Source organism: Apiospora phragmitis, assembly GCF_038363925.1.
Source record: "Apiospora phragmitis strain CBS 135458 chromosome Unknown utg000008l:1.0-3514335.0:1.0-3519231.0, whole genome shotgun sequence".
Taxonomy (NCBI): Eukaryota; Fungi; Ascomycota; class Sordariomycetes; order Amphisphaeriales; family Apiosporaceae; genus Apiospora; species Apiospora phragmitis.
Genome location: NW_027117407.1, coordinates 2139762 through 2413312, shown reverse-complemented (window position 1 = coordinate 2413312; position 273551 = coordinate 2139762). Strand labels below are relative to the sequence as shown.

Here is a 273551-nt window from a genome sequence, read left to right as displayed (position 1 = left end):
AGGAGGAGAGAACTTGTTGCCGCCATCATAGCCAGGGATTGGCGGACCCATCGGGCCCCCGATTTCGGGATGAATCAAGGAAGGGTCTGTCATGGAAACGTACGGGTTAGTCCTTACATTCCTAGTTCAGTGTTTGATAAAGAGGAAACCAACAAGAAGTACAGAGAGGCGCAACAAGATGACCACTATCTTGAAGAAGAAAAGGCGCGTTGGAATTGTCGCGTCGCGTCACAGGATTGCTCTGCCCCCTGAACCCAGGACTACCAGACTGGCTCCCAGCACTGATGAGAGGGGAGGGATGTGACACAGTGGGGGTAGTTGGAGAAAAGACAGCTGAAGTGGTTCTGCTCGAGACCACAGCCGAGGCGTTTAGGGTATCTTGCGGGACGTCGGTATCAAGTACTAGACTCGAATTTGGAGGAGCAGGAATAATAGAAATCAAGCCGTGGTGCGCCGTGTTATGGGAAACATCATCTCTAGGGATCCGTGCCAACTCACCAACAAAACCGGGCTTGGCCTCGTATGTTATGCTGCTGAAATCTTCCATCACAGGCGCAGTGAAAGAGTATTCGGTACTGGTGTAGTAGTCGGGTTGGCCGACTATGCTGGGGTTGACCCCAAGGGCATTCTGGTGGTACTCCGGGATGAAAGCTAATTGTCCGGGATTGGAAAGTGGTGAGCCCACTGTGGATGATGGTGCCGATGGTGCAGACGCGGTAGACAGACTCGAGGAGGGGACTCTTAGATCGCCACCTTCTGGCGAGGCTCTGCCGTGATAAGAGAAATGGGGGGCTTCTGTGTACATGGCACCAGCCTCGAAACCAGCGCTGTGGGGGAAGTTGTAAGCCTCTGGACTGTATTGCATCTCCGTTGGTGGTGAGGTATAACCAGTCTGCATTTGCGTCTCTGGGTATAGCATGAAGTCTGCGTCGTTGTTTGGTCGTGATGGGAACATATGGTACTGTTGGGCCATGGAAGCCATCATGAGAAAGCGTGGCCAGGCTCGTCCCGGCGAGGTAGGTCGCGTTCTCTTGTAGATGATAACCGGTCACAAAAGATAAAGTGGTGAGCGTGGGAGATGACTTTCAGGTTATCTCATGCCAAGTCTGTAGTGTTGTTGTTGTCTGTAGCTGGTGATGTCTTGGTGTTGTTGTCTAAGGCGAAGCGCAAGGCGGCAGTCGGTAGTATTTATGTCAGATCGCGGCGCAGTACGGAAGGGTTCCAGAAGCCAGGTCGGATGATCCTATCTTTGCAAGAGGGCAATTTCGAGTGCTTTGAAATTTGGTTTCTTTTTCAGCCTTAGTCGACTTATACGATGCGGCGCAATCTTATGCTTCAGGGCTCAGAAACGAGCGGACAACGAGGGTGCTGGGGGTTGCTTCTTTCGATCCTTGATGGCAAGAACAGAAGAAGCAAGGTTGTAGGCTTGCGTGTGTATATACGTATATATAGTAATGAGGGACAACCGGTATAGACCTGATGGAGCGACTTAGAGACGGAGGACTAGAAGACGTGGTGTTTGGGGGCGGGCCTAAGGATTGATATATCCCAATGCCGTGTACCGGATGTGCAAAAAACGTGGTTGAATCTTGCCGTCCATGTATCTATAAGGTAAGCCAGAGGGGGGCAGTACACCTATGTAGGTAGAGAGCCTGCCTTACAAGGGGCCCGGGTGTCGCACAGAATGATCGACTACCTAGACGATCGCAGGTGTCTCTTTTCCTCTCTCTTGGGACTCTCCAGTACTGTCCAAGGTAGCTGTGGGCCTGGGTTAGGCTTGTCAACTTGACTTGGATGCCCTGGCGAACGAGGAATGGGGAGGTCGAGTGAGTGGCTCTGGGTGGCCTGGCATCGCGCAAAGCCGTGAAGGGGTGCATGCCAGACCCGCCATCGACTGTATCCATCGATTGATTGATTGATCAAAAGGTGCGTATTGCATGTACCCGAGTACACGAGTAGCCAGGTACATGCAATGTCAGACTGAATCTTGGGTGCCTCTGGACTAGTGAGCGACTGAGCCATCGCCATCCATGCTTGCAGGGTCCAACTGGGTGGGGAGAGGCTTCTGTTGTATCGGGTGCTGATGATGCTCGACCGCAGTGTTGGAGAAGCCCATTTGATCAGAGTCAAGAGGGTACGTACTGCGCGGCCTATTGGGGCACGACAAAAGTACCCTGGCGCGAGTGGCAAGAGCGACCTTCACTCCATCTTTGGCTGGTTACGGGCCCAGATGGGCGGGAGCAGGCCAGAAGGAGGCCTGTGAGGCTTGTCTCTGGCCGGGGGTGTGCAATTGCTTCCACTCGATGAGCCAGGGTAGCGTTATACTAAATAGGCTAGGCGTGAGCAGCAGCGGGCTCCGCTTTGGTGATTTGGTTGGCCGCGAAAAGTTTCCGACCTGACGGAGCTATGCTGTGTATCGGTACCTGTCTCCCAGCCGGCCCCAAGTACATGGAAAGTTAGCCCAAGCCTTGACTCTCTCTCTTCCTCCCTCCAATCCTATCTCTCTCTTCAACGAGGTAGGGGGGGCCGCGGGGGGGACTTGACCGTATGGTCAATATTTCGTGCTCTGCAACACCCTTCCCCTTTCCTGCCTACTGTATCTGATAATCGTTTCAAATCTAGGTCCAATGCAACCAATGCAACCATTGCTACAGTACCCGGTCCGCTGCTCGTATAGTTGCTTTTGCGTTTCTTCTTCCACTCTGGAGAGTCCTCTCAATTTGGGTTTCGACCTCACTTGCGCGATGTGGCGCCGCCCAATGCCTCGTAGGAGACGGGAGGATGAGACTAGCAGTAGTGTCGAGGACCGGTGCAGTGGTTCGTCTTTTGCTGGCGTACCGGCCACATAGTCTAATGTACTTACACTACAACCGTCCTGCCCCTTTCCTCCCACCACACAGGCTACGGCAGGCCGTGGGCGAAGCCATGGGGCACGCACTAGTAACAGAAGATTTGGAAGCGTGTGGCAGGCAGATGGGAAGATGGAGTACTGTCTTGGGGGCCAAAAGGAAACCATAACGACCTTCTAGACCAGTCGGTTTTCTGTTTGTCTTGTCGGGGAAAGGCCATGACTATAGCATAGACTCCTCCTCAGGGCTAACCCAGCGCCATCGTCGAGCTAGACCACACGGCATGGGGTTTGGCTCAATGTGGTAATACAAGACGAGAAACGCCCAACGGCTGGTCTCGAACATGAAGGGGCACGTTTGCCCAGCTTCACGAAGAAACAAAAAGTCATGCCACCAGAGAACACCGGGAGAGCAAGACAGACAGCCAAGACTTGAGACTGTCAAAGAGCAGAGACAGTCGCGAAATGCCGCTTCACAACACCGAAGCCTGAATGAAGCCGTATCGGGATGTGGGTTGGTAGAGGCCTCGAGTCGATGGCATGCGGTCTCCGGATCCATCCATCCCTCAATGCCGGGTGTGCCAATGCTACTACTGCTCAGTGCTCTCTCAACTGTGTCGGTCGTTGTGAGCCTTGTTACACAGCATCTTCAATTGGCATCTCCTGTCCAGCCAGATGACGAAAGGATCGGCGGGCACACCACACATCTATTAGCAGCAGTATTATTTTTATTCACCAGCATGGTCCGCAGCAAGCTTGCTTTTGTGCAGCACACTGCCACTTTCTTAGTCTCTAGTCCATGGCGCCAATGAGAGTCGGATTCGAGTGGTGGTGGGGAACTGCAGCAAGTATGTAATTTGCCTATCATGTATTGCTCTCTCTCACTATTGCCAGCACCGCCCATCTGGGCTTCTGCACGCGAGTGATGATGCTATCCTCCCACGAAGCTATGCAGACCGCGTTTTTTGCATGGGAACTGGTCTCGAGACGTGATTGGCTCGCCAACATATATGCTCATTTTAACCAGGCAGCTCTAATAAACTCCCAAGTTCGCATGCCGCATAAGCATCTTAATTGTGCAGACAGACCTTGCCTGATACAGCCGATATTCCAGGTTGTCCAGCTGCCTTCTGGTCATTCAATATTGAAGGAATGTGTCGCTCTTGTCCGCAGAAAAGCTGTCAGACAGCCATCGCATGCTGTTTTGGATGGGTAGAATGCAAAGCATATCCCGCCAGTTCTCATGCCATGTACATCGTAAGGAGCGCGGTTATTGGAAGACAAGACTCTGAACCACTTTATATCACACAAAGCATTTCAGATGTGTAATGAAGAGTTTGCATGGGCCGTACCTCATCCAATAGCCTTCAAGGTGTCGAGCTTGACTATCTGTTGCTGTCTCACCCAATGCTGGTACGGATGTAGCCTGCAACGGGGCATCTCATCGCCGGGAACATGCACTGACGTTGACAACTCGGTTGGTCATACTCGACGTATTGCAGCAGGCAACTCTAGATTGGCAGGACGTGCCCGCTTCTTCCTCCTTCAGAACAGTGATTCTTGGGACTGATAGATACGATACTCCGACATCCCTCACCTCAGCATGGGTTCTGGTGGGGAGATATTGATGAAATAAAGACTGACACCAATCAGCAAGGGTTGAAACGAACTTAAGCTCGGATGATCGTCATGTCAATTGGTACAGTAAATGGGTCGTGTCGATATTGCAAGGGTCAGTATGTTTGTACATACCATCATCTTTGGGGGGCTGTCACTCAACTCACAGTACGTACTGGTTTCCTACTGTAGAAACGCCGCTGGGATCAGTAAGATTGGCTTCTGCTGCATGCTGGTACTTTTGGACGAACGTGCGCCGCCGGCATCCTACGACAAGCAACAACCCGAACTCCGGAACATTAACATTTCTCTTGGGCTCTCTCCATTGATCCGACTTGGGTGCGAATCAGTATGTATGAGATATATGACTGAAATAGACATTTGGCAGCCCAGATCTAGCGCAACGAGCCGGCCGGAACGGGGTGGAGCCGCCCGTAACCTTCTGTGCACCTACTGTGCTCTTCCCATACTCGGGTGAAAGGGAGATGGTGGCAGTAGATAGTACACAGCATTAGGTTGCCTTTTACTACTCTACTACGTATGTCGTATGCTACTAGCTGGGAAGACTACCCTTATGTAAGGTTATACGACGTAGTATAGCGACCGACCCTATCAGACTGAATTCATTCTATCGAGTCCACTAGTCAGTCAGCTCAGTTATACTTCGTGTATTCAGAGTCTCTAATAATGATATCTACCTGTTCTAGCACCCACTTCAATCTGCCGTGCCGCGAAAGTTCAAGCTCGGCACCGATAATCGGTGAAACCGTCCCATACATGCTCTGTTCGTCCGCTGTGCGCAAGTGCTTCAGTGCTGTACCGTAGTACCCATTCGATGCTGGGGCTCTTGATTCCCACCCCTGCTGTCGTTTGTGCCGATACCAGGAAGAGTCTAGTGAGTTGGAGACATTTGAGACGATCCCAGGTTTTCGATTGGACGGTTTACGAGGAACCAGCTGCGCTACCTTCCCACTGGGAATAGCTTAAATCCAAAGATAGATCAAACTCCAGGGGCGGTGCAACTCTCGCGTCACCAGCCTAAGTCCTTTCATCTCCATCCCCAGTATCTCGAGTGACCCAGATTTCCCAGAAGTCCGAGTCCGAGTCCACCTCGCCCGAGGAAAATGGCTGCCGAGCCGTGCTGTCGCATCGGAAATGGAGACGGCTCATTTGTTTATTGATCATTTGACGATGTGGTTGCCGAGTGCGGAATTATTGGAGGCTGGTGTTTTCCTGCTTTTCCCCGCCGGCGAGTGAGTCTGCCGTCGCGGTATAGTGCAGCCCGTTCAATGACCGTGCCTCCATTGCCCGTCAAGACACGCTAGTACAATGTGGTGATTGAACATGATCAATGTGTCATCTCGATCCGTCCTGCCATCAGGAGGCGCAACGTCATTTGATTGCACTGGCCTTGGATTCGCTGTAGCACCAGTCAAAAAGTCCAAACCGTCAGCAGTAGGTTCCTAGTGGCTTGTCGGTGGCCCCAATGATTTCTAGACAATGCTGTGGTTGAGTTTCGTGATGTGGAAGTCTCCAGAGCCTCAAGGGGTTAAAAATAGTCGTCAAGTGGCATAGTGTCTTACCTTGACCAAGTGAAGTCATGAGCAGATAGCGGACTCGAGGTCTCATGCATTTGCCTCCGACACCACAGTAAGCGAGAGAAAGGCTTGAGCGGCACCTGGGCGCGAGACCCTTTCTCAATCGTAAGGCCAGCCAACGAATTGACCTTCCTGGAACGCCGATGAATTGGGAGCCTGTCTAGCTTCCCGTTGCAGAATGCATAGACTTGTCAAGGGTAGCCAGATACATTCCTCCGCAATCTCACCCTCTGCATGGGGGCACCTCTTCGGTGCCCAATCGATAGTGGCAGCACTGGCTTCCTCCACACAATCCAGGTCGGGGCTAGGTTCAAAAGCAAGTGTCAGTAGGGAGACCATGCATAACGGAGGTGCGGTTCATAGTAAATCAGCCCTACAGGTGGTGAACCATACAACATCTGCCCCATGGTTTTGGATCGTGGCATAGCCACCACTAAGTACAATACTTGATCATGTTTGGAAATGGGCGCAATAGCAGCACCAACCGCGAAACGATCGTTGTTCACCTCAATGCCGTAACAGATTGAGGGCCGCGGCAAAAGCGGCTGCGGCATCCTCCAGAGCCAGCGAGGTCTTACTGGCCTTGCTAGTGGCCGTTACGCCAGTTGTCCGTCCTTCAATCTCTCGTGTGTTGCTGGATTAGGCAGGGTGATTGGCCGTGTCGTCTTCCGCCCCTGATGCACTCAAAAGGGGGTTGGCTTCTCTACAGTACATCCAAGTTATCTGAGACCTATCTGCATGAGAATGGGGGTCAAGGGTGCTGATGCAGGTTTGCCAGGCCAGGCTGCTTATTAGTCGCCCCGTGAGATGGGCTGTACTGTAGAAAGCAGGACCCTGTTTTCGAATCCGGATGATATGATGCGTTCTGTATGCGGCCTTGGGAAGGGAGCAGGGAGGATAAGACATTCCATGTGGTTTCGAACATTTCGCTGCTTACCGACAGGGTTGAGATCGAATGATTCATGCAATGCTCCGTACAATCCTGGAGAAACACACGCAGAGCGATATACCCGCACCCACACCCGCACACATAGGTATCATGGGCAATTGGTGCTGCCCAGCATGGGTTCTTTCGTAATGCCAACTAATTGCTGACTTGCAGGGAAAGAAGGCGATTGGGGTGTCATCTTCATCCACTAACCCAACCCCCCTCTTAACAAGCCCAACAATAATCAAAAATAGAATTTGCTTACCTTCCTTGGTTTTGCTTTGAGTATTCCGTGGTATTGCCATGGTAATTGGGAACATTGGCATTGCTGTATAGCACGCATGGGCACATAATGAATGGCTTGCTGTGCTATGCTCTCCTGGCAGCAAATCAAATGGTACATATAGGGCTGAATAAGGCGCTTGTACTCCTATCCCCTGAGGTACGGACCGCAGCAAGTACCCCCCCTCCCTGGCGCGCTTGTGTACCAGGTTATTCACCCAGTCCAGATGTCCAGTAGTGCCCAACGCACACCTATGGTTGTGTATACTATCGACTGCACACCTAAAAGTATCAATGATACTTCGATGGTATAAGTTTTTTTGATATACAAAATCGCACGGGATGGTTGTAGTAAATCTCGCTCGTCCTCATTGCAGTGAAGCACGTCTATGTACATGTACCTGGAAGGAAGACAGGCGCCATGAAAGCAGTGTTGGAGCTATAATCCCCAAGGTACATACATTGATGAAAGTGACAGGGGATCTATCGAGCTTGGTAGTCGATCCTGCTCACCTCCTGCAAGCGATAGGAAAAGCATACCAGGTACTCCGTAGGTTGAACTGAATCGGTAAAATGAGACATGAATTGCCAGTCTCCTTTTCCTTCCCCTTGCTTTCGGGTGTAAATGGTCCCAGTCCGATGGAACGCTAGTTGCTCGTCCCGCGCGTCCAGGATTTTAGATTTTAGGTGTGGTGGCCGGGTAGGGCAACTCAGACTGGCCTCTCTCCTCAATCCCAGTCCCGGCTTTCTGGCTCTTGCCCCGACGTCTTCCATTTCAGGCATTTGTTGCAGGGCAATTCCTTTTTCCATTGGTTCAACCCTCTGCCAAGACGGACAGCCCGACTCATGCGGGTAAGTCAGGGGGGAAAAGCATTTTGGTAATAACGAATCGTAATTTCTGTCCGTCACGTTTTTCCTTTTGGCATGAACGCGTTTCGTATATTCATTGATGGTCGAGTGCCAAAAACGTTGGCAACTGTGTGCAAAGTGCTAAAAGGCTAGAGTCCCCAAGTTAGCTACCTCGACTGGAAGCCAAGCAGCCACTAGGTTAGGTGTAAGCCAGCGCACTGCCCTTCAAGTGTTCTGTACTTCGTGATTTAGGCAATACGCTAACGTTTGACAACGGTTGCCTCACGCTGAATGTAGCAAGACCAGAGTTGGATGCTGTTATCCCCACGAAGTCTCGGCGCAATAGCAATAGTGGCTGGATTTATGCATACCGATTTTATGCTAGCACTTATAGTTTCAGTATAGTATTTCATCGATGACCAGGTAATTTAAACTAACGGAAGCGAAGTCACTACTCCATAGAACGAGACTGATGCCATGGAAAAGCATGTGGTGAGGAAGCATTCCGCCCCGCCCCGCCTCGCTTAACCGAAGCACTGCTGAGTTCATGCCTACTTCCATGTCAAGAGGGCAAGAGGGGTAGGAGGATGTGGAGGAGCAGCAAAACATGCATACAGTGCTTCTCTATTACCAGATCTACGATTCACTGGTAACCCCTCCTCCAACCATACAGGCAGGCGGCAGCAGAAAAATAAATAAAGAACGAGACATAGAACAGCTAGCGAAATTGCAACCACAGCAGGCATGGTGCTCGGATGATCTTAGACATGGGTGGACTGGAGCTGCCTTAACCCAATGCGGATAGAATAGACGAGAATATGCAGGTGCTAGCACTATTCTGGAGTAGCAAAAGAAACCAAGAAACCACCTCATCCAGTTACTGATCCATTCACCTTCACCCCCCCACCCCCCCTTCTCTTGTCTGTGATTGGATCTCGGCCGGGTGAGCGAGGCAGACTCCAGTAACTACCAGACCTCATGTACTGTACCGATCAGACATGGAATTCAACCTCGGCAGACACCTCATGGCTAATGGAAGCTCCCTTCGCGCAGGTGCTCGTCCCGTAGGCTGTTTGTTCGCTTGTGCGCTGCCAGGCCCGCGTATATAACCTCTACATACTGTGCAAGTATACTTTGGCGACCCAAGCTATTCCTCAAACAGTCACGTCGGAACATAGCCCTTAGCTTATACGGCATCGAGGCACGGGTCTGCATTCGTTGTGACATGGCGCTCCCAGGCAGTTGCACTCGCTGGTCAAAGGATCTGGCGCCGGTTAACAAGTCTAAGCAATATATATATATAAGCCTCATAAGATCATCACCTTCTTGGCCGGACTAGGGACATGATTTAGGGTTATGTATCATCATGCAAGCAATTTTTCACCCTGACGATCCATCTCTCATCTCGATTCGTTCAACATACTGGAGCACTAACTGGCCTCGGGGGATATCGATCCTTTGCCGCTGGTATATTTCTTACTACCTCCTGATATCATACTCTCGGCAACCCAGCTAATGAGCGTTAGTCGTCGTACCTGTCCAATGACATAAGGGGTGAAATGCGAGCTTGGAGCAATCTCATATGTAATGCGGCATATGTGCGGTACAGCAGGAGAAGCCTGACGACCAAGCCGATACGACTGCTAAATTTGGATCGCTATTGTAAGCACTAGAGACGTTTTGCATATCCAGCCAGAAACCACAGTTTGAGTTGTACGCAAGCTTTTCTCGTTGGCCGCCATAGCTGCCTAAAAAGCGAGAAGCCATCCACTGTTATGTGGTATCATGAAGAGTTGAAGCAAGTCAAGCCGACCACTATAACACTCACTACCAAGCCGGTCTTTTCCAACTGCCGTGGGCCAGCTCCTCGCTACATACTGTACGTATGTGTGTTCGTGTGTGTAATAAGTGTCGGAAGTAAGCGCTGGCAGCGGGGGACGGATCCAGATTCGGGCAGCAAGTCGCGTCAGTGTGAGTGGTTACGGTTGAATAGAGGCTAATGCGAGAAGACCCTCGTAAGCCTCCCGGGACGCCTGCTTTCCGTGCCCATTCGCCTCTAGCCAATCAGTTTGCGGTCTAGTACGGAATATCACCCTCGTTATTCTTCAGGACTCCACTTGAGTACTTTCGGCGTGTCGGCTACATAACAGAGTGCCCTGAGACGTCCGTCATGGCCTATGCTTGCTCATAACACGTCTAAGGGCGCGTCTTCTCCTCATCGTGTCGTCTAATGCCCAGTAGTGCGTAGATCATAAAAGAAACCCCCCAGAGAGGCCGAGTCAAAAGCTAATTGGGTAGTCTACCGGTTGAATACCGACGACGCCAGCAGGCATCTGGGATGTAAAATAGAGGGCGCAGATGTATTTAGATAGCAAGAAGAGCCGACTACAATGATAGCAAACATTGACGGCATGATGAGTCTAATGTAGGTACTTACGATGTTCTTGCATACTCTTGCGACTGTGTGACATGGTCGTAGTAGAGCGCTTCCCGAGTGAGGCTCTGTCGATACATACTACATACCCTTTCTGCGCGTCTATCACCCAGTCTGGCCACACGCCAAAGGCCGAACCTAATCTCTTTTTCCACTGGATGCCATTGGAACAAATCTGACAACGTTCGCACGGATGGGACGAGAACGGATTAACGTTGGTCCCAACTGACGAGCCGACAGTTCCTAAGGGCCGGTCTAGACCATTGTGGGGCCCGTGCAGGGTACCAGACAAGACAGGGATCGCATATCTTCTCCTCGGGACCGAACACATCAGGCCAAGCCCACTACCCCCCCTGACCCTGACGGTCTCTGGGCCCGGGTCTGCGCAACACAAAAGCTTGGAACAACATCAAACTGGGTTCTGATTGATCCAACCCCGACAGGAGTGGATCTCCCCTCCCCTCCCAGCATCACAAGTGAGCGGAGCGAGACCTTTCCCTCCCTCGACGAGCAAGAATTGCCTGCTTAGTACAAGCTTTCTTAAGAAAGAAGGAAACATACGGCACGCTGGCAGAAGATTGCGAATACCATTGGTAGTGCCTACAAAGCATAATGTACCTGTTTCCGACATGTAAATGAAGTGGTGAAGGAGAGCCAACCTCATCCCCCACTGCCGCAAAGAATACAAAGCACCTACACTAATGCGACTTCTGAGCTATTTTCTGCACGTTTCTCCTCTCCTTTCTCAGTGTGGTGTACTACTACTTGGATCCGTTAGACTTGCCGGCCGACTTACAACTAGAACCCCAATCTGCATCCGCAGGAAGCCGGGCATCTGTTGTGGAAGATACGATGCTGCAAGCTAAAGTCGCGCACGTCTTTAATCGACGCAGTCTTAAATTATTCTCCGTGTCTTGATATTGAGCATGTTTCTGTAGATGCAGAAGTAATCGTGGCCAATTTCAGATATCTAACCTAGCCGATACCAATACCGTGAGGTTGGTACTGCCCGTTACTCTAATTCTGCGACAACTCTCCCGCAAAGCTACGTATCATGTTACGCAGGGGGTTGTGATAGGGGTGGTCAGAACAAAAACAAACATGCCGTGCCAGACGCCCGGGTCCATCAACCAAATGACTATCAATGCACAACCTATCCGTCTTGGCAATGTCTTTGTCTGGGAGGATAGGAATAATAGAAAAGACACTCTATCTCAGAAACTCACACGCTCACACACACACACACAAGCCAAGGCAAGCATGAATGAACGCCCTCCATGGCTACGGTACCCGTACGATGTCACACGGCATCTGTGGGGTCGACACTATTGCATGGAAAGCCGCAGCATAGTGAGTGAAGCATATGCACAAAGGTAACTACATAGATGACTACTATTCTGGATGGCCGAGAGTCCATTGTTTTGCTTCTGTCTTCTTTAGCGGACTGTAACGAGGCGGACAATATCTCATCAGGTCGCTTTCGGTAGTAGCTGACCGGAATGCTGAGCTATTACCCAAAGCTCTGGCGCGTTTGTCTCGATAGGAACTGCGGCAGTTCATTCACCGCCAGAAAGCTTTGGTCTTAAATTCTAGTGGTTCATCCAATTTTTATATTGCAATTCAGGGATGGCCTCACAAATCTCTTGAATATACGGATACTGTTGTTGTTTTCGGATCCAGGGATATCCCAAACCCATGGGAAGATTATCACGGGTGCTAAAACTTTGGGTTGCGTCTGTGTGCTGGACCTGGCCCAGTGGACTGGGTCAAGCCATGATGACGGTCTTGGAGCACAGGCACCCTGTAGCATCATTATTACATACATCGTCTCGGATGACAGATCGATCGGGCTGTTTCTTCCTCTGGTTCTATTCGACTTGGCCAATGCCGAACGAATGCCAATGATGTAAAAAAAAGGGTCGAGAGCTTACAGTACTTCTCTTTTGGTGATGCAGCAGGGGCGGCGGTACGAGATGGACTGCATTCGCCCACCACCCTAATAAGATCCCAGGTCTGATCCCAGGTCTGATACGAAATGGTGACGATTCCACCTGGTACTTGGCGAGTACATGCGAGTATCACTATGTACTACTCTGTTTTTTCTAACATATCTGGCGAATCTGCCGTTGACCCAGCAATTTTACCCCTGATGGCTAGATAGCTCTTACAGGGAACCCGAGCTGCAGATTCGGATGCGAAAAACACAAAGGCCGAAAATGTCCGGACATGCGGTTGGCAAATTGAACTGTGACCTGTGTACGTGCATACACGTAGGTACTTAAGCTGGTTCTACCTCATGTATCGTCATAAAAGGCTTGCAAAATTCATGCGCCGACGTAAGCCTTGGGAGCACAAGCTAGTAGTAATAAGGGCTAGCGGTGGTAGGGTAAATCGTCAAGAAGAGCCTGGGGGAGTGCCAATCTTTGCCGGATTGATTAAAGATATGATGCTACATTTGAGGCATCGTGCGCTACTGAAAGCAGATGGGAGACCCGACCGAGTGGTTACGCCCACGCGCCATGGGCTGTACCCGCCTCCAATGGAATGGAGCCCTAATGGAACGCTAACAACATGGATGGTCCCTTAAAAGCGTTGCAGCATGCTTTCTCGCCAATTCCTTCGCAAGCCACTATGCACGGGATACTAGACGATAGAGACAGAGAGAGAGAAAAGGGAAACGGAGAGGGGGGAAAGAGATCGAACCCCCAAAGCTGTGTGGAGTTGGGCCTCTCTTGCGCTGTATCATTGATCGATGCAGATATCAATATCCCTAGGGGCCAAACGCCCAGGAGACCTCGTAAGGATTCGGTTCAGCGGATGGTCACGATTGGTGTATGTACATGCCTTGGCAGGTAGATGTGTTAATCACATTATGATTCAATGTTTTCCTTCTCCTTCCTTGGGCTGAACTGCAGACATGATGAGACAAGGGATGAAATAGGGTGGGATGGGATGGAAGCGGATAAGCAAAGAAGGGTTGCACGCTTACCTACCGATCGACCGGCTCTCATCCAACAACCCTCCACAGGACGCTAGGCATGTTCCGTTGCGGCTTCGACTTCCTTCGAGCCTACCTACCTACATAATGTAATCTGGACAGGTGCAAATAGGATTTCCACCCAGCAGCCCAGACCACACACATGATTGACCGTGGCCTCGGCATGTACCTGGTTCTTGGGGCTTGTAGGTTACACTGCATGTAGTCGGCGAACTGACATGGTCGCCGATGCACGAATCCGGATGAAGATTACCCGTCCTTTGGAACAATTGAACAAAAAGCAGGTTTCCATGGCAATGCGACTCTGCTATTTACATGATCGTCTTCAGTATCGAGCTGGAAGTAACAACGGTGAAAAGCTTCATTATAGGAAATGAATTAATATTGTTAGTGGTATAATTATTGTATGTAGTCTTCGGTTCTGGGGATGGGCCCAGAGCAATCGAAACTGGATGGCTCGGCTACCTCCGCGAAGCCAGACTTCTCACTCAATATGTACCTGACGCTGGATCCGGATGCCCAGCTTTGTGGCTTGGCTTGCAGGCGCCCAGGGTACTTGTTCTCCTTTCCCCGCGGGCACATGCTTCTGAGCACAGCTCCAGCGAATCGTCGTCCATGCGCGCGCGAGCTGAGCGGGTGGGGTGTGCGATGGCGTTCTAGAACGACGGAAACCTGCCAACGACCCTTTGCGCCGCCCATCCAGACTGTCGGGTTCGTGATGGCTGCAATAAGCTCAGAAGAAGCAATGCCCACCGTAAGCCTGGGTTACCATTGCGCGTGCCCGCACATCCCGACTGTGTCAGATCTTTGAGCCTCATGGCATGGTATGCCAGCGCCTGGATTCCTCAACAGCTCACGCGTGCATCAGGCCGCGGGCAAAGGAGTGGTCAAGACAGAATGTTCAACACGACAGCACATAATGGTAGCAATGTTCTGACAGGATAAGCCGGAAACAGAGTTCCAGCTCCGCGCGGGCGAGGCAGTATGAGTCCTCTCTCTGCCAGGCTGCCTTGACTAGTGCATTCGATGAGACCCTTGATGACAGCTCGACTCGATCCAGGCGTGTTGTGTTGGCAAATTCCTGCATATGTTTCTGGCTCCAGGGGGGTCCTGTAAGCGCCGGGCGCAAATCCGTGTGTGCCAGAGGACTTCCAATCCTACTCGGCGGCGGATTTACACGTTGGCGACCTCATCTCGCCATCCCCACCCTCCAACTACTTCCTCAGCTAGCCTTTCCATTCCGAAAGCTTCGCAGATCGCCACTGCGATAGCCCGGACTGCCCTCACCTCCTCGACAGTGGCGCCGTTATTGAGGGCCCCACGAAGATGCCCTTGAGCTGGGGGTTCACCTTTTCGCATCGCTGTGTCAGCCATTCTTCATGTGAACCCTACGGGCTGTTCAAAGCCTAGGCAGCCAGCTAAGTCTACGCAGCAGGCAGCGAACTTGAGGCTGTCAAGTAGCATGGTGGGAGAGAACTTACATCCTGCGGAATTAGGCCCGCTATCAGGACAAAGGACGTCTCGTTTGCTGACAGCACCCTCGTGTTGCTCAGGAGGTACCCGTACACCAATCGCGCCGTGAGGCCAAGGTCTTGGGTACCGGACTTGTCCAGTTGGCCCATGATCCGCCTTGAAATACTTCCATGAATTTTATAGAAGAAGGTCTGCCCACGTCCTAGAATCTCGGCTGGAGGGTTTCAAAAATGTCGCGTTGCCGCTCAGTAAGCGAGGGGTTTCCAGGCTCATCAAGCAGCTCAGGAGGCGTGACCTCTTTCAGTGATAGCAAAGCATTGATGGTCTACTATAGTTTCATTATGAGATATCGGATTTCTAATTGTCCAACTCCTAAAGAAAACAAACGCACCTTGGGCACGCCGCCAACAGCAGAGGCTTTGATCAGGGCCTCCCTCATCCGCCGCAGAACAAAGAGGCTCTCACCGTTGCCACATTGATCTACTTCGTACTTGTAGATATCTCTTACACCATGGGGCTGATTTAGCACTGCGAGCGTGGTAGCTGCAACCAGATACCAACAGTGATTAGGCAAATTGGGGTGGTTCCTTATACTTGCGAGTACCTTGGATGTGATGACGGATGGACCGAGTTTGGATGATATGTTTGTTGGCATTGCAGAGATAAACCGAGTTCCATGCAAAAGGCTGCACTGTTCTTTATTTACACTGCTTTGGTCAATCATTGATTCATGGTGATGAAAGCCGGAGTCATCGGTAAATCATTGTTGGCATATGATCCGCTCCGTAGGTTAGCCCGTCACGGCGTTTCGGGCCAGGTCACGTGTCCACTTCTTTCAAGTGGCTTTCCGGTGCCTGCGTCATTCGCATCCCGCGCTGCCGGAACCAAACGTGGCCTTAGAGCGAACGAAACTGGGCGCTGCATCAAACGATAATCAATCGTTTGCTCTCAACCCAGACAACCCCATTTATCCATAGCAGAAGATGGGCACCTAACTGCTGCCTATATCTCTTTCCATCCCAGTAGGACTTTGACAGCCCTTACTTTTCCCACGACGAGAGGCTTTGGCAACCATGAGGATACTGTGGTATGCTGGGGTAAGCTAGCCACATCCCTATAGCTGGTAGCTTCATTCATGGAGCTTTCAACTGACTTTCCTTTCGCAGGCTTCGACGGCGCTCGCCGTCGGCGTGACGGCCTATGCCTTCCAGCAGAGGGCCAATTTCTATTCGGCCATGGTCTACCTGTCGCAAAACAACCTGAGCTTGATGGTGAGTTCGCCGGGGCACGGTCGCGATCTGCGCGCTATGCGGCTGTGATGGGTGATGCAATGCTGACCCAGATGGCCCACGGCAGATTCTCATCAATGTCATCCTCCTGATGTACGGCACCTTGGTCTACAGTCTACAGAGACTATGCTATGGCCAACTGCGACCCACCGAAGTCGAGCAGCTTTACGAGAAGGCATGGTTCGCAGTCACCGAGACTTGCTTGGCCATGACAATCTTCCGAGAAGAGGTCGGCGCATGGTTTCTTGTCATGTTCACCGCATTGGTGACTGGAAAGGTATGGCAATGGATTGGCGAAGGACGTGTCGAGGTCCTCGAGCAACAACCACCTGCCAACCCTCGGCTGTTCCACACACGACTCAGCATATCGCTTGTATTCAGCATCATCTACGACACATGGCTGTTCGCATATGCTGTTAATACCGTCATTCAACAAGCCCGCCCGAATATGATGGTCATGTTCTTGTTCGAATTCGCAATCCTGACGACCGACTCGTTCCGCACCGCACTCCGATACATTCTGTCGCTGGTAGAGACGAGCATCACCAAGAAGCAGACGCAGCAGCGATTGGAAGAAAGACGCAAGCAGGTTCGAGATCAGCGGATGGAGATCCTCAGACTTCGTGAGTCGGGCGATGCCGCCGAAGCGGAGGCAGCGAATCAGCAGGACCTGCCAGATGAAGAAGACATTGACGAAATGGACATCGAGGTCCCCGGATGGGAGACCAAGGGGCAGTGGATTCTCACTCTAGAACTTCTCGCAGGTGAGCGAACTCATCCGTACAACGGAGTTTTGGATTGCCGTTACTGATATTGGGATGCAGACTTTGTCAAGCTTGGAGTTTACGCAGCGTTCTTTGCCGTCCTTATGATGTTCTATGGCTTGCCTATCCATATAATGAGGGATTTGTTCATGACGACGAGATCGTTCCTGAAGAGATTGAGTGCCCTCATACGCTATCGAAAGGCCTTGCAGGATATGGACAAGTACCCCGACGCCACCGAGGAGGAGCTGGGACGCGAAAATACGTGCATCATCTGCAGAGAGGACATGAGACCCTGGGACCCCACTGTCTCTGGGGCGATCGAGCGGTCACGCCCAAAGAAGCTCCCTTGTGGCCATATTCTACATTTTGGTTGCCTCAAGAGCTGGCTGGAGAGACAGCAAGTTTGTCCCACCTGTAGACGCTCCGTTGTCATGGATGGTGCGGTACCGAACGGCCACGCTGCTGCACCAAATGCAGGTGGTCAACAACCGGCTCCTGGCCAACCTGGCGCCAACAACGGTGGCGCGAACGGCAATCAAGGTGGCCAAGGGCGGCCGGGCGGCATGCGCATGTTCCAGCTTGGTCCACTGAGATTGGGATTCGCTCAGGGCAACCCTCAGAACCTCCAAGAGATCGCGCAGCGATTTGGCATGCCTCTGGATGGTGTTAATGCGCCAGTTCCACATATGCCTCCCCGCAGGCGCCGCCATTCCCGTACCCGTTGCAGCACCTGCTGCACCACAACCGCCACACGAAGCTACGGCGAACCCAGACAGGACTAACGACATGGCCGCACAACTTCAGGACATTGCACAACGATTGCACCAGGAGATGCAGTCTTTACAGGCAACGCAAGCGGAGCTACAGATGCTTTATGCTATGAGGGCGGAGCTTAATCGGCTACGACAGCTACAGCATCATACGTCGAGCATGCACATACCCGCACAGAGCGATGCTACTCACGGAGTTCCAGGCCTGCAGGTTCCCTTTCCTGCACAGATACAGGCCCATCAACATGTAGCCCCTTTCCCCATTATGCCGCAAATGGCGCAATTCCAGTATCCTCCTCGAATAGGCACGCCTTCGGTCACTAGACATGCCGCTGGCTCATGGTCTACCACTATCCCTGCTGGCAGTCCTGATCTGCCAGAAGGCGTTGTCATTCCGCAAGGTTGGACGCTGATGCCCCTACAACGGCTCGATCCTCAGCCTCAAGCTTCAATGGCCCAGATGACGGTGCCCCAGACAGAAACAGTAGAGCTGTCACAACAAGGGGCTAACTTGGGCGCGGCCGGAGCTGCGTCGGCCCCCGGCGAGGTCCCGCGATCCAGGTCAGCTGGACCTTCGACGTCACAAAACCAGCACGAGACCAGTTCTACTACATTGGCCGAGCAAAATCGTGGACGTGCAGAACCTCCTGTGGTGGCTGCTCCACAACCTGTAGCACCGAACTGGGGTGGCGCTGCGCAACTATTCTCGAATAATACACCCTCTACGTCGAGTCTTTTCCCCGGGAGCACTACTGATCACAGCTCGAGACCCAATTCTACGGATGGCGGCTATTCTGATAACGAGCAGCAGCAGCAGCAAGGGTCGTCATCAGAAAGCGTTGACAAGGGCAAGGCCAAAGCTGTGACTGTCGAAGATGCGGAAGATGCCGAGGATGAGTGAGACGAACCAAGTTCAGGGCAGCACTGCGTATCAAAATGTGCACATAACAATACCTACAGCCCCGACACAGATGACCATTGCACCTCTCCGGGGAAATGCGTACTCGATCCCTTGATTTTTTATATGGCAGGGCGTTCATGGAGTTCGACCTCTCTCAGACTCGGGAGGTCAATATCAATAGTACGCATACCTAAAATGACTGTACGCATTTGCCTACCTGTAGGATAGATAGGGTCCGTTGATTCATCAATATTTACTCCGTAAAAGATGATTACTCAGGCTGACAATATGAGCCAAATAGAAAGGGGACAGTGGTGAACTCTACCGCCTAGTAAACATCTACAATGGTAGGACACGATGCTCTCATCTATACGTGCGAATGTTACTGCAATTCGCTTGCATCTTGTACTCCTTTTGCCGTACTTGACCGCAACGTGGCTGTGAGCTTTTCCTCATGTCTACTGCGCACCGACGACTGTCGATGCGGCGCTGTCGGTTCCGTCCCCACGGCAGGAATGGGTTGTTCGGCAATCGCGACGTGTCAGCTTGAGAACAAGTGTCAGGCAGAAAGCTCTTGGCTAAGATACTACTACTACATGGTTTAGGATGGAAAGCGCGATGACTACAGCAACGCTCGTATGTACATGTTGTTGTCAGATTATTTGACTGGCCTGCTCATTCCTGTGCGGGCGACTTTACGAAATGATAGGGGTAAAGGTGCTTGTGTGTGCGTGCATGTTGCCTTTCCTTATTCCCGTTCAATGCCTTATCAAGTGAGGTCCTTCTTCTACTTGCCAAGTGCTGGTGGAGGACGAAGTTCATTCTCGTGGACTCAAAGTTTGGTGCTCTGAAGGGGGTTCATTGGCCTGCCACGTTTGCATTTACTTGGGTGTCAGAGCTAGGGGCCACTTGTTGTCTGGATCCTTTTCCCGCAGATTCTATTCGGTATTTTCTCCTCGGATGAATACGGGAGGCTAACGTAGTGGGAATATATGTATGTGTGTGTATGTATATATATATATATATATATATATGAATATCACTAGCAACTACGCCGCCTCGTTGGCGGAGCCGACATCATATGATGGCATTGACGTCGGTGATATGCTTACCACCACGGTGCATTGATGAGACTAGCCATCGTCGAGAAGAGAAGAGTCTAGAGCATTTTCTTACCCACCGTCGGAGGAATGAGAGTCAACGTTGCACACAATATGCATCTAGCATCAGAATCGAGGGTGCAAAGCACACACGCCTTGGCGGTGAACCGTTTGGGAAATTTCGGTCATCGTACATCTCGCGTCAGCATCCCCCCAAGTTTTTCCGAGACTGCTGTATCACTGGCCCAGATCCGGTGCTACCTGTCAAGCTTACTTCTAATCCCTAAGGGGAATAAACGAAGACCCTGGAAAGCAAAGGCGGTCAATGGAAGAACAGACATCCGGCACATGACAGGGGAACATTAGGGCATCTCGCTTACACATACGCATGTCCACCAATTTATAAGGAAGTACACGCTCATCCCCAAATAATTGTTAGCTCGCGATTTCGGTCGGTTAACTCAAAGGAAAGACAACCTCATGAGGGACCCATGGAAGGGCACTTACGGAAGATTCTGATATGCAACAATATAATAAAGGGATGAGGATGGACGTATCAATCCATGTGCAACCTTACGAAGAAGCCGGTGCATACGTACATGCAGGCAAATGCAGCCCTATGAGCCCGGCTAGCCGGATAAGGTGGTGGTGCGAGGGCCTGTATTCCACGTACTCGTCCTGCGTAAGCAAGCACACGCTTGCTTACCCATGTACATGTATCCCTGTGCTTACTCGGAGGGTCCTCCGAACTGGCCTCTGGATACCAGGCCTGTATGTCTGTAGAAACGGGGCCTGTTGACCAAAACTAGCCGCCTTCCATGGTTGGGGAAAACAAGACCAGATGACTTCCTTGCCATTTACTTTATTCCCTGAAGAAGAGAAAAGACTACCGCAGACCTTGCTTTGTCAGACCCGGATACCATGTGTGCGTAAGAACAACCTAGGGATCCTGTGCCCCATCTTGAACCCTGGACCCTTGGCCTATCCATCACCGGGTTACCCATTCCATGCTTGCGTGTGGTTCGCCACCCACGTGGGATGCTGACAGGTTGGGTTGGCTAGGAGGAGGGCGGCGGCAGTGCAGGAGGAGGCCGAGCCCTCGGGGCACACACAAACCCCGAAGCGGTGTAATCGTGCATTGAGGCTCTTTTCCTGTCCCACCGCTGCCTGCTGTTCACCGAGGTGAAGGGTTTTCTACTCAGCTCAGTGTCCACCTGCGCCATTTTACTCCCTGTCTGGTGACTAATATGAAGGTAAACCTTTCGGTATGAAAAAAGGGAAGGAGTGATAGGACGTAGTCATTCTGATTTTGGCATCCCATGGGGTTCTTTTCCATGCAGTTCAGTGGGAAAGAGTTACAAATCACAAGGCGCGTACAATTCTTTGTCAGGGTTTGCTGTATAATGATGCTCAAATTTTCGTGTGCTATTATGAGAACAGTGATGAGAACAGTGATGATAACAGTGATGATGGTGATGGTGCTGATAACAATGAAGAGGGGAAAGATGGGTATAAGGGGTATCCGCTACAATTCAAACTCATATGCCACCGCTAGCTCTTCAGAGAATGATAATCCCCGGGAAGATATCCCATCCACAGAAAACCTGCCAGACCTGTCCGTCCGTCCATGCAATAAACCAGCCCCTCCGCCCAAATGCAATGACAATAGAAAAGTGTGCGAAAATGCAAAGTGTCCGTTAAATCATCCGGAACTCCAAATACATGCATGCCATATTAACCCCAATGGCCAGACGCTCTGCGTGTACCAACCCAACGTACTCCTTATCCATGAATGAAACCTGTTACTCCTTAACAGGCAGGATGAACCGAACCTTCTTGACGGGCTTTGCAGCCGGGATGTTTATGGGTTGTGTTTTGTTAGATTCCTCCAAGTCCTCGACGCCGAGTCCCAGCTCGCTCATCGTCTCCTTCTCGGGCTCCTCCTCGATAGCCCAGACATCGGGGCTCGGCTCACGCCACGAGTGCCGCCGCGGCAGCTCGAAGCTGCGGGTGCGGCCTGGGAATGCGCGACGTGGTGGCGGGAGAAACGCTTGGCCGGCCTGCCCCTGGGAGAGCCGACGTGGAAATCTGCCGACAAGAGCGTCTCTTCAGCTGTGTTTGCTTGCGACCTCGAAGCGGTAGGCTTGAGCCGGTCGAAGCCGAAGACGGGATGACTGAATGAAGCGCTCTTTGACGATCGAAAGCGGATGTAGTCCTCCTCATCGTCACTGTCGACGTTGTCCTCGAGTATGGCGCACTCGTCCTTGTTCCTAGGTTTGTATCGCTTGAGGCCATCGAGAGTCGATGGGCTTATACTACGAACGATTTCCTGGGGCCGAGATGCGTCTTCGATCCCTGCGTCGAAGTCGAAATCAAACTCGAAGTCCTCTTCCCGGGGCGTTGCAGGTGTCAGGAAGTATGTCAAGGGGTTCCTCTGTAGTAGGGGCATGTCGAACTCATCGTCGTCTGTCGAGGCATCTTCGTCCAGCAACGGCGGGGAACGACTGGTGAAGGATGGAGGAGATGAGCCACCCAACCGGGATACGGCAATAGGGCCGCTTGGTCGCACAGGCATGGCTGTGTAGTGAAGTCTGTTGGATGACAGATATGTTGAGGGAGAGAGAGAGAGAGATGGGGAGAGATCAGGATGAGAAGTGTGTTGTGATGCTAGTTGGCATCCCGTCTGCTCTTATCTGTCTTTGGGATGAACAGAATGCGACTTATACCCAAGCTTTTTGATAAAGCGGGCTTCAACGGCGGCCAGGGAGTGGGTTGGCGCCGGTTCGATTTAGGGGGGCCAGAGGGACCGAAGGGACCGAAGGGAGAGGGAAGGAAGCCGGTGAAATCCTTCAGAACACAAAGTGATAGGTCGTGAGAGACAAGCGTCGTATCAAAGCGAGAGAAAGAGCAGCGGCGACACCGCCTCTTGATATATAATGTCGCAACAAACACACTGGTGTTCGAGGGGAAGCTAGTCGCCCCTAGTAAGCTGCCTAGTCATGGCCCAATCCAAGAGGCTGCCTTGTGAGGTGACAGGCTGAGAAGGGAGGGTGGTCATGAACCGCCGTTCAGCTCCATTAATCCTTGGAAGACACAGGAAAAGATTTACATTGTTCCAATTGTGGGGACGCCTCAGCGCCCGCGTAACCTGTCTCGAAACAGGGAAGTCGAGTGAATACCTAAGCTGGGGGCTCAGCAGGCAGTTGACATTCCAAACTATCGACTGCCCGGAGCCGAATCACGCGTCGGCCAAGGGTGGGCTCAGAGCGAGATGGTGTTGTGTGTGGGAAGGGAACAGAAAGCAGCAAGAATCAGATACGAAGCCACCATGGCAAAGTTCCCCAGAGCACGCACGCACTGTGGGTGTCTGGGTATGTGATGTTTGCATTCCCACATCCGAAGTTACCAACCTAAGACAGTTCGGGGAGGCTGCACACCCTCTTGGGCACGGCCGACGGGGCACAGCTGACCACAAAGTGCGACTACGCTTTGATCTTGCCGAGCCTGCCGTGGCACAAGGCGACCAGAGACTCCATTGCAACTCCACGAGGCTGGTGAACAGTCATACTGGGAAGGACTGTTTGAGGTGACTTGCCTCGACGATCGACCAAATAGTCAGCATCGTACCTTGCATTGTGCGGCCATGAGGTGCTGAGTCTCCTATAGGTTGCCCAACTGACCCCACGGGTGAAGATGGGGGAGTGATTCGCTCCTCCATTCCCATCGCTTGGCATTCACTGCCTTGGAAGAGAGGAGACGGAGGGAAACGGGGTAGATTACGCAGTCGTAGTCGTGCCGCTTGCCGTTCCTTGGGATCAATCAATCAATCATTCACTGATATGTAGTATATTTTGATTTTATTGATTCGGTGAATCAAGGAATTCATTAGTCCAGGCGGTCACGAAGGCGCGGGGCTTCTAATCAGCTGCCTAGCCGAATATGTGATGGCTGTGGTAAGCTGGGCGCGTTGTGTTGCTCATAATCTGAGGATTCGTATGCGTGTGTGTGTGTGTGTGTGTGTTTGTGTTTTGTCATCAACCATGGACGTAATCCAGTCACCTACGGAGTATCGTATTGAATGAAGTTGATTTGAGATGACTGACTGACAAGAGCCAAACAAACTGACCCCCGCTGTCTCGTCCGAGTCGCCGAGTCGCTGTTTTCGTCGACCTGCAGCTGCCGGAGGAGGGGCTGCATGGGGACTAACCTAAGTTCGGCCATGTCCCAGAAACTGCCAGACTCCCAGTGAACCCTTAAGATGATCGACAGCAACAGCCGATTAGCTTTAAGCACATGCGTATCACATCAAGCAAAAAATAGCGGGATTGGCACTAGCATCTTATCGCGAGGGTGTGCCAGATGACAAGAAACTTCCATCCCTCCCCCATCCGTCTGCTACCGCAATGTAACCCAACCTATCATCACACAGACAAGACCTCCGGCCCAATAGGGCATGCCGTATCGGGCACTGGGGACAATATCTACATCAATGCACAGCAGTTTTCTATCAACGGCACTACCTCACCGTTTCTTTCTTCGAGATTTTCGAGACGGAGGACGCGAGAGAGAGAAAGAAAAAGAAAAAAAAAAGCTGGAAACGACGGTGAGCGCTCCCTTCGCTTCATCTGAATCTGCCTTGAGACTCAGGATGGAGTCAATTTGGATGGCAGGGTTAGCGGTCTTGGGCGGTCGCTAGCCCGTCTTAAACTTGGTTCAGGATCGCCGTAGTCGTAGAGCTGGGAACAAGCGCCACCCAGTTGCGGATATCCACCGCACTGGTACCCGCTGCCTTTTTTTGATAGCTTCGTATGTATTTAGCAGAGCGGAGCTCGGGCAGCTATCTTTAATACCTGATCCTTAAGAATTGGTGTGTTACCTCCCCTCCCTTTTCTCTTGACGGGCGGCTCTGAGCTGCTCGCTTCACTTCGAGGCTGCTTGGGTTGAGCGGTGGATTATGATCGTCAACGAGACGGTCAACGTTGCAGTCATCGCAGCATGCCCAACTCCGTCAAAGTGGAACATGGGGCCACTCATCAAACTTCTGAGATCTGAAGATGATCGATCAAAAGTGAACCATGGGTTTCAGTGAGCGCTGTCAGGTCCGTGTCAAAGAAATGGGTTGTAGCCATATATACTGACTATTGTCCGTCTAGCCTCGATCCACTCATCGATATGGGTCGCAGTAATATGGCGACGACGATGATCACCGCATACCGCGGTGAAGACTACAAAAACCTTTAGTGTCCGCAGCCGTCGAGGTAACTCCAATAAAGTCCCGGGCTAGTGGCTCTATGTTGATTTTACTAATATCCTCTGCAACCCTATATCGGCATTGAATTTTCGGCCGGCAGGCTTGAAAAATATGCGACAACGCTGGAAGTATGAAAGAACCATATAAGGCATCCTGATCTAGCCTTTACACTCGGCACTGGGCATGCTATTGGTTTTGAAAGCGTACGACCTCGTATGCCGTGTTGGTTGATGGGTTGATGGGTTGATCAGAGGCAGACCTCAGCAATCTGCTTTGGGTCGTCAAATCTATCTCCCAGGACCTCGAGATCACGCTGGAGACAAAGTGCCCAAACGCAACGGAAGTCAATGCGATGAGAAGAATCGAACCCATCCTTGCACTTATGGGCTGGGCTTTCAGCTAATTGTCCGAGAAGGGAACCACAGACACTGGCTAGCGATATAAGCCTGAATATTGTCGTGCCACCCTGATCTGAATCCTGGAAGCCCAGAAACAGCCAGCTCTCAATCCATGGTAGCCACAAAGCCACAGAGCCACGCGGGAGTGTTAGTCGCGTTCTATCGAGGACAGACTCGAACGGCTCAGAGCTTCGCTCAGCCCATACGTCATATAGGCAAGGGACGAGGGACGGGAGGCTAGGGGTTGAGTATTCCATACGTTGACATAAGCGCGGATGCTGTTTCACAGAAGGCTGAACTGCCTCCCACGTGGCATTCTAACTAATCGCTGGCACGAGCCTTGATGGAATGGGGCTGGTCGAAAATCATTATCATTCATCCCCAATATCGGGTCGATCTCGTCTGCTGACTCCTTTAACCCCTTTTCTCTTTCGCGATACCGGACTGACTATATCTACTATGACGTCTGCTGTACGGTCATGCTTCTTCCATTGCTACTCTTCGTACCCTAGCTTGGGGGCCCGGGCCGGTAAAGGTAGGGGTTGAGCAATAACTCATCTGACTCACCCTACATATGGGCTTGTCGAGATGTGGCCAGGATGTCGCAGCAGGTCGACGTTGTCTTTCCGCGGCATTTTGCCATTCAGACATAGACGTGTTTTCTGAGGTAGGCTACCCGACTGGCACTTTTAAAACCCGACTGCTAAACTTGCACTCAGGCTCAAGAAAGACATGCCTTGGGAGTTGAACATACCACTGGGACATAAGCCGACGTGCCGACACTGACGACGAATGGTATGTCGGTATATATGTCTTGTCAGGGACCAGCACACTCCTGGATCGAACAGGATGTTGCCATGTCACAAAAGGTCACAGCGACCTGCGACATGTGTCTCTAGCTACGGACGCAGTGTGGTCCTCCCTCCCCCGTATAAGCCCATTGGTCGGTTGCGCTGTCAACATGCCGAAGTTTATCGACTTGATGGAGCGGTGTCAAGAATGCGATGCCTGGACCAGAAGCATGTCTGACACCACTCCGTACTGCATCTGACTCCCTACTCAACCTTATATGGTTTCACAAGGTTGAATCTTATCATGATTTACCCCGTCAAGAAAGTCCATCAGAAACCGGTTGAAACCGCTTCGATGAGAGCCGATGCTGGTGAGATGGATCACTGTCCATCTGCCCAATGGGCAGTTTATGCAAGACCAATACCCGTCGGAAAATGTCAAGGCTCCGCCCCGGCAGCGCTGAGCCTATCTGGTTGGCGGTATCATCTGCGACCTTGGAGCATGGAAGCAGCGGTGGGCAGACGGGAACCCCTCCGGACGATGTCTCGTCATCGCCGCGAATGATGTGATGCATTCAACATGCACATCTATCTTGGGAGGCATGGGTGAAGAGAGGAAATTGTCCACCCAGCTGCCTTGATCACGACAATCTAGTACCATTCAGGTATGAGAGTTTGCCAATAGAAGAGCTGCACTGCATCACACGTTCTTCTGTCAAGAGCCCTCAGATTGTGGTTCGCAGATGAGGTATGGCAACAGCTTTCCTGATGCACGCTGACCTCATGTGACCACCCCCTATTTGCTTCCCCCCTGGTCAGCAACAGGTACGGCTACCGAGATCCATGCAAGGACATCTTCAATATCGAACTAAACACCCAGTCCCGCTTTCATCGTAGCGTCCGCGTACTGGTCGTTAGCATTGGATTATGATGAGAAGATGGCTGCAGCTTTGGTTGAGTCCTAAAGTGGTTTCGATTGGGGACGGCACGTCTCCCTATGGTTCGAAAATGGCTTGAGGACGTATGATTAGCTTCGTGGGCTTACGTTCACGATGAGCTTGAGGATCTTACCAGAATTCTTACCTAGGAATTCAACAAGCGCATGAGTACAATATCGACTCCCCGTTATAAGTGGGACACGGAGCTGGCGGTATTATGTAGCATAGTGGTTGTAGTCGGCAGGATACATATTGCTTCCTTCAACCCATTGCAGCCTCACACCGCTCTTTCTCCCCAAGTTATCCCAGCGTGCTACCAGCTCTGCGTTCTGCGGGAGAAGACGGTGCAGGAACAATATGCTCATCCTGTCATTGTTACTCGATGTTCTAGCCCGACCAACCCCGTCGGAGGAGTTGAATGGGTCCCGTTATCGAGATTTCTACTGGCCCAGCAGCCAAGACACTCTATATATAGCAAACGAAACATTCCGTTCGCCGCATAACGCAAGAGCTGTATACGAACTCGTTCATATGATGGCTTCTGTACGGAGTACATTCTCAATTGTCGTCGCGAACAAGCCTCTTGGCATCCATCCGCATGCTGGTGCTGCTACACTCGCAGTGTGCAGGTGGACAGATGGACAGGCGGGGAAAAGACAATGATCGTCCTTTTCGACTTTTGTCAAACCCTTGCGTCTGCGTCAATGCTCTGCATCTTCAGAGCCACTTCTCCATGTACCAAATGTGGCTGACCTTCTTCGCTAGTGGAGTCTACATAGTATCGTGACTTAGTATGGTACCCAAAACGGGGCAAAAAAGGCCAAGCAGCCAAGGGCTTCAAACTCCGTCCTCGACTATAGCGACCCGCGAACTGCCTACTCCAGGTATACTTGGCTGTTATATAGGCAGACACCACTTCTAGGCCCTACTACGCGTCCTGAGCACCAACTGATTATCTCAGGGCGCTTGATCACTGGAGCCAGCCCGGTATCTTGGATGGATGGCGTGCATAAAACGCAGCTCGCAGATTATGGGCTTCTCGGTGCCAATTCAGAATCTCAGCCAGGGCACTTCAATGGCAATTCACCCAAACGGCTGCTACGCTGTAAGGTTAGATTAGTATGCGGCCGTTGGCAACCTCAATAACGCCTCACCGCAGCGGAGTCTTGGCCCGGTTGCTTTTATTAATCATAGGATCGCGTCGACGCTTAATCACAAACAGTACGGGGGACGTTGGGTCAATTCACGGGTTTTGCATCGATCGTTTTACTCTTATCCTAGATCCATTGATCGAAGATCTCAAATAACATGGTCCGGTCCCGACGGTCATTGTCTCCCGCCGTAAGTGAAAGTGGAACTGCCTATGCGCAATACACAAAAATTGATGCATCACATCTGTATGTGCTATACTGCCTACGATGCAAGTTTGTCTGTACATAACTTGCAGTCGTCTGGTATGTTGTATCGGGGGAGGTTGGTGTTTCGACTATACTGCTGCAATGACAGCATTTCAGTCCCCACAGTGATCAGCTATACAATGACAGAATCGGTCGCGATGACGAATGCTTACTTTGGGCGACGATGGCACTCTGCTTAGTATACATGCTCCAAGCACTCGCACCAGCATGTTCTTGCGGAATGCGGCCCAATGATGGAAGCCCGTGGCTTCGGTTTAATGCAAGTCTTCTGCAGGCATGGGAACAAAAGACCCAATAATACTTAACCATCTGGGGTAAGGGTGTGCTGGCATTGGCTGTCCCTGTCTGCTGTTCGCTCGTCGAGCATTGATAGCGGTCGCCTTGTCTGCACACTCTGCGATCCGGCATCGTCATCGCAATTTTCCCGGGGCCCTCAAGTTGCACCAAACCGCCTGCTTGGTTGCTTATCTCGGTCTGAAAAGAGGTTATCCGCAGCGCAACAGAGAAAATTTCTTTGGTGCTCCCTCGAAAGTCTCGGTGGTGCCAGTCGAGCCCGTCCATCGTAAGACCGAATGATTGGTGTTGACTGCTAGACACACAAATGCCGGATTGGTACCCAAGCGACACATACAGTAGTCGGGCACGAAACCGTAGTGCCTACCAGAAGCCAGAAGATCACTTTGCCACACACGCCTATTGCCGGCGGCGTCTTTTGGTAGGTAGTAGGCAGTCAAATGCGTGGACTCTCTCCTCGTCTTCCGAATCTGCTCTCCTCGCCCACTATATCGCATCTCCATATCCGTCCACTTATCCCACACTAGCCAGGAGCACTTACAGCGTGCCTGACGGGAAGCACGAACAGCCACAAGTTACAACACAGCACAATACAGTAGTAGGTCTGCCCGATGGGATGTTTCGGTACGTACCGGGGCCCTTGACCTTGACCTTCTTACCGTTGTGCCTGGGGCGGTTGGAATCCCAATCCCAATCCCAATACCGACCCGTTCCCCGGAGAACCCAGCCAAAAAGGAAGGGAGTAGGTAGGCACTGGAACGACAGCTGTTCGCATATCTCTGAGATTAGGCGCTACGGGGTGGCTCGTCACTGGCCCGGGTTGGGCTTGCAGTGTTCAGTCAAGACCTCGTCTCCCCTGCCTACGTCGACGTGCAACAAAAGTGCCTCATAGCCAGGAGGGATTCTTCCAGCTGCTGGGCTAAGCGACACCACACACGCAGTCACAGACACACAAGACACATACGGCACGACTGAGGAAAAAACTCTTCTTGTTGGTCCAAGGAAAGAAAAGAAGAGACAATACCTAAGCAGCTGGGAACTCCACTCTTGGGTATCGTTCCGCCAAGGCTAGTCGAGCGCCAAATAAGCTCCTGCCTTTCTCCCCCCTCTCTCTCGCCGTCCCCTCTTATTAAGAGTACAAGCCGCCCGTTGTACTCCATCGTCCTTCTAGCCCAGTTCCAGTCCAGTTCTCGGCCAGGAGGTACGAGCAGCAGCAGCAGCGGCGGCAGCAGCCATTGATTGGAAGCCAAGCCTAGCCTAAGCCCAGCGACTCTAGAATACACACTGACACACACCCACACCCGTGGATACGCCCCCGACAAGGCCGATCAGAAACAGCATTGCCCTTCATTTCTGGGATGCCCTGTCCTGAATTTATCGATAATCCGTGGCCATCTGTCCACGGCTTTCTGCTTTTCTCGACCGACTGAACCCTATGGGTACAAGTCTCCTATAACCAGTAAGGCGACAATTGTGGCCTTTTGTTCGTACTGTCTTGTACCTGGTGAACCACCTTAACCTAGGCCCCTCCGCCCGCCCGCCCGCTACTGGCACATTGATCGCATGCATTGATGGTCTTCGAACTCGAGAGATACCAACGCTCACACTGACTGCTATTTACAACAATAACTCAAACTTATCTCAACATACTTACTTCCCATCTCTTTTCTCTCCTTTCCCGGCCTTACTTCCCACTCACTGCGCTGGTTCTTTCGCCAACCGAAGCCAGCTCTTCTCGTCCGTCGGTCGAAAGAGGAAAGAGAGGAATGATACGTCGGGGTGGCAGGCAGCATACACAACACACCTCCGCTCACACCCATCGATCGTCCTATCATACCATCCCATCCATCCATCAACCAATTTGGTCCAAAGCCCCCCCCCAGGCGCCCCCGACAGAATAGCCCTGCCGCTGCCCGCCCAAAAGCAGCAGTAGCTACCTGGGCAACCCACCCGCTCTTGCATCTCGTTTCTTTCCCACCCCCAGAATATAATAAATTCTCACAAGCCCGCTGCCGACACTTTTTTTATCCCTACACCACCAACATTTCAACACTCGCACATATTTCCTCCCACCCCAACTTTTGGATCACCAAATCTTACGTTGACCTTTTTCGCGAAGAAAGCGACACCGTGCATGATTGTTTATCAACGTTATTGTCTGGGCAAGTCGCACTGCCACGACCTTGAGCACAGATTCGGCAGCTTGTCGATACCGGACCCCTCGAGGGCTTATCAGCACGCTCCACAACTCCCTTGCTCCCACCGACCCAACATTCAAACGAATTTGGATGCTTCGCAAACGCTCTTAGCCTACTTTCTTGAACATGTCGTCGAGGAACCCGAGGCCTACCGTGGCCATGGTCGAGGATGCAGACGAGGACGATAGGGTTATTGCGGGATCCGGCCACTACGCCAGATCTAATGCCTTGTCACCCCCTGGCAGCCCCCTGAGACAACAGATGAATACTTCAAAGAAGAAGTCCTCGCGGCGGAGAGATCCCTCTATGTCTCCTCCTGGCTACGACGACGGCTCAGATCTGCCTTCGCCGCCCTCGAAGCCGTCCAGAAGAGACTCCAAGACGGAGAAGAAGCGCTCTTCAATGGGCGGTAGTAAGGGGAAGACTGTAGTACTGAAGGAAGACCCTCGCCCCAGGCGCCCCTCGACGCGCACTGCAAAGACGGCTCCCGCACCACCCTCAAGAGGGCTGGCTGATGAAGCCTCGTACTATGGTATTCCTTCGCAGACTATCATACCCTCACACAGCCGGCCGCGCGCCGCGACGGCCAGGCCAGCAAGCTACTACGGTACTACTCGCCCGCCACTATCTCATTCCGCATATTATGGCGGTTCAACCCCAATGGGCACTTCGTTCCCGCCACCGCCTTGGAATGGCGGTCCAGGCATGCCGCCTATGGGTCCTCCCCAGATGATGGCGCAGTCTCCCCTGAGCGGGCCGCCAGTTGATTATTTCAGCAACAATGCAAGGCCAGCGGACACGCTTGCTGCGAGATTCTCGCGACAAGGAGAGCCCCGGCCGCGGTCGTCTCTGGACTTCCATGGTCCTCCATCAGCATACGAGGATTACGAGCAGGTAATAGAAGCGCCCCCGCCCCAGCGGCAAGCTTCGCTAGCGAGACGGCCTAAGAAAGATCAAGACGACCGGGCCCGGATGCCTCCACCCTCGCGGCCTCAGACTACCAAGCCTGAGCGACTGGTTTTTCGTCCACCACCCCCGAGGAAGTCAGCTCACTTCGAGGATGAAGAATTGGACGATGAGGGTGAGGGCGAGGATGACTTATACCAGCCAGCACCAGGTCGTCAGCCTTCTTTCGAGTATGGCACTGCTGTGGTTCCTTCTAGGCCACGAAGAACCAGCTTCGATTCGGATTACGATGATGGTGTCTTCGCATTGGAGCCAGCGGGGCATAACCGGCGGCATTCATCCTACAACTTTGAAGACAAGATGAAGCAAGCCACCTCTTACCAAAATGACGTCGCCGGTGGACCAACAGCACCTTTGACCGCTGAGACTCTTCGCCGCGTCAAGAACGGTGGTACCAGCCGGTCAAGTCGAAGCACCCAAAGTCGTGACGAAAGCAGCTACAAGCAGTCGGCCACCACCAGGACTACAAGATCAAGCAGCGGGGATGACGATATTACCATCAAGGTCCCAGACGGCGCGATTGTAGAGGTCGGCAATGCGAAGATTAGCTGCAGAATGGGGGGTGAAATTAACATCGGGCGCAACAATGGTGGAAGCGATCGAGGCACAGTCTACGATGATGATCGCAAAAGCCGGGCCATTGAGGATCGTAAGAGCCGGGCCATTGAGGACCGCAAGAGCCGGGCCATTGAGGATCGCAAGAGTCGGGCCATTGAGGATCGTAAAAGCAGGACCTACGACGACGATCGCAAGAGTAGGACTGACAAGCCTGCCACGCGAAACCGCGCGAGCTCACAGTCAGGATCATTCTCGCACGCCCCTTACCATGGCGGCTATGGTGGATATGCCCCGCCCTTTGGTTCGCATTATGGTTCTCCTGGGCACTACGCTCCGCAATATCAGTACCCCCCTTCTCAGTACCCTTCTTCTGAGTACGAGTACTAGGAGACTTGGTCATTCGGGGACGCCGGCCCTGAGTCCTGTGTTTTCACTGGTGGAAAATGATGGTTTTATGCGGACGACTGAGCACTTTGTTTATGATTGGTACGATATCCGGCGACTTTTACGGCACAGCTTGTCAACATTGCACTATATCCTAATTCGTCTGCGACATCATGGGCCCTCTGCTTTCTTTTCAGGAAGACCGCGAGCCTGAGTACATGGACTGGAGCACAAAAGACCGGAAAAGCGCAGCGCTCTATTCACCATTTCGCGCATTTTTATTCCCATTTTCGCTATTTACGATTGCATTTCGAATATTTTCTGCAAGCATGTATATGAGGAACGAGTGATGAGAAGAATGACCTGGGATGGGTGGCTTAGGTCTCTACGACGCTGAGTGGAGTTGGGCTGATGTTAATGTTTTTCCTTGCAAGATACCGACCGTTTTCCATTGCGGCGGAGTCCGTTCTGTTTTGGATTCTATTTTTTTCCTTCTTCTTTTTGATTCCTACTTTTCTTCCTTTCTATTCTACAGGGGTATGGCTGTGCCAACGCTGTTGCGATTCACCGTGCTTTGAAGGCGAGCGTTTCGCTTCTTCTGCATGGCGTAAGAGTTGGATTCATAGATCTGTATGGAAGTTCACACTTCTTGTGGCAGGGTTGTTCTATTGCGAATGGGCTTGCCATGCTCAAGCCAGTTCCCTACGTGGGGTTTCTCCTTGAGTTTTTCTTTGGCCGATAGACTCGACTTGGGAATTTGCTACTTCGGGAAGGATGGTGGTCTGATGCCACCTCGCAAGGACACCAAGGGGCGAGATGTGCTGTTGAGACGGGGCGATCTCTTGACAAACAATATGTTTTTTTGCCTTGCGCATAGAGTTGCTCACGGCGGTATGGGCCCTGGATGGATCGCCATGGCTGTTACAATCTGACACGATATGGCGGCATACCCCCTCGGGGCCGCATAGATATCCCAAGAAGCTATAATGGAAATCAAAGTAACGTAGGTGCCGATCCCAAGGTGGCCCTGTATGATTGTTATGCGGGCTTCCCCGTAGCAAGCTGTACCACTTACTGTAGTCGGCGGAATGTTGTGTTAGTACTTCCTGACAGCTGCTGCTTTGCTCCACGCGTCCTCCTTTCTCTGCGTGTTAACCGTTAGGCTGGAGACTTGTAGCAGTTGCTTGCTGCACATTGCCACACCGCACATTGATTGCCGAGGTGACACGAGTGCAAGTTGGACCAAAGAGAGACGCGTTCACTGCACAAGCGAGATGGTCTCCATGCTTTACTGAGATAGGGAACTAAACACGATGGGATGACGCGGTCGACGCGGAGACGGATTGGAACAGCTGATATTTATTGGGCACTTGTATAACTGGCTTGTACATATATGCCTACCTATGCAGTATGCAGTGGCTGACAAGAACCACCGTTGAGAGATGACTGACTGGACGGACCCTTATTACATAGAGATATCACCCACCAACCCCCTCTCCCCTAAAAGTCGGGGAATCCCAAATGGATCGGATCTTCCGGTTCCAGGTGCCACAGTTGCGTCTTCCACCTGGACTTCTCGAAGCGGGTAGCAGCGACTCAGTATGTGCCAGCCAAGACGTACTGTATTGTCTCCCCTCTTCAATTCTAGACCGTCCTTCATCTCATCCCTCGTCGATGCAAGCGGAGCCCCCCCCCCCTTGGCAGCGTGGAGGTGAGACTTCTGGAAACCGCGATCCATCATCCGAATTCCCCGAAACCACATGAATCGCAGTGGAGAGGATTGGCCAGCTGGCAACCGTTTATACGTATAATATTATAGTTTGAGACCACGCACTGTCTAGTGAGAACTTGGCTGCTTGGGCTGGTTCCCGGGAGAGCATAGACTATCATGCACCCTATGTATATATGTACCTGCCGATCCGTACCTATGAAATGAAAAGACACGGCTTGGCGGTTGTCTATGCAAGCTCGATTGTTGGAGATGAGACGACTTGACTTGAAACGAGGTGCACTCATCTCATCTCCGTAGTGATGTGCTGTTGGCTGGTTGAAGAAGGATTCAGGAAGGATGGGCCGGGGATGGATGGGATGTCGCTCTGATACCCAAACCGGTTGCTTTCATCATCATACATGCATGCATACCCCCTTTCCACATTGGGTAAATATCTGCGTACAGGATCAAGGCATTGTTTATGTATGTAGTTGCTCCATCGACTATATACGTGATACCTACATACATACCTAGAAAGGGGATGCAAGTAATCATTAGCTTCGCTTGGTCGCATTAATCCATCGGAGACAAATAATCACCTCCGAAAAAGAGACAGGGCGCTAGCTAGCGAATCGCCCGATCCACTGGCGGTTGTTGGTTTGGGACGATGCGTTGTCATGAAACCTTGGGGGACCACGGCCACTAATACGACGATGCCATGTACTGTATCTACCTACATTGGGCGGACCGAGCCTCTAGATACGGTATGGCACAGCTGTATTTTGAAGAACATTGAAATGTCTTTTCTGTAGCTGAATAAAAAAGCGAGCACCATGAACACCAATACCCTCTGCCCTGGGCAGAAAATATACGCTTGACGTGTGGAATGATCGCCGTTCATGCCACCGTACTCCGTACAAGGAGATCTGTCGTGCACGCAACGCCCAAGGAGAGACGAGCATTGGAAATGCTGGCGCTAACGGTAACCACGTCCCGAGTGGGCCATTTCCATCTGGTGTCCCCTGCGCCACTCTGTTCTAGCCTGCCGGCGGCTATGATCTGATGTGGCTGAGGCGTTGTCCAGTCGACCGGCTCGTGGGCAGAATCAACAGATGACGTCCCCTCCCAACCTCTTCTGTTCTTCGGGGTGTGTGCGTGGACAAACCAGCCTCCCGATTTCAGAATTTGGCTGCCAACTTCCATTGTCTAGGAAACCGCCAGACAACCAAGTCTCACCTATTCTCTCTCTCTCTCTCTCTCTCTCTCTCTCTCATGCATGCTTACTGTCGGCAATCGCGATCATTCAACCACACAAGATAACCAAAACACCAATTTGCGGCATTCTCTTGCAGTCTCGTCACCGCCGAACAAATTCAGTTCAACGAGATCACTGAACACATTCACTTGACTTGGCTGGGTACGACCCACAGGGTACCAGCCGGGTCGTGATTCAAAACTCTCACTTGAACAGAAATTGATTCAATTCTCAGCACACCACAACCTCCATCCCAACAGGCAGCGCTCCATTTCCCTCGCCTATCATGGCGCCTTTGCTGCCAACGCTGGCAGCAAATGCCCGCAGCATTTTTGCACGCGCCGACAGCAAGAATGACGAGACTGGCAAAGATCTTGGACCTCCCAGCGGCGTCATCGACCCCCACCACATCAACAACAAAGGCATGTTCGCCCTGTTCGCTCTGATTGGCGTTGCTTTCGTCCTCGTTGGCATATGGTTCTTCTTCTGGGCCAAGAACGGCGGCTTCTACTTCAGGGAGGACGATTGGGACGACTACAAGAGTACCGTTCTACGACGCAAGGGACCCAACGGCACCATTCTATCCAATGCTACCAAGTCGACGAAGCTGGGTGGCGGAAGCATCTACAAAGACCTTGACGACACGAGCACCGAGTACACTGGCGCCCAGACGCACACCTTCATCAGCGGCCGTACCGACGATACCGGGAGCACCCTATCCGGCGTAACCGCAGGAGCATCTGACTTGGCAGCGCGCGAGAAGAGGGCCGCGAAGCGCGAGAGGCGCGAGCGCGAACGGGAGAAGAAGAGGGACCGCAAGCACCGCCACGGCCGCAAGGTTGGCGAGGACGGCGCCCTCGTGGACGAGGAGGCCGAGGCCGAGGCCAAGGATGCCATGCGGGCGTACCGCCACGAGAAGGCGGCGCGCGTCGGCGGCATCAATAAGGAGAGCGAGGGCAGCCAGTGGGACGGCTCGACGAACCCGAGCAACTCGGCAGCCGGGTCCACCCTGCTCAGCGACCGCCAGCCCACGCCCACAACGACGCCCGAGCGCAAGAAGACGACCAAGGACAAGGACAGGGCACGCGGCGCCGGCGGCATCCGCAAGGTCTACAGCACGGCCGACCGCCGCGAGGCCCGCGAGAACGACCGCATCAAGGCCGAGGCCCGCCGCCTGCAGGACAAGGGCCGCGCCGCCGGCCGCCGCGATTTCAGCTACCAGCGGGCCGACAGCTACCAGCGCCCGCCCCCCTGCTCGAGAGCAGCGAGGTTGGCACCGACATGAGCAGCGACCTGGGCACCAAGTCGTACTCGCACCACATCCCTGGCCTGTCGTCGTCGTCGGGGGCCGGTAGCGCACTCGCCACCACGGACATCGTGGATTACGCCGAGGACAGGAGGAAGAAGCGAGGCAACGGATACCGGCGAGCGCGGGATGAGGCATGAGAGGAGGCAAGGTTAAATTGGGTTGGGTGAGTGAGTGATTAAGGGTTCATGCTCCCAGTCTGACGGGGCTAGCTCCACGGCAAACAGCAATGCTTATTAGGGCACAACACATGTTTGTTCGGGACCTAGGCCCTCCCGCATGAGAAAACGAAGACTACTACTATTGTAAGCGACGTTACGTTTCGCTTGAGGTAACACAAGCACGCACGCACACCACAAAGGAGGAGGAATATGGGTTTATAATTTCCGAGGCATGGCGTTTTGACTTTTTTTGACCTGGTGTTCGCCAGTGGTTCACGCATTAAATATATGAAGTCCTGTATGTAGAAGTACGATACGAAGCGATGTGATACGTTCGATCAAGAGAATCGACACAAACATGAGAAATAGAACAAAGACACCAGAACAAACCTAAAGTGTACTACTTACTGCTCCGTGAATAATGTTGGAGGTTCTCTTGATTTTTTAATATAGATAGGTACGACGTGCTTGTAAGTAAATCGGTGGGCCTCTGGGATTGTACCTAATATCGTCGTTCGGGCACTGGAAGGGGGCACTACGACGTTCACATTACAAATGTATTGCAAAACCGTTACTATGCATGAACGAACCATTCGGTTTTTATCTAGAGCTATATGACTTGAAGTAATTCGCAGCAGATATCTTCTTGGCCCTCAATATGCAAGCCAGTCGCTGGAATCAGGAGTAGGTACCGCTCTGCCAGTCATGGGGGGGGGGAACCGCCACGCTTTCCCTCTTAGCAACAACAGCCCGTCCTTCTATCTCTATCCCATGTCTGTGTGTGCTTGTGTCTGACCTATTATGTCCTCGTCCCCGCCACCCTTGGGCATCTAATGCACGTCTCGGTATCGTTTACTGCTATTACATATTCGAGATCCGCTTCTCGAGAATCCGTGGAGGGTGCCGTTCTCAATTTCGCAAACGGAAGTGTCACAAAGTAAGGCCATTCAGCTCGTAGAGTAAGAATACTTAGTAAGAATTGTGTGAGATCGAAAAGAAGATGGCTCGAATAATATCAATCTGTGAGCGGCTTCGAGCATCGCCGCCAAACTTCATTTATGAGGACACCCATAAACCGACGACCCTCGTTCAGCCAGTGAACTCCTACCCCTCGAGATTTGATAGGTCCGTCTACCAGTCCCCTTAACCATTCCAACCAAGCGTCCTAAAGGAAAACATCGCCTCCATAACGTAACATTGTCTCATAGTCATAACGTCATTAGATAAGAAGAAAAGTTGCTTCATGTGTTCCCAGGATATGGCCATAATCATGTGTACTGTGACCCTAATCCTGTATAACGTCGTATTGAAAGAGCTGCATGTAAGAAAAATAGCGAAAAGGTGAGATAAAAAAGGCATGTATTCCCCAGATAGTTCCAACTTGGGTACCCGTCGGATCAGGGAGAAAGGTGCGAGTTGACTGGAACGTAATTCGCGTAGCAACTCTGTGCCGGCCGTAAGGCCATTGAATGCTTGGGGTCCACGTTGAGGAATCCCGAGCAAAAACGTTGTAGATTTGGTGATGTAGCAACACCCATTTAGGAAGTAGTCATTGCGGACGACTAGCTAGGCCTCTAGCCAAGGTTTTTGTTGTTGCTTCAGTGTGTTCTCTTCGAATGCTTCTTGTCAGAAGAAGTCTTGGATGAGCTGGATCTGTGTTTGGTTTCGGACTCGGTCTTGGAGGGCTTGGAGGATTTTGATTTGGAGTGTTTGGAAGGCTTGGACTTGGACTTTGAATCCCTAGTCGAATGTCGGTTCTTCTTGTTCCAGCAATCGTCGACAGCTTGCGTCACAATGGCAAAGTCACCTTCTGTAATGGAGCCAATGAACTGTACCTCGACGTTGTGCTCGATCGTGACCAGTTTCGAGTAGTTGACCCGGGACTGCTTCACAAGTTTCTCGTGAGGATTCATTGTACAAGATACAGGTGCAAAACCCAGACCCTTCTCGCCGTTCACCAGCTCGGGCTGACGACCCTGGCTGTATATTATACCGTGTACACCTGGTTGGACGCCCGGTTTTGTGCAAGCACGATATTCATATGTTAAGATTGGCCTGTAGCTCTATGGGTTAGACCACCAACGCACATACACAAGACAGATAAAGACAGAGAGAGTACGTCCACTTACACACAGGTACTATGATGTGCGGCATCAGTTGCGATGATGATAAACCTGCGGACCCCAAAGTAGAAGTTGTCTACATGACTCCATGTCTTTTCGGTAGGCATTCCATGCTTGCCCCGGGGTTCAGACCACAGCATTTTGAAGACCTGGATTTGCGGTAAGCCTAGTTGCGTGCCAAAGTAGGGGTTTTGTAGCCCGTACTCTACCTGGCAGGTAATAGTATGAAGGTACAACATTGAAACTTCTCATATCGAGACCCGTAGCTGAGTATCTGGTGTCAGCACGTCATGTGATAGTGGTCCATTCGTATACTCACAGTCATCCTCTTCCTCTGGCTCTAGAGGATCGAGGTTTTTTCATTGTACTCGGGAGCGTAACTGAAGGATCCAGAGCTCGTGGAGTCTGTGAAGGGTCATCGTACGTAGCTGGGAATTGTCAGTCCCAAGTTCTGGGTCGACTAGTGAGTACAACTCGCCTGAGGCATAGGCTGGAGCTCCTCTAGATGGCCCAGCTGCCTGATCATGGCCATAATAAGCACTATGCCGGCTATCTTCCACGGCACGCGCCATGGCGGCATCATGATACGCTCCTTCGTCGTCCTCGTCGTTTTCCTCCCCCGTCGTATTCTTCGCCATCACTTTCTTCATCTTCCTGTCCGCCCATGGCATCGAAACCTGCAACACGTCCAATTAGCTTTGTTTGCCATATACACTTAGATGGATCAAACCATACCATTGGGGTGGTAATTATAGTGGTCACTTGCTGAAGCACCGCCACTTCCGCTTGCCGTTCCCATGCCTGACGAGGTATTTGCCGTATACGCAGCTAGGCTGTATGAGACAATATGTAAAACCCGCCGCCGTGGAAGATACTACTCACATTGGCCATAGTATGTGCCAGTACCATGGCTGGTTGCTCCTCCGTCGTAAGAAACATCTTTCCCCGTGCTACGATGACCATGGTGCTGTGGTGTCTCCATTGGCCCGTACGAGGAATTGTCTGGCCATGACCCATCCGTATTCGAATAAACATTCCCGCCTGAGCTATGTGAATAAGGTTGTGCCGTGGTCATCCCATCAGGCATGTCTCCTGTTGGGCTGCCATAAGGAAAGCTGGCAGTAGTGTACGATGTCTGCGGGGACGATTGACAATCAGGGGCTAACCCTCGCAAACTTAGCCACGATATCTATCGAATTTGACAGTCAAGCTCACCTTGGTTTGGGTCATTACTAGTTGCGTAGTAAGTCGAACCAGTCACGGTACCTGCCCCTCCAATGCTATAGTTTGCCATGCCAGAATTGATATCATCCAGAGGACTCGAGCGAGGGGTGGACTCAGGTGGATAAACAGACTGTGTGTCTGAGTTCCACTGTGAAGATGCGGCATTTCCATCATGCCACCCATGCGCAGGCTCTTCTGGAGGAGATGGTTGATATTAGCATTCTGTATACCTTGGGACTTGCGGATGGGTGATAACCTACGATGCTCTTTTCCTCCATGCTTGCTTTTTTCTTGCTTTCCGCGCATTATAACATGGTCGCGCGGTCCCGGACTTCAAGATGCGGTTTCCAGCTGGTTTGGCTAGGTCAAATCAGCCTCAGGTCTTCCCAAGCTGCGGGGAAGGTTGTGAGTTGATTCAGCATACCTGTATACTATGGATCATCAACGAGTGCGTGGACAAGCTAGTACACATGGTGCGATGTAGAAGTGATTGCAGGATTATACCAGTCCCAATTGGCCGAATATCGCATTCGTCCTCGTTTTCCCGTGACCCTAACAGGGGTAGCCTATTGGTTGGGGCAGCTCCTCTCCAGTGCAGATCAGGATGGTCAGAAAGCGACAGGGCAAAGAGGGTAAAAGCAAGGATTCGAGGTCACTTTCGACAACCAAAGACAGAACAAGCCTCGGCCTGGTAGCTTGCCCGAGAGACAGCTGGGTCTTGGGGTACTTCAAAGGTGCGTAAGCTAGACAGGCGAGGCAGCACCAAGGTGTATGGAACGAGAATGGCAGCCATTCATTGAAGCGACAAATTAGTCCGGCGGAATGGGGTTAACTTATATTGTTTTACCCTTATATACCAGGTGTAAAGGGAGTTTCAGAAGAAGAGGCAACCGGTCAATCAAATTGCGGGAAGCAATGCGTCTGATGCGGAGGGGGTTGAATGCATCGACTGAAATCCAATCCATCAAATCGAATTTGATGTCTGCATGTGTCAAGCCATGGGTGTTATTAGTGTTGGTGTAGTCGTTACTGCACATGAGGTTTGAAGAATGCAAAGCAACGATCAATGCACGGCACGCAGCAGCAGCAGCGTAGGTAACCAACCTAACCTCAAGCACTACTGCATGGCATGGGTTGATTCTCCCTGCCGCCCGCCCTTATCAATCAATCAGACCACCCCCCATTTTCCGGGTGCAAATGAGTTGAGGCTCTGCAAGGGTACAGCGAGTTCACAAGCTACAACGCGGGTACTTCATGTTCGGATTGGAAGGTAGTACAACCTAAGGGATCAATCAAATTGGAGAGAATCAGGTTGGAGACACACGCGCCCCGCGCACTCTTGGAAAACAACAACTCATCTTCCATCTTTACCTTGGGAGACTTGCCCCCACGTAAGACTCGGATCAGCAAGCTAGCCTGATTCTCTTGCCTCGCTCTTTTTATCCACAGCAGTGTTTATTGTGATAGATCATTCTATATTTGCCTACCATCAAACTTGCAAGTACATGTAGTCTGGACATGCGTTTGGCAGCCCCCATTTTGCGCCAGTTGGTTCCTCCATATCTTTCCATAAGTTAGACGCGTCCACTGGGCTGCTCACGTGCCTTTAGCCCTATCCTTGATGACTGGTACGACATCGGCGCAAGAAGCATTCGATGGCATCGTGAAGGCTCTACAGTCGGATCGAGCGCCCAACTTAGAACATCATGAGCCGGCAATCAACGCCAACACCATGTCGTCTAGACACAGCGACTGTCTCTCCGACATCGTGACTTCATCGTCCGCGTGGGATGACCAGGAGGTAGCCAGCATAACCCGTCGTAATCACCACCATTCTCAAGGAAGCTCCGGCGTTAAGTCGCCATGCTCCTCTGACGAGGCGTTTCATCGAGTGGCCTCCACTCCGTTTCTTCCGTCGGCATCTAGCGCCAACTTCGGGTATCTGGTCAAAAGATTGGCTACTATCAAGCATCGGGTCCAGCCTGCACATTCAAAGAGGCCCAGCCAGCGGGGAAATGAACCAATTCGTAGCCAACAGCCAAGACGCCCTCGAACTGTCGCATCGGATACCTCCGATTCATTAGGGCCGCGGGTGTCGTCGTCCGGGGTTGATCTTTTTGACGACCCGCTTGCTAACGGATCTACCCGAGAATTCTTCGAGCCTGAGAGACCCATAAGAGACCCCAGTGAAGCTGCACCTAACAATAACCCACCCCCAGCTCATCAACCCCTAAGGCCACAGACTCCACCAACTACATCATACAAGCCCGGCTCTAGAATAGCACCCTCGTATCCTGACGCTACAACAGAAGAGTATGAGAGTTCATCCTCCGGAAGGTTGGCCGACGAGTACGATTCCAGCTTGAGCGACAGCGACGACGACAGTGACAGCGACGGCGACGACGACGCAAAGTTCCGGCGCATCGCAGAACAATGGTCCGACTTACGAGAAAGGCAGCGGGCTTTGCACTCCACCTATAGCAATATCGGAAGAGAAAGGGAAGCACTGGGGGACGTCCGACAAAAGAAGAACCAGGCCTACAACCAAGTCCGGTTTGCCATCAACAAGATCCTACGCGACCATCCTGATCTCGATGATCTATTTCGTGAAGCGGAGCGCGCAGATCTTAGGTGTCAACAGGTAGAAACCAACCTGGATACCTTGCTTGATGGCCTGGAAGAAGAGCAGATTCAGCTCGAGAATGAGCAGCGCAGGTTCTTCACGGCCATTGCCCAAAGCGAACCCTCAACTAAGTCCTCCAGTTCGCACCCTGAATCCCGAACGTCCCTCAGGGGCATCCAAGCTGAGAGGGCCGAGGTTCTACATCCCACTCTCCAGGCATACGACGAGGCACTCCAGGAACTGCAACTTGCTCAGGAATTTCGGACGAACCTTCTGGTGCAGAGGAAATTACTAGATATGGAGGGCGAGTATATCGACGAAGGCAACAAGGAGTTCTTGCAGGAGTATAACGGCCTTCAGCAACACGCCCACCAGGAGATCGACCGCTGGTCTCGGGCTGTAAGCGAACGAAAAAAGGTCTGCCAGGAAGCAGCCTTGCTTGGGCCAACCGCATCTGACACCACAACTGACATCCAACTAGCTGGGGCCTCAACTCCGATGCTTGCACATCCTCGGTTCCCACTTTTATTATCGAACCCGACACATTTGCTAGAGGAAGCGCTTCCGCAGACGGCAATGGTATCCTTGCGCACAGCCACTTCCCTTCCACCAAAACTGCCGGGCAGGAAACAGAGGATAGAGGCCGCCAGCAGAGAGTTCGGTATTGAAACGCTCTTCATTCCTGACAAGGACGAGGGGCGACAGGGATATGTCAACCGATGGCTACTGCATAAACTCCGCTTATCTGCAATGGAAGCAGAGCTTCTTTCATCGACCTTCCAGACCACACTCAAGATACTTGACTGGGGCCAATGGCAACGAGATGTCCTTTTCCATTGGACGAGAGATGAAGCTGCAACTCAACCTATGCCTGGGTCCGAAGCACTCAGCGATTATTATGGTGTCCTCGGGATGGAGATAGAGGATTTACTACGAACTTCCACACTTTCACGACTTTCACGGCTTTCCAATCTCGGTGACCGGACTCCCCAGATACAGGAACACTCTACTGTACTAATAGCACCTTCAGCGGGCTGAGGGTGACCACCAAACCCCGGATTTTTCGCTTCCATTATGGTTCTCAGTTATGCACATGCAGGTTTCCTTTTATGTGGCACTAGTTTTCAAAGGTGCATTATCTCAGGGGTTATGTGTAGAGGTGGACTGTCATTAGAACGATACCCTTTGGATTGAGCATTTGAACGGAATAAGATTTGATTATTACGTATCCATCTATTTCGTTAACTTTATCAAGAACAGTTGTCTGGCATAAAGAATACGACACGCCAAAAAGCTACGGGACTTTACTCATAAGGCAGGCCCCGAGATGTTTGGGGCCGCCAATGATCGACGAAACACTTGTCTAGCCGTCAACGATACGTAAGTGTTGTCGCGGGCCGAGCCTCCCCCACTCATGGTTGCCCACGTCGGTATGTGTTTCCTGCTGACGGATAAGCGATGAGCTGCCTACCGACTGCCACCCTGGTGGAGGTCTCGTGGTTGCACGAGGGCGGAAGCGATCGGCCATATGAGGAGACAATACACAAGCTACATTGCCCTCGGCGGTTTGTACCCTCGAGGTCACCCCAGATCCGCGTGTACGTAACACTCGTTCAAGATGCGGAGAGCGACTGTTGTATCACCATTGCTATGCATGCTGATTGTGGGTTGAATGCGTGTGGGTGGGCCATTGGCCTTTCTGCCGAGCTGGTCCTTGATTCTGGTGGTCGATCGCACCCCGCGATGCCGATTCACGGCATTACGGCAAATAGGAACGAGGAAAGAATGGGACTTACCACCGCCTTTTGGTTCTATTTTCTCATTTTGCATTATCTCGACCACGAAACCTACATGTCCGAATGCACAGCTGACAAGAGATCACTACTATACTTTGCTTTTTTTGACATCTGCCAAGCCTAGCCTTGTGGTCCCCATGCCCCAATCTCCCGTTATGAAATGTGTCATGCTGTGTGAGACTGTTATTTGCCCGTGTGTAACAGGACAGTCGGAACAGAAGCAGAAAACGAACAAGCGCCGGTGTCCACGAGATGCCTGCCACATGTTCCCCAGCTAACACATTGGCGCTAGGCCCTATATCATGTCTGATTTATTTTCGCCCTCCAATCCCAAAGCGTGATGCCCCTCAGCGAGGCTGGCCCTGTTCGATGTTTAGATAGGCTCCTTAGGAGAAAACCGGTGAGACGCGAAGACTGGCTATGCTTGTCTTGTGTCGCCAGAGAGCCAACGCCAAAGCCAACTCGTAAAGGAGGGCGACGAGGCAGGCGTATGAGCAACGCCCTCGGGCCTGCGGTGTGAGGGACCCGGGTGTATGCCCACCCCCACCCCAATAATTCACCTTTGATTTGCTTCTTTTTTTCTTTCTTTCTTTTCTTCTCTCGCTTAAACACTCTAGCCTAGCATCCCACAAAGTGTTGCTGACAGCAGAAATGCAAGCTGGCCTAACGAATCGGGGAACCGGGTTGCTGCTTCCTGCATTAATACTGTCTTCCGGCAAGGGAGATTCTGAGTCACATTAGATGAATGGGCCGAGAGAAAGAGAGGAGAGAGGGGAAATGAGAGGGACAGAAGAAGGGGGAGGAGGAGCACGACGGTAGCAGTAGCAGAGCCTCACCATTGTAGCCGAGCTGTGCTGTGGTACGGTGCCGTTGGGGGAGGAAGCTGGTCCCCGGTTCCTGTGGATTTTCCGAAAACACCAAGATTTCGTTCGTGGATCTCCATGGTCATCGTAGGGCTGGTCTGATGGGAGAACTGATACCTCATTATTTTATTATCTTGCATTTGTTTGTCCTCCTTACTGCAAGGTACGCGCATGCACTACGGGGGCACCCGCTCGTTCAGATTCCGTTTTGTCATTTTCTTTCTTTTTAGGGTTTTGATCGTGTATGGAATGATAGGGTTCCAGAAGACTTCCCCCAATACGCGAGTGTGCAGGGTTCGTCGCCCGGCTCCTATGTGACTGACGATCGTGGCAGGGCAGACTTTTCTTTAACGAGAGGTTAGACGTACGCTAATAATAGTACACGTATAAATCGACCTCATCCCGTTCTGGAGCACTGGGGGCGGCGCTGACTCGCACCTAGTCGTTTGTCGTGCTACCGAATCCCGTAAATCAATCTCGCTCGAACAAACGACGATATATTTCGCACAAGGGTCTTCTCACATCATCAATACATCGCTCCTCCAAATTGAAAAGCCCAGCAATCCAGTCATTTTACCGTGCGCGTACGAGCAAAGAAACACTGTCCGCTCAAAAGGTTCGAGCTAGCGATGGATTAGGGGTTGAGGCCCAAAAACCAGGGATCTCGAGGCCGCAGGCGCTCTGCGGGCGACCAACGTCGCCATCATTCTCTCCCAGCTCAGGTTCTGCTATTCATCGGGCTGAACGAAATTGTTCCTCGGCGCCGGGCGTACGAGGAAGAGATGGCCTCGCAAGGCTTCTTGGCCCCCAACCGCCCCTGAAAAATTACGCAAGCAGGATGATGATTACTAAACTGGCACAAAGGGCCTCTTACGGCGTGAGGCCCATAATCAAAGTAAAGTAAGCATGCTATGCTCCACGGTCGCAGCGTGTACGCGGCATTGCGAATGTTCAACTCCAGCCAGTTAACCGAGCAGAATCATTCTCTACCAAAAAAACGAAGCAGAAGGGACTATGCGCGGTCGACCGAGATCTCGCTTGAGGGAAGCAAGACGCCCGCCATGACCTCGTAAAACTTCATACTGTCATACACGATCATTATAGATTGTCAGTGAAGGTTCCTGAATGAGGATACCCTGCACGCTGTTTGAGGGCGACCTAGCTTATCATCGTATATTGCATGAACGTCGCTCCTTTTCCCCTGAACTTGCCCACCATACTCTTTTGACCATGTTTTATGCCCGGGGAGGCTAAGTAGTAGAGACATACGGTACTATTGTATTTTACTTCCCAACAAAATCTGTTATCAGAAGTGCCAATTGCGTAGATCAACATGTCCCATGTCTATCTGCACCTGTTCAAGCACGGTATCAGGCAATGACGTGGACGATTAATAGAAATGGAAATCGCTGATGACCTGGACTGTAGATTTCATAATTGATCCTCTCCATGGAAAGTCATCCATGAGGGGTGAAGGTGCCTCATTGCAGTACTGCTATCTTAATCTCAGCAGGGAAGATCAAACGTGGAAGCACGCAAGACGAGGGTGTGAGTAGCATCGGCCAGTATCTATCATATAATAAACGAACATGTAGACGAGGATGGGATTGAATTGCGATAGACATCTGAGTTGAAATTGATTCATATGTGTCATGAGCCCTGATGAGATGCACTTGGAATATGATCATACATGATAGGGGCAGAAGAAAGACGAAGGCAGGACACCCGAAACCAAGACCTTACAGTACGCACACCCTCTGAATTGAACACACACGAGGATGGGATATATTTGAAGTGAAGTTGGGGGGAAAGGGGTGAAATAGGGGGGAAGGAGCGCTGCCCTGCGTCAGGATCGAACCATACGAAAAACCCAGTCTGGAAACACGAGCCCGGCGGCGGCACTGGTAAAACTCAGCAGCCAACTGAGCCAAATGGCTTCGTTGGTGGTTGAACGAGGGATCTTCTATTTGGACGTTCCCCTCCCAAGTGATGATCCCCCTTTACTTTGCTCATCCACGCATCACGAGGGATTCACCCCCGGTGAACTAGGGGGTATTTCGCAGCTGATATTTGAATTCCTATTGCCGTAGCGGCACCTGTAGAAGGACACATAAGGACCATTGGTAATGGGTTTTGGGTGACTGTTACTATGGCACCAAGATCGTGAACGTTCCTCGAGACAACCACGGTGTCGTTGCCATCCACGACGCAATTTGGTTGCCAACTAGCCTGTCCTTTAATACACATACACAATCTGAGAATAAGGCGTAGGTGCATTCCCTTGGTTTGCTTGATATTTTTTTTTTGGATATTATGACTTTCTACTTCGCCATACTTACATGCTCATCGGTAGTGAGCTCGCCGCTGGGCAGAAGATCCCACGTATGCACAGATGACCCAGCCCGTGTCAGAGTGTATTATGAGTACCATAGCATCACTCAATGTGTACAGAACCCGCACTGAATATAAGCATAATACCCCAGATAACGGATACGCCAAAATATGGTATCCACGAGCAAAGTTGATAGACCCCTATCCCCCCCTTCTTGGCTATTCAGTCCAAGCGACAGCACCATTTACGTCAGAACAAGTCGCCACCTGCAATTCTCATGATACACGGATAAGGTGACACACAATGATTTCCAAGATGGCCTTCCACCAATTTATGTCCGTACACGATGGAGAAGTGGCAGTGTTTCCAATAACCGTGACGGTCCACCTGCCGACCATATAATTCTGGAAAGGGAGTGACAGTGGGGATGAGGATTGTTCATCTTCTAGTCAATCAATTGGGTATGCGATGGTACGCTTAACAACCGCCGCCAGTGTAGATTCTTACTAATGGCCCAAAGAGCCATATATGGCCCCCTTTCCTGTCTCACGTTGGTCGATTACGCCGTACCACAACATCGTGATTTAAGGAGCAACACGTTGCCCACGCAGGCTGTATGCAGTTCCACGTAAAATGCTTGAGACGGCCATTGCAAGCATGCGGTTACGTAACGACTCGAAACTTAGCACATGACGCGACCCAATCTGTTTTATCGCAGGACTTATCTAAGACGACTTACCAAACGTCTGGCGGGTTGCTGCCGAGACTGGAGTCAAAGCTTCAAATAACACCAGCAATACAAATGGAAAAAGGCATACCAGCGAAGGCCTTTGGGCAAGATGGACTGATAGACAACTCAAGGGCTGGTGGTCCTGTGACGACATGCATTTGGCAAGTAATTGAGCTGGTGTCTTGTCATTAAATGATTAGAACATCACATAACCCCTATTACTGGAACAAGACCGGTCATTTAATAAAATGCTCATTGCAACGTTCGTTTTTCGCGTGACTGTCTAGAAGGCAGACGGCTCGACGTCTTCCCGTCGAGACCTGGTCTGCCGAGTAGCCCCCCACCTCAGATGAATGGTATGTTCACATTTCACTCGTAGTGTTGCGTCGGCCGCCCGACGTATTACCCAGCCTGTGCCATCAAAAAGACGCTCGGAACTTTTCATTTGGGAGTCGCGAACTTAATTTTTATTCGCCAAGTTGCATGCCAGAACCCTGAGACCCATGCTTGAGAATGACCGCCTTGACACCAGCCTGAAAAAGCACTACATCCCCATATCCGTATCTCGCCTATCTAACCAACCCCAAGTCACCGTTCACTTATGCGGAGGTGATAGCCTTGCGGCGGGCAGCACCACGCTGTCTGCTGCTCAGGTGGGCGGTACGGTCAAGATCCTGGGACTTCTGGACGACCTCCTCACCCTCGGTCAGGATCAACTCGATGTGGCAGGGGTTCGACATGTAGGGGTTAATCTAAACTCCAAATCAGCTGGTGTTTCTCTTCATCGAAAACTAATAATACATACGCGACCGTGGGCACGGTACGTGCGGCGGCGCTGCTTGGGGGCCTGGTTGACCTGGATGTGCTTGACGATCAGGTTGGAGGTATCGAGACCCTTGGAGTCGGCGTTGGACTCGGCGTTCTTCAGGAGACCGAGCAGGAACTCGGCAGACTTAACGGGCCATCGGGCAAGGGAGACACCGAACTGCTTGCCTATTTGCGTGCCTCTGTTAGCACTGACGCTCCCTCACATCGCGCAGATTTTGACCCGGCTGATTGAAGGATCTAATCATGTAACCCCTCCAACACAGCCAAAGTCTTCGCATTGGTGATGTTTCGTACCTTGTGCGGTTCGGCCAGTGCTGCCGGCGTATCGGCGCATGGGGACAGCCTCCTTCTTCTCCTGAACGTTCTCGAGGAAAGTGACGGCGCGGGCCAGCTTCCAGCCGTTGATGGCCTGGGCGGTCTCACGGGTGTTCTTGAAGGACACTCGGAGGTATTGGCCGCGGGCGCGAGCCGACTTGGCAGGCGCAATCTCGGTGGCGGCGTATCGAACCTATTTCACCAAGGCTCAGTTAGTCTCAAATGTCCCCGTGGCAGGAAAAATTGTCGAAGTCGAATTCCTCCCCCGTGACGTCTCCCACCCGGTCCGCATTTTTTTCGCAGTCTTGATACATCAAAATTTCCAAGCCGTGAGAGAGACGCCGGTTCGGGAGAGGCAAGACGAGAAATCGATCGGTATCAGACTTTCACGTACCATCTTTGCTGTAGGTTAGTGTGGAGATGGATTCGAGTTGTTGTCGTCGAAAATTGTTCTCGGATCTGGGGGGATATTTTCTTGTCAGTCCACAACGAAATGTTCCTTCCAGCATGAATCTTTTCGCGCGGGCTGTCAATCCGCTAGGGCAAGCGTAATCGTGTGCAGTGGGACCCACACCTGCACCAGTTGGGATTGTCGGTGTGTGGGTTAATCCGGCCGACGGTAGGGTTTTACAGCCCTAGTAAACTCGACAAACCCAATTTGACAGCCGTGACTGTCTGGGTAAAACAGGGGGCGAGAAATAACTTACGAATGCGTACTGGACGTGTACGTTGATGTGAGCAACACAATTGCAACTGCCTCTGAAACTGCAGAGAATTGAGGAATTCCCTCTGATATCTGGAGAAAGAATTTCTGATTGGTTGAGGTCGAGGCCGGAGAGCACCCCACTTCCGGATCAAAGCTGCGCCGCGATAAGCTGATAGCTACTCGTTAGTCTGGAAATTTTTCTGTTTGAGATAAGCTTTTAGAGCTCCGATGCAGATTTTCTAAGGGCCCCCAGCAGCTCAGGAAATTTCTACGAAAGGCAGAGTTACCTCTTTGCAATTGCCCCGCGAAACCATTCTCGACACATTACCCAACGACCGATATCGTTTGACTATATTTCACATATTCTAACTACTCATCAGCAATGGGATTCGCACCACGAGGTCGAGGTGGTGATCGCGGCGGTCGAGGCGGTCGCGGTGGTCGCGGAGGCTTTGGCGACCGAGGTGGACGCGGTGGTGCCCGTGGAGGTCGTGGAGGCTTTGGTGACCGCGGTGGACGTGGTGGTCCTCGCGGTGGACGCGGTGGTGACCGAGGCGGTCGCGGTGGCCGTGGTGGTGCGCGCGGTGGTGCGCGTGGTGGTGCCGCTAAGGTGGTTGTGTAAGTCTACCAACAGGGCTTTAGGCGAAGTCATGACAACCAATTGCTAACATCATAACAGCGAGCCTCACAGACACGAAGGAATTTTCGTCAGCCGCGGCAAGGAAGACCACCGTAAGTGAATCCCAAGCTCCTTGGCCTCGGCTCTGCACTGGGCATACACCAAGTCAAAGTCTTTGATTGGGATGTCCTAAGCTCATGCCAAGCCGCTCTATTAGAGGCATTGACTGATTACCCGATCTGCAGTTCTTACTCGAAGTGTTGCCCCCGGTCTTGAGGTGTACGGAGAGAAGCGAATTTCAGTCGATGATACCAGCAAGGATGCCGATGGCGCCCCCGTCTCAACGAAGGTTGAGTACCGTGTGTGGAATCCTTTCCGAAGCAAGCTGGCTGCTGGTGTCATTGGTGGTATCGACAATATCTACGTACGTATGAGGCATTCGACTGGCTAGAGTCACAGTGCTGACCGATTTACTTAGATGAAACCCGGAAGCCGCGTTCTCTACTTGGGTGCAGCCTCTGGTACCTCCGTATCCCACGTTTCTGACTTGGTTGGCCCCAACGGAAATGTTTATGTAAGTTGACTTGCTCTTCGCGGTACTTGAACTTGAACTAATCACACATTCCTCAGGCTGTCGAGTTCAGTCACCGAAGTGGACGTGATCTTGTCAATATGGCCCAGAACCGAACAAATGTTATTCCTATTGTCGAAGACGCAAGACACCCCCTCCGATACAGAATGCTGGTTCCTATGGTCGACTGCATCTTCGCCGATGTTGCTCAGCCTGATCAGGCCCGTATTGTCGCCCTTAACGCTCACATGTTCCTGAAGGTTGGCGGTGGTGTTGTTATCTCCATCAAGGCCAACTGTATCGATAGCACGGCTGCCCCCGAGGCTGTCTTCGCCCAAGAGGTTCAGAAGCTGCGAGCAGAGCACATCAAGCCCCAAGAACAACTCACTCTCGGTATGTCGAACCTGTTGATATTCTATTAGCCCTGACCTGACTAACAAATCTCCAGAACCGTACGAGCGAGACCATTGTATCGTCATTGGACAGTACCAGGGCAACCAAGCGAAATAAGGGGTAGTAGACTGGGGTTGGTTATGTTGCCTGCATTACTATCACGTGTGTGACACTCACGACTGCTGCATGGGGCTACCATGATGCATCGGCGAAAACGGCGTTTTGGGAAAATGGCTTTGCTTTTTTAACATGTCTTCTGTACAGCATCTAATGGTACGGCGTTGCAAACTGGTTGATACCATACGTAAACATCTTGTCCCTTGAACTCGGTCGACTTCACGAAGATTGACGAGCGATAGCAATGTAAGCTGTGATCTACTATTTATTCATATATTATGTGCATGGTGTGTTCGTGTCGTCTACATCTCCTTCATCCGTTTCGGGATTCAGCTCAGATCATACTGGGCAGTACATACTTGCGAGGGCGATGAGCGTAGTAGCAAGCGGTAGTTGTAAATCATTTGTCCTGTGACGTCATCTGCTCCCTGAATATTATCTGAAGGAGTATCGAAGGTATCACTAGCACACTACCCGGTTGCGGTTAGGGGCGGTCTCTTACTGTCTGGTAATCTTAGGTCATTTATAAAACCTCGCATCCGTTTGTGTATTCAAATGGCGTTAACCTGAACGGACAAACAAAACGTATTAGCTTTAAACGCAATAAAAACACATTAGTCTCGAATAAGAGACTTCCGCGGCACTTCCGGCGCGGCGGTTCTCCTTGCATGACCATTAAGCCCACCTTGGTTGCCGGCAAACGGCCGTGACCATCGGCCGACCCTCACCGATGGCGTCTTGGTCGTGCCTGCTAGAACGCCGAATGTCGAGACCGCGCTGTGGTTCGGCACTACGCCGGACGATGAGTTGAGTGGGTTAGTGGCTTGGTTTGCTAACGTACCGGATGGGGACACACCGCTGGTGTTTGCGAAGCCTGAGCCGGCAGTTGTCGCTTTGAACGGGTTAGGTTCTAGCGCCATGGGATAGTAGGGCTCCTCCGGAAGCACCTCGAACGGCTCCTCGCCATCTTCCTGCTCCTCCAGCGAATCCATTTCGAATTCCGGCCACCAGGTTGCAGCAGCGGCGTCCAGGCCTCCGTCTCCGTATCCTCCGTACGCTCCGTGCCCTCCGTGCCCTCCATAGCCTCCATATGCAGCGCCTGGAAATCCGTTGGTAAAGAAGCCGCCACCAGTGTTATTGTTGTAGTAGTAGTTGCGCCTCCTATCATTGTGCTGCTGCACAATAACCACCCTGATCTCGGGCTCTGGCTGCCAGTCCATCTCGTCGTCCGCCGCGCCCCCGAACGGCACGCCCACTTCCGCGCTCCACTCGACCAGCGTCCCTGTCGCCGCTTTGAGGTGGCTATGGAGGGTGTTGCGCAGTCGCACGTTGGCCTTGCGCGTGGCGCGGCAGTCATGGCAGCCGTATTTGTCATTACGTTGGGGATGGCGTTGATGTTGTTGTGGCTGCTGTTGCTGCTGTCGTCGTTGGAATGACGAGGGGCTGAAGTTGGACTGCTGCTGCTGCTGATGCGGCGGTTGAAGAAACGGGTTGTCCTTATCGTTCCGGCGGTGGCGGTTGTTCCGGCGGTTGTTCTTTCGGAGCAGGTGTCCAACAACAAACGGACTGGGCGGCAGGGGCGGCAAATCATCTATAGGGTCGTCCTCGTCGTCTGCTCCGGCTTCGAGGTCGTCGTCGGAGTATTGGTCTTCTACCGCTCGGCGGATATGCTCCGGCTGCCAGTTCCTATGACGTGGTCTGCCCCGGCCAGCGCCCCGGCGATCCTCAACATCTCGCATGGTGACATTATCGTCGTCGCCACGTTGGTCAAAGCAATCTTCGTCTCTGGCCGGCCAGCGGCGGCCCCTCCTGCCCCGGTGTCGGGTCATCCCGTATCTTTTCTACCTGATGTTCGCTCTTGGTGTATTTGTTGTTTATTGCGCCCCTTGGCAACTGGAGGCGTTAGCGCGTTGGAGGAACGTGTTTCCAATCAGCAGACCACTCACTATGAGCCTTTGGTAGAAAAACAGAGATATATTCAAAGCATCAGGGAGGCTAAATGTGGTCGGGAGGGGGCAACCCTGTTTATCTATAAGGCTAATGATGGAATACCCCCCAGCATGATGTCGAGAATGCGGGCATGGTTGTCTAAACATTGTGAAAGATCTTTATACATCTTGACTGTTCTACTTGCCTCACTGGAGTGCTTACAGATTGATCCAAGCAAGGGACCCGTGCCATCATGGAGGTCAGAACCAGGAAATATGAATGGACAGAGAACAAAGGGGTTGTTATACGAGAATGACTGTAACACAACAAGAGTTTCCCTTTCTCTTGAGCCGTAAATACTACTGAGAAGAGGTTTGAGTGGGCGGATACGAGTAGGTCTCCGGCTCCCCGGCTCCTATGGTGGAAGAAGACTCTTCTGGGGACCAAATCTAGAAGATTGTCCGCACAGCGGAGAATGCTGCCTTATGGACACGCAGATAAACAAAGAGCCACTTGGCGATCTGCCGACTTCAATGAACATGCTCGTTTCTATTAATTGACAATGACGTCTTCACTAGATGTAGCGTAACCGCATAAGCCAAGAACATGCCTTGAGCTTCATGTATGGAATATTCTGCAGGGACAAGCCATGAAGGGCATCATAGCACTCGGGTGAAAAGGATCGAGGATGCTAGACCGGCTTTTCGATATCACTTATGCTGCTGGGTACTCCTCCGTGCTCATAGATCCAGACAAAGAAGCCGCATGTGGTTCATAGCGTGGTTATCCTGAAGCTCAACAAAGGCAATGCACATTTCCTTCCCTAAAGGCTCGAGTGGGACTGTATCTACCTCCCTCAGGTAGGCATCAGGCATGGGCAAATTTGACAATGGCATTTGTTCACTCCCCAACCCAGCCTATCTCGAGTAGCCCTACTCGCGTCATGCCGCAATGCAGATGAAGCTTCCATCATGCAGAAGAAGTCTCATGCGAACAACTAAGGGGTTACTTCCCGTACACCCAAATATGCACAAGACTCGTAGCAATTTATTATTGAGCAGTGCTTCAATTGACACGGATGAGCCAGGCTTACGGATTACGTTAATTCCAAGTAGGGCTTTGTGGTTCTATACTTTGGTATGGGATGACTCCCGAAATGCTCTTCACCACTTATGCAACGGGACACGAATTCCAAATCCTGAACTAATCAGCCCTCAGCGTCGAGTACAATATTTTTATCACTAGACGCCGTTCAGTGAAAGGATTGATCCAACTGAAATAAGACCACATGGCATCCACTAAGCTGTTCTCTACTTCAGCCCAAGAAGATTACGCATAAGAGTAAGACATGTCGCTCGTATGGTTTCTTACCTAGTCAGATGAACAGAGCAGAATGGTTCAGAAATTTCCCACAGAGAATCGTTTTGAGCGGTGAAGATGACATGGAAATTCTACCAGACTGCTGCTCAGGTGCGACGGACGGAATGCTTTGGCAGTTGCTGACTGAGTCTGTCGCAAGTATTACATTGTATTGTACGAGTGTAGGTGCATGTATACATCCGATGGAGACGGGAGGGTTTATTTTGTTAATCTCCAAAACGTGGCGACCGGGATCAGATCAGAGGTTCTAATGGAATTCGACGGGAGGTGAGGGGCTGCCTCCAGCCTCCAACCTCCAACCTCCAACCTCCACCCGCGCTTCTTCTTTCCCTGTGTATATGTATGATGCGCATGAAGGAACAAATGAAAATCAACTATTAGCATACTGCGCATGTCCCCTTTCCCTCACCTGAATTCACATGTATCCCAGCATCGTCTAGAATGGCCAATCAGTTTGTGTTGTGTTCGCATCTTGGCGCAATCGAACCTCTGCGTACGTGCGCCGGAGGATCATGAAGTTCCTATGACTGCACCCCATGGCTCGTCAGCACATACGGGCTTTTGAATCCCCCTGGTTTGCACAGACGATATACCACAAGGATATACCACGAGGCGAGGCACGAGCTCTACCCGGTCAACCCATACCCTGGCCATGATGGCAGGGTCTCTTTTGCCCAAAATGCACCAAAATAATTAACCCACTGGTTCTTAACCCAAGAACATCTGGCAACTAGAGACGATGGCATAGGCACCGGGTACAGTCATCCTAGGCCATCGAGCTATTATTTCGCACCACACTACAACCACTGTCGAAGTGCCTAAGTGATCATGGACCAATACATTTTCCCACGGGTCTTCTCCGAGGAAATTCTCCCTGACCCCTGCCTCCGTGTTGCCAAGAGGTTTAGCATCTCTACAATAACCCCCTCGCTCCCCAATCTTGGCGGTTTGGAGGATGTTCACAGTACATATCTTGGTACCATCGTGCCATGGGTACAGTATGCCCCTGCCCAGTCCGGACTTGGCTCTCACCCCCATTGGTATACCTGTACCCGCAATCAGTCTCGGCTACTGTGGTCTACTTCATCCTTGCCCAGTTCGTTATCCAATACGGTTGCATATCCTTGCTTGATACCATGACCAACGCAGACTGTTGAGCCTGCTACCGCATCTCCTTAGGTTTCCATAGCTCGGAGTGGTGGTTGCTATGTACCTCGCACGCATCTTTCTTCTACCTCTTGGTAATCTCTGGCGCTTCCTCGCCTGATGGGCCTGATGCTTATTCAGAGCGACTGGGATGACAGCGTTGTGTGACATCCCTGTCAGAAGCTGGGCACATATAACTCTTCTTCTGCCGCCTCCGCACCCTTGCCGCACTTCAACGGGTCTCCTGCATATTCATGAACATATATCTCTGCCTCTTCAACAACCCTCTTTTGTTAAGCTACGCTGGCTGTTCCTCCCCCAAGCCTCCCACACCATGAGCCAATGGTCCTAAAGAGCTCATTGGTGCTGTTTTTGGTCTTGTGACATCGACGTATCACACCGTTACGACTTGGTCTCTGGAGTTATCTCCCAGGTCCGCGAACGAGCTACTGGGTGAACGGTACCAGCGATCCGTCTCGTGGGGTAATGCGGACTTATATGTGTACACCACATCGATATATTCTTCTCTCCCAAACGACCGCTTATTCCTACGGCAACCGGCCCAAAGCCTAATAATGGCAAACGATTCGGACACGCTCAGCGAAGGAAAACTCAATGCCATTACTTCCATTGAGAGAACTGGTTCCGTTCTCTCGTTGCTAGGATGTATCTTCATCATCATAAGTTTTAGTTGTTCCAAGGTGTTCCACAAGCCGATCAACAGGCTTGTTTTCTATGCCTCATTTGGCAACATGATGAGTAACATTGGCACACTTATGGCTAGGTCATATGTAAACGATATCAATGTGTTCGGTTGCCAATTTCAGGGCTTCTTGATTCAGATGTGAGCCTCCCGCTACCTCGTGACCTTGACGCCGATCACAAACTAAACTCGAAGCCACAGGTTTCTTCCGGCGGACGCTCTATGGACTCTGGCCATGGCTATCAACGTATATCTAACATTCTACTTCAAATTCGATGCCGTCCGCTTGCGAAGCATGGAGATCTGGTATTTCCTGGCCTGCTACGGCATCCCGTTTGTTCCGGCTCTCACATATATATTCGTCTCCAACAAAGACGGCATCCGAATGTATGGGAATGCCACCTTGTGGTGTTGGGTTTCGAATACGTGGGATATCTTTCGCATCGCAACTTTTTATGGTCCCGTTTGGTAAGTCCTTGGCTTCCATCAGCTTTCGTACTCGGGCCCAAATCTCACCTCGTATAGGGTTGCCATTTCGATTACCTTCTTTATCTACCTCAGAGCTGGCGGCGAAATATACAAAAAGCGCAAGCTGCTACGCAACTTTAGCAGCAGCGCAACGCAAGACCCCGAGCCCCTGACCATGGATGATCCATCCTCCACCAAGACAACCGAGGTCACAGTCACATTGGAGGACACGTTGGAAACCATCGGGCTTGCGACACTTGGGAACGGCAAGCCCGAAGCATCACAAGAACCGCCTGCCGCTTATTCCGTCACTATTACGTCGGACCGCAACCAACGTCACTATCAACCTGAGTCTTCGTCTTCGCCAGAACAGTCCAGCCAAGCCAATGTGAGGATCGTTGCTCCGCCCACACGCCAGGGAGGAGGAGCGGCGCAGAGGCAGAGGGCGAACTTCGAAATCAACAGTGCTACATGGTCTTACACGAAATGTGCCCTCCTCTTCTTCACGGCTTTGCTCGTCACCTGGATCCCCTCTTCGGCCAATCGAGTCTACAGTCTTGTTCATCCTGGAGAGATCTCTATCCCATTAGAGGTCATGAGCGCCCTTGTCTTACCCTTACAAGGATTTTGGAATGCTCTCATCTACATCGTCACCACCTGGTCGGGCTGCAAGATGTTCTTTTCCGACGTATTTCACCGATCGGGACGTTCCAAACCCGATCACTTCATCAGCGAGTTCCACGATCGTCGGAAAGGGGCTTTTAAGCGCTCTGCTCGAAATCTACACAGTAAAGCCGAGACCGAAAGCACGACAGAGCTCGCAAATGATAGTCGGCCCTCTTCAAACGACGAATTGAAGCGTGGAATCAGTACTCTGTAAGGGGAAAGGGAAAAAAGAGCATAACCATGAATGGTTATGACGATGCAACCTTTTGGGTGTTAACAGCAATGCAGCAAAGGAGTTATTGGCATCACTGGAAAACTGTAATTCGTACCCTAATATTCACCACCTTTTACAATCATCGTCTGCGTTTCATGTAGTGGCATCTATCCTTTGAACGACAGGCAGACACCATCAGTAAAGATACCTAGGCAAGCGGTTGGAAGAGAGCCAAATGCCCAGCAAATCCATGTACATACATACGCTCCTCTTTGCTGATAGTATTACTAGCACCTACACTACATATACCACCTATAATCATAATGAACTCCAAGACCTAATACATCTGTATCACAGGAAGTGGTGACTAAAACAGCGAGTGAGGAAGGAAGGAGGCACGGTTATTGGCCGTGTACCTACGCACTATTGGCCTAAGCGAAATATCTCCTTTCCCATAGAGTCGGGTCAGGGTTTGCTCACTGGCAAGACCCAGCGGGCAGCCCCCGCCACCAATCTCACTGTCCGGACTCCTTCATTCCTTTCGGTTACCCCGACCATTGGGTCCATAGGTACATTGACTGAACTTCACTCACACCTGCCTTCACAACCTAAGGAATAGGAAACATTATTTTCTTCCAGATCAGCCTCATGATCATTAATCCAGAATGGAGACTTCAGGCAGCCGTCGCTCTTGGTCTGGCTGCTGCTACTCGTGGACCCGCATGAAGATCGAAGGGACTGAATGGCTGCCCGCATGGCATTTTCTTCCCTGCCTTCTGCGTGATGCTGATATCCCCTAGCGAGGGCGCTCATGCAAGCACGGACTGTACGGTGCGTCCATGGCGCGCAAGATAATGCTGCAGTATGCTTGCCTACTCACATCACTTACGTCGCCGAATCATGTAAGAACTCTTGATGCAGACTTGCATGACATCGCTTACATGGCGGGGAGTTCACGGAGAAGAAAAAGCGATTGTCGGTGGCCGCACTTCCTCGCGTCGAAATGCATGCTGCAAGTAATCCATACCTTTCATCTATCTTTCATTTATCTCTCATCTACTTTCCCCTGCCGATAGAAGCTGTCTTCTAGCCGGCTTCCGGATCTTCTTACATGGACCGAATCCTTTTGCTAGGTAAATTAGCACATCGTTGACGGGTTCGAGGTACTTGTATAACTATATATAGACTTCTTTTGTTCTCCCTATTCTAGTCCATTATATTTTACATTATTTGGGACTTACGTGCTGCTCCCGGGCCGGTATCCTACCTGAGAGTAAGCGGTTCGGCATGCGCGCACTCAAACAAGTTCCGTCTCACACACTCTATCACACGACCGCATTAGTGACGAGAAAGAGGGCTAAGCACAGGGTGGTCCCAAACCATCTTCTGCACTTTCACAGCAAATCGTGATGCAATTTGCCCTGATACGACACCCGCCACGGCCAGCCTTTGGGTTGCAGTCATGTGCGAAACGCGACAGAGCCTTGCTCCAGAAACGGAAGAGAACTGCGATTAACAGTTGTCACGACTTGGCATGGACTGTGATGATAAACATTTTGCCTGGTAATCACTGGGTCTTGTCGTGTGGTAGCGACATCAAAGGAAAATAAAGGTTTCATCCGGATGTAGTAGCCATTTGACCGCACTGACAAGCAGTTGCCGTGGGCGATTCTGCCCGTCACTTGTCATCGTGCATACATACCAGTGAGGCGATGGACGATGATGGCAGACTCTGTCTCTCTACTGTGCTCCTTGACACTCGACAGGACAGGCCATCACACGGGGTAACATGGCATAATCCACCGAGGAACAGACTACAAGCTACGGTACATAGCTGCCCAAGAGATATTCGAAGACCACCTTGGCGTTGCTCCACCCCCTCAAAATTGGCTGAAAATGCCAGGTTGCCAGGAAAGCTTGTGGAGAGTGTGAGTGTGAGTGGAGTGAGTTCGCATTCCCATCCTCCCGGGTGCCCTATCTTGGAAGCTTGGACGCAATCTGGGGAATCCAAGGCTTTAGTGGGCGGTACTATAAGTATGTAGATGAATAGGGGCGGTAGAGTTTGGCGCTTACCTTGTTACTGGCCAAGTTTGAAAATTGCTGTGTTCAATCTTGGGGTTAGCCAAGGTACCTAGTAATCAAGAAATGCTGACTGGACTCTGATAAACACGGATATACCTCCGCGAGATGAACGACAGAGCGGCCGAAATTGCGAGCAGCACTACCCTACTGGGATTGGATAAAGATCCTACAGCAGTCCTGGTAGGATCTGTTTCGGACTCTTGCGAGCGGAAACAATATTCATTCCCAACACTCCGGTCCATGTCTTCTCCAGTGTCTCAGACGCCCTATCTCTGGGTTGTGTGGTCAAGATAGGGGTAGTTTGTACGGAGTATGTTCTTTCTACACCCGTGACATACAGTATGACTTCCTCCGCCTTGACTACCAAGTTCTGGCTAAGTCTTTTTCTTACCCCAGTTTTCCCCCGCAGTGGATACCACACTACCTAACCACTAACAATGTTTCAGTTTTGGTGACTTGCCTTTCTGTACCTACCTGTTTCAGGAACGGCGATCACGCGAGGGAAACAAAAATCGACGGATGCTTCCTATTATGTACATGTGGTGTGGTTGATATGAGCTCCAGGCCTGGCCTGACTTGACTTCATTGCACACCACCACGAAACATTCGCAGTGGTCGGAAGCAAAGGGGGCTTTCTGGTCTTCCACGCTGCTAGCGACTTTGATTGGCTATTATGCCTAGAAAAGTAGATGCACGCAATTTCCGGGCCTAGCGATCCTACGCCGGATGCGGACATCTTCAGAATGATGTGCAACTCGCTAATTACATGTACTTACCAGTCTTTCGCTTGTGCCTCACAGTCGCTTTGAAAGGCTTGTCCCGCAGTCTGTGCGATGCGGTGAGTCTTCCTGGGACGTTGGTGGCCTTACCGATATTTCTTCCCCTCGGCAACAGCGAGATAGAGGACAATGCACTCACCGAGAACGGCATGCCCGGGCCGTTTTGGAGTTTGGCGACATGATGTCAATGTTGGGTGAAAAGGGTGGACGCAGCTTTCCCCAGTACACGTCAATTCGATATCTGGCTCTAGCATTCCTCGCCTGGCTAATTAGCACGCTGGATGAAGCACATTTGCGACCTCACTCTCTGGGATAGACAGCCAGATAGACCCTTCGAAAGACGTGCACAGCGGGCATCACGTGTGCGTCCGAACAGGCCGAAACACAATCCCGCTGCTGTGTCCCTGGCTTAGATCTCGCTATGATACCCAGGCGGGAAACTCGTGAAATCGTTCCTGGCTGCCTAGAGCCGGGACAGGACAGGGCCGTGGGACCAATACCGGCATGTAAGGGTCAGATAACAAACAACATCGAAAAGAGGCCTTTTCTGGTTATTTTTACATCGTAAAAGGGAACGCTTTACGGTTGCCTGCTAGAGAAGCTGGGCCGGCGAGCAAGGAGGACAGGAGGCTGAAGGACTCCTCCCGTCATTGCACCATCGAATGCAACCTTTCTTGCAGAAGCGAGACGAGGGTAACCAGGACACTCGAAGTAACTTCAAGGGTTTCCCGATGTATCCTTCTTTTCTTTTTGCCGTTGAGTTGTCAATCTGTCTAGAGCTGCACAATGCCATGGGTACGGTCAACATTTGTTTCCTCAAACTTCTAACACGTGTTTCGAAGCCTGAGAAGAAGAAAGAAGACAAACAGATGGGAATGGAGTTAGGCTTTCGCCGACAACCCGTGTGGCGTGCTCGACCAAGATGATCTTCTGCAGGCGAGATGTGAACGATTTCTAAACCTGAAACGACTCTAGAGGGCAGCAGAGAGGCAAGCATATCGACAAGCCACAAACATACCAACCCGCATGGACAGAATGCCCTCGATGCCGCTACGCGATGTGATCGCAGTACAGCATTGCATCGCCACCTGTGATTGTTTCATGACGCCTTGCTTCCTTCTGAATTTGCGGTTTCAAAGCCTATTGGTACATTCTCTCCTACTTCCCGTCGCCGGTACAGGTGCTGCTCCTTACGTCTCCTTACGTCTCGTCAACTAGTGCGGGGGTTCCGCACCACCCCCGGAGGCGGTCCTTACCTCACCGGTTGCGGCGAGAATGCAGGTGCCTGCATCCAACTGTCTCTTTTTCTCCGACTTGCATATACTACGTATCAAAACGCTGTGTGTGTTTTTCAATGACTCCTGCTGTGGTGTGAGTCTCCATCCGTGGCCTTCTAGTTTTCTGCTCGGCACGTTGCACCCATCCTGAGGCAATAAAATCAATCCCGTTATTCCCTCTCCCTTAGACCACCCCGGTTGACCAGTACACAAGTATACGACTCTGCAATACATGTCGAAAGATTCGAATTCGGACTCGAGCGCCCCTGAACTGGACACGATCACTACACGCTACCCATCGGGCTAGGCCACCCCAGAGCAGTCTTAATGTTGTCCGGGTCGACATCACCTAGTACCTGCATGTAATATTTTCCCCATACACCGACCGTCCTGGTTCACCAGCTCCTGGCTAAAACATCCCGAGCACCAACAGGAGGATGGGTCGTATGGTATATCCTAGGTAGTCGAAGTTTGGCGCGGGTAGCGAAGTTGCTGTTCCTCTGATGCCACCTCGAAGGGGCAACACTTTGAGTCGTACTTGTTGTCACGCCAATATTCCGACATGAACCGGAGGATAATCACCTGCAGTAGAGTCAGCAGGATGATCCTAACCCGAACACTGATTTGTGAAGCGTTCAGGCCCAATTTCTGCATTGGCACATTCGTTAGGGTCCAGAGCTTGACTGTGCTAGGACCCAAATGCGACTTGAGAAACTTGGAATAATGGCGGTCGCGAAGCTATCAATTTAGACGTACTCCCAGATTGGTATCTCCAAATGTGAGTCTCTAGCCAAGCCATCTGCACACCTCCTGGTCTCATGCGACATCGTTACGCTATTCATGAGAACGTACCCACGAACAGCTAGTTTACCTATCTTCTTTCACAGCGACGATATGAGAGTGCTGCCAGTAGGTTCCAAGCTCAATGCACTCTGCCACTATATCCCTTTCTTCCCACCACCATCTATTCGCGCGGACAAAGCCGCCCCATACCTCCTGCCAGAGCATCCTCATGACCAAGCATCGCAGTTCGGTTTTGGCACTGGATTGCTTCTTTACCCCTTCAATCTTCCCCAGTCCCTCGGGAATAGCTGGAACTGAAACGGTTACGATGGTGCTGCCCTGTCCGCGCAGGCGGCCCAGCCCTAGCCAGGCTGGCAGTGTTTCGCTTGGGTATGTTGTGCGAGATGACTGCTCCAGATTGATCAGAAGCTTTTCGAAGAGCCATTGTCGAAGCAGAGGTCCCATAGAAGCCGACACTGGCTGAGGATCGATAATGGTAAGGTGTAAAGCCCCGCCAGGGCGAGACATTGATGAATGTGCCTCAGGAAAGGGGGTATCTCTGCCGAAGCGAACAGTGCTGGCATGCATAGACATGTGACTGCTGAATACAGTTTCGGAGGTAGAGACCGCGAGGCAGCACTCGATGAGATTGCAGGCACTAATATCGGCTGGACGTTGGGGAAAAGGCTAGGGTAGATTGGATTCTGCGATAGATGTGATATCGTCATGGTCGGATGTAAGGCCGCCAGGAACGATGCAGATGCTTACAGAGGGATCAGGTCAGCAAATCTTCAGGAGAAATTGTTAGGGGGCTTACCCTGGGTTTCGTAAATTGCGAGGACCTTTGGAGGCCGCGAGGTAGATTGCAAGTCGCGAGGTGGTATAGTCTGATCAAGACTGGCATACCCTCCCCCTTGATGTAAAACAAAAAACATCCACCTTTTCTTGTTCATCTCAAGCTCCTTGTACATCATGGGATCGGTGGCGTCTCCCATTCCAGCCTTGAGGCTGGCTAAGGTGAGCTCGGGGCCTGCGGCAGCCATGATGCGCACCTCCCTTTGCAGGGCCGAGAGATCGGGTGACAAATAATGAATTCCATCACCAGGAGGCGGGGGCTGGACTCTGTGCCTTAGAGAGGAACATAACTCTCTGGGCGATGTGCAATCCCACTCATGTGGAGGTTTCCAAGCGTCTGGATTCCCTAATTGGTCGGCACCATTCCAGCCAGATGTATACAAGCTCGCAGCGCTACGATATTTAGGGGGCGGTGTCTGTGGTGGGAGGAGATACGGACAAGAGCTGTTGAACGGGCGAGGACGCTACACATAAATCAGTAAACGATAAACACATAATGAGAAGAGCGACGTATGTACCCTTCCTCTGGCACTTCGGGCAACGGGGGTGTCTCAGCCTTCACCCCATCCGACGATATTTGGACTTCCGGCACGAGCTGGCCAACCTCGGGATTGGAATTCCGTAGAGAGACTGTGATATCGGTACTTTTAGTTATGAATGATGAAGGCCCAAGTGCCTGTATCAAATGTTCAGACTTTGTCGACATAGAGTCTCTCTGGGAAGCCGCGCTCAAAGTGGTCGATGTCATAAGCGAGGGTTGGGTCCATTTGGAGTTGACTGACTCTAACGTTCCTGCAAGTAAGTTGACTGTTCAACCAAAGTACAAACAAAGCCCACTTACCTCGAGACGAGAGGCTCAAGCTAGCATCGAACGCCTGAGGGATACTCTCGTGGGTAACATTGCTGCTGCTGACTGGCTTGACAGTGACTGCAGAGACGTCCTCATGGGACAAGAGCGCTTTGACGCCATAACCGGAGGTTCTTTGGCTTCTCGGTTCATCCGCTGGCGTATGTGGCGCTGAAAACCTCTGGGTCGCAGGCTTGGACGATGTAGAAGCCTTTTTCCGGTTTTTGCTGGAAAATAAACCGAAGCTTCTCTCGCTAGAAGAGGAGTTGCTGGTCGACGTGGAATTCCTGTTTATCCCGGTCTTCTTCTGCTCCTTCTCCCTATTTTGCGCCTCGAGCTCCTTGCGAACTCTCCTCTCACCCACGAGTTCTCGGTTCGGATCGGTCCACAGAACATCGAACATGATATCTACCAAGTGAGGCCGGGGAGGGTAAAGAATAATCTTGGGGGGCTCTTGGCGTTGAGTTGAATGCCACAATATGGTCTCTCCTATGAACTCGATCGGGGTATAATGTAGTAAAATAGCTGCCTATATGGCTCGAAGATCGAAGGTCCGCTCAAATAATTATGGTCGTCGAGATATTGCCTGATTGGTTTTCACATGCTGGAAATCAATAAAATATGAGATATACTAGGAAAATTGCAGTCAAGACTAGGCTGTCTAGATTAGGGGTCGCATTCGGTATCGAGTTGAAGAACAACCACAAAGAAATTCAATTCACAGGCCACTGGCAGACAACTGCTGAGCGTAGGCCACGGACGATACGTAATATGGTGTCAAGGATGCAAGGTGGACGGGGCTGGAAGAAACGGGGGGTGCGACGACAAGAAAATGCGCAGTTTACTAGATGTCTCTTGAATGCAAGGACTTGAATGTAAGACAACCTAGATTTCGTTGCCGTTAGTTTTCTGGGGCTTGGATTCCCTCGAGGAAGGTCGCAGGGAAGGTGCGATCCAAAAGGGAGATCAGATCAGACGCACCCACCCGAGAGGACTTCCTGTTTGGGCCGATACTCGAGTTCAATAACACACGTCAATAATTCATGTATTCCAAGGTGTATTTGTGTGGTCTAGAGATTTGCTTCGTTTAACCAACCTGGACTCTCATAGTATATTTGAGCTCATGCAGGAGTGGACAAGAATAGGAGAAGGCGAGGACCGGTAGCCACTGACCTCTCAATACTCAATACTTCTAGAATACTTCTACATTCAATGTCCCTTCCTGTCGCCTTAAACTGAGGTTGAGAAATAACCCGTTTGCGTACTTAGAAACGTGGCCGAGATCTGGTCAAGCATTCGCGTGAAAGGAGTGAATATAATGCCACATTCATGGCTGTACCTGTTTTTCTCTTTTCGTGGAATCATCGGACAGCATACATATAGCCGAGGCGCAACAATGCCATCCAATCGATATCTGGGCTCTCAAGTACAAGTTGTCGAGATTGGGAATTTCCGTCTTGTGCTGCCTTGTGACGGTGATGATGCTTCTTAGATCAGAGGTCAATCTCTGGATTGGGTTGTACAGGCTTTGATCGAATACTTCTGTGTGCTTGATGATATCTGGACTGGATCCGAGTCTTAGGTCACATAACAACTCTGTAAGTCCATATGTAGGCTTCCCTGAAGCCAGTGGTTGATATATACTAGGACAGATATCCTTCCACTTCATGAACGACCTTCCATACGTCGAAAGATAGAAGACAAGGGCAATGGCTACGTCGAGGCCTAATGACGTCCACTGGTTGAATAGGAAACTTACTCTACATATCAGTAGAGTTCTAGCCTCAAAATCGGTGTACCATGCACCCAAACACGTTCAAAAAGTGAGCGATGAAACCATGAGACTATCTTCCACAACAGTTCATCTCCGCGACAGACCCATGGGCACCAGATAGGTGAGTAAGAAGGATGTAGGTTTGCTTGGATTCTGCATGATGCCTTGCTGTTTGGTCCTTCACCTTACCAAGCGAGTGGATTGTATGACAACTAAAGATGCCGTCCCAGAAGCATACGAATGCAAACAACAATTCTCGCCTACCAGTCATTAACTTTGCTGGCTTGGCATCGTGTGGTCCTACTGAGCTACCGAGCCTCGATCTAGTACTTGATCAAGTCTGTGACACAAAGCCGGTGCTTAACTCAGGAACCCAACGTGTCATGACATATGTAGTTCATATGGGAAGATTGGACAGTCTCTTGGGGGCTTTTATCAAACCATGCGCCATCAATCGCTTCCACTGGGCTTCGAGACCCTAGACGTTGGGCCTGGTTCAAGCAATGAGACAGCACACAGCCTATGGAAGACATTACAGGCGCGTCTAATGGCTACACAGACGATAGTTTGGAATCGTTCTACATTCAGCTGAGAGCATGGGTAGTAGCCAATCAAGTAAGCCTTAAGACTGCCCCTCTTAGTGTTAAAGTCCCTCAGGGGTTGGGATTGACAATACGTAACTTAATATCCACTCGGCCGAACATTAATATATTTCCCCGTATACTCTGATGGCACTTGACGTGTTCCAATGCACGTTGATGTCTTTCAGCATGGATTAGCATCGGAGCCACGGAACCGTGAGCATGACATGGAAAAACTCTCCGCAGCTCCCAGGTCAAATGGCGTGGTCAGATCCGACTTCATCAGGAAAATCATAGAGACTTTGATTTCGGTAGGCCTCTTTGACTTCCATGGAATAGCAAGTCTATAACTGTTGATATTCTATTATCTCCTTCCGAATCGGCTTTGGATAGCACATCTTGCTGACAGGGGCGGTTAGGATAGGAGTCAATTTACCTCACCTAACATTCTTTTGTACAGACCTAGTTCGTTCTCCTAGGGACTGCCAAGAGCTGATTATGGGTGCAGCAGTCCGAGCCGTCTGTATGAAACTTGCAGCTGAGCTGAAATTCCCTTATATGGAGGCAAGCCACGAGACTCGGAGACTTATCCTCGAAGATAATCCCATTAGCGCTGTCTTCAATGGATCAGCTCCTGATTCACATTCAGTCGGACATCTACTGGAATCTATGGCCCACACCACTACTTGGAGGTGTTCAATGAGCAATTACCATGCTCATCCAAGCCACACAGAACTGCAGCATCCATCGACATAGTTTAGTGATCCTTGCATTCTTCGGTGGCCAAGAAATCAGACGTTAAGGCGGATGTGACATTACCAGCGGGACTCTACCTAGGTGAAAGGTGATGGACATGCAGTGAGCCAGCCCGGTAGCAAGCTGCACGCCCAGTGGCATTGGACTGTAAATGGCTTCGGGTTTTGTACAAGATATAGAACGGCTTTGCTCTGGTTGCACATGCATACTTGTGCGCCCCTATATACCAATTGGTGCTACACGAAATCGCTAACATGCAAATGATCCGCTTGTCTCATGCAATTAGCCATAGTCTAGCCTAACCCTGTTATGCCTTCCAATGATGCCCCTGTTGGTCATATTCGCATCGCACAATTCAATGTGGTTCTCGAGAAACAGGAGGGCCCACTACGCTCCAGGTCTACCATGTTCGAGTCCATATTCGAGTCCGAGCTGACTGTCGAAGTCGATAAAGGTTGGTAGGCGTTGATAGGGGTAAGGGGTTGAATGGGGACACAGATCTCATAGCAAACTGACGGACGGATGTTATGTTCATGTGGACTTGATTCCTGCAGATGACTTTGCTGCAAAATAACCCTAAAGTCGGCGCAAACAATGTTCGTCTAATAAAATCCATGCAATTCGGTAGTCTACATGACATCCACATGGTTGCAGATATGGTCATCAAAAAGGCCCTATTACTCTGGCATTTGACCATTCACAAACTGCCTTCGCATAAGTCCCAAAGGTGACCCTTGTCGAGGACAGAGATTAGAAGCAGTCCATCCAGTATAGATGAGAAAGTTCGCCCAGTAACACTTGAATGCCATAAGTAGTTCCTTCGTGCATAAGTTCATGCCCGTCGTTCCTTGGCCGTCTCACAGTCCTATTGTGATTATCAAACCAGCATACACCGTACACATCCAACCAGTGGTTGCAACCGTCATAATAAGTCAAGCATACAATTATGGGAGGGTCGAGAAAACCAAGTACCTAAGAAATCACATCCTCACTCTTACTGTCAACCTAGTAAGTGAGCTCCAGGAAATCCGTGGCCTAAGGTGACCAGGAAGAACAGAATTGCCTTGTTCCTACAACCATCGAAATTTCGCCGCTAGAGACTCAGCTCTCCCAAAACAACGCCTCACCCTAAGCTTCACCATCTACTCACGAGCATCAACAGCTTGGTGGGAAAATAACCTACCTGGCTCCCAACTTGAAGGTCCGTCAGACTTTTAGTGGTCAACAACTCTCGTCCAGGCCTCCCTTTGCCCAAATCCCCACCAATCCTACCAAGACCATAGTGCGTTCTCTGGACGCAAGGTAAGTGATGAGTTTGGACGAACTTCATCTTTCCCATCCAAGTTCCCTGCGCCTACTTGAAGCATTTGGGGAGTAGCAACTAATCATCACAATGCCTGTTATAGCCACATAGGTATCTGCATACCTATTCCTCTTTATCTTCCTTACGTACTGCGCCATCGGCGAGTGTTGCCCAGGGGCAAAGCGTTCCTTCCTTTGACAAATCTTTCTTCACCTTTCGTCATATTTCAGACGCGCCAGAAGCATCTTACTTCTTCCGCGTTCTGGGGTGCAGGATCGGTAACGAGTTGGTGGCACCACTAATTTCGATTTTGTGTCTCCTTCGTACCCAAGGTAAGCTTGCCGTCCCCTGGTCGAGTGTCAATCTTCCACTTCGCCGAATGTGCTACATCCATTCAATTTGTCACTTCTGGCCGCATTAACATAATTACCTACATAGGACACAGGATTGAAATCCTCACATGGGCCCTGCTCCAGGAAAGCAGCTACTCTCATCCATATTTTTGATGAATCAACTTTGTCTTCATCAACCGCACACACAGTATTCGTAACTGATTGGAACCCTCCCATCCTAGCGAGGCAACCGCTCGCCGAGCGCTAGATAGCACGATGGGGTTCCAAGGGTTCTTCGAGAAGGTTGTAGACAAGGCTGTTGTTTTGGAGGATCGCATCAACCGCTCTACCTTCGGTCGGGTCTTCCGTCTTGATGGCTCTGGTCATGTGAGTTATATTGGTTCCTTCTGGGCTTGGATGACCTCGGCGAGTCCCAATTGACTAACCCCTGGTATCACAGCCCAAACAAATACCAGGCGCATCTTTCTATCGGGAGATACGGGCTGGCCTCACCACCTTTGCCACTATGGCATACATCATTGCCGTCAACGTGAGTCACAAACAGAACCTACACTTTGCCAGGACAAAACTGTTGACGATACCCTGACAGTCTGCTGTCCTCATGGATTCTGGGGGCACTTGCATTTGCAATGGAACGGATGGAGACGCGCATTGTAACAAGGATCCGAAGTACGACGCTTGCCTGAACTGTAGGTAATTCATCACTCCTCCTGCTTGTCCTAGCTGACCTCATATTTGCAGTACTGAAACAGGACCTGGTCACATCTACCGCTGCCTTGGCGGGCCTGGCGAGTATTGCCTTCGGCTTCCTGACGAATCTTCCAGTGGCTTTAGCGTGAGTATTAATTCATCGACTAGTATACCGTATATAAGCTGACTTTAAACAGTCCTGGTATGGGCTTGAACGCATACTTCACCTACCAAGTTGTCGGTTGGCACGGTAGTGGTATGGTGCCCTACCGCATTGCTCTCACTGCAGTGTTTGTCGAGGGTTGCATTTTCTTGATTCTAGCGTTGACAGGAATGCGACAGTGGCTGGTCAAGATGATTCCCACTACAATCAAGACAGCCTGTGGTGTGGGTATTGGCCTCTTCCTGACCGAGATTGGTCTGTCATATTCCGCTGGCCTAGGTGCAATCACCAGTGGCTACACAACCCCTGTGGCCATTGGTGGCTGCCCTCGTAGTAGGCTGAACCAGCAGGGGGAATGCAAGGATAGTGTCATGAGCAACCCCTCTGTAAGTTGGAATGATTCTGGATGAGAATGCATGATATTTGCTTGACTAACCTCCTTCTCCAGATGTGGATCGGAATATTCGTGGGCGGTATCTTTGTAGCCTTCCTGATGGCCTTCAAGGTCAAGAGCGCAATCATCATGGGCATAGCTCTTGTGTCTGTAATCTCATGGCCGTAAGTACCATCCACCTCACCTTTCCACGCAATAGAGACCTTCTAACGTTGATGCAGGCGAGATACTTCGTTCTCATATTTCCAGACACTGTTGCTGGTAATGACCGACTCGAATTTTTCAAGCACATCGTCGCCTTCCACCCCATCAAAGAAATCCTCGGCGCACAGCAGTGGAGTCTTGACGGGACCAGTACAAAGCAGTTTATCCTCGCACTGGTGACCTTTTTGTATGTTGACATCGTCGACTGTACAGCTACTCTGTATTCAATGGCCAAGTTTTGCGGCGTGGTGGAGGAGGACGGCGACTTCCCGCGGTCGACAATTGCGTACTGCACTGACGCCGTATGCATCTCGATTGGGTCACTCTTCGGCTGCTCCCCAGTAACTGCTTTTATTGAAAGCGGAGCTGGGATTGCAGAGGGCGGCCGCACCGGCCTAACGGCTATAACAGTCGGTTTCTGCTTCCTCATATCTCTGTTCTTTGCACCAATCCTCGCATCTGTTCCGCCCTGGGCAACTGGGCCCACACTTGTTCTGGTAAGACGCCCTGCCTTCAACTGATGCCGCTTTCCACTAATTTCTTCCGGACATATAGGTCGGATGCCTCATGATTCGTCAAGTCACCAACATCAACTGGGCTTACATTGGTGATGCGGTCCCTTCTTTTGTGACGCTGGCGTTCATGCCTTTCAGCTACAGTGTTGCGTATGGTCTCATCGCGTAAGTATCGTGATTTCCCCAATAATGAAAGGGGGTTATTGTGCTAACGAGTATTTAGCGGCATGCTGGTTTACATTACACTCAACATCATGATATGGCTCGTCGTATACCTTTCTGATGGAAAGATCGTGCCATCCAACTGGGACCAGAAAGAAGTGTACCATTGGGGACTGAGCAAGAAAGATGTGCCCAAGTGGATGTTGTTCATACGGAACAAGATCGGTGGCAAAGGCGGCCGTGGTGAAGAGCACAAGGTCGAAGTGGAGCTTGTGGACAATGGTAGCGCTGGAAGAAGCAGTTCTCGTAATGGATCAACGGAGGACAAAGATGTTGTTGCCAACCAACACTACGACGGCCGCCCAATTTCCGAACAAGAGCTGAGAATGGGCCATTAAAGATGCCATCAAGGTCTGGTCTCTTTAGCTGTTGGCCTCGTCTCCGGGCTCTCTCAAAAGAGGCCAACAAACTACAACGCTTTGCAGGCCTTGCGAGCTCTAGACAGGCGATGTTAGCCCAATTAATGGGAACGGCCAAACTTGGATCAGAGAACCATGATCCTGCCATAATCCTTGGGCCAGCTCGGAGCAGAGTTCTGTGTGTATAGAGGGACGGCCAAGTCAGCTTATGTGTTTGGGACATGCAACTGTAACATTAGACTAGGTAGACGGATACAAGAAATGAATTTGCCATGCTCTAGACGCTGCTCTTATCATAGTACTTTGTTGTATATTAGACGAAGGAGGTATGGCATGTCGTTGAGTAAGGTATGAGTAAGTAGGCAGACAGAACTTGTCGTCATAGGCCTAGCTGTGGCTGCCAAACTGCTTAACCTTATCTTATCTCCAGGGGTGGCCTGTGACCCACCATAGCTTCGCCCAGCCAAATGTTGCACTACAGACAATATTAACCATTCAACATCTGGAATTGAGATACAAGGTACAGAGTACTACTTACTACAAGCCACCACCACCAAGCAACTGGGTCGCAAATCCTGTTCTACATTACCGAAATACTCCTCTGCGCCATTATCTGTCCCTGATCAACATTACCAGGACTGCGCTCTTGGATAGCAGTCCAAAATGAGCGGAGGATGGAATACGAGTAAGCTGGCGATTATGGCTGTCTTTCACTGGGTGGTTACTAACTTGCCCTCCTAGTCGAATCGGATGCGGTAAGGATTCCCTTGAAGTGATGCCCGCTTGCAAGCGGCAACGAGGTCAACACATCTGTCTGGTGTACAGAAACCAACTGACGTCATTTACGCATTCAGGGTGTCTTCACCTACCTGCTCGACAACCTTGGTGTGAAGGACGTGCAATTTGAGGAGCTTTTGACACTGGAACCTGATGCTCTCGCATCGCTGTACCCCATTTACGGCGTCATCTTTCTGTTCAAGTACCCTACAAACGAACCGTACACGTCGACCGACAAGCCGCTTGACGGCGAATTCGATCGCGATGCTTCCGAAAGCCTCTTCTTTGCCGCCCAGACCATCCAGAACGCATGCGGCACCCAGGCGCTACTCTCGGTGTTGATGAACAAGGAGGGCGAGGTCGAGATGGGCGGCCCGCTCCGCAAGTTCCGCGAGTTCACCATGATGCTGCCGCCCGAGTTTCGCGGCGAGGCCCTGAGCAACAGCGAGCTCATCCGTGACGTCCACAACAGCTTCGCGAAGAGCAGCCCCTTCGTCGACGAGACGCAGAGGACGAGCGGCGAGACGGAAGACGCCTTCCACTTTGTCGCCTACACGCCTATTGCCGGCAAGCTGTACGAGCTCGACGGCCTGCAGCCCGCGCCCATCAGTCACGGCCCCTGCTCAACAGATGAGTTCCCCACGAAGGTCATGGATGTTCTGCAACGACGGATTGGGCGGTACGACATGTCCGAAATCCGGTTCAACCTCATGGCCATGGTGCGGGATCTGCGGATAAAGGCCCGGGAGATTGGCGACGTGGACATGCTGGAGCGGGAGGAGCGCAAGCGTAGAGACTGGCAGTTTGAGAACGCCCTCCGAAGACACAACTTTGTAGGCTTCGCTGGTGCCGTGCTTCAAGGCGTTGTGCAAGAGAAGCTGAAAGAGGGCAACGGCGTCTACGACAAGTGGATTTCGGATGCTAAGGACTCGACGAAAAAGCGCATAGAGAGTCGGAGGAAGGGCGGCGGTGGCGAAGATACAGAAATGGAAGGCTGATCCACCCGATCTAGCTGCGAGCTAGATTAAGTGCGATCTGGATATCTATCATAAAACATCCCTTTGTTGGAGGTAGCCTTGCATATGGCGATAAGCCCTACGAGTGAATATAGAAAAGAGCTCAAGTGGCATCGCTGGAGCATGCACAATGCCGCCTGCCCATATGGGGATACCTCTACCATCACGTACAGGACTCGACGCACGCTTCTTAGAACCAACCAGCCTTGAGATATCCGGGCTACTGTTCGGTAGCCGCGCGGATGCTATAAGTTAGGGACTCCCTGCCTCCACGCTGTCGATTATTTCTAAATCAATGCAGGGTGAAAACAGGCGACCTTTCCAAAACGCCTCATTAGAACCAAATATTAGGGGCAGAAACAAAGGGGCTTCTTGACTTGCATACTCCGGGGCTGCAGGTGGTGGTGCTCTGGTCTGGTGGCTATGGTTCTTGTCTGTCGTTTGATCCGTTCCCTCGGGTCATGGCAATAATCCCGGGACGACGATCAAACCAGTCACTAGGTCACGATGAGGTGATAAGGAGGGGGAAGTTGATATAAAAAACCTACGCTTCTGGCCTACGGAAACTTGAATCTGCACTTTTGTCGGGCTATTGCGATGCATGCTGTCCGATATGTCACGTTGCACTGTCTGTCCCCTGAAGATGGGCCGCGACAGCCAGCGACGTCGATCTTCTAGACTAGCATGCCAAGGCTGGGAATCAGGAACCTCTGGATTGTGTTGCGAGGGCCGAGATATTGATGCGTACCATGCTGCCTTATCTGCCCAGGAAGTGCTGAAACCCAGACACCCCAAGTGCACGTGTTTCACAGTGGCCTGGGCTTCGAACTAGGGGGTGGATTCAACCTTGTTTCAGCCCTGGCAGTGGACATGTGGGGGATTGACGGCGGGGGTTTTCCTTAGGCGTGACTCCAGCCGGTTGGCGTTTCAGGCATTACGAAGTTTTCCCAATTACCTACCATCAGCCAAAAATGGCGAGGTTGCACACCGACATGATTTGCAACTTGGAGATGCTTACTGCATGTAACAGCACTGTCGTCTCAATTCATTGTGAGTGGGTGTGGGTGCTCGATATGCTTATAGGGTCGCGCTGGCTTTTTGGCAATGCTCGTTATTGACACTCGCCGGTGATGCGGCTCAATATGCGAACTTAGGTTGCAAGGCATTCTCTCCAGAGGTGTGTGTAGGTAATGACTGCTCGGCCCGTGTAGGTGTTGGATGTCGCAAATAAGCCACTCTACGCGAGTCTCAGGTTTTGATATGGATGGCGGCACAAAACACGTGAGCCCACACACACACGTCGCCCTTCGGTCTCAAGACACCGGATCGCCAAAAGGGGAATTCCTAAACGGTGACTCAAAACTTCTGGTGTGCATATGGAGGACCCTGCCTCCCCCTTCTCCCCTATCTTGACTAGGGCTTACAGGCTATCATGCCAGATAGATGAGCACTCCATCTTAAGGGTTCATATAACCGCAGTTGTATATGCATGTAATGTCGGATCGAGGTTGCAATGGACCGTACGTTCGGGGCCGATTTGATGTGATTATTACTCCCACCTGAATCAAGTCGACATGCACACGTACTTGGCCTGAATTTGTTTCGCGGCGAAGACTAGTGCGCTGCAGCTTTTCGATAATGGGTGTTGGTAGCAGTGACGTTCACACATTTGTTTCATCACAACCTCGAAAGGCCCGGGCGGGGCCCAAGCGTTGCTTGCTCATGAACTGCGCCAAGCAGTTCCGATCAACCGGTACCCTGACGTATCATAGTAGGCATATCCCTGACAATAATGATTGATGGATCATGGATGGAAAGACTAACCGTAGGGCTATGGCGGAACACCATGACTGGGCAACTTTGAAGAGATAAGATGGTTTTGGAAAAAGAAGAGTACCATTCGTCATGGCAATAATAATGCGAGCCTATACTAATAAGTATGTAGGGAGAATGCAAACGCCCAGAAACGCCAGGCGGTATGAGAAACTACTAAAGGTGCGGACAGTAATAACGATGTATCCGAGTGTGTTGGTGTGTATGTTCATTTTTTGTTTTTAGGTATCATGCTTTCGGGCGAGCAACCCAGTCTCGCCGACTTGTAATTATACAGCACTGCTTTGCATCTCCCTCATCGACCAATCTCTGATTTAATCGTACTTGGGTTTTGATCCGGCGTAGAACCAGTATCTGCAGAAAAGATCTTGGTTAGTCTGGGTACTATGTGGAACTGATGAGTGTGGGTGGAACTTACTCCGCCGAGTATTGAACCTCGAATGTGGCCGGCATGCCCTCGCACGTGGCCGGCGAGCTGCCGCCTGCAGTGCCCACACGGTAGACCTCTTGCAGGTCACCGGTGGCACCGTCCTTGGAGCGCAGCTTGAGCCAGGCAACGGCGCCCTCGCCCTTCTGGCCCTTGGGCGCGTCGGCCGGGGCAGCGGTCTGGTTGAGCTTAGCGCAGGGGATGGTGCCGAACTGCGAGCCGGGCGTCGTGTCGAGGTTGAAGTAGGGCGTCGTGACGTCGGTGAAGAAGTGGTGGCCCGAGAGCACGTAGTCGATGGGACCCATCTTCTCGCCGGGCCGGGGCCGCCGGCAGGGCCAGGGGGGCCGCCGGCCGCCGAGGGCAGGTCGAACTGGAGAGCCGTCTTGGGCACCAGCTGCAGCACGTCGGGGTACGAGGCCGCGATGCAGCTGGCGTTGAACAGGGTCGCGAGGGCGCCGAAGAGGACGGGTGCGGAGCTGGGGTTGGACGTATCGCAGGTGTAGTTCTGCGTGCCACGGCCGACGGCGACGTGCTTGAGGTAGAGGCCAGCGCTAGGAGGCGGGAGAGCGGACTCGGCTGGACTTGGTATTAGTGGCTGGGCTTGCGTACATCAATTACTCGAGATAGGTCGATACTTACGAAGCTTGACTTGCGACAGGTCGCATACGGGGGCTTGAGGAGAGGTTCGGGAATCTTGGACCACTTTCGCCAGTGCGTTGAACCATGACGACATGGTCTCGAGTTGAGCAGGCATGGGGACACTCTTGCTGAAGGCGGGCCACGTTGGGGCGGCGATGACAGTCGAGGCACTCAGTGCCGACGTGAACAGTATCGAGCAGCGCATCTTGGATGTGGGTGTGTGTGATGATTGGTGACGAGGTAGAACCCGAGGTAGTTTCGTGGTCGAGGGGATGTTGAGATTTGATCGATGTTGGTGTTGGTTATTGCTTGCAAGTGGCTGAAGAAGACAAGAAGACCCGCCGAGCCCAGAAATATTTCCTTTCGACAAGAGAGAAGACTAGAAAGCGACCCGATTGGAAAAGACCCGTTAGATAGGAAAGACTAGGAGAGGAACCCGAGAAATTATAAGGAAAGAAAAACGGAAAGGATTCACCAGCGAGATATACTGTGGTTGAACCTGTGGAAAAGAAGATGGCTTGAAGATAGATCTAAGACCTGCCACATGTAAGTGGGATGTGGTGTTTCCTATTATACTCGTAACAAGCGGCAGGGCAGCAGCAGAATAGATTGATTGAAGAATTGCCCATGTCCATCCATACCCATGCCTATGCCCCGGCCGGCGCATGCATATTTGCTTCGTGTAATTTCCCGTTTTGGCTCATGGCAATTCGTCAACGTGAGACGACGGGACCCCATTGAAGTACTCGGCACGCTCGACTTTGGTGTGGAGGGTACTTTGGACACCCACGCAGATAGTTGGCAGCAGCCGCCGCCTAGGAGTCTGACTGAGGCCATTGGGGTCATGCTATTGGACGACGGATATGGAAACGACCCCTGTCGGTTGAAGAACGGGTGTGTTTGTGTATGGCCCGCCAAGCGATCCGCCACCAGGGCAATACTAGCAGGGGTATACAAGTCCTCTCGTGGTGCGTCTTGAGCTGTCATTGGTCCGACGGCAGACAAGGATCCCAACCCCTCCCCGTCTGCGTCCACCCCGGCCCCCCCCCCTTGTTCAACTGCAAGCGCCTGGGCCGCTTTCCAGGTCCGCACTCGCCAAAATCAGATCCTCTGGCCGTCGTTTCTTTGCGGTACCCCTCCTCAGGCGTGCAAGTGCAGGCGGCAAAACGTTTGGTGTTTAACGGCTGGTGGTGGCCTCGTCGTGCATGTGCTGCTGCTGCTACTGCTCATGCGTCCACTGCTCTTAAACACCTACCTACATACCTGCCTACTTTAGCTGAGAGCCTGTCTTGCCTTGCCTGAGGCAAATAAGAACATATAGGCAACACAGCCAATGCATCCTTCATACCACCCTCTCTTACAGGAAGGGGCGGAGAAGGAGGTTTGTGCTGTCATCAGGTCACGATGAGACAAGATGGCAACAGTCACACGCAAGGGGCCGAAGAAAGTGCGACGAGGCGGATGACGGTAGCGACGCAAAATAGTAACACCTAACAAAGAGCTTCTTCCAGGCTTCTAGACCCTTCATCACCCATCATCATGATCATCCGCAATTAGTCAGCTATCCATAACTACCTAGCTAACCGGGGAATGAAGAGGAGGCTCTAATGCAGATAAGCTCAGGATGTGGGATGCGAGAATAGCTTCCCGGGCTAAGATCTGGACGGTGGCACCCGGAAAGACGGCTTTCCATATTGCCATATGCTGGCCATGCCTATCATGAGGACGAAATTAATTGATTAGGTGTGGATAGGCAAAGATCTATCAATAATTAACCCTGCATGAGAGGGAGAGGGAATGCTACGTACCCTTCAGATCTGTGGAACAAGAAGAAGAAAAAATGCTTAGCGGTATATCAGATCTTACATGGGCCAATATTGCGATGGAGCGGTGGGCGGGAAGACAACAAGCAAAAGATCCTCTCAAAGTGGGCAAATTTGGATTGGATTGATGATAACTCATCGAATTGCCTTGCATAAGAGCGACATTAGTCCAGATGCAAGCCCAGCGAGCGTGGTGGAGGGTCACATCCGTTTTCCATGGCGGTTAGTAGTCGGTGGGGATGGCTAGAAATAGCAGCAAGCGAGCGCGGGAAGAGAACAGACGAGATGAAGGATTCTATATTTAACCCAGATTATTTGCGTCTCTATTGGCCGCCTCGGCCGCGGCCATGTGGATGTTCTGCAAGTATGGGTCGTTTTGGCCGTAATTTGCCCACTTTCTCTCTTCAATTTGCCCGCTTAATTCTTCGGACCTCTATGCTTTTTCCTTGCTGGGCCCTGGCTAGTACTACTGCTGCTAGCTCCAGACGAGACCATCTCATTTGTCTGGCACAACCGCCCCCGGCATACATGTAGGTATGCCGTATACCGCCTGCTTGCATTGGTGTGTGCCAGTCAGATAGGTTGAATGGAGAGACACGCTACGCTCACAAAATGACAAGCCCACCTCCGTCTCGACCAAAACCCGTCCATTGCCGGGCGTCTCGCTCGTCCGACCAGATCCGGGTAACGGATGCCGTGTTAGTGTGAGCATTGCGCGCGTAAGCCTGCCTCATCTACACATTCTTCCTCATACGAGGCACTTTACATACTGACACAGGGAACTGCACACGTTCGCCCAACCTGACTCTTCCGGGCGTGACTGTCTTGCCACTTCTTCCTCGAAATCCCCATGGAGTCTGGTTTCTCCGATTTATGTATGTGGCAGCGGCCTGTCCCGCTATGTACGACACAGCTGCCAAGTGATGATTGGGCGTCGCTAAATGGGCGGCCAGTCTCAGGTAAAAGTAGATAGGGTTGGGCATGTGTGTAAGGTAGGGCCTCAAAGGTCCGGGCTTCACATCACATACATACACCCATAGTTTGCGTTGTCGAAGCGTCAGAAGACCTCCAGAACGGTGATTATATGCAGATATTCCTGGATGGCGGCGCCCATGCCCAGAAGTTGACCACCGTTTTACGACTGATCTACAGAAAAAGCACATCGAGATTAGCGCCACGGTTCCCGAATCGTTGCCAGATGCCTTGTTCTCCGGCAAGGCAAGTCATCCGGGCCCTCCGTTGTGGACATTGCCGGGCAGATGTATCTCTCCTATCGAGACCAACGGAGTCCCATGAGAATAGCAACCATGCTTTTAAGCCGGCATATGTTCCTTCCTTGTCGAGTCTCGATACCATAGGCCGGACTGCAACATAAACCAGGCTGGTGCGGTCTTAACGTGTTTATTTCCAACTCTATGATCAAATCGGGAATGAAGTAGGCTTTCTAAGCTTGTAACGAGAAAGTTGGCGTGAGGGGAGGGCTGTAGCCCACACCCCCTTTGTCATCTGCTTAATATAGACCAGTCGGTTTCGTGGCTGTCGATAACGTGATATTGGCCTATCTTTGGGCGCGGATGACTACAGATTCCCGTACCGCCATTTAATGGAATGCGGTGATGTGATGGAATCCCTCGGCTGGTACACACGAGGTATGCAGTGGTGCTCAACCGTTGTCTCCCTCAGACCTGATCCATTGTGTTCGTGTTGCCGGCGTGGGTGCCATTTCACTTGCGGTGTGTGTGTTTTCCTGCTGTTTTTAGAATCTGTCTGTTGCTTCTCAAAGTCGCTCGGCGGTTGGCGGTACTGAAGAGAACCCTAGGCAACTTTTCCAACCACACCAAGAACCCCTTGGTTCTGTGAAATCACGATCGACAGACTCGTACGGTTTGATTTACTAGGTGGATAGTTGCCCATTACTGTCGCCGCGAAGAAGGACTTTTGTTATGCATTCCGCGATGACTTTTCGCCCAGAACAGCAGTCCACCAGTCTGCACCGTACCATCGACAGCAGGTGGCAGCACATCATCCACAACCAGTGCCGCTTCCCACCCGTCAACGCCAACGCCTTCCCAGCGTAGTGGACAGACTAGCACGTCTTCACGCCGTCAGCGGCTGACATAGGCAAGGCAGACGGTCAACACGATCGCACTCTATCGTCCCAAGGCTCTCGCAGATAAGATACCGTCCAGAATCACATCGTCTCTTATCACTAATACAACGGGGTTCTCGAATAGGTCCCGAAAAACTGGTAGAACGTGGTAGCGGTATTGACCATGAGTTAACTCCCTTCAAAGCACCCTTTGTTATACATGCATTCCGTAGCTTCCAACAATGTATATACAGTATTTCCCGACATGCCTGTTGCGCCTGTATCAGTGTCCATTAAAGCCTTCTTCTTGCCAATCGCCATGCTTGGCTCGACCTCCACTGCTTCCCAGCCCGAGTCGGCCGATCCGCCCCCGCCAGCCGCCATGGCTGCTGCTACGCCGCTGCCCAGATTGCTCGCGTGCTGTTCCGTATCTGCCGTGCCGAGCCAATATAGCGAGCAGAAGACCAGCAGATGTAGAGCGACGCAGTACGCAGCGAATAGGTTTCGACTCGTGCGACTGGCGAGAACCATGCGCGTCACGGAATAGACGACCCGCTCGGGCCAGCTCATGCGCTTATAGGCCCGTGCCGATTCGCGGCCCCTGAAAGCGGCAAAGGGGATATGTTGGATTCGTACGCCTTCTTGTACCGATCCAAGGCTATGCCCGGGTTTGCACTGCCGCCAATGGCAATGGTCGATGGATTAAGGGTTGGAGGAGAAGGCAGATGAAGATGACGCGGAGACGCCACCTCGGTTGTATGTTGACACATAACGAGTCTTCTCGTACAACTGAAGATTGTCCTTCTGCAGAGCCGCTGTCTCTTGCCGTAGCTGGGATATAGCGCGGTGCGAGTCGGACAGTTCGTTCTCCAGTTGAGTAATACGCTTCTTGAAGCGATCCCTCTGCGCCGTGATCATGGGAAGCATGCCTGAGCCGCCTCCATAGGGCTCGCCACCGCCAAAGCCACCGTCCCCTAGGGTTAAATCCAGATATGATGGATGATGTTGGTGACGTTCTACCCCCTCTCATTGTTCTTGGCGGTGCGACCGATGGCGCATAACGTGTGTAGGTGCCGGCTACAGAAGCCCCAGACGGGAACGCATTCTGTCCCTCGGCTTGTAAATTTGCTAGGTCATTTTCGAGCTGAGCATTCAAGTTCTGCGACCTCTCCAAGTCGGCATTTGTTCTAGACATCTCCTCCTGTAGGCTCTCCAACCTCGTCTGCAGGTCTTGGTGAGAGACACGCAAGATGGTAAGTTCATCGCTTAGCTTCTTGTTCCTGGCTAACAACAGCTGCTCCAGGGTGTCCCCTTTTCTTTCGTGGCTGCCCCATTCGAGCCCGCGGCGCTAGCAATCATGTCTTCATCGTCGCCAGTCGCAAACTCAATGCTCTTGAGGACCTCGAGTTCTTGTTTGACATCGTCGTAGTCACTCCACTTTTGGACCTTGGCTTTCAGTGCATCACGTTCGTCTTTCAATAGTCCTGCCTCTCTCTCAAGACTCCGGAGCCTGGTGTCGATGTCTCGCTTGTACGCCTCTTCTCTACTCTGGCGGAGTCAAGCTTGCGAATCAATGAGGAATTCTCCGACCGGACACGTATATAAGCAGGGTCATCCTCAGGCGCAGGTGCTTGTGTCTGCACATGTGACTTGGACTGGGCAAGTTCAAGTCGCAGTTGCTCATTGCGTGCCTCGACTTCAGCTAGTCTTGCGCTTGTACGTTCCAGGTCTGAGTTGACCATCTCAAGCTCGGCGCTCGTCACATGGCCACGGTTGCCTTCGGATTCGGCATCCTCGGACCCCTTCAGGCGCTGGTTTACCTCATAGCTGGCCTTGATCTCCGTCAAGAGTCTCTCTTGGTTTTCTACCTTCTCCTCCAAAGCCTTTTCCTTTGCCTCCCAATTGTCCTTCTTCTCCTCCAAGACGGCGGCCCATGATGACTCGACTTCTTTGACCTTGCTCTCCAGATTGCCCTCCAGCTGCTTTCGTGTTGTGCTCTCGGACTGCAGTCTCGACTCGGTCTCTTCGAGCTGCGAGGTGAGACTAGTGATGTTCTTTTGCAGATGTTGGTTTTCTTCGGTCAGCTTTGGTAGTGTGTCCTCGGAGACCAGCATAGAGTCTACCGACGCTTCCAGGAGAGGGTAGGGGTCGGGGGCATCCGACAGGGCCGAGTAAACCTGTAAGAAGGCCGAGTTGGTAGATTTGAGTGATTCGTTAAGAGATCGATAAAGGTTTGGTAGGCCTTGAGCAAGCCTTTGATTTCGGTCAATTTGGCGGCATCGTCATGTTTGCGGAAATCCTTGGTCTTCTGTGCCAAATCCTTCCGTTGTATGGTGGAATCTCGTTGATATGTGACAATGTCCGAGGCCGTGTTGTCAAGGGTCGATACCAATGAAGTCAGATCGACGTCTGTACGGTTTTAGTCACTGCCTAGAATGTGTCTTTATTGATTTTCATTTGTAACCTACTTCTCCAGGCTGATATGGCATGCTGGAACTTGTTGGTATTTTCAGGATGCGATGCAGCGGCGGGCGTCTCGGCAGGAGGAATGCTTGCAGCAGCCTCCAAAGCTGTAAACTCTGACACGTCGGCCATTGTGCTTGCGTGCCTTTTATCGAACCATCAGGGGGTTGCCCTATGCAAACCGGTGCCGACTTTCTTCAGTATAGAGGACAGAGGAAGGGGGTAGGTAGAGAGAGAGAGAGAAGGCGATGATTCAATTGGCAGCTGAATGCCTTGCCGTTTTGGGGGTTTACAGAATGTAGAATCGCGACGTCGTAGTATAATAAACGTGTTCGTTGGCTTGACTGATGGACGGATAGATGGATGGATTGTAGCTACCCCAGCTTCGGAGCTTAGAAGCAAGCGTCTTGCGCGTCTCAGCTTCAGGGAACCCCAAAGTCTTGGTAGCAGGGAGCGTGGTTTACAGCGGAGCTCCCACCAACAACGCAGCTATCTTTAGTGCTTTAGTGCACATCACCTGCAGTTAGGCCGGGTAGTGGCCCCCGAGCCTTGCGATCTGCCCCTGGCTGGGTGCCAATGGACCTACAATACCAAACTTAGGTTACCTTGGATGCTGTGTCGCTAGGCTACCATTGAACCAACTGCTTTCGGCACTGCTACTTTCCTGTCGCAAATCGCACAGGGCCATGGACCATCGACGACTCCTGTTATGATGATAATTTGACGCCCATGCTGAGATATGGCTTCCGATGTGCAAAATGTTAAACCACCACCCAGAAAACCAAACTACTCCAATCTCGAGACCGGCCCCTACGTCTTGCGCACCCTGCTGAAAGATATCCCGCTATCCGCCGATGGCGGCAATGACGACGATATCAAGATCAATTGCGTCGAATATCTAGGTTCGCCAGTCCCGTAAGCCCTGTCGCGCATTGGATCAGGGTAGCTATACTGACTGACAATCTGGCTAGACGGCAATTTGTACATCAGGCACATCTGCGTCCGAAGTCATCCATTTCGTCCAGATCCCTCCCGACCCGGCCGACAAGACCACCACTTCCCAGTTCATTCCCGCAACGAGGCTGCAGCCGACATACTCTGAAACCCCAGGTACTGCCAGTAGTTCGAAACCGGGCGTACAACAGATCCTACTTCTCCCGCGCGTAGGCAAGGCCTGCATCCTGTGTAATTGGACGGTGACATTCTACTCCCTCCCTGAACTGAGTCCCATCTTCAGCAAGGTTCGAAACTGCAATTGGGTCGGCGGCGTAGATCTGAACGAGTATGGTGCCGATGCCGACAATTTCGATGCGCGGGGCGTAGCTATCCTGTTGTCTTTGAACCGGAAGGTTCAGGTTGTCAGAATCGGCGAGGAACCCCAGTTATCAAGGAGATCGGGTTTCCAGGCAGTACGCTGTCTGTTCGTAGAGACTCCATTGCCTGTGTGGCAGACTCACGGAACTATGCTCTGCTGGAGATTGACCGCCAACTAAAGATCCCTTTGATGTCAATATCATCATTAGACGAGTCTCAACCTGGCAACACCATCGGCCAAGCCCAAGATATATCCGCGGTAGAAGGTGGCGGGATCTTGCGGAGCACCTCTTCAGCACAGAATCGGCCTCCAGCCGAGAGCCATGACTCTCAGACGCATCGTAGGGGCACAAGCCTAGGCAACTTGATCAGTGGTGCCACTCGCCAGCTTAATCCGCGAAATGGAGACCAAGATGATCCCACATCTCGGCAGGCTACTACCCCCCCCGAGCCGGCTGGCTCACCTCAACCGTCAGACCAATTTCCTAGTCGAGGGGGGACGCCTCAGCCAGCGTCCGGCGCTCCATCCCAGAGCACCCAACTGGGAGTCGCCCCCAAACCACAACAAGGCTTCTTGAAGCCCCATATTGTGTCGCCCAGCGCGGAGGAATTCCTTCTGGTTACGGGGACGGGCCCACTTGAGCGTGGAATTGGAATGTTTGTTAACTTGGATGGTGATCCTACTAGGCCTACTATCGAGTTTGATCGATATCCCAAGGAGATTGTTGTGGACGGAGGCCCTCCCGACCTATCATCTTCGAGGCCATCGCTAGGAGACGAAGAAGAAGGTTACGTCCTTGCATCAATGGGTAGAGAGTTCGAAGATGGTTCACATAACGGACTTGAGATCCAAAGATGGGACTCTGACGGAAGCGTAGCCGAACCGCTCAAGCACTGGCTAGAGCCACCAGCACCTGGTGCAGTCACAGTTCGGGTTCCCCAGACACTGGGAATCCGCTCACTACTCAGCACAGACAAATCGCATTTCCCAGAGGTTGTTGACAGACTTCGCCAGCAGAAATTCGCCCCGTTTTCTTCGGGCGCAATTGAAGTTTCCACCACATCACTTCGCAGTATAGGCTCCAGAACGGCACTATCTATGGAGCGAGTGATGAGAGAACGAGAACTGTTCGACAGAGACAACGATTCTCCACCTGACGAGTCTTTACCTGAAGGTTGGGAGAGTACTCGCAACGCGGAAGAAGAAGAATTTGCACGAAGACTGGCCGGCTCGACCGCCCGGCTGGCTGTCTGGTATTGGGGATCACATATGGTGGGCTATGCGCAATCCACTGATCTTACAATATGAGGCCCAGCTTGAGGCAGCCTTCAACAGCAACAGCGATCCTGTTTCTCAGCGACTAGCGCTGTATGCTGTGCTTAACTCGTTCAGGGGTCGCGACGCAAAGTCCGAACTCGAGTTTCTTACATTCAATTACATACGACAAAGAGGAGGCATTCTTCTCTTGACAAGTTTCCTTCAATCAGAGAGCAGCCCGCTTGGCGATAGAGAGCTGCAAGCTCTGGAAGAAGTTCTCATCGACAGTCTTTTGGACCCACGTGTTGTTTTGTCTCTGATACCCGGTGTTAGGAATGAGGTTATAGAAACTAGAAGGGGTATTTGGATCTTCGGCGGTGTCAAGGCGGCGGCCGAGCAGTATATTGCAAGCGATTTGTTTGATAAAGGTCGTTCTGGTGTGAGCGTACTGTCTCCGCTTGTACTACAATTCTTGAAGCGCTTCCTTACGGCCTGGAGACGCAAAAAGGGCTTTGGTAGCGTTCAGGACGAAAACGAGGTGTTCCGTACCGTCGATGCCGCTTTACTGGCAATCCTGCTGGAGCTTGACAAGAAGTCACCGCCAGGACTGCCCAAGGGGCGAACTGTTCGGTCAGAGTTGTATGAGCTGGTTGATACTGGCGTTGACTGTTTCGACCGAGCTGAGACCCTCATTGAGTCCTACCACCGACTCTTTGTGCTGAGCCGCTTGTATCAGAGCCGTAAGATGGCAGCCGAAGTGCTTAGCACATGGAGGCGAGCCATTGAGGGCGAGCAAGATGACGGAGGCGAGCTTCAAGATGGAGAGCAGCGCGTGCGCGAGTACCTGCAAAAGATTACTAACCAAGCCCTGGTACAAGAATACGGCATCTGGCTTGCGAATCGCAACCCGAAGCTTGGTGTTCAGGTTTTTGCCGAGAACAAAGGTCGTGCGCCAAAATTTCAGCCAGCCCAAGTGGTTGGGATATTACGGGCTGAGGCACCAGATGCTGTGAAATATTACCTGGAATATCTCGTTTTGGCCAAGGACACACGATCTATGTCAACGAGCTCATCAACTACTATCTGGACATTGTCATCACACACCTGAAGTCTTCGGCCGAAGCTCGCGAGGTCTTTGTATCAACATACGCGGCATACCGAGCCCTGCGACCATTGAAGCCTACGTACCGCCAGTTTCTAACGGATAATGCGCCACCGGACGACGAGGTCTGGCAGAGCCGCTTGCGCCTCCTTCAACTTCTGGGTGGTTCCCACGATTACGACTCAGCTGCGATTAGGGATCGCATCGCTGGGCTCAGCACTACCGCGGAGGATTTGCTGGTCCCAGAGACCATTATTCTTGATGGTCGGGAGCGCAAGCATGAGGATGCACTCAGGTTGCTGATCCACCATCTTGGTGATTATGACACAGCTGTGGCTTACTGCATACGGGGCGGGTCGAGTATCTACAGCATATACCAAGCGGGCTCTTCCTCGCCGGGCGCCTCGGTTCCGGCCGAATCCAAGGCGCCAAAGAGACGCGAAAGCGCTCCGCCGACGCAGGACCAGCAAGCTCATCTGTTCCGGGCGCTGCTGAGCGAGTTCCTAGCCATTGAAGATGTCAGCGATCGTGTGGAGCAGACGGGCCTGCTGCTTGAGCGCTTCGGCGGCTGGTACAACATCGACGAAGTCCTGGCCATGATTCCTGATACGTGGAGCGTCGACCTGGTAGCAGGCTTCCTGATCCGAGCGCTGCGACGAATGGTGGTAGAAAGAAACGAAACGACCGTCGCACGCGCCTTAAGCTCGAGTCAATTGCTGAGGGTGCAGCACGACATGGTGGTCAAGATCGACGAGAAAGGGCCTACTTTCGAGGCCGAATAGAGGCTTGGGCGGATCAATGGGGAGTTGCCTGTGGCAGTTTGCGCCGAGGCGGCAGATAAGATACGTCTAGATACAGGCCTTGAACAATATAGGCATTGATTTTACGTGTAGTGATAACCGCTGCGGCCTCCAAAGTGGTGCTGTATGTGTGAACATGGCATATTGAGTGCTGTAACAGCCATGACGATATTGTTCTGGGGCGCTTAATCAAGCGCGTGCGCAGGTTTGGGGGATAGCTCGGTAAAATTACAGGCATGATTGGATAGTGATCTGGACCCCCCATGCGTAAGCATTGATTGCCCTTGTCATTCAGGTTTCATGAAGGTCAGTGGTCAACTAGGGGCGTGGGTGGTCCGCACTGCCACCATGTACTACATACTGCTGCTATGTAAAAGGACTGCGGCTTCTTCAGCTTCTCTCCCAATCCTTGGGTTGAAATGGGCGCAGTCAGATATGTACCTGGGTAAGCAGCCTCATGCTGTTGAACACCAGCCACCATGTCCTTACTTATGACCGGGTACTTTTCCGAGTCCCAAAGACCAGGACCAAAAGCAGAAAGATAAAAGAAAAGTTTCGTCTTCTCTTCTGTTTCAAATATCACAATGATCTGCTCCTTTCTTGCTGCCGCATATCATTGGTGAAGCGCCGGGGATCTCCTTAAATCAAATCTTACAAGGCACCAAGGCGTCGGTTCGACAAAACGCCCCCTAACCTACTAGCCAGGCAATACCACTACGCTGACAGGAGACAAACTCTCACTGTCAGCAAGCCCGTCAGCCTGTCGAAGACCTACAGAAGTCCTAACGAATGCCAACTACTTTGTGCGTTCTGAAAAATCTGAATATACAGCTTTTTAAGGCTATAGTTACTATCTGCTATCGAAAACACAACCGAACTTCTTCTGCCGGTACTCTCATCTTGCCACTACTTGCAAAGGCGGCCCAACCATTATTACAGCAAGTGGACGGTGACGATGACCACAGCGGTGGCGGCCTTGATGGAGAAATTCTCCTTCAGAAGCCTATTGCTGACCCTCGTCCTCATCATATCCACCATTTCTGCTCCCGTTCTAGCCCATCCTCCGTGGATGATGCGCAACTGGGGCTCCGGCTGCGGGGACCGGAATGGGGGAGGCCGGTGGTGGTACGGCAGCGGCGGATCTTACGAAACTAAGAACCAGGGCCAGGGCCAGGGCGATCAGGGTCGGGACCAAGGCCGCCGCCGCCGCCAGGGGGCGCCGTCTCGAAGGGGACGCCGCGGCTGGGGCTCGCCTTCAAGTTCCACACCGAGCGGCCCGCGGGGGCACGGTGCAGCGTCGACCTATACTGCAACGGCTGCAACTGGAAGGGCGCGTACTGCACCGAGGCCTTGGTCGTCATCGCCACCGATCCCGCGTGTGAAAGGGCTTGCGCTTGCGTGATTGATGGCTGCTCTCCCCATTGACAGCTGAGGAGACGAATCAAAAGTTGATTTGGGGGTGGTTGGTTTTCACATACCTCCCTATCTTGCGGCTGGAAAACTGACGAACGAACGATCTCTCAACCGCTTATTCGATTCAGGCGACTTTGGGGAACTTAAGGGAGGTTCATGCTTTTCTTTGGGAAAAGGAGACTGGTAACAGTTTGTGGCATTATCTCTAGCGGACTCGCGCAAGACACACAGATGATATATTAGAGTCAATCTATTCATCATTGTGTCATAAAAATGCCATGCATGCGATCTAAAGTAATGCTGTGCTGTTGACCAAATTCGTAAATCATCCAGATATCAGCCTCCCCAAAAGACCAAGACTTTATGATCCAAAGTCCACATTCTTACTGAACCTGTAAAACCTTCGACTTCGAAGCTTTATGTTGGACCATAGCGTCGACCCAGTTGTCGGTTTCCTCGACAGCCTTGAGAGGATGCTTCTTGCGTTTGAGTAGATACCCTGAATCTCGGCTGGCGAGAACTTCAGCTCCGGGATCTTCGCCGCAAACTGCTCGGCAACCTCCGGGAGCTCCTCGACCGAAATGTCCAAATCGCCAGAGTTCATCGCGCTCTGCGTCTCGGGCGCGACGGTGTGGCCGTCGCCATGTTTCGCCTCTTTGACGGGGTCCTTGCCGTCTGGGGCCGTCGCGGCCCCGTTCGTCTTCGCAGCGCCGTCCGGGGCGGCTTGCTGGCGCCGGCCCTGGTCCGCCTCGTACATACGGATGAAGAGCTCCCGGGCCTGCTCGCGGGTCGCGTTGGTGAAGCCGACCTGCAGGTCGACGCGACCCGGGCGGATCAGGGCCTCGTCCAGGGACTCGGGCACGTTGGTCGTCATGATCAGGACGCGGCCCTCGTGGCTGGCCACGCCGTCGATGGCGTTCAGCAGCCCGGAGAGCGAGATGCCCTTCTTGTCGTCGTTGCCCGACTCCTTCTTCAGGGCCTTGGCCAAGTCGCTGACCTTCCAGTCGTTGGAGGAGGCCTCCTTGGCCTTGCTGTCCTTGCCTTCACCGTCCGCCTTGTTCTCCGCCTCGGCCTTTTTCAGCTCGTCGGCGGGCCGTCTCAGACCTGCACTATCTATGTCCTCGAGGAGAACGACACAGCGTCGGGGCAGGGAGCTGAATAGCGCACCCAGATCCTCCTCCGTGAGCGTAGGTTCGAGCAAAGAGATGACGTAAATATCGAGGCCAAACACACCAGCTAGTGCAAACGAGAGTGAAGTCTTGCCTGTCCCTGGCGGCCCGTGGAACAGATAGCCACGACGCAGGGGGATGCCTCTATTTGCGTACCATCTGGGAGTGGCAGGATGCAGGTACTCATTAATGTCAGCCAAAACATGCATTTTCTGATGGTTATCGAGAACAACCGTCCTCATGTCACGGACGGGACGGTCGGCGACTTGTTGCCAGCAATGGCGGCCACCATATCGACGGAGGTTCATGGGACTGGGTCGCTTGACTATAGTTCTGGCATGGTGGTTGTTGTAATACGACTCTTTGACGTGTTTCAAGAGAGATTTGATAGGTTCTGTACTTGGGTCAGCAAAGTTGCTCCATAGGCGAAGCTTCTCACAGAGCTACACTTACCGGGGTTTCTGCCAAGACAGGAGATAACCAGGTCTTCTCTGTCTTTGAAGGTGCTGAAGCCAGAAGTTGCACCGTCATCGAAGACGGATTCTTGTTTGCGATGTAAGCGGAAGTATGTACCTCTCCACCAGAAATTGTGCAGTCCAATGGCGGGGACGAAGCGAGGCGGCTATGCGTAAGTCAGTCGACTGTAGTAGACACAGCACGAGGCGGAAAGCAAGGGCCCGAGATGTATGTACTCACAGCTTTGGCTTCTTGGTTGGAAAAGTTAAGATAGACGCCCGACTTATCCCTCGACACGTTCGAGTCGTCTTCGTCCTCCCAGGCTGTCTTGCTTACCGTCTCGGCCGTCAGCGATCTGGAGGTCGTCATCTTCGGCAGGGCCGCGAGCCATCGCATGAGATGCAGGAACATATCATCGTTGCTGCTAATGTGAATAGTGCACATCAGGTATTCCGAGGTGATGGCAAAAATGGTGCCGTAGATCTGCCGGGCGACCTTGTTGAGCGCCCAGATGGCGCCGAAGGCTGTGAGGATGAAGGTCGGGTCTATCCCGAGCCAAGTACCGACAAGCCCGTACATTGGCAGCAGACTTCGCAGTCCCAGCATGGGCAGCAGAGTTTCGAGCTGAAACTGCTGGGTGCTTGATGCATTCCCGGCAGCAGCAGTGCTTGTCGCATTTGCTGCCATGGTGGGCAAAACACCACGGATAAGGGACTGAATGTCCATCACGTTGCCACCTACCTAGTTAGTGGTCAATCGTGTGTGAGGGCTGCGACAGTGATCAGATTTAATGACTCTGCACGGTAACACTCTCAAGCTCCAAGTATTTGGGAATTTGTCTGGCTGTTAGCAGTTTGTTTTAGAACCTAACAGTGTGGAACAACTACAGCAGTTATAGTATTTTATAGGAAACGCCACCAGACAAAGAGCCGCAAGGCAACGACGGTCCATGAGTCCTCATAGAGTATGGGTCGCGACAGACAGTGTCTCCTAGCGTCTACTACATGTAAGACTCATCAACAATCGGCCGGCAGACATGATTAGAAACTGGTCAAGCAACCCTTACTTGCGTGGCGAATAATACGTAGCGCCGAAAGTAGTGTGGGCCGGATCATAGTGAGGCTGTGGGATTTGGGTTAATCCATGCCTTGTATGGTTTTGGTATGCACCTGCTTGTCGTACGTAGGAAGGAATCACAGGCAGTCACGGCATACGGCAGGGTTCCTGGAGTCCCTGGCCAGCTTGTTGCCTAGAGTGCCTCGCCCGAGTGCGGAGTTGAATACATTGGCATGCTGGTCGATGCCATGCTGAATCGACTTCAACCAGTAACTCGAGGTTGCTTGACGATTATAAAGGGAAAACAACTGTTCGCGGCCCTTGAAGTACATGTGGGATACTTGATGGTTGACTACCTACAGTGTATAATAAGTTAGGTGACTCAACCTGGCGTGGCAAGGCAACGATTATATGTAAGCTGACTGACTCGCGTCATCCCTTCCCGATGGTAAACGCCCCGATGCCGACATGTTATTGGCCACGTAAGGTGGTTCATAAGACAGAAAGTCTCAAAATTCAAATATGGCTAGACCGGAATTTTACACATCGCGCTGCACCTCCCATTACGCTATAATTCCCTATAGCGCTGCACCTTTATTGCTTTATCGCACCCTTTTATCGCATTTCCTATCGTACCGGTTAGTAGCTAGTGGTTAGTGATTAGGTAGTTAGGTAGGGTTAGCTGGTTAGAATAAGGGTTGATTATATATCTAAATTTTTTGTATGTCGCGTTCGTCGAATTGCCATTTCGTGGAATCGTGAAATCCGGAAAATGGTAAAATGGTAAGAATGGTGAAATGGCGAAATAGTGGAATCGGCGTCTGGTAAAATGTCACACTCTAACCAGATTTGAATTTTGAGACTTTCTGTCTTATGAACCACCGTCGCCACGCCTTAATTTGACCGCTTGACCCCAGAAACCGACCCCGGCATGTGTCGGTCATATTCATGGACTATAGTCTACAAGACCGGATCATGACTTTTTTGGATGTCGATGGATTTCTGAGTTCCATTCATTGTCGCATCAGAAATCACTTGGTAGTTGGAGTTAGACATGTATTGATAGGTGTTTGCAATATAAACATACCATCCCTACCTTATATGACCAACCGACTGCATTGCACATTGGTGACAAGGCCTCGGAACGGCTGGCCAACCCTAGTTCATCACTCCAGCCGTCCCGTAACCATGACCAGCTCTTCTGCCTGGATCATACAGTCGGAAACAAATACCCAAGCTCCAAAAAAAAAATCACTGATGTTTCCCTTCCCTAGAATATCATTGCCCACATGCATTCCGTGGCACGAAGTGAGCAGGGCATCAACAGTGAGTGCGCCGAGTGTCTCGGAAAGTAGCATGGCAGCCAAACTACTTCTTTCAGCAGGACAGTTGTCCTAGGATGTTGTTTTCGACATCTCCACCTCGCAGCATCGATTCATTCATGGCACATTCCCAATCTCTTTCCTTGCGGCGGGTCTGAAAATAGGCTGAGCTCAGTCTAAGCCAATCCATTCATCCTCTGAAACAACCTCTTCCTCTTGTTGGAGAACGTCAGCCAGTGTCTTGCTTTCGCCCGCCATCAATAGCTTCATTGGGGTATCCTCGCCATCCTCAACTGCGCCTGTAGCGCTGGCATCCTCCTTTTTACTCTCGGCCTGGCCAAGCAGATAGTCCACCATGTACACATTCTCGTCCGCCAACCGACGAATCTCATCCCGCATTCTGGTGATGGCCCTGGCGACAACACGCAGCTCAACATCGATTTTACTCCGATTAGCTGCAAGCCACTTGCCATGTTTATCCATCAAAGCTTTGATCCAAAGTAGACAGAATTCCATGTGTGGTGACTCTTCCGTTTGGGTGGCGACAAAACGCAGTAATCTCGACACGTAGACTGTTGGGAACTGTTCCACGACCAGAGAGATGTCAGGGTAAGGTGTCGCCTCAAAGACTCGCTTGATCAACCCGGCTTCGTTGAGACGGAACGCCATCACGAGGGCTTTCAGGTAATCCTTGTCTGTCTCCAGCACAGACAAGGTCGAGGCTGGTGTGATTTCCATGTTGAGATCGAAGGGGTCGAATTGAACATCGTTATCAAGGCTGTAGACCAAAAGTCCTTCGGTCGAAGCAGCACAGAAAGCATTACCGGCTGGCGAGAAGCCCACGCTTGTGACTCTCACTTCGGGTATGACTTTCCGAGACGAGGGATCGCCTCGTTTGGAACCAGGTAAAGAATTGTCCTTGCGGGCCTCACGGTCAGAGGCGTCGTCTTCATCATCCATCAGGCCCTCGGGTCCGGCCTCGGTGAGCAGCTTGCTGTTCAGAAACTCCTGCGTCCCAGAGAGCGACAGGTTGATACTGACGGTAAACTTCTTCAATAGCACCATGGTGCTAACCGAGTATAGGCAGATGTACTTGCTATTACCGGCGGCTATCAAACAGCTGCCGTCGGTACTATAGCGGATCGTGGCAAAGCTCTTAGTGCCAGACACATTGGCAGCGGTCCTACGATCTCCGAGCTTGCGACCTCCCGACACATCACGGCGGCCGTCCAAGCCGGAAAGCTGCTCAGCTTCTGAGACGGACCAGAAGGTGAGCTGACCATCCAAAGTAGATATCGCAAGTTGCGCAGAGTCCGGACGGATAGCAATGTCCAATACGTCGGCTTGCAATTGTAGAGGCTCGCTAGTTTGCGTGCGGTTGAATATGGACCATATCCTGGCTGTTCGGTCCCAGCTGCCGCTGACCAGAATATCTCCGCTTGGTGCGAATGCTAAAGAAGATACAGGGCCTTCGTGCCCAGAAAGCTGATCAAGAAGCTGGCCAGTCTGTACGGACCAAATGTGGATATCGAAAGAGTCCAGAGAACCTGCCGCCACAACCTCACCGCTCGGATCGACAGCCATGCAAGAGAATGACAATCGACTAGGCGCCGTAAAGGTTCTGAAGTTCCGGTACCTCACCAAATCCCAGGCTCGTATTGAACCGTCCAGACTCGATGTGAAAAGGACGTTGCCCCTCTTTGCAAATTCACAAGCCGTGACACCACTTGAGTGCTCAGTGAAAGTGACTATACAAAAGCCCGATTCGACATCCCAGACCTTGATCTTGCCGTCATCTGCCGTGGTAATGATCCGTTGCCCGTCGGGTGAATATACCAGCGAGTTCATAGAGTCAAAATGGCCTTGCTGCTTCAAAATGTAGGATTCCGACTGCCACTCCCACACAAGTAATTGCCCCAACTTAGAGGCGCCAAAGGCTAACCATTCGCCGCTCTGATTGATTGTGACAAAGTCTATATCGTTCTGCGATATGCTCAGTGTGTGGATGGTGTTGAAATCGGGTAGCTCGTAGAGACCAAAAAGACCGTTAGAAAAGCCTGCGACCAAAAGATTGGATTCTGCGTGAAAGGAAGCGCATCTCACGCTCGCACTTCCCTGCATAAAATAGTGCTTCTTCACAACCCTCCAGCGCATTCCAGCGTCCTCGTCCTCCATTTCGTCGTCGGAATCTTCAGGCGGTGGGGCGTTCGGATTCCGTGTATACTGCCAGTCGAAGACTGCGCCATCTTTGCTGACGGTATAGATTGTTTCCTGGTCCTTGGAAAACCATGCGCCGATGACAGACTGCTTGTGCCCTGACAGAACGGTCGGTTCAAAGCCGTCTTCAGGATTCAAGCTCCATATGCGTGCAGTCAGGTCCTTGGACGCAGTCAAGAAGAAACGGGAGTCTTCGACCATTCTATGTAACGGACGTCATCGTGATGACCTGTGTGTGTGTGGTGGCGCACGAAGGGGGCGAATTCCATCATACCGTCGGCATTCGCGTCGGGAGTCGAGGGAACTTGCCATACTTCGATCTTGCGGCCCAGTCCCACTGCGAAATGGCGACCGGAGGGCGAAAACGACAGCACAGTCACTTGCGCCCGGAATGAGAAGTGGTAGAGAGAAACGCGCCGGGGCACATTGGTCAAGATGGCGTGACCTTCATCGTCAACGGATAGGAGTAGATTGCCCCGCGGTGTGAGGCCGATGCGGGCAATGTTTTTGCGATGGGAGAATGGGAGGGTATATGATTTGTTACTGGTCGCACCATTAGTATATTGCGGCAGGAAAGAGAGCAGTCGCGGCGGTGGCTTACTTGACCAGATCGAAAACACTGACTCTGTTTCCTACGGGCGAGAAGAGGCATGTGCCATCTGGAGAGAATAGAAGATTGCCCTGGCTATAGACGGTGCCCAGGAGATTGGAAAACTGCAAAGAAGATGTTAGTATACTCCGGTATCCGAGTAGAACAGTACGGAAAGCCTGCCTTAAAATCAGTCTTCATCGTCGCGACTCGCTCGGCTCTTCTATGAATATCATGAGAAGCGTCGCTCTCGGCATCGAAAATGTCATGGGCAATTGAACTTTTTGTTTCTTATCGGGCGATAAGGAATGATAGACCTGCTGGAGGTACATAGGATATGGTACCTCACCTTTAATCCTTGTCGATTTCCTGAGCGGAACGAAACGCAACGCTACCGGCAGTGTGCCTTTTCGAAGCGCCACTTATTTGTGTATGGCCTGGCACTTCCGAAAATTGGCTCTACTTTATTATCACCTCCATTACCTTTACCCTCAAGTGCTTGGGCAAATCAGTTCGATAAACTTCGGCGCGGGTACTTACTCAAGTGGATTAATAAACAGTCAATTGAGTTAAGCATTAAGGCATCTACTAATCTGGCAGTAGGGGATTCATCTCAAAACCGGACTGGTTCATACTACTAATCATTCGGATCTCGGGGCAAATGCACAGACTGTGCAGTTGCTGCTTGATATCCCCTCTCAGTGCAAGGGCAGCGGAAAGGGTTCGGTGGTTTGAAAATTCGATAGACTAATAAATAACAGACAGCCGAGAGAAGAAGGTAGAAGGTGGTCTATCGAGGTCTTCAGTACTCCGTACATAGGCCCTCCATGCACTCGCTCCGTTGCGCTGCTGCTCCCGACTCACACCATTGCTCTTCCTGGCATAGCGTACTTGCCATAACGTCTCTGATAGGCGGTCAAGCCATTGGGAAGGAAAGGGGTCTTTAGCACGGCCCAAGCAAGCAATGTTCCCCAGCCTAGCCAAAAACTGCTTTGATTAAATAAGTGAGAGAGCAAAGGGGAGGTTGACTTCGATTTCGGGGCATTTGAATCAGGACACTTCAAGGTAGAATTGAAACCAAAGACACTTTTTCTTCCAATATTTCCGCTCGACTTGTTGTTCTGAGGTCTGCTCGATAATCTCCCTCGAACGGCAAAACGACAAACCAACGACTATTGCTGTTTGAACATAACTGACCCTTCCCCCGCCGTCAAATCATAAACAAGCACCCCGATTCGTTTGGCCATTTTAATTACACGAGGAAGACCCGCTCTTTCTAGCTACCCATTGCGGTCTTCTCCTGAATCAATTCACTTCGACTGCTCCCGTTTCAACACCACAAACACGGGTGTCGCGATACCATACACCATACAAATTTGTCAACTCACCGTCGCCATGGCTTCTCAAGTCCCCAAACCGCTAGCCCTGTGGGCATTGCCCATCTGCCTAACCAGAGGCACAAGATTGTCGCCAAGCGAGGTGCGGCTTTCACCATCATGGTACGTTGAGCGCGTGCAAGCGAGCATGCACACCGCTCCCGTCCCGACTCAGAGAAGTCTAACAATGTGTAATATCGCTAGGTTGCTGGTGAGTCCGGCTTGGGAAAAACGACCTTCATCAACACCCTGTTCTCGACGACCATTAAGAACTATGCCGATCACAAGCGACGCCACCAGAAGCAGGTCGACAAGACCGTCGAGATCGAGATCACGAAGGCTGAGTTGGAGGAGAAGTTCTTCAAGGGTACGATACATCTCAACGACCCAAACACGTGGGCCACCTCTCTAATCTTGTCTTTACAGTTCGCTTGACCGTTATCGACACTCCCGGTTTCGGTGACTACGTCAACAACCGAGACTCGTGGATGCCCATCATCGAGTTCCTGGATGACCAGCACGAGTCGTACATGCTTCAGGAGCAGCAGCCCCGCCGACTGGACAAGATCGACCTGCGTGTCCACGCCTGCCTGTACTTCATCCGACCCACCGGCCACACCTTGAAGCCTCTGGATATCGAGGTCATGAAGAGGCTTTGCTCCAGAGTCAACCTGATTCCCGTCATTGCCAAGGCCGATACCCTCAGCCCAGCTGATCTTGCCAAGTTCAAGGCGAAGGTAAATCAGGCTCCGCAACTCCCAATGCCTCGCAAAGCATACTGACCTGTTTGTTAGATCCGAGCTGTTATCGAGGCCCAGAGCATCAAGATCTACCAGCCACCGATCGAGGAAGATGACGAGGCGGCTGCCCAGCACGCCCGCAGCTTGATGACTGCCATGCCTTTTGCCGTCATCGGTTCGGAGAAGGATGTGAAGACCAGCGATGCTCGCATCGTGAAGGGCCGACAATACTCGTGGGGTGTTGCCGAGGTTGAGAACGAGACCATTGTGACTTCAAGAAGCTCCGATCGATCCTGATCCGCACTCATATGCTGGACCTCATCCACACCACTGAGGAGCTTCACTACGAAGCTTACCGTGCGCAACAAATGGAGACACGCAAGTTTGGCGAAGCTCGCCCCCGCAAGTTGGACAACCCCAAGTACAAGGAGGAGGAAGAGGCCCTGCGCAAGCGTTTCACCGAACAAGTCAAGGTCGAGGAGCAGCGTTTCCGACAGTGGGAGCAGAAGCTCATTGCAGAGCGCGATCGCCTCAACAAAGATCTCGAGCAAACGCACGCTCAGATCAAGCAACTCGAGAACGAACTCGAGTCGATGCAGGGCAGCGTTGCCCGAAGTGGCCGTCGTTAGGGGCTTATTGGTTTCGTATACCCCCAATACGCCTTTTACAGATATTCCTGAGTATAATGAGCGTTGCCTTAAGACAAGCAGTATCTATTTATCGTATGACCTTGGCATTGGAGCTGGGCGTACGACGAAGGAAAACAAAGACCTGGTTTAACCCGACGTGTTTCTCTGGCCAGAGATGGTTTATGGATATGCTTACGAGCTAATTGTGTCTGTCAAGTCAGCTCATATGACGAGATGAGAGTAGGATTTTGGCAGGAGAGCAGTGATATGTGCGCCTGATGGCTTGTACACCCAGGTCCCGTGTGGTATTCCGAGCACATTGCGTTGAATGAGCCGATATTCCCCTTTTAATGGATGTCACTTTGACCTCCCAATATTCCCTCGAGATACGCTAGTTTTTTTATTAGTCAACGATGTAATTCTGTGTTGCTTAACGTAACGGCCGAATCGTGATGAGGTTCTCCATGCCATAATTCTTGAATACCTTAGATACCTATATAATATAATTCTTCAACGACTCAATTTTGTTCTATTCTCTTACGTACCTGAAAAGACTTCTTCCGGCGCAGGAACAGAAGCTGAATCAACTAAAGTAGAAGAGATCCGAGGTATGTGCATTATATTATAAGAACTCTCGCTATATAATGCTTTCTTCGCCACGCCCAAAGACCAAGCCTTGTTAGAGTCGCCAGGTTTGCATTCTACTGCGCTAAATTGTATGCTTCTCTTCGTTTTGCCAAAGCTACGCAGGATCGATGACTTGGCAGGGGAGTATTAGGTGATGGATAGCATCTCCGTGGGGACTTATAACCCCTGGAACATTCTCCTGCTTCACTTCGACTTCGGAACACACAGAACGAGGCAGCTGCTAGGCAGTGAGCCGCCATGACTTGACTGCGCGTGGACTTAAGTTTGGATGCCACATTTTTCGCGCTAAGTGACTGAAAGACTGCCGCTGTCTACACGATATACCTATAAAGGCATAAGCACGCCCCTATCTAAAGCACCAACATGTGTAGTCTGGGCATCTTCTGCACAAGAAGACTGGTTTGTGCACAGCAAATCCTTGATTTCGTTGCACGTACCCCAGTCGTTCTACAGGCTCTGCGATGTGAGCGCTAGGGATTCCAGATATAACCCGCTCCATGTCGGTTGACGAGAACATTTCGATATAAAAGAAAACAGCACCAAGCTCTTCAATAGGGAGCAACGGATCATCCAACAATCAGGATGGTTGGGCCGGCGGTTACAGACGCAAGGGAAGCCCACCAAAAGGTTTCTGATCTGCGATCGTCTCCAAGATCATGAAGCGAACGTCCGCAGGAGAAGAAGTCCATACCAAGGCTTTTTATGTCTTCTGGCTGCGGGCTATCATCCTGTGCGTAGTCATTTATATCCGACGGCGTATAGAAGAGAATTAGGAGGCAGCATACATAGACTGGTACAAGGGGAACTCTCTCTCTCTCTCTCTCTCTAAACATCTCGTTGACTTCGAGGCAATTCTAAACTAATTCCTGGGATATTACACTTCCATGCTTAGGGAGTTCACATTCTGGGGAGGCGTGACAGGTATACCTGATGTATAAGTCCGGGGTGCGCATCGCGATTTACAAGAGGGATTGATAAGATAAGCAAGCGCATGTAGTAGTGCCTACCTACTCTTCTTAGTGCATCTTACCGATGTGGGGTAACTCCAGCTCATGCATGCAGCCCTCGATGAGCTCCTCCAGGCTTGTGACAGTCATCGCACCGCATTCTAACTGAGCGAGCTCGCAGCGACACAAGCAACGTCAGAGCAAAGGCCTCCTGTCGCTACCTAGGTATCATTCGACCGGCCGACAGAGTTGATGCATACCCTCAATTTATACCCCCTCTCTGCAGTCGTCCTCATATCTACTTTTTTCATGTTATAACATCTTCGTTCTCCGCTCCACGAGCTTGGTCGTGGCATGGAAACTCCAATATGTTGTCATTCGCGGCGCACAACGCCACCAGGACCATCTGGTTGACCAGACCGTCTAAACTCTCGGCTCTGCGGGCCGCTTCACTGTACAAAGCATTGGCTGGTTTGCCCACGACACAGCCCCAGAGTCGCAGAATACAAACGGTTACAAAATGGAGACCTGTTCAGGTTCTCGATGAGTAGGCCCATATCGCCTGTTTTACTTTTCATGTCGTCCTGAGTTAGCTGATCACTGACCGATATCGCCTCCCAGGTGGGTTGCTAAAGAAGCTCGCCCAATTTCCCTCCGACAATTGATGGTCTTTGGGCGCTCTCTGACCGAGTCGCGACTCCTCTCCTCGGCCAACTATGTACGCACCGAGCTACCAACCCGCATAGCCCACAGGCTCCGAGACATGCAACGACTCCCATACGTTGTGGTGACGAACCCGCATATTAGCGATGTGTACGACTTGTATTATACGGCGTTCGACATGTTTCGAAGGGTCAAGGAGATCAAGACGCTCGATGAGAACGATCACTTCTGCCAGGATATTGCGCGCATGCTACGCGCGCATCTTAGCGTGATACCCAAGTTGGCTATGGGCATATTGGAATGCAGGGGGCTGATGGCGCAAGAAAAATTGGATATATTCATGAATACAATACTGAAATCCGTATGCGATTCGACCCCTAATCCCTAACGAGAGGCCGCGGTGCTAACAGAAAGTCACCAGAGGATATCTAGAAGAGTCATTGCTGAACAGCACCTCGCCCTCAGCGAAACTTTCAACTCGCCTTGGTTCTCTCCGGGTGCTAAGGTGTCCGAAGAGTTCATTGGGGAAGTCTTCCTCAAGTGTGTAGCCAAAGACGTTATTGAGCGCTGCGGTACGGCTGTGCAGGAACTCGCACGTTCGGCCAATCCGCCAGACGTTATCATTCCCGAGATCAGGATCGATGGGCATCTTGGGGCTGCCTTCCCGTATATCTTGAGTCATCTGGAGTACATCGTCGGGGAACTTCTCCGTAATTCCGTACAGGCTGTTATAGACCACCACCAGAAGAAGTATAAGGGAAAAAAGGACATGCCCCCTCCGCCGCCGATCGAAGTTACTCTGTGCGAGGCGCAACAACATGTCATCGTCCGGATATCCGACCAGGGCGGTGGCATCCCCCGGGACATCCTCCCTTACCTTTGGTCCTTTAGCCGAGGACCGCATAGTGGGCAGCGTCTCGAGAATCTGACCCAAGTACCCCTCATGGCCGCCACGCTGCAGGAGCTGCGTGTCGACGGAAACTTCACGGGCCTTCAGGATGGCCGCTCTGGATATAGCGACAGTTCGCTCACGTCGCTCTCGGCCAGGCCACCGAACCTAAGACTGGGCATGGGGCTTCCCCTGAGTAGGGTGTATGCTGAATACTGGGCCGGCAGCTTGGAACTTCATAGTCTCGAGGGTTACGGAGTCGACGTGTTTCTGCAGATCTCAAAGTTGGGAAACAAGAATGAGCAGCTTGCTACTCGAGCTACTATGGACTCTGTCTAGGGGCATCATCGAGTGACGTAGTCAGTTTCGTAGCAGATAATAGAACATGGGTATCGGTTCTGGGCTCGTAGCTATTGAGGCGTAGGCCTTTTTATTCCGATGGTAGCGTTGATTGGGAGGAGTACATACTATAGATGTTGGTTATTCAGCGTTCAGATATACCATTATAGCGGGAAGGAGGGTAAAATAAAACCGCCACCGCCGCCGCCCAATGAAATGAATATGTCAAATTATTCATACCTTTTTCTTTTTCCTACCGTCAAGCCGTAAGGAATCATTCAGATTACGGGAATTGAAAGTAGAATACTGTTAGGACCAAAGGCAGGAGATGCATTGATAATGTTACATACGCTCTATCTACAGCCGTTCTGGCTTGCTAGCTAAACTCATATAGGGAAACAGGCAGCCCCAGGTGGGCTGGTGGCCTGGAGCCACAACACACCCCCTCTAGCAAGACAGGGGCATAATCCTATCGTATAAAGTCATAAAGTCATCCTCTAATCCACGTCTACCATGGGCGCTTCTGCAAGCCAAGCATACGGACAAACCGTTAGTAGCCTTCTCTCGGAAGTAGCTTTATTAATCCGTCTACTACCATATATCCTATACGTACGTGCTCTAGCTCAAAGTATCCTTTCGTCGTCCGATTAATAATTCATTTATACCGTGTATCGATATAACGTATTCTAGCAGTATTAAAGGGATTTAGAATAATAACTTTAACGTTTATATTATTTATAAATATAATAATTAATAGAGGTTAAGGAAAGCTAAGCTCTTTCGATAGCTTTGCGATTTAAAGGGCGGAGATTTCAGCAGGTATTAAGTTATAAAACTCTACCTCGGTCGAACTAATCACAATAAGTAGTTATTTCTTAAATTTTTAATAAACCGGTGTTCCTACAAAGAATACAATATGTCCACCGATAGAAAAACGTGTACCAAGTTCACCAGCGAAGCTGGCGTCGGTTACAACATATAGTTTCAAGTTTCGTAAGTAATATTTACCTCCGAGAACGATTCCCAGATCGGGATATCCGTTTAAATATCGCCAAAGGTGTTTTAAGGCTTTAAGATATCGTACAGATAAGCCGGCGTTAGCCTCATATAGCTTATTAATAGTATAAGTAATATTTAATTTACTACCTACGCTTAAATAATTAAGAAATCTCATCTATTTAATATAAGTTTTTTATTTTTCGTATTAAACGGTCCAGGTAAACGGAATTATTAGCTTAAATTTCTAAAGCTAAGCTACTAATTTAAAATCCTACATACCGAACTTTTCGATAATTCGTTAAGCGTACACCTCTTATATTAAAAAGGCTTATCGTTTTTTACGATTTTTAATAATTTTAATATTAAAATATTCGTTTACCTTACCTATTTTTTAAAGTTCGAAATATTAAGAAAGTTAAATAGCTATCTTTTCGTAATTAAACTTTTTCTTTTTAATAATTAAAAAGTTATTAACATAAATAAGAATTAAAACGCCGGTATTATTAATAAAGATATATATTTCTAATTTTATTAGTTTAAACTTAAAAGATCTAAAGGCTTTTAATAAAGTTTAAAACTATTAAAGTAACGTTTTTCGTAATCCGTATAAAGCTGATTTAAATAGCTATACTAAGCTAAAATTATTATTATAACTTTTTAATTATTAATAATAAATACGCACCCTTTTTAAGATATAAGAATTAAAAAACGCGGTAATAATATTATATTAATAATATTCGAAATTATTAATAATAATAAATATTAAGAAAATTCTTAATAAAACTATATTAATAATAGTAATATATAAGTCTTATACGGACTAGTTATCTCCTTTTTTAAGGTTTTCGTAAACAATAAGGCGCATTTTATTTCGTAAAAATATATCGCTATTAAACTTTTAATCTAGTACTTATTTCGTTAATAGGGCACGCTCTCTTTTCGATAGAGGGATAAGGTTAAATATATTACGATTAATAATATTTTTTATTTATTTATCAAAAATAGGCTTCTAAGCTTTTTACTTCTTAAGATCGGAGATAGCGTTTTTATAATTCTTAATTATTAATAGTACTTTTTAACAATTCTCGGCTCGAGTTATCGTTTTATATACGTATTTAAATATAACGATATACTTATTATAATTATTAATCTTCGTATCGATTACTAAATAAGAAAGCTTTTATAATAATTAAAGAATTTTGATAAAAAAAAGGTTTCATATATTCTTAAATATTTTTTTAATATTATATATCCTTTAATAAGTTATAAAGCGGGATAGACGAGAGTTTAATTTATTATTTATTACTTCGTCCGGTTTAGTCGAGCTTTTAAAAAGATATTTAAAAATAATATCTTTAAAAGTATCATTATATTCGTTATTATCTTCTTTTAAAATTAAATATTTTAATTATTATTAGTTTTTTTTAATTAATATATTTATAATTTTTTTTTTATTAAGCTTTATAAGCTAGGATTTCTATTAACGTAATAAGGTTACTAAGCTCCTTAGTTTTAAAGTTATTAAATATAGCTTCGTATTCGATATTATTCTAATTATCAAGTTCTTTAAGTCTCGATTTATTAAAACGCACATCTTTAATATTAACGACTTTATAAAGTTTTAAAACCTAAATTATATAAATCTTAGCCTTATATGTAACGAACGCTATCTAGGTTCTAAAAGAAACCTAATAAGACGTACTAGGGTTTATATTAATAATACGAGAGAGTATCCGAACGTATAATAGAAGTCGCTTTTATTAATATAATAGGTAATAGTTTATAAAAACGAAGGTAATTAAAGTACGTAAGTTTAGAGGTATTCGTAATAGTTTCGTTAAGGCTATTTATTTTATTAATAAGTTAAAATTAATACTTAAATTAATTATTAAAGTAAAAAATATTTATATAAAATATATAGGGAATATTTATTATTATATATCTAATCTTTTTTTTATTAATCCGAGTCGGGTCGTTAAAAGCGTCGTGGTCCCGTTGCTCTTGGATCACTAGGAGCGTCGTGATCTTGTTACTCCTGGATCGCTAGGAGCGTCGTGATCTTATAATTCTTTTATTTTATTTATACGTAACTTTAAATTATCCTTTATTATTTACCTCGTTTCGTTCGTTTATTCCTATTTATTTATTCTCGTTTATTTATTATAATTTATTTTTATTTAATTAACCGTGGTGTATTATTATTATATTATTATTTATTAATATTTTATAGCGGTGTAATGAGGCTGTTATTATTAATTAGTTTTTTAGGTAGGATTTCGTAAACGCCTCGGGCTATTTTAGCCCCGTGTCGGGCGGTGGATCTTAGCCGCCTATTTAGGTCAGGTCGTAATATTATTTCTCTTTTTTTTATTACTTTATTTTTAAAATAATTAATCGTTATAAGTATTTATTATTTTCTTATTATGTTAAGATTTTTCGTAAGTTTTTCTCTTTTTTATTTTTATTATAATATATATTTATTATAATATTAAATTATATTAAGAAGTTTTTTATTAAGGCTTATAAACGTTCTTTTTTTTATTATTTTATTACTTTTAACGGTTATTTAATTAATATATTTTATTTATATTATTTTAAGAATAAGAAGTTTAATTACCGTATTTCGGATCGTTTTTCGCGTTACGAAAAATATGTAAGTCGTAATTATTTATACGATAGGTTTTTAATAGCTTCGTTTTTAAAAAAGGTTTTAACGTAATAATATAAGCTAAACGAAAACGAGAAGGCCGTAAACGAGAAACTTTTATCGCTATATTCGGAGTTAGTTAAGCTTTAGTTTTAACTTACTAAAGCGGCGGGTCGGTTTTCGCGGATCTGGAAGATTTGTTAGAAGGTGAAAGAAAGGGGTAGTAATTTATTTAGTCGTGGTATGAAGGAATTGGATAAGGAGGACGACATTCTCCTTATTTTGGAGGGCCACGAGAGTTGTTTGGTGGGGGACCTCCAGCTTATGGGCGTTCCTCCTAACGTGGACTGGGCTTCCTTAGGCCTGGCTGACTTCGGGGGTTTGGGTCCTTTGGTGCCTCCCGCCGATCCTGCTGCTCGAATTTCCGAAGCTCCTCCGTGGCGTTCGCTAGGTATTTTTTAGGTTTTTAGGTATTGTTTTTAAGTGGGTAACCCTTTTATTAGACGAGGTATTAATACTTTCGTTTATTTTTTTTTATCGATAATTTTTTCGATTTCGTATTCGTACTGATCTGTTATAACCTCTAGTTATATATCGATCGAGGTATTCTCGGCCGTTAGCTCGAGTAATGAGATATAAAATATAAGGTGTATCCGTATTATTTTAAGTAGCGATAATTAGTAGTTAGTTTTTAAAATAGTTTTTATAATTTTAAATGGTTTTATTTTTTTAAAATCTAATTTATTACTTAATCGTTTTATTTTAATGTTTCGTTATAAGAGGTAGACTTTTTTTCCTTTTTTAAAGGTTAATCTTTTTAACCTTGTTTAGTCGGCGTATCTTTTTATTTATTATTAGAAGAAGGTAAGGTTTTATTGTAGCGTAATTTAAAGTTTTTTTAATTTTTCGATTTAAATAGTCGCGACTAGTGCTAGCTTTCTTTTTACCGGTTTTTTAATAATTTCCGGGTCGTACCTGTAGTTTATTCGGAATAGTAAAATATGTGTAGCTTCGTTATTTATATTGTTATAAACGAATTAAGTTATAAATAATAGTTATACTTAATTATTTTATTTATAGTTAATATAGCTGCGTAGGTATTATTTTAAGGTTTAGTTTATTCGCTCGGTTTATTTATTTATTTAAAGGTGGTAAGCCGTAAATAATTTATATTTAACTTTAAATTACGTTATAAGTAATTTTTAGAATTTAGCGGTAAATAATTTATCTTTATTAGAGATAATTATTTTAAACAGCCTGTACTAGTTAACGATAATTCGGAGGAACGTATACGCTAGGTTATTAATATCGCTAAATTTTTTATACGGTAAAAAGTAGGTATATTTTATAAGTTTATTCGTAATAATTAGGATGTTATCGTAATCAACCTTAGTTAGGAGTTTTTTTAATAAGGGTAGCTTAATAACGAAGTTAAGTGTAATAGTTTTTTATACTTTATTTAATAATGAGATCGGTTATAATTCTTTATACGGTCGATATTTAGCGGCTTTAGTTTTATTATAAAGGTTATATTTATTAATTACTTTAATTACGATTAGTTTAAAGTTTTTATAATCGAATTATTTAATAATCTTTTTCTAAGTTTTAAATATTTTTTAATATCTGTGTATAAGGTGTTCGTAAATTTCTTAGATAAAGTCTTTGCGATACTGTTTAGAGATATAGATCTTATCTTGGTAAAAAGCGAGACCGTCGCGGTTTTTAAAGTAATCCCTAGGGTAATTCGCGGGGTCGAGGTTTTAATTAAATTATTAGAACTTAGTAACTTATTCGTTATTATATTAGATATAATTTATAACGTTTAATTATTTTAAAAGTACGAGGTTACCGTTTTAGTCGTAAGTAAAGATTATTCGCGTTTCGGGCGGGACCTTTTTTTAGTGGTCCGGTTATCAGTTTAACGCGTCGACGCAACCGTTCTCGTTACTTTTTTAATAAATAATAATGAGGTTAAATTTTAAAAAAAATTTAAACTATCGTACTTATTATTTATTTAATTCTTTAGTAGTAGTGAACGTTATAAAGTTTTTATAATCGGTATAGACTTTAATTAGTTTTATTATTTTATTAAAATAATATTTCTATTCTTCGCAAGCTTTAATAATAGTTATTAGTTTTTTATTATAAATTTAATAATTTAATTCTAATTCGTTAAACTTTTTTAAAAAAAATACGACGGGGTACGACTTTTCGTTATCGTTTCGTTAACTTAATTACTTTTCGATCGTATAATTTAATACGTTAGTTTCGATTTTAAAAAGTTTAAACGGGTTTATTATACGAAGTATTAATTCATTAAAGATTCGTTTTTTAATATTATAGAAGGCTTCGTTTTTTTTTCCGTTTATTAAAATAATTCGTCTTTTTTTATTAAGTTTATTAAAAGTATCGCTATCCTATTAAATCCGGGAACGAAAATCCGGTAATAATTAATTAATTTTAAGAAGGATCTAATTTTTATAACGCTTATAAGCGTAGGCTACTTTTTAATTATTAAGATTTTTAAAGGTTTTATTCAGATTTCGCCCGGGGATATTACGTATTTTACGAAAGTAACGGATCATTAGTAGAATTCGCTCTTTTTTAAATTAATTAGTAGGTTGGCATTCTATAGTTTTTAGAGTATTAGTTTTACATATTTTTAATATTACTCGTTATTCTCGGAGTAGATAAAGATATCGTTGAGGTATATTATAATAAACTTATTAAAATATTTTTATAAGATATAATTAATTATAATTTAAAAATTAATTAGTATATTAATTAAATTAAACAGTATAACTTAATATTTAAAATAGCCGTACTTAATTCGAAACGCGGTCTTTTACTTTTTTCCTTTCTTAATTCGAATTAAGTTATATATATTAAAGAGGTCGAGTATTATAAAGATTTTAACATATAATAATTTATCTCGTAAATCGCCGATTAAAAGTAAAAAGTACCGGTTTTTAATAATAATTTCGTTAAGTTTTCAATAATCAATATATATACGCTATTTAAGTTTCCCGTTCTTGCTCTTTTTTAGGACGAAAAGGATAGGGAAGCTTGTTAATGATGTGGATGGTCGGATAACTTTTTTCTCGAGATTTTCCGTAATGTATTTTTTTAAGGCTTGTTCGTACTCTTGGTTAAGTTTATATATAAATATAAATAAAGGTTCCTTCCTATTTTTAAAAGGTATTTTATAATTTTATTATATATAAAACGGTAAGCTTATTTCTAATTTTTTATTAAAAAATATTTCAAATTACCGATATTTTTTTAATATAATCGTTATAATATTCGGCTTAAGCTTTTTAATAATAATATATATTTTAAAATTTTAAGTTTATTAAAGGGTCGTTTTTTAAACCGCTACCTATTAATTAAACCTTTTTTAATATATCTTATTAAAGTTAACCTATTTTCTAATTAATTTTAAAATTATGTCGTATTTTGCGATATCTATAATATTATACGTGATTCGTTTATAGCGTTTTCTAATATTAATCGAAAGGTTCGCGACTTCTTTCCGTACTTCTTTATCGTCGTAAGTTATAAATCCTTTATCGATAGTCCTAAGTCGGTATAGGGCGTTTTTCTCCTATTATTCGAGTTTAAGGCAGTTAACGATTCGTGGTAAAATATAGTTTTTTTATACTTCGCTATCGAGTAACGCTCTGATATAGACTCCTTTTACGCCTAGTATCAATATAATATACTTATAAATAACTCGATTATCCGTTATCTAGTATAGAAACTTATTTTAGTCCGCCTGTTATCATCCTTCTATAATAAGTGGCGTCTATTTCTCAAACGCTGCGTCTATAAGTTATTAATAATATTTTATAATCGATTCTCGTATTGTCGCCGTTATTTTTTCCGTTCCTTATAAGGCGCTTTTTAATATATTAATAAGGGTGTTTTTATACTCCTCCCCCGTATAAAGTATTATCCTTAATATTTAAAGTTCGGGTTCTTCCGATAATTCGAAGGTTTATTAAGTTCGCGGTAATTTATAAGCGCTTTATAAGTTCTTTAATATAATAAAGGGGTTCTTTTATTAAATATATACCTATATATTTTAAAAGTATTAAACGCTTTCTTTTAAACGTTTATAAGCTCGCGATTTTTTTTAAGCGTATTTAAAATATTAATTTTCGAAATACCCCCTCTAATCTCGTCTTTTTAAATAATATTATCGTAATTATCGTAAATCTTTTTATATTAATAAGTACGCGCGTCGTTCGTTCGGGATCGATATTTAAGTTTTTTTAATAATATAATCCGGGTATGGTTACGTAATAAGTCGTTTACCGATCCTTCGGAGGAACTATTCGTACTCGAGTTTCTTCGCGAAGTGTTCCGTATAAGCGTTATATATATACGAAATCTATAAAAGCGTGAAGTATTCTTTGTATATAAAAGAGATTTGTAAATTGTCTCTTATTACGTAATTATTATAGATTCTTTAATTAAAATTAGCCGTAATAAGTATTTAGCGTAAATATTTCGAGTCGGGGTAAAAAATATTAAGGATAGCTAACTACTCGTCGGTTTTAAAGTTTTTAAATTTAGCGATCTCGTTTATTAACTTGTTTATTAATATACCTATTAAATATTTATAATTTATTAATTACTTTAACTAGTTTATAATATTATTTATTAAATTATTATCGTTATTATAAAGAAGAGGTTATTCTTTTTATATTATTGCGACGCTTTAGTTATAATCTTTTTTATTCTCCGGGGTTTTAAAAAACTATCCGGTACCTTCCTTATTTATTAAGTAAAAAATGCACCTATTATTATAATAGGCTATTTAAAATAAATTACCGTGTTTAATAATAACGTTATTATTTTTAATAATTATTATAAAGGTATCCTCTACTTTAATAACGTTAACGTATTATCCTTTTAAAATTCGTTAAAAGTTTTTTTTTTAATACTTAATATTTTTAAGCGTAATATCCTAGCTTTTAATAATTATAATAAATATTACGTAACTTCTTATCCTATTTATTATATTTAGTAGCGTTAAGGTTTATAAGCCTATTATAATAGCTATACGCCGTAGTATTCTTAAGCGGTATATAATTATATTAATATAATCGCCCCGTATTAACTTAAGTTTAATTAATTTACCGCTAAAGTCCGCCTTATTTCTCGCAGCGTCGTTTATATATATAAGTATTGATCTTAATAATAAATTCTATATATAAAAAGAAATTATTAAAGGCGTTAAGCCGGCTAAGTTCGTTTTTAACGTCGTCCTTTAATTCTTAATAATATATTATAATTTTCGTAATTTCGGTATAATTTAGTTAAATTATAATACGCCAGAACTTGGCTATATAGGAGGCGGCTAATCCCTTTTATTTAAGGGTTTTAAGCTCCCTTTTCGCCTGTCGCTTTTCGTCGGGGTTTTAGAAAAGTAATTTAAAGGCTTATTCGAAGCCGTCGTAATTTTTGAAAATATATTATACCTTTATACGGTATAGCTTAATTTACTAATCGTTTTTTATAAGTTTATTTAAATAAGGTTTAAACTAAACGAGTACTTTATTTTTAAAAAACGAGGCGGCGTAAATAATTCGCTAGGTAACGTCTTAAAACGTTTTTTCGTAAAACTGTTAATAAGCCTTAATTTAAATAAAGAAACTTCGGAAGTTTCCGCTTATTCCGTTAAAAAAGGTTAGCGTATTAATCTTTATACCCTTTTTTAATATAATAAGGGTCTGGATAATATTAGCAGCTATACAGAAGAGACGCACCTCCTCGCGTAGCTTATCAATATTATAAGGTATCTATTTTAAAGTACCCTTAACTAGGAGCTCGTTACACTCTTTTTCGAGCTTAATATAATAATATTAATAATTAGCGCTCTTTTATTCGAATTCTTTAATTCGTTTAATTAACGCTTATTGTATAGGCTCGTTATTATTATCGTCGCTATTAATGTCTATAACAAGGTCCCGTTAAGAGGTATTAGGGGTAGCGATAAAAGTCTTTCCTTATTAAACGATATTATTAAGGCTAGGTATAAATATAATTCTTATAATATTATTATTTAAAGGTCTAAGTAATAACTTATAAAAATAAGAATAATTAAAATATAATAAACATTATTTAAGTTTTAAAAAAAACCTAATAAAACATACTAAGGTTTATATTAATAATATAAGAGAGTATTTAAACGTGTAATAAAAGTCGCTTTTATTAATATAATAAGTAATAATTTATAAAAACGAAAATAATTAAAGTACGTAAGTTTAAAGGTATTCGTAATAGTTTCGTTAAAATTATTTACCTTATTAATAAGTTAAGATTAATATTTAAATTAATTATTAAAATAAAAAATATCTATATAAAATATATAAAGAACGTCTATTATTATATATCTAATCCCTCCTTTATTAATCCGAGTCGGGTCGTTAAAAGCGTCGTAATCCCGTCGCTCCTAGATCACTAAAAGCGTCGTGATCTTATCGCTCCTGGATCGCTAGGAGCGTTGTAATCCTATAGCTCCCTTATTTTATTTATACGTGACTTTAAGTTATCCTTTATTATTTACCTCGTCTCGTTCATCTATTCCTATTTATTTATTCCCGTTTATCTATCGTAATCTATCCTTAATTAGCTAGCCGTGGTATATTATCGTCGTATTATTATTTATTAATGTTTTATAGCGGTGTAATAGGGCTGTTATCGTTAACTAGCTCTTTAGGTAGGATTTTGTAAGCGCCTCGGGCTATCCTAGCCCCGTGCCGGGCGGTGGATCTTGGCCGCTTGTTTAGGTCAGGTCGTAATATTATAGTTTTAATAACTAACTATATAACTTTTACGTATTATAAGAGTTATTTTAATTAAGCTCTTCCGGTCTTTATAATAAACAAAAGCTAATATATTAAATATAATGAAATAAAGGAAATAAGGTTCTCGAGTTTTAATATAAAACTTAAAATACTTATAATAGCGTTAATAAAGGGACTTGCCGTTGTTTTTATTTAGAAAAAAATTATGTATAAAGATAAAGGTTATTTTAACCTAAGGTTAAAAAAAACTCTAATAGCTTAATTATAATTAAAACTGTTCTCGCAAAAGTAACAATAGTTTTAATAATAGTTTCGGCCTTGTTATTATATTCGTAAATTTTTATTAATAATTAATACTATTTAATACTTTTCTTAATAATAAAGCTTTTTATTTAGTTATTATTATTAAGAAATTTACATCCGTTATTAAAATAAAGGATTTAGACTTTTAAACTAGTCTATTTTTTAAATTAAAAGACGAAATTAATAATCTTTTATACAATATCGTTTTTCGTTCAAGCGAAAACTATATAATAATAATTAAAAAACCCGTTAATAATAGGTATCGAGTATTTAAACCTTATTAAAGATTTTAAAATATATGTGACGGTATTAAAAAAAGGACCTGAAGTAGTCTATTAACAGGGATTAAAAAGGTTTAAGAGATAATTTATTTTACTTTACTAAGCTAATAGTTATAGCAGTTAAAATCTTTTAAACTTAATTTTAATAAGTTAATACCGGCTTATTAGTATACTTTATAAATCGTTCGTAAATTCGTATATATAAATTATCGATATATAAATTATAAATTAATAATTATAAAGAAAAGTAATTTATTAAATAGTTTTTTCGAAATCTCTATAATTTTAATTACGAAGATATTATTCACTTATTTAACTTAATAAATTTCGGCCTTAAAATCTTTAATTTTAAAGGTATTATTATATAGGTCGAGGATCACCCTTTTAAATTTAAGTATTCCTACGTTTAATATATTAATTAAAGAGTTAAGGTTATATAAAGCTAATCCGATCTTTTATTAAACGTATTATCTAAAAGATGTACCTATATAGAGCAGTATTATTTCGAATTTAGTAGCTTTAGTAATGCCTCTATCGGCGGCACCTAATAAAACTAGTTCGAGAAGCTCTTTAAAAGTAATAAACCACTTTTTATTATTAAAGATAATATGTATAATATAAGAGTTATTTATAATTATATTATAATGAAAGAAGTTATTAAATCTAGTTGGTTCGACGTCTTATTCTAGAAGTTAAATAGCTATCAAGCCTGTCGAATATGTGAGGGCAGCTCGAGAAGCTTCTTTTTTATCGTTATTAGTTTTAAAAGAACCGTTATCGTTATTCGCAGGTCTGGATCGACCTCCTCGGTTTATAGGTCGGTTCTTTAGATAGCATGTCTAGTAGGACTTAAATATCTTAGTATAGCGTTTGCAGTTAGTATCTTATATCCAGTTAGCTGGATATAGCTTTTTATAAATTAAGCAATCGATCTTTAATATCGATATAATCGTATCTTATTTTTAATTATTACCTTTATTTAAAGGTTAACGAGAAAGTTATCGAGTATTCTAAGTAATCGTTTTAATACTATTTTAAAGTATAGAAATTAATAGTATATTAGTAATAACTTCCTCGTTAACCTTTTTTATAATCTCTTGCTTAAGACCGGGCTATATAAGGGTTTTTTTATTAAATTCGCGTTATAAGAATTTATACCATTAAAGGTATCGTTCCTTAATCCCTTTTAAAGCGATAAGGGTAATTCCTTTATTTATCTAGCCGTAATCGAGCTACTTTAATCGATTATAAAAGAAATAAAGTCGAGAATTCTATTATTTCATCGGTATGCCGTTAAATAGCTTAAGGCTAATAAGCTTATAGAATAAGGAAGGTATTAAGTTTTTTAATTACTTAGGAATAATAGAAAGGATAAGGTTATACAGGACTTTAGGGTCCTCTTTTTTATCCATGTTTTAGCCGGCATTCTCCAGCTTCTAAAAAACCTTAATTAAGCTTACTATTAAGATTAATATAACCTAAACTCTTCGAAGGTCTTATTAATTTTATTCGTTATTATTTTCGGGTTTTAGAACGCTTACTAAGATATATAGCTATAAATTAAAGGTTTTTAAGTACTATTTAATTTATAATTTCTATATTTTAAAATTATTCTCCTTTTTTAATTTAACGATTAACGCTAGAATAAATCTATATATATTATCGGTTATAATATTAATAAAATTAAGGCGAAATTAAAATAAAGTCGAAATAAAATTAAAGTGGTACATAATTATAAAATATTATAAAAGAAGTTAATAATAATAATACGTAATTATAAAATATTAAAAGAATTAAGTTAAAATAGTACGTAATTATAAAACACTTTAAAAATCGAGATAATAAAATATAATTATAAAATACTATAAAAAAAGTCGAAAATAAAAAGTTATCTAATATTTATTAAGTATATAAATTTTAAATTAAATAATCGTCTATAAACGAAAAAATTCCGTCTCGTTACATATATTAAAAAGATAGCGATACGTAATTATAAAGTATTAAAAAAGTCGGCAATAATAATACGTAATTATAAAGTATCGTTAAAATCGCGTTTTAACGTTCTCGAGTTAACGAGAATAATAAAAAAGTTAAATTAATATCCGTTACATTAAAAGTTCATTAAATAAATCGTAATATTTAATAAAAGCTTACCGCAAGCGAGCAACGAAAGCTTATAACTTATTAAAACTAAAGATAGGAGATGTATTAATAATATTATATACGCTCTATCTATAGCCGTTCTAGCTTACTAATTAAGCTCATATAGGAAAACAGGCAGCCCCAGGTAGGCTGGTGGCCTGGAGCCACAACAAATACATTTTAACGTATTTGACAGTGGCTGGTGTATTAGTTTGAATAGCACAAGGCATGTTTTGTGAAGCCTAATCAGCTTGGCCTATCTATTCTCTCGTCTGTATCATACGAGCATGTAGTCGTTTTAATATTAAGAACTTGACGTACTATAACGCACTTAACCTAGCAATACATGCTTACTATTATTTCTCCTCCATCGTAGGATTCAGCATGTAGGCAGGCATCATCAAACCTACCATTGGCAAAGATTGTTTATGATGGTCTCTGATTAAGACATCATCCAGCAAGCTAAGAGAAGTGGGGGATGTCACGGTGCAGAGTATCAGTATCTCAAATTGTGAATACCTACCACATACCTAACCTACCTCCTGTAGGGTATCCTTTCACATAATCTGGAATAGCTAGCTTCATGACGACTGGTGGTGATAGAGTAAATACAGGTATTTATTTCAATTGGCGATCGAATGACAGGAATAGCTGGCGGCACATGGTAGATGATTGATTATGTACCTAGATAGATACATGTATTCAGTGCTGTGCTATTCTCTCCAGTGATGGGTGTCGAAAGTACATGTAGGTATGTATGTACGGTTAAACAATGGAAACAACACCCCGCCTAGATGGATACTACATACTGTATGTAGGTAGCAGAAGGGAGTCCAATGCAATCCAACTGATGAAAGCAACCTGCAATTCAGTGCATACTTCCAATGCCATAAGCAATAAGTGCATACAAAGTACTTGTCGGTCGGTAGGTTAGCTGCGGCGGTTTACCCTTGCCGTGCTGCCTACTTGTTGCGTTGCCCCCTCCTAAAAAGCTCCAATGCCCCCACAGTATGTCACGGCCTACTTCTAGGTAGCCCACTGGCATGTATGTAGCACAGGCAAAGAGGCAAGTAGCACCCAAGACGTACATACGTACATCCGAGCCAGTGCCAGTCAACCTTGCTTGCTACCTTATTCAGTCACTGTCACGGAACTGGTCTTGCTTGCTAGTCTGGCAAATCAATCTATTCAGCCCACATCACCTCACCAAACTTGTAAGCTTCCTTTGCTGGGGGAGAGTCTTTGGACAACAATTCTTTGCATCGCCAGCTCTGGTTCTCTCCGTCACCTTTTCCCTCTCTTTCTTTGTTCCATTCCACACTTTTGACTTCCTCATTTACTGGCACAGAGGCAGCTGGCCCATCTTATTCTTTCGCGGTCCGTCGGTTTGCACCACACGCACCTGTCTGTCTGTCGCCTTTCATCATTGTCGTCAGAGCATCCGACCCCGCCAACTACGACCTCGAAGCTGAGAACACCCATCTGGAGCTTCACCCAGCCGCTCGGCCTCCCTGAATAGACGCTGGTACTAGCAAGAAAAAGACAAGAGCTCGAATCCCCATTCATGTCCTTGCTGCACCATTTTGACGCCTGTAGATACCCGTCGCAGTCATGGTAAGACTTTGACATCCCACGACCTTCAAAAGGCACTCGCCTCGCCCGCAGCCTCTTCCACCCACGTTGGCTCCTTCCCTTCACCACTGCTTCTGATAAAGTATTGGAGCCACACGCGCACGTTAGAAAGGCAGGGACTTCTGGTTTCTACCTGGATCAATTTTGCGCAAGTTGCTACACCCCAGCTACCTCGAGATTTGCCGGGGCCAAGTTACTTCATACATACTACCCAGGTTTTCGTTGCGTGTGCTGACTAGCCAATTCGACAGAGCTACGATCCCGAGATCCATTCTCCTAACGAGATGGTGGTCGACTCCTCGGACGACTATGTCGTCCAGCCTACCGAGAACGAAAAAGAGCAGGTCGCAATCATCAACCCAGACAGCCTCGAGACTGACGGAGATCAACCTGAAAATGTCACCCTAGCCACAGACTGTACGTTACGGTCACCTTTCTGAACATGCGCTTGCAGAATAAGCCTCGGTCGTAAGACTGACTGACTGGTGTATACAGTTGAGACCATGAAGGAACTGGTCCTCCCACCTTTACTTGAAGAACCGAGGATACTCGACGACGCCGTCGACACATGGACGATAGAGAACTGGCGAAACCTCTCCAAGAGGGAACATGGCCCCATCTTCCAAGCCGGCGGCTTTCCATGGTCAGTTTGGCTGGCCGCGCAGCGTAGTAACTTCCGTCATCTAACTGATTACACTCCAGGCGCATTCTCCTCTTCCCATTTGGCAACAACGTGGATCAGGCCTCTGTATACCTAGAACATGGCTTCGAAGACCCCAGCAAGATCCCCGACGATTGGAGCTGCTGCGTACAGTTCGGCTTGGCCATGTGGAACATCAACGACCCCTCTCTTTTCACTTACCACACAGCGCACCACCGGTTCACCAAGGACGAGAGCGATTGGGGCTTCACGAGATTCCTCGAACTGCGCCGAATGTTCCAATTACCCTGGGAGAACTGGGCAAACCCTTGTGCGAGAACGAGTCGGCCAACATCACGGCCTACGTCAGAGTGGTCGAGGACGAAACCGGCGTGCTATGGCACAACTTCAACAACTACGACTCGAAGAAGGAAACCGGGTTTGTTGGCCTCAAAAATCAGGGCGCCACTTGCTACCTCAATTCTCTTCTTCAGTCCTTGTACTTTACCAATGCCTTTCGCAAGGCTGTATATCAGATCCCCACAGCCGAAGACGAGAGTATCATGAACAGCGCATACGCCCTCCAGAGACTATTCTACCAATTGCAGACCTCCAACTCTGCTGTTGGCACAAACGAGCTAACCAAATCCTTCGGCTGGGATACACGACATATCTTCGAACAACAAGATGTTCAAGAACTGTCCCGCAAGCTGATTGAGCGCATGGAAGAGAGGATGAAGGGCACCGCGGCAGAAGACGCTTTGCCCAAGATGCTGAGCGGGAAAGTCAAAACTTACGTTTCCTGCATTGATGTGGACTATGAATCAAGCCGCATTGAAGATTTCTGGGATATCCAGCTTAACGTTCGCGGTATGGCGACTTTGCAGGACAGTTTCAAAGACTACATCCAGCAGGAGACACTTGATGGCGAGAACAAGTATTGGGCAGGCGACGACTTCAAGTACCAGGACGCGCACAAGGGCGTTATCTTTACCAGCTTCCCCGATGTTCTCCACCTTCATCTTAAGCGGTTCGAGTACGATATCCAACGAGATGCCATGATGAAGGTGAACGACCGCTTTGAGTTCCCTGACCTCTTTGACGCCGCCCCATACCTCGAAAAGGGTGCCGATGTGTCAGAGCCATGGGTATACAAGCTGCACGGTGTTTTGGTACACAGTGGCGATCTTAACGCAGGTCATTACTACGCCTTTCTGAAGCCCAACAACGACGGGTGGTTCTACAAATTCGACGATGACAAGGTCACCAAAGCCACGATGAGAGAGACGCTCGAAGAAAACTACGGTGGTGAATACCGAGCTAGTCACAATCAGCTGCGATCTACCATGCAGAAGAAAACACCCATCATGCGCCAGATGAGTGCTTATATGCTGGTCTACATTCGTGAGTCCCGTCTAGACCAGGTCTTGACACCGGTCAGCGAGGATGATTCCCCACTGCATCTACAAAAAAGACTGGAAGAGGAGGCTGCTGCACGTGAAGCTAAGAGGAAAGAGCGTGAAGAGCAGCATCTATACCAGATGGTCAAGGTCGTGAATGAGGATACATTCAAACACCATGGGTCCACAGATCTGACGTATTTTGATGGGGATGCGAAAGTTGATGCAGCTGCGCCAAGAAGCTATAAGATCAACAAGAAGACGTCTATGGAAGAAGTGCTCAGTATCATCGGCGAAGACATTAACCAAGATCCACGTCGCATCCGTCTATGGCTCATGGTTAACCGGCAAAACAAAACCACTAGACCTGATCAGCCGATCATGGATCTCAAGCCCACTGTTGGAGAAACGTACACACGAACTGCTAGCTCTAGCCGTGATAACGCCCTTCGGGTGTGGGCAGAAGTAGCTGAGGAGGTCGATGACCAGGGTGAAGCTATCTGGCCCACTTACCAAAGCAATGCCAACGGTGTTGTCGTTAAGACGACAGATCTGATACTGTTGTTCATCAAGTGCTTTGATGCGGAGAAGCAGACTTTACTGGGTGTTGGGCATGTTTACGCCAGCAAAGAGAAAAAGGTAGAAGACCTAGTACCCGCGATCTGCAAGAAGATGGGCTGGGGCGATAAGCTTCCCGCAGGAGAACAGTTGGCTATGTGGGAAGAAATCAAGCCGTCAATGATCGAGCCTTTGAAGGCTAAGCAGACTTTGAAGGCAGCTGAGCTGCAAGACGGAGACATCCTCTGTTTCCAACGGATGCCAGATCGTAAGGCGCCTGGCGACATCCTTGGGAAGATCCCTCGTCTGGGCGAGAAGCAGCCCGACGATGGTGTCAAGAGGTGGGATCACTTTGAAACCGCCCCTGAGTACTACGATTTCTTGAACTGGAAGAAGGAGGTCAAGTTCTGGCCTCATCCCACGCGCTGCGACAAGGAGTATGAAAACTTCTGCCTCACCTTGAGCAGCCGCATCACATATGACCAACTGGCGGAACGTGTTGCCTATGAGTTGAAGGTGGAACCCACCCACTTGCGCTTCTTCACGATCAACGCCTCGTCTGGCAATCCAAAGATGCCGGTCCGACGTGTGCTAAGCCAGACTCTTCACCAAATCCTTAACCCACAGAGCAACTTCGCGGCGAATTCTCAAACGAAACCCGACGCACTGTTCTTCGAGGTTCTGGAGATGAGTCTCGCGGAGCTGGATACCAAGAAGAACGTCAAGGTCACGTGGCTTTCCGAGGGTATTTCCAAGGATGTAAGTATCAGGTTTGGCGATACCATTATATATGTGCGTATGCTAATGAGCTTCTTTATCAGGATACATTCGATGTCCTTGTCAATAAGCAGGGCCACGTCGAGGATCTCATCCAAGCGTTCTCGAAGAAGGCGCAGATCAAGGACGAGCTGGATGGCGGTCGGATACGAGTCTACGAGATTCACAACCACCAGTTTCATCGGGAACTCTCGCCTAGCTACCCCGTGTTGAGCATTAACGACTACACAGAGGTGATTGCCGAGCGAATACCCGACGAGGAGCTGGAGGCCGACGAACGCAATTTCGTCAAGGTGATCCACTTTCAGAATGACCCGGCCAGGGTACATGGAATCCCCTTCAAGTTCCTTCTGAAAGAGGTATGTTTTTGCCACGTGATACTTGCATGTCGGGTAGAAGGCTGACCATATGCAGGGTGAACCTTTCTCAGAGACCAAGAAGCGACTTGAGAAGAGAACTGGCATCAAGGGCAAGGCTTTTGAAAAGATCAAGTTCGCCGCGGTGAAGAAGTATGAAAAGAAGGCGACATATCTACAAGATGGTAAGGTTCTCTCCTAGGTGCGATCTTGGCGAAGATAACGGGCTAATTTCAGGAACAGATGATGTGCTCTTCAATGAAGGCGGCGCCCTTGAAGATGACTTGATCCTCGGCCTTGACCACGTCGACCGATCAAGAAACCGAGGGAACGGACAAGAGATGTTCCTCAAATAGTCATATCGACATGATCCTTGCTGCGCACACAGCACGATTGAACAACTAGCTATCATTACTAGGTAGCAGGGCCTGGCGATGACGACGACGACGACGACGACGACGACGACGACAGCGCCAGGTACAATAGGAGCAGTGCATGGTATATTCGGAGAGGGCGAATAACAACAGCCTTATTGACGCTGGGGTGATGCAAGGCGATGTAAGGGCGATGCACATGGTTAACGGGATGATGCGATAAAACAAACAGGCTGAGAGTCGGCTCGGAGCCACTCACGAACTCAGCCTTTGTGATAAACTTGTGCGAATAAGAGATTATGATTTCCGTAAACTATTACCACAAGGTGCGACGACATGGACTGTGTTGGCGATGTGTCTTGTATCAAGTTATACCAGTGCCGACTCGTCCGTTCTTGTTTGCCGTGGAGATTTCGTTACTTCGCTATATCTAAGCCCGAAAGATGAGTGGGGAGAAAGTGTCAAGGTTGCGCTACATGCTGCAAGGTCTCCAAGTCGTTGTACACAATGACGAACCTACTAATCATAGTACTGATCCTCATCACTGCCGGTTGATGCGGGGGAGGGGAAGGGGGGGGGGGGGCGTGAAGCCGAGGACATGATCTGCGCTTTGTCGGGTGAACATATAAGTCTAATCTACCTATACTGCTAGGTCGATATCTCATCAGTATATATCGAACTCGCCTCCCACTTGAAGTTCGAAACGTATCGGCTGGAAAGTATGGCCCCTCCGAATACCAACTTCGAGGTAAACAACAATGGCATCCCCAACTTCGAGGATCTCCCTCTTCGTAAAGGTGATCCGCATCACTCCGCCTGGGGCCTCTATGGGGAGCATGATGAGCTCGGGACGTTGAACCGTCTCACGGACGACCGAGTCGCTGCGGCCGCGCGGGACGAGATCAAGACTGGAAAGAGGTTGGTGGATGGTCTGTTTTTATATCTTTACAGACTGCTCTGGGTATCACACATTCACGCAAACTGACTGACTCCCCGACACGGCGTGATTTATAAAGAATCTCACTCAACTGGCCCCTAGACGCGCAGTCGGACCGCTCCTTCTTCCAGCGCGCCCTTTTCCACCAGGACATCTTCCCCAAGGCCCCCGCCACCGTCAACGACGATGTCTGGACCTTCAACTCGCAGGTCTCGACGCAGTGGGACGGCCTGCGGCATTTCGGGTACCAGAAGGAGAAGCTGTTCTACAACGGCGTCACCATGAAGCAGATCCATGGGTTCGGCCATGAGGAGGGGAAGAGGAAGAGTACCGTGAACGGAATCCAGGGTAAAGCAGTTCATTATCTGATCTCAATAAAAGACTACATATGTATCACTGAGTCTTGTGCTAATTGGGCTCACGTCGTTTGACATAGCTTGGGCAGAGCAGGGCATCGTAGGACGCGGGATCCTGGTCGATTACCATGGCTGGAGGTCGTCACAGCCTGACGGCAATATCTCAACTTACAACTCGTTTGACTCTACCCCGATCCCGCTGGCCGACCTCAAAGCTTGCCTGGAAGCACAGGGTACCGAGGTCAAGTTCGGGGATATTCTCTTCATCCGCTCTGGTGAGCCTCGCCTTATGTGATACCTAGCCTTTTGACGCTTTTGCGATCCATCCTGCGATCCATTTTTGACCCCTTTCCGAATATCACCAATATAGCATGACACACTCACTCACTGACTCCAATCTTTTAAACCCCCCTCAGGCTTCATGGCGAGCCGCGCCACCAAGACGCCCGACGAGATCTGGGCGCACCAGGACGCGGTGCCGCACCGCTTCGGCGGCGTCGAGCAGGACGAGGCCGTGCTCCGGTGGATCTGGGACCACTTCGCGGCCGTCGCGGGCGACCAGCCCTCGTTCGAGTGCTGGCCCACCCAGAAGGACTGGCTGCTGCACGAGGTCCTGCTGGGCGGTTGGGGGTGCCCCATTGGCGAGCTGTTCGACCTCGAGGCGCTCGCGGCCCGGTGCCGGGACGAGGGGCGGTGGAGCTTCTTCGTCTGCAGCGAGCCTTGTAATGTGCCCGGGGGTGTTGCTAGGTAAGTGTTTCCATTCTTCTCTCCTTATATGCGAGGGGGGAAGGCAGAGGAAGAGGAAAGGAGGGTTTGCATTCTGACTAATGAGGTGACAGTCCGCCAAATATACTCGCCATTTTTTAAGAAGCTCAGGTGATGAATGGAGGAACGACTTTCGGTTGTTATGCTTTGGAAGTATCACGTGGCCAGAATAGGTGCATTTATTTTCACTGGTGGTGGAGATTCTAGACTCTTTATATGATTCCGGACGGTAAAATTGTCTCTGTAGGCCCTGTGATACTTCCGTCTATTCCCTAGTTCTTCTCTCCATGAACTCAGCTTGACAAAATATTGGGCTCGGTGACTCGGGTATGTGGTGTTTACATAGAGCGCTTTAGCCCAGCCTCGTAGAAATTACGGCCTGTGCCGCCGAAGTCACGACATGCCGTATGTCGGCTTGGCTCTGGGTGTTGAGAGAGAAGCTTTCGCTCATAGGCGTCTAAAGTAAGAGTTGCTGCAAATGCAATTGGACCTAGCACCTGTCAAGTAGGCTGACGACGTATATAGGTAAGCAACATGATGGTCGGATGATGGACCTCTCGGCTCTCGCCCAGGCAGACCACGTGGGTGTGGAGGCTGATACATATGTTTGGGACGTGGTCATTCATGCACATAAGACACCTGCTTATACCTGCTTCTCTGGGACAAGGCAATCCGTCTTCCCCACTATACTGTTGGAAACAGAGGGACTTCGTTTCTATCTGGGCCTGGCCTACTCAATTATTATACTCGACGTAGCATCTCCGGCGTTCACAATCCAACCCGCAAATTTTAAAGACCAATTAGTGAGCATTGGCGGGCAAGTGGCCAGAGGCTTGTTGTATTCGAAACCTGCATCATGTAAAAAGCCAATTGGTGTGATGGCGCGCTCTATAAGGGTATCTGCTGCAGAGTGTACTAGATTGTCGACAGGCAAGAGACATGTTGGGTACCAACGGAGTAATCATTCGAGCCGCCTTGGCCTGTCTATGTTAGTCTGTATACCCTGTATATGTGCCGCTGAAAGTGAGAAGCCGTGGTGGCTTCGGCTCATTTTCCTCCTGATTTCTTCAACCCCCGTACCGCTCAAGACCGCCCTCGACCACGAGCCTACCCACGCTTACACGGTAGTACCGTGTTTCGAAAATTATGCCCAGCCAAATCACGACGATAGGCCTCAATGCCGCTTGCGTCTTCGGAAAATACTATCGCTCGACTTGTCAAGTCCACCGCTGTGAGTATCGATATAGGCCGACCAAGTCTATATTGTACAGATAGCGCCAAGATCCGCATCACGACAAGATGCGCTGTTTTAGACTACCGACCGAACAAAGACCACTATCGTTTGCTACTTCTCGGGGGGTCAGCATTCCTGCTTAACAACGTACTGGGCCAGGAGATACTTACGTGCTCAATCTCCTCGAAAGGGTTTGCAACTTCTTGTCGTTATCCGCATCATGCTTGGCTTTCTCCATGGCGGCTTCATGCTGTTCCTCGTGTGCTTTCTTCACCTCCTCGCTAGTGGGCGGCAGTCTCTCGTTCTGCAAATCAACCTTTCTAGCATCTTCAAAGGTGCTAATGGCATTTTTGATGCCCTCAGCTCCTAGCATAAGAGTTCCTGCCGGCAGACGGCCGCTTCCAGATACCGTCTTAAGTTCTGTAACCCTTTCGGACTCCTCGCGCAACACCTGGAATACACGCGACAGTCGACCGATGGCCAGAATCTTGTTCTTGATAGCCCGCCTCTTGTACTCGATGGAATCGGGATCCGAGGGCATGGGGCTGTTAAGGGCCGGAGATAGGGGTCCGGGGAAGTCCAGGCCGGGGTATCTTCTTTAAGTTCTTCCTCGGAGCACGTGCTCAAGATGGCAATGAGCATGTCGGTGATTTTCTCACCCACGAAAGGCAACGACCAGGTAAAGACATCCATAAAGTTGGGAAGCCAATACGGGTGCGGTGTGCAGTTGAACTGGCGAATGTTCATCACGTTGTTCTCGTACTTCAGCACCGCCGCCTTGTTGTTGTACACGTCGAGATAGTTGGGAGCAGAGAAGATGGTCATGACACTTGGGAATCCCGTGGTCCGCGTTTTTCGGTACATTCGGTAGCCGGCATCTTGCGCCTCGTGGGCTCGGATGATGGACAGAAGGTTGTTCTTCTCCAAGAATGCACAGGCGGCAGGGTACGAGAAGAAGTAGGAGCAGCCGCGCACATGGTTATGCATAAAGAACTCGTTCGTCTTCTCCTGGCCAAAGTCCTCGAGCGGGTCAGCCCAGAGGATGTCGCACATCAAACCTTGAGTGGGCGGCTCTCGGAAACGGTCAATGCTGCGCAGATCATCGAGCGTATGCAGTTCGGGACTGAGACCTCCATGGATGCAGAGGAACTGCTTGTTCATCACAGCAGCCAAGGGCAGGGAACAGAAAGAGTCCATGCAAGCCTCATATATGGCCTCGGAGTACTTGTGCTTGCACTCGAGCTTGAAGGTGAAGTAGTCGGTTAAATGGCGACACTCGTGGTTACCTCTCAATAGCCATAGAGTGTTGGGGTAGTGGATTTTCAAACACCACAGGTATAGAACACACTCAATGCTGAAGTAACCTCTGTCGACGTAGTCGCCCAGGAAGAGATAGCGCGTTTCGGCCGGGTCGCCGCCGACTTCGAAAAGCTTCATCAGATCGTAGTATTGGCCGTGGACGTCACCGCAGACCGTGATGGGGGCATCCATCTCCAGGAGGTTGGGCTCGGCGCGAAGGAGGTCGGTTCCTGCCTTGATGATCCATAAGGCTTGCTCTTCGGTCAATCGACCTTCGCGGTAGAAGTGCTGCTTGAGAAAGGTGATGTTGGGCTTTGTGCGAGTCTCGTCTTCCCAAAACTGCTCGTCGGTCGGCTTGGACATGGCGGGCGCCTGTACATCTGCATGGCGACGGGTTTTCGTGGTCAGCTCGTTGTTCACTTGCGAGGGTACATGCCGACCTTAATTTGTGTGTGGCGGCGGGGTAGGTTGAGCGGGTGGGCAGCACGGCATACCTTTGCAGACTCGCTCCGTCGTGTTCACCTGCTCTCCCGACTCGAGAGTGTGCAAGGTGAAGTCAACCTCGGGAAGGGGCTTCTTCATTTGAATTGCGCGAATGGCATTGTCGACTTGCATGTTGCGCTGCTGCTCCACGGTGGGAGCGGGCGCCTGGCCCTCGTCGTTCTCCATGTTGCAGGAGTTGTTGTTGTAATGATGCGCCGCCTAGCAGATACAAGCGGTGAAGATCAAGTAAAAAAGAATGCTCGCAGAGGATATGGGGTGCCGCAGTTCAGTAATCGGCAATCAACAGCGTGGACAGCTGTTCTCTGAAAGTCAGGAATCACGACGACCGGCGATGGGTGGAAAAGAAGGGGGAAAAGATGTGATCTGCCAGCAGGGCTGAGGAAGGAGTAGCAGGCGATGTAGTGGGAGGTAGAGAAGAGTTGCTGCTAGAAGCGTTGGGCTACTGGAGCTGGAGGCGGCGAACTCTGGGCCAAACCGATCACTCCAGTTCAACTCAATCAAACCCATGTACTTTCTTGTCTTCAATGTCAGGTTGTATGCACCTGGCCAGGCGACAAGTTACCTAGGCAGACTAGCACAATAGGTCACCTACCAGGCAGGCTGGGGGGTTTTTTGGCTTGGAGGGGGAGAGGTGGGAAGGCCGTGTATGTACTTCACAATCTGCACACACGCACACACACACACACACACACAACATCAATGATTGACACATATACTTTGTATATACATGCATTCATCCATACATCAATGACAGGAGCACTGCTGCTTGGTGCTGATGAATTCAACGCGATAGCGTACAGCCGTAGGCATCTCACCTCCTGACCTATGCAAGTAGGTCCTGGGGAAAGTCTGGTAGATTAACTACGGTAGAACAGTGATCAGGGACCATTGCAAGTGCTGAAAGTGCTGAAAATAGTCGAGTACGTACCACTGCTGTGGAGGGGAAACGAGCGCCAAGCAGAGTCCGAAGTGGGATGCCCCCCTCGTCCAGGGTTCTTTCTATGTCAGGGCCCCCTGTTCTCTTTCGCCAGCGCTCGGAGGACAAAGACAAGGAAGAAATCAGATCTGGCAGTAACACAATGGGGGGTCTTCTTTGTATGCACTCGATAAGTAATACCTAAATCTTCGAATGATATGCCGAGATCGGTTTCCATAATGTATATACCCAGATAGAGGTGGCACATAGCTAAATGCATGCAGTGCAGCAAGACGCTCACCGAGAAATGGGCTAAAAGGGGGCAGAGATTGTGTACAATACGAGGAGGCAACCCACGCTGACCGATCCGTGGGTATGCCAATGGATACTGTACCTGTTAGTAGGACTTTCCCCCTACCGGAACGGGGTCCTGTCACTGTCAATTCAGCCAAACTAAAACCTAAAGCTTCAGATACCCAGCATCAGCCGCTGGAGTATGTTCAGTTGTCGGTAAACTCTTGACTCCTGTATCTGACCTTCCCACATTAAGCACACGGGAAGCCTCACGGCCGCAGCCTGGCAGCAACCTTAGTGCCCCTATGTATGCCTGTTTCGACGACACGAGCCTTGTCTATGACCTCACACGTCACAATCCCTTAACTAGAGCACGTGATATGGTATTGTTTTCTTCGTTCCATTCGTCTTTATTGGGGTTATGTAGTAACTGTAATCCCAACCCAGCCTCATAAAAGCATTGCTTGCTGGCCATTCTACACCGCACAGTATCCACCATCCACCAAGAGATCAATACCCGTCGCATAGGATGAGGCGTCCGACGCTAGATAGAGGTAGGCTCCCTTCAATTCCTCCGGTTCACCCTCCCGGCTAGTACATAGGTCGGTTAGAAAACACTCCTTTTCCATTTGCTTGCCCTCTTCGCGTGAGAACGGGTTCGGGCCAATCATGAATCACTTACCCCATCGGGATCTTATCTTTCCATATGTTCTTCATCTCGGCCGGTGCGAAGTTGGTGATTTCGGTGTTGATGTAACCGGGCGACACCGAGTTGCAACGAGCGAAGCCTACCCACTCGACAGCGAATGATTTGCCTGTTACCTGCTAGTCAGCGTGCCAATGCTATTGTTTTATATCCCAGAGGGCTGGGGATCGGAGCCTGGCCTGTTCCAGGTTTTCCCGTCTCGAGCGAGCAGCACTCACAAGCGTGGATGATGGCCGCCTTGGACGCATTGTATACCGTCTGCATCTGCGGGATGTTGGCGATGTGGCCGGACATGGAGGCCGTGGCGATGAAGCTCCCGTGCCGGAAATTGTCCAGTTGCTGCCCGTCCAGCGTCGTCCCCTCCTGCTTCTGCCGCCGCCAGTGCAGAGCGGCGGCGCGAGCGCAGTAGAACGTGCCGTCGATGTTGACGCTCAGCACCGTCTGCATCCTGTCGATGGGACCGTCGAGGAAGGGGCCGTCTTCCCAGGCGATGCCCGAGTTGGCGACGAAGACGTCGAGGCGCCCGTTGAACTCCTTGACGATCTCGTCGACGGCATCACGCACGGCTTCCCACGACTGCACATTGACCGAGTATGCCTTGCCTGTAATCATGATGGTCTTATCAGTATGCAGGAGCGAGAGGCGTCACCTCCCAGCCCAATCAGCTCGCTCGAACGGAACTTACACTTGACCCCGAAATCTGCCTCGATCTTGGCTGCCTCGTCCAGCGCTTTCTTGTTGCTGTTGTACCAGATGGCGACGTTAGCGCCAGCTTCCGCAAAGGCACGCGCAACCGAGAGCCCGATCCCGGCTCCGGCTCCACTGACAATGGCTGTCCGGCCCTTCAGAGAGAACAGTGGCATGACGAGGTCCGACTTGACCGGAGGCATTCCACCGTGGGCGAAGTCGCCTCCATTCATTGCGGCTGCCATATTAAGTAACCTGTACAGGTGTTCTTCGTTGATGATCTCAATAGGACGGAGCGGTCAAGGCACGTTTCGTTGAATGATCTATTGACGCATGCGAGAACTCCTGGCAGTAGTAGCCTGAGGAAGAGGGCTACGGTGAGGGATACGGGGCTATATATACTTGCTCTAGGGTCCCAAGGTTCCAATACCATCGCTTCTAATGACTCTGTGGATAAATGACTACGCGCTTGCCGAACTCCTGCCGACTGCCGCTCCTGGCTCTGATGGGTATGATGATGTTAGTGGTGCGCATATTGTCGCAACAAACAGGCTGGATCCTGGAGTAGCCGCTTTTCGCGCCTGGGACCACAAGTAAGTAGCCTCAATCCTGCAGGCTTTACTGCTTGCTTCTAGTTTGCATGGTTCCAGGGCATTCCGGACCGTCGCTTGTTATCGTGTTTGTGACAATGTTTCAATTGCTCCTGCCTAATGTAGATGCATCCCCTGTGTACATACATAGTAATATGCCGGCTTTCCAGAAACATGGTTGACATGGAGAGCGAAATGAGGTATATTTGCTCTCTGCGGGGTACTATATTGTCGGTTTTGGGGTCCCCGGTTTCTGCTGCCGGAAGATGCCAAGCCAACTGATGGGGCTAGTTCGGCGGAATTGCTGGGCAACCTACATGCCAGAACCTCCTTCTATTTGCTATCTGGCCTGGAGCATCATGTGATGGTTGTCTTTCTCGCAAGTCTCCCGTGACACCAGCCACGGCTATATCGCCGCAGCTACCTTTCTGTCGTACCATGCCACATGCTCCTTCAGGATCACGGCTGTTGCAAACAACAAGACATCAACCTACGATACGCTGGAGAATCTCTTCGCGCGGGAAGTTCGTGTTCCTCCATCGGGAGATGAAGTCGTCTCGGTTGACTGCACACATCAGGAGTTAATAGAGCGATGCCAAGGGAATCAATGAGGAACGTACTGTAACCACCGCACATGCGCCTTACACCAGTAAAGGCGCTTCTGCCATGAAGGACGCGCCAGTTGTCAAAGACTAGTTGACCCTCGTTAGCCGCTACTGTGTGGATCTTGTGGGTTGAACACCACGGGAACCCTTACTTAGGAGGTTGCCTGGTTCGAGTTGTACCCAGTATTCGACGTCTTTTCTCGTCAAGATGCTGTGCCACTTTCTTGCGGCCTCGTACCATGCCGTGGGGGTAAACGGTCCATCGAACGGCACGACACCTCTGTCGTCGTTGTTCCATCTCAATCGGTGCATTCCCCCGGTTTTGTCGTCCACCTCGAGCACCGGGTACATCTTGTCCGGGAAATGGTGATGCCCTCATTTCCGCTCGCGTGCCAAGGCAGTTTCACCTTGCTCAGGATCTCAAAGGCTTTGGGATCCTCCTCCTTCAAGATGCTCGCGGCGTAGAACCCGTCGACAAGCAGTGACTGGCCTCCCAGCGTCCCCTTCCCATCTTTCGCGGTCGGGTCTGAGTGCGACAGCAAGTGGAAGGCCTGCAAGCCGGCGGGATCCGAGAAATACGTCGTGTCCGTATGAGCGCCAAGTGCCAAGTTGGTATATGCCGTATCTGCCATGGCGAGATCGGGTATGAAGTCATAGAAGCCGCCGTAGTGAGTTTGCCTTATGAAGGCAATCTTCTCCAGCAACTTCTCGGTTGCCTCTCCGGTTTCAAAACGGAACTCCGGTTACAAAGACGAACCCGAATCGCCTCTATAACCTGGTTAGCAGGCCTCTCGTCGTACTTGGAGTTCGGTTGATGCATGAAACCTACGATGGCATCGGTCAACTGGGCAACTGTGCGGGCTTCATTGCCAGCAAGATCTTGACTCGAAACTGATGGTGGCCAAGATGCACCGCTTTTGCTACCGTTAGATCCAAAGTAGATATGCCTATAGGACGTTAGTCATGTCCAATAGTAAAAATACCGTACATGCTGACCTGGATGGCTCAGGCTGTCTCCGGTCGGATTTCATGTATTTCTCAATGAAATCCCACGGATAGAAGCTATTATGAGATGCATCCGTCCCTTGTTGTGTCAGTCAGAATAGCGGTAAGACGCAAAACAGTGCCTACATTGAACATGAACACCATTCTCTTGAACGTCTACCCGTTCAGGTCGGACATCTTGTGGTATCTGCGACTAGCTTAGCCCCATGGTTCCTTATGATATGAAACAGTTAGATCTAACTACCTCAAAAGTGTTGAAAGCCCTCTGCATCGTATCTTGGTTGACGCATGTCTTGCATCGACAGTTGTCACTTGTTTGGATAAGCTACTGCAGGAACCCTGGTCTCTCCTAAAGACATCTGAACTCACCGTAGCCAGAAGTTGGGCCTGATCTTGATTAGCTTCCAAAGCTTCCCGATAGCCAGCATACAGCACTTACAATATTTCACGTCTGGGTTTTGCGACATCTTTGTGTTCTTGGGTATATGCAAACCTGAGACCCTCCCCAACTGGGGTCACTTTGAATTTGGTAGATCCGCTGTGGTTATATCGCCGGCTTTGTACTCGAGACAATTGCCACGAGGAAAGCGGCTGGTATGACAGACTACGAAGTATCAGTATCTCAACAAGATCGTGTCGATTGGGCGGAACTGGAGCGCTAACCGTGCCAGTCGAGAGCCTCGTACGATGGGTAGCATTGTGGCAAGACCGAGCAGTGTGATAGCTCGATAACTCGGGATGGATACGGGGAAAAGGGGCGCAGTGCACAAGCACTATACAGATTGTCTATAGCATGTGTTGGTCTGCCAATTGGTGGGATTGCCCGGTTCTGCTATCGTCGCTGAAAATCTCAGGATGTCGTTCGTTTTTTACCGAGACAAGCCGACGACATATAAATGTATGTCGATGGGTTCCACTGGGCCAATCACTTGGCGCGAACTAGTATTAGTCCAGATTTCAACATTCAACCTATCCTATATCAGGTTCGTCTAAGTTGAGGTTATCATTATTTTAAGCTTGACTGACGATGGTTCGAGCCCATGGGAATATTTCGACATTACTATGTAGTTCCAGCAATTATGTGTCCAGGGACTAAGAGCGCCCGGTGTCAACCCCCGAACCAATCCTCTCGTGCAAATGTCTGACTCTTTGAGCCAATCCGTCGACTACTTGTTATAATGCATCTTGAGTTTGGTCAAGTTGATTCTAGATATGAGTGTGCGGGAGCTGCTACAATGTCTAAGACAGGTATAGATGGAATATACGGCGGCCTTCCAGGCTTGACTATACAACACCTGGGATAACAAAGACAATACAATTGAGATATAAGTCACTTCGCAGATCGCCAATACCATGAAATTAGATGTGGCATGTTGAATTTATTACTTGTGATATGAAAACATAATATTGCGCATGGCTGACATCGAGTCGCAGGTTCGGGGCGATGGCGAAGCCTTCACCAGAGCAGATCGGCCGCCGTCATATACACGCTTATGCACTTACAAGATCCTACCAATTTGTCTCGCAATATGCATCATCTCCATCTTCGCGGCAGCCATCGTCTGCACGTCTCTCAACAAGCCTATCCCGTCGGACGCCGTCATTGTGATTTCGGTCCTAGCTGGCTGTCTACTACTTCTGATCTTTGCCGGGTGCTTAAAGATCTACCACGATCAAAATGGCATGGGCAAGGTGCATCCTCGTGCCGAACAGGCATTGAAGGGCTTCAGGGATCGCTTGGTGCGCCTGTTCTGCTGCATAGATATGGCCAGCTACGCCCCCTCCTCCAACAATACAAGCAACCATGAGGAGGCCGAGAAAAACCCACGAAAAGAGGAGGACAACGTAGGCGAGGAAGCTGTACAGCCCGTCATTAGATTGGCGTCTAGATCACCTCGGAGGGAGCCTCTACAAAGGCCTGGCAATGCGGTTCAAGGTCCACGGGACCAGCCTCAGACACCTGGTAACTATCCGCCGCGGCATCAGGTTTCTCGGAGCAACTTGCAGCAGGATCGACGGCCCCAAGGTCTGCGACCCCCAGAGCCTCGACACCCTGCGCCGAGTCACCAGTCCCCCCTTCCTCGCTTTGAGCCCCAGTCAGCAGCTTCATCCAATTACCGAGGAGCTTCTCAGGCGAACGAAATGTTATACAGCGAGGTGGTGCCCATCGACGGGCGCTATTCGCGGACACTGCCCGTTACCAACTCCCGGGATACGCTGTCCTCCGAGCGAAGACCATCAGCTGCAGTGCCACCACTCCAAACGCCTCAGTCAAGGCCAAGACCAAACAACCAAGCTATACATCTGACCAGCGTGCCGGATGCGGCGGCCCAGTTGCAAGCTGTCCTCGGCGACACACCTACCACTCCCCTGCAGAGCTTCCTAAAGCCGACCCGGTCCATACGCTACGAGCAAGACACTGATCATCGCCGGTTCGAGTCCCCACCCAACAGCCCGACACAAGATGGCCTCCAGTCAGCCTCGGGCACGTCGACCAACGCCTCTTCTTCACTGGCGAGCCGCCCGGGCAGTAACATTTCCTCCCCCAGTACTCCGACGACACGGGAAAGCGCCAACCTCCCGCAATTTTTGGCCCAGTGCCACACCGAGCAGCTGATCCTGCGGAACAATCGAGACCTCCTGGTCGAACACCGGGCCCAGTACCATACGCGGCATTCCGCAGGGTTGACTTATTGTCGGCCTATACGGACTACGCAAGGCCAATGGATTAAGGAGTCGGAGGAGTGATTGATGAAGGGAACACAAGTACCATTGATGATTTAGACCAGGCAAGTATGCATAATCACGAGGTCCGAGCCAACGACGCATTGCACATACAAGTAAGTACTCAAGGGGGAACAGCCAAATTTGGAACCTTCTATTACAGAGACGGAGTCCACCACATTTATACATTGGCTCAATAAGAACTGCAAGATGATCGGAGAGAGCAAACGCTGAACGAGAAGTGACACACATCAGCAAATGATCCCTGTTGTAGCTATACTACGTATAGCGGTGCTGCCCTCCTTCGCCATACCCCCATCTAAGAGTAAACAGGGCACACAAGGCACGCAATGGTGCAGCCAATATCGAGTTGCTACCAACAAAACCATAACGCCAACATAATTCCCCAATGAATATCCCAAGTTCGAGACTACACTAGACGACTCCACGGACTCTATCCCAAAATGAGGGTGCAGTTTTCTCAACAGTTGCCGGCGAGGGAGTGGTGAGGACCGTGTTCCAAGCCTCCGCACCATCTACAAAGAGGCTGTACTTGAGACTGCTCAAGTCACCCTCCGCCAGCATCTCAATGGTAAGGGCTCCAAACTTGGAGTTACCAGAGTTGATGTATCTGCAATTGTTAGCTGTGTTTTCGTCTCGGAAAGATGCTTTTGACTCACTTCAACTCAACGTCTTCATCATCCGTCTGCTTATATGTGCCGATAGGAGAATAGAACTGGTTCAGAGGGCTCGCGGAGAATTCATGGACCAGGACGCTCTCAGGCCACTTGCCGTCCTTCGGCGGTGGGAAAGCAGTGGCACCAAACTCATGTCGGTCACCTGAAAGCACGACAACGCCGTAACCGAGTAGGCCAGAATCCCACATGGCCTCAAGTATTTGTTGGCGCTCGTGAAGGAACCCACCCCAGGTATCCTTGGTGTTAACTCTCCAGTTCTTGGTTAGCGGCACAGAACTGGCAACGATCTTCCATTTGACACCCTTAGTTTCCGGTCTTCGCAGCCAGTAAAGAAGGTCCTCAAGTTGCTCAGCGCCGAGCATTGTCTTTTTGGGGCTATCGAAGGGTTCGTTGTTCTTTGAGCGGTATGAGCGAGTGTCCATCATGAAGAAACTGGCTGGGCCTTGTGCGAAAGAAAAGTATGTGGTGCCAGATCGGGTGATTGCCCCAGCAGTGTTTGCTCTCTTGGCACGAGGAGGGTTCACTGCAGTCTGATAATGATGCCAGGGGTCGACTGCAGACTTGTACAGACCAGTGGAGTTCTTGTCCCAATCGTTGGAGATTTCGTGATCGTCGAGTACGTGGATCCAACTCAGGTTCTGTCCAACGGGAGCCCAGTCAGGCGAGGCATACACTTGGCGGTACTTTTGTCTGTAGTCTTCCACAGACTTTCCGAAACGGTGCGGGACATCAACGTAAATGAAATCGCCGAGGAACATCATGAACTGAGCACCGAGCTCTGGAAGGACTTTAGCAAGGTGCTTCATTCCAGGAATCGCGAGTGGGTGGTTCAAGGGGTTGTATGGGATTCTAGGAAGGATGCAAGAAGTTGCCAAGAAGGTAAACTTCCCATCGCCATGATCGGGCATTTTGCCAGCGCGCGGTGCCCCGACAAACTCCCCGGAATGGTTGTTGGATGTTGTCCATTCGTAGACACGCTGCTTTGAGTGGGACAGCGGAATCGTCACCACAGCAGTATAATCCGTTTCATTGGTAGTCCATTTCACGCCGCCAGCAGTCTGCCAGAGAGGGTTGTCGAAAGGCGGTTGCGCGTCCTTGATGTGGACTTGAACAGTAATAGGCATCTTCGACTGGTCGGGTTCGCGAATCAGTAGCTTTGCTTCTGAATCCGAGACGTAACCGACGCGGGCGAACGACAAGTCATGGCTGGGGTACTGCCAGCGAGGCCTGTAAACTGCATCCGTTATCATGGCAACACAGGCTGCGTTGATGAGGAAAGTGAGGGCAGAGAATAGTCTGCTGTTGGGGCTGGGCAGCCCAGAGAGCAAAGTGCGCAAGGGAGCGACAGGCTTCTCGAAAACAGCGAATTCCTCAGAGACCTCGACCTCATCGACGACGGCTTCTTCAGCATTGCCATCTTCATCCTCGGCGCCATTGGGATCTGGTATCAATTTCTCTGTAACAGCCACGTCAACCTTGTCGACCAATGAGATGATCGGCTCGGTCATGTACGTGTTGACGAAGGAGGGAACGTATATGGCGAAGAGTGCGTAAACTACATAGATGGCGGGCTAGAAGGGTTAGCTATCGTGCATGGAGTCCTAACGCGATAGATGGGGTATCGAGTCCGGTATGGGAACGGAGCAAAGACGATCGACTTACAGGGAGATTGGCCTATGAATCCTCAAGTTAGTAACAGCTCTCGCGAGAAATGAGTTGGCTTGCGCGTCTAGAGAAGACTTACCCATCGCAGGAAAAAGTAGGAGCCTATCCGTATCCCAGCGGACGCGACAGCTGTCGCGGTCCTTTGGTAGTCCATGTCTGGCGGAAGCTACCGGCTACCGGTTCTCGAATGGAGTACGCGAACAATTCGACTAGGCGCAGCTTGTAATCCAAGCAAGAAGTATTGGTATTAGAGAAGGAGTTTGTAAAGGAGTGGAGAGAAGTGTAGTTAAGTAGGAGTAGTGAAGTCGAAGCTCAGAAGAAGTAATCGCATGGGAAGGGGATGATTTCACCCATTAAACCCCACAGGCAATCTGCATAGTAGCTAGGTATCCATCCAACAGGCTCAGGCTCAGCGTGTCGTAAGAAAGGGGAGCAAGCAAGAGTTACAGTGACGACAGGGACTTGCAACAACCCGGGGGGGGGAGAGCCACACCTGCATTCCCAAGCTCCCCTGCTCCCTGCATTTGAGGCTATGTGATTGGTCGGATAGTGGAAGTCGGGGTGATTGTGGCTTAAAGGGGGGCCGCCAAGCTTTCAAACCGTTCCCGAACGCAAACTCTCCGTCATTGCGCCCTGTCTGACGTGCTGGCTGTTGGAGCCTTGAGCAACACGCCCGCTTAGGTACTTTACGACCAGCTCGGCTTAGCTTAGCGCTTCCACCCCAGAGGGATTTACGATTACCCGTGCCGAGCTGACAGGACACTAGCGTGGCCGCATCAACACCTGCTACAGCCTACAGGTACCCACTTATCAGTTCGATTCGTTGACCCTATTTGGGATTCGCGACAAGCTGGCCAGAAGTTGGGATTTACTAGAAGACAATCACCAACACAACAAACAACCACCATGAGGGCCACACTTCTCTCTGTCGGGCTCATTGCCTGGCTTGCCTCGGTGGTTTCCGCAACCGCCCTCACATACAAGCTCAATGCGCACGAGAAGGCCTGCTTCTATGCCCACGCCGAAAAGCCGAACCTAAAGATCGCTTTTTACTTTGCCGTAAGTTGGCCAGTCTCCAGCACCGACCGAAGAATTCGAGATTGGACCCTAACACTTTGCACTCCAGGTACAATCAGGTGGCTCGTTTGATCTCGATTATGAGGTGACTGGACCCGAAGAAAAAGTCATTCTCGACGGCGAGAAGGAGCGACAGGGCGACTTCGTCTTCACGGCACAGAAGGCTGGCGACTACAAGTTCTGCTTCAACAACGAAATGAGCACGTACTCGGACAAGGTTGTCGACTTCGAGATTGCTGTTAGTATAACAATCATGGATGGTGCTACGTAGATGCGGAACTGACCCCGTACCCGATAGGTTGAGGACGAGGTTCGAGCTCAGCTGCCGGCCAAGCAAGGCACATCCCCCGAACAGACATCCGCACTCGAGGAGTCAATCTACAAGGTCTCCGGGCAACTATCCACCATCACTCGAAACCAGAAGTACTTCCGCACACGCGAGAACCGAAATTTTAGCACTGTCCGAAGCACCGAAGGAAGAATTGTCAACTTCAGCTTGATCCAGTGCTGCATGGTGGTCTGCATGGGCGCTTTACAGGTTTTCGTCGTCAGGTTCTTCTTCCAGGTACGTATGGTCTGGTTCCGGCTCCCGTGTATTGCTGCTAACCCTCGTAACAGGGCGCCAGAAAAGGTTACGTATAGACATATACCTAACCACCGAAGGAGTTAGTATCGGTATGCATTGGCAGCAGCGGCGGCGTACAGAAAACATGGAATTGGTTCAGGGCATGATGCGCATGAATGTTTGTATTATAAGCCATTGGTTTGGCTGCAAGTCGCTGTTGCAGGTTATAATGGTGACGCCTATTTCTATCGGCGGTTTCAATACACAGCGATGTGACGACTTTATGTGATAAGTTTGATGACGTGCTCCAACGACAATGTGTTCTCACAGCAACACGGGGTTAATAGGACTGCGTACAGTACATGGAAGAGTTGAATGCTATATCCTCGTAAGGCCAAGTCCCTGTCAACGATTAATGGACATTGCTACACAGCGTGCTCGACCCATTTGTGGAAGTAGGCGACAGGTACATAATTCACAAGTCCAAAAGGATCAAAATAACACTTACAGCTATCTACGTACGGAGTAAGAAAGGGCGTTGGAAATGTCCATTGATGTTCCTGAAGCTGTTCGGGGCGGATTCGCGCTGGTGCTGGGTTTCCAGCGCGTTGTGGGGCACCAGCCACTCACTTAGCCACGCTTTACGTCTCCAACCGGTAGCCAGAAATTTAACGTGCCTACTACTGCTTTACCTGAGGCCGACATCAAACACCATCACACGCAACCTCAACAACGGAGCGCAGCTGCCGTCGCATCAAACCTTCGCCATGGCATCAATCGCTTCCTCCATCGCCCAGGCGCTACCTAAGCCGAGGTATACCGGTGAGGATGAAGAAATTCCAATTCATGCCCAACAACGCGGTCCAAGAATCGTCGGCGCAGGCCAAATCGACGAGTCGCAAATCGTGCTACGACGAACCGGTCCTCCCCCCTATGGTCAGCGAGCAGGTTGGCGGCCACGCGGACAGGAAGATTTTGGCGATGGAGGCGCGTTTCCCGAGATTCCAGTTGCCCAGTATCCTCTGGACATGGGCAAGAAGGGAGCGGCGACCAGCAACGCGCTTGCGATTCAAGTCGATTCTGACGGCAAAGTCAAATACGATGCTATCGCACGACAAGGCCACGGCGAGAACAGAATTGTCCACGCGTCGTTCAAAGATCTTATTCCTCTTCGCCAGAGGGCCGACGCCGGTGAGATCGATCTCGCCAAACCAAACCAAGAGCAGATCGCCGAGACCACGGAGCGAACCAAAAATGCCTTGGCCGCCCTCGTAAGCGGCGCGGTTGCTTCTCAAAAGCCCAAAAATGTCAATATCGGCCAACGAAAAGACCCGACCTTCGTCAAATACACAGCTGGGAACCAGATGGGAGACAGCTCCAGGAAACAGGACAAGATCATCAAAATCGTTGAAAAGCAACGCGACCCCATGTCACCTCCCCGATTCAAACACAAGAAGATTCCTAGGGGTCCCCCTAGCCCTCCTCCCGCCATTATGCATTCACCACCAAGAAAGCTCACTGCTGAAGATCAAGAAATGTGGAAGATCCCTCCCCCGGTCAGCAACTGGAAGAACCCCAAAGGTTTCACAGTACCATTGGACAAACGTCTTGCTGCCGCTGGCCAGGGTCTACAAGATACCGTGATCAATGACAAATTTGCTTCTTTCTCCGAAGCCCTATTCATGGCAGACCGTCACGCGCGAGAGGAAGTCAAACAACGAGCCATCATGCAACAGCGCCTCGCTGAAAAGGAGAAGGCTCAAAAGGAGGAGAATCTTCGTATGCTTGCCCAGAAAGCGAGGGAGGAACGCCAAGGTGGTGCCAGGAGGCGGCATGACTCCAGTGGTTCTCGTGATTCGCGGTCACGATCTCGCAGTTACAGCCGTTCCGATTCCGGCTCTGATAGCGATGATTACGAAGTCCGTGAACGTGAAAAGGCACGCCAAGAACGGCGACGTGACGAAGAGCGCAAGCTACGACAGTCCCGCATGGGTGCAGAGCGGAGAATCCAAGTCATGGCGAAAGAGCAAAACCGGGATATCTCAGAGAAGATTGCGCTCGGTCTCGCAAAACCTACACAGCCAGCGGAAACAATGTACGATTCGCGTTTGTTCAACCAATCCAGTGGGTTTGATAGTGGGATCAACGAAGACAACCCCTACGACAAGCCCCTTTTTGCAGCACAAGATGTCATTAGCAGTATCTACAGGCCACGGCAGAACATGGAAGACTACGAAGACGAGGCAGCGGGGGACCAGGAAATGGCCAGGATCCAAAAGGCCAGCCGGTATGGGGATGTTTTAGGGAAGGGCACCTTCAAGGGCGCAGAAGACGTCGAGGCCCGGGAAGGCCCTGTGCAGTTTGAAAAGGATGCTGCTGATCCCTTCAACGTCGATAAATTCTTATCCGAGGTTGACCAGAGCTCCTCGTCAAAGAGAGGCTACGGATTACAGGACGAAGAATCAAGAGAACCAAAGCGAGCGAGAGTTGATGAAGACGATGATTAAATTCAACCTGATATGGAACAGTATTTCACCTGTATAATGCACAGCGTTTCGCGGAAGAACGCAGACTCTATAGAGAATATCATACCCAGCTGCTCATGCGCAATATGATGGCGGTTTCATGGAGTGTTTGATAGCTCATCCGTGGAACTGGTTGTTTGACAGCATTTAAACCTAATTGAGTGCCCGAAGAAACGAGCATCAAGCGTGGCAGCGAACCTAACAATACACATCTGCCGAACCTACTCCATTCCTGTTGAACATGCTAGTGAGACAAAAGTCGAGGCCGATAGTCATCATACGCCAGTCGGTGTGCGTCTTGTCAAGGCCAACAACACTGTCCTTTGCCTGACCTATCCACAAGATGATCCGTAAATTGAATAATACTTTATAGAGGATAGTATACAGAGTCTAATTCCAGACAATTTTGAATGTTACCGCTGTCACTGGTTCATGGTATTCTTGCTAGTGGTAGGGCGCATTCACAACACCAAATCCATACGATTCTTGGCAAAGCAAAAGACACATCAGGCTGGATCTTATTTAGGGCAGATGGTTTCCTCTCATCGCCTGCAGATCAGTCAAGTGGTTGACGTGTTCATGGTGGGCTACTGTCTTGTTCGTTTCGAACGGCGTTGATGATCGTCACAAGTGAAACGGGTGCGTTGGGTCTTACTGCCAAGATTAATGTCAGTATGGCTCACCCTAGTTGCCCGCTGCTTTTAGCGCTAAGAGGTTCCTGCCTATGGTGACAAGTAGCGCACGCCGACCGAGCAGCGGATTATATTATAATGAAGAGTGAAAAGTCCTTCTCGAAGCCATGACCAAGATGTCGGTATTTAAAGCAAACTGTGTCCGTACTCGACAGATAGGGGCAAACAAGGGCTATAGTAAAGGGTTTCCCATTTGCTAGTGGTGATGTATTTACCCCTCACCACCACAAGATTGAATCAAGTATCTATCTGGTCATGCAGTTTTCAACTCGCGAACAGCAGGCTTTGGAAACAGTTCCCCCGAGATGTAAATCGCCAAATTACTCTTTACTACCTCTCTAATCGAGATTCACTGTGAGCAGCACGTATTGTCCTAGAACTTTCCGTGCTGTGGACGAGAGAGGACCGTTAACATTGACTAGCCGTCGGTTACATTAGTTTCATGGTGCAATGTACCCTAACCATTCGCAGCAAAAGATGGCTATGTACTCCTTGTCCCTGGAGTGTTCAAGGGTTCATCCTGGGCCGAGCTGGGTGAATCTATCTCTATTGCGTGACAACGGCGCCTTTCCGGTCCTGTCATGTTGTGGAGTATAGCAGAGGAGTCCCTCCTCTCCAAGAATCATTATTAGCCAACGATGCATACTTATTTCAGCACCTATCCCTTTTTACGGCCTATCATGATAAGGATCAATAAATCGGAGGAGGGAAGACACTCAAGGCCATCGCTGAAAGATGAATCTTATGCGAGTAAGACGTACTCAGCTGCTCACGGCGGCAGCCCTTTGCGCACGACGTCTTCTCATAAGCTCGTTCCAAGCTCTCGCGCCCGAAGAGACCCACCACCGAATCTTGTCCCCCTGATTCCTGTCCTCGTGGATATGCAGCGACCACTCCGCCGGCACATGTCGCTGCGCTCGCCCAAACCATGCGTGGTAGAGATAGCATAGCTGTATCCTGGCCCATGGAGGGAACTCGAGATTCTCCCCGTTTTTGTATTGCTCCACTGCCATTGTTGTTGGTACTGTTAGCAAGTACATATAGGAGAAAGAAGTAGAGTGCCACAACACGCTCAGGACATGATTGTACACAGCCAACTTACTCGTCTCGCGGTCGAGTATCCAGACCCAGATGTCTTTAAGCACTTCGTTGGCTCTCTTTTGGTCCGGATCCGCTTGTATCTTCGCTTCTGTCGCATCCCTTTGAGCTGCTTGGAGCTTAAGATGCGCCTCGAGGTCTTCGTTGTAGTTCTCGAAACGTATTTGCGCTGGCTTGGGCCCGAGCTCGGGTGCCATCAGGGGCGGCGTCTCGGCTGGCAGCTGTTCCAGCGCCTCCAACGCCTTCTCGTCGATGACGAGGCAGAAATCATAGCGCGAGTTACGACGGGAGGCGTCGACGCCCTCGAGCTGGTCAACCCAGGACATGAAAGCCTCGCCCGCCGGAGTGAAGTCCTCCTGACCAAGCTCGGTGGTGCCAATCTGGTCGGCATTGGGGTAGTCCTCTACGACCTCGTTCCATAGCCGAGCGGCCACATCGTCCCAAGCGTCGTGCTCATCCGGCTTTGGCATGAGCTCTGGGTAATAGAACCAGGTGTCGGTATCTTCATCGGTATAGCGGCGTTTGCGGATCGCCCATCGCATCCACTCATTAAGGCGCCTAACACCCTCGGCGAAGCGTGCGTCTTGATCCCGGCCTGGCACAGCACGGTAAATGGTGAAGCCCCAAGAATACGGAAAATGAGGAGTCAAAGCTGGGTCTTGCAAGAGGCGGAGGTCGGCCCTCACCGAGCGGCTTTTTTCAACAATTTGTTGAGTATCATCGTCGGTGCTGGGGGGCTCGAGCACAACTGGCCCGAACGATGGGATGTTAGCCATCATTGGTTGAGAAGGGCGAAGTGAGGTACAGTCGGGCTCTCACCTAGAGGATGGGACTCGCAGTCTTAGAGATGAACTCCGTACGCCGCCAATGCTTCGTCCTTCAGTCTGCTGATGTTAAGCCGTTAAAAGGGCTTTCGCTTCGTAAAAATGAAATGAGGTATTTTGGAAGTCAACAGCAGTAGACTTTCATGTCTAAAATGTGCATCAAGGGTGGTGTGCATTTATTTTTAGGTGGCTTAAAGAGCTTAAGGGGTTATAAGCACGATATTTGTTTGCGTTTTTAGAAGTATAAAATTTATAAATAAATATGAATATAATACTCCGTATATAAACTTATCTCGCAATCCGAGCCAATGAGATTTCATCGTGGCTTATCTCCTCTGTAAGGATGACTGGCTCGCTCGACCCCCGCGACGTCGCGCGCTCAAAAGCGGCACTGTTCACCCAGGGGTCTGGTTGGCGGGAGCCGCGAGCCATCCGCACATGTTGCACGCATTGGCAGATAGGGAGATGAAGATACTTTAGGGTGCCAACCGGCTAGACCTGCGACGCGATCCTGTCTCAAGATATTTGGCTCAATAGATATTCTAGTTTATTCTGCATCTATAGGGCTGCAATAGTGATCGTTTTCCTCTTGTCGCGGCTCTAGACAATACATCTATGCATATATACTAAGTTGATGATGCAGTGGTGGTCTAGACCTCGAGACTAGCATTGTGTCGGGACACGGGAAGCTGTGCCTGTCAATCGTGGCCTTTTGTGGCTTGGTGGCTTGGTGGCTAGATTTCAGATATCACGAAATGCAAGTAATTCAGGATCGCGGGCGGACACCAGGGGTCGCACGAAGCAAACCTGTGATCCCTGTTCAATAACGCCTTTTTGTTTGGACGACAACGCTCGAAAACATCTGACTTGAAATGTTCCAGCCATGACTCTAGGGTTCGCCATTGAGCTTTATGCTGCAAGAACAGATGAGATCTGCCGGGCTTCAGCTGAACCAGACTCGACCTCGCCCGCCCGTTTCTACTGGACAATCTTCTTGGATCACATCGTGAAAGCAATGACCGCATGAAGAGTGCAAGTTCCACGACGGGGCAAACGGGTTTCTGGCAGCGATAAGGTGGAGTTATATTCCTTGGTAAGATGGGGGTGGTTTGACATTTCCCGACTCCTCCAGAGAAGCTTATTCTTGCCCTTGGAGAAAGATCTGGAGGGAAAAGAAGGATATAGAGCACCGTCTCGGTCGAGCCACCATCCCCCATTAATAAATCCCCTCCTGCCTCCATCGTCCGTTTCTTCTCGTCCTGGATTGACGAGTTTCTTCCAGTTTTGTTTACTTTATCCCTTACGAAACGATCTTCATAATGATAATCATTCCATGACTTGATTGTTCCCCATTCTTTCCCAGTTTATCGAGCGGGCTAGCTCGGACTCGCATATCTGGTCTACCCGGCGTATCATCGACAGCGATTAACCCGCGACTTTTGCCAGTTGTCTAAACTCGCAACGCGTCAGCCTCTGGGAGGGTGTGCGTGCTCCAATTTTACCGACTGTTGGTGGCCGGATCTCACCACGTCAGTCTGCTTTGAGTAAACGATTGAATTACTCTCGTATTACCCCTGGGTACGTGGTTATCTCATTGGGCGAACGGTTACTCTCGTATTCCTATTGTGTGCAGTACAGGGGCATAGTAGGCGGTAACGAGCTATTGTGCGGGCTGGGATAATAAGGTGCAAGTCAAGTTTCGGAAGGGCGGCCGGCGTGCCTGAGACACACACACTTGTTGATGGTGTGTACGTACGTACGTGTACGTAACGTAGGTTGGTTTCGTTGATGCTACTAGGTTAGTTCGTATTGGTGGTCTGGCTTAACTGCCCCAAAGGGGCCTTTTCTATCCGATGTCCCTCGACAGCAGCAGCCTGTCCCAGAAAAGTCGTCCACCTTCTCAACTACCAGATAGAAGAGAATTGGGATACCAGCCCTTCGAATATTGGAAAGGACCGAAACGGATACTCCCACCACGAGCCCAGCCTATTACAAAGCCCAGTTCCACCGGAACCGTTACCAGAATCGAAGAAATTCGGTTGCCTAATCGCAGTGGATATACTTCGACGGCACCGCAACACAAATTGGCTGTTGTGCACACCTACCCAATTGAGAAGGTTCGACCGGATCCCTCACTGCATCCAGCTCTTGCCACTACAAATATGGGTTGGGAGCAGCCTCACAACGTCCACGGAGGTCAGGCCGGTCCTACCTCCTTTCAAGTCAGAGACGCCAACGGCCGGGTAGAATTTGTCACTGAGCCCTCCTACGATAATCAAGAGCTTCCACCCCGCGCCAACAACATGAGTCGTTACGTCGGCGTCCAGCCCTGGTACAAGCGCAAGCGTGTTTGGCTCATTAGCGCCATTGTCCTCATCGTTGCCATCATCGTGGCCGTCGTTGCGGGCGTTCTAGTCTCGAAGGCCAACCGCTACCCGGACTATGCGAAACTCAACTACTCGCTGCAAGACACTTGTAAGTCAACCAAGCCCCGGCAATTGATGCAACTGGTGTTCGTCGCTTACACTGCGTATAGACTCTGGCGAGACTTTCTTTGACCAGTTCGACTATTTCACAGGGTATGACCCAGCCCAAGGTTTCGTTCACTACGTTCCCAAGGAGCAGGCCCTGCAACTCGTAAGTGATCTGCACCCCGGTCTTGGCAATGTTAGGGTGATCCGGCTAATTTGTCAACCAGAACCTCACCCATGCAACCACGGAGAGCGCCGTCATGAGGGTTGATACTTCTGTCGGGCCCGGTTCGAGCCCGGATGCGTCAACCGGTCGCTTCTCTGTTCGCGTGTCGTCCAAGAAGCAGTACAACAGTGGCCTGTTCATTTTCGATGTCAAGCACACGCCCTTTGGCTGCGGCACATGGCCGGCGCTCTGGCTCGTAGACGAGACCGAATGGCCCAAGAGCGGCGAGATTGACGTTATGGAGGCGGTTAACAAGGCCGACAACGGCAATCAGATGACGCTCCACACTAGCGACGGCTGCGACATGTCGGTCAAGCGCAAGATGACCGGCGAGGTTTTGCACAAGGACTGCTTCAACGAGACAAATTCCAATGCCGGGTGCGGGGTGCAAGGCAACGAGGCCAGCTTTGGCGCTTCCTACAATGCTGCCGGCGGCGGCATCATGGCCATGGAATGGCGCAACGAGGGTATCCGCATGTGGCAGTTTGGCCGGTCCTCCATTCCGGCCGATATCACCGCCAAGAAGCCCGATCCTAGCTCCTGGGGTATCGCGGCTGCCGACTTCCCCAACACGGGTTGCTCCATGGACTCACATTTCCGCAACCAAAGCATCATTGCTAACATCGACCTATGCGGTCAATTTACCAACGCCGTGTACGCTGAAAGTGGTTGTCCCAGTAATTGTTCCGACTTTGTGGCGAACAACCCGCAAGCTTTCAAGGATGCTTTCTGGGAGTTCGGTGCTTTCGATGTGTACAAAGCATCATAATGACTCTAGTTCACGTCTAATCAGGGTTTTTTGTGGGTGATTTCATCATCAAAATAGGAGCTGTGGATGGGAAATATATGTACGTGTTTTGGAAGAAAAGATTTATGACATGTCTCGCCCTCCACGGAGAAGGGTGATGATTCGGTATCATACTTGTTAGCGAGGCGTTTTGAAGGCGGGTGGTTATCGTGGGACGACTTATCAACTTAGTTTCGGCTAGATATACTGGCTCAGGCAGTCGTATAATTATAAGACGTGTCGTACTGCGACAACTAGACATTCACGGCCATAAAGAACCTGAAATTGTTGTGACTATTTTATTCAACATGTAAGCAGCTGCTTTGTCTACACAGACGTAGTACCCGCGTCAGACCGGACACTTGAATCGGAAAACCCCCTACCCCCTAGGATGACGGTCGTTGTTACGGGCTGCAACCGGTCGGCCGCGAGCCAAAGGGCACCAGACATCTATTTACTGATTTCGATGAGATTGCGCTGCTCCGTTCCAACACTCTACCTGCCCTCCGGTTATGAGCTTTTTAGACACCCCGTAAATCGCACACGACGGCCTCATTCCGTTTTCTCCTCGGATAGAGGTATAAAATGAAGCCGAAAAATCGAATACTCGGTCTGATCTGATCGCTTAAGACGCTGCGCTTCAGCTTCTAGATAGTTTCAAGCGGAGATGTATCTTGCAAATTGAACCTTATCTAAAAACGCCTCGTTGCTATGCAGCCAACCATCCAACGCCTTAATACACATGAATCTATGTGATTCCAGAGCCCGCCGCATCATGATATACAAGCCGTCCCGGCATTATCGACATTATCGGCACTAGTGTCATTTGGGCATGCCAAGCCTTTTCCCCTTTTTGCGTAACCTACACACTCCGCTTCATGTCTTCTATTATTCCTCGCCAGGACTGCGCATGTAGGCGTCGATCGCTAGACTGAAGGCCGCGAAGGCCGCGCAACCGCCGCCCATGGCCATGGGCCCGCCGCTGCGCGCGAGGATGCCGCCCGTGAGGCAGCCGGCCGCGACGCCGTTAGCCAGGTCGTTCTTGGCGCGGAAGCCCTCGATGCCGCACTCGATACCGCTGAACATGGCGCCCACCTTGCCGAAGTTCTTGGCCATGCCCCAGGACCGCGTCCCCATGTCCTTGAAGCCGATGGAGAGTTGCCGCCGCCACGGCATCTGCCCGATCGGTTGGCCCATCGGACCGGTGGGCCCGGCGCGCCGGCTGTGTGGTAGGGTGTATCGTAGGACATCTAGACATAGTCAAGGTTTCATGGTTAGTCTACTGGCTGGCTGGTGGCTGAGATGTTGCCGCAGGCGGGCGCAAAAAGAACAAGGCGAGAAGGGGAACGTACAGATGCCATGAACATTCCGAAGAGACCGCCCATGCCGAAACCCATGACGCCGGATATCGCCGACTTGCCGAAACATGATTCCATGAACGCGCTCATCTGTGACCTTGAGTTAGTATTGCTGCTGCTATTGCGACTGTCGATCTGGGCGCATGGCGCCTCTGGCAGAGGCCGGGGTATGGAGGGCGGCAGTAACTAACCGCCTTGACGTTGGGGTCCATCTGGCTGTTGTAAGCCGGCGCCGTGGGCGCATTGCCAGAGTTCGGTAGGCCGTCCATGTCGTTGGTTTGGGAGGGCTTGTATGACAGCGAAGATGGAAAAGAGTGACCGCTCCCTTTCCGATGTAATGCGCTTCGAGATTGCTAGGGGAACTGCTACGCTACTGTACGGTGGGGTGCTTGTCGCGAGAGCATCGGAGGCGTAAATAATTCTGCCGCAGGATACCGCTTTTCCTAAAGCAGCACTACCTAAGTCATCATGCCAGGCGAAGTCGCAGTTGACAGACTCGCCACTTCGACGCCGACTCTACTCAATGATCTATTTATGAGCACTGGTAGTAGACGCTATCTACAATTAGCTGTGAGCGTATTGATCATTAGAATGTTCCGCAACTTTGGATTTTAGCCACTACGCGCCTCATACTACAACTATGGTGGTTTTGAACGCTACGTTGCAGTGACGGACTTTAAGGAGACCTGATCATTAAGAGCCATCATCTTCGGTTTGAAATATTACCATACCTCATTCTAGTTAGCTGGTGATATTGCCTGCTATTTTTGAAGTATTAACGAAACACCCTCAATGTGCCCAGCGCCCCTTGTTATCTTCTAACCAGGTTTCGAAATCCTGCAATCTTTGGATGAACTTCCCGGCAAGCCACGAGATCACCCCCATAGCCTTCTGCTCTGAACCACTTAAACATATCGCCCATGGTATCTTTCAACACCATCTTGACAGCCGATGCAATGGGGCAAGGGGACATGGGCATAGATTTCCCCATAACCCTTTTGAATATTATATCCGCCTCAGATTGCGTCAGCGCGTCGCCTACGAGCGTGCCTGCTTTGTTGCGATGCTCTTCGGGGTGGAGGAAGCTTTGCGCCGCGAACCAGCCGATGGCCTGAGTGGCCACAAACTGCAGCTTCTTCTCCCCGAGCTGCTCCCACATCCGCGCGAAGCCCTTGCCGTGGATGTCGCCCGAGAGGTTTCGAAGAACGTCACGGGCCGCAAGATCGTGTACGTCATCCCCTGGGGACTCCTCTCCGTCCTGCGTTGGAGGTGCTTCTCGATGTGGTACTTGGCCACGAAGTTCTTCACATTTGTTGGGTTCGTCTCGGAGCGCTGCGACCCCCCTCGGTCGCCTGACGAGTAGACGAAATGCTTGACCCCATGGAGAACAGCTGCGTCAATCAGCGCCTTACCTTGCGATTCCTCCGAGTCGGAGTTGACCTGCACGCTGTAGACGCCCCAGACTGGGCCGGCCGCCTCGAATATGGCGTCTGGGTTGGCGAGATCGCCCGAGAGGACCTTGACGTTTGGCAAGGCGGACAGCTTCTGTGCCCTGGCGCTTTGAGTATCGCGCGTGACCGCGACAATGTTGAACTGCGAAGCTCGTGAAGAGGCGAGGAGATGATTAATGAGTGCCCGCCTTGTTTGCCCGTCGCCCCCGTTACGAGGATAGTCTGTTGCGTTGCTGACATTGTGAAATCTTGGGTACTGGTTATATCGTTAGGCTGACCAAATATATCAAGTCTAAGTAAAACGATCAATGAGTAGAACCAAGCTGACATAAACAAAGGTGCGGCGAGGGCGCTTTTATCTCTGGGGATCCCCTCTCGCACTCGCAAATGTCACGACGGGATCTGATACTAACACAGACATTTCCAGCCATCTTGGTCTAGTAATCCACTTCGCAACTAAAGGCGCTGCCTGCAAGCCTCGAGCGCCGTATTTATATGTACATATCAAGTGTCCCACACTTCACGAGTATCTACATATAGAAGGGCGCTACTTGAATCTCTAAGGACCAGGAGTCGAATGGCGTTTAGTAGCGCAAGTTATGGTATCCCATTGCGGGTGCGAGCCGGCTACATAGTTGCCCCGTCTAAAAGCCGGTTAGATAGTCTCGCCGCTTCGCACAGGAACGTGCACCGTTTCCAGCTAGTTGGAATCCTGCCGATCCTGATTCTCAAGCCAAGCCATGGCCGGAAGATACAGTGAAAATGCTCTTCATCAACGACGAAGTGTTTACTCTTATAGCTTTTCCCAGTGATTCGCAGAGGTACGTAATTCTAAGATACTCAAACCCAGACTGCTATCTCATTGTCGTAGAGGGGCTAGTCTCCTATACTTCTGCCCATCCGAGGTCAAGACTCCACTCGATAAGAGCGGTGCCAAGTATTGTCTCACTACAATATATTCAACGATAAGACGCTCGCCACTCATCAATGGGGATATGGTCTAGGGGTATGATACTTCCTTCGCATCGTTCATTAGAACGTCTGCCTGGAAGGGGTCCCGGGTTCAATTCCCGGTGTCTCCACAATTTTTGTCTTTTTCCTGTAACTCTCCCCTATCATAAATGTCTAGTATACATATACGATACGGCATACCATGACATTTTATTTGTATGAAATATATACAAGTCGCGAATTAGCTTCCGGGTTGCCGATACATTCCAGCGGTATCATGCCAATCCAAAGTGTATGGCTATGCATGGTCGTTAGAACAATGCACCGATTCAATGTCTCTTCTCAGTTCTAACTCGTCTACAGTTTGGAGTACAGTAGGCCAAGCCAAACGTGCATCGAAGTCTATGGCAGTCTTAGAAAGAGAGAAAGGGTCTGCAGCTCCCTCTTTCTACTTCCATAATCCTACAGCAATTAGACTTTGAGTCTCCCCTACATGTTTTCGAGTCAGTGGCAGATCGACCAGGCGAATTGTTGTGCCATACGGTGATCGTTGGAAATATGCATTCGCCTACTTCATGGTCATCATTGTCACTCAAGCAAGTACCCATGGCAAACCTCTTCGTGCTCATGTGACTCCAGGCTCTGTAGGACTCAAAGGGAGAGATTTAGTATGACATTGAACGGCTCAGCCGGCGGAGGCCGGTCCAATCCCGAAGACCCCGCTCCACGTTTCCCTTTCATCAACCAGATGTCCAAGAGTCAACATGAGTTGGCTTGGTTTTCTGTACTACTAGCAATTACATCGAGGTTGAGGGTTTAATAAAGCTAATGGCCCCATTTGTTCGAACATGTCATTTTGGTCCACATAACAATCTACAATCCAAACAGCATGCCTGTCGCCAAACTACAGCTACGGACGGCACTCGGCCCTGTCTATCGGGACGTTCTGCCGAACTCACCCCGAGACTGCACCTCAGACGAGATTCCTGTCATCGATCTTGGTCCGTTGTTCTCGGATGAGTTGTCGGAACGCCAGAAAGTGGCAACCCAGATCAGGAAAGCATCTGTGAACACTGGTTTCTTCTACGTCAAGAACCACGGCATCCCTGATGGAATTATCGCGAAGTGCAAGGAGCAAGGTCTGAACTTCATGCGCCAGTCCACCGAGCAGAAGAACCGCATCTCGTCCCGAGGTCATAGTAAGCACTTCAATGGATATACGGGGTCGGCGGCCACCAAAATATCGCCGACCGAGAGCATCGACATCAGAGAGTCATTCTCGTTTCGGTACTCGCCGGAGCTCGACCCGGACCATCCCATGGACATATCTGAGTTGCCCGATGATGTGAGGCAAGGTATCCAAGGCGAGGACTTCGTTTGGGAGGGCACTGCACATCTTCCCGATTTCAAGAAGGATTGTGTGGCCTATTGGGCTTGTTGCTTGACATTGGCCAGAAAGCTGGTCAGGAGCTTCGCCCTCTCCCTAGACTTAGACGAACATTACTGGGATGACAAAGTCACCCATCCTGGTGCTGATGCAGTCTTCAACTACTACCGCCCCAGAACTAAGCAGGAAACGAAAGACGAATTCGTAGGTCTCGGGAGCCACACTGACCTCCAGCTGTTCACGCTTCTGTGGCAAGACAACATTGGTGGTCTACAAATACTGACCAAGGAGGGACAGTGGATCAAGGTAACAAAACATACAGAGAACAAGACGAAAGCCTATACTGATCTGACAAAGGCCCCACCGATCGAAGGGACCATCGTAGTCAATATCGGCGACTATATGATGCGGCTTTGTAACGATATATACATATCAACAGTCCACCGGGTGAGCAACGAGTCACCACTTGAACGAGTATCAATGCCGTTCTTCTTTGGTGAGTTTTCCTGTAATTGTATGATGATCAGGATTCTTGCTTATTCGTATAGGTCTGAACTTCAATTGTGTCGAAGGCGTGGTACCTTCTTGCGTCTCCCAGAGCAATCCAGCCAATTACGAACCTATATCTGCTGGCGAATGTATGGAGCTCTTCGTCCGTTCATCCAGGCTACCTGACTAATTTTCATCGTAGGGGTCCAGAAACGATTCAAGCAGGAGAGGAAAGCCTTTGATGAAAAAACCACACCGTCGGTCGCCCCGAGCGAGGTAGTCATCCAGGCTTGAACACAGCGATGAATTCTTCTTCTCCCTTTGGGAATGCTTGGCACCTAAAGGATATGTAAGGTATGGGTTCAATGTTATGCGCCAACTAGCGTGCTCAATAGTCAATGCTCTTAGAGAATCTTCTGGATAAGCTCGATGAGATCAAAGAACGATTCTCGATTCGGCGTGGGCTTTTGGAGCCCAAGACCTACGAGCAGAGTTCTGCCCTCCTCTGGGTTTTTGCGCGCTATGTGACTTGCAATCTGCGCAGCGTAGAGCTGCCCCGAGGATTCGCGCTGTTCGCCTCCGCCGCCGAGTAGCGTCCTCGGAGTGAGGTGGGTCAAAGGCAATAAGCTTGGGTTTGGAAGAGACATCTCGGCAGCAGCAGGCGTAGGTGCTAGAAGCGGGACTTGGATCTGCCGCATGTTTAGTTGAGACCATAGAGAGAGGGCAATGAACCACTATATACCCATTGTGACAGCCTGCCTTCTTGAGACAAGGTGACCATGATCTTGTCCGCAAAGTTCATGACCATGGCCTCGGTTTCCATCCCGTCAATGAGACCGTTTGCTCGCTTGGACCGCGCCGGGAAAGGCTCCTCCTTGACCTGAGAAAGATCCGCCATATTCGCTAGAGTTTGACTGCAATGACAGGCAGGAAACAGTGGCAAGATTCTGGGAATTAGAATCAGCGGTACAAATAGGACTGATATGTAAGGTTGGTTTTCTATGATGAATAGATCGATGTTTGTACTCGAGCAGGCAGGTTTTGTCAATGCTGGCAACCAGTACGGCCTGATAGCTCACTGCATGCTATACTGTCTGTAGTGGGCAACTAAGGCACTCATTGCAGGGAACCCCGCGCTAGGCTACGCAAGTGGGCCCCGAATTTCTGCCCCTAGTGTCCGCCAAAATTTCATGGGATCAGTGATCAATCTCATGGGCGACGAACTGATTTAGCACTTGAAAGTATGAATGGAAGTGCAATTCGGTATGAATTGATAGCACCATCCCCCCTTCTTCTTTTTCACGCATATGGCGATCAAATTTACCGATAAGACTTGAGGTGCTTGACAGACTTAGTCGAATAAAATGCCCGCCAAAAAGTTTGTTCCTCGGCAGAGGAAGCACAAAGTCCTAGCACGCCAAAAAGCATCTACTGAGGCCCAGGCCGAAGACTCAAACCAGCTGGAGTTGACAAACGACTCCAGACAGGAATTGGATGCCAGGAAAGACCAACTCCGAAAAGAGTTGCAGGGCGAAGGGCCCAAGATCAGCGGCAAGAAGGCCAAGCATTTAGAGAAGTACATTGAGACCAAGATCAGGAAAGATGAAAACCGTGCTTTGCTCGCCAAGCTGGCCGCGAGTAAAATCGACACCAGTCTGTTTTCAAGCAGTCGTAACCTGGGACAGAAGGGCGAGACAAAGAAGCAGCATTTGCAGCGTGCATTGAGAGAACACGCTGCTGGTATCGCTGACCATGGTGATGAGCTCTTTGAAGAGCGACCAACTGCACCCGAGAGCGATGCAGGAATTGTACCGCAGAAACACACACCGGCAGCTTCCAGCCAGGACGAAGCGCAACCCAGCAAGCCGCAAGCCTCAGAAACCGCTCCAGCCCAACCGGCTGCTGGATCTGGTCTGAAGCGGCCGCTTGATGTGGACGACGATGGCCGCCCAGTCATTAAGAAGCGCCAGAAGCGAGGTGGCGTAAAGTCCAAGGTCAGCCTTGCAGCATCGAAGACTGCCCACCCCGAGCCTGTCTACCACGAAGAATCAGACTCAGATTCGGACTCTGATGAAGATGAGTGGAAGGGTTTCAGCTCTGAGAATGAGCCAGACGACCAAGAGCCTGGCATGGAGGAGGACTCGAGCAGTGAAGACGACGAGGAAACTGAGTCGTCCGATGACGACGACGACGATGATAGTGATGATGGAGAGCCGGATACAAAACAGAGGTCATCTGCGTTCAAAGCCTGGGCGCATCAGCAGCGAAATGAGGCAATGGGGTATACGCCGGTGGAGTCAACTGCCATGCTCCTTGATATACCACGACCAGCAAATTTCGAACCCCGTCCATTGGAGCAGGATCCTTTACCTCTTGAACTTCAGCCCACGACAAATGTCGCACGAAAGGCATTTGCCATGCCAGTCACCCGGCCGGCCGAAATCCAAGAATCGAGGTTGAAGTTGCCAGTCGTAGGCGAGGAACAAAAGATCATGGAGGCCATTCACAATAATAATGTTGTCGTTATTTGCGGAGCCACAGGTTCCGGAAAGACTACACAGGTGCCACAATTCCTCTTCGAGGCAGGTTACGGCTCACCAGATTCGCCTACTCCTGGCTTGATCGGCGTCACGCAGCCAAGAAAAGTCGCGGCTGTGAGTATGTCAAAGCGAGTTGGCCAAGAGCTGGGAAACCACTCCCATAAAGTGGCGTACCAAATCCGATTTGAGGGTACTGCAGATGATAAAACGGCTGTGAAATTCATGACCGACGGTGTTCTACTTCGAGAAGTTTCCAATGCCATTTCTCTGAAGAAATACTCGGCCGTTATCATCGACGAGGCACATGAGAGGAGTGTCAACACCGACATACTCATCGGAATGCTCAGTCGCGTTGTGAAGTTGCGAGAGGAGATGGCGGCAGAAGATAAGAGTATCAAGCCGCTGAAGCTTATCATCATGTCTGCGACATTGCGCATAGATGATCTGACGAAGAACCCGGTGTTATTCCCATCGCCTCCGCCTGTCCTTGATGTAGAAGGCCGACAATTCCCGGTGACGGTACATTTTGCTCGCCAGACGCGCCACGACTACGTGGAAGAAGCTTACAAGAAGATCCTCAGAGGGCATCGCAAGTTGCCCCAAGGGGGCTTTCTTATTTTCTTGACTGGCCATGATGAGATTTCACGTCTGAGCAAGCTGCTGAAGTCTTCATCAACAGGTTTAAACTCAGCAGCGTACCCAAAAGTTCGCATTTCGGCTAACGACGCGCCATTGGAAGTGGAGGACATCGAGTTTGGTAACACGAACGACACTACCCAAGATGACTACAATGAAGTTGAAATAGTCGACGACGTTGATGATGAAGGAAACGAAGAAGACGATGCAGAATTCGACATTCCGGACCAGGAGGGTGGTACTGGGCCTCTAAAGATGCACATCTTACCACTTTACTCACTCCTTCCAACAAAGGAGCAAATGAAAGTATTTGAACCGCCGCCTAAAGGGTCAAGACAAATCATTCTGGCGACAAATGTGGCAGAGACAAGTTTGACTATCCCAGGCATCCAATACGTCTTCGACTGTGGCCGGTCGAAAGAGCGGCGTTTTGATAAGGATAATGGTGTTCAAAGTTATGAAATCAGCTGGGTCAGTAAAGCGAGCGCCAACCAGAGGGCTGGACGTGCTGGAAGGACAGGCCCAGGACATTGCTATCGACTCTACTCATCAGCAGTCTACGAAAGGGACTTCAGGGAATTTGCAGACCCAGAGCTTCTGAGAATGCCGATAGAGGGCGTGGTTCTTCAGCTGAAAGCAATGAGGTTACAACATGTTGTTAACTTCCCCTTCCCTACACCACCTGAGCGACAAAGCCTTGCGAAGGCTGAGAAGCTCCTGAAGTATCTCTCCGCCGTTACTCCGGAGGGCCAGGCCACGGATATCGGAACTACGATGGCACGTTTCCCGCTGCCGCCCCGGTTTGCTCGGATTCTGCTTGTCGGGCACCTCCACGACTGCATGCCTTACACGATTGCTATGGTCGCTGGACTCTCGGTAGCGGATATTTTCATACCTGAGACTCAAGCAATACCCGCCATCGCTGAACGAGAAGAAGGCACATACCGAACGAACGATGACGTGAAAGCCGAAACCGAACAGCAACAGATACGGAAACGGTACAATGAAGTCCACAGGAATTTCCGATCGCTTGACGACACATCTGACGCAATCAAATTGCTCCAAGCGGTCGGAGAGTTTGCCCACGACCCTACCGAGGAGTGGTGTGCAGACCACTTCGCGAGGTTCAAGGGCTTGAACGAGTCCCTGAAGCTACGCCGGCAGATAACGAATCTTCTGCAGAAAGACATACCGGCTTTCGCCAATCTCACTTTCCAAGAGAAACTCGATCGGCCTAGTACAAAGCAGATCGCTGCCCTGAAGCAGATGGTGGCGGCCGGCTTCATTGACCAAGTCGCGATTCGTGGTGACCTAGCACCTGTGCCTCCAGAGCTGCAGAGAAGACCGGGGCGCGCTATCGATGTACCTTACATCCCTCTACATCCTCCCGCCACCCAGGATGATGCAGATAAGCTGGTCTACATACACCCCTCGTCTTCTCTCGCACATCGTAGCACGCAAGAACTGCCAGATTATATAGTGTACTCACATCTCCAGCGGCAAGCACCGTCTGTTGATGGGATGAAGAGGCCTAAGACTAGAATGCTGGCGCTAACGAATGTCACGGGTGCCCAGCTTGCAGCCCTGGCTAAGGGCACTCCGCTCATCACATATGGCAAGCCCATTAAAGAGATCAAGACCAATGACCCGTTGGTGAGAGAGATCTGGGCTGTTCCGTATCTGAGGGCGGAGGGAACCGGCGGCCAGGGGTGGCCTCTACCGGTTAAGAAAATCACGCAAAGGAAGGTCCCTGGAAAGGGTTGGGTAGCCCAATAGCTGAATATCCATACTGGATAATTTACAACATATGAGTAATTGACAGAAACACTGACGCCAACTCTATGTTTACCACAATGGTCTCGTGGCTCAGGCTACGTCTGAGAAATTCACCCTGATTCTTGAAGTATCGTAATATTTGATTGCCAATGTGCAATAAGCAGTGTCATTGACGAATGTCTAGCTAGCCCGTGTAATAAACGGTCTGGGGTATCAAATCCTTTTTGCCCTCGCAAACCAGTAACGCCAATAAAGATACAATTACCTGCTCTATCTATTCCCACCATGCATTCCCAGCAGCAGCGACAGTCCTAGAAGACGCTGCGGTAGTCGGTCGTTTTACCTTATCAACACCCAGTCTCACGTTCTTCTTTTTCTTCACTCGCCGGCGGGTACTCTGGTCAGCCGGGTTTAGCAGCTCGTCACCCTTAAGCGTAGACTGGCCTGCCGACTTGCCGTTCTATGATGCAGTCGGCGTGAAACCAGTCTTGCTCTTCTTGCGCCTCGGCTTAGAAATGCCGCTTGTAGGCGTTTTGGGTGTCTTGTCGCCAGAACCCGGCTTGCCGTCCTTGCCGGGCTTGTCGCCGGGCGCGGAGGCGGGGCTCTTGTTGCTGCTGTCGGCGGCAGGGATGGTAAGCGGGTTCAGTACGGGGGGCTGGAGCTTCTCCTTGCGGCCTGTCGAGGACAGGTGGAAGTCGCCGGGCTTGCCCGTGATGGGGTTCTCGTCCATGTACTCCCCGCCGAAGCGCATGTGGATGGCCCAGGTCTGGTCGGCGAGCTGCGGCGCCAGTGTCGTCGACTGGCTGGACTTCTTCGTCTCGGCTAGCCCCTTGCTCGCCTGGCTCTCGGGCATCGGGGTCGCCTCTTTGGACGCTAGGGTCTGCGGCTCGCGGGTTTGCGTGACGGCGGGTGGTAAGCGGTACTCATGGCCAGTGGCCGGGGACCAGGTGGTCGCTTCGTCGGCTGCAGGGAAGCACTTGCTTAGATAGGAGGATATCGTGGTCTGGTAGGTGGCTTGTCAGTGTACTGCGAGCAACATAGGGGCGGACTAAGGGGCACAATTACCATGCGAAACGTCAGGATGTCGGCCAGAGTAGGTGCCATGATGATGTTGTCTCCCACAACATAGTAGGTCGCATGAACCTCTATTATGTCGTCCTGGTTGGACTGCTTGCGGCGGGTCTGTTTTCGAATGACCCAGACGCCAGTGCCGTAGCCGGGGCCCGTGACAGCAGGCTGCTCCGCGACCATGAATTCCAGACCCGACATGGTCTTGAGCCGGCCTTCCAGCGCCTCGCGGGATTCGACGTACTGGACCATGGTGACATTGAACTGGGCCTGCTGGAACAAGACTGCATTATTGCACGTCTTGTCGTAGAAGGGGAATTGGCGAAGTACCATAGGACGGTGTTGGAGTGGATGCCGCCCATCTGCATGACCAGATTCGAGTCTCGCCATTGGATCTCATCCAGCGCGAGGCCGTTGAGCGACATCTCGAAGCAATGTATGGGGTACTGTCGTTTGTCGAGTAAGCTATATCGAGTTTTGTTCGGGAGGGATACCAATGCCCCAAGGAACCCGTGCTCTGGGATGGCCTGGATCTGGCGAGCAATAGAGAATACAGGTAGGTCTCGAAGCACTCTCTGCTCTGCTGGTGCTGGAAGCTGTCGGATCTGGAATTCGACAGGCCAAGGTGACGTGGGGTCGCCTTTGTTTAAGCGCATTTAAACCCTGCAAACACACCTGCAAGCACGCCCTCTTTAGTGACCTAGCGTGCTCTAAGTGCCTGCCCCACAGCGTCAATCAGCGCTGGGAAGTCAGCGAGCCTCATTCCAAAGCACAACCATCATCTAATCCAAGCGACAATTAATCATCAACAACCTTGCGCGATCGCATTGAACATTCTACGACCCACCCAAAGCCATCTATTATTTTCAAACTGCAGTTTGGAGGCGAGTACCAGTAACGAACACAACCGACCACCGCGGCAATGGATCTCGTTTCGAGCATCCGAAAGTCGGGATCTCGCGGCGGTGTCAACTTCAGCTGGGACGAGGTCGCAAGTTCCTCCCATCGCGAAAACTACCTAGGCCACAGCCTGAAAGCCCCAGTCGGTCGATGGCAAAAAGGGAAAGACCTGAATTGGTATGCGAAGAATGACGCGACCGGGGCTCCCACAGACGAGACGGAGGAGGAAAGGGCAGAACGAGAACGCCGCGAAGAGATCAAGAGAGTCAAGGAAGCAGAAGAAGATGCCATCGCGAAGGCTCTTGGCCTGCCGCCACCCGTGCGCTCCCAGTCCGGCGCCAATTATATCGAGGTGAGCAAGTCTCGCCTGGGACCCGAGGAGGAGAAAGCAACGACGCAAGTGGACGATGCCGCGGGACCCCGGTCGTCGCATAGAAGACATAGGGACCTAGATAGGTATCATCGGAGGAGGCACAGAAGTCGCAGCCGGAGCCGGGAAAGAGAACACGACCGACCACGCCACAGGTCGCCAAGGGGGCGAGGAGGGCGTTCAAACGACGAGCGCAATAGACACGATGATGGCGATTACAGGAGAACGGCAGACCGGGACGCCAATCGCGATCGGGATGGCCACCGTTCAAGGGGCAAGAGGCCTGAAGAGAAACATGCGGGACCGCGCGACGACGACCGCTCCGGTCATAGACGTGGACGAGATCATGGGCGTGATAGGTCGACTAGTCCCAAGAACGCCCCGAGGCATGGTGAAGCGAGGAGGCCCAGGTCTCGAAGCCCGCGGCAACGGCGAAGGAGCAGAAGCCCTGCTTAGCATGAGCGGTGAGCTGGACATATATGTTTAATTATCATCAACTGCGAAGGGACGTTATCCATGAAACAAAGCTGTTTCCACCTCGCACGCCTCAAGATACGATGCGTACGCTTCAGATACTTTATGTCTCAATTGCTCAGAACTACTGCCCTCAAGCTGTAAGGCATCACTTTAGGTTCATAAGAATTAAAATCGAACAGACCTAAGGCTTCAAAGCATGAAAGCGCCGAACCTTTAACGGCAAACATCTCGACCCCTTTTATAGGCTGATATGGAAGATGCAGTTTACAGGATTAGGTGCCCGGTTTTTGCATGACATTAAGACGACTCGTTCGAGTAAGGCACAAAAATGAAGAAACGAGCCTGAAAGAGCAGTAAACCCTTTATTTATTGGGGATTTCATGGACAGCTGGTATGCAACAGAGGTGCTGTAAAGTTCGAGGATATGGATGGCATCGAAAACTTACCTGACGTAGCTATGTGGTTTTCCCTAAACCTCTCGAACGCTCATAATATCCTGTTATCAGTTGGGGGGTTGGAAGGGGCGGAGACATGGAGTTTGTCAACGTACAAATATAACTATCGTGTATTACCGTTTGAGTGCAAATCAAAGGGGACAGCCTGAGAACCGATCCTCCTGTACGCACCTATCATCCTCATCCTCCTTAATCTCGGTGCCCGGATAGCGGCATGTTCGATTTGTTTCGAGAAGAGAGACCACCTGTGGAATATGGTGAGTGACCACGGGCTACGGCTGTGGTGATACCACGGACACATCTGTCTCATACAAGAGAGGAAAACATGGTTAACCAGACAATGCATGTACTACAGACCTTAAAGCGAAGAAGAGGAATAATGACCTTGGGCTAGGCTGAGAGGCGTGTATCACATAATAGGTAGGTTACAGAGGATGTTTACAGACAGGACCCTGGGATACTTGTCCTCGAACTTAGAACCATCTGATATTGCCCAGAACTTAGCACTGCGGTATTCATACAAACAAGACGTTGAGGCAGGTGTGTTTTCACCTTGACCGAATCCAACACTTGTTGCTCAACTCCAAGTGAATGCTTAATGTTCGGGTTTGCCACTGTTGACTGTCCCTCAGTTCCGGAGTTAGTGGAGTTTAGGGGCCGTCTCACTGCCTTAGTCTCCTAGGCTGAGGCCCGGGGCGGAACCCTGTAAGCTGGGGTGACTCGGGCCGCCAATTGGTTGCTTTGTGTGTGTCAACATCAGCAGTGCCTGCCTGCAGGAGGCCAAGTTAAGCCGATGATGCATCCATCCTCAGGTACACCGTACACACGCCTGGTTATCTGGCATGGTAGCTTTGTTGACCAAAAATACCGTCTAAGGTCCATTGCTTTTTTCATGTTGTTTTCCATACCTAAGGGAAGTAGCTTAGGTTCTGCATACAAGACTTAACCTTGGGGACACGTGAGAGCACCTCAGTTTTGCGCATTGTTCTTTTACACCACTGCAGTCTACGCCAGTACTTAAGTGTTGACTGTCAGCTAGTTCCCTATCCGCCTGTCTTACACCACATGCAGACCTACTACGCTTCCGCCTTCCGTGTCTCAGCCTTCATAACACTTGCTATCAACATTGAACTCTGCCATGATACAATCGCAGGCCTTATTGCTGTGAGACGACCTGCTTGCCTTCGCCGACATCAGGTCAACAACCGATCCGAGCCGAATCCCCACACCGACTTCCCTAGCATCGCTACACGATTAATCGCAACAGCCCCAGTGTCTCGATCGGACTTCGGCGAGCTACTATGGATTATGGCAGGCTGCGGGCAGCTGCCCTTAACCATGGCGAGGACGAAGAGGCCGTCACCGTCGATACCCGTGCCTTGATTGACAAGGTCCTCGCCCGCTACTCGGGAGAATGGACAACACTACGAGAACTCGTCCAGAACGCTGCCGATGCACAGGCGACAACCGTCAAAGTCAAGTGGGAGACCCTTCCCTCAACCTCCGTGCCTTTGCCGTCGACACCAGACCGATCCGAGCTGCTGAAACATATAATACAACACCATACACTGCGGCGCTTGGTCGTCTCCAATGATGGGCAGCCCTTCACCAAGACGGACTGGGGAAGGTTGAAGAGGATCGCAGAAGGCAACCCGGACGAGACCAAGATCGGAGCTTTTGGTGTCGGCTTCTACAGTGTCTTTGCCGATTGTGAAGACCCCTTCGTCAGCTCGGGCAGCGAGGCCATGGCGTTCTACTGGAAAGGGAATGCCCTTTTTACGAGGAAGCTTCTGTTATCCGACGAGCAGAAGAGCAATGATACAGCATTTGTGCTGGATTATAGAAACACCACTACTCCTCTTCCGAACTTGCTGTCTGTCAGTCAGTTCTTGGCCACCAGTCTGACCTTCGTTGCGCTGCAAAAGATCGAGTTCTGGATCGATGATTACGAAATTATGTCACTCCGCAAGGTGACCAGCCCCAGTGCGCCGGTGTCTCTTTCGCGAGATGTTGATCCCACGACAAAAGACCGCCTGATGAAGATCAACCAGGTTGACCGTTCCAGTGCTCAAATTGACGCATCGTATATGAGTGCGATAGGCTGGAAGCCCCAGGTGGCAGCAGCGAAGACGAACGAAGCTTATGGTATGAGTAGCTCGGAGATGCCTTCGCTCAGGAGTTTCTTTTCCAGATTGACCTCAAATACTACTATCTCGTCAAAAGCATCAAAGGCTGCCAAGGAGGAGAAGGCGACCCAAGAGGCCATTGCAGAAGACATCACAGCCATCTCGACCTCTACCATCTTCCTGAAGGTGACCACAGCAGCCATTAAGACATCTGTAACGTCAAGCTTCTCGGCAGAGCTCGAACGTGCTACCAAAAAGCCTCCGCCTAAAGTTGCCAAGCTTGCCATTCTGACTTCTTCGTACGATGAAACGGCAGCATCGGAAAGTACAAAAGACTCGGGGGCCCTGTCTAAGGCCACTGATGTATTTGCTTCCGTACTCCCAAGCAAGAAGCCTGGCGGCCGTATCTTCATTGGCTTCCCAACAACTCAGACAACAGGTGCCGGCATGCATATTTCTGCTCCTTCCGTGATACCGACTGTTGAACGTGAAGCCATCGATCTCAATGCGCGCTGGGTTCGGAGTTGGAACATTGAAATGCTACGCGCTGCGGGTATCATGACACGTCTTGCATTTGTCCATGAAATGGAGGAACTTGAACGGAAATTGCAGCGCTTGGTGGAAACACCAGGGGGCAAAATTGGCCCCAAAGAAGTTGCTCAGTGCATGCCAGAAGCGTTGCACATTCTCAATTCGTTCACATTTGGTGACTCAACTCCAAGCGGGCAAGTCTCGCAAATCATCGAGGAAGCTTTCTGGACCTGTTATAGGAAGCCTTACATCGAGATCTACAGTACTCGAGGTGTACGCCCGACGACACAAGTCCGCATTGGCTCAGAAGAGCTCAGCAAATTTGTCGGTGGCATTCCGGTAGTCCCACCCGAGCTGAAAGACCTCGGGTTTGTCAGGAAAATAACAGACTTTGATTTGTTATCTCGTATCACAGTCGACGATGTGCGGCGCGAGCTGTCCGAGTATCCGATGAACAGAGATCAACTCGTTGCTTTTATACAATGGGCCTGCAAGACAGCCGTCCAAGGCGAGCTGGACCCAGCAGATAAAGATCGTTTGTTTGACGCGGCCATCGCGACTGTAAGTCAGGATGGCAGTGGTCAAGGAGATATCATCACATTGGGCACAATCAGGAACTATCTCAGCCCCAATAAGATACCAGCTGGGCTACCGATCCCCCCAACGACGATCCCGTTTGAGTTCACCAGCAAATGCAATTCCAACGAGTTGCAAGCTCTGGGCTGGGAATCCCTCGAGATCGTCCCTTGGCTCCGATTTCTACTAGAGAGTGGATCTAGCCGGCCAGACAACCTAAACCTCACCAAGTCGGCGCCATTCGCAGTACATATTCTAACAGTCTTGTCTAAGAGTTGGGAGAATCTTAGTCAGAGCTCCAGGGGCACTGTGGTATCTCTACTCCAAGCTCATACGGTTATGCCAACCAAGGTTGGGATGAAAAAGCCAACCGACTCCTATTTCCCATCCGTTAAGCTCTTCGACGACCTGGCCACCATCCAGGGCTGTCACGGACTGAAAGACAAATTTTTGAATGCCCTTGGTGTGCGGAAGACAGTCGACCTCGACACCATCTTTAAGCGTCTCCTAGACCCATCTACCGATGAAGGTTCCGGGCAGCCGAAATGGAGCCACGTCGAACTCATCAAGTACCTTGCCTCTGTGCAGGCAGACATTCCCAATAACGATCTGAAGAAGCTGAGGGAATCCCGAATCTGCCCTGCTGAAGCGGGACCCTCTGGATTGGAGTCGAGCAAGGGGACTACGCAACTCTACAGAGTTTCCGAACTGTTCGAGCCCAAGGCAGCTCTTCGATCCCTCAATGTTAGGGTTCTGCAATGGCCTGGGTCCAATGCTGGCTACCGCCCGGGCTCTGTGGAGGGGAGGTTTTTGACAGCCCTTGGATTGCGGCCGCATCCCTCCGTACCGGAGCTTGTAGAGATGATGTCGTCGTCCGACCAAGCCCTACGCGAGAACTCTATGGATTACTACATAACATCTCATGTCAGCAATGGTTATCACACCTTCGATATCTCATCCACCCCTAGAGCTTTCCTCCCTTTGGAGGGCAAACCCGGCCAGCTGGTATCTCCAAGAGGCTGCTACACGAATGCAGCGGCTTCCATCTTGGGCTTCAGCATCCTGAAGAAGGAATTGCACGTTCATGCAAATGTGAGTCGTCGCTTTTCGAGATTCGAATAATATAGCTAATTGATGACAGAAATTTGGTGTCGCCACCAACCCGCCCATCATGGAATGCGTCAACCGCCTGATCAGCAACCCACCACTGAGCCAGAAAGCTGCTGTTCCTTTCTTTGAATACTTTGCCTCCCGTCAAATGGACCTTCCAGGGCCACCTGTTGCCAAACTCAGAGATGCCGCCATTGTCCCCGTCGTCCGCAAAAGACCATATTCAACATCGGCACCATCTGAGAAGTCGGCCAGTGCTATTTCTCACATCAGTCCCAGTAACTGCTTTTTAGGCACATCAGCCACATATGGTGACATATTTGACTTTGTTGACTTCGGCCAGCAGGCAAACATGTTCTTGTTCAGCTGTGGGGCTAAAAACGAACCGACAAAGCTCGAGATCGCCCAGCTGGCGGCAACGGAACCAGCTCGTCTGCTCAGTGTTTTCCAAAGCTCGGAGAAATACCTCAACCTTCTCAGGTCTCTGGCGGAGGATTATCCCGTACTGAAAAGAGACAAAGACCTATGGAGGAAGATGAAGGCGTCTCGGTTTTTGTTGGCCTCCAAGGAAATCAGCACCCCGAAGGAGAAGCTGATTGAAGTTGACGAGGAAGAAGCCCCCATCAAGCAATATCAGCTTGCGGCTCCCAGCGATATTGTCATCCTGGATGATTACATTGGGTACCGCCTGTTCAAAGACCGCCTTATTTGCGCCCCGGAAGAGGATTCGTTGGAGGCCTTCTATACAGCTCTGGGTTCTCAACCTTTGGGTAGCCTTGTGTCTGAAGATCTGAAGGTCGGGGCACACAACGAAAAACAAGAAGGTGCCGTGTGGCTTCGGAAACACGTTCTTGAACGATCCAAGATCTTCATACACGAGTATTCGAAGTATACCCGTGACCCGATCAAACATGATGCCAAATGGTTGGAGAAGAATCTTACTGTGGAAGTTGTCCGCTCGGTAGCTCTCCGACGAACACTCCGGGGTACTGGTCAAACCCATACAGAGGATCGGTCTGCTGCGAGCGCCAGGACAGCCAATGGATGGGTTCTATATGTTGCCTCCAAATCGTCCCGCCCAGACATGTATCAAGTTGGTCAAGCTATATGCCAACTTATCTTGAACAGGCCATCTCAACAAGCATACACCTTCTTTGAACCATTCCTGAAGCTGGATCTTCTGGATCTCCGATCCCGTGGTTATAACGTCGACCGTATCTTGCGAGCCAAGGCGGCCGAAGCGAGAATAGCCGAGGAAGAGAGGCGGAAAGCTCTTGAGGCCGAAGAAGCAGCTATCCGCGAGCGCCAACAACAGTTCCAGCAACAGAACCAGGCATCAATGGCGACATCTGCAGCCCGAGAAAGAAACAGAACGCCGCCTCCGCGGATGCCTGGTTCTTTTGATTCGCCAGATTCGCCTCCTGAAGCTGCTGTTACACAGAATCAAAATAGGAAAAGCAGGGGTCTCTTTTCCAACCTTTCGAAGCGTTTTGGTTTCGATGACTCCGCCGATAAAGAAGAGCATCTTCAGAGCTTCCTAGACCCGCCCCAAGCACCCGAGTCATCTAAGATGCCCGTACAAAGCCCCAAACCTAATAAGAGTCATGGCGATAACGGGAAGGTGACCAACCCTGCCGTCATTCAACAGAATCTCCTCAACGCGGTCAAGGCCACAAGAGGTCACAACTCGTCCAGCCTTTTTGCGCCTCCCAGCACGACGGAGGTGAAGGAACAAGCTACGTACTGTGATAGTACCCCGTTGCAGAACCTGGATTTTGCTGCCGAGGCTTCCAACTCTATGCGCGTGTTTGTCTCCAAAGCGCTGTCTGTGGATCTCGGCCAGTTCCTCTCTACCAACCACGGCCACATCAACGCCTTTGCCTATCTACTCCGCGAGGTAGGCGGAGTGTATTCCATTCCGGCCACAGCGCTCCACATCTTCTACGACGAATCCGGCGGAACCATCGCCTTCAACTCGTCGGGCAGCATCTTCTGCAACCTGCGCTTCTTCGTCCAGCTGCACGCGGCGGGCTACGGCAACCCACAACAGAAAGCCGAGGCCGCTGTCTGGTGGTGGGTCGTTATCGCGCACGAGTTGGCACACAATATCATCCAACTGCACAATGCGGACCATAGCTACTATACCGAAAGCTTCATTCAGCAGTACTTCCCCAAGATGATGGTGAAAGCAGGCGAGCTAATGGGGAGCGCCGGTGGCCGAGCATCATTGTCAGGGCCTCCGGCGGCGGCGGCGGCTCCTTCTGTTGGTGGCCAGGCCGGCGCTCCGCCTCCTTACGCGGAACACTAGTCGGCGTTTTGCATTACTTCTCACACATAGACGGAGTCTGATACGATACACATACATAGAGATAAAGGCACTGTAGCATATTCTATCCTCGACCGCATTGGGAGAAGGCGTCTGGTGTCTTGTATTCTAAAGTTGCATTGTACGGTGCTGAATTGATTTACTTGCTCACCTACTTACTGCCTGGTATCTTTTGTTTAACCGTAGTTTCTAATTGTGATTCCCATTACTGGTCGGAGTAGTATTCTCGCCATTTGCGGCGGTCGAGGGTGCAGCGAAAGACTTGGGCGTCCCCTTGGTTATGTTGGCCGTCATGAACGGGCTGTGGCTAAGCTTATCCCAGTCGTGCAGCATGTAGGAGTTCATCTCGCTCAGGCGCACCTCCTCGCCGGCCCTCGCCGCATCTCGGCCTCGTACGCGCCGACGACGGCGCTCAGCGGCTTGTCCCACTGCCGGGCGAGGAGCTTGACGATGTGGCCGGCGTCGTCGATGGCGTGGTTGAGGCCCTGGCCGCGGTGGTAGGTCATGGGGTGGGCCGAGTCGCCCACCAGCGTGATGCGGCCCCCGTGATTGTCCCACTTGTGGTCCGGCATGCTCGGGTCCCAGTTGCCGTTGGGCGTGTAGTAGACCGTCTCGAGGTCGTCGGGCATCCACGCGTAGGCACTGCGCATGGGGTCGGCGAAGGCCCGGCTCTTCTCCTTGACCTGGGCGAGGCGCTCCCGCCGGCCCCAGCGGCCGCCCGCCGCGGCCTCGGCGTCCTGCTCGGCGGGGCTCGTCCGCCACGAGATGTAGAAGGCGAAGCGCCACGTCTCGGGCCGGGCCGCGTCGGCGCAGTCGAGCGCCGCCAGCATGCCCATCATGCCGTCCGGGTGCACGATCAGGTTGACGAGCGGGTGCGTCCGCCGCAGGTACAGCGCCTGCTCGCGCGGGAAGCTGCAGTTGATGAAGGTGGCCGCGATCGACAGCCGGTGCAGGCGCGCGCGCTCGGGGCCCAGCAGCAGCGTGCGCACGCGGCTGTTGCTGCTGTCGGCGCCGAGGAGCAGGCGGCCGGCCGCGCTGGTGCCGTCGGCGAAGTGCGCCGTCACGGTGCTGCTGCTGCTGCCGCCGTCCTCCTCCCCGGAGCTGTCGCTGCTGCTGTAGCTGACGTCCACGAGCTTCTTGCCCCAGGCCACGTCGACGTCCTCGGCCAGGAAGGCCCGGAAGCGCGAGCGCACCACGCGGTAGAAGCTGTGGAGTGGGACGTGGCGTATGATCTCCCCCGTCTTGCCGTTGATGACGGGGCACGCATCAACCTCCTTGGTGGGCACGTTGGGGTCGGTCTGGGTCTCGATGATGCGAGCCCATTTCTCCTCGCCGATGAGAGAGGCGAGGATGGGGGACGACCACTAATCTCAAGATATCAGCTACGGTCTTTGTGTGCGCGCGTGTGTGTGTGTTTGTCCATAGGGATTCTAGAGCTGAATACGTCCAAAGGGACAGACAGCCCATCCCGACAGGTAGTTACGACAAGATATCGAGCTCTTACTTACATGACATCCAATAGCCCAGTCTCGGGCATTCCGCGGTTTGGGGGTGGGATCTTGCTCGAAGACCTTATAAGCGATATTGGCCTGTATTTCTTCGTTTAGTTGCGTTGCAATGCAGAGAGAACGAGTTTAGATGATTTCGCTCGAGGGAAGCTCACGTTCTTCAGTCCATGGGCGACGGCCAGACCACTACTGCCTTTTTTTCTTCGAAGTCAGGATACGGCACAGCAACGGCAGTTTTCCTTTTGATACTTACCGGCGCCTATGATCAGAACGGGCAGCTCGGCTGGCTTCTGTTCCATATTGATGTGTACGAGCTAGGCAAAGAAGATAAAATCACGGTCCCGTATGTGCAAGTGCAGGTAGGGGCTGTTTACTGCCCAAAGAGACGATCCAAAGTGCAAATTGATTAGGGAAAGAAAAGAAAACCGCCGATGGCATCACACCGTGAATACACCTCAGCAAGCGGGGGTTGATTTTCGCACTCGATCGCTGCCGAGCCCCAGCCGTCCGCTGGCAAATGGAGAGGGGCTAGGTTAGGTGGAGGGACTAAGTAGTCATAGCTTCCTTCCATGAGATGATGAAAAGCTGGTCAAGGTGTAGGTTATCACTTTCCTGTCCCAGACGGTTCGACGTGCTGCAAGCGAATTGGAGGAAGGAGGCTTCGTCCGGTAACCAACACCAACTCGGCTGGTCTTCCCCGCCCAACCCTCGTCCGACTCCCGGAAACCTTCTTTTGCCTGTCTATCCCTTCTGCTGGGAATTTTCGCCTGGCCTTCCCTGACTTTCCCCATCGCCGTTGGCTTGAAATGGGCCGGCCCAGAAACAAGCTCCCGTCTTGCTCCGCTCAAGCTGTGCCCACCCACTAACATAGCGGGTGGGCGGGGGAAGTCCCCCAATTCCTACTTGTCCTGCTGCTTGTCTCGCATGTAGGCTGGAGCGTCAAATATGTGTACAGTTCCGACTGCGTACAACTTACCTAGCTCGCATGAGAGCTGGAGTGTGATATACGGTGGGTTACACGCGGTACTCCTGAACGCCGGTTGTCCATCCGTTTGGAAAGGGGAAAAGAGAAGCCATCGTCACATGCTGCGACTGTCTAAAACAGAGGTACCGGCTGGACGGTTCGGTATGTAACCAGAGCCTACTTAGTGTTTGTTGGTTTCTCTTAGTTCCAGACCACCAGAAACGGCGTCTTACTGGCTCATGCTTCGGGCATTTAACATATCGCAGTTCGCGAATAGAACAATGACCTTTGGTTATTGGACACGAGCCGCCGCGCGAGGCTCAACCACAAATGAGATCATAAGGCGGCGGACCATGTGAGCATTACGACGTATAAATTATAAGTAGCCACGTTTCGGTGAGCACATCTGCTGCGGCGGATGCATTTGAGAGGCTGTGCACATGTTTACCAAAGTCAGTAGTTGGAAGTATGCGAAGGATGTACTTTCGGTATTTTGGGGGCCGGAAGATTATCCATACAAATTGGGGGCCTGGTTTCAGACTTAGACAGCCCTGATTTCTACGGCAAATCTCGCCGTCGTCGGTATGTTTTGCCCGTGGCTCGATGCCTGCCTAGCTGCGCTGCTGTGCTACGTTGCCAAGTTGCCTTACGAAACAGGCATGATGACGGAACAATGCAACACCATGGATTGGATTTGGTATGGCAAGAGTCGAGTCAAATCCTCGATTCGGGCCCGCAGCCCGCAGCCCGCAACCGAAAAATTAGGCAGGCAAGATAGAACAAGACGATCCCCCAAACAACTTGAGTAGGTGCTGTCTGTTTGTCAGCGCGGCAAGTCTGCCTCGGACTCCCGGGATACAGGGTGCACAAGGCGTTATGCTATAATAAGTATGTACACCTAATGATTCATAGTGAGTGTGCTGCACCTCAGATGCGCCGAAACCCGTGCGCCAACGGGCATTGGCTACTCATTATATCCTATACCGAAATTCCTTATTTGGATATGATGCCATGCCATCGCTTCTTCGTATACCTACAGACCGGCGTCCTAGGATTTACTTCGCCGGTGTGCTCGGTCTCGGTACCGGTGCCGGTACTGGTTACGATACAAGAATGACAAGGGTGTATGTTCTACACGTAACGAGTCACACAGCGTGTGCATGCAATGCCGATCTATGTCATTTGTCTAGAGCTCCTTTCCCTAGCAGGATGATGATAAGTTGGGTTGCTTTGCTGACTTGCGGAGCTGTCCTTCCAGAATAGAGATTATCAAACCTAAAAGATCCTTCCAGAAAGAAATGGGTATTTACTCCGTATTTTAGCACGAAAGAAAATAAGTCATTGCAACGCTACGGTTTACGGAGGTTGCTGGAAAAGAAATCCAGCGCGACACCCACCGTATAGACTCGTATTGTTAGTTCATGGTATCACGATGAAAACAAGAAGAAGGGGAAAAGGAAGTATGTTGGATGTGAACCGAGGCCTATAGAGGTGAAACCGCGAAGAGCTGATGAGCAAGCTTGGTTCGTGTCCCGTAACACGAGCTGGACAAGCAGAGGAGCTTGTTTTACCTTGCCACAGCCTACTACCGAAGTAGCTCCCTCGGATCTAGGGCGATGGGATCTGATCTGTCATCTCCGGGCCCTGTCGGGGATACAATCTGTACTCAGCTCAGCTTCTCCATCACCGACATGGTGGCTGAACGGGCTAGAACGGGCTTTTGTTTTGGGAGCAACGTTCGCGGAGTGCCTTCAGTATCAGTATGAGGCTCAAACAACGAAGGATGCGGAGTGATCCAAAGCCAGAGTCATAAGCTAATAGCTGGCTGTGCTATTAGACAGGGTCGAGGATCTTTACGACGGAAACGCACATCGTACCCGGCGCAATGGAACGACGGCGAGAGAGCCAAGTAACATATCCTGCCGTCGTTATATACAAGTAACGTAACGTTACAGAGTGGGGGCATTCACCGCCGTGCTGGGTATCGAATCTCTTGGCATGAGTATTCGCTGCTCAGCCCTCAGGTTTAGGGCGGAAAAAACACAATGAAATTGCCTGGGAGCAAGGAACCTGGTGGTGCATGGTTCCGACCTGGATGACGATGTTGGCCTTGTGGTAACAGAGGTATGACATTTCTGTAAGTGGCTATGCCAATAGAGAGAACTTCAATAGTAGGTAGGCGAGCACGTAAGACGGGCCTTTTTATCTTCAATGTGAGGACCATCGCTTACGACGCTCATGTCTTAGATCCTCACTCATCGGGGGCCCTAACCTGGCATCGGAACCGGGTGTGCATAGTAGAGTCAGCATCCGTCCGCGCGTGGAATTAATAAGAGCATTCTCTACGCAGGAGCTCTCCCATAAAACCCGTGGCTGTACAGCTGTTGAAGGCAAACCCGCTTCCCATTAGTAAAATGGTTCGCATGTGATTGGGATTCTCCTACCGTATAGCCAAGAGGGAAATTAGGACGCCCGGGAAGGCGTGGGGGGTCGTCCTTGTGATGCGGAACCTTACGCGGACGCTGTACGAGGTCGTCATCGGCGAATAGAACATATAATTTCTGGTGTATCATGTCTCAAGGACTGACAATTGGCGTCGTGGGTGGCCGGCTAGCTGGTATAGTCATGTCATATGCTTGTGCCGATTACTCAGTACGGCCGACGAGGCGCCGAGTTGCATAGCCTCGCCGGTGAAGAAAGAAGCGTGTGGGTATAGGCTCCGATCCGTGAGGTTCTGAGGCATTGTTGTCACGGTGTGCCGGCGGTGAAGGCTATACGTTGAGGCTGAAAGGGGTTAAGTCGAAAAGGTCGATGTTACCAACTTGGGCCTCGTACTAATAAAAGTATCGATGTAATAACAACATGCAAGCTAGGACACGCCGTTAACCCATGCAAACTTCTGCAGTCAGTTGGAGTCTTTCTTAGCTAAGAAGTGCAGTACCTACTCACATACCTAGGTATTATGTCTGGGACTTTGGAACTAGGTAAGAAATATCATGCATTTACGACCAAGTTGGTTGTTGTTGTGAGAGCGGGCCAGAGAGATTTGCCCATCAGCTCGGTAATAAAGCAACATAATTATCCCACCGTCGACAAGGGGGGCTGTGCTAATTTGGTTCAGTATTGACTGTTGAGTCTTGGGTGTGCAGCCATGGAGTAACCAATGAGGGAGACTGGGGGCTAAAAATAGGTAGCCGGTTAACGAAAAGTTTGGGCGCTTCCTGCTCCAACTACCACTAGAATTGAATTGTGACAATCAGGATAAGCACTAAAGATGCGTTCTCTGTTCTTTTCTTCTCTCCCCCCCGTCCCCTCCTCTGTCTCACGTACTCGGGAGTCGGAACTGAGGTTAGTGCTCTTCAACGGGATTCGGGACTCTGGCGAGTGTGTTCGCTTGGCAACTCGTGGCACTTCGTGGCACCCTTGGCAGGAGAGGATGAGGAGGATGAAGAGGGTGTGGTAGGAGCTCTGGGGGGTGCTGGAGGGGTTCCATACATGCGCAGTTCTTTTTTTACCCTGGGCATACGAGCCAGCCAATTGCTACCGAATCTGAGCCCATCCTTCCACTCACCTGCGACCATCTAGCGTTGCCCCTGAGTTGATGCCTTGGCCGCAACGTGAGTCGGCGGCGCTGATTGGCAACTGCCGCCGCGTATACTTGCTGACCAAAACCCTTCATCTTCGTGATGCTTTCGTCCATGCCCGGAGTGTTGATATCATCCCCTTCATGACTCTTGCGCACATCGGGAACGGCCGGTCGGAACAGACCCACCGCTTGACGCATTTGCAGGGCCATGGGGAGAATCGCACCCCATCGGTGGCAGCATTCCTCGCCTATACGCCGGTGAGCGATGGCCGGCTGACTCACAGTGTATGCGTTGAGGCTTTGTCATGGGGGTATAGCGACGAATCAGCAACAACCTGCATAATAACTAAGTCCCGAGGTGGGGTGGGGTTTTCGAATACCAATTTGGAATACGCTGGCATTTTGGCCATGGACAGAAGAAGGCAGGGTGAATAATCAACCCAACCGGCCTCAAGAATGTTCGGTCTTGACCGAGTAAGTAAGCATTTCGTTTAATGACTCGGCGGCCGAAGTACGGTACGTAGTCGACTTGCGCAGCGAGATCTGCATCAACCATGTGGGGAATAGGTAACTTACCTTACATACACCCACGCAGGCTGGATGGTTGCATGGCATGGCATGGCATGGCATGGCATGGCATGGCATACCATCATTATGACTGGGGGTGGGCGCGGCAGGCAGTACGGGTTGCTGCAAGCCGCAAGATCCAGCTGCTTCGGGAAGGCTCGAGATACGATTTGTCTTTGATTTGTCTTTGATTCGGCGTGGCTCGATTGGCTGAAAAAGGACGTGCTATTTCCAGGGCACAAGTAACCATATGTAGGGTACCTTGGCAACCTGGCCAGTATGCATGCCTATGCAGCAGCCAGGCAGGGTAGTTGTTGTAACAACTGTCAGACTCATCAGACTCGCCGAGTCACCAGCCAGCCAGACAGGCCTCGCTCTTTTTTCGCGCATTGGTCGTGTCTCCTGTCCTGTCCTGTCAGACTCACTCACTCAATAGCCGTCGTTGGGCTTGGCAAATCGACGTCGTATCGCACGTATCTATGTACATTCAGCCCTACAAGGTATGGCCCCCATTTTTAGATTCCATCCGTCTTCTATGCATGTGCTGCGGTTGCGCGACATGCAGCTCGCTTTCCCAATCGAGACAATACCTTCTTGTTGTCTCGTCCCCAAAACGCCTTGTTTCTATATGCGATTCTGCTTACTTGTACTTGGGGACTAAACCGTTCGTGCTACCGGCCCCCTGGACTCACACTCAACTTCATTCTCTCCCACGTTTTGAGGCTTCATGGGAGGGGGGGGGCAGAGGGGGCCATTTTCTCACGACGAACCCCCTTGTCGAGGCTGGGTTTTGTTTTTTCAGGCAGCATCGACATCTGAGGTCATCAGCTTCCCGTTTCAACGTTCGGATTCGATGATGAGAGACGCCTTTCCGCCGTACCGCCCGCCGTTGCCAAGGGGGCTGCTGCTGCGGCGCGGACGAGCCGGCCTACCTGGACGTTTTCAGGTAGACGGGTATAGCCTCCAGACTTCTATATAACTCGAAGTCGCCCCAGGTCTAGATCCAATCTCATCATCACCATCACCATCAAACAACCAACAACAACAACAACTAATACTACATCTTCACCTTCAAACAATATCTCAAGCAACTAGCTCTCAGCTTTGCCAATACACTCACACAACAACAACAAATCTCACACACTCTACAAACTCAAGACTCATTAATACCACTTCTTCCTCCAAATCATACACCAAACATATACAATGGCTGCCTTCACTTTCACCAACTGCCCTCAGACCCTCAGCTTCGGCCGCAGCGGCTACAACAAGGACGGTGACGATGAAGATGACAAGCGCTGCTTCGGCCGCAGCGGTTACAACAAGGATGGCGACGATGAGGATGACAAGAAGAACTTTGGCCGCAGTGGCTACAACAAGGACGGTAAGGACGACGACGACGACAACTAAATATCACCACCACGCCCGGTTGTCCTCAGGGATGTCTACCCTCCCCATAACGACATCAACTTCGTCTGGCTTTCCCTCCTTATACGGAGCAAGCTAGTGTATCAACACCTTCTCATTTGTCACTGCATTGGGCCGGAGTCAGGACATACACCACATGTCCCCAGCATTCGTTTCTGTTTCCACCTTGCATTGTTCCGGAAAGACTGTATCACTATCAGAGGACCCCTAGAAAGAATTAGGATGCTCAGGCATACACTCATGTAACAACAACATCGCATCATATACTTAGACACAAAGCATCAGATCAGGCTGCATTGGGAGGGAGTTTGGGATGTTTGGAATTTCCTTCTTTCTTCTGTCTTAGATAGCTAATCGCATTCATTTCCCTACACAGAATCTGCTCAAACGGCTCAGTCAGTAATTTTGATTTGTCAACACGTGGAATCAAGGGACTCACTTTTCGAATATGACGCCCAATACTTCCTCCACATTCCCGGTTTCTCCACGACCGGTGATCCGCGCCAGGCAGTTGGCGGCATATCGAAGATCTTCAGCCGCGACGACAAAATTCAGCTCATCCATGACATCCTCCGAGGACGTATTGCCGACGTAGTCCTCCAGGTGTTGCCGACATTGTACCAAGAGCTGTCTTTGTCTCTCTGTAACACCGTGTAGGTCCTGCTGATCGGGAGGTAGCGCTGTCATATCAGAAAAGAGAGTGGCTAGGCGGTCGACCACTTGGTGGACGCCACCTGGATCTCGAATTTGTGCGGTACGGGTTTGAGCTTCTTTGCATGAGATGAGCAATGGCTCGGCAGGCACTCCTTCGACTTTCTCGAGGGCTGTGGCCACGAAATCCTCGACCAGCATCTCCAGTTCGTCTCTTGGGACCCATCGCACTTGTTGACCACCACTATGCCTTTGCCGACGGATTTTAGCAGCTCGAGAGTCTCCGCATCGTACAGGAGGCAGTTCTCGCCTGATGAATCCCGTTCGATCGAGGCCAGGACCATGATCACATCCGACTCCAAGGCCTTGGCTCGAGCTCGTCGAATGCCTTCGCGCTCTATGACACCTATGACGCCCTCGTTACTGGAGCCAGTTATTCCTGGAGTATTATCAGACCGGAAACCGGCCGTGTCCGCAAAGGTACATAAGTAGCCCCGTATGTCCAAGTGGGCTTCGACGATGTCTCGAGTGGTTCCGGCCTCGCCAGAGACGATGGAGGCTTCTCTACCTACGATCTGGTTCATCAGTGAGCTTTTGCCTGCATTTGGCGGCCCCACCAGAGCTATCCGGATGCCATTTCTAAGAAGCTCGCTTCGCTGACTGGCACCCTCGTGCACCTCGATGCCCTGAAGAATCTCCTCTACCTGCCGGGAGACATTTGCTAGTAGGTCCATGGGCGACTCGTCGAAGTGTTGGTCCTCCGAGAAATCAATGATAGCCTCGATCTCAGCCCTGGCTTCTAACAACCTGTGACGCCATTCATCGTATGTTCTTCCCAAGACGCCATTCGAGCCACGGACAGCGGCCCGGCGCTGCTGTTCAGTTTGGGCGGAGAGGGTATCACTCAGCGACTCGACCTGGGCAAGGTCCAGCCTGTCGTTCAGGAAAGCGCGTTTGGTGAATTCACCCGGTTCAGCATAACGGATACTACCACCACTGGCAGGGCTTGCCGCAATCGCAGACAGCACGGCCTTCACCGTGGCGCTTCCACCATGAACATGGAGTTCTAACACATCCTCGCCCGTGACCGTCCTTGGCCCGGGAAGATACAGAACCATGGCACTCGAGTCAAGGACATTGGTGCCATCAGACCGAGGATGGAATAAAGTTCTTACACTAGCATAGCGGGCCTTCGGGAGAGGGCGTCCAGGACAGAGACCCATGTATACCTGAAAGATAGAGAGAGTCAGCATGGTGAAAGGTGACAGGCTTGCTTTTTCTCACCCGCTCACCTCGTGACAAGCTGGCCCAGACACTCTGACGACGGCTATCCCGGCCGTACCCTGGGTAGTTGACAGGGCGTAGATGGTGTCATTCTTTTGGCTAGCTACTAGATATTGTCGTCGTTGGCGCAAACATCGCCCGTTATTAAGGGGCCGAATCCTCTGCCGGCCACATGGTGGAGAAACTATTCCCGCTTTTGGTCTGAAATGTTCGATACGCAAGTACGCCGGCCAATGACCTTGTAGCCTGAAACCGGGATGGCTTCGCCCGTATAATAGGACGACACAGCATTGACTACCAGTTCGCGATTACAACAGCTGAGTCATCAACTCTTACCAGCCAGCATGCGCAGGTGGTACAATATGGGATGAAACAGTGATATACCGTGGTTGGATGGCTCGCAGGATGGAAATATGATAAATCAAGAGTTACTCAACACGTATTGAAGTGTTTTATTCGTTGAAGATGCTGTAGTTGTAGGTGTTGCCCTACTTGGTGTTGCCTTTGAAGTCCTCGCGACCCCTGCAGCTCATGTTGTACCTTCTTTAGCGGGTACCAGACCAGATACTTCGATGCAAGTACCTGGGCCCACGCAGAAATAGCAGGCTTTTGATTGGTTCAAGCGGAATTGATGTGCTGACTGCCATTCTTGACCGCCCAAGAGCCCCGCCAAAATTTATTATTTCCTCGAGCAGCTGAGACAGTAAAGATATCGCAAAAGGCGTTTGTACGGCCTTGAAGTTTATGCCAAAACCGGCACCCATTGCGCAACGAAAACTGGACACTCGAGCTTCCCAGCTCCCAAATTTCCGCCCAGAACAATCAGTAAACTGTTTTACTCCTTGCCATAAATCCTAGGACATTGCGAAACCGAGATCGACTGCTCGGCGCCAACCTCATCCACTCCTCACTCCGCATCCCAGCCAGCCACCATGGCGTCCGACGAGATCGTCTGGCAGGTTATCAACCGTAAGACTTTATAATCTGACTGTCCTATAATGGAATGGTACTGGAGACTGACATCGGCTACAGAGCAGTTTTGCAGTTTCAAGATTAAAAGTAGGATTAACAGCCTCAGTATCTTTACAATGTATTCGTATTAACGGCAATTTTAGCCACCAAGGAACAAACATTTTGCCGCAATGAAATGAACATTACTGGTCTTTGCGTACGTCCAAGCCAATCATCAGCTTGTATTCTGGCTAACCAGCAAATAGAACCGTCAAAGTTGCCCCCTAGCAAACTCACGATGTAAGCATCTCCTCATTGCATCCTGTTCGGGCAACTAGTCACTAACCCTCCATGCCTACAGATGCAACAGTCCGAGCCGCTGCCAATGGCACCATCTATCTGTATATGAAGACAATCGAGAGAGCGCACATGCCTTCGAAGCTTTGGGAGCGAAGAAAGCTATCGGCCAATTACCAACAAGCGTTGAAACAGATCGACGAGTGGCTGATATACTGGCCACAATTCCTTCAACACAAAGCTAAGCAGCGTCTGACACGCCTTGTGCAAGTTGTATGAATACCTTCCCTACTACCTTGGACTGTTTGTTGGGGCGACTCTAACATTTGCTTTAGGCCATCAGATCTCGTCGTTTAGCCAAGGAGGAGGCCCGCCTGGGTGAGACAATAGTACCGAAGCTGGCGCCCAAGATTAGGAGACGCGAAGAGACAAGAGAGCGAAAGGCAGAAGCGGCCGCCAAACTCGAGCGAACAATTGAGCGAGAACTCCTGCAGAGACTTCGCGAAGGCGCATATGGCGACCAGCCCCTGAACGTCAGCGAGGGCATCTGGAAGAAGGTGCTTAGAGCTATGGAGCGGGAAGGCGAGGCCAGCCGTGACAAGGACATGGATACCGGCATCGAGGATGAGGAAGAAAATGAAGCCGAGTATGAAATGGACGACGAAGAGGACGGGGCTGTCGAATATGTCAGTGATCTGGACGACAGTGAGGAAGACCTCGGCGACCTGGACGACTGGCTTGGCAGCGACGACGATGCGTCGCAAGATGATGGCTCCGATAGCGAGGACGATGATGACAGTGAGGCCGAAGCACCCAAGAAGAAGTCAGCAGCCGGCGACAAGAGGAAGAGAGCTGCTGGTGGTGCTGCCCGTAAGCCCAAGAAGGTGGCGAGACGGCGCGGCGAGGTGGAACGCGAGGTCGAGTTTGATCGTGCCAAGGACCTCGAATTCTAAGAAGAGACTCGACTTTGAGTCTGCTGTAGCTACATTTCTGTCACCAGCCAGCTGTGCAGAAGTACGAGTCGGTATTTTATACTGGGCGGTATACCCTCTAATGAGCTAAGAATTTTCTATGCTGGAAATGTCTTCACAAAGCATGAGTTCAGATGGCGCCAGTGATGTAATCGCTAAGCTCGAAAGCATATTAGAACCAAGTCTAGCCTGGGAGGGCCGAATGATGCCATTGTGTATGCCTTAGAAAAATGTTTTTGTCGTCGGGACTCGACTGTCAATCAAGGAATTTGATACGCCGCCCTATTTCATTGTCCCGAGGCGGGACCCTACATTAACACCCCGCCAAAGCTTAGGTAGCATTAGTATTTATTAAGGCATCCTGCACGTACATACATAAAGTTGGTGTTAGCGCATAGCATTGATCTCTCGAGCCTTGAAACAAGAACTATTCATTCCAGCACCGACTTCGAGACACACAATTCATCTCCACTCCCCAAAACCCGCCCCTGACGCTTTCCTGACCGATATATCAAACCCAGAGTCTGCCATCCTCTCCTTACGACCGACTCCTCCTCCCCTTTCACCTCGATTATCCCACGGACCGACCGACTGCTACACGACATCATTTGCACCCGCCCCTCGTGGAACTTGGAGGAACGACCTGACGCAGTCAACCGAACCACTACTTGGAATCACTGCGTAGCAAGCCTCGCGTAGGCCCGTCATTTCAGCCATGTCTTGGTACTCCAACATCCTCACTACCACTACCTCACGCATCAACAACCTCCAAAGAACGTTTCTGGGTGGCGAAACCGACGGTGACACCGAAGATGACACTCATGTCTGCCGCATCCTGAGGGGATACTACACAGAGAAAGGCCGGCCCTTTCCCGGCTGGTTACCGCCCGACCCCAAGGCTCCTGCGCCCGTACAACCCGTGGCCTCGCAGCCGGGCCAAGTCGGCGCGCGCTACGGCGGGCTCACCCAACAACAAGGCAGCGGAAGCCTGAGCTCCCTATGGAGACAACAACCCGGTGTCGCAGCCACAAGATTCACAGAGCCTACGACGCGGCCGCGGCGCCCCTCCGGCCGCACGCGGGGGCGACCAGAGACTCAACCCGTTCGGTGGGCGCAACTCGGACCCCATGGCGGGCGCGCGCGAAGAGATCCAGGCGCGACCGCTCCCCAGCCAGCGCGCCGGCAGCTATCAGCAGGCGGCGCCCGGGCGAGACGCGCCGCCGTCGTCGGGTGGTGGTTCGGCGCAGGACCGGCTGCGACAACGACTCTGGGGCGGCTCGCGAACGGCGAGCCCGGCCGGCAGCGGGCCGTTCCAGCCGCCGCAGGCCCAGCAGCAACAGAGCAGCCATAGGGGCGGCGGCGGCGGCGGCAGCGGAGGAGGGTCGGGCGACTACGAGGACCGATTCGCGCCGGGCGGCATGTATGACGGGGGGTCAGGTGACTTGGCTGGCGGTGGTGGTGGTGGGAGACCCGGTCTGCCCAGCGGGCCTAGGAGGGGTTTGCCAGGCGGGCCACGTATGAGATGATGACCTCCTTAGACAGCAAGCAAGCGATTTTCATTTCAGCATACTCTGACTGCCCTCCTCGTTACGAGCATATCGGATCCAAGGTAGCACACAGCGGCAGGGCCGTTGGGTACAGGCGTTGAGCCATAATGAGAACATGAGGTCCAGGATCCCAAGTCAGTCTCTGTGAGGGTGACAAGTAGCATCTATGAGACCCGTTCAAATCCAGCAGATGCCGCATCCGTCGTTGAGCTGGTGTAAACAGTGTTTTTAATAAAGAATAGATAATAGTTCCTCGCTATACGATGAATGCACACCATAGGTAAAATACATCATGACTTACACATTTTAGATCCCGTTATATACTATACGAATATCAAGTGAATAATGTCCACTGAAGGGGCATGTTTCGGCATAGACCCAGGCTGTAAAAGAACGATCATTCCTCACGACGATGTCTTGCTCTCCTTTCAGCAATCCGTTCCGGCCGTGTCTTAAAGTTCTCCCCACAAGCTTGTGTACCAACCACGCTTATCCAATAAAGACTTTGTGACAAGACTTCCAACTACACCACTAAGACAGCCAACCCTTCACTGTTCGTTAGTAGTGTAGTAATGATTAATATAAATAGAGTAGATCATAGAGACTGGACTTTTTGCCTATTAATTTTAATATAGGAGTTGAAAGGTAAAAGTAGACGACCCCACGCCCCGCAGCCTCATGATTCGATGCGCTTTAGGTAAAAGAAGTCATGTTATGCACTTTAATTTCCGTTAGCTATAGGTACGCTTGCTACGCAAGCCACATTTGCTCACTCCAACACTCAATGCCAGCTAAAGAAAGGCTTGACATAAGGATATGAAAGATGTGATAACCTAACATAAATTAACAAAAATATCAAAAAGCTAGTAACCCACGGCGGGGATCGAACCCGCAGCCTCGAGATGTACAGAGGTAGTAGAAGTCTCGCGCGCTACCAATTGCGCTACGCGGGCAGTGTTACTCATGCTTGGATAAGCCAGGTTGTTCAAAAATGTTCTTATCGGTGTATAGATAGAATTGAAGGTCTGTCTCGGGAAGAACCTATAGTATGGCGGGTATAAGTCCCACTGGGTACGGCCATGAGCTTTCCCTGAACAGAATATGCCAGGGGAAAAAAAATCATCGCCTGTGCATATTTGCTGCAAAAGGGGCGATTTGCCCCCTCGCCTTGCATGTCATCTGCGTACGGCGTAGACAAATCATGATGGAAGCAGCTGACGAGGCCGAATGGCACAGGCCAGGCATGCAATGCAGCAGGCGTAGCGCATGATGAGAAGGAATGAATGCGCTAAAGCTAAAGCTCCAAGTGCCGGGTACTCTCTACTGCGGTTTTGTAGTGGCTCAATGCTGAGAGTCAGTACCTGTACCGACGACGTCAACCCCGCCGATGCAAGCTTCTCAGGGCCGCCTGGGGGGGAGGGGGGCGTCGATGATTGCGGGGCTGCTGTTTTCTGGTGTGCTTTTAACAGCTCACATGCTCTCGTTTCCACATGTTCAACCGATGCTTTGATTCATGAATTACGAGAATCGAACATCTTCAATCTGCTTCTCCGGGTGCTAGCTTGGGAAGCCTGCCTCTGTCTCTTCCAGCCAGACTTTGCTGGCTGTTCACATCTCGAGATTTGCATCCTGATAGAGGCTGCTTTATCACCTACATCACAGAGCGATGACATCAGGGTCAGATCCCCCACCAACGTCTACTACACCAGGTCGACCCGCGTCGCCGATGGGGAAGCCTCTTCGCCATGAGTGACGACGAGGAGGGCGAGTACAACACCATCACACATACCGAGTCAGGTCGTGGGGTCAAATTGCTATTTTCCAAAAGCAAGGTCTATGTCCACCCGACACCTTCGGCCAAGGACAACATCCCGGGTTTCATCGCACTGCTACAACAGAAAGGGCCCCGTAATGAGCGGCCCACGTCGTCCAGCTCGAAAACGTCCACCACTGCCGCAACCGCCTCCTCCGACCTTCTTCTGGCTTGGATCCCTGAGACGTCTTTAGGAGAAGCTGCTAGCATTTATGTCAAGGTCGACTTGACCGACGACGAATCGCCGCCCAAACAAAGCTATCTTGTTCCACCCCCACCAACCGTCACGACACATCGTGGCTCTGTCGGCCATTATGCCTTCGCTGTTCCCGTCAGCGCTATTTACTCGCTTCTCGTACGGCCCCCAAGTCTTGGTTGGTGGTTCGGGTCGCTGGTGATCAATACGAAGGCGGGTGATTCGTTCCCTGCGCTCTTTTTCCACGACAGTGAATGCCAGTCCACGATTCTGCAGAAGAAGAAGCGAGCGCGCAACGACTTCGACCCCTTCGACAAGGATGGGCAGATGTTCTGGGGCGGCGACGAGGTGCTCAGGTGGCTCAAGCGTTATGTTAAGATCGAACGGAGCGGTGCTGAGCCCAACATCTACCTCGTGGAACCCACCAAAGAGGACAGCGAAGCCTTTGGCGGCAAACTGACTTCCAGCAGCCCTACCCAGGGCGGAAGCCGGGATAGCGCTCGGGGCGCCTCTCGGGCCGGACCCAGTAGGCAGAACGCTGATGGCCAGATGGATCCAATGATGAAGTTTGTGAAGGAAACAGGCTGGAATCTCATGGAAAAGTTCAGCAAGGTCACCACCTTTACCAGAAGAGCTGCCCAGGATGTTCTGGACAACCCAAACGTGCCTCCCCAAGTGCGCAGACTTATGAGAAACCCGGAGGTCCAGACGATACAAGATGAGTTCGACAGCGCAAGGATATATCTGGCGAGGTGGGCTATGGGTATTGCTGAGCAAAGCGAGCGAGATAGGACCCAGCGAATATGGACGGCTAGGGATGTGTTGGAGATGGAGGACACCGATGTTGGTGAATTCGAACTGCTTGAGGCGAGCTCCTTGTCGCTCGAGGAGCGGCGGAAACCTGTCACGCAGAAAGAATGGACTACCTATTTCGACCCGAGAACTGGTCGGCTCTCCGTCACCGTTGACGAGGTTAAGGAGCGGGTGTTCCACGGAGGATTGGATGCCGAAGATGGCGTCCGAAAGGAGGCATGGCTCTTCCTTCTCGGTGTTTATGACTGGTATAGCACGGCCGAGGAGCGAAGAGCACAGATGGCCTCTTTGCGAGATGAGTATGTGAAGCTCAAAGCATCCTGGTGGGATAGACTAGTCGACCTAGGAGGCGAAGGCGAGGAAGGTGAATGGTGGAGGGAGCAAAGAAGCCGTATTGGTAAGCCATACTCGTCATATAACCTGTTTACTTGGGATTTCCGCTGACAGAATAACAGAAAAGGATGTTCATCGAACTGACCGCACGGTGCCTATCTTTGCCGGTGAAGATATCCCGCATCCAGATCCAGATTCGCCTTTTGCCGAGGTCGGCACGAATGTGCACTTGGAGCAGATGAAGGACATGCTCTTGACCTACAACGAGTATAACAAGGAGCTCGGTTACGTCCAGGGCATGTCCGACCTCCTTGCTCCTATATACGCCGTTATGCAAGACGATGCCATTGCTTTCTGGGGCTTCCAGCATTTCATGGACCGCATGGAGCGAAATTTCCTCCGTGACCAGTCAGGAATGCGGAACCAGCTTATGACTTTAGATCATCTTGTCCAGTTCATGGACCCGAAACTTTATCTCCACCTCCAAAAGGCCGACAGTACAAACTTCTTCTTCTTCTTCCGGATGCTTCTCGTGTGGTATAAGCGCGAGTTTAAGTGGATGGACGTACTGCATCTTTGGGAAGTCCTATGGACCGATTATATGAGCAGCAACTTCCACCTATTCATTGCTTTGGCTATACTGGAGAAGCATCGCGATGTTATCATGACTCATCTTCTGCACTTTGATGAGGTTTTGAAATATGGTAAGTTTGCTATATGTAGCCCCTGTTCAAATACATAGAAAGGGATTAGTTTGCTAACCTGTGGATTTCACCTATCTAGTAAACGAGCTCTCCAACACAATCGATCTGGACTCGACGCTCATCCGTGCCGAGGCCCTGTTCAAACGCTTCCATAGACTCGTCGAGGCTATCGATAAGAAGCAGAATTTCCCGAAGCCAAGGGTACAGCGAAATTCCTCGACGTCATCTTCGGCGGCCACGCCCGCGTCGGCACCCCCCGACTAGTCCGCCGCCGCCGCCGTCCTCGAACGCGGCACAGAAGTCACCCAGCAACGCGGGCAAGGTCAAGGAAGAGGAGCAGAGAAAGGTCATCAGCCCCGAGCTCCGCAAGCTCCTCAGCAAGGATATCGAGGTCCTGCCCAGGAAGGTGGTGCAGAAGAAAGGGGATGGCTTCACGGCGGCCGAGCCTCGGAAATAGGGACCGTCACTCAGCTGGGCCGAAGTGGTAAAATCCTCACGTGGAATGTAAGGATAGGTAGGATCAAACAGAGCCAGAGGGAAATTCGGGGCTTCTATTACGGAACAATATATTTCAGGTTACGGGAAGGTGGTCATGATAGCACATTGCTTTTGGACTGGGTAGGTAAATTACATAGGGGTGCTTGGCGTACAGGGTAGTTACTTTAGGCCACATGATCACCCAAATTATCATTTAAGAAGTGTGTTCAATAATCTTTTGTCTTCATTTCCTCATTATTTGAGGGACTATATCCGCCAGACTTTTATGTCTGGGGAAGAGGGAGATGGTTCGACGTCTATATACACTCGGCAGCTACTCATTTGTGCGCCTGCCTTGCGAGTGGAACCAAATCCTCGAGATGCTCCTCTTGTCTATGCCGCCGAGAAACAATTCCGCCCAAAACATGGTTCCCTCCCGTGGCATCTAACGGCACATGGGAAAGGAGGGGTATGCTGCATTGTGTAGAAGTCATCATCACCTTAAAAAGGCAACTCCATGTCTACAACTCATCGTGGCCCTCGTGGTCTTCGCCTGACTTCTCGGCGTGGTGATCGCTTGACTTCTCGGGTCCCGGAGCAGGAGAGGAAGAGGGCGGCGAGGCCACGTCGCCCAAGTCAGGCATGGCCATGATCTTGACGACCAGGCTGGTCCAGCCGGTGAAGTGCTGGGTGCGCTGGCCCTTGCCCGTCTCTGGGTTGTACTGCTCCCACGCGAAGCCGGTCTCTTCCCAGCTCTGGTACACCGTCTCCACCAAGTTCTTGCGTAGCCGCGTGTACAGGTCCGCCGCCTTTGACTGGTACGGGCCATTTTGCAGAGCAACATGCTACGGGGGGAAGGGGTAGTTAGCAACCAACTTTGAGGTCAACGGGAGGAATTCGCGTGAGATCGACTTACTTGCAGCTGCACGACCGCGAGGTAGTTGAGGGGCATCCAAACAGGACTTCGCCAATAGTTCTCCTCGGTTCCGTACAGGGGCGAGCTCTTGCTCAAGCTGCGGATGCCGTGGGGGCTGAACAGTTCCTCCTCGTTGCCAAGAAGATCGAGAGTCTTGCCTAGGTGAGGGTCGTCGGGCTTCAACAGACCGACCAGGAAGGGGAACAGCGAGATGTAACCCTTGTGGCAGACAAGCTGATGGTCTTCAAAGTCATCGATAGTAGCATCGCAGAAGCATCCCTCCTTCTCGGACCAATGGAGGTCCACAAGATTGTGCTGGATGTTGTCGAGGACCGTGTCGTAGTCCTTCGCATCATCGACCTCCCCAATGGCCTTTGCAACCATGGAGAGGGTCTTGGCCATCAAGCCAACCCATGACATCAAATCGACGTGAAGCTCGCCCGGGTGGGGTGGCTGTGGTCGCGGATAATCGTCGAGGCCGCTGGTCAAGACGTGGGAAACGGTTCGTCCGCGCCATCGATAGGCCTCTCGGCTAGAGTGAGCTTCCCGGTCATAGGAACGAATATCACCATACTGTGTCTTCTTGAACCAGTAGAACTGGCGGCGCAAGAGAGGGTACAGTTCTTGCAGATACTTGAGACCAAGAGAAAGAGAAGAGTTCTCAATATGGGCGCTCTCCAATTTGATGCCTTGAGTTGCCAGAGTCTCCTTCTTCGCACCCTGGGTCCCGTTCGCTTCCTTCTGCAGCTTATGCAGGAACTTTTCTACAATGAAGAACAGAGTAGGAGGGTTGGCATAGTGGGGGTATTGGACCTGGAAAGCCTCTGGAACCTTGCTTCGAGCCTCGGTGCCAAGAATCTGTTCCCGGGCGATCCAGCCGTCGTCATCCATCAAATCGTACCAGCTTTTCACGATCTCCAGAGCGAGATCCATATCCCAGTCCGCAATAGGGAGAAGATGGAAGCCTTCATCCCATAAGAAGCCGCGCGGGAAGAAGGGACGGGACGGGATGCTCGTGAACAGTTCGTAGGGGCCTTCCAGCCGCTCCTGCTTCCTGGCTCTGGCTGCCTCGGTCTCTTCCCCAAAGCCCTCATTCTCCTCTTCATACTCGGGAGAATAGGAACGATCGACTAAGTGCTGGCCATGGAAGTATCCGATGCCACCAGCCAGGTTTGATAGCATGCTGCTTCCGAGTTTTCGGTATTTTTCGTCCTTGAAGGGAGCCTGAAGCGTGAAGACTTCTGAGAACTTCTCGTTGAAGGATTCGGTGGTCGACTTGATCTCGCGCGTAAGATCCTCACTGGTGACATCCTTTCCGGCTGAAGCGCTCGAGAACAAGATGTCGAATTCAAAGGGACCCTCGAAAGTTTTCTGGATCATCTGCACGTTGCCTTCGGCAGGATCGTGGTCAACCTGATAGACCTGCCAAGGGGGTGGGGCATTTTCGGCGCCGAATCTCTCGACAATCATATCGACGGTCTTCTTGAGCTGTGTGAATACCAGTGCTTTCCCTTGCCAGGCATGTTCCTCGGGTACAGTCATGGAATTGACCAATGTCTTGTCCCCACCCCTCTCTGCTGAGAGGGGATGGTTGCTGGTAGGGTGGTTTCCAGTTCCTTTGGTCACAACGAGCTTGTAGTCGCCCAGGCCGGGCGAAGACCCCTTGAGGGTAACGTCGCCGCTGAAACCAGTATTCTCATTTTCACCCGAAACCTCGAGAGTTTGACCCAAGCCTTCGGTGTTAGCATAGAAAATAATTGTAGTCTCTAGATCTTCAGGGGCGTCTTCGCGGGGTTCACCCTTAACACGAACGGCCCAGCTTCCGCCATGGGCGCCACCTGGTATCTTGACTAAGCTCGTGGTCAAGTCGATCTTATTCCCGGCATCGTGGATTGTCTGGACGCCACCTTTCCGGGTATCGTATTCGTCCCAGCCGTAACCGGCCATGCCTTCGTTCTGCTCGCAGGTCCAGCGGAAATCTAGTAGAGGAACAGTTGGTCAGCATATAGAGTACTCCTGGCACATCAACGCGCCTGTTGTCACGTACTGTTCTGAACATCCTGGAAATTATCGACCTTGGCCCACATAAGACCAGCCATCAAGCTCTTGGGAATGCGCGGGCGGAGGCCAAAGTACAGGTTGGGTCGGTAGGGCCCCCATAGCAGGCTCTGGTTGTTGAGGCGAGTGACCTCGGAGTTGAGAATGGATTCGTCTCCATCTTGGGCGTGGGCGAAGCCGGTGCAGCCTATGCCGAGTAGGAGGCAGAGAAAGAAGGACAGCAGCGTTGCCGTCAGTTGGTTATGCGACGCCATGGCACAATGAACAAGAGGTCATTGGCGTCGCTACGAAATCGTGGGTGTAGAGGGCGACTAGGTCGAAGACTTGGCAATCTTTTGATTTCTGGTCTTCCTGCTTTCGCCCAGCAATTGTGAGGTTCAGTTCTGGTGGTGGTGGTGGTGGAGGAACCGAGCTCACAAAAGACACGACAGCATTGTAGCTTGCACAGCTATAGTATTCTGGACCCTGTATCTGAAACTGACGTCGATTGGTAGCAGCTCCAGTGCTTGTACCTGAATTTGGCGGTGCACAGCTGTCCTTTAGCGTCATTGTTCAGGGCCAAGCGCGGGGCATCGTCCCCTTCGTCTGTCTGATAGCGATAACGGCCGCTACACGTCCATAGCTGAGAGATGTGTGCGCGGTAGGGTGATGCGTTTCTGGGCCTTTGCAGCCGGCGTATGGAAGAAGCTATCCATCAGGGACATGTCATCAGCTATGATATTCAGCCTTATACTCTGTTAGAGGCTTCATCTATTCTCGAGTAGTGTGGGTGGGCATGGTATGGTGCCTTGTACTAACAGGTAATTAGTAGACACGCGAGATCGACCATGGAAAAGCTAGGTTACAAGTAATGTACACTCTGCTTGCTGTCTTGCAATTATCCTATGACTATCAATGTAAGATGGCTATTGGGTATCATTCCGATCTGTCTCTCCGCCTCCCCTCCACCTAATGGTGTCCTGGACTAAGCGGTCTGTTGAATCCACCAATTCTGTTCATGTACTGGCGATACTCCGTCTTCTCTCTCCTCCTCACGGCCCCAGCGTTGTTCCCTTTCACGTGAGTCCCCTTGGTGGTGCCAAATCCACCGAAGCCCATCATGGCAGTCATGTCCATGTCGGCCTCGACATCCACATCGTCCTCGTCCTCCTGCTCCTGACCATCCTCCATGGCCGTATCGTTTTCGTGTTGCGGCGTATGCCGCCTTTCTTCACTGACTTTTTCGACATCTCTGCTTTGGCTGGCCCGTGAACTCTCCTCTCCCTTGCCGACTCGAAACGACAGGGGTGTGTTGCCACTTTCTGGTTGCTGCTGCTTGGGACGCGTCGGCAGGTCCGCGTTGCGTTCCGAAGGGTTGGTCCGGCAGGGCGGGCTAGCCTCGCGCCTATTCCCTTCTCTGCTGGGGAGGGCAGTATCTTCGTCGCGGTATCTCGATCTGGGCTCGTCTCGGGCATCCCTCCGACGTCTATCGTAGTCTCTGTCGCGATCGCGCCCGCCGTACCCTCGGTCATGCCCTCGGTCGCCACGCTGCTGGTATTGACGGCTGTCCCTGCCATGGTCGCGGTCTCTGTCCCGGCGGTCTCGCGAGCGGTCGCGCCGTTCTCTCCGAGGCGAGGCGGAGCGGGTTCTGTGGCGGTCGTCTCTCCCAGCGCGTCTGTCCTGGTGGCGATCGTGGTCCGGGTCGCCCCTACGATTGTCCCGTGGTCCATCTCTGCGTCCACCGTAGCCTCCACGGCCACGGCCCCGTCTAGGGTTATCCGCCATGGTACTGGAAGATCAGGATGGTAGCGACCGACGCGGCGTAGGTTTTAGTAGACGCTAAAAGTTTCAATCGGGGTCGGGACGGCGCGGGTTTGTTATAAAGATTAATAAGATGAAGAATTGGCAGGCAGGCTTTCTTGGTGTTGTCGACGCTTCGAGAATTTGGCGACAAGGAAGTTAGCTGGCTGGCAGGGATCTCTGCAATCAGGTCGGGTTGTGGGGAAACGGTTAAGTTGTGGGGCAGGTCCAGGCTGAGGCCTCTGGCACTCCCATTAAACCCCCAGACAATACAGTACAGTACATACTTACAAAAATGGGCAACATTACTTCGGTCAACAGCTGAACGAGTACTTGATAGCAGTTTCATGTAGCTATATTATTAGAATAACCCGCTACTCTTCATATTGGATCACAGCTAAAGCAGTCATTGCCCAGCATAAACCCCGAGAGCCTCCCTTAAACGTAGGTACTTGTATACCTATCATAATGCACCATGATTACTGAGAGACCGGGAAACCTAATCTATGTATTACCTTCCATGGTTTTCGTTAGAGACTTTGTTACCAGCGCCCTGGAATAGATATTTTCCAAGGGCCCTTGATTAACCGCTGTGAGACATCCGTTGCGTATTAACCCTAACCCAGCTCAGCTGTACCGAGTGACATGAACCTCCCCCACCAATGCACCATCCCTACATCTATGTAGTGCATCTTGAATCCTACATGTATTCTGACTCTGGCTCTGTAAACGTTAGCGACGGCCAGGTACGGCTGTATCTCTCATGTGTTTAACTCGACACTAAAGGAAGAGAGGCTTAGTGGATCACCACAGGGATTCTACTTAAGCTTACCTAGTATTTGGGCTCTATGCAAACCAACTGATGAAATTCGTTGATTTGCCACATGACACCGCCACTAACTAAAGCGCCGATGCGAATCCACCGGTCTTACGGCTCAGGGAATACATTCGCAACTCAAAGCTGCAACTCCTTGGATAATGACGAAATAGCCCTGTTGGCCTTCTAGGCGAAAGAGAGAGATACCGTCATGTGCCGCCCTCGGATCCTGTTCCTGACGCCTACGACTCTTTCAGTAACAACATCGTCTCGTTACTGACCGTGCTCCTGGCCGCGGATGTCGACGTCTTATCCATTGATGCGCCGGAACTGGCCCCGGAGTCCCCCGGCTTCCACGATGCGCTGAGACAAAAGCTCCGGCACTACCACGCCGTCGTCTGCGGGCCAGGGCCGGGATCGCCAACCTCGCCAGCCGATGTGGGGCTCATGAAGTACATCTGGGAGCTCGAGGACCAGCACCTGCTCCCGGTGCTGGGCATCTGTCTCGGCTTCCAGAGTCTCGTCTTCCACTGCGGGGCCGGCATCGGGAAACTGTCGACGGGACTGCATGGCATGATCCGCGTCATCGACCACTGGCCTCGCGCGAGTGGCGACGCCGCCCAAGGTAACATATTCACGGCGTGCCCCCTTTCCAGGCTACCCTGTACCACAGCCTGTGCGCCGATGTCGGACAAGATTCCATGTCTGACACAGCCTGGGCCATGGTGAGATGGACCCCGTCGGCGACACTTCCCTATGTTGTTCCACTGGCGTGGGTGGACGAACAACGTCCTGGCTTCGTGGAGCGAATCCTCATGGGGATGAGACATGCGACGAAACCGTTCTGGGGCTTGCAGTACCACCCCGAATCAATTTGTTCCGAACCGGCAGGGCACCAAGTCATCAAGAACTGGTTCAGCGAGGCAATGAGATGGAGCGCGGCAAGGGGCAGAACGGTGGAGCCCAGCCTCTCTTTGTCTGAGTCTGGTTCTACGAAGCCTAGCTTGTTGTCCGGTCCGGTACTAGACCCTCGGGGCTGGGAAGACCATAAGAGATGGCTACCTTCTCTCGACGGGTCGTCCAAGTACAGCTATCAGGCGATATCCCTGCCGCCGCACATCGAAGCCCCCGACATTGTGGAAACCCTACAACACAATAGGCAGGAACACATCATCCTGGACTCGGCCAGTGCCCATGCCAAGCGTATCGGTTTAGATGTGCGAGGGCGTTATAGCATCATTGCATTGGATGTCGATGAAGCCCTGCGGTTTGAGTATCATGTCGGGGACAACGCTGTCACGACTCGTGTACCTTCGCAAGGGGATGCAGCCCGCCAGAGCTTGAATCTCGGCACAAGCTCCTCCGTCTGGCACGTTCTAGCCGAGTTTCTTGAGACTCGTAGAGTTGCCATGGGGAGTGACGACTCACCGTTTGTCGGAGGCTTCATGGGTTTTGCGACGTATGAACTGGGTCTGGAGTGCATCGACGTGGACATTGCTGAGAAGAGGCAACACAGCAGACCCGACTTGAGCTTTTCGTGGATAACCAAGAGCATCGTCATTGACCATCTGGAAGGAACATTACGCATTCAGAGCCTGGACCCGTCACTCGTCGAGGCGACCGCATGGATAGAACAAATTAGGAATACTCTGGAAAGTTCGACTCTTTGGACTGATGGATTGAGACTCAATACCGATAAGATCAAGGACATTGACAACCTGACGCCTCCTATCACACCGATAGTAGTTCCACCGGCCCCGAGTATTGTCGCGCCAGAACCCCACGTTTATGACTCGAAGGTACGCCAGTGCCAGGACTTCATCGCGGCCGGCGACTCGTACGAGCTCTGCCTGACCGACCAGACGACCATCAAGCGCACCAAAAGCCCCCAGGAAGCAACAACGGCCGGCTTGCCGACGATGGCCAATAGTTGGGCACCTCCCAGCGCCACCAAGGTCCCGAGCTCGTGGCAGCTGTACCGCTCGCTCCGCTCCAGGCAACCGGCTCCCTTCGGGTCCTACCTCCGCCTCGGCGGCGCCACCTTGATCAGCAGCTCGCCGGAGCGCTTCCTCGAGTACACGGCCGACGGGCTGTGCTCCATGCGGCCCATGAAGGGCACCGTCCGGAAATCCGAGGCCGTCTCCACGCTGACGCAGGCGGAGCAGATCCTGCACGTGCCCAAGGAAGAGGCCGAGAACCTCATGATCGTCGACCTCGTGCGCCACGACCTGCACAGCGTCTGCGGGCCCGGCCGCGTCACCGTGCCCCAGCTGCTCAAAGTCGAGGAGTACGCGAGCGTGTTCCAGATGATCAGCGTCGTCGAGGGCCAGCTTCCTGCGACGACGAACTCCTCCCCGTCAATAAGAACGCCGGCACCACTTCCACGACCACTACTGCTACGTCACCAAGGCGGCATCAGCATTACACAGGCCTGGACGTCCTGGCCGCCAGCCTCCCGCCGGGCTCCATGACGGGCGCCCCCAAGAAGCGCAGCTGCGAGATCCTGCAGGGCATCGAGGGGGCCCACTACCACCACGGGGAGCGCAGTCTGTACTCGGGCGTCGTGGGCTACATGGACGCCGCGGGCCGGGGCGACTGGAGCGTGACGATCCGCAGCCTGTTCCGCTGGGACGACGAGACGGTGCCGAGCCCGCGCGACGGCGGGTCCGAGACCGAGGTGTGGCGCATCGGCGCCGGCGGCGCCGTGACCGCGCTCAGCACGCCCGAGGGCGAGACGGAGGAGATGCTTGTCAAGCTCAAGGGCCCGCTGGGGATATTCAGTGACCAGCAGTAGCAGCAACCTCGCTCCTATTAGAAGCACAAGGACTACTTCATCCATTTATTTATTTATTCCTGGGCGACATTTCCTCGGGGCGGTTTCCGAAGGTTTGGTCCGTGGTCCGGTTCATCTAGACGCATTATGATACTCAACGTATCGGGGGTATGGCGTTATTTCAACACATTGGGCATTACGCTATTTGCTTATGGCCTTTTCTTTTTCCAACACGGCTCGGTATACACTGATGGATCTGGATATGGCGGCGCATTTTCAGATGACGATGATAAAGACTCAACGTAGATCAGGATACCCTAAAAGAACATCAGGCATCATTTCGACATCATTTGAACGGTGCCACTTCGAGCTGTAATACAATTGACGGTGGCCAAATGGTTATCATACAGATCCATGCCACATAAAACGTACCGGAAAGACAATGCTTCAAGAATGAGTCTAGTCATTGTATACAACGAAGAAAAGAGCAACTCAAATACTATTGTATCCCACTCGCATTGTGGGGAAAGGAGGCAGGTCTCACGAATTGTCCACACCCCTGAAATGAGCCATTACTCCCTAGCCACAACCATCTCCAGTCTTGTCTCATACGTATTTGCGCAACTAAAAGGGGGAAAGAAAGATAGGTCAGTATACCGGGACCATACGAAACAACCACAGGTGCTAGGGTGGTACTTACATCAAGGGTTAAGGTTCGCGAGCTGTTCACTTCCTGGTCACGATAGACGCCGACCAAGCTCTCGCTGTCCTGGAACAGACCCGTCTTGAGACTGATGACGATGAACTGCATGCCGGGGCCGGCGTGGGTCCGGATGTAGTTCTTGATCTTCTCGACGTTGGCATTGTCCAGGGCCGCGTCCACCTCGTCGAGGACGAAGAAGGGACTCGGCTGGTAGCTGTGGATGGCGAACAAGAGGGCCAAGGCGGCCATGGTCTTCTCGCCACCAGACAGGTGCTCCATGTCGCGGAAGCGCTTGAGCGGCGGCATGGCATGGTACTTGATGCCCGAGAGATATGGGGCGTCGTTATCCTCCTCCATATCAAGGTAGGCCTGGCCACCCAGCGGGTACGCGTCCGAGCGCGTCAGGTCCTTGTACACTTGGGAGATTTGCTCCGAAATGTGTTTGAAGGCCTTGTTGAACAGCTCGTAACGCTTGGCTTTGACTGCGTCGAATGCATCTTTAGCGACCTTGTGTGCCGCCTTGGACGCTTCCCATTCCTGCTCTATAGATTTGAGACGGGTCTCGACGGCCTCTAATCGCTCCATGGCACGCATGTTGGGATTGAGCTTTTCCAACTCGGACGTCAGAGAAGAAATCTTTTCTTGCAATTTTTCTTCTATGCTCGCATCGTCGGGCTGTGAGAGTTAGTATTGGGCTCAAAAGGGGAAGAATTGGGAAGGCATCTCGACTTACATCTCGGAGCTCTTCATCAAGGCTGTCGAAGTCGATCTCAATGCCATAATCGTTCATGGCTTCTTCCATGGTCTCATCGGCTTCGTCCACATCCATAGCATCCTCGTCATCCCCACGCATGACGTTGGCTGTGTTAGGCAAGCTATCCAGGCTGCCCTCAGCAAGCGGGATATTGATCTGCTCTAGCCTACAGCGTTTCAGCAACGTATTTTTGCTTTCGCTGTTGGTCTGAACGTCACGCTCAAGATCGTTGATGGCTTTTTGTCTGCTTTCGATGTCCTTGCTCCGCTTCTGGACTTCTGATTTGGCGTCGTTCACCTTTTCTGTCCGCTTGGTCAATTCTGCTCTTCGAGTTTCAAGCTCCTCCTGCAACGCTTCGAGGGTATCTTTATCAGTGCCCATAGACTCCTCGATTTCCGCCTTCTCGGCTTCGTAGGTCTTGATGTCATTCTGAATCCGCTTGAGCCTATCTTGCATCTGCTGGACTCGTCTTTCTGTGTCGGCGTGTTTGGACTTCTCCCAATTAAGGCTGCTGTTCAGCCGCGACTTCTGGACCTCAAACTTGTTGCGTTTCTCCTCAGCCTCTTGCTCCAAACTGCCCTGTTGAGCTTGGTACGCACGAATATCGCTATAACCAAGTCTCTGGCAGAAGTCTGCGAAGATCTTGTCTTCAACTTGGGCAATCGCAGATTCGAACTTCTCAACCGACGCCCGCGTCTTCTGAAGCTTGTTGTTCTCTTCCTTGTACTTGGGCTGCCACTCCTTAAGTTGACGCTTGCCGTTATCTAGTTCTTTCTTCTTGCTGCTCAGGTTCTGCTCGTAGGCCTGTAGTTCTCGCCGGGCAGAAGTAAGATGCTGCTCGAGGCTCGAGAGCTCGTACTGCAGATTCTCTTCAGCGGTGCCACGACGATCAGTCTTCGGTAGTTTTTCGATTTCCTCCTTGTACTTGTCGGCCATCTTGTATAGGTTCTGAACATCATGGTCCTCGAAGCGTCGCTTGCCCTTAGAATAATCAACACGGCCACCTGTCATGTTGCCGGACTTGTGAACAACAGCACCCTGGAGCGTTACAGCTTTCACGTGGATTTTTCGAGTATAGCATATCTCGCTTGCAACATTCAGGTCGTCGCAAACGACCGAGTCGCCACAGGCATGAGACATGGCACGCTCGAGTGAAGAATCGAAGTCGATGGTGTCGATCGTCAAGCGCGAACCGGGGTGACCCTTGACTGCAGGATTGATGGTGCGAACCTTGACATTGTCCAGCGGTATGAAGGTCAGTGGGAAGAAACGTTTGCTCTTGAGATACTGTACACATTCGCGGCCAGTCTCCGTCGTATCGACAATGACAGAGTCGAAGTGCATTCCGAGGGCCGTGATGACAGCCTCGTCGTATTTCTTCTGCTTCGGTTTGCACAAATCGCCAACGCGACCCTTGACGCCTGGGTACAAACGTTTGAGCTCAGTGACCATCTCCTTCATCTTGGCCTCCTTGTGGTTTTGGCGTATACCAGCGTTGGCTTCGTCAATCTTCTTGAGCACATCCTGTAGCTTTTCGTCAAGCTCCGTTCTTCGCTGGTTTGTTCTCACTCGTTCGGACTGGATCGCGTTGAACTCCTTTTTCTTGGCGTCAATATCCGTCGACAGTTGCTTCACCAAAGCCTGTGTGGCATCTCGACGCTCCTTGATCGCGACAACATCGGTTTCAAGCTTCTCCACGCCAGCTTGATAGGTGTCAACCTTGCCCTTGAGACTGTTCACTGTAACCTCGTCTGTTTTCAGTTGGCGCGTTAGGTTCTCCAGCTTAGCTTGGTTGTCAGAAGACTTAGCCATGGCCTGCGCGCGTAGGGTGTTGTATTCTTTGCGGTCCGCGTCACTCAAAGCCTGGCCTTGGTGCTCCATCGTCTCCTTCCACTGATCTTCATACTGCTTTTGGGCTTTCTGAGCAATGCCAAGGTCTTTCTCGATCCTGGCGATGGCAGCAGCCTGTTCCTCGCGTTCCTTGGTGACCGTCTCGACCCGCTTACGGAGCTTGTCCGACTCTTGCTGAGTTTGCTGGATTTTGGCATCGATGGGAACAAGGCTCGCTTCTTTCTCCTCTAGATCCCTCTCATGTTTCTTGATCTGACGCTCCACCTTGTGTACTTCTTTAGCTGCTTCCACCTGGCCCCTACGCGCAGTCTCGAGTTTCTTTTCGAAGGCCTCGACGTTCCGGCGGAACTCCTTCAGATTCTCTTGATGCTCCTGGATTTTGGCACTGGATTCATCCATAACGCGCTGGAACCGATATAGCTTCCATAAGATGTGCGTCACAATGGCAGCATTCCGTTCTTCGGTTTTGCTTTGGAAATTGTCGGCCTCCTTTTTCTGCTCCTGGTACTGCTTGAGTTCCGAGTTGATGCCACGGCGGCGCTGGAGGTGGAAGTTGGACTCCTCGCCAGTCTTCTCGGCATTGGCTTGCAACTCTTCGTATTCGGCTTTGTAGTCTAGACTGCCTGATATTTGCTCGATGAGGCGCGTGAGATCCTGGGGAGACTGGCCGGCGATAGCCTCGACATCTCCCTGAAAGACGAGAAAGTTGCGCGCCTTGATCAAGATGTTCTCGGACTCCAAGGAGTCGTTGTATTGTTGGGCAGTAACGACGCGATCGTTGATCCGGTACTCGCTGGAACCCGAGCCTGTAATGGAGCGCTTCCATCGTTGTTCATCGCCAGCATCGTCCTCGTACACGGCCATGACCCAGGCCGTCTTCGGATCGCCGCGACCAGGCCGCTGCGAGTCTTGCGAGTCTCCATTTGCATCTCCGTTCGTGTGACCGTTGGTAACGAGAGCATCGGCGGAACCGTCATCGTTGATCTTGGATGTTTTGAGCACGCGGCCGCGGTAGACCAAATCTTTGAGATGAGAGGAGCGTAGATGCGAAGACTTTATACCCAAGACGAAGGATATAGCATCCATAGAATTGGATTTGCCTGATCCATTGGGGCCGATGATGGATGTGAAGTAGGAGTCGCCAAATAGTAGGATGTGGTGTCCTTTGTAAGACTTGAAGTCTAGTGTTCAAGTCAGCTTAACCGACAGCAACGGGAGGGATCATGATGGCGAGCGACGTACTGAAGAGCTCCAGGCGTATGAGCTTCCCCATCTTGAATGCACTCTGCCTGCGACACTGCTGCTGGTAGTCGACTTGGGAGGATGGTAAAGACGCGCGACGTTTTGCGACAACGCGCCTAAAGGTTTAAGGTGGGAGAGTTGGTTATGATCGCGGGCGTGCGGTAATCAAGGTCCTCCCGGTAAGGACATTTCAGGTCGCGAACAATGTCAATCAGAGGCGCAGGCAAGGGAAAATTCTAAACAGATGACACTGTAGATGGGAGTAATTGGGTAGTATTTTGGAGTTTCTGTCGCTTAGGCAGGTAGCGGTATCGCGAAGTAATGCTAGCAACAAGCTGCAGGTGCTTTGCCTGGACTTGCTCAGTAGCTCTCGGCCTGGGACAATTAATTGAGCCAGATGCATAAAAGTCGAATGCTTCTGCAGCACGCGGCGGGGGGCCTTCACGCGTGTGGAAGGTACCAATCTGACCTCGGACGCGTTGCCTGTCAATAGAGCTTTGTCACTTGCGAGGTTTCTGCCGGCCCGTCCATAAACGCCAGCTATCCACGGTCGAGTCCGTTTGATACGGAAGCAAGCCACCATTTCGGACCTTAATCCCAGCCGATGTACCAGTAAACTACATATCAGGAAACGAGATAAGAAAAGGAATAATGAGTATTACTTATATTAGCTACACCTGGCGATTTCTATAAATGGAAACATACTGGTTTCTCGGGGACCTGAACAAGGTTGGGTTCCTAATCATTCGGTTGTATATTCTCATCCTATGCCCGTACGGAGGGGATGCACGATACCAGACGTCGCTCGCCATGTCCCTGAGCGCCTCATTCAGCTTTCAGCTACAAAGAGATATACTCTCACTACTGGCCAGATAGCATCACGCTGGGCAAGGGACTTCCTAACCGGCAGCACCTTTCACTGAGAAAAGCACTCAGCCGAGTGCTGCCTGTCCTATGCTCCTCCCTTTCCGACCGTATCGGTCTTGTCATGGCCCTGGTCTGGCTTCTGGCTTACTCTACGATTCCCTTTCTCTACGAGTCCCTTTGAGTTGAGCGGCTTGCTGTATGATATCGACCCACGCGGCCGGGCGCCTCAGGCGCTCCTGAGCCACCTCCTCTGCATCGCACCCGAACCGCATCAGCAAATCCTCCCGCGTCCACTCCGCCGTGGCCATCAGCCCGACCGGCACTACCGCACCAGCCTCCTTTTCGTCGCCAGGTTCGAGTTTCACCGCCCTGCCCGCACCTGCCTCGCCCTCGGGAATGACGTAGCCCGCGGGGACGCTCAGGCTCGGCATCCCGCAGAAGTTGGCGAGCCAGACGTACTCCATGGATTGCAGGGTCTGGTTTCCGTCGCTGAGCCCTCGCTCAAGTTCACGTGGGGAACGGATGGGCCACCCCGCGCACGCCGTGGTCGGCGTCACAATCAGTAGGTCCTGGGACGGGTATTGCTCGCGCCAGAGCCAGGCGAGGTGGCGCATCAGGACCCCCCGTAGCTGCTGGGCGAGGACGTAGTCCCCCGCGCTTGTGGCGCGGCCTAGCGCGAGGAGGATCCGGTTCGCGGGGGAGACGATTCGGGGATCTGGGGGGAGGGCTACCGAGGTCCCTGAGAGGGTGGAGATGGCGTGTGCCGCTTGGCCTTCGGGCAGGAGGGGGATCGTTATGGGGACTGTGGTGTATCCCTTGGTCTGGACGAGGGCGTCAATGAGGCTTCGACAGAGGTCCTGCACGCCCGGGTCGGTGCGGTCAAACCAGGCCTGGGGCTGCCGAGCAGCACCTTCTTCGAGTTTATGGTATTATTGCTGTTGGGGAGCAGCATGTCGCACAACCTCGGCGCCGGTGGAAAAGGTGAGGCGGGATGTGGTCGTTGGATGATGACGGAGTAGACGGTTGCGAGGAACCCATGTCGGAGGCGATAGGCCCGTCGACCTCGCACGTGTTGTTGTGGTAGTGGCCCGGGAGGTAGGACAGGCGGCCATGACTCGGCTTCAGCCCAAACACGGAGCAGAAGGACGCAGGGATGCGGGTGCTTCCGCCACCGTCGGTCCCGAGCGCGATCAGGACCAGCCCTGTGGCGACGGCGTAGGCGGGCCCGGACGAACTCCCTCCTGTGTAGGAATTTCTGTTATACGGATTGCGCGGGGTCCCATAGGTGGTGTTGATGCCAGACGTATCTACGTCGTCACATTAGGCATTTCGATATGAACACATCAGGACTTGAACTTACCCATCCCGAATTCATGCATGTTTAGCTTTCCAACAACGATAGCTCCCGCTTCTTGAAGCTTCTGCACGCACCAGCTATTATATGTGTTGCCATCCTGGTCGCGCCCGGTGAGGTCGTACGTCGATCCGAGCTTCGTCGAGTACCCGTCGACATCACCGTCGACATCATACTGATCCTTGATTTCGACAGGGATCCCGTCCAAAGGACCGAGGGACCTTTGTCGTTGGTACCGAAATGTGGACGCTTCAGCGGCCTTGAGAACGAGGTTGACTTTGATGTCAACCCAAGCTGGCGAATGAACACTACCGCGACGGATCAAAGAGAAAAGGGCCTCGACGATAGCTAGTGGGGTTATATCTCCGAAAAGGTATGCTTTACGATACTGAGCGACAGCAGAATTTGCTAGAGCTGGTACGTCCTTTTCATCTACTTCACTGCCGATAGGTGCTGCTGTTGCTGTGTCGAGGCTCACCACATCACTTGGATATATCGTAGGGACAAATCGCGGTTCTGCATCGCTGATATGCATCCAGATACGGCGTAGCGCTCCAAAGCCTGCATTTTGCCAGACAATGTGCCTGATGAAGCCAACATACTCAACCCTAGAGCTTGTCAATCACCAAGGAATATGGATAGACGGGTATGAAAGCCTACAGGTATGCTGCGATGACCAGAAGAAAGCCATACGCACTTCATGTCTGACTCTATGTACTGTCAGTATCGTCTCACTGTATGTTCTACAGTTTTGTCTCTTTGTTTCATTATATCGCTCTCTCGCTGTTATTTATTTATATGAACTTGTTCCCTCTGAATGCGGCTGAGAGTAAAGTTCACCATGGGAGGACCATCTATGTTTAATGGTTTCTCTTCTAAATGAAGATAGGTGTATTTTTTGATAGTGATATGATCAGTAAAGGACAAACATAGAAGTTTATTATTCATATGTCTATATGTCATATCTCACATATCATATATGATCTGACTAATGATATCAGCATACTTCTATATGACTGCTATTTATTGCTATCACTTCTAACATCATCTTCTTGATAATCTTTATATGATATTCTTGATCCTGATCATTAATGAATTGTTCTCTACATCTACTTGTTGACTTCTCATAATAGTCACATACTGATTCTCACATATGTACAGACCAACAAATTACTTTTGGTCATCTCAATTATATATAGCTTCATGACGTCTTCATCATGCTCTTGATATGCGGACGATATACAGCTGGCAGGCACAGTGCTTCAACATCCAGATGCCTCTTAACATATAAACAGTTCTCTATCTATTCTCGTATATGTATGTGGTACTATCACATTCATATCGGCAATGACAATAAGCCTGAATATATATGGTCTGAAGATCTGGCAAGTCGTGATATTATCAACAACTATCTGATGAAGGTATTTGGCAGAAAAAATCGCTGGCCACAATCATCGATCGCCACAAGTCGCCACAACGATGAAGTGGTAGAGTGGATAGTGATGGACGGGAACAACAGCCTGCATGTTCTCTCCTCCTCCTGATCTCCAATGAAGAATGAAAAGAAGCTTATCAGCTCCTTCTGACGCCAAACGAGAACCCAACTCTCCCTATTATGTGGGTTGGCAAAGTAGAGTGGATATCTGATTGATGTGGCGGATGACGAAGATCCAACATGGTATTAAAAGCGACTCAGTCAGACAGCATTTCTTTTTCTTCTCGATGGCGCAAAAACTTAAACATATTTTCTTACAAGAGAAGGCTGGAAAAGGATCAATATAGCAACCTAGATATAGATGCACTTGAAGTTAGGTAATATTTCGTATTGAAAAAGTATCCGGCAAAATGCTATCCTTATACCGAATACCTGTGTTATTACATAAATAGAATAGAAGTGATATTCAAAGTGCAGATCTACACATGCTCCACTATGGGGAAGCCAAGAGTGTCGTCGTGGGCGGCCTGGGAAGTGAAGGAGTACTTACACAAGGCAACCTGGTAGTACATGCACACATGGATGGAGGCATCAATAGGGTGGCTCACTCTAGACCTCTAGTTGTGCAGCAGCTGCAGGGTCAGACGTCACTCTTTCTGGAGCACAACACAGGGGCCGTGAATTGTCTGGACCACAGGCCAGGTTTTCCTCAGTTCCTGCTCAGGTCCCAACATTCGATCTCATGCAACTGGCTTGCTATCGTCATCTGAGGGCTCGGAAAAGAATAAACAAATACCAGTGGTGGTCCTACATGTATTAGGTAACCTGTTTCCCAGCACAGACAGACAGATCATCCAAAGCTTCTTTTTACATACCTGACCTACCTAGCCACTTTAATAATAGCTGCATCCGTCCATACATCTACATATTTACATCATACATACCTGACATAAACTACTTAAGGGCATCAGACTGGCATTCTTACCCGCTCTTCTTTTTGTTTGCATCGAATCCGATTTATTCAAGACCTGGGCATTCTTGACGGGATAGCTGCTAATACTATTGCCCCTGCCTCGTCATTAACCCGATTATTTACCTTGTCTCTGCAGCCTGTGCGTAGCTGTAGGCGACTGTCACCTGTCCATTTTCCACAACGGTACCGGCCAATTATAAGCCACCATCACGACACGATCCTGAGCCGCAATCGTCTAGAGGACGGCAGCAAGGCCGCATTATTTAGCCAAACTTCGCCGAGTACAAAGGATAATCTGCCTCCACACCTCAACAACAACACTATCACTGCCGTACACTACTCAGTCGTCACACGTGTGCCGGCCTTGTTCTCCAACCAGGTCACAAGCTTCAGCACGCAACCACACTACTCGGCAAACTGACGCATACGCATACCAAGCATACTCAGACGCTTCCACAGCTACAGATATCCTGATAGCTGCAGTGTACGCTGCGTATCATTTGGGGTGCCTCCACTGCCTAGTGTCCCTCTTTGCCCTTAAAGCACCGGAGACCCCTCCAAGCGATCGTGAGTACCCCCGAAGTTCATTCCAGTCCTTCTGTTCAGATGCCTGGTTATGTCATTCGCCTTGGGATTGCCCCAAAGTAACAAAAGTAACACGCACATATGGCTGACGTACTTGTCCTCAGAGGAGCAAACGCTCTCCGTCGAGTCTCATTCCGCAACGACCTTGGGCGATCCCCCTTGCATACCATAGCAGAAATGGCCGACATGGGAAGCGTCCCCACGCCCATACCGGGCGCGAAATCAGATGCCGGCCTCACAGATGGCGATACAGCTGCAACATCCGATGGGGCTGGCACACCACCGCTCGATGCCTCTCTATCAGAACCTGCCGTGGGCAACACCCCGATCCTTGGGCCCCAGCAGAGCCCGCGCCTATCCAGGAATCCTTCTTTCTCGGGCAGTAGCTCTTATCAGGAGGACTGGGACGCTTTCCCTCCTTTAGACCGCCTTTTCGGTTCTCGACCTGCTGGACAACTTTGCTCTGCCGCAACAGCTCGAGAAAATACAAAGGGGCATTTCTGCTCAGAGAGAGAAGGTGCACAAGTCGCGCGCCGCGCTCAAGTCTAGAAGCCAGGGGGCCAAAGAACGCATGGTGGAAGAATGGCGACGCCGTGTGCCTTCAGCAAAGGAACAGCTCGACCGTTATCGCTCGCGAATGAAGAAAGAGCGTGGAGAAGCTCGGCAATCAATGGAACGATACCAAGGTCATCACTCTGCGCGAGAAAGTATCCTTCATCTGCGCCGTCATGAACATCTTCATCAGTGGGTATCTGATCGGCGGCTACCCCGAGTATTTCCACATCTGGTACACGGCACAACTGGCTTACTTTATGCCGATCCGTTACTTCACGTACCACCGTCGTGGCTATCATTACTTCCTCGCGGACCTCTGCTACTTCGTCAACCTCCTGCTCTTCTTCAGCATCTGGGTTTTTCCTTCCTCCAAACGTCTCTTCACCGCCGCTTATTGTCTCGCCTTCGGCAACAACGCTGTGGCTATTATACTGTGGCGCAACTCGCTTGTGTTTCACAGCTTCGACAAGGTTACGTCTCTCTTCATACATATCATGCCCTGTGCCACGCTTCACTGTATCGTACATCTCCTTCCACCGGAATTGCAACAAGCGAAATTCCCCGCTGTATGGGCTGTCAAAACGGCCCCGACCGGATCAGCAACCGCGTACGCGAACGTGATATCCATGCTGGCGTGGAGCACAGTCCCATACCTGCTCTGGCAGCTGGCGTACTACTTCCTCATCACGGTGCGCCGTCGCGAAAAGATCGCTGCTGGCCGCCCTACTTCTTACACTTGGCTCCGGAAATCCTACGCGAAGACGTGGATCGGTAAAATCGTCTTGGCATTGCCAGACGCTTTGCAGGAGCCGGCCTTCATGTTTGTCCAATACTGCTATGCCGTGCTGACGATGCTGCCTTGCTCGCTATGGTTCTACAGCCGCTGGGCTCGGGCACTTTCCTGGTTGTGGTCTTCTCGTGGAGCATTTACAACGGCTCGACCTTCTACATCGACGTGTTTGGCAAGCGGTTCCAGAAGGAGCTCGAGAGCATGAAGGCCGAGGTGCAGAAGTGGCAGACCAGCCCTGAGCTTATCTGCAGTCCTCCCCCCTCTTGACGCCCATGCCCGACGGCAAACCGGCGCCCCTCGACGCCGCAGCCGCCGCCTTTAGACAAAAGGGACCATGCTGCCAAGGACGGCACCGTTCGCGCTGTCGACCCTGCGACCGGCAAGTCGATGGATGTGGACGAGATTCCGATGCTGAACGATGAAAAGCCCCGATCAGCTGACGCGAACCGGGAATTCGATGTGACCTCGACCGCTATCGACACCGACTCGGGTGCCAGAGACGTCGCGAGAGAGCGAAAGTCCCATGTCGCAAGCACATAATAGCCTAGATGATGGGCTCATTAGTGAATTGGCATACACACTCTCCCTACTTCTATCACAAACTTGTGGCGTTGGCGTTGGCGTTGAGACATAGGGACTATCACCTTTCCATCACGGTTAATGTTTGGGGTTTTCTGGTTTCTTTCAGATTCTATGTGCATTTGGTGAGGTGTGGAGTGGATTGTGGTTGACTATAACAATATCAGGACTGGTTATTTTGCAGCTACCGGACGCTTTCTGTCCAGACCGCAACACAGAAACTTAGGAGATAGGATAAGATTGGGAAATGGGAAGAAGGGCGATTCACATACGGGAGATTAGGCGTTTATCCCCAGGGGAAGCTGTCATGGCTGGTTTTTATTTTCTCAATCGATACCCCTGCAAATTACACCTATTATCCCCCTATTAATCTAGTATGCACACAATACACCCTCTGACAGACGACATGAAGGCAATAGATAACATGGCCACTGCTCTTGACGATTAAACTGTCACTATTCTCCTTTTGATATAGAAGAGGCGTGCCATTGTAGGACTCGTACTTGACAAATCACAAATGGCTCGAAAGGCCTTGTTGCAACGGCCGAAACAGACTTGAGAAAGTCAATACGCTAAACTATCGTATCTATTCTCGCTACAAGAGTAGGCGTTGATTGATATGTGGCCGCAAGGTGCCACCGGCGTCCACATCGTCGTAGAACCACATCTATCTACCGTGCCGGAAGACAGGCGCTAAAACCACGAGCTGCTGTGCAAACCTCGCCAGCTAGATGAACCTCGGCTTTTGCTAGTGCAACATGCTATGCTATGCCATTACCATGGCGCATGTTCAGAAAGCCAGATCCATACCTAAAACGCCAATAAAATGCAACCAAGCCCTCGGGGTATTCCTTGTGTGAAATTCGTCAACATGGGCCGTCCAGTCGTAACCACGGATTTGAGTAGTGTCCGTTTCATTATAAGCACAATGGTGTTCTGAGTCGAGCTTTCGTACGTAATCAGAAGGAGTTGGGAGTTTGGTGGTCAACTTCGTTTCATCGAATCACACCCCAGTCGGCTAGCCGTCCTCCGCTGCTGTCGTTCTCATCCCTGGCCCCCGGCCTCCTTCCAAATATGGACCAGAATCGTAATGTCTCGTCTCCAGCTCCAGTAACCACAGTGCGGCCGTCTGGGCTCATCGCCAGTAGAGCACACGATAGTGTGGCCTGTGAGACTGACAACCTGTGTCATAGATGGGTATTTCCAGACCACAATCTGGTTCTGGCTGTAGCCATGTGTCGAGACGATCTCGTTGGAGTTCTTGGACCATGCAATGTTGCAAACTTGGCTGCCCGTATCGACTTCGTTGATGACAGTCCCTCGTACTGTGTCGTGGAATATGATTCTCCTGTCAGCGGTACCGCCGCCGGACGCAAGAAGGCCTCTTTGATGTGGCGACCAGGCAATCGCCTTTACCGCAGCCGTGTGGTCCGAGAACTTCCATAATGGTGTGTCGGTGAGCTTATCCCAGACCATTAGCTTGTTGTCGTTGCCACCACTGGCAAGCTGCCCATCGTCACAGTTCCACTTAAGCCCACAAACCTCCTGCTTGTGGCCAACTAGCTTCTTCATCCATTGGTCGGGCGCCCGGACATCGCGATGATAGATTAGACGGTCTCTTGACCCCGACGTCAGAACGTGAAAATTCCACGCCAAAGAACCGACTCGGGCAGTGTGTCCAGTCATGGTTCTTAACCTCCTCGTCTTCTCGGCATCCCAGATCTGGACCAGACCCTTCCCTGTACCAATAGCAAGATGTGTTCCCTTCTGGATCCACGACACACTGGTAACTGTGTCGTCTTCTAATGTGCAGAGCTTGTTGACTCTACTCGTTTGGGCATTCCACATGTACACACTGGAGCCTAGTCCCACACCAAGGACGTTTGCACTTCCCCAATCCACCAGATTCAAATAAAAGTCGTCGGCTAGATCGGGTGCATCTAGGACCTTGTATGGGACTTTCGAGACGGCGCGAGGCTGCCGCCGAGGGCTAAGGAGCATCTGTTGACTGCCGAAGCGGACTGGTGACAAACTGTAGATCTCGGACCTGGTGTCCATATTGGGACCATGCCGACTTTGAGGTGTACGTGAAGGCGTGGGATGGCCGGCGATATTAGTGTGGTGTCGAGGCGACATGTATGAGAATAAATTTTTATGTGGCGTGGAAGGGGTGAAGGTGGAAGGTAAAGAGGGGAGGAGGCACATTAGGTGGAGTGTGCGACCTTGTAGGGTCGTGTACTCGCGTAGAGTGGTTGGAGGAAGCATGGTTACCCTCTGGAGACAGTGTGGGCGGTGATGCCTGGGGTATTGTGTTCTCGAACAGTTCTGATCTGAGCAAAGTAGAGAATGTCCGGTTGGCTTCCTCCGCTGGTAGATATTAGTCTCGAGAAGGATCACATGGAATTGGGAATTCACGTACTCCTTTGGAAATGAAGCTCGCTGTGGGGTGTTCGCTTCTTTTGCCTCGAGGGTGTCGCGGGAGAGCCTTCATCATGGAGCAAACTGAAGCTCGCTTGCAAGTCCTGCCCTGACCTTGAGGGGATGAATCTGGAATCGGATCAGCCCTGATACATGGATCCTTGCTAAAGATTAACAAACCTGTCGCCATTGATCCTTTGCCGCTTCCTGCTAGGGCTAGCAGCAGGGGCGCTGTCTCTTCGGTCGCCGAAATTCTCTTGACAACGCCCTTGACAAGATCTCTGGATCTAAGCCGCTGATGCTCCCATCGCGACGCATGTGTCGAGAAAACCTTGTATTGGCAATATCCCCATTTGGCTTTGCTTCCAAGCGACCGCGCTCCGAGGGAGGCGGCGGCGTTGACATGCGCGCAGGCGTGGATCGGGCGGGGCTATTGGTGTCGTGAGCTGATCGCTTGGCCGGCAGCGCCGTCATCGCCGCCGCCAGCTCCGATTCTAACGTCATGCTCGATTTCGCTCTCAACCGGGATCGCAATCGACCTAAGCCGACAAGGCAGCACTGCGGTGGTGATGACGATGTTATGGGACGTAAAGTTGCCGATGTTGGTGGAGCAACGCAGGTCCCCTGGGGCAAGGCGCTTGGCAATAGCGTTGTTGAAATCGAGTTAGGTGGCGCTTATCGGGTCGAGGTAAGTATGATCTGAAGCAGCTCGAGGGTTGAGGAGTTGAAGAGTGGCTGGCGGTCGGTACGTAGATCCCAAATTGCAGGAAGACCTTCATAAACCTCTGTCGTGTGTTTTACTCCTGCTTGTCTCCCTAATTGAAGATGCCCCTCCTACTGGCGGTTCTTCGATCGCATGCTCTTGGAGATTGACCGGGATTGTTGCGAATGATGCGGTATGCAATATTGGAACGGTCCAATGTTGACGTAGGCAATTGACGGCAGGTTCGATTGAGCGATCGCCAATGGTAGGCTGATTATTGTCGAGGCGGATAGGCAGGTCGCCGACGGTCCCAAACGGTATTGTTGTTTGGTGGAGAATAGTGTCGCTGTGGGAATGGAAGTTGACCAGGTCTGAAATGTTTCAAAGCGGTAATAGGTAACGTAGGATTCGACTTGGATGCGACATATAGGATGATCTGCTCCAACAGATATGGGGAGGTAGAGAGAGGGAGAAAGAATTAAAAAAAGAGGGAGGGGTGAGAGAAAGAAGAATTGTGAGGTGAGGTTGAGGTTGGGTTTGGCGTATGAAGGTAGAAGGTTGAATGAATGCTTGGACGGACTTGGAGATGGCTGCTCGAGTGGTGGAGGTAAGTTTCCCAGGTTCACAGTTGATTGCTGGAGTTCGCTGGGTTGGCTGCTGTGCTGTGCTCACTGCTGGGGTGTGCTAGAGCTGCTCTTTCTCTTTCTCCCTCACCTTCACTCACGTTTGGGCTGTTGCTCTAGTGCATTCCACCCAATCAAAAGACAATGGGCAGTCGCGGGAGCACGGGCACTTGGCAAGGTGCATCCCCATTAGCCCAACAGGGAAACAGTACATAACTCTCTTCTTCTCTCCCCCCCCTCACACCAGACGCTTAATGCGCCCGTCTACCGCGACGCGCCTGTCTTGTTCTTGTTATTGGTTTCTATCAAGCCATGCACACTACCACTGTTTATCACCCCCCCCCCCTTTATGGAGACCTCAGGTGTTCAGGTGTTTCTTTTTCTCACACGACCCGATACGTAGCTTTGCATTACTGCAGTCTTGAGAACAACAATTGCTGTCTTGTGTGTCCTTGCAAGATTGCTCATTGCTGATTGCACTCGTGTTTACCTTGACTGGCATTCACCCCCCTTTGTGATGCTTTGTGGGTGATTGTCGAACAACAGTCCCATGGGCAAACTCCCTGTCTTTCAAGTCATCGTTATGTCTAGGGTGCACTACGGTAGTCTGAACGCGTCCGGCGAGCAATGTGTCTCCCTTTAGGTGGCTGGGAAATATGGGCGCGTCATAAGCCTATTGTAAGTACATGGGGTCACATCCTCGCGAAATACCTAACATTCTTCCTCCCATTTTGCTAGTATATCATATCCCGTGGCTGGGGTCGTCCTATTGGCCCCGTCTAGGCATGTTTATAGTACGAATGCGCGTGACTAATGCACACGTGCATCTACATACATGCTGGGCTCCTCTCAGTTGGTATAACGCATATGTATTCGTGAGACCTACATCGACTGTCATTTGCGCTATAGCTCTTGTGTTCTTACTATAGAAGCCTAGCCTGGTTGGACAGTGGCGCAAATAAAGATTGCCCAAAAGGCATCAGCTAGTGTTTATGAGATTCTTATAAATTTAAAATAAGTAGGCAGGATATACAACGAGCCTTTCAATTCTCTAGGCTCTGCCAAAACAGATGGGTTGTCTTTCGACTCGCAAGCGACGTGTATCGTGTATCGCGATGAAGCTGTCGCGCTGCTTGCTGTTGTTTATTTATGATGGTCTGATGTTTGTTAGTCCGAGGGGAGGGGGAATCCACACGCGACTGTGCACGTCCTTACTGGCCCGTCGCTGCTCTTTGCCCACCCCTGGCTGGCCATTGTTTCGGGTCGGCCCCGGACTGGGCCGCAGCAACTCTACTAGCCCTTGATGACTGGCCGTTCTACTGCTGAACAATGAAACTCCTGCAGCATTGATTAACCTTAGAGAGGCACATATTCAGGTGGGTCTGGAGCACCTCCGTCATTGTCGTTATATCTGCCGTTTCCCCAATAAGCCATGATTACAACTGGCATATTGATAGAGCCCCCTTGATCAGTAGCCATAGATCTGATAATGCAGGACCACTTTGCGACGCCGTTTGTTACTAGTGCTTAATGAAAAGGTGCGTAAAAACATGACAGCTGTGCAGAAAGCTGTGGTCTATAGGACACCTGTACCACTTGTGTATGCAACGATTGCTATGTGTTCTTGGCATTCCTGGGGCTTGACGTATCTGCAATGCTGATACCGGCTAATCTATCTGCTAGGTAAAGTAGGGATAAGTGCTGCTCTACTAAGTCAACCTCGAAGTGAACGAAGCCTGCCAACTCTGATGTAGGACGCTAAGCCCGATGCTATTTGTCCACTCTCAAATGCACCGTTGCCAGAATGTTATTACTATGCCACATGAAGACCACAATATTGAGCGGTAAAATAGGGAGAAAGTTGTTCTCCAGGATTGCGGTGTATTGCCACGTCGAGTGCCTTTGCCTCAACTGAACCGCCATCACTTCCTGGACTCCTAATCAAACAAATCGCCTGCCTTCTGCCGCCGCCGTGTCCGCCCCTCAAGTCTGTCTGAGAATAGCTCTTTGCCGGCATTGCTGCCAAACTTATCTGGAAATAATTCCTTGGCTGTCTTGCTTGTACCTTTAATTGCAAAGCCTTGATCAGAACCTCGCTGATTGGCGGCACCCCGGATGTTGATTCCAGATCTGGCAATAGGGTCGGTAATCCTGTCTGCGAGCCGCCCACTGGGAACCGTCACCCTGTCCTCCAGCCTCTTGCTTCGAGGCTGAGGCTCGTCGTCTTTGTTATCGTAAAGAGGAAGAGCGAAGCGACTCGACAAATATGACGATGTGGCATCTGCGTCCTCCAGCCTGTTGCTCTCCGAGAACAAAGTTTTTTCCGGAAACAGTTCCTTGCTCTTGTCCTCGCGAGAAAGGCGCTCCTTGATGGCCTTGGCGCCTCGGCGGTTCTTCCGGGCAGCTTCATCTGCTGAACGAGCGTGCATGTCCAAATCGTCATCACGGTCGCGCATGGGAGACGCGGACCGGTCCCTTCGTGAGCCACCTCTTCCGCTAGTTCCTTCCGGAAAGAGCTCCTTAGAGCGGTTGCTTTCGCGGTATGATGATCTCCGGTTGCCATCTTCGTTTGGTGTGCGCGAACGTCGATGTCGTGTCTGTGGGGTCGCAGAGCGAACAGTAGGTACGTCTGCATCATCATCGTACATGTTCGCACTATATTGCTGCCTTTGCTCGTCATCGTACGAGCGCCGCCTGGGACGACGGCCGTACCCCTCACTATCCCGATCTCGATATCGCTTCCGGGTTTCCGGGTCATATTCGGGGTTCAGGAGGTAGAATCGGCTTCTCTGGGCTGCTCCAACCTGCTTTTTATCCGAAGCAACTGCGAGTCGTATTTGTAGCGCGACTTCGATCCTCTTGGAAAATCCCTTCGCAGGAAGTAATTCCAGAAGAGGCAGTTGTGTAACATCGCCGATCTCCACGGCCGCCAAAGCCACCAGCGCCCCTTGGGCAATAGCTTCCGAGGGAAATATCAGGTTGGCCGAAGAATCGTCAATCCATTCGATTCTTTCGAACCTGCTGTCGGGATAATGTTCGGCGACGTATGCCTTGACCTCTTCTGTATTGAGGACGTCGAGTCCACGGATGTGGATCTTGTTGGGAAGCAGGGTCTGCGATTCTGGTACTTCGTTTGTAGTGGACGTGTCCACGACTTCGCCAGGCGACTAAATACACGATTTTGGTCAGGATAGTAAAGACAGCTAAGGTGCAATGCGATCTGGTACTTACTGGGGTGTCTTGAGGTTGAGTGGCGGTGATGGGCTCATCAGCGACAAAATCCACATCCATCTCGATGTCCAAATCCATGGCGTCCATTGTTGCGACTTTGTTTCGGCGGCCTGTAGAGTACTATGGTGAAGGAGGATTGTCGTTGTATGTAGGAAGGTGCGTTGCGCTGATTGATCGAGGCGCGGGAACGGCGTGGGGTGTAGACAAGGTCGTACGTAGCATGCAGCCGGCACGGCAGGTGATTCTTGGGTGCGATGATCTGCGGCGACCTATGTCATGCTGAGATCCCCGTCGAAAATGGCAGCCAACCCCAGGCGAAAAGGTACTGGCGAGTTGCGCTACAACGTGACGATGGGTGCTCAAGTAATGAATAGATTCGGTAGGGTGAGGCAGTAGCTGTCGTCTTTCCGCGGGTTTGGCACCAGGCTGAGTGCAGTAGCAGTTTGCGACAAAGATCCTACCAGCTGGGGTCTAGAGGGTATGCAGATAAAGAATAAGTGAGATGTTTGGCGGCGATAATGTATATGGAAAGCATGGAAGAAGGAAGGCTGAAGCAATCGTCAATGCTAAGAGCAGAGCATTGAATTGAACTACATAAGAGCTTTACTTTCCTTGTTATCCATATCGCATCGTACCCGTACCGGGCGTAGCTCTTTCACCGTCTCCCTGATACGTTGCTAAAATGGACCTATGCACTAACCGACTAGATTGCCGTCTGGTACGTACTGCCCAGTAATATATAAATGGAAGTGAGCGGGAGCATCCGCCATTAGACCGTTCATGTCGGTATTGATCGACTCTCTCTCTTTACAACATGACACCAGTGGCTTGCATGGCCCAAAGGAATCAATGTGTTATGTATTATTTTTTCAAGAAGGCTCGTACCTGGTTGGTGTATAATTCTATGTACTTTTGGGAGGGACATACATTTATATACCTACGTACGTAATCATATCCGAAGTCTTTTGAAGTTACTGGCTCGTGTGTCTCACCGATCCCTTGACACGTCAGACAATTCGGATATCATGGTTTCTTTTTCTTTTCCCTTTTTTGGACATGTCTTCCTCTTTCATACTTGATATGGCCTGTTGATTAATCCCAAAGGAAAGAAGGAGCAAGGCTCGTCAAAACGGAGCATCTTTCCTGGTATCTTTACGCCCGCTTCCAGAAACGCCATCTGATCTCTATCCTGTACATTGGTCCTTGGATCATTTCACCTAATCTAACCCGTCCTGCCATGTTAAAACTGATAAAATTATTCTAGACCGTCTCCACTTGTCTGCGTATCTCTACCGGAACCGTGATGCACGTGGTTCGGGCGACTTTGGGCCGTGACCCCTCGGATTCCAAGACCCCCGAGCCGGAGCTGAAGCTTGGCGTCCGTGACATCTCCGAGGCGGCCCTTTTCAGAGTAGGTAGCGTAGGCAAGATATCGCCGGCGGAAGGCCGGCCTTTCTCTTCGCCGTCTTCGAAACGGTCATCCGGGTCGAGGAAATAATCGTACGCCCAGCTTTCCTCGAGCCCCTCCAGATAACATGGCTGCCGGCGCAGGAAGTGCCAAGAAATGCTGTCCGATGCCATGGCAATGTACAGAGAGTCCAGTCTCCCGTTGGGGCCGCACACGGCGCAGTGTGTGCGAGAAAGTCGATGTCGTACTTCTCGCCAACAAGGGATGGGTCGAGAAGGACGCAACATGGGTAACCCTTGCAGACTTTCTGCGTCGCAAAGTCGTGCTTGGAGAGGTACCCACGTCCTTCCCTTGAGGAGATCGCCGAATGCTCTCGATATCGTCTTGATGAAAGATTCACTATCCGTTCCCGGCACGGCGATCATCTGGTGAAGGCCACGTGATAAACATCGCTTGTATGCCGTGGTGTCCTTCTCAAACGGAAACGGCTGTGATGAAGACGGCAACAACGATACGTGGACTGTCCATGGTGCTGCAGGTGTCTGCTCATGAGGCTGCCTGCTACGTCGGCGATCCAAAGGGGCAGAGGACATACTGCTGCTCAGTGACGCCAGCTGTGGGTTCGACTGATCCGTTTCTACAGGTTCGTTGGAGCCGCGACAACGGGCATCGTCTTCATTATCATATGAAGCTTCTAGGCGATCGACACGCTCTTCTAGTTCGATCGCTGCATCGTCGGTCTCCATGAGACGACCTCCGATCCTCTGGATCTCAGCGCTGTGCTTGAGGAGTTGCCCGTCATGTTCGGCCAAGCGGTCGTTTGACGCCGCCTCGCGCTTCGCAAGCTGATCTACAGTCTGCCAGACACGAGAGATTTGGTTATAGAGACCACGGCTCTCATGAGCGATCTCGTCCTTGCTTTTTTCAAACTGCTCCTGAGCTGACCCAACCGCTTGAGCGTGTCCCCCAAAGCACTGCCAAGGCCTCCCTGGGTCTCCCGGTCGAGTTGCTCTTCCAAGATCCGAATGCGATTTGAAAGCTGTTGCACAAGTGTCTTGTCCACCGGGTGTTCGGCCTCCTTGATGTGATAGCACGACAGGTGTCCACACTCGCACATCACGGATGGGAGGGCGCGGTTCAATGTGAAGCCAACGCATGCGCATCGATGGCCTTTTATTTCTGGATTCAGCAGAATGTACCGACACTGGCCGCTGGGAAATTGAGCTTCGTCGGCCTGTGTCGATAACCCCTGTACTGGGGACGGCGAGGTTGGTGCAGACATAATTGTATGCCTGTGTTGAAGGCCCCGTCATGCGAGCTCCCAAGTGGGAGAGCTTGAAAGTGATGTTGTCCCACTCCGATTCAATTCGATATCAAAGGCCTGGCTCACAAGGATGTAGTATTATTGATCATGGTACGGCAACGACAAGGCAAGAGCGACGCGATAAACGTCGTCCATGGAATGGTCCGTGAGAGTGCTAATGGTAGCAATGGCCCCGATGAAGCCCCTGTGTGTAGTACCTAAGATTTGTATGGGATGTTTTTACGAGAAAGGGGATGAGGAGGAGTGAAAAGGGTAGAGGTTGAAAGAGGGTGTCTCGATTGAGCTGTTGCCTCGGTATTATCGCTCCAGCGCCCAAAGATTGTTATCAACAGGTAAATGACAGATCACTTCCCGTCGCTATATTACGTCTTTGCTGCTTGAAATGGGCAATAGGTACCAGTGAGCAGGTAGTAGAGCTAGATTTGACGTACAAGGGCGAGAGGGAGAGGGTAACCAATGGCTCTTACAGGCTTGCAGGGCAGGGGCGGGAAGGTTGTGCGGACTTTTAAACACAGTCTCGCCCGCCAAAGAAGCATGCGTATTTGACCCGCACCAGTAACAACCGATAGGCTGGACGGTGCCGAAAGACTCATTGATATCATAAAACCAAGAGACGAACAGGGGTTGGAACGAAATCATGAGGGGTGGAGGGCCTGCGCGTAGCAGTCGCAACAGCTACTCGCAAGGGAAGAAGACCGCTGGATGGATGTACATATATGCAGGTAAATAAGGGGGACGGGGCCCAGGTACAGGAAGTCCCAAAAGCGGCACAAGAAAAGCTGCAGCTCGTCCGTCAGGTTCGAGTTGCCTCTCCAGACAAACCAAGTTGGTCCTACCTTAGTACCTCCTGAGTAGGTAAGTAGGCCTCAAAGTTGGGATTTGATGGAAGCGAAGCGGGCGGATGTGGGTGCTTCCCCTCAAGACAACAACAAAAGTCCGCATGCGACTTTATCAGAGAAGGAGTGAGCCATGGGAAAAGCACAGGATAGCCACATGGGTTCCCGCGGTCGTTGACAGGACGAAATAACCCAGAGTGTGGGGGTACATCGACCACGGTAGATAAGGACAAGACATCTGGTTCGTCCTGATTCGTCGGCTGGGGGATCCCACCCTCCCCAGCCGAGCGCGGGCAAATTTGGGCGGCAGAACTGGCCCGGAGCAGCAGAATCGAACTGAGTTACATGGACTGGATGCAACCTAGGTAGCAGCAGGTGCATCAACCGGATGTATTAAACTGCAGGCCTGCATCTGGATGTTAATCATCAAAGCGTTCGAATGAGATGCTTTCGGCGTGGTCGGGTCGGAGCCTGATGGGACGTGAGGGAAGATGCGCTGTTGAACTGCCAAGTGTTGGGGGGTATGTACGAAATATTGGAGTCAGCATGTGCTTACAACTTATTAGGTAGTAGGTATACATGGGCACAGCATTGTTGCATGATGAAACCAACTGTTGGAACATACGTCGGGGGTAGGCAGCCCAGCCTCGACAGAAGCTGGCTTCGTGCAGATAAACAAACGGCCGAGATGCTTACCACAGTGAATGCGATGTCGGGGGTGTAAGTCCTGAACGACTAAGCCAGGCTGACTGGATGGCGGGCTAATATCATCACCACATTATAGAGGAGTCCGAAATGCGAATCGCTTCCACTTCTCATCAAATGCCTGTGTATTGCTTGCCCTGCCTGCACGCCTATCTTGTCACTAAACCAGCCGACAAACGTGTATTTCCCCAATGCATTGGTGCATCGATGCTGCATGCGAAAATACGGCATTAATCAGGAGATGGCAGGAACGACACTTGGCACGGGATGATGTCAAGGCTACAAGGCTACAACGTTCTCTCCCGTTCGCCGAGTTGCATCTGCGATAACCTAGAAATAATACCCGGCCTGTGAAAACAGGTACAAGTATATGTGTATACAATGCGTCAACAATAAGTAAGAAAAGGGATGCTCGGATTAAGTGGCAAACGCGGTTGCCAAGGCGACCCCAGACCGGCCGGTTGACTGGAATCCCTTTCTGTCTGCCGTTCCCTGCGACCTCCAAAGTTAGCACTTGCAAATGCTGCTGGTGGTCGCCATATCAGGCGAATATGGTGTCAGCATTGATCGTCCATGCAACGGCTTACTGTCCACCTTATGCTGTAAGACGGGTACAATTCAAAGACCACGAAACTGGGCTGGAAAATAGAGATGTGACAGGTACATCCGTGATCCCGGATCCCCCTCCCATCCATGAACGGTATCAGCCACCACCACAGCATGCGGCAAGACAAGAAGGGTTTTGATATCGAAAATGGGATTTTCCATGCTGTGCTACGCACGCCTGCACGGCTGTCCCTTATCTACATGATTGCCCTATGCCTTATACATGTATGCAGGTAAGACTCCTGTCTCGAAAGGTCAGCCGATCCCATGTATACTGGCGTTTGTTGGCAGCCAATGGTGCGAGGTTATCGGCCGGTTGCAGATTTCGATATCAAAACCAGCCCAAGATTACGAGAGGAGGGAGATATTGCACATGTCCCTTGGGGTTTGGGTTGAAAAGCAAACATCTCAGATAAGAGTGAGAGAGTGACATGCTTGGACATATGTGGTAGATCGTTCCGAAATTGGCGATGGAGCAGTGTCCCCAGGTTGAAGTCCTGAGGGCATACGTTTTATTTCCATCATGGTCTTACTTGCTTGGACATATTGCATATTGCTTGCAGCTGAAGGGTGATTTCAGGCTCATCTTTACATGCCCGTTGTTGCTTTATCTGTAATAACTTGTTCAAATCGAGTCGGATTTGCACACCTACTGACAACCCCCACGTTTGATGTAACGCGGCTTGCAAACCTCACACAGATGACTGCATGTCCTACGTGCCGCGAAGAGGGCTCTGGCGCAGGCTATAACTTGCACTGCATAAAGGTACATGTAATATGCCACCACCCAGTGGTGGTGACAGCCAAAACAGTGCTGTCGGAACAGACCCATGGACAATCTATCAGTCCATGCTGCCAGGTTACATATCCGAGGGTGACTTGGTATCTGTATTAGGAGATGAAGACTGTATGGGAAGTTGCGGTGCATCGCGAGCTTTTGGGGAGATACCAGAGTTGTAGCATGGAGTGTCTGCTCGCAGGATGCCTGTAAGAGCACTATTATAATTAGCATGCCCAATATGATGTTTGCCGGCCTCCTTTATTGCTGATTTGGATAGTAAATTGTTGACTCTACTGGTAATACTCCACAGCCGCGCCTCTCCTTATACCTAGGCGTTGTAAAGGCACTGTCGCTACTAAATTACATGTATATGATAGCTACATGTTATACCAGAGCGCATTGCTCGAGGCCACCTATAAAGCCTAGGCTCTGTACGCTTACTCTGTTAGCACTTACCTATTGGTAAACGGTGCGACAGCGGGAAAACCCGGGGCTTGACCATATATTGTTGGAAAGGCTTCCCGTCCCCGTACAGCTGATTGTGCGGGTCAGTTCCCCACAGCACCTACTCTTCGTGACTAGGAGCCTCGGGGTGGCTTGACCGGAAGCCGGTTCCGTGCAGCTTTAGATCGACAGGGTAGTAGCCACGGAGCCGAAGAGTGGCTGTCTAGAATATCCCACGCCCTTCAAGACACGTAGAAACCGCATGTGATTGTTTCTAGCAGAAGGCAGTGGAGGGGCACATGCCGTGGATCTTTTGGATTTCAACCAAATCATCGTTGACGATTGAAAGCATCCATGCGAGCAAGGCGTGTGTCACGGCATTGCGAACCAGTACTCGTGCAGCTCGGAAACTTTGGCCTGCCCTTGCTTCCGCGGTGGAGGTGGGCAGGTGGGGTGGGTGAAGAGAGGTATGCAGGATAATGAAACTGATTGGCCGTTGCGACTTCAACGAGCAATGATGCGACGGCGGTTAATGAATGGCACGGCGGCTCTTGAAGAACCACGGGACAGACCCCGCACGCACCCAGTTAGTCATTACTCACTCATTAGTCAACACGAGAACTGGCATCAAGCCCTTTGGGGTTTCTATTTTTTCAGAATTTTTTATATTGTAAACATATCAGCACGAAACCGCCGTCACAGCAACTGATTCGCAATGGGCGGCTTTGGCACAAGCGTGTCGGCATTGCTCGACACTTATACGAGATGTCTCGGTCTGCTAAAGGCGTTCAAGGGGCACGACGGGTCCAACGACACATCGCCATATGACCCAGCCGTGAGCAAGGCTCATGCCCGTCTTCGAGGCTCCATTCGCTCGGACCGTTCTCAGATTCGCAAAGCGTACTCCTCCAAGTTCTCAAAACGCGGTAATAGGCTGCAGAGAGGCGACGGTGAGTATAAGCCAGGGGGTGGTTACCTGGATGGATCAGGGCGGCCTGCTAAGTCCAGTTACTAGCTCCCTCCAAAGCTGCCATCCGTCAAATTCTGGATAAGTTAAAGGCTGCCATCACAAACTTGCTCAGCATGGTGAAGACCCAGAAGCCGGTGCTTGACTACGAGTCGTTGATGTCCCTGTCAAACACTTCAAGAATTGATGCCATTCGGACAATGGAGCAACTATCACTACGCTTAAGTAGCTCGAGCAGTCTATTTCATGAACATCGGCGGCCGATTTCAGGGAGTTCGAGCAGCAGCAACAGCAGCAGGAGGAGGAGGAAGAAGGCTCGTCGGCAACCTTCTCGGGATACTGACAGTGACGTGTCTGGAGAAAGGTCGCGTAGCCGACGACACACCGTTGTAGCTTCAAGTGATGACGGGACGAAGGGCAAAACCCGGCGACAAAAAAGTCTTAGGAAGGCATCACAGGACTTTGGTACTCATCACAGTAAACATTCTAGGAGTCGCTCGAACCGCTCGAACAGGGAGGATCTGGAGGAGAGATACGACCAGCACCGGATATCCTACATGACGGTGTCTTCGGACAGCACTAAGCTGGGAGAGATAGCACACCGTCGATCTCGGATTGTTAATTCGTCGGATAGCAGCCAGGGCGATGGATATAATGTGCGACCCGTGTATCCATTGCATACGTATATGCCACCGGCACCGAAGGAAAAGCGCGGGTTTCTCAGACGGGTGTTTGGCGGCAAGACCAGACAAGACTACTGAGGCTGTCGGCCTGTACTCTTGTGACGGACGCCTATAATACTTTATGCTGGGGCTTGAGATAGTTGCAAGTAGAGAACACAGGCCTACAATCAGGTCAGATCAGGTGCACTAATTGATACGAGATAATGTGGGGGATGGGGAGGAGCTTAGGGGAGCCCCACCACGAGCAAGCATAATTGGATCGTGGAACTTTTATCGATTGAATTTCAAGGCTTGGCATCTAATATCTCACCCCTCGCCAATAAACGGGACCTTTGAGCAGTTGAGTGTTCTGAACGTATCCACCACATGATGTGCCTGTGTCCTGGCTAGCCATCTCCCCCATTCAACGAACGTCATGCGAAGCTGAGCTCCCGTTCACTTAGTTTGATTCTTGTCCATATCCCCATTGGAACCCATAGACGAATTCGAGCCACCTGTCGCGCGCACCCGATCCCCACCAGACAATGTCTGACCCCGCGGCGGCCCTCGCCTCGCTGCTACGGGCTGCCTCCATCCAAGACCACGATGAGGTCCTCCAAGCCGCCAACGCCGCCGTGAAAGCCAACAAGTCCGACTTGCAGGCACAGCACACCCGCCTTGTGGCCCTGCTAAAGCTTGACCGCTTCGACGATGCCCTGCGCGCCCTCGCCGAGGAGGCGACAGGCTGGAGAAGGAATGCTTGTTGGAGAAGGCCTACGCCCTCTACAAAACCGGCAAGCTGGACGACGCCGACAAGCTGATCAAGTCCACCGCCGAGCCCACACGAGCCCTCCGCCACCTCGCCGCCCAAGTCGCCTACCGTGCCGAGAAGTTCCAGGACGCTGCCGCCATCTACCGACTACTCCCCGATGAGGGCGAGGGCCGCGACGGCGAAGAGAACGACCTGAAGATCAACACGCTCGCCACGAGCGCACAGCTGGAATGGGAGGGCAAGGGACACCTCCTGAACGACGAGGAGAGAAAGCCCTCGAATGATGTCTTGGAAGCGTTTGAAACGGCTTACAACGCCGCTTGTGGTTGTGTGGCGCGAGGAGACCTTAGCAAAGCTTCCGTACTCTTGAAGCGCGCGAGAGATCTCTGCAATGCGAACGAGGACCTCACCGATGAAGAGAAAAAGGCCGAGCTGCTTCCTATCATGGTGCAGCACGCCTACGTTCTTACGCGACTGGGAAAGGAAGCCGAGGCCTTGGCGTTACAAAAATCCATCGTTGTGACAGAGTAGGTTATACGTGATGTGCGTGCGGGCTTTTGACCACCTGGGCTTACACAGTGTTTAGCATCCCGGAAGCGCCTACAAGGGTCGTCGCGCAAAACAATGCGATGGCGATCGGCTCGGAGGACCAGAACCCTTACCTTACCAGCCGCTTGATCGAAACGTCCACGAGTCTGTCTGGCAACGACAAAATGTTTGGATACCAGGCTGCTGTGCTGGGCCGCAACCGCTATGCGCTTGATCTGCAATCCCAAAAGTTCGCTGGTGTCGAGTCCGCAACTTCCAAGAAAATCTCAAGCGCGACCAGTCCGACGGCGTCAACCGAGATTGCTTCTCTTGGTGTCATCAGCGCTGCTGCGCATGCCCATATGCAGACGGGCAAGGATGCCATCCGAGAAATCCTTCCCATTTTGGAGAAGCGACCCACAGACATCGGTTTACTCCTGACCATCATTCAGCTTTACGTGCAGACCCAAAACCCGGACCTGCACTCAACCTCTTGCAAACCTTCTTGAAGCGCCTGGAGACGGCCACGACACCTGACCATGAAGATATTCTTTATGCGCCCGGCTTGGTAGCTGTGGCCGTGTCCCTGTACCGCTTGCAAGGCCGCCAGAGCTCAATACGAATAGAGCTCGCGAGAGCCTCGAAACATTGGCGGTCAAAAGCGGACGACTCCGCCATGCCTCTGCTGCGAGAGGCAGGCGTCGAGCTGCTAAAATCGTCCAGCGCCGAAGACCTGGCCTCGGCCGGCGCCACATTCGAGAACCTCGTATCCAATTCCCAGAACGACAAGGCCGCGATCGCCGGCCTGGTGGCGTCCTACGCGACCACGGACTACGCCAAGATCGAGCCCTACCTGCAGCATCTGACCGCCGTCGAGAGGCTCACGGCCGGCATCGACGCGCGTGCGCTCCTGGGCGCGGGCGTCGCCTCCGTGGCCACCACGACGGCCCCGCCCAACAAGAAGCGAGGCGCGGACGCGGACGCGGACCAGGCGTCCAAGCGGCGCAAGAAGAAGAAGAGGCTCCCCAAGAACTACGAGGAGGGCAAGCAGCCTGACCCCGAGCGCTGGCTGCCCCTACGCGACCGCAGCACGTATCGCCCCAAGGGCAAGAAGGGCAAGAAGCGCGCCCAGGAAGCCACCCAGGGCGGTACGGTCAAGGAAGAGGAGATGCTCGAGCTCGTCGGCGGAGCAGGCGCTGTCAAGGTTGAGAAGGCAAACCAGGGTGGCGGAAACAAGAAAAAGAAGAAGGGCAAGAAATGAGGCTAAATACTATACCGCTTACATGACCTTTAGCCGAGTAATAGTAAAGACGTATTATCCTCGGGGGAAGCCGTTGATATCCAGGCCTATACTACTTCGCCAAAGACTATGTATGAGTGGCTATTAGTCCTTAGATCTCGCACTGAATACATCTCAGTATATGACTTGGCTGAGAAGAAATTCGTTGGTTGTGGGTATGTCTATGATATGAACACTCTCATCCGCCGTGATACCCTTTAAGCGATTAGAGCAAGTAAAGTCTTGAGCTCATCATCAGAGAGATCTATGTACAATAAGTTATCAGAATGGATTCTCTGTCCCGGGAGTAATGCTCCCTCCCTCCCAAGAACCCCTATCCATTTCATGTATCCATCCGTCATCCATTTCGCCGTGATGAAGAAAGGAACGCCCTCGGCTGTTGCAGACATGGGGAAAACGGCTCGTTTCCCCTTTTCAATGTTCCTCTCTTTGGTCCCTCATGTAGAAAAGAAATACAAGCCCAAAAGATCGTGCCGAGCCTGTTGAAAAAGTCGAAGAAAAATAAGAAAGAACACGCCTGCCTGCTGATTGGAATGACTATTGCACTGATTTGGGCTTCCTATTTCTCTCCCTGGTTCCTCGCCCCTGACCCTTCCCTGTCGTACCGAAGGCCTAGGCTTGCCCTGCTGAGCGAAAGCATTGGCAAGACTAAAGTCTTCAGCTTCGTCATTATTTTCTTAAGCTCGGACCGCCTGTATGGGCGGACTAGGAAGTCGCTCAGCAGCACCGTTCTTGTCGCTCGTGCCTCCTTGCTTTTCCTCGTCCGTTTCGTCCACCGGCGAGCTAGGCGGTTCCGGCGTATAGAACTGGGCCTGCCTCGGCAGATTCATGTCGAGTCCGAGGCCCGCCTTCTCCGCCTCTCTTTCTTTTTCTTCATCCTCCTCCTCCTCGTCTGCCGATCCGTCCTCGACAGGGGGCAGCGGGCTACGGCGGCCTTCCGAAAAGCTAAGGGCCGCATCACTATCGTCGTCTGAGGGGACAGTCAGGCCACGATGCGTAGAGTACTTGCGGTGTAGCTCGCGGAACGAGCGGGCAGTGGCCGTGCTGGCACTAGCCGCCGATGATCGGCGCTCCTTTGCGCCGTGAACTGGCCCTTCTACCTCTATGATTGAATGAAAGTCATCGTCGACGCTGGCTGGTGACAAGATCGGATCGTCAATGACAGATTGCTTACGCTGGCGTATGCGGTCCTCTGATGTCATGTCCTGGAGACTTGAACCAAACTCGATGACTGACGCCTTCTTGCCATGCACCGTGAAACTTCCAGCTCTTGCCAGGATATCATCACGAGTGGTGTCATCTGCCAGGCCTCCGCTGGATGCCGAATCTTTCCCCTTCCGCCCTCGATGGTGTGAAAGATGGCCTGCACCCTCCCTGAGGGTACGCTGCAGACTACGACGAATCTTGCTGCGCTCGAGCTTATCCTTGTCAGCGACAGCTCCGCTGCTTCTTTTGGGTCGCTCAGGTGTGTCATCGGATGCCATAAGAGATGAAGTAGGGCGATGGTCTGGTGTATGTGAAGGCTCTATCTCAAGTAGACCGGCCTGTTCAAGTACGTGCCGTTCGCCTTCATCTTCTTCTGGGTGCTCTTCGTACTTCCTTCTCTCCCTATCTGCTGAAAGGTGAGATTGGATGCGAGTTGCCGAGGACCCAACCGCAAGGTGGGATGAAGTTGCACTCGATATGGAAGACTTCCTCATGCCCGGGCGTTCCGGGCTTAGGGTCACACCATCATGGGGTTGTTGTAGTTGCGGCATCGGTAGGCCCGAGGAGCTGGTTGGCGGTGTTTGGAAAATTTCGGTGATAGGGGATTCTGGCTCGATCGAGTTGTTTGCCTGAACAGGAATCTGAGGGGGGCCCGGAAGTTGAGGGCTTTGCTGCTGACTGAACTTGGAGCTGGCTCTAGACTTCTTATGGGAAAGGGCTGGTTGTTCTGCCGGTGTGGTCGATTCCACCATAAACTCGCTGAGGTCGCCATTGACATCCTTGTCTTCCCTGGAGGTCAAGTTGGAGAATGTCGCGATGGCACTTTAGCCTCCAGATCTCGGTACGAGACCACTTTAGCTTGGCTATTATCTTAGCCGCGCCACCCCGGACCTGGTCCCGGGTCTTTTCTTGTATCGGCGCCAGAATTAACAGATGGCGAGCATTTTGTAGCTGACTATCCAGATGCTTTTCTGCTGCCTGGAGTTTCTCCTCTGCCTCGGCGATTCGCTGTTCCATTACTTCCCGCCGAGCAACTAAAATGTCTTGAGCCATCTTTTGATCGATCCGGCTGCGGTTGATGCTGACTTCACCAGTAGGGGTTTGGATAACCTGGGTTACCTCACTGCTTTCGAGCCTCCGGATAGCACGCCGGCCTTGACCCTCATAGTTGCCGCCAATGAGCCCGCGCATACGCACACCCGACGTCCTAAACGCAGCTGCATAATTCAATTTTGCCAGCCAGTCATTCCTATCATCCTCGCTTTGAGCCAGTAGGATTTCCTCAAAGCCCCCGTGCCTCACATACACAAATGAATTCTTGTGTTTCTTGTAGGACATGTCCCACAGTGCCACAGCTCCGTCAGTTGACATCAAGGCATCGGGCTTAAATTGCTCGAGAGGCGGGTTGAATGTGAGAGGGCTCCCGTCGTGGCCAGACTTGAGATGAGTCTCGTACTGATGCATGAGATTTTTAATCCAAGCAGTGTTGCGAAAGAAATAAAGCTGGGCGCCTGTAAGGATTGCACCCCATTCTTGCCACGGCGACCGCGCCTTCTTTTTTCTTCTGATCTTTCCTCCATAATATACCGACCTTTGTGATTTTGATATCTACAATACCAGGATGGGCCTCCTGCGGGTTGGATAGAGTCTTCTCCGTCATGAAAGCGTCGGGCCTTGATCTAGCCGAGACAATCTGGAGCACACCCGTCCGGAAGAACGTCTTTTGGAGCTCTTTCACATTCAGGGTCTTTGCAGTTCCCAAATAGCTGAAATGCTCCTCAAGTGGGATTTGATCCTTGAGCGGGGCCGTAATGAATCTAGCTTTCCGTCCAGGATTATGGTGTAGGGATCGATAGGATCTTTCGACCGCTTAAGCGATTCTGGTGTACCGTTTGGAAACACCGCCGTCTTCTTCTTGCTGAGTTTGTGACCGAGGCGTTCCCCGTTGACATCAAAATCATCCTCAACATGGATGAAAGGGGTGTACGTAATATTATCGTAGAAACATTCCAAAACGTCATCGAAAATACCCTCCCCACGAGTATTCTTCAAGTAGTCTGGTTTCTGCATTTTGTACTTGTTGTTCTTGTTGAAAACATCCGTATGAAGGATGAGCAGTGAGAAGGCTATGAAGTATGCCTGATCAGGGGTGGAGTAGATCCCAGGATTGCACTCGTGGTAGCGATTCGCGAAAGCCTGAAGGAACCTGTCGATCTGTTGCGTCTCCTTGGGTAGCTCGGCTTCCATCAAGAGTTTTCGTATCGCTATATCCATTGGCTCTTCAAAGAAGCCGAAGGTACGCATATAACTCCGCAGAACCGCAGCTAGGAAAGGATCAGTCCCTTTGGATAAGGCAGCTGCAATGGTGCCGCGGCTGAGAACCTCCTCGAGGCGGTTTAAGTATTTAGCGGGTGTGTCGTCTTCACGACGTTCAGGCAGAACTACCGGTTCCTTCTCTCTTGTGAGCTGAAGCGAATTATTCTTGGAAGCGCTAGATCCTGGCGTCGCAGGAGTAAGAGCACCGTGACGTGGGTTGTCTGAATTCTGCCGTAGCCGACTGAGTCCTAACAAGTCTCCAAAGCTTTTGCGACCTGTCGAAGATGACGTGCGGGCTGTGCCGGAAAACTGGCGGTCTTCGACTGACGCTCTTCCTAGGGAGCTCATGGTGGAGGACCGACCCCGGAGGGTAAGATGAGTACGCGTGGGAGATGATTGTCCTGAATTCCGAGATCCTGGTCGAAACAGGGCAGTTGCCGGAGATGCTGACGGCTTGCCCAAGAATGTGGTGCTCTGCGAGGGCGAAGCAACGGGTGTAGCTGTCCTACTCCGGCCGCCGGTCGATGGGCGAGGGGCGTCGGCGCTGGTAGAATCACGCGGAGCTAAAGAGGAGCTAGAGGCCGTTGCTTGCAAAGCTGGTGTCTTGCCTTTCTGTGGCAGATGACCCATGGGAAACATGGGTTCGGGCTGCTTCTGCTTGCGACGTGGGAGGCGGAAGAACGTGGTAGTTGATGTAGTCTGAGTTGTCGTCGTTGTCGTCGTACTGCCATACACACCATGGTCACTGGCACTGCCTTCTGATCTCTCCGATTCCGAGAGTCGATTGACAGGTAGAGCCAATGCCGAACCATTTTCATCGCCGTAAGCAGGCGGTTCTGTTTGCGATAACGTTCGAGATGTCGTTGGCCGCTGCTGTGGTTCTTGAAAAGTCACCGTCTGTTTCCCGGGCGCATTGTCGTTTGAAGGCCTAGTCGATGACGGGCCTAGGTCGCTACCTCCAGCAGTACTTTTCCTCCTGTCCTTCTTCAATTTCGTGTTTAGCTTGGGATCCGGTTGCGATTGCGATGTCCGAGGAATTTCACCGGATCGTCGCATACGCATTGGTATCTTGAGGCGGGGCTTCTTCTGGTTCGCATCGGCCTCGACGATCGTTGGCGCTGTTGTGATAATAGCTGGAGCTAGCGCAGATCTGGGGTGTCAGCAAGCAATTTTGATCGGCAGCAGGTGGAAGGCGCTTCCGAATGTAAACAAATCGGTAGCGAAGAGGCAAGTCCGCGTGGCAGAGGGGCTAGGTCGTGAAGACAGGAAAGAATGACCTACGTCGTGGCATAGGGGGTGGCCTTTCAGCCTGCTGCTGCTGTTGTTGCTTAAGCCTTGTCGACAACTGAGAGTCCGAAGCATTGCGGAACCTCAACATGGAGAAGCGACGGTGTTTGGGTGTTTCCTCTTGTATAGGAGGCGATTCTGGTCGGCTGAAAGGGTCGTCTACACTGGGGCGGCCGGTCGAGGCCGACATGTCTGCAGACAACGCATTTGTTTCGGTGGAAGAGCCTTCACCGTTACCCGATGGATCGCGTTCTTCACTTGTTGCTTCCAGCGACGGCCGACCATTGAACTTGGAAGAGCCGGGTCGAAGAAGCGACTCGGCAAGGGACTTTCGCGGGGCAATGGATTGCCTGGATGGGAGGGTAGCAGCGCCTGAGACTGAGCCTGATCCTGAGCCAGTCCCTGGGTCGATGATGGTGTGTCGTCGCATGTCCGTTTCGCTGGCCATGACGCCGCGGCGCCGGAGGAACGGCATGGTAAAGCTCGCTCGGGGGTGAGATACCTAAAGTGATTAGGTTCTCGACATGGACCACTATACTGGTGTTGGTAGAATAAACGAGTGAACGGCGAGGAGCGTGGGCGAGGGACGGTGGCGGCGGCGACAACGGCGACGGTAACGACGGCAGCGAATTGGGATGTCTAAGGCTAGGGCAGAGCTGTTGGTGCCGATAGGCGGTTACGTCAGGTTCCTGAAATAATCAGGGAAGCCCATTGTCTTTGCCCACAATCACTCGCCTCAAGACTCAAGATGCCGGGGGTCCGAATATGGGGATACACGGGCGTTGCAGTGCAGTCGGATAACCTTATGGGATTTGGAAGGACTGCCGCAAGGTCGATGTGGGATGGTTGGTGGTGGTAGTAAGGTTTTACTGTCGCGTTGTAGACGCTGGCCTTGACGGCTTTAGTTTAACATGTATTGGCCTAGAAGGTAGACCAGGCACCGTTCTAGCAGTGGCTGGATCTGGTGAATGAGTCTCACTTCCGATGTTTCATCAGGTGGGAGTGGGAGGTAGCAGCTTTGCAGTGGCTGATTACAGAATCACGAATTGTTCCGGTGGGAAACTCATTTTAACCATTCATTTGCACGTACGAATACCAGTGCCAGCATGTATCCATCTCAAGTCGACAGTCCACAGTCTGGAGAGGTGGATGGGCATCTGCACTCTCTCCCTCTCCCACTCCCTCTCTCTCGCTCTCTCACATCAGCCCAGCCCAGCACCGCCAGTTGTCCAACTATCAATCCCCTACCCCCCTAGAGCACCCAGGTACCTTTCCTTGTATTAATATGAGCAGAGCCAGGCAAGCAGGTACATTGGAAAAGGAGCTAGGCTAGGTACCTAGGCTAGTTCCTCATCTCGATTAGTGCCTCCCAGATGCCTACCGACACGTGCCATCTTAGCGATACCTTCCTCTTTTAAATCCAAGGCTGGAGACTGCATCAATTTCATTGCCAACCTTTCTTTTATCATTGGCCTGATGACCTATGTGGTCGGTAGGTTTCTTATGTACGCCCAGCAATCAGACATACCCACACCCACACAGAGCTCGAGTCGATGACGCGACTTTCCTCTCGCTATTTATTCCTGTTGCATCGTACATATATGTGCAAGTCCAAGGTTGCGTATGGGCCTGTCCGTCGGGGCCAGCGGGTTGGTTTGCGGCTCCTTTTTGTTTCTACATGCAGTATACGCGTAATTGGATATCATTGATTATTTCCCGGTCCCCCTGTTCTGCCACGCCAAAATCAGCATCAACCCCACAAAGCGTTTGTGTTTTGAGCTTAGGTACGCTCACGGCGATGGATACTTGTTTCTCAGGGACCCATACATTCAACCCGTTCCTAATCACAATCGGCCATGTAATAAGAGTTGTATGCGCCGTAGAAGCCCCCTATCCATCACCTCTCTGTGTATGGGCATTTGGCTCCCAAGAACTGGAAAGCTAAGTTTTCCTATATTATCGATATTGGTAGGTAGTATATTCCGGTATAGCTTCGAACCGTGATCAGGAGAGCAAGCTATTGAGTGCTGTATGCCAAAAAAGGCAAATATATGTAGTGAGACCGTATCTATATATAAAACTTTCCTGTACATAGTAACCAACCCGAGCTTCCGGGGTGTATTACGCGTCTAACGGCAAAAATCATCATCAGTACCCAGCGTAGGCAATCTGGTTTTGTTGGACCTGTTTTTCTTTTTAGCTGATAGCTTGGTGAATCTTGCAGCTCACGATTCAGCACGCTACATTCCATGTTTTGGTGTCACAACTTGGCATCCGATGCCGCGACGCATCCCGGCCAATTGGGCCTCACCCGATGTGCTTTCCGGCACCGCACATTGATTTGTCACTTCAATTCATCCGATTTTGATGCCACCACCGCTGGCGCTAATCACACTGCCGGTGATCCACTTGGCTTCGGCGCTGCAGAGGAGTTCAACCACATCGGCGACATCCTCTGGCTGGCTAAACCGGGGAACGGACTGGCCTGGGAAAACTTACTTCTGAGACTCAGCCACCATTTCGGGACCACAGTTCATGACGGCCTCTGTCTGTGTTCAGCCGACGAGCACAGCATTGGCAATTATTCCTGCCATGAATTGGTACTGATGTACTGATGAGAAGAGATATATAGTCTCAGGTGGTATGTTGGCAACATATCTTTTCCTCTTTGCCGCCAAAAGCTTGAGCCCAAGTGCGACACAATGACTCTCCTGCCGACTTTCCCGCTGCGTACATAAGCTATGGATCTCATCAAACAAATCGGTTCACATCAAATTCTCAACTAGCACATGTGAATGGGCCTCACTAAGACTGTTCCGGATTCGGAGTGGGTTCTATTGGATATACTGACCTGTCTGCTCCATGGCTGTTTCGATCGGATTGAGGAGATATAGATGATACGGCTGTTGAGCTGGAAAAAGCGACGTCGAGCCAACTCGTCCACAATCATGACGGGTGTCTGTATGTTTCCCAGAAGACTATGCTGGACTTCCTGGACGTTCATCTCGCCGATGGTCCCCTGGAAGCGAAGGCCAGGTCAGTAATATGGTCGACACCACTTTTCCGGGTTTACTGACAGACATTGGATCGGAAGCACTATTGATCAAAATACCGACTCGGCCATTAAAGGACTCCTCTTCTAGTTGGTTGGCGATTAACGCCGAACATCCTAGGGAGAATAAGTCGGCAATCAGACCCTTAATCCTGAGCTGAATTGGTCTCTGACGCGCAGTGCCCTTGTATGATTGGGTGACCTCGCTGTCAAGAACTGATGATATCAACTCGAGGCTGGCCTCGTTCGTACATGTGCCGAGAATGGAACAACCTCGCACAGCAAGATGCAAGGCATTTGCCAGACCAATTCCACGGGAAGCGCCGGTGATGACGGCAACACGACCGACCAGGTCCAGTCTACAGCATGACACCGACTGCCCAGAGGCTAACGTGGGGGCATCTGATGTGGAAGAAGCGGCCATTGTGCAATGTAGTGACGGCTTCTAATCCTGTTAGTCTGCCATGACCGCCATTGCGTGAGGGGATGTTGGGGGTTGTGTTAGCTGTGTTGATACTGACGAGACAGATATCTTAAGAAGTAATAGTAGAAAACCATATGTATACATAACATACAGATGATTGCCTGTGCCGGCTCAAGTCTTGGTGGTATGTTCTACAGTCTGCCTCTGAGGGTCCAGCTTGACTCGATGTTTATCCCAACTACTATCGTATTAGCAATTACTTTATTATGATGGTCAGGTTAGACTTGGATGCTGATGTTCCCTCGATACTGGGCGGGGTTAATAGTGCATGCGTACTAACCAGGAGCCCGTCGGTAGACTTTGGCGATGGTTTATCCTATATGGGTTAGTCGATACCTTCGTTCCTCCAGCTATCAATGAGGTACAGCTCAAGGCATCACCACCCCGCTCCTTGAACCACTTGATGCAGTATCGTCCCCAGAAACAGTACGTCAAGTTTCTGACCCGATAGACTGGATTGCTTCCATAAGTGATGGTGGGGCGGATCGTATATTCTGGTCGGCATGAGAATTCAATTCAAATCGAGTTAGCTTCACACCACTCACGTCACATCCAGTCACCTAGCGAGCTTTCTCTGGTAGGGGAGGATGAAACTCCTTGCTGCTAACTACCTAAGGTAAATATAAGTATAAATAAGCTCTTGGTATAGCCGCAATAGTGAAGCAGTCGCTATGCCCCCTTTCATGTCACGCCCTCTAACACTGCACGTAGGTACTCACTAGGTTGGCATAGCGAGTAAGACCGTTTCCGCAACATGACTGCTACACTGAACTTGGGTGAACTGCCCTGACTGACCCTTTGGTTTGCATGGTGAAACCAAGTCCATGTCGATCTCATGATCAGGAAGGAATAAGGTTGTCTTGTTCACCTTACCCCCATCTGTTATTCAGCTAATGGCAGCTACCCCGCCATTTTAGTGTGCGAGACGAGACGAGACAAGCCTGCGAACCGAAATCAAACCTGGATGCGACACTTTTCCACTTTACCCAAAGTAGGCTTAGTAGATTGGCGAGGCAAGGGAAGGCATCTTCCATTTATTGCCCGCATTGATCTTATCTTGTCTGAACGACGCCGACGTCTGCTGCTCGGGGTGTGGGAAGATTTTCTCTTAATACATTCCCATTGAAGTCTTTCATTGCCGCAAACTACTGCACATATTCAATTCTTGCTGTACTCAATCCGTCTATAGGTCTTCACGCCTGTCTGGTTCTGTACGAAACTCACAACATAAGTTAGCTACTATCAGTCCTTCAACGGCGCCTTGTCGTCACTAGTTACTGGGTATCCTTTCAGCCACCCCGATACTCCGAGTGACAATGCGGCTGTATTTCCTTGATACCTTTCCGGTCATATCTTTGCTCGTCACCACATCTCTGTCATACCCGCAGAATACGCCTATACCCGGTGTACCAACACCACAATGGCTACGAGAGTCGGCCATCGCGGCCATTCTAGATGGTCCTCACAATCATGACTCGAAAAGCCCAGCAAGGCCGGCCTTCACTCATATATGGGGATTGGATTTCTGGCCCTTCAAATCAACCCGAGACTCTCGGCGGGATAACCATACGCCGAAGAATCCCGATATGTACAGAGACCATGCCGTGCTGCGCTTTAGTCTCAGCACGCCCGACGACAGAACAGCATTGAGCCGGGCCGCAAGAAAGATGAATATTGATGTATGGGATTCTGGCTCCAACTTTACTGACATGAGGGTCTCCAGAGAGGGAATTCGCCCTTTCCTGAGCACTCTACCGGAGTCATTACAATCTGCCTACAATGTCTTGATCGATGACCTAGCCAGTGCTATCGCTGCTACGTACCCGCCCACGTCTAAAGTCCAAAGGCAATAAATATGTTGGATCGGCCCTGAGGAAAAGCAGCGCCACCCCAGAAGCGACTGAAACGACCCAGTCAAAGAAGCCAAAGAGTCATCAACCTGAGAGCCTCTTTTTTAGGAATTACCAGCCATTTGAAACCATCGATACGTGGCTCTCGCTACTGCATTCCATGTTTCAAGGAGACTTGGTCGAGAAGTTCAGTATAGGCAAAACTGCTGAAGGGCGCGACATACCGGGCCTACGGGTTGGGCTTGGTCCTAAAGGAAGCAATGCTGACTCGAGTACTCGGAAAACGATCCTTATTACCGGAGGACTACACGCAAGAGAATGGATCTCTATTAGTACTGTCAACTACCTCGCTTGGTCCTTCATAACGTCATATGGGGAGAACGAACTCGTCAGCAAGATCCTCGGCGAATATGACATCGTTTTCATTCCCGTTGTGAACCCGGATGGGTACGAGTATAGCTGGACTGGGGATCGTCTTTGGCGCAAAACGAGACAAGAAACAACGATGCCGTATTGTCCTGGGGTTGACCTGGACCACGCCTTTGGATACCAGTGGGGCCCTGCCGAGAGCCAGACCGAGCCTTGCTCCATTACGTACGGAGGCGAAGGCCCCTTTCATGCGGTCGAAGCTGCACAGCTAGCACAGTGGGCGAAGAACGAAATGCAGAACAATAACGTCAACTTCGTCGCTTACTTCGATCTGCATTCTTATTCGCAGCAAATCCTCTGGCCTTATGCATATTCCTGCTCTGCCAGGGTGCCCAATTTGGAGAACATGATGGAAGTCGCCATGAATATAGCAAAGTACATGAGAATATCCAGCGGCGACGTCTACACTGTCGACTCTGCGTGCGAGGGTTCGGTAGCAGCCCAACCTGGCGCCACATCAGACGATGATATAGCTTCGAAACGTCGAGTCGAGCTCTTGGGAGGCTCAGCGCTGGATTACTTCTTTCACGATATGAAGGCACGCTACAGCTACCAGATCAAGTTGAGAGACACGGGGACGTATGGCTTTCTTCTCCCGCCTAGCCACATAGTCCCTACTGGCCAGGAGATGTTTCAAGCGCTGAAATACTTCGGAGACTACCTACTCGGAAACAACGGACACGAATGGATGCAGACTGACGATGATCAACGCGTCTTGGAATTATAGGAACCCGTTTAATGGGTGTCTTTATACTGGTATCGAAATATTGAATTACCTATGAATCTATCAGCACCGTAAAAGGCTTCGTTGATGGCATAGGCATTATAGCTGACTGGTTGGTCAAATGGACTACGCATGACGAGGGTTGGGTTTTATCCTAGCGGTGTCATTGCTCGAAGGCGAACGGAGTTGGGCTTATTGTCATTAATCAACAGTTGCAAAGTAGCGTTATGCATTGCCTATACCAGGCTTTTCCTCAACTCTACCTCACGAAATAGGAGCGCAATGTGACAGAAGCGTAATGCTATATGTAAGGGCTCGTCTAGCTTTGTTTTAAAAAACGAGATCTTGAATTGCGGTATATGTTTGATTACTACATGCAGAGTCTTGTAGCTATCGTGAACAAATTCTCGGATCACCCACGAAGCCACTTGAATCATGGTCGCTCAGGCCGACGCCCCCATGGCGAACTGCACGCTGGTCCACAGCGCCATGCCCTTGAGGGCGAGGTCGCTCAGCGCCGCGACGAGGAAGCCGCCGAGGCGGCCCTGGGGCCCGCGCTTGGCGTAGCCGACGGCGTAGGCGGCGCGGGCGGCGACCCAGACGCCGCCGAGGGCGGCGGCGGCGGTGGGGTAGTGCAGGCCCGAGATGAGCAGGGCGCCGAGGAAGGGAGTCTGGTTCTCGACGAAGTTGCCGTGCGCGCGCTGCGCGCAGTTGAAGGCGTAGGCCTTGGGGTCCTTGGCGGCCTGCTCCTCGGTCGCGTACGGGATCGGGTACTTGAGGCCGCTCGCCTTGCGGGCCTTGGCGCTCAGGAAGAAGTGCAGGACGTTGACAAGGAGGGAGCTCGAGGCGGCAACGAGGACGTAGCTGTTGGGTCGGGGGGCGGGGTTGGGCACCCCTTGTAGGTTAGCCAACAGGGTTTCGTCACACACGGGTTAGGGGTTAGGTAAGTTCCGGCAATTGGGAGAAGTCGTTGGTGGTTGGTTCTGAGGCTGTTTTTTGTTGGTTTGCAACGGGTACCCGCATGGAGCAAGAGCCGGGGAGAGACGACGCCATTGGGGACTAGAACGGAAGAAGGGAGAACATGAGAAAACTTACCCGTATTCGTTGGGAACTTTGCAGAATCAAAGGCATCTTGTGTAACTTGACAGACGTCAAATGAATTTGTTAAGAGAAAGACTGGTTGGTGTATAAAGTTGACTTGTGCGAGATGAGGACAGTGGACGGAAAGGAGGACGATGGGATGTCAACTTCATATATATCCACAGCGTTTTTTCCCTTTTCCTGCTATTGATGCATTTTGACACTAAGTAGAAGCCATCCGTCAGGTTCTATCTCCATCGGTTCACTGGGAGGGTTCAGCGGTGCATCCAGACGGCTAGACGGTCAATAGGGCATTGTGTTTTTATTGTGGGGACCTCGGAGATGCCAACTACCCGGCGGCATCATCTTCACAACACTTAGCCTATCGATCATGTAGCTAGGAACGAACTGCCAGCACTGTTTCAGTTCCTCTGGCATGCGAACCACTAATTACTAATTACCTTGCCTACTGAGTGAGAGTGCTCAGCGCCGAGATGATCTTGGACGCGGCCTAATGCATGCTCCGAGGCCGATCTGCCGCTCTACTAGGTAGGTACAGTAGGTAAAGTAGTCTCCGAGAAACCCCTAAACCGTATTCGCTAGAGCCGGGACCATAGAACCAAAGCGCAGGTTTGGGAATTCGGCTTTGATTACCAAGCAACTGTAAGCTTTATTAGGATTGAGTAAACAGTTTCGTTAGCACTGGCGAAGAGTCGTGGCAGTGCATCATTATCAGTAGCTCAACTCTTACTTCAGTTGAAAGTATGCAATACCACCATTGCTGCATGTGGCCACAAGCTCCGAGTCCATCTTCTCTTAACGAACTATGTATCATCACCCCGTATTCCTCTCTTCGGGTAGCCGCCACTCTAGACCAAGGCCTTTGAACACTCTCTGCTCCGCCGTGATCATATCAGGGGCTGGTGCGCCGTCGGGACCGCTCTCCATATCCACCCAAGAGCCGTCAGTCCGGCTGCGCACGCCGCTTGAATCAAACTTCAGGCGTTTCTCCGTCTTACAATATCGCCGAAGGTCTCTCTGGAAGGTCGTGCCGCTCGTCCAGCCCAGAACCGCACAGCCAACCGTCTTCCATGGAGCGACGATGATGTCCACACGCCGGTGCGGATTGGGATTCTTCGCAGCCGCCGAGCGGTCCCATTCCGGTTCTTGCCATACCACCATTGCTTTGTCCAGCGTGTCGAAGCCGGAACCTGCCTGTCGCCCCTCGCCTTTCCACGGCAGCGGCTCCTGTCCGCGCTCAGAATTTCTAGTGCTGATCGTTAGGATATGAGTAATGTGCCCGGACTGCGCAAGGGCGTTGACAATTTTGTCGATGAAGACCAGAGTAGCAGCCGCGTCTCTGTGGCTGATGACAACATCCACGTCGCCACTTTGGGACTTTCCTCTTCTGTAACCTCCGACAAGCACCATCTCATAGCCTTTGTGAAGTCTATTGGCATGTTCTAAAATGATGTCCGCAATAGACTTCACTTCGGCGCGGGTATCTTGAGCAGAAACTCGTCATAGTACTTGACTCCAATTTGCTGGACTCGGCTGAGCTGGCCCCAGCCGTACTCCACGATGTCGTCCAGATCTCGCCAGCCCCTATTGTAGAACTCCCGGGCTGTGGTCTCGCCAACACCCCAGATTTCGTAGAACAGTCTCAGCACGCTGAGATGAGCATCCGACTTCGCATTCTCAACCTCCTCAAGGCAGCCGTTGGTCTTCCATTCATGAAAGAGGCTCGCTATCTTTGGGCCACAGCCTGGAAGATGATCGACCTCTACAAAGACAACATGTCAGTGCAACATGTTCCCTAAAAGTGGATTGTATCCGCCGTACCTCTTCGGTTCGACAGTAAATGCGGATATGCCACCACTGCAGCGATACATGTTGAGTAAGCTCGGACCCCTATTTTGTCCCCCAACAAAGCTCTGGTAGTTCTGATCTCCTTGAGTTGCTCGATAAATGCGCCATTAGGGGGATTGGGAAGTGTCGGCCTCTGGCAGGAATATGTTGTGTGTAAGAAGTCTGGGATCGGTGGTAGATGTTCGTCTATGTCATGCTCTGAAGTTGTCTCCTGGACAAGCGCCGGTCGCTTCAGAGGCACCGCTGTCCTAGGATGATGCGAGCCCAGGCTGTAGCCGTGTGGTAACTTATGCTTCATCGCCACCGCCGGAGTCTCCCCGGTGTCATCTTTGGTGAGCGTGGGGGTATTCGAGGAGTTTGAAGGCACTGTTTTACCGTGCTGGCCTGACTGCTTGAGGCCTCGATAAACTAGGTAACCATCCAAAGGCAAGACTTTTCCTTGAGAAACCGAATCAGTGAACCAGGATAATTTCACAACCTGCACCACCCCTTTCCTAGAATGGTCCTCTTCGTCTGAGGCAGTTCCCGAGCCATCCTCGGGCAGGGCGTCGTTAGAAAGCCTGCGGCGCTTGGCCGGGGGCGGATGATTCGTGTCGTCGCCAGCAACTTCTTCTGTCACGACTTTCAGTCGTCTCAGCTCGAAAAGGGCTCTCTGTTTCTTCGAAATCTTGCCCAGGACTACCTCTGCTTCATTGATGTCATAGGTTAACGAGGGTATCTGGCTTTGTAAATCAGGTAAGTGGTCCGGATCGATATTGGTCGCCAGTAGGTAGATTGGGGGGAAATTCAGTTGGGACATCCTGGAACTTGAGCCGCGAGCAGAGCCGGCTTGATGCGCCAGGAGCAATTTGCATGCTGGAGAAGCCCGGAGACCGTCATACACGGCGATGCAACCACGGCCGGGTGGAGATGATGGTAACAACGGCGGATCCGCAACTAATGCAGCTCACAAATTACTCCAGTCTGCCAATCGTCTGTAGGCCCGTTTTCCTTTTCCAGGTCTTTAGAAGATTTCTTGTTTGAAGGATGGACTTAATGAACACAACGCGATGTTGCCAGGTTCACGAGTCACAAGCAGGACAGATAAATGTGTGTACTAAAATAGAAGAAGCATCGATGTCGCCATTGCCCACTGTATCTGGCATCATAGGTAAGCAAAACACTTCGCTGTATCGTACCTCGAATAGCGGCCTGCGTCAAAGTACTTGAGAGTATAGAAGAAGGTGCCGACCACAGCATGACGGCATGATTTCCGCACCTTCGATTGCTTACCTAATAAGGTAAGGAAATCATCTGGTAGATGCATTCAGTGGATCGGCATCACCTAACTATAGAACAAATTGCTAGGCTAATAAAAAACTCACATCTTCTAGACTGGCTATCCTTTTAACCGCTAAAAATAATATAATATTAAATAACTCTCGGCGCGTCGTTATATCCAGCGTGGAATGTAGTAGGTAGGTACACCCATCAATATCGGAGGCGGAATTTCGAAAGACCGGGGAACTTTCATTCCGCTGCAGGTGGACCTACCTACGAAGTACAATATAGACATCTGAAAATACTCGCATAACCAATTAATGGCTGGACGCCAGATACGCGGTTCCAGCAAGATCAACATTCAATATTTTGTAACGTTTCTATCTATCCGTATGTTCATTAGATGTTAGTATGTCACCACGTTAACCCAGCTTGAAGAATTTGGCAAATGGTTATTGTTTCAGTACACGAGCGTAAACCAACATGTCGGATTGTATGGATCTGACTGGCCGCATTGTCCGATTAACCAACCTGATTATTCCTTTGTGAGCGAGACGACCGGAGAAAGCTTGCCCATCGCTTGAGCGGAAAAAATAAGAGCTCATTGCGAATTGCGAACTGCCTGCTCCCATACCTACACACAACATCCGCACACCATGGATAAAGCACAAACCCTAGTGCGGTCGGTTGCGCGCGCCTTTTACGACACTACACAGTTTGATCCAAGGCATATTGTCATCATCGATGCTCTGATCACCCACTCGGCCCTCCGCGACGATGATCTCTCATATCTCATGGCACAGAACACCAAAGATCTCCACAAGATCTGCGGCAAGCTACGCGAAGATCGGTTCATCGAAGTCCACGTCAGAGCTGAGCTCCGGGAGGGCCAGCAACGCCCCTCGAACCGAACCTACTACTACATCGACTATCGCAAGGCCATCGACGCTATAAAATGGAGGGTTTACACGTTGGACAAGGCTGTACAGGGTAACGCGGTGCCGGCTTCCGAGAAGAAGGAATACTTCTGTTCCTACTGCGGATCTGACTGGACGGCCATGGAGGTCTTGGATAAGATGGGACCCGAAGGCTTCATGTGCCATACTTGCGGCAGCTTGCTCCAGCAGGATCCGGAGCGGCAATCAGGCGGTCATGAACAGTCAACACGGCTCAACAACCAATTGAAGTTCATAACCGACCTTCTGCCTGAACTGGACAGCGTTCTAGTCCCCGAGATGAACTTCGAGAAAGCCTATGCCTCGGCACGTCCCGTCGAACGAGATGCCACCAACCAAGTAGCAGCGTCGGTTGCCGTAGACTCGAGTCTCAAGCCCACAGCTGTCAAGGGTATGGCAAACACAGGACCGACCAGCATCGCTATCAACATTACAGCCTCGGACGGGCCTGATGACGCCACCAAGGAAGCCGAGAGGGTCAAGAAGGAGAAGATTGCGAAACAAAATGCCCTGCCGGAGTGGCACACTACTAGTACTGTCACCGGCGCATCCTATTCCGCAGACGCGTCGACCTCGTTCAAGAAGGATGAGGACGGGGACAAGAAGCCCCAGCTCGGCACTGCCGAGGAGAAGGAGGATGCCGCGATTGATGACATGTTCAAGCAGCTTGCGAAGGAACAGGCGGAAGCCCGGAAAGCGGCAGAAGACGACGAAGATGAGGACGAAGAGGACGAAGAAGAGGACGAGTTTGAGGATATCCCCGCTGGCAATACCACTGCTCCTTCCAGCCAGAAACGGCCAACATCCAGTGGCGATACCAGCGCAGCTAACACACCGGCCTCGGGTCCAGAAGAGCGTCCAGCTAAGAAGGTCAAGGTCGAAGAGCCTGCAGATAATGGCGATAGCGAGGATGAAGATTTGGCTTTTGAGGACGTGTAAAGAATGATCTGGTTAGATTTCTATTTAGATCTGAATGGCAACAACATTGCCTTGCCTATTGGAGCATCACGTTCACTAATTACCGCCTAGAGCAGTGACGTTCATTCTGCTAGAATGAGGACTTAAGCCATTAGATAGCTGTCGTTGGTATTCGACTCGCCCTATGGGATAATAAATAATCACGAGGTATCATTATTCAGTTAGCCCAGTAGAATAACAAGTATCACAAGATATTATTATTCACTTAGTCCAATAGAATCACAAGCAGCTTTAGGGATAACCTATTGTGTCAACATCTTCATGTATGTACTTGCCAGAATCCAGAGCATTGCCCCAGGAGTGGACTTCCTAACCAAGAGGTGAATTGAACAACTTCATTGACTTCCCATTTTCTGAATGTTCACAGCCAGCTTCGACGGCACCGTCTCCCCACACGTACACCACGGTGGTAAATTGCGCTGCCGTTCTACCGACCATCTTGACGACTACTACCGTGCTGTTCTCTTGATGACTTACCATCCCGCTCTCCAATTGGCGTGACCATCTTGAGTTCACCTGGTGGCCGTTTTACAAGAGGACCACCTACCACCTACCACCTGATGGCTCATCCCAAACGACGAGATGGCAGATCTGGGCAACTGGCTCCGGTTTGGCCCTCGATCAAGGACGCCAGTCACGCCGCGATCACCCGTCTTACCAGAACGGTTCAGTACCCATGACACAGAGGAGCAACGCAGATCCGGCCCTACTCACATGTCAAGCTATCACAGTCTCGCTACGCATGCTTCCTCGACGCCCGAACCCCAGGACCCCGCAAGCGCCGATCTCGTCGTCAACAATCAAGACAAAGTGTGGTAAGACACTGCGCCCGTGTACTATGACCAGAGTGCTTGGCAGTGCTGATGGGAGAATCTTAGGTACAATCCATCATTGGACCAGATGGTCGAGGCGCTTCAGGTGAGCATCATGACCGATGGGAATCTGGCGCAACTGCCGGTTCACCTGAACTCGTACGTCCTCCGCCTCATCGAGGGCTTCAGCAATTGCCAGGAGGAGCTCAGAGCCAAGAACGCCGCCCTCGGGGAGGTTAAGCGCATGCGTGAGGACGCCTTCGAGGATTTCACAGTGTTGGCAGAAGAGTTCCGCAACCGTGAGGGACAATACAAATCCGAAATCAGACGACTAGAGCTTCTTCTAGCCCAGAAAAACGGGCTCGAGACGGTCACGTTAGCGAGGACCAACAGTATCTTGGACAGGAGTCAGCCAGATGCCAGGAACTTCGTATCTCGGCTACAGAAACGACGCAATGGGGCGGCTGCTCGTGACGCCGCATCGCGAGCCGTAGCGTCGCAGCCTGCAGTCTCGTTCTTGCATGGCCATTCCTTGTCAACGGACGCGGAGGTCTTGAGAGTCTTGGACCAAGGCAAAAGAGTTGAGGGAATAGGCAGTGGTGATAGCAAACCATCTTCAAGTGAGTACCTGACCCCAACAGAAAGCCCCCTTTTCGGTTCCATGCTGCCTTGGTGGAACGTACTGCAGCAGCCACAACTGTGGTTCATGCCCCCTAAGGAAAGGCTGACCATAAGGATCCTTGTCAGATATCCTCAACACCGAATTGGACGTCAAGATTAGCGAGAAGTTCAGACTGTTGGATGCAGCTAGAGCTGGGGCTCCCAGACGCAAGCCCAGACTTAGAACCGGATATGCGGCTCTAGAGCCAGGAAACACAGACGCCAGATACTTGCGGACTATGTCAACAGCGCAGTCGCAATTAGGTACAGGAAGCTTAACGAGTAGTCCCGAGCCTGCCAAGGGTGATACCGAAGCCACAGAGGCTCAGAGAACACCGAGTGGGAGAACTAGTGCTAAAATAGACGGTAACGACAGCGACGATTCTAGCCCTTCAGAGCGTGCTGCGTACGAGAACAGCAACGATCGGGTGTCAATGCCTCGTCGCAACGGTGGCGCCACTCTAGAAACGAAGAACGGCCGAAGATACAACGTCGCTCGGGAAAGCCGCTTCTCTTTTGCGGGGGCGATGATGATTTTACCACTGGAGCCGTCAAAGAAAGTACACCCCAGCCGAACGAGGACGGTTCTGCCGAGAAACGTGGCGTGACGGCTCCTACGAGAACGTATGAGCAGGTTCGGCAATCCCCAAGCCACGCCTACAGAAGCCTCTAAGCCCAGTCCCTTCTCGGCGCGCCGCACGTCGACTCCTCACTCTCAGGAGGGCAGCATCGCACGCCAGCCACGTCCGCACCTTGAGGGCCGGCCGTTGACGTGGAGCCGTAGCCCTAGAGCTCTCGCTAGCACTACGCCGACGCGGACCGCCGAAGACGTGTTTGCCGGTATCCGCACCCACGACTCTACGGGGAGCATGAATACCGTGATAAGGGCCAACTCTTCACGCAGCAGCCCAAGTGTCGGCTCGCTCTCGTTGGCCGGAGATACGGACCTCAGCAAGAGTTCCCCGAATCCGCGGCCGCGACTGCCAGGCCCGCAGAGCAGACGAACAAGCGCTCAGATCGCGGCCTCCCTGGCCGTATCGCGAGACAAAAGCCGACAGTCGAGCCAGACGTAAGGTCTGATCCCAGTAAAACCAGGCGGTTAGGAAGTTCTGGATGCCAAGAGTATGGCGCGGCGCCCTGTCGGAGGGACTGCATGCTGGCAGAGAAGAAATGGCTTGATGAAGCTGTTTTTAACGCATTCAACACTAAAGAATAAGCTTTGGCAGAGCAAGTTAGTGGACAATGGGTTGAGCTGCGAGCAGGCGTCTTCACTTGCACTAGAAGCTGTCACGACTGGGTGCACGGCTGGTGTGAAGGCACGTTGATGCTAGGGGCATGTCGAAGGAACGGTCTGAGTTGAAGGGAAGGGTAGACTTCTCAGCCTAGATAGCCTTCATACATAGCATGGTACGCGTTCGATAGCTCCAACGATGGCTTCTACTAACAGCTTTACCTACCGACCATGCTGAAGTGAGGCTTGGACTTGAGGACCCCTCTGACGGATACGGCTCTAGACCTTTTGGCCTAAAGTGTCACAGCAGTAGTGAGCATTAGAGAAACGCCTCTGGCTGCATTTGAACTCCAGCTCTCCTCCGCAATGGCGGCAGCTGGAACCTGGTTATGTTGGTACATCGCGAGCTGGCCTGTTCCACATCCATGAGACCAGAAGGGAGAGAGAGAGACCATGTAGGTTAGGATGATGAGGACGCTCGAGTATCTCGGCAGACTACATCTGACTTAGTCTAGCTCTGGCCGGTTCACCTCCTCCGTGTTCATCGTACGAGGAGCTAAGTAGGGACATGATGGTACTGCGAGTGAGTCTCCCCATGTCATATCGAGACAGTCAGTCCGTACCTGGCGCTGCACCGTTTTCCCCGCGACCCTAGCCTCAACCTTTACTTAACTGTCAGCATGGGGTAGGTACGCTGGCAGAAACAGGTAGGTATCGCATGGCATCATAGAATCGATAGTGAGGCGAGTCGTCGCGGTATGAACCATTTCTACGTCGCGCAGAATTGGGTTCAATAATAGGCATGCCTGGATGTCTCGGCGTCGTCGTGGATGTGAGAGGCAAGAACCAATGAATGACCCAACTACGTGAATGGCTTCGAGCGTGCATGTACGCCATGTGTATGCGTGTTTGTATATGCTGCTGCTCTTCCGAACTTGTGTCTTGTCTTGTCCTGTCACCCCCTCTCCGCCGTCGTTTGTCGTCATCCACCGATCTCTCTGGCGCCCGACCCGAGGGTAAACACGACATTTGCTAGACACTGTGTCACTTGCGCGTTCTGCAACGCGATATGCGTGTTTATGGTTGTGTCCCCCTCCCCCTTCTCTGAGATGCACGTGCGGATGTACGTGTACGTGTACGTGTACACATTTGTGTGTGATCGGACAAGCTACCTTCTTTTCCCACTGGTGGTGGCAGTGGCAGTGGCAGTGTTGGTCTTGGTGTTACTTGATTCCATACATCTCTTCAAATCATATCACCGATTGGATATGGCCTGCTATCCGTCGTTTTCCGAAACCAGAGGCAACGCAAGGCAACGGAAACGGGCTGCGGGCGGCTAGGAGGCCGGGAGGGGTCTGGCCGCCTGTGGCGCTCTGCTGTTGCTGCTGTTTGCTGGGTCGTCACGATACGATCTGTACGACAAACCGTACATGCACTTCCTGCGTAACCCCAATGCAAATGTACGTATACATTTGGGTGGATGTGTATATGTATGTGTTTAAAACGTGTGCACCCCCAACATCCCCAATGAGAGGAACTTCGTATAGTGACTGGAGATAAGCTACACGGATGATGGGAACGAGGAGGGAAAAGTAAGCAAGGGAGGGTGTCACCAGATCGGTCGATAACCGAGTTCTTCATCCCTGTCCGTAGCTGAACCAGATCGCTGGGATATACGGAATACAAACACATCTACTCGGCATCCTCCCGGGTAGATACTATAGATGAATGTAGAGAAGGAAAAAAAAACGACATATACTCATTTCTTGAGGTTCATGCCGGCTCAAACATTCGTCCTTTTTTTTCCCGCTTGATCCACCGGTTCGTCACTAGATATGTGTGTCGGGCGGGCTATACCATGTACTTTCCTTTTACTTCTTCTTCCTGTCTCTCCAACCCTAGATGGATGCCTTACTTTTTTCTTGCAACGTGTGTGTTGTTGCTATGGCGGTATACGATCTGAGGTGGATCTCGCATATGCAGCCCGCAGGAGTAACAGATAATGTTTGCTTGCATAGGGGCCATCCCTGCCCCAATCGGTGTGCACAATGTCTGAGATGGAAGAATGTGGCAGGGTCAATCTGGACCGTTGGCTGCTTGCCAGATGGGATCGAAACGGCCGGGAAAAGGGGGCAGGGGTTGAGTGGGTGGCCGTGAGAAGGATTACACACTTATGTACTAAGAATAAGGGGTCGAGGGGAGGACGGAAGCACAACGTGCCGGGGATGGGAAGGGGACCATGAAGCTGAGGTTCAGGCCACAAAGTGTAGATGGATATTGGGCAACGGTTGGGCACCTATTCATGTAGGTGATACAAATCTGTAGAGATGCGATCTTGCATTGATCGCCCATTTGGCATTTTTTTTCTGCTTATTTTCTCCTTCATTTTCCCACCGTTTGTTTTGCTTATTTCCATCTCTATTCACAACGCACTTACAGGGGCGCCTGTCATGAGCAATCGCATCGTGGCCTCTGATTGGTTTTCGTGGTCGGCGACCAGAAAGAAGCAAAGAAAACCCATCTCCTTGTCAATTGGCGTGCGGGATACCACCCTCACTTAGACCCGGCAGGGTTCCAATATACAAAGTAAAGTACCTCAAATTAATAAGGTGGGATGAACGTTCTTTGATCGACATTTCCACCCCCCCCCCCTTGTCAGGCTGGGTTCCTCTGCTCCCCTGCCACCTCCAATCATGAACCCTGTGCAGCTCATCCAGCCGGCTGGTAAAGACAGAAGAACGGGTACGCCATCCACTGGCCCTTGTCCCTTTGCAGCCAATACGGGGTCCTGCCAGCCCCCAGCCAGCCAGCCAGCCCCTGCAGAGCGAAGAATGGAGCAGCCCCAGCAGCAGCCCCAGCCGGCCAGCTGATGGGCACAATTGGACAGGGGGACCATGGGCAACGAACAAGATGAGAGCGGAGGAGCGAATGCCAATACCTCATTAGACTACTGTGCTGCATGCAATATAGAGTCACTTGACAGCCTATCCCAGTCCAAACAGTAGACCGCCATGGACGCTCTCTCAAGACAACTGAAACACCAGCCCTGGCCGTGTTGATCCTGAAGCCGGTGAAGCACAGCACAGCACATCACAGCACAGCGCAACAACACACGGCCCTGGCTGGGCGGAAGCTGCATGAATTGTTTGTTGTTAGCTGAGTCACTAGTCGGCACAGCTCTCTATAAATGGCCCGAAAGTGCAGAAACAAGGAAGTAAAGGTGCTACATATATAAGCAACCAAGCAGGTGGGTTAGGCGCCTCGGGCGCTCGTGGCTCTCCAAGTGGGCTACCGGTTTCCCGCCGAGCAGCTCTACCGTTGTTGATGCTGTGTTATTGATGTTGTTTAAACTTGACAGCATGTTTATCCCCAAATGTCGAGGCGGACCCCACTGCAGCACAGAAACACCCCCTGTCGACCAGAAGAACATCGTCATATCAATAGTCGCATGCTCACCGGGTCACTCTGGATCAGGATCAGGCAGGCCAAGAGCAGCAGCAGGCCCAAAGTAGAAAGACAGAACTCTGCAATTGCATTAGTGGGTAGATGAAGGAGACAAATGCACAGATCGACTACTACTGTCCATCACTGCTGCTGGAGGAGTCTCTGCGGTAAGTATAGCGCACCTACTAGAGACCTGGGTCCACCCCTCCAAGCAACGGCGGAAGATCATCATAGATGATTTCTGCTGCAAGTCCATGCAACCTGAAATGGGAACAGAGTCGAAACAGGGCATGATGCAAGAGAGCACTAGACTGCATTGAGGAAACAGAAGGAAGAACCCCTTCATCTTCTTTTCATCATCACCAGCACCCTTTTCCCCACCGTCTCCGTCGCCGATTAATGGTGAACCGAAACCAGTTCAGACATGCTCCGGAAACGGCATAGCTCCGGCTTTGCCAGTCCCGCGATCGATAGCCTAAAAACACAGTAAGATGACGAGAGTAGAGTAGTACAATTACGCAAGGGGAAGAAGGCCAGCCCACGAAAACGTTGAAACGGTCAGCTTGGGCTAACGGATTCCTTGCCTTGCCTTGCCTTGCCTCGCCTTGCGTCACTGCTGAAGTCAGTAGGTAGAGGTTACAGTAGTAGGCGCTGATTAGCCACACTGCAAGCCTGACATGAGGATGGATGAGACGAGATTGGCAGATCGAAATCTGTGCACCACGCCAAATGTGTCAATCTTGAACTGACAGACAGTCTAGGTTGTGTCATGTCTTCAAGTACTTTAACTACGACAACAGCGCGATGCACTGACGCTGACACCGGCACCGACACCGACACTGACACACCACACCACCCACACACACTCAGATCTAATCTCGTACAATCCAGTCAGTTGCACTCGGTTTTCCGTACTATCGAAGAGCCTAATGCAAGGGTCGGGGTTGCTGGTATTGCAAAGAGAGACTTGGGTCCAGGCTCGGAGATTCCAACAGAAACTCGCATACACCAACGTGTGTGCACGCAGATACTGTTTGTTCACTTGCCAGTGAGGATCTAAGAATATCGTTGAGCCGTTGAACCCAACAGAGATTTAGTAGTCAATCGAGACGATTGAATGCGTGGCGGTGGTGGGTGGGCAAAAGGGTAGGTAGCATGTCGAGAGGAAGAACCCATGTCGTCCTATGAGTTGTTTACAGTATATCACTTGCACGCAAGGCCAAGGCAAGGCAAGGCAATCAATCCAACGAAAAGAACCCGAAGGAAGGGTAGGGGAGGGGGGAGGATGTTATGCAAGGGTTGGATACTGTGTACCCTGCCCGGCGCTGTGCCCGAGGAAAAGCTCCGATGCGCCTCGGCCAATCAGTCATATCATCATCATCTGTAGTCGTTGTGGACGATTGAATCGTCACAATCGTGCATTACCACATGCGTGGTAGGGTACACGGCGAAGTGAAACGACCAACTGGCCATGATGGTCGGATGATGGTCGGATGATGGTCGGCAGGCACACCGGGCAACAGTGTATGGCAAAGCCTTCCAATACACTTAAGCTTGTTTCACCGCAGTACGAGGGGAAACGTGGGCTCTGACTGTGGCCCGGCCTGTGTGTGTGTTACACGGTAAGACAAGAAAAGAAAAAGGATCTGTCCGAATGCGTGCTTTGATCGGTGTTCGGTGGGAAGGAAACCAAGCAGATTGTCAATCCACTGAGCTGGGTCAGCCATCTTTCCCACCACATTAGTAGGAGCTCATCATCATCACCATCATCATTACCAGCAAATCCACTATGCAGCCAGTCGCATGTGGTTTCTTTTGAGGCGGTTGTTTCCTTTTCCTCCCCTTCCCACTCCTTCTTCTACCGTTCTAGCGTAGTTCGACTGCTTTCAATGCGAATCACCTCTTGCTCACTTCTCCTACAATGTAATCCCAAATCTTAATTACAGCGGGTTGCAGGTGCGGCGATCGGGTTTTTTTCTGCGCAAATTGGATATGTATCGTAACTTGGGACTATTGGCTGCCGAGGGGATTCCTGGTTGGGCGTGTGAAGGGGGGTGGGAGTGAAACGGGGATCCCTAGTCCATATCAACGGCCGTTGTGTTGGATCTTCAGCAACGTAAATTCCAAGGGGGGTGTCGTTATTACGGCTGTGACTTGGGAATGGGCGTCCCAGGGAAACAGAAACACAAGACAGAAAAAGAAAAGAAAACTTGCGCCTGCTTGCCCCACGCAAGGACCATGTACTGAGCACACGGCCCCCCCCCCCCCTCTTCCCCCCTTCAGTCCAGTTTGCAATGATCTGCCCGTTAACGGTCGATCAGCTCCCTCTCTGTCGGTAACATCCTTATTTTGTAGGTGACGAGCTAATCAACTCACTATTCTGCCCACCCTCCATCTCTCCACCGAGAGAGTGAGAGCGAGAGAGCAAATAAACGAATGGTTGTTTCGTTGACGGGCCAAAACAATACCACCACTGTCGTGATCCCTTAAAGAATGCGTGCATTTTCTGACTCTGATGACAATGCATCTCCATGTGTGTCTTTGTATCTCTCGCAGTTGGCAAGCGATGATTTTCTTGCTCAAACTCATCCGGATTCAGCAGGGCACATCAGCTCACGCACGTAACGGACGCACACACATGCACACACCATCGCGCAGCAGTTCCGCACACGTCTTGCTCTCTCTCCCTCTCCCTCTGAGAACTGATGCCCGTTTCTTGTTTCGAATATTCGGATGGTCGGCGGTGGTGGATTGGGCAGGGGGCAGGATGGCATAACAATGCCATATCATGGCATCCATAGCATCCATAGCACACAGCCGCCCGTCCGCCAACCCGCCCGGAGCTTTAGTTTACCAGTATCAGTCAGGCGACCAACAGGAAACGTCCAGCCGTTGGAAAAGGCTGGGCAGGGCCGCCCCCGGATGCGTTTCTTGCCTTTTCGCTCTATCTATATTGCCTCTCTCTCTATTCGACGCCCTTGCCGCCGACCCCGTTGCCCCTAAAGCTCTCTTAACGCAGCGTTGTGATCGTCGCAGCTAGGACGGAGAGACCACTACCTGTCACTCTACTGTAGCCTAACGCATCGTCGTTTCGTGTAAGTGAGCGTGCGTGGGCAGACGAGTGAGTTAGTGAGGGAAAGGGGGAAAAACCTATTTCCCATAGGGCCAAATGCCCGACACGCGCCACGCCCGCCGTTGTCGATCGCTCTACCGGTCGTCGTCCCCCCTAATCCTAACAGGTTGATCCAATTCCAGGTGAAGAGGCTACTGTAGCTTGCTGTGTTAGCTCGGGGGGTTCATCATGCCAATTCTACGTTGTTTAGTGACCGGGCGCCCCCCTTTCTGGGTTTTTTTTACGTGCGCAAAGCGGCCGGTGTGACGCCGTTGACACCGCCGTCTCTCGAATTCTCGCCCTTGCCTCCGTCCCTCTCTACCCACTCACCTACCTACTTCACCTAGGCCAGCCTTTCCCTCGTCCTAGTCTGTAAAGTCGTTGAGCAAGCAATCTTGGGCTGTCAGCTAGACGGGCAGGTAGTAGGCGTAATAGTCCCGAGAATAGTGCAAAAGACCAAATTGGGACATGGACTAGGCTATAACTTGTTCCCAACACGGTAACCTCTTATTCGCTTCTTGGCTGTAAAGGGCATAGAGGCACCACTTGGTGTGGCTGGATCCACGTCTTTTCAGATTAGTGCAACTGTCTTTGGGGCCTTCTGCTGCAAAGTTGGATATTGTGATGTGACTCGATTCATCAAGGGCGACTGGCTGTGACGCATCATCATTGCGATAGGGCTGACACAGTTCTGGCGACTTGTACAAGGGCAATGATCTCATCACTCCCAATAGTGTCTTGGATATGGTGGCCAAAGTGTTGTGTCTAAATGCATCGTCTCATGCCCCCTAGTATGCTAAGTAGACAGGAAGCAGGTGGGTTAAGAGGTCATAATCATAGTAAAACATCCGAAGCAAAGAAAACTGGCGAGGGTCACGATAGGGCAAGTGACGAAACGTCGATGGAGAATATATCGAATTATCTCATTAGGATAAAGTTCATGACAGTTTGTCACATATATGTGTGGTATCGCTTTTGTGAAGACTCGCTCAATAAATCCGTCTTCTCCCATCCCAGCGACCAGCTCATCCAACGCCGAAACTCTGTACAGTTTCCAGGAAGAGCCTGTTCCAGCCCAGGGTATCCTTCTCAATATGGTATCGACGCCCCCTTGGTGTCCCAAACCCCGTAAATACATTTCCCCCAACGCCCATCGGAAACGCCTTGGGCGCGATTACGTTAGTAGATTCCCAATCTTCATTTTCGAATCCTTTGATGATGATTCGCTCTGATTTCGTAGCGAGCCCGACGCGACGGGAGAGTTCGGTGCAGTTGGCAGCTGCGACGGCGCCTCCAGCTTGGCCCGGATTGGCGGTAACCGCATGTCCGAACCGTACATGACCGGTATTTTCGGGTACGGTCTGTAGTCGAAGGGGATTGGCGGCGAGCACCCTTCTGGGCGTCTCTTCAGGGGCGGCAGCTCAACGTCTGGATGCCCCGCAGACGTGGGGGATGTGGTGTAGTGTGATCCGCTCTCGCCCTCCCAGAAAGACTCTCCGCCAGGTGAGGTGCCCGATGGCGATGGCAGGCCCGAGTGGGCGCCCCAGTATTGCGGGAACCGCCCTGTCCCGGTCGGTGACAGCGTCGGGGGGTAGACAGACGGGTACTGTGATATGGTGACTGGCAGCTGTAGGGGCTTGGGTCTGTGGTATGGAGAGTGTACAGAGTGTACCATCGACTCGTCGTACGGGGGCCGCGTCGGCGATGCAGTCGCCGGCGACGGTTCATGCTCCCGTTCCACCAGTTTTTGACGGCGTTGTCGCTGCGATTGTGTAGTCTCCGGGCAATCTCGGCCCACCGCTTGCCGAGTTCCGATACCAGCTTCTCGATAAGCATGCCTTCCTCCGGTGAGATGGGGTCGTGGTTGAGGGATGGCTTGAGGTTCTGGTGGTAGCGCTCTCGACACTGCTTGGGCGTCCGCGAGTCCAGCATCTGTGCGATCTTCACCCAGTTCAGAGCCCCTTGGCTGTGTACCAGCTCCATGAGTGTGTGGTCCTCCTCCGTGGACCACGGTCCTCTCCGTTGGTTCGCCATATTGTTGCTGTGCTACCACAACCGATTCTTTTTGTAGTAGGTGTGTTTAACTGTCGACGTTTTCTCGTCGAGCAACGGGTCTTTTTGCGATTGGTGCCTGCAAACGTTTTGTCCTCAAATATAGCAAAGTTTCCAGTGGACTTGGTTACGTCTAAGCGTATATTATATCATACAGTTCGATGAAGACGGGGTTGAGTGAGAGTGATTTGGTATCCGCAGTACAAGGTATATAAAGTTCAGAAGATGAGGGAAACAACGGCGGAGAGGGTATCAATGTACAAAGTCAATAATAGAGAGACAGGAATCGAGGAGTGATATAGATGACATGAGATCGTCTGGGGTGTAGCAGGCTAGGTCTGGAATGAATCGGAGGGACGGTATGATTTATAAACGACTATTGGAGTTGGGAAACCAGACATAGGTATGGGGCTGAACCAAGGTCAAGTACATAGTATCCGTGACCAGGGGCGTCGTGGGAGACACCCACTGGTATTACCCGACTAGAACAGATCTGAACAGGGCTGATGATTAGCAAAAGCAATGTCTAACAGGGGGTACATGAAGAGATTGATCTGTGTACAGACTGAGCTGTAGGTCACAGGAGGTACGACACTTAGTGGGGGAGCGGCGGGCTGGCGTCGAGGACGCAGGTAGAAAGACCGGGGCCAGCTAGCAGAGTCGATGAGCGACGCAGGCATGCTGGCCTGACGACTAGTGTACCGAGATAGGTCGTAGGTAGAGCAGGGCCAGCATGGAACCTGGAACCCCCCGGTACTGTGTACTACTACTGCTGCTGCTGCTGCTGCTGCTGCTACGACGCATGTGTGTGCGGTGCGGATGGGCGTGTGCCTGCCTGGTTGGGGAAAACCATGAGCAACTGCCAGCTAGCAGCATCAACGCCCCATGGATAGATGAGGCAGGGATCATGGCCTAAATCTCGAAGCCATAGAGCAACCGGGGAGGTACAGGAATCGTTAGGGTACAGCCATGGGAGGCAGAAGGGTAACTTGGGAGGGGGTGGGGATAGTAGGAAGCATGGACAAGGGGTCGAGGGGAGGGAGTGCTTGCATGCACCGAGCGACTCCGCCGTTCCAGCACACACCCACTCCCCCTAGAGAGTATGTCGGTAGCTACATCATTGTAGGCATGGAAGTATTCCCAGCGGTATTCTGCAGCTCTTGGAATAAACTTCTGCCACAACAAGAGCTCTCATCAAGGTGTTCAGTGTCCACGACTACGTAACAAGTAGCACGGCCTCTCGACTGTGACAGACGAGACAGTGTGGGTTGCCACGAGGTAGTTAGCGTCAGATAGGAAAGCTATGTAGGGGCCAAGTCCAAACTCGCCCTCTCCCGTCCTTGCTGTCAGTGACAGCCCACACCATGAAGTTAAGTGGTAGAGGTAGTAGTCATGCCTCTCTCCAGTCATCAGAGTTTCTGGGCGGCAGGCGTAAATTTGAGTTCTTCTTGGCCTAGGTCGGTTCGAGGGGAGGCTCTAAGACGCCATGGCCCGTGGTAAGAAGTAAGAAAAACGCAGGGCAGCGGAATGGCAACTCTCCCTGGAAGTCTATTTCTCGATGACAACTGATGGGCGAGTGGGAGTTAGCCCAAAGGGGAACAGCTAGTCGCCAGCGTCATCAACGGGCAGTCCCAGATAGGGCTAGGGCCGACCCAGCCGGTGGGATGAGCGGTAGAAGCGGCACTCGAGACAGACAAGAAGCATGTACAGAGGCATGCACTTCAGTGGCTCAGTGGCCTCCTCGCTGTTAGGAGTAGACGGTCAAGCCATGTTGGCCTTGGCAGGTGCTCCCTCTTACCACGACTAGTACTACTTGACGAGACCGTCTTGGTTTGCGGGCCGAAGGGGATCCTGACGAAGCATTTCATTGATCCAAATCTCATTCGTGATTTCTTGTTTATTGGCAAGGGCCAACGTAGCAGTAGACAGTGGCCTAATCTACCAACCTAGGCAATGGAGGCCGAGATTCAACAAATTCAAATTCTCTTTGCTTTGCTTGGTGCCAGCGGTGGGTGGGTAATCCAGAAAGGGAAGACGATGCCAAGAGGATTTCACCTTAGACGGCGACGGCGACGATCGTATTTTGGGTGGTGCTTGCTGCTTCTGTGACGTGTGCATTTTCACGGCACAGGTACGGAGTACGGAGTACTGGAATGAGAAGAAATCCATACCTACCTCCTAGGTAAGGAAAAAGCAACGGAAGGAACATTGAAACGAAACTTAGGTGGTGCACCCCCAAAATCCAAAATGCAGTGGTTCCAAGGGAACGGACCTCCCCCACCCCCCGTAAAATTATGCCACTCAGTTCAATTTAACTTTTCAGCAGGGCAGTTTTACCACCTGCAGCATACCAGACATGCCAATATCACCACCCTGTTACTTACCACCCTGGCCTGCTGGGATGGGGGTATGGAGAAGGGGCGCCTAGGCCGGCTGTTGATGTTTCCGAACAGGTACCTACTTTACATAGCAGATGGGCAACCAAGGCTCGCTCGGGCCTTGCCTTCCATGTTGACGGTGATGATGATTGCCCAATCCCAACGGGGAGGTTTTCATCATCGCTGTCACCATCCGCAGCGATCCTTGTCGTCGCTGGTCTATATGCGAAGGATGCCTGTTTCAATTAGTTCTCCAGCGATCGACGGAGGGCTAAGATTAATGACCGTGGATAGCTTCAGTTGCCGGGTATGTAGGGAGGTGATTGGCACACGGGGCTGAAGCCGCGACTACGCTGAGATCTATATGTGACTTCCCATATAAACGGACTGGATTAGTAGTATAAATAAAGAAACCCCTGATGATATAGTATGGTTCCTCGTATACTATACAGCCTGCGTCGGGCTGATGGCAGGGTTATCCATCTCAGCTGTAGCCACAGACTATCCGCACTACCTCTTCCACTGCCCCGGGAAAACAGTGTGCGGATATGTATCTGTAGAAACGTTCGCGCTCGCATTACCGACAGGCAGGCGCAGCAACATGGAGTGTACATGCTTCGTATGTAGCAACAGGAAACATCCACCCTCACATCCACAGCTAATGGTGAAACACGTCGACCACTGTGCTGCTGCGTGGCTGTGGTCTGCATTGTTTTCGTTTCTTTTCTAGTTTCGACCAAAGTCCCACCTGAGATGAAATGCGAATGGCTCATCAGGGCTCATGGCTCAGCGACATCCGTGTTACATTCGGTTTCTTCCACCTCTGGCCCACCAGGGGGGGTGGGAAGCGGCCGCATCGAGGTACCGAACCGAGCCAGTCAGCACGCACCCGCCCGTCGACCCTGGAGCTTGTCTGGTGTTAACGAGACAGGCGACTGCGACTTCTCAGCGTGAGCGTTCCTGTCTTCTGATATTGGACGGTAGCTCTCCTTCACTCGTGCATGGACACCAGTGCTATCTACATGCATGTATTCTACATCATAAACGCCGGCGGCAGTTCCGTCGCTTATTGCCAGTGGGGACTAGGATCACGAGCGGGAGAAAAACGGTGACAGCTGAAAACAACCGGGGCAGGCAGAGAGCGAGGGAGAGGAAGGGACTGGGAGGTAGGGAGGGAATCCTCGCACCGGTGGCTTCCAGGTCGACCCAGGCTGTTGGGTTCTCCCAGACGGCTGCCTGCATATAACCGCTCCAGGGGATTGCTTAAGATAGAATGGGGGCAGGGAAGGGGCAAAAACAAAAGAGCTGGTGGAGGGTGATGATATGATGCTTGTCGACGCATCCATCCGTATCATCGCTCATCCCCGACCTGACCGACAAGCCGACTTGCACAGCTCGTAAGCCTACACTATAGCTGAGGTAGATCTCCAACAAAACAAGCCGGAGGGATGGGCAGTTTTTGCTTTTAGCGATAAATAAGTTGGCTCAATGCGTGTCCAAATGGCCAATTCTTGTGTGTAGCGAACCGCACAAGGCGATAAGAAAGAAAGAAGGAAAGATAGAAGCAGTGCATGTTATTAGTCTAGGTTCATGGCGCACATATCCTTTCACAAGTCGAGTCGTCCGTTTTGAGCAAGATGGCGTATATTCAACATCAACAACCTTCCTTGGCCCGCCAGCCTCACCAACGAGCCAGATGCCAAGGCCTTCGCTCTCTCGCTGGCATTTTGTGTTTCTTCCCGGCCTTCTTGTTTCGATCTCGCTTGGATTATATGGTTGCTGTTGTACCCGGCTACCCCGAATTAATCCCTCAAACGGCAAAGGAAAAAATGGATGAAGAATTCCAAAGATGGCAATTATCGACGTTCGAATGCTGCTGAACGGGGCGAGGGCACGAACGAATGAGAGGCGGCGGATGGATTCATGTGAGGATTGGTAGCGGGAAGGGGTCCCTTTTGGCCTGCTGATTGATTAATGATTGATTGATTGCCCTCAGGGATCCATCTCTCCCTCGAGGCAAACACGCCCCAGTCTAATAACCTTGTTACCCAGATGTAGTTCGTTCAATTCAGCCTCACTGCGACGCTACCATGCGATGCACTTATGTGATGATCCACAGGGGAGGGGGAGTGACGCTGGCTGGCAGGCCGGGAGAGTCGGAGTCAGGTGCCAGTGATGTGCTGTCAACCCAACGGTGGATTGCTGATTGATTACCTACACAAGAACACGCAAAACATGCCCAATCTCTCTCGCTTCTTCGCATTCCTTATTCATTCCGGCCACGCAAGTGAGAAGAAGGGAGAAGAAGTAGAACAAGAAGAAAAAGCAGCCGTGATATATAACTAAGCAAACAGATTGTATGTGTGACATTGAGCGAGCCGCAATCCATATTACATAAAGCGGCTACACTAACTAATACAGAGGTACGATAGGGTCATTGTTTCTCATGCACATCATATCATGGCATGGGCATCAATGGCATGGTCGCTGAGGGGTCCTCCCGAGCCCTGACCTACTTTAAATGTAACCCTTGATCGGTGAGAATGCCTGCCGAAAGATCGCAGCGAGCAATTACCATTTGCGGTTCTAGTTGCGAAAGCAGAAACAGGAATGAGCTGGGTTTGGTTCTTGTTCTGGTTCTGGGTCTGGGTATCGCAACAGCCGGGACGCAACGGGCGGACACACACAGTGCATACCGTATGAAAAACCCACACTCATACTCCACGTACATGCAGCCTGCATCTGCATCTGCATCTGCACCGCACCTGAAATTCAAACAAATCAATCAATCTGGGAAGAGAGAGAGAGATGGATTTTTGCTTCTTTCCTTCTAGCAGACTTCTATTCAAATTCGATTGTCTCAACCGCTGCACCCAACCTTGGAAGTAAGTATGCAGAGAGCTGGATACATTCTTGTGTACCTTAGGTATCTTACGTAGTAGCATGAATGAAGATTCGACTGAATTGAACCAACAAAACCCCAGTCCAGCGCAGGCCTTAGGCCTGTGCAGCGCAGTTGTTCAAGTATCCACCCCCGAAACGGCCATAAACTGCACACCGGCTACGGCACGGCGAAACATGTTTATGGGAGACAACTCAAAGGCGACCCAAGCTTACAGCGAGAAAGTCTGCATGCGGCATGCAAGTTGTATGCGATGCGTGTAATTTGCGGTATGCCCCATCCAATCCATCTACATACCTACGTAATACCAATACTGGCCTACCTCGAAACGGAAGGCTATCTGTAGTCGGCGATTAAAAGAAAGAAAGAGGCCTGGTACAAGAACCATCACGGTCAAGAATGAAACATAAGCAGCGAAAGCAAGATGGTAGAACAAAACAAATCAAAAAAGACGTTGTGACGCAGACATGCCGTTGTGACAACTGCCATTCTCCAAGCTCCCCAATCATATGCCCAGAAGAGCGAAACTCTAGCAATGCCATTGACGGTGGCGCGAAGGGCTGCTGTCCGCCCTAAGCTGCATCAGCTCAGCTCAGGCTGGCTGAGGATCCCAACTTGGCCAAGGCTCGGAGGTTTCCATCCCCTCTAGTGTCCAAAACATACATGACATGCTGGAGGATCTACACGCCTACTTGAGTCATGAATCCAAGTGCGCACGTACGGGAGGAGACTATCATGACTATCGTCACCTTCGAGCATCGCCGTCAGCACCAACACCACCACCACCACCTGCGACTGACCAGCGACCTGAAGATCATGTATGCTTCAGCCTACGGCACAATGGGCGACAACCACCCCCTAGGCCCCCCCCTCTCCCGAACACGCCAGCCGTGGTTGCCGGCAGCTCGGTCGTTTCTTTGGGGTTAGATAGATAGGCAGACATCGATGTGGCTGCCGGGGCATGCTACAGCACAACGCTGGAAGGCGGAATGCAGAGATGGGCTTACCTGAAAACGGCTGTCTTGCATCCAACCTGACAGGCGCGTAACAGCCAACCAGACCGTGAAAGGGGGAGGAGGATGAGGGGACCTGAGACATTGGGTGGACACGAGGGCATTTTAAGTGCCTGCATCTTCCAACCCATTCCAATAAGTATGCATGCCGCCGAGTCGACTCAATCTGAGCTGGAACCAGGGCCGCATAATTGACTAATGAGAGGGTCTCTAGCGGCAAACCTAGCTGCCGGTGATAGTGATATGTACGTAAGTAGTGATGATGATGTCGATGATGATGGCCAGTCGAGGATAATGTACGGAGTACCAACCGCACACACCACAGTCCACACGCGGGACATTGCTGATGGATGCCAGCTCCTCTCTCCTGGGGACACAGACCTTCACCACCCACCCCGTCTAACGGCTGGCTGGTGGAGAGGCATGGAGCCGTGGTGATGATCGTCGCCCAAGGACCCCCTCCTTTTGCTGGCGAACCAATCTTTGGTACTCACAAAGATCCCGCATGTCACGGTGAATCAATTCCGTCCCTCCCAACCCGTTCGCTCGGGGACCTCGCGTGGCATGTGGTGCTGCAAGATGGGGATGTGCTTTGTTGGGTCAAGGGAGTTCCAAGGTTCCAACCATCCACGAGGGTCGAGCGAGCCAGTCATCCATCCATAGAAACGCCGAGCAGCCTGCTGCTGCTCTGATCCTACTCTCCAATACCGTAACTATTGCATGCAGTGGTAAGCCTGTATGATCTAGTTGTGCCATACAAGTTAAGCGACACACTGCCGCCCCCTCTTTTCTCTACCAGCCACGTCAACTCTTCTTCTGGTACCGAGGGCAGCAGCTGGCATGATCAGGTTGCTCAGCTCCAGGTGCTGAGCAATGATCGGTCAGCCTGTCCAGCCCGCTCCAGCCATGACCGTTACCGTTAGACTTGGTGTGTGGTGCAGTCAGCTCTCTTTGGAGCTTCTGGGCCGTTGGGTTGCACATGGACGGTGTATATGGCTCCCATAATACTTCAGTCTTACTGGTTGAGCTGCAGAGTCCCTATTGCCAAACTGTAAGCCGAGGGCAGGCAGTAAGTAACCTTGGTAAACTCTACCAAGGCATGGCTTAGACTTATTGTAATCACCTGAAGACACTGCCATGAGCCTACGTTGATGCTTGCGGCGGCAAAACTGTCTCGCTGGCACACCATGGAAATATGTATTTTCGAATTCCATCCATACTCCATGAACGATGACGCCAACGTTGGCCGCGAGTCTAGACTGCATAGCCCGTATGAGGGGTACAGTTTACATCATAATCCGAAATGGAATTAAACCGTGATCAGTAAAAAACCAAAAAGGCCCCCCTGGATGAAAGGGGGGAGGCCTAGTTTCGCAACGCCTACCTTGGCCATATCGCTTGGCCACTGCCTGTAACGTTAAACCCTCGCCAGCACTTGGATCCCAGGCCGTCACATTGTCTATAACACGCCGGAAAAGAAACAAACAAAGCAAACCCCCAGAAACGGCAACACACCATTGGCGAGTGCGGAAAGAAAGCCGGTATCTGGCTTCACGTCAAGGAACCAACGCTGCCCAACTAGTTCCAGGTATGCTCGCACAGCTTCACGACCATCGTGAGTGGCTGTGGTCAAACTCCTTGCGCCCATTGCTTCAAGATCATCGCCATGTCGCTGAGTGCAGATAACCTGCAAATGACTAAAGATATATGTCACCAGTTTCCCCGGTAACCCATCGTTGCCAGGCTTCGTCAAACGCGTCCTCCAAGTCCCGGACCCATCTACGCGTATCGAATAGGGCGCAGTGCCACTTCGCATCGAATAGTATTTTGCGCATTTCTGCCAGCCTGCCACGACCTTCGCCGTAAGATTCTCTCGTGAGCCGATAACTGAGACCGTTGGCCAGCTTTATGGCAGTCGCTTCATATTCTTCTTCATCAGCCGCTGTGAGCTCCTTAGCAGCACGGCGACCCTCGCTACCGTGGGGAAGCGCCCCTTTGAGAATGGAAGCTGCCATTCGGGAGCACATTTTGTAAGGATACCTTGGAAGCGTCAACAAAGGCGTGCTTGACCACAGGATGTCAGCTGCTGTTGTATGAGCGTTGCATTCCGGTGTATCCAGGAACAGGTCGCAAACGCGAGCTCGAGATATGTGTTGTTGCTTGGGCGCAACATCGGTGAAGATGATACGTGAAGCGACCTCCTCGCTTACCCAGAGCCTTGCTGTTCGTCTCAGGTTGTTTTCGCCCAGATCCGGGAACTTGAGGAGCCAAAGATATGCTTTTGGGGCATTGGACAAGATGCGAAGCCACGTTCGGAATGTGGTAGGGTCGATCTGGTACATGGTCATCATCAGCCTGGCTCATTCTGAAAAGGGCAAGGGTGCTACGGCCAACTGGATGATGCAACTTACCTTGTAGAGTTGATTGAAATTACCCAGAATAACGGCATCATCGGGCAGATATGGAAACAGTTCCTTCCGCATCTTCCACCGTCGCTGCTGCTCACGTGTCCATGTCACAGACCGCTCTCCCGGCTCCGAGGACTGCGCATGGTCGCAGCAGAAGAAGTGTCTCGGCAAAATATGACGTTCTCGGAATACACCCAGTCTTCCTGATCGACTAGTTCCTCGTCGCGAAAGACGCTACTGAGGGTCAGATTATCCCGGGTCGGCCTCAGAGTAGACGGCGGAATAGCAATCTCATCAGCTAGAATATAGTCGCACCACTCGGCACCCAAGGAGCCCGCAAACCCCATGAATGACATTTGAATGGGGGCAGGCCGGGCGGCGAAAACCTCGTTGCGTGCTCCGCGTGTGTAGCCGTTAAGGTTGACAAGTATATGGATCTGGTCCTTCACAATCTGTTCTACTAAACGCTCCGACGACCAGCTACTGACATCGCGGAACACGGGAGCCTCGCGTTCGATTTGCTGACGGTGTATGGACTTGTCGTTTGCTGTAGTGGCATAGCAAAATGCTTTCGCTCTAGCAGGGTTATGCATGCCGAACACTGACTGCATCCTATAGAGAATTCTTTTAGCACAAGAGACCCGATACAATACAGGATGTTGCTATCGGAAATAATGCAACTTACAGGTGTGCCAAAGGGTGGTTATTGAAATCCGACGACACATAGCCCACATTGAGCTGCGGACTGGGAGGGGGAGGTGGTGGATAGACTGAATCTGGAAGCCACGGTGACCGAAGCGTAGAGCACGAAATTCGCATGGCGTTTCGCTGTGATATCATCCGAATGTCCTTGGCGGTTAAAGGGCAAGTGAAGGTGTGGAAGGGAAGCACAGTTGGCGCAGAGGGTACCGTGAGCGATGATGGTAGTCGCGGTCGACGGTAGGAGGTGCTATGAGTAGCACGCCTCAACACGTACTTATCCTGATACCAACGTCGCATAGTTACTTTGACGGCTCGCTCGATGAAGCGAAGCAGTCGAGACCCCTCCCACGGTTGGTCGACCCATTTGCGAAGCTCCGAGTCCAGAGTGCTGGGGTTTTTCGAATCATCAAGGCTCGCTGGGATCTGCGACTGAATCTTATCAAGAGCACCGTGGCGCAGCAAGCCCAATCCCCATCTTGACGCTTCTCCAAGCTGCCTTGCCACTATATCCGCGACGCTGCTCACTAACCCGGACCCGACGCGGCGAATTCTAGCATCCTGCAGCATCCCGCTTGCATCGACATGCCAACGGTCATACTTTCCGCCATCTAGTATGACGCCACCGCGGTCTTCCCAATCGCAGACCGAATTTAGAGCCGTAAAGAGCCCACACACAGCCTCGGCGAAGTGAGGGTTGGACTGAACGGCCCGGCGATAGTACATAATGGCGTCGCTGATACGACCCCGGTCCTTAACCGCGTTGGCCAGGTTGGTCAAGGCTATATCAAAAGTTCCATCACATGCTACGGCTTGCTCGTACATTTGAATAGCCAAGTCGAGCTGGCCTATATCTTTGAGCAAGCTTCCGAGGTTGGTATGAAGATGTACATGTTTCGAGTCGAGGCTAAGACCGTACTTGTAGTATGCTAGGGCCAAATCTAAACCGCTTCCTGGAGTAATGCCGGGGATTAAGGGGGCATTGGGACTTTCAGAGGCCAAGTGTGGGGTAGGGCTGGACTGTTGAACACTTGCCAGAAGGATGCCCACGTTGTTGGCCGTTGACGGACTCTCTGATAGTGACAATGATAAGTAGTACAAGGCCAGGATATCGCTCACACCAGAGGGCGGTCGTCCTTGGGCCCCGGACATGCCACCGTTGGACATACCGTCCTGGAAGATCTTGGCCAATGACAACAAAGAATTACTGGTTGTCGATACCGCAGTCCTCTTTGGATGCGCCCGCCGGTACATAACGCAAGCCGGGTAGTTCGCCGTTGGATGCGAAAACATGCTGGGCCGTGTGCCTCGCTTTATCCGGCGGTAGCAACAACGGCCCTGATGTGGACCAAGTAGACAAATCACTACCAGAAGCCGGCGACAAGACGGAATGAATTCTGTGGATGAGGCTTTGGATACAATCGAAGCTCCTCCCGGCACTGATCAACACTGCTTCTTCAAACGCATCTGACGCTCGGTCAATATCTTTCAGAGCATAGAGCATATTGCCTTTTGCATGAATAAGGGCAATGATGCGGCCATTCTCGCAGCCTGCAACGCGGTAGCCGCTGGAACCGAAACCGTAGGCAGCAGCGTACGAGTGATCTCCATCGGTGGCATCGTAGTCCTGGGAATCAGCGTGTTGCTCCGGTTTCTCTGGGGTACAGGTCTCTGCATATTTGGATTTGTGAGAGCCAGGGTCTGATTTGAATCGCTCTTCGGGTTAGGCCGGTCCAGTCGAAGAGATTGCTGCACATATGTAATGATATCTACCGCTTCCTTGCTTCGCTGGGTAGAGCAAAACAGCCCTACAAGATGCTCGACAGCTTCGAGATAGCTTGGATTCAGCCTCACAGCCCGAAGCCAATGCCGTTCAGCCTCATCATTCCTGTGTAAACAGTATAGCGATGCTGCAACGTTCGATAGTGCCTCGATATTGCTACATTAAGCTACCATCAGAAGAAATTCAAGTCAGTGCCTCCAGAAGCAAACATACCTGTCGTCAAGAGACAGAACCCTGGAAAACCATTCCAGGGCATCCTCATATCTTTCTAAGCCATAGTATAGACAGCCGCCAAGTATCATGCCTTCGACCCACTTCCAACCACTTTGTTCGCAAAGATTGTGAAGTATGTCCGCCGATTCCTTGGCCTTCGCTATGGGCGTTTGGACGAAGTATGGGTGGGACACATCAGGGGCCACGTAGCGAGGGGTTTCACCGTGAGGCATCTGATAGTAGGCATTGTGGTTGCTTATTTCACCGAAGCCGTTAGGTAATTGCCTAGCGATGGGTGCATGTGCCGGATTCGATGGTCCGTATTGCGGAACACCTGCCTGCCGAGGGGTGTTGTTGGTGGTTCTAGCCGCGCTGTCATAGTTGATATAATGAGGTGGAGTATGCAACGACTGAGGGTGGTCGAATGCAGCGCGACTCGGCATTGGAGCTTTGGGCAATTTCGGAAATATCAGCATCCGTGAAGCAGCCCTGGAACCATGCGCATAGCGTCCAAAATGTGACTTCTTGGTTTGATGCAGGTGAGTCAGCAATTCTATGCAGGACCTGTGAGCTTTCATGAGAGCCTTTTCACGGAATGCTGTAGGAGACTCGGCAGACGGAGATTCGACATATTCGTAATAGCTGGGGTTAGGTTCCAGCGAAAGTCTTTCTAGCCCCTGGGCTGGTGTTTGTAGATTTGCGTGGCTGTCGTATCGAGGCATAACACCACCAGCACCACCGGGTCTATTAGTGACGTGATATGGCATCCCCAATATGGCATTTGGCTGGCCGTTGAAGGCGAACTCTGGCCAGGCAGAGTTGGGCAGAACAGCGCCATTGTTGAATACTGCGGGCCCTGGTGACTGGTTCATGTTTGGTTGCATGACGGTTGGTACCTGCATGCCATTGTCGTACGGGTAGTAGGCAGTAGAGTGCGGATTCGACGTATAGTGAGCCCCGTAACTTCCATATGACGAGAGGAGAGAATCAACCATGGTAAATCCTCGGGGTTCTGCGGCAACATGATGGTTGAACACCGGAGGCCTATAAGCCCATCCGTCGCTCGCGGGTCTCTCATAGTCCATGCCAAACGACAAATTGGTGCTGTTGCCAGGCAAGATCATGTGCTTCAAGGGCGGCGGCCCTGATGCCAAATGCGCCGGGGACCCGTCGTAACCAGCATCTATCGTTCCGTTGGGCGTTTTTCTTCGCAGATGGTGCTCGGCGCTCTCTGCCGATATGTGACTAAGAGCCAGTGATCGTGGGTGGGCAGCCGGTTGTGCCGGCTGAGAGATACGGGTCGGGAAGGCGCGGTGCGATGAGACCAAGCCATGGAACGCGCTCGACATCCTCGATGCATAATGGCCATGCTGGGCGAAGGCAAACTGCTCCGACTTGGGCCTCGACTCCCTGTATGCAGATGGCTGCACCATCTGGTGCATTTGCACCAGAGGCGTCATTTGAAAGAATCTAATATTAACCCCGTGTTGGCCGAGGTCTTGAGTGTTAGTGATGGGGGAAGGAGCGTATGCGAACACAGTACGATACGATGGGAACGAGTCGGAAGCAGGACCGTCGTCGCCCGCTCATTGAGGCATGGCTGACGCGAACTGGACGATATGCATCTGGAGGCTGGAAGGCACGTTCGGTAGCGATACCAGTACCAACCCAGGGAGGAGGGCGAATAACGATCGGAGACCGAAGCTGACTTGTCAGGCTTGATCGGAGAGTTGCTGACGTCGGGTTGGGGGTGTATATGGGGGCTGCTTGCGTGGCCGTCGCACCCGTCTAATAGCACCTAGAGAATCCTTGTCGCAATCTCCTCCGTCGGTAAATCCCCCTGGCGGTTATGGTTCGTCAACAGGTTGTCCCTGCCCTCCGTTGTGCCTTGCGAGGGCCAGTTAGAAGAGACGGAGGGGTTCAGGGACAACAGTGACGCCGGGTAGGCGGAGTGGTGGGGGTTGAAGGAGGCAGGGCAGAGCGCAATGCACCCACTGTGGACGAGGATTTCTGTGTATCGCGAGACCGGGCTGGCGGCAAGGAAAGGACAAAGAGGGTGGTAGCCGGTCTTTGGTCGGGTTCTCCCACCGAGAGGAGAAGTTCAATGAAAAAGGATAGACGTGATGCCAAAGCCGACGCGACGGTTTGGATAGGCGGTTTACTTATGTAAATTGAAATGGAGTAGGTTTACCTAAGGGAATAGGTAGGCCAAAAGTTTAGTTTGGAAATAGTGGACAGACAGCGGGTTGTTCGTAGGCAAGCTGCTAGGGCAGATAGGCCCGTTTCTGTACCTAACGTTGCAATATGGAGACAAGCCCGCTACCAGCAGGTGCGAGAAATAAAGTTGGAGGCTAAGGTACTTTAAGGGCGTGGGGAAGATTGGAAGAACAACATGGACTTTTGCGAGGCCAGCGTCAATCAATGGATGGAAGAGTCAGGCGAGGCGTGCAGCATGGATGGAATGGGCCAAAACCTGTGTCCACTCGGAGCGGGCGCCACGCCAGCCAGCACAGCGAAGCACCCCCCCCGAGTAATCTTTAGAGGGTGGGATGCGTCGTCGAGGTGTGCATCCTTGGGTTAATTGATTGATTGATTGAAAGTCTGATTTGTGCAGATGCATGCGAAGTACCTCCGCGTCCACGCCGATCGATGGATGTATTTGGGCCGTTGACGTGATTTATCAGATTCGACGACTGCCCGACATTGATCATGTCGAACTTCAACTTCAGAGCCTACCTAACCTAGAAGGAGAAGGAATATTGGCTGTTTATTCGCCGGGCGTATCACCAAAAAACAGGGCCATAACACGTTCTAGTTTGACAGCGAAGCAGCCGATGATGATCGACCTGAACTCTATGTACCTGTAAAAGCGTATGACGTTCTCTGCCCTGGCTGCTTTTTCTGACATCCATGAGTGATGAGTGATGGGTATGCTGACACCAGGGAACAGCAAGCAACTTGACACATAGTAGACAGACGACTCCGCCCTTGATCACCTAGGTACATGTAATGTAATAAGCCGCCAGCCGAACGGCCGCCTTGAAAGATTTAATTCCATGTAATATACTCGTTACATATGTATTTCTAGCCGTCCACACCGCTTTGGACAGACATCGAATTAGCAAACCGAGTCTTTGTAGATTGAGAAGAATATCGACGCATCATTGTAGAGCAGGTAGAGATGCACGCCTTACCTCGCCTTGCCTTACCTCGCGTCTCGTGCTTACAGAATCTGGCAGACTGTTTGAGAAAGAAGGTCTACTTGTCCGTCTCCACCCACCCGGCTGACTGAACAGCCACACGCTAGGTATCATTAATCGAGGTCCTCATGAATGACTCGTCCGTTTCCCCCGGAATTTATTAGAGTTATATACATTGACCGAAGCCTGTAGAAGAGGGAGTTGACTCGGCCCCCCTCATCCAATTACGATATAACGCGCCAGCCCATGCGTGTGTAGGTAGGTTGTAAAAGCGATTGATCAATACAGATATTGATGGGTCTGGCTGGTGGGTACGTTCCAGTACCAAAATGACGAGCGAGGGGGCGTGGAGTCCGTACCTACGGGCATCTCCCGCCAGGATCCTCTAGTGGTTCCGTTCCCTTGGTTCGTGGGCTGAATGTCGTCCCAGTCGTCTGTCTGTCTCATATGACTGGAACCTACTTAATCACATTTGGTACAATTACCAAGTGGTGGAGGTTAGGGCACAGGGCATTCGAAGCAAGAGAGGAGGAAATAATATCACCTTTCAATCAGTATTTGTACTTGTTTGTCATGCTCCTCTGCGCCTAGCCGGGCGGGTTATGCATGCATGCATGTGTCATGTCAACGGTGAAGGTGTGTGGTGTATGGTGTGTGACTTGGAGGGGTCAAATGCATAGGCGGTATTGCGTACCCATGTCAGATGCAGCACCCAGTATGCATTGCCCAAGGATTCGATTCTTGGCTGCCAAACCGATGTGGAAAGGCGGCAGCCAGGCCAGGCATAAGCAGATGCAATGCATAACAAGTCTCTGCTTCCGGGTGTGCAACTGCGGAACAAGAGCAACATGATTATTTTTAGCAGAATATGTTCGCTAATCTCGTCACATCGTCACACTTTCTAGCTCTTCTGGCGGCTAGCACTGGCGTATGTCTACCTACATTGCACATTACATGAGTGCTGATACCATAACCCCAGAACAACGCAAACAAGTCTTGATCCGCGGCTCCATCGGTTATGAATGCTTTGAGAAGGGAACAAAGAGGACATTGCCCTACACCGGCTCCGCCGGCAGAGGCAGAGTCAATATGGGAGTCACTAGTGTGTTGTAAGTGGTGCCGATCAGCATCTGGCCGCAACTCCTGCATTCTGCTGGCTTTACTGTAGGTATTCAAGCATGACATTCGTATTACTTATTCTACAAACATTGAACGGGTATCTCTCGACGTGACTACATGTGAGTGTCTAACGGCCATGGACCGATTGAGCCTCCCGCTCCCGTACCAGCCCCATCAAACCCCGAAGTTTGTAGCAGCCTAGCAAACAACTCTTTATTTCATCTTCCCGCACTTCCTTCCTCCTTGCATGCCTGCACGGCCAGCCTTGATTCTCAGTCTGCTGGAGGTGGAGGGTAACAACATGAAGAGAAGGTGCAGCCAAATGAATCCATGTGCTTGGTCTAACACGGGAACAGGCCTGATACGTAGGTTGCCAAGGAGCCATAGGAAGTTGATGCAATGCCTGCCATCAGCTACGGAAGCATCATCTCTAGGTCTCCGTTGCTCGCTCGCAACGGTGGTGTCGCTGTAGAGCAGTAGAAGAAGACGAGTCTTCTTCGTCTTTCTCGACATCCATCATTGCAACGGTCCCCTTCCCCTTGCCTCTTCAATACAAGATGACAATGCCCTTCTTATGAGTCCTATGGTTTGAGAGGCGTCCATATTGGTTCAAACAAATGACATGGCCTAACTGATATCCATATAGGACCTCCGGGCTCTGTTCTCCTTATTTGGGCTATCCTCATCCCTGATGCTCCGTACGCATCGGAAATATATAAATTTCGGCGTTTCTTCTGAATAGGCAATCCAAGATTTTACATAAGTTCTCGAAAAGTCTTTACTGATAACTAGCAGTAGCTACGAAGGCAAAATGAACATGTTACAGCATTGTGGATGAGTACGTTTCTTTTAGCGTATTTACTATCCAGAGCATTCCTCGACTGCCATGTCCGTTAACGGACACCCATTGCGACCAAGAGCTCAAACGAGTTTGTAGCACTGAGCGATGACGTAGGAATCGCAGCCTGACAATGTCGTGTTATTGGGTTGAATGACTTGCGCAGTCAGAACGCAACCGAGGCAGGTCGGCACAATAGACAACCAAGATGCAGAGTCTTTCGAGCTGGACGGGTCACTATTCCGGCGGGAACGATGGAGAAGTGACTTTACTTTTTTGATCTTCGTGATCATATATTTTGTTGGTTGGCTGTTTGGCAGCGCTTGTTTGCAAAGCCATTCCCTAAACTCCTAATAACATGCGTAAAGAGAAATCCTGTTTGGCCATCCATTATCGTTCCGTATCCATTCGTTGCGTTTATTCCTCGGGAACTGTGGCAGTCTAGTCAGTAACGAATCAGGGTAAAATACCGGGACAAAGACGTACTATCAATCGCACCGCTGGCGATATCGTCTTGGATGGCCTTGGGGCTGCGGCCATCGACCTGGCAACCGACACTGTAGGCAGTTCCCAGGATCTCCTTCACGTTACCCTCGAGAGACTTGGAGAAGGACTTGAACTTCATGACACGGGCAATCTCGATGATCTCATCGAGGGGTATCGACTTGGTGTGCTTGATGTTCTTCTCCTTCTTGCGGTCTCGCGGGGGCTCCTTCAGGGCCTTGATGACCAGAGCTGAAGCGGAGGGGACAACGGAGACAGCGGCCTGACGGTTCTGGATGGTGAGCTGGACGGTGACACGGAGGCCCTTCTGTTGATTGGAAAATATTGGGTCAGCCTGGTATTCCTCCGCATTGCGCAATCGGATTTTTTCCATACCCAGTCGCCAGTAGCCTTGGCAATATCTTCTCCGACCTTCTTGGGCGACAGACCCAGAGGACCGATCTTGGGGGCCAGGGCGGACGAGGCACCAACTTCACCACCGGTGGCACGGAGGGTGCTATAGACGGTTTCAGGTCAGTAAGTTGTTCAGATTCTGGTGCAGTGGCATTTTCGGAAGAGCGAGAGGGTCGCGATCGACTGGCAGCGGATTGAATCTCGAGGGCAAAAGATTGGGCAAAACGTACATGACCTTCACCTCATTGGGATCGAACTTGGGAGCTGTGGCGCGAATTCTGTCAGCTCACACGTCCATTGAGATTGGCGACGGCGACGATACGTACGCATGATGAATCTGGTCTTGAGGAGAGGATTCTAAGGGTCTGTTGGGTATTGGTCGTACGGTGGGAATAGTTCCTTCCTGGGCCGTCGTAATATCTTCTACTTTTGTCTCGCTCAAGCAAAAGTCGATTGGATTACCTGCTGCAGCAGAATCGGGCAAGGACGGAAAAATGCAGTGCGAAATGTGCAGTGGGGTTTCTGACCCTAAAGTTGAGATAAGGACTTCGGCGGAATGATAAGCCCTTTTGAGGGAAAATATGAGTGGGGCTGGAATTGACACAAATTGCTGGCCACACACTTGTAGGTTAGATGTCGTCTACACTGGAACCACCACCACGTCTGGTCCCGACGCGCATGAATGGATTATCGGGCCATCGCTATTTCAAGAGGAGGTACACCACTCTGTAGATATATAGGCTAATGGCTGCCAAGGTAACTGGTTATATATGCATTCACTTACAATTCGATCAGAATAAAACGAAGAAATCAAAATCAACGTCCTCTATGTTCGCTATTTGTGAAGAGATATCCCCTCTCCAAGTTGGGGGCGTATCCCGCATATAGGAAACCTCGTTTGCCTGGCCCAAACATCGTGGGTCATTCTTAAAGGTGCTTTCTGTACATATCATATTTTTGATTATTATTCTCACTTAAGGTATGCTCGTGGCAAGGTTGGCAACTCTTTTGCCGGTCATAGCAGGGCGTTTGTCTGAATTCATGAGACTCATCTAATGCCCTCCAGCTCGACGAGTACAAGCTGTTCCAGTGCGGGCGATACACCGAGTACCCTATGCTAAAGAAGGTTCGGCTGCAACCTGAAACTCTTCACTCCATGCACCTGCTTCATCGCTTAATTCGTTCCACTCACAGCAAGCCTAGAGAGCAGTCAGTAAAAGAGGTTCAGCAGTATCGGGGAAAAACGTACTTCATGAGATGATCCATGAACGTCTGCAGAGATACATCGTCGGTGAAGATGGTCTGAGCAGTCTGTGCACCAACACCACCATACGCACCCGTAGTGTGTGTGGTGGAAGGGTTCAGCTTGGACAGGAGGAAACGCGCTTGGGAGCCACCAGCATCGCACACGATGAAGCGTGGCAGTGGGAACCTGTCGGCGATAAGATCCTATAGAACTGTTAGTCTCGGGCGTGTTCAGCTTCCAGTGGAAATGTTCAATCTTACTCTGGCGTCCTCTTTGGGTTGCTCGAGCAGAGCAGCAAAGTTCTCGTAGCCTTCCTGGTCCTGGTAACCGGCTTTCCTCCACTCAGCTACAGTTTCGCCATGAAAAATGAGGATATGGAAGAATGTGTCGAGCAGCAGGATGTGTGTGGGCTGGATCGATGTCGAGTCCAGGAGAACGGGCTGACCACCCTCCTGGTCGAAGGTGTACGAATCCAGCGTTGGCTGGATCATGACAAGAGAGTTGCTGACATCCTCATGGTTCAGAACATGCCGGTAGAATGCCGTCTCGTCAGGAGAGTTATTGAAAACTTGCAGGAACTGACTGCGGCGGAGATGGAACATGAACTGCGGGTATAACGTGAAGTTCTTCTCCAGCCTGAAGGACGATGGATCATCCTTTCTGTAATCGGCAAACCTCGAGCACAGCCGGATAAGCATACGGTCCACCCATCTCAAAACATCTGGCCCGTCGTCTACTTCTGCCTTGAAGACTGCAATGCGCGACATCAGCACGGCAGCAGCTTCTTGATCGAAAGACTGCGCGATGGCAGGGTCGCCGGCAGGGCCACTTAGGTTCCTTGCTATTGTGGTCACGCGCAGGTGGAATTGGCCACTTGAGTGTTGGTAGTAGGTGAGGAACTGCATCATCCCCTTTTGCTGGCCCTGCTGGTGCTGTGTAGGGCCGCCCTGGCTTGCAATCTCGAAGTAAACACCATAGCTTGCAGTTGGGTCAATGCCACACATTTTCCAGGAGCACGTATTACCGATGCCGCATTCCGTCTCGCCAACAGACGTCGACTTTTTGTTCAAGGAAACAGCATGCCCGATGAGTCCTGTGACCTTCAACTCCTTAGTAGTCAGGACCTCCAGGACAGCATTGAATCCCATCAAGAGGTTGCCATCAGCATCCTTCTCGAAAATGCGGATAAATGACTGCTTGAACATGGATGACGTGAAACTGTCGGTCAGGATCATGTGTCCGCCAGTGGAGTTGCAGAGTCCCTTCATCTCCAATAAACCGACCTGGTCCAGACACCCTGCAAATATGTCTATTATGTGACCATTGTGAGCGGTTCTCTTTGCGAGGTTATCGTAGAACTTCAGCGCTTTCTTGTAGTACTTGATGTTGTCGCGGTCGATATCGTGGTGGGAGCGAATCGGCTCTCGAAGCTCGGGGCCGACGACCATGCCAGGACCCTCGGTCGCCGGGCCACCAGCGAAGAGCATGATGCGTCCGCCGGCATTCTGGAAGGATGATTCCAAAAGACCAACGGCAACACTAAGGGCAACGCCAGAACAGCGAAGGTTTCGACGATCGCTCGCAACCGGCCAAGGGTCCTTCTGTAGTTGCTCCAGAGCCTTGGTGAGCTGAAACTCGCATTGCTGTACGGGCAGCAGGAATCGAGAAGCCGGCCCCATAGGCATCAATGGACGGCCGGGCTGTTGCTGAGGCATGCCGGGGCGCAAAGCCGGTGAAATCAGGCCGAGCATTTCCTGGACTTGCTTCGCCGAGTAGTCCTTGCTTCCCCGGAACACGTAAGACTTGGCGCATTCGGTGTAGCCGATCTCGTGGACTTGAGCCTGCAAAGAAGAAAAGCGTCAGTCAACTAGACTTTTAGACCTTGGCGGATCGCGATACGTACCATAGTTCCGTAGGTGATCAGGCCCACGAGAGCGTTCTCGGGCAGCAGGCTCAAACTCATGATCAATGACTCCTTGAGAACGGCAAGACTGTCATCTTCCTGGCACGTATCAACAACGAGGAGGAAGATAGGAGGGCTCGGTGCCGGTCGCGACAGCATGTACTCGATCGTTGTGTTGGAAGGGTGCAGCTCCGGTGGGATCGCATTCTGTGTGATGTCCTTGTAGTGCGGCGGAAGAGCGTTTCTCGAGAGACAGAAGGGACATATCCATAGGCGTGCACGAACATCTACTTGACTGGAGGAAGTGTTAGTTTGCAGGCCTTGGATCGGTTGCGAAAGGACGTACGTACCAGAATGGGTTCAGAACAGCGCGGCATGGCTGCTTGCAAGTGACAGGCTCGAAACGCAAGAGAGGTGTCTCGGGCTTCTCCTTGAGCGGGGTATAGAGAGCTCCGATGGGGACGACGAGACGCGAAGCTTCCATGCGAGAGCTGGGGAAGACATTCCAGCTAAGACGAACACCATCGCGGTCCTCGACCTCGCTCCACTGCTCCTTCAGAGCCTCGTAGTCCATGGTGGGCGGTCTACGGACTGTTGACGACCGGGAGCTTGGGTTTTGAGCAGGGTCAGAGGTTGGTTGTTGGCGTCCGGAGGGGGGTTGAATTTCGAAATGGCTGGAGCGACCGCGAGCCGGAGGTGAATAAACAGGTACGAAGTGTCGATGGGGAGGTAGGCGAGAATGTCGGAACACAGTGAGGTTCCCGATTAAGGTCAACGAAGAACAGCTCACGCTTTAACCAATTGAAGCCTACTTTCTCCGAAATAGTAGATGACAAGTTGCAGCTGTGACCTGGGGTGGA

The 273551-nt window shown here is 50.9% G+C and overlaps 73 protein-coding genes across 73 annotated transcripts in view; 33 read left to right on the top strand and 40 right to left on the bottom strand.

Annotated features, from left to right (window-relative positions):
* The window catches only part of PG994_009160 (zinc finger protein), a gene marked incomplete at both ends in the record, with an annotated part of 2257 nt that extends 1275 nt beyond the window's left edge, over positions 1–982 (bottom strand). The window contains 2 exons of the mRNA XM_066860569.1: positions 1–86; positions 499–982. The exon at positions 1–86 is cut by the window's left edge and continues 1275 nt beyond it. Of these exons, the coding sequence (XP_066714158.1) occupies positions 1–86; positions 499–982 (570 nt within the window). The remainder of the gene's footprint in view (positions 87–498) is intronic.
* Positions 983–14727: 13745 nt separating this feature from the next.
* On the bottom strand, positions 14728–15176 carry PG994_009159 (uncharacterized protein; the record flags this gene model as incomplete). The annotated part of the gene is made up of 2 exons (XM_066860568.1): positions 14728–14891; positions 15032–15176. The coding sequence occupies 2 exons, from the start codon at positions 15174–15176 to the stop codon at positions 14728–14730; spliced, it is 309 nt and encodes a 102-aa protein (XP_066714157.1).
* A 53-nt stretch (positions 15177–15229) lies between these two features.
* PG994_009158 (uncharacterized protein) lies at positions 15230–15682 on the bottom strand (the record flags this gene model as incomplete). The annotated part of the gene is made up of 2 exons (XM_066860567.1): positions 15230–15352; positions 15419–15682. 2 exons carry the CDS (start codon positions 15680–15682, stop codon positions 15230–15232), a joined length of 387 nt encoding a protein of 128 aa, XP_066714156.1.
* A 418-nt stretch (positions 15683–16100) lies between these two features.
* PG994_009157 (uncharacterized protein) lies at positions 16101–18754 on the top strand (the record flags this gene model as incomplete). The annotated part of the gene is made up of 5 exons (XM_066860566.1): positions 16101–16124; positions 16194–16298; positions 16384–17080; positions 17141–17746; positions 17784–18754. 5 exons carry the CDS (start codon positions 16101–16103, stop codon positions 18752–18754), a joined length of 2403 nt encoding a protein of 800 aa, XP_066714155.1.
* Positions 18755–21656: 2902 nt separating this feature from the next.
* Positions 21657–22429, bottom strand: PG994_009156 (uncharacterized protein; the record flags this gene model as incomplete). Its single annotated transcript, XM_066860565.1, has 2 exons — positions 21657–21871; positions 21904–22429. 2 exons carry the CDS (start codon positions 22427–22429, stop codon positions 21657–21659), a joined length of 741 nt encoding a protein of 246 aa, XP_066714154.1.
* Positions 22430–31268: 8839 nt separating this feature from the next.
* Positions 31269–33053, top strand: PG994_009155 (uncharacterized protein; the record flags this gene model as incomplete). Its single annotated transcript, XM_066860564.1, has 1 exon — positions 31269–33053. The coding sequence occupies one exon, from the start codon at positions 31269–31271 to the stop codon at positions 33051–33053; it is 1785 nt and encodes a 594-aa protein (XP_066714153.1).
* Positions 33054–36302: 3249 nt separating this feature from the next.
* Positions 36303–37462, top strand: PG994_009154 (cytochrome oxidase maturation; the record flags this gene model as incomplete). The annotated part of the gene is made up of 2 exons (XM_066860563.1): positions 36303–37285; positions 37306–37462. 2 exons carry the CDS (start codon positions 36303–36305, stop codon positions 37460–37462), a joined length of 1140 nt encoding a protein of 379 aa, XP_066714152.1.
* A 1619-nt stretch (positions 37463–39081) lies between these two features.
* On the bottom strand, positions 39082–40569 carry PG994_009153 (uncharacterized protein; the record flags this gene model as incomplete). Its single annotated transcript, XM_066860562.1, has 6 exons — positions 39082–39463; positions 39613–39755; positions 39811–39872; positions 39926–39946; positions 40031–40283; positions 40489–40569. 6 exons carry the CDS (start codon positions 40567–40569, stop codon positions 39082–39084), a joined length of 942 nt encoding a protein of 313 aa, XP_066714151.1.
* A 1882-nt stretch (positions 40570–42451) lies between these two features.
* PG994_009152 (uncharacterized protein) lies at positions 42452–44491 on the top strand (the record flags this gene model as incomplete). Its single annotated transcript, XM_066860561.1, has 1 exon — positions 42452–44491. The coding sequence occupies one exon, from the start codon at positions 42452–42454 to the stop codon at positions 44489–44491; it is 2040 nt and encodes a 679-aa protein (XP_066714150.1).
* A 5282-nt stretch (positions 44492–49773) lies between these two features.
* PG994_009151 (60S ribosomal protein uL22) lies at positions 49774–50918 on the bottom strand (the record flags this gene model as incomplete). The annotated part of the gene is made up of 4 exons (XM_066860560.1): positions 50712–50918; positions 50297–50510; positions 49980–50167; positions 49774–49926 (listed from the first exon to the last, which is right to left on the bottom strand). The coding sequence occupies exons 1-4, from the start codon at positions 50712–50714 to the stop codon at positions 49774–49776; spliced, it is 558 nt and encodes a 185-aa protein (XP_066714149.1). The 5' UTR covers positions 50715–50918.
* Positions 50919–51405: 487 nt separating this feature from the next.
* On the top strand, positions 51406–52723 carry PG994_009150 (rRNA 2'-O-methyltransferase fibrillarin; the record flags this gene model as incomplete). Its single annotated transcript, XM_066860559.1, has 6 exons — positions 51406–51641; positions 51703–51755; positions 51888–52066; positions 52121–52216; positions 52273–52606; positions 52662–52723. 6 exons carry the CDS (start codon positions 51406–51408, stop codon positions 52721–52723), a joined length of 960 nt encoding a protein of 319 aa, XP_066714148.1.
* A 614-nt stretch (positions 52724–53337) lies between these two features.
* On the bottom strand, positions 53338–54462 carry PG994_009149 (uncharacterized protein; the record flags this gene model as incomplete). Its single annotated transcript, XM_066860558.1, has 1 exon — positions 53338–54462. One exon carries the CDS (start codon positions 54460–54462, stop codon positions 53338–53340), a length of 1125 nt encoding a protein of 374 aa, XP_066714147.1.
* Positions 54463–57753: 3291 nt separating this feature from the next.
* On the top strand, positions 57754–59229 carry PG994_009148 (uncharacterized protein; the record flags this gene model as incomplete). The annotated part of the gene is made up of 3 exons (XM_066860557.1): positions 57754–58022; positions 58083–58349; positions 58407–59229. The coding sequence occupies 3 exons, from the start codon at positions 57754–57756 to the stop codon at positions 59227–59229; spliced, it is 1359 nt and encodes a 452-aa protein (XP_066714146.1).
* Positions 59230–64234: 5005 nt separating this feature from the next.
* Positions 64235–66255, bottom strand: PG994_009147 (uncharacterized protein; the record flags this gene model as incomplete). Its single annotated transcript, XM_066860556.1, has 4 exons — positions 64235–64818; positions 64968–65449; positions 65524–65797; positions 65847–66255. The coding sequence occupies 4 exons, from the start codon at positions 66253–66255 to the stop codon at positions 64235–64237; spliced, it is 1749 nt and encodes a 582-aa protein (XP_066714145.1).
* A 4619-nt stretch (positions 66256–70874) lies between these two features.
* Positions 70875–73145, top strand: PG994_009146 (inner membrane protein yieG; the record flags this gene model as incomplete). Its single annotated transcript, XM_066860555.1, has 9 exons — positions 70875–70985; positions 71059–71148; positions 71209–71308; positions 71361–71454; positions 71507–71858; positions 71921–72030; positions 72066–72567; positions 72626–72750; positions 72809–73145. The coding sequence occupies 9 exons, from the start codon at positions 70875–70877 to the stop codon at positions 73143–73145; spliced, it is 1821 nt and encodes a 606-aa protein (XP_066714144.1).
* A 684-nt stretch (positions 73146–73829) lies between these two features.
* Positions 73830–74941, top strand: PG994_009145 (uncharacterized protein; the record flags this gene model as incomplete). The annotated part of the gene is made up of 3 exons (XM_066860554.1): positions 73830–73851; positions 73908–73921; positions 74021–74941. The coding sequence occupies 3 exons, from the start codon at positions 73830–73832 to the stop codon at positions 74939–74941; spliced, it is 957 nt and encodes a 318-aa protein (XP_066714143.1).
* A 2165-nt stretch (positions 74942–77106) lies between these two features.
* Positions 77107–78063, bottom strand: PG994_009144 (uncharacterized protein; the record flags this gene model as incomplete). The annotated part of the gene is made up of 4 exons (XM_066860553.1): positions 77107–77146; positions 77211–77527; positions 77611–77795; positions 77859–78063. 4 exons carry the CDS (start codon positions 78061–78063, stop codon positions 77107–77109), a joined length of 747 nt encoding a protein of 248 aa, XP_066714142.1.
* A 3896-nt stretch (positions 78064–81959) lies between these two features.
* On the bottom strand, positions 81960–84365 carry PG994_009143 (uncharacterized protein; the record flags this gene model as incomplete). Its single annotated transcript, XM_066860552.1, has 7 exons — positions 81960–82428; positions 82558–82744; positions 82791–83000; positions 83060–83318; positions 83366–83889; positions 83934–84179; positions 84239–84365. The coding sequence occupies 7 exons, from the start codon at positions 84363–84365 to the stop codon at positions 81960–81962; spliced, it is 2022 nt and encodes a 673-aa protein (XP_066714141.1).
* A 607-nt stretch (positions 84366–84972) lies between these two features.
* On the top strand, positions 84973–88689 carry PG994_009142 (uncharacterized protein; the record flags this gene model as incomplete). The annotated part of the gene is made up of 5 exons (XM_066860551.1): positions 84973–85135; positions 85224–85614; positions 85662–86820; positions 86864–87752; positions 87851–88689. 5 exons carry the CDS (start codon positions 84973–84975, stop codon positions 88687–88689), a joined length of 3441 nt encoding a protein of 1146 aa, XP_066714140.1.
* Positions 88690–89858: 1169 nt separating this feature from the next.
* Positions 89859–90068, bottom strand: PG994_009141 (uncharacterized protein; the record flags this gene model as incomplete). The annotated part of the gene is made up of 1 exon (XM_066860550.1): positions 89859–90068. The coding sequence occupies one exon, from the start codon at positions 90066–90068 to the stop codon at positions 89859–89861; it is 210 nt and encodes a 69-aa protein (XP_066714139.1).
* A 413-nt stretch (positions 90069–90481) lies between these two features.
* Positions 90482–92471, bottom strand: PG994_009140 (uncharacterized protein; the record flags this gene model as incomplete). The annotated part of the gene is made up of 3 exons (XM_066860549.1): positions 90482–91683; positions 91743–91911; positions 91986–92471. 3 exons carry the CDS (start codon positions 92469–92471, stop codon positions 90482–90484), a joined length of 1857 nt encoding a protein of 618 aa, XP_066714138.1.
* A 1823-nt stretch (positions 92472–94294) lies between these two features.
* On the bottom strand, positions 94295–97130 carry PG994_009139 (periodic tryptophan protein 2; the record flags this gene model as incomplete). Its single annotated transcript, XM_066860548.1, has 4 exons — positions 94295–96502; positions 96556–96883; positions 96942–97025; positions 97078–97130. The coding sequence occupies 4 exons, from the start codon at positions 97128–97130 to the stop codon at positions 94295–94297; spliced, it is 2673 nt and encodes an 890-aa protein (XP_066714137.1).
* Positions 97131–98324: 1194 nt separating this feature from the next.
* Positions 98325–99674, top strand: PG994_009138 (cell division control protein 12; the record flags this gene model as incomplete). The annotated part of the gene is given in 6 exon segments (XM_066860547.1): positions 98325–98356; positions 98386–98428; positions 98510–98672; positions 98732–99042; positions 99100–99312; positions 99327–99674. The coding sequence occupies 6 exon segments, from the start codon at positions 98325–98327 to the stop codon at positions 99672–99674; spliced, it is 1110 nt and encodes a 369-aa protein (XP_066714136.1).
* A 1963-nt stretch (positions 99675–101637) lies between these two features.
* Positions 101638–103160, top strand: PG994_009137 (serine/threonine protein kinase; the record flags this gene model as incomplete). The annotated part of the gene is made up of 3 exons (XM_066860546.1): positions 101638–101816; positions 101891–102293; positions 102354–103160. 3 exons carry the CDS (start codon positions 101638–101640, stop codon positions 103158–103160), a joined length of 1389 nt encoding a protein of 462 aa, XP_066714135.1.
* Positions 103161–117958: 14798 nt separating this feature from the next.
* On the top strand, positions 117959–122066 carry PG994_009136 (ubiquitin carboxyl-terminal hydrolase; the record flags this gene model as incomplete). The annotated part of the gene is made up of 8 exons (XM_066860545.1): positions 117959–117961; positions 118231–118396; positions 118475–118622; positions 118682–118792; positions 118849–121336; positions 121399–121713; positions 121769–121895; positions 121954–122066. The coding sequence occupies 8 exons, from the start codon at positions 117959–117961 to the stop codon at positions 122064–122066; spliced, it is 3471 nt and encodes a 1156-aa protein (XP_066714134.1).
* A 739-nt stretch (positions 122067–122805) lies between these two features.
* Positions 122806–124244, top strand: PG994_009135 (uncharacterized protein; the record flags this gene model as incomplete). Its single annotated transcript, XM_066860544.1, has 5 exons — positions 122806–123002; positions 123101–123369; positions 123458–123652; positions 123794–124124; positions 124217–124244. 5 exons carry the CDS (start codon positions 122806–122808, stop codon positions 124242–124244), a joined length of 1020 nt encoding a protein of 339 aa, XP_066714133.1.
* Positions 124245–125542: 1298 nt separating this feature from the next.
* PG994_009134 (3'-5'-cyclic-nucleotide phosphodiesterase (PDEase) (3':5'-CNP)) lies at positions 125543–127344 on the bottom strand (the record flags this gene model as incomplete). Its single annotated transcript, XM_066860543.1, has 3 exons — positions 125543–125921; positions 125996–127094; positions 127170–127344. The coding sequence occupies 3 exons, from the start codon at positions 127342–127344 to the stop codon at positions 125543–125545; spliced, it is 1653 nt and encodes a 550-aa protein (XP_066714132.1).
* Positions 127345–128865: 1521 nt separating this feature from the next.
* Positions 128866–130015, bottom strand: PG994_009133 (sorbitol utilization protein SOU2; the record flags this gene model as incomplete). Its single annotated transcript, XM_066860542.1, has 4 exons — positions 128866–128980; positions 129072–129204; positions 129314–129697; positions 129781–130015. The coding sequence occupies 4 exons, from the start codon at positions 130013–130015 to the stop codon at positions 128866–128868; spliced, it is 867 nt and encodes a 288-aa protein (XP_066714131.1).
* Positions 130016–130857: 842 nt separating this feature from the next.
* Positions 130858–132449, bottom strand: PG994_009132 (Trimethyllysine dioxygenase; the record flags this gene model as incomplete). Its single annotated transcript, XM_066860541.1, has 8 exons — positions 130858–130937; positions 130993–131064; positions 131130–131328; positions 131385–131681; positions 131735–131924; positions 131974–132061; positions 132352–132369; positions 132422–132449. 8 exons carry the CDS (start codon positions 132447–132449, stop codon positions 130858–130860), a joined length of 972 nt encoding a protein of 323 aa, XP_066714130.1.
* Positions 132450–133395: 946 nt separating this feature from the next.
* Positions 133396–134730, top strand: PG994_009131 (uncharacterized protein; the record flags this gene model as incomplete). The annotated part of the gene is made up of 1 exon (XM_066860540.1): positions 133396–134730. The coding sequence occupies one exon, from the start codon at positions 133396–133398 to the stop codon at positions 134728–134730; it is 1335 nt and encodes a 444-aa protein (XP_066714129.1).
* Positions 134731–135141: 411 nt separating this feature from the next.
* On the bottom strand, positions 135142–137223 carry PG994_009130 (PhoD-like phosphatase; the record flags this gene model as incomplete). Its single annotated transcript, XM_066860539.1, has 4 exons — positions 135142–135337; positions 135387–136975; positions 137067–137078; positions 137149–137223. 4 exons carry the CDS (start codon positions 137221–137223, stop codon positions 135142–135144), a joined length of 1872 nt encoding a protein of 623 aa, XP_066714128.1.
* Positions 137224–137975: 752 nt separating this feature from the next.
* On the top strand, positions 137976–138788 carry PG994_009129 (uncharacterized protein; the record flags this gene model as incomplete). Its single annotated transcript, XM_066860538.1, has 4 exons — positions 137976–138128; positions 138196–138384; positions 138445–138711; positions 138765–138788. 4 exons carry the CDS (start codon positions 137976–137978, stop codon positions 138786–138788), a joined length of 633 nt encoding a protein of 210 aa, XP_066714127.1.
* Positions 138789–139478: 690 nt separating this feature from the next.
* PG994_009128 (FAD binding domain-containing protein) lies at positions 139479–141218 on the top strand (the record flags this gene model as incomplete). Its single annotated transcript, XM_066860537.1, has 1 exon — positions 139479–141218. One exon carries the CDS (start codon positions 139479–139481, stop codon positions 141216–141218), a length of 1740 nt encoding a protein of 579 aa, XP_066714126.1.
* Positions 141219–142689: 1471 nt separating this feature from the next.
* On the bottom strand, positions 142690–143802 carry PG994_009127 (uncharacterized protein; the record flags this gene model as incomplete). Its single annotated transcript, XM_066860536.1, has 2 exons — positions 142690–142952; positions 143031–143802. The coding sequence occupies 2 exons, from the start codon at positions 143800–143802 to the stop codon at positions 142690–142692; spliced, it is 1035 nt and encodes a 344-aa protein (XP_066714125.1).
* A 1901-nt stretch (positions 143803–145703) lies between these two features.
* Positions 145704–147316, top strand: PG994_009126 (uncharacterized protein; the record flags this gene model as incomplete). The annotated part of the gene is made up of 3 exons (XM_066860535.1): positions 145704–146325; positions 146387–146487; positions 146549–147316. 3 exons carry the CDS (start codon positions 145704–145706, stop codon positions 147314–147316), a joined length of 1491 nt encoding a protein of 496 aa, XP_066714124.1.
* Positions 147317–148222: 906 nt separating this feature from the next.
* On the bottom strand, positions 148223–148961 carry PG994_009125 (mitochondrial import inner membrane translocase subunit tim-22; the record flags this gene model as incomplete). Its single annotated transcript, XM_066860534.1, has 3 exons — positions 148223–148510; positions 148687–148782; positions 148884–148961. The coding sequence occupies 3 exons, from the start codon at positions 148959–148961 to the stop codon at positions 148223–148225; spliced, it is 462 nt and encodes a 153-aa protein (XP_066714123.1).
* A 542-nt stretch (positions 148962–149503) lies between these two features.
* Positions 149504–150574, bottom strand: PG994_009124 (uncharacterized protein; the record flags this gene model as incomplete). Its single annotated transcript, XM_066860533.1, has 3 exons — positions 149504–149950; positions 150001–150399; positions 150557–150574. The coding sequence occupies 3 exons, from the start codon at positions 150572–150574 to the stop codon at positions 149504–149506; spliced, it is 864 nt and encodes a 287-aa protein (XP_066714122.1).
* Positions 150575–151983: 1409 nt separating this feature from the next.
* Positions 151984–153264, top strand: PG994_009123 (Clavaminate synthase-like protein; the record flags this gene model as incomplete). Its single annotated transcript, XM_066860532.1, has 3 exons — positions 151984–152977; positions 153030–153119; positions 153173–153264. 3 exons carry the CDS (start codon positions 151984–151986, stop codon positions 153262–153264), a joined length of 1176 nt encoding a protein of 391 aa, XP_066714121.1.
* A 110-nt stretch (positions 153265–153374) lies between these two features.
* PG994_009122 (uncharacterized protein) lies at positions 153375–153868 on the bottom strand (the record flags this gene model as incomplete). The annotated part of the gene is made up of 2 exons (XM_066860531.1): positions 153375–153659; positions 153713–153868. 2 exons carry the CDS (start codon positions 153866–153868, stop codon positions 153375–153377), a joined length of 441 nt encoding a protein of 146 aa, XP_066714120.1.
* A 466-nt stretch (positions 153869–154334) lies between these two features.
* On the top strand, positions 154335–157922 carry PG994_009121 (DEAH-box RNA helicase; the record flags this gene model as incomplete). The annotated part of the gene is made up of 1 exon (XM_066860530.1): positions 154335–157922. The coding sequence occupies one exon, from the start codon at positions 154335–154337 to the stop codon at positions 157920–157922; it is 3588 nt and encodes a 1195-aa protein (XP_066714119.1).
* A 460-nt stretch (positions 157923–158382) lies between these two features.
* On the bottom strand, positions 158383–159415 carry PG994_009120 (MED6 mediator subfamily complex component; the record flags this gene model as incomplete). The annotated part of the gene is given in 3 exon segments (XM_066860529.1): positions 158383–158925; positions 158988–159274; positions 159289–159415. The coding sequence occupies 3 exon segments, from the start codon at positions 159413–159415 to the stop codon at positions 158383–158385; spliced, it is 957 nt and encodes a 318-aa protein (XP_066714118.1).
* Positions 159416–159912: 497 nt separating this feature from the next.
* PG994_009119 (kinase phosphorylation protein-domain-containing protein) lies at positions 159913–160716 on the top strand (the record flags this gene model as incomplete). The annotated part of the gene is made up of 1 exon (XM_066860528.1): positions 159913–160716. The coding sequence occupies one exon, from the start codon at positions 159913–159915 to the stop codon at positions 160714–160716; it is 804 nt and encodes a 267-aa protein (XP_066714117.1).
* A 1777-nt stretch (positions 160717–162493) lies between these two features.
* On the top strand, positions 162494–167843 carry PG994_009118 (HATPase domain-containing protein; the record flags this gene model as incomplete). Its single annotated transcript, XM_066860527.1, has 2 exons — positions 162494–165517; positions 165567–167843. The coding sequence occupies 2 exons, from the start codon at positions 162494–162496 to the stop codon at positions 167841–167843; spliced, it is 5301 nt and encodes a 1766-aa protein (XP_066714116.1).
* Positions 167844–168211: 368 nt separating this feature from the next.
* On the bottom strand, positions 168212–169668 carry PG994_009117 (uncharacterized protein; the record flags this gene model as incomplete). Its single annotated transcript, XM_066860526.1, has 3 exons — positions 168212–169225; positions 169370–169458; positions 169623–169668. 3 exons carry the CDS (start codon positions 169666–169668, stop codon positions 168212–168214), a joined length of 1149 nt encoding a protein of 382 aa, XP_066714115.1.
* Positions 169669–173682: 4014 nt separating this feature from the next.
* Positions 173683–174475, bottom strand: PG994_009116 (uncharacterized protein; the record flags this gene model as incomplete). The annotated part of the gene is made up of 4 exons (XM_066860525.1): positions 173683–173811; positions 173905–174192; positions 174300–174384; positions 174435–174475. The coding sequence occupies 4 exons, from the start codon at positions 174473–174475 to the stop codon at positions 173683–173685; spliced, it is 543 nt and encodes a 180-aa protein (XP_066714114.1).
* A 1217-nt stretch (positions 174476–175692) lies between these two features.
* On the top strand, positions 175693–175896 carry PG994_009115 (uncharacterized protein; the record flags this gene model as incomplete). Its single annotated transcript, XM_066860524.1, has 1 exon — positions 175693–175896. The coding sequence occupies one exon, from the start codon at positions 175693–175695 to the stop codon at positions 175894–175896; it is 204 nt and encodes a 67-aa protein (XP_066714113.1).
* A 453-nt stretch (positions 175897–176349) lies between these two features.
* PG994_009114 (uncharacterized protein) lies at positions 176350–177818 on the bottom strand (the record flags this gene model as incomplete). The annotated part of the gene is made up of 2 exons (XM_066860523.1): positions 176350–176815; positions 176860–177818. The coding sequence occupies 2 exons, from the start codon at positions 177816–177818 to the stop codon at positions 176350–176352; spliced, it is 1425 nt and encodes a 474-aa protein (XP_066714112.1).
* Positions 177819–178781: 963 nt separating this feature from the next.
* On the top strand, positions 178782–180050 carry PG994_009113 (Mak16 protein; the record flags this gene model as incomplete). Its single annotated transcript, XM_066860522.1, has 6 exons — positions 178782–178818; positions 178882–178908; positions 178965–179017; positions 179067–179100; positions 179162–179370; positions 179433–180050. The coding sequence occupies 6 exons, from the start codon at positions 178782–178784 to the stop codon at positions 180048–180050; spliced, it is 978 nt and encodes a 325-aa protein (XP_066714111.1).
* Positions 180051–180783: 733 nt separating this feature from the next.
* On the top strand, positions 180784–181594 carry PG994_009112 (uncharacterized protein; the record flags this gene model as incomplete). The annotated part of the gene is given in 2 exon segments (XM_066860521.1): positions 180784–181084; positions 181101–181594. 2 exon segments carry the CDS (start codon positions 180784–180786, stop codon positions 181592–181594), a joined length of 795 nt encoding a protein of 264 aa, XP_066714110.1.
* Positions 181595–183360: 1766 nt separating this feature from the next.
* PG994_009111 (GTPase activating protein) lies at positions 183361–185931 on the top strand (the record flags this gene model as incomplete). Its single annotated transcript, XM_066860520.1, has 4 exons — positions 183361–184834; positions 184893–185474; positions 185554–185695; positions 185739–185931. The coding sequence occupies 4 exons, from the start codon at positions 183361–183363 to the stop codon at positions 185929–185931; spliced, it is 2391 nt and encodes a 796-aa protein (XP_066714109.1).
* Positions 185932–186472: 541 nt separating this feature from the next.
* Positions 186473–189179, bottom strand: PG994_009110 (glycoside hydrolase; the record flags this gene model as incomplete). The annotated part of the gene is made up of 3 exons (XM_066860519.1): positions 186473–186796; positions 186868–188846; positions 188915–189179. The coding sequence occupies 3 exons, from the start codon at positions 189177–189179 to the stop codon at positions 186473–186475; spliced, it is 2568 nt and encodes an 855-aa protein (XP_066714108.1).
* A 694-nt stretch (positions 189180–189873) lies between these two features.
* On the bottom strand, positions 189874–190689 carry PG994_009109 (uncharacterized protein; the record flags this gene model as incomplete). Its single annotated transcript, XM_066860518.1, has 1 exon — positions 189874–190689. The coding sequence occupies one exon, from the start codon at positions 190687–190689 to the stop codon at positions 189874–189876; it is 816 nt and encodes a 271-aa protein (XP_066714107.1).
* Positions 190690–190706: 17 nt separating this feature from the next.
* Positions 190707–194315, top strand: PG994_009108 (uncharacterized protein; the record flags this gene model as incomplete). The annotated part of the gene is made up of 4 exons (XM_066860517.1): positions 190707–190726; positions 191695–192146; positions 192218–193877; positions 193931–194315. 4 exons carry the CDS (start codon positions 190707–190709, stop codon positions 194313–194315), a joined length of 2517 nt encoding a protein of 838 aa, XP_066714106.1.
* Positions 194316–194900: 585 nt separating this feature from the next.
* On the bottom strand, positions 194901–198875 carry PG994_009107 (uncharacterized protein; the record flags this gene model as incomplete). The annotated part of the gene is made up of 4 exons (XM_066860516.1): positions 194901–194918; positions 194995–195672; positions 195731–198783; positions 198845–198875. 4 exons carry the CDS (start codon positions 198873–198875, stop codon positions 194901–194903), a joined length of 3780 nt encoding a protein of 1259 aa, XP_066714105.1.
* A 985-nt stretch (positions 198876–199860) lies between these two features.
* PG994_009106 (uncharacterized protein) lies at positions 199861–201672 on the bottom strand (the record flags this gene model as incomplete). The annotated part of the gene is made up of 3 exons (XM_066860515.1): positions 199861–200621; positions 200674–201018; positions 201072–201672. Coding segments are annotated over 3 exons (1707 nt in total), but the record flags the coding sequence as incomplete, so codon positions are not given.
* A 2563-nt stretch (positions 201673–204235) lies between these two features.
* On the top strand, positions 204236–205943 carry PG994_009105 (F-box protein; the record flags this gene model as incomplete). Its single annotated transcript, XM_066860514.1, has 5 exons — positions 204236–204370; positions 204483–204653; positions 204706–205455; positions 205494–205616; positions 205713–205943. 5 exons carry the CDS (start codon positions 204236–204238, stop codon positions 205941–205943), a joined length of 1410 nt encoding a protein of 469 aa, XP_066714103.1.
* Positions 205944–207026: 1083 nt separating this feature from the next.
* PG994_009104 (uncharacterized protein) lies at positions 207027–208247 on the bottom strand (the record flags this gene model as incomplete). The annotated part of the gene is made up of 1 exon (XM_066860513.1): positions 207027–208247. One exon carries the CDS (start codon positions 208245–208247, stop codon positions 207027–207029), a length of 1221 nt encoding a protein of 406 aa, XP_066714102.1.
* A 655-nt stretch (positions 208248–208902) lies between these two features.
* On the top strand, positions 208903–209120 carry PG994_009103 (uncharacterized protein; the record flags this gene model as incomplete). Its single annotated transcript, XM_066860512.1, has 2 exons — positions 208903–209088; positions 209109–209120. The coding sequence occupies 2 exons, from the start codon at positions 208903–208905 to the stop codon at positions 209118–209120; spliced, it is 198 nt and encodes a 65-aa protein (XP_066714101.1).
* Positions 209121–211663: 2543 nt separating this feature from the next.
* PG994_009102 (uncharacterized protein) lies at positions 211664–213044 on the bottom strand (the record flags this gene model as incomplete). The annotated part of the gene is made up of 2 exons (XM_066860511.1): positions 211664–212893; positions 212958–213044. 2 exons carry the CDS (start codon positions 213042–213044, stop codon positions 211664–211666), a joined length of 1317 nt encoding a protein of 438 aa, XP_066714100.1.
* A 1173-nt stretch (positions 213045–214217) lies between these two features.
* On the bottom strand, positions 214218–215647 carry PG994_009101 (uncharacterized protein; the record flags this gene model as incomplete). Its single annotated transcript, XM_066860510.1, has 2 exons — positions 214218–215215; positions 215311–215647. 2 exons carry the CDS (start codon positions 215645–215647, stop codon positions 214218–214220), a joined length of 1335 nt encoding a protein of 444 aa, XP_066714099.1.
* Positions 215648–219776: 4129 nt separating this feature from the next.
* On the top strand, positions 219777–220789 carry PG994_009100 (uncharacterized protein; the record flags this gene model as incomplete). Its single annotated transcript, XM_066860509.1, has 2 exons — positions 219777–220011; positions 220077–220789. The coding sequence occupies 2 exons, from the start codon at positions 219777–219779 to the stop codon at positions 220787–220789; spliced, it is 948 nt and encodes a 315-aa protein (XP_066714098.1).
* Positions 220790–221235: 446 nt separating this feature from the next.
* PG994_009099 (uncharacterized protein) lies at positions 221236–223251 on the top strand (the record flags this gene model as incomplete). Its single annotated transcript, XM_066860508.1, has 4 exons — positions 221236–221427; positions 221460–221989; positions 222049–222448; positions 222502–223251. 4 exons carry the CDS (start codon positions 221236–221238, stop codon positions 223249–223251), a joined length of 1872 nt encoding a protein of 623 aa, XP_066714097.1.
* A 716-nt stretch (positions 223252–223967) lies between these two features.
* On the bottom strand, positions 223968–228574 carry PG994_009098 (uncharacterized protein; the record flags this gene model as incomplete). The annotated part of the gene is made up of 5 exons (XM_066860507.1): positions 223968–225285; positions 225347–225951; positions 226088–226313; positions 226364–227962; positions 228090–228574. 5 exons carry the CDS (start codon positions 228572–228574, stop codon positions 223968–223970), a joined length of 4233 nt encoding a protein of 1410 aa, XP_066714096.1.
* A 2159-nt stretch (positions 228575–230733) lies between these two features.
* On the bottom strand, positions 230734–231575 carry PG994_009097 (3-oxoacyl-reductase; the record flags this gene model as incomplete). Its single annotated transcript, XM_066860506.1, has 3 exons — positions 230734–230838; positions 230906–231118; positions 231177–231575. The coding sequence occupies 3 exons, from the start codon at positions 231573–231575 to the stop codon at positions 230734–230736; spliced, it is 717 nt and encodes a 238-aa protein (XP_066714095.1).
* A 1376-nt stretch (positions 231576–232951) lies between these two features.
* Positions 232952–234641, top strand: PG994_009096 (uncharacterized protein; the record flags this gene model as incomplete). Its single annotated transcript, XM_066860505.1, has 2 exons — positions 232952–233473; positions 233550–234641. 2 exons carry the CDS (start codon positions 232952–232954, stop codon positions 234639–234641), a joined length of 1614 nt encoding a protein of 537 aa, XP_066714094.1.
* Positions 234642–235081: 440 nt separating this feature from the next.
* Positions 235082–238386, bottom strand: PG994_009095 (uncharacterized protein; the record flags this gene model as incomplete). Its single annotated transcript, XM_066860504.1, has 6 exons — positions 235082–235533; positions 235734–235778; positions 235943–236013; positions 236557–237168; positions 237237–237501; positions 237561–238386. 6 exons carry the CDS (start codon positions 238384–238386, stop codon positions 235082–235084), a joined length of 2271 nt encoding a protein of 756 aa, XP_066714093.1.
* A 1117-nt stretch (positions 238387–239503) lies between these two features.
* PG994_009094 (transcription initiation factor TFIIE subunit alpha) lies at positions 239504–240742 on the top strand (the record flags this gene model as incomplete). The annotated part of the gene is made up of 1 exon (XM_066860503.1): positions 239504–240742. The coding sequence occupies one exon, from the start codon at positions 239504–239506 to the stop codon at positions 240740–240742; it is 1239 nt and encodes a 412-aa protein (XP_066714092.1).
* A 621-nt stretch (positions 240743–241363) lies between these two features.
* On the top strand, positions 241364–243326 carry PG994_009093 (uncharacterized protein; the record flags this gene model as incomplete). Its single annotated transcript, XM_066860502.1, has 4 exons — positions 241364–241596; positions 241660–242213; positions 242341–242803; positions 242888–243326. The coding sequence occupies 4 exons, from the start codon at positions 241364–241366 to the stop codon at positions 243324–243326; spliced, it is 1689 nt and encodes a 562-aa protein (XP_066714091.1).
* A 7888-nt stretch (positions 243327–251214) lies between these two features.
* On the bottom strand, positions 251215–252074 carry PG994_009092 (uncharacterized protein; the record flags this gene model as incomplete). The annotated part of the gene is made up of 2 exons (XM_066860501.1): positions 251215–251660; positions 251729–252074. The coding sequence occupies 2 exons, from the start codon at positions 252072–252074 to the stop codon at positions 251215–251217; spliced, it is 792 nt and encodes a 263-aa protein (XP_066714090.1).
* Positions 252075–260082: 8008 nt separating this feature from the next.
* Positions 260083–262659, bottom strand: PG994_009091 (uncharacterized protein; the record flags this gene model as incomplete). The annotated part of the gene is made up of 4 exons (XM_066860500.1): positions 260083–260718; positions 260797–260928; positions 260973–261405; positions 261479–262659. 4 exons carry the CDS (start codon positions 262657–262659, stop codon positions 260083–260085), a joined length of 2382 nt encoding a protein of 793 aa, XP_066714089.1.
* Positions 262660–262696: 37 nt separating this feature from the next.
* On the bottom strand, positions 262697–264948 carry PG994_009090 (UDP-N-acetylglucosaminyltransferase; the record flags this gene model as incomplete). The annotated part of the gene is made up of 3 exons (XM_066860499.1): positions 262697–263206; positions 263266–263380; positions 263489–264948. The coding sequence occupies 3 exons, from the start codon at positions 264946–264948 to the stop codon at positions 262697–262699; spliced, it is 2085 nt and encodes a 694-aa protein (XP_066714088.1).
* Positions 264949–269062: 4114 nt separating this feature from the next.
* PG994_009089 (60S ribosomal protein uL11) lies at positions 269063–269872 on the bottom strand (the record flags this gene model as incomplete). The annotated part of the gene is made up of 5 exons (XM_066860498.1): positions 269063–269076; positions 269132–269456; positions 269525–269645; positions 269773–269806; positions 269869–269872. 5 exons carry the CDS (start codon positions 269870–269872, stop codon positions 269063–269065), a joined length of 498 nt encoding a protein of 165 aa, XP_066714087.1.
* Positions 269873–270716: 844 nt separating this feature from the next.
* On the bottom strand, positions 270717–273265 carry PG994_009088 (uncharacterized protein; the record flags this gene model as incomplete). Its single annotated transcript, XM_066860497.1, has 5 exons — positions 270717–270741; positions 270792–270991; positions 271049–272629; positions 272692–272986; positions 273042–273265. The coding sequence occupies 5 exons, from the start codon at positions 273263–273265 to the stop codon at positions 270717–270719; spliced, it is 2325 nt and encodes a 774-aa protein (XP_066714086.1).
* Positions 273266–273551: the final 286 nt, after the last annotated feature.